This window comes from Mobula birostris, chromosome 11, assembly GCF_030028105.1.
Source record: "Mobula birostris isolate sMobBir1 chromosome 11, sMobBir1.hap1, whole genome shotgun sequence".
In the NCBI taxonomy this organism is placed as follows: domain Eukaryota; kingdom Metazoa; phylum Chordata; class Chondrichthyes; order Myliobatiformes; family Myliobatidae; genus Mobula; species Mobula birostris.
In genome coordinates, this window is record NC_092380.1 from 14,892,792 (window position 1) to 15,181,149 (window position 288,358).

A 288,358-nucleotide genomic window follows, 5' to 3' on the forward strand; every position below is an offset into this window, starting at 1 on the left:
CGGAGAGGGGTGGAGAGGGAAAGATGTGCTTAGTGGTGGGGTCCTGTTGAAGGTGGCGGAAGTTGCAGAGGATAATGTGCTGGATCCGGAGGCTGGTGGGGTGCTACTACTACTACTACTGCACATTGTTCCCCTGCCAATCACCTCTCTGCTTCCCCTCCCCCACCCCTTTGTCTTTCAAATTAGTTTTTTTCAACTACCAGCATTCTTCAAACCCTCCCCAAAGTTCTTCCTTCAGTCCTGACGAAGGGTTTCAGCCCGAAACGTTGACTAATCTTTTCAACTGATGCTGACTGACCTGCTGAGTTCCTCCAGCGCATTGTGAGTGTTCCTTTGACAACAACATCTGCAGATTATTTTGTGTTTACAGAGTACAAAGTAAATGGCAGGATACTTGGTAGTGTGGAGGAGCAGAGGGATCTGGGGGTACATGACCACAGATCCCTGAAAGTTACCTCACAGGTGGATAGGGTAGTTAAGAAAGCTTATAGGGTGTTAGCTTTCATAAGTCGAGGGATAGAGTTTAAGAGTCACGAGGTAATGATGCAGCTCTATAAAACTCTGGTTAGGCCACACGTGGAGTACTGTGTCCAGTTCTGGTCACCTCACTACAGGAAGGATGTAGAAGCATTGGAAAGGGTACAGAGGAGATTTACCAGGATGCTGTCTGGTTTAGAGAGTATGCATTATGATCAGAGATTAAGGGAGCTAGGGCTTTACTCTTTGGAGAGAAGGAGGATGAGAGGAGACATGATAGAGGTATAGAAGATATTAAGAGGAATAGATAGAGTGGATAGCCAGCACCTCTTCCCCAGGGCACCACTGCTCAATAAAAGCGGACATGGCTTTAAGGTAAGGGGTGGGAAGTTCAAGGGGGATATTAGAGGAAGGTTTTTTACTCAGAGAGTGGTTGGTGTGTGGAATACACTGCCTGAGTCAGTGGTGGAGGCAGATACACTAGTGAAATTTAAGAGACTACTAGACAGGTATATGGAGGAATTTAAAGTGGGGGGGGTATATGGGAGGCAGGTTTTAAGGGTCGGCACAACATTGTAGGTTGAAGGGCCTGTACTGTGTTGTACTATTCTTTGTTCTTTGTTCGTACATTGGATGAATTCCTCTATTAATGACTATTAGGAGCCAATACAGTTTTATAATACTGTCGTAGTATTGGTACTGTTCTAATTTGTTGTACATTTTATTTAAATACACAATTTGTTAGTCAGTTAAATGGCAGTTAGTCTTTTAAATATCTTTTTAACAATTTTCATGAAATTTTAGTTAAATAGGTACATGCTTATTTGGGCCAAAATATACTGGTCCTGATGTGTTCCAATTAACCAGAATCCACTGTACTTGGCTTCTGCAAATTACCCCAAGAGTAAGTGGGGGTTGGGAGACTCAGAGTGGAGTTGCTGGGCTTGTGAGAGAAAATAGATTGCAGGAAAAATAAATGTGTGAATGGGATTGATGGGACTGTTCTGAGAACTGCAGAGACTTCAGGACCAAATAACCTTATGTTGTTAGTAAATATGAAAACAGAGAGATTGTGGAGTGCAGAACGGCAGATTACAGAGGTAGCAGTACACAGGATACTTGTCTTTATTAATGACAGCCAAGAATATTAGAGCTAGAACTGTATCAAACACTCACTAAACACAGCTAGTGCAGGCACAGGTCTGATCACCACACTGTAAATGCACTTGCATTAGAGAGGGTACAGAGGTGTTACATGAGGAGAAACTAGCCAGTTATGAGGAGAAACTGGCTAGGCTGAGTTTTTCCCCCCCACAGAATGGGAAGAAATTTAATTGAGGGGTTTAACAAATGGAAGTTTAGACAGGACGAACCTATTTCCTTGAGCACAGAAGTCAAGAACTTCTCTTACTTTTTTTCAGTTTGATGAAGAATTTCTGATCTGGAAGGTTGATCCTGTTTTTCTTTCCACAGACTCTGTCTGACCTGCTGAGTGTTTACAACATTTTTAAAACGAATATAAATTTAAGAAAATTAAAAGTGGGAATTGAGAATTGAGAATTCTCTTTAACCTCAAGTGTGACAGGATCACTGTCTTTTGCAACAACAAAACCTTCAGAGCATTTATAAAATTCTTTGGATGAACATTTGAAGCACGATAACCTACAATGTTATGGGCTCAGGACCGTGCTGTTGGGAATAATTTGAACATATGGATTAAATGCTCTTCAGTTCCATGATTTTCTAAGACTACAATTCTGAGAGAGATTTTAAATAGCCAGGGGCATAAATTTTAAAGAATTAGCAGTTGATATTATTTTTTTCATTCAGCATGTGATGAAAATCTGGAGCAACAAACAACCTGCAGGAAGAACTCAGCAAGTCAAGCAGTTTCTGTGCAAGGAAGGAATTGTTGACGTTTCGGGCCAAGACCCTTCTTCAGGACAGCACAATGTGAAAACCTTGTACTCCCCACCAGAATGGGAAGAAATTCAGAAACCTGCATCACACTGCAGATGTACCTGGATACTATAGTGACCTAGAAGGGTATGGTAGAAGAGCTAGAGCGAGATTAATCTGGGTGAATTATTCTTCAGTCAACATGTTAATGCTGGGCTGAATGGCCTCATTCTTTGTTGTTATATAGGTGCAGCATTGGGGGAAAGCTGCAGTTACAGGTACTGCCTTTGAGATGTAGTGTTAATTGCTCACAAGAGGAGACATAAAAGATGGCAGGCATTACTTTTGAAGAAGATCAGGGGAGTTTTCCCTTTATCATTTAAACAACAATCAGCACAGTTATTATCCTGTGTGATCTTGCTCTGCACAAACTGTCAGGGCGTTTCTTCCATCCAGGAGTGACTTTAGCAAAAACGAAATCCATTAGCTGTAAACCACTTTCAGATGTCTGGTGGCCTTGAAAGGTGCTATAGAAATACAAATCCTTCCTCATGGAACAAAGTGAGTTCTGAACATCTTATAGATTTACAAATCCTTCCTCATGAAACAAACCAAATTCTGAACATCTTGACCACCTGAATCCATTTGAAAATGTCTCAGAGATGCTGTGTAATTCCAAACTGAGGTGGGATTTTTACATCTGAGCAGTCAATCCAGTTTTAAGGTAACAGAATGCTTAGGTATCCTGGGACTCTTTGATCCACTCCACTAAACTACATTCAGGTAGATGGATGTGTTGCACAGCCTCAGTAGTGAAAGAGTTGTGCTCTTCATGATCAGACTGCTCTGTGCTCTCATCCACTGATGTTGGCTGCGACCAGAACTTGAAAGAGGTGCCTTCCTTGACTGCCTGGCCTTTAAGTTCCAGACTCCCTGTCCGATAATACTCTTTGTCAGCTTTCCTGTGTCTCTGTGGCTCACTATGGAGAGCAAAGTGCCGCTGAGGATTTGTACAGTCTGTGTCTATGGTAGCATCACTGCTCCAGTGATGGTGCTCCCTAGTAAAGGACCACACTGGATCTATTTGCTTGGGTGTGAGAACTGGCTTAGAATCGTAGTCTTTTTCCACTGGCCAGAAAACATCATCTTCATCCAGGATTTGTTTACAGTCTATGAGAAAGTGAAAGAAAATCATTGATACTTTTATAGAATTTCACAAAATTCACAGAGCCGAAACAGATTGAACTGCTTGAGGCTCTAACCGTGCTTCCTCCTCTCCTCTTTCCCTACCCACCCATTCCCTTCACCCCTTACTTGCTGATCCAGTTTGCGTCCGTGAAGTTTAACTCAAGGTCCCCCAGTGGTATTGAATTTTACATTCTACTGACAGTCTGAGTGAACACATTTCTCCTGAGGTTCTTTCTCCATAAATTTGTGGTTACCTGGTATTTGTAATCCTCAGTATCAGTCTGCTCAAGTGTAAAATTAAAACCCACCCTAAAAGCAAGGACAGCTTCTACGCTACTGTTATAAGATTCTTGAATGGAACTACCATACAATAAAGATATGTCACAATATCCCTTGCCATGGCCATTGCACTTTGTGTCAACCTGCACTGCACTTTCTCTGTTACACAATATATTGCAATCTGTTATTGTTTTCCTTTAGTGTACCTTTGTATAGAATTATCTATCAGGATAGCATGCAAACAAAAGCTTTTCCCTATCTTACTACATGTGACAATAATAAACCAATTACCAAAACAACTGACAACATCCAACCTGAACAAGACTCCCTTCTCAGTACTTGTAATTCAAACCTGACCTGATCAGACCTGATTAGTGCTGTAAATATAAGAATTTCAAACATGTTATTCACGTGCAGCAATATTAAGGAAGCCAAACTGAACTGCTTGAAGTACTTTTCTGGGTCCCATCCATTCCAACATGTCAACAAATACTTTTTTCCAAAGGTACATTTCATTTCTTCTGTAGGGAGAGTTAAATGCACCAAATTTCTGGGAATTCACCTCACAGATGACATCACCTGGTCCCTCAATATCACTACCCTGGATAAGAAGGAATAGCTGCAACTCCACTTCCTAAGGCGATTGAGGAAAGCAAGCCCCCCCACCAACCAACTTAACTAAATTTTATAGGAGCACTCTTGATAGCGCCCTGACAAGCTGCATCTCCATCTGGTGTGGGAACAGCCAAGCATCAGCCCGGAAGTCCCTACAAAGGATTGTGAGAACGGCCAAGAGGATCAGAGGGGTCTCCCTACCATCCATCGTGGACATTTATCAGGAGTGCTGTGTACACAGGGCCCTTGGTATTATCAAGGATCCCACCCATCCCATCCATCCAGCATCCTCTTTGATTTTCTACCATCAGGCAGGAGACTCCGATGTATAAATATAAGAATGGTCAGGATGGGAAACAGTTTTTTCTCCTCAGACCATTAGGCTTCTGACCTCCCTGCTGCATCACATTCGAAGTGTCACCAGTTACTTTGTTCTGTACCCTACAATATTTAATTTATGCACTTAATTTTGTTTATTTACTATAATTAATTTGTAGATTTTATTCTTATTTTCCTAAGTTATATGTTTGGTATGTGTATTTTTTTGCTTTACTCCCTGGTCTGGAGAAACGTTGTCTCATTTGATGGTATACATGTATATAGTTAAATGACAATAAACTTGACTTGAGTCTTGAAAATGTACAAATCTCATTAGGCCCAGACAGGCTTGGATGAGGTTCCAACTGTGATATGGATCCCTTTAGGAAACAGAAGCTTCTGCTGAGGTTGGGGGTAGTGAGGAAGGTGGTTGAAAATCATGTAATAAAAATTAATAGGTCAGAAATAATGGGGAAATTTTCCCTCATTGTTCAGCATTGATTGTAAAAGGCTTCAGAGGGTTGAGGACCTAGTCAACTCCATCATGGGCATAAGCCTCTCCATCATCAAGAAATTCTTCAAAACAGCAGTACCTCTAAAATACAGCATCCAGGACCATCACTATCTAGAATATGGTCTTTTCTAACTACTGCTATCAGAGGGAGGTACAGGAGCCTAAAGACCCATGCTCAATGTTTTATGATAGTTTCTTCCCCTCTGCCATCAGATTTCTGAATGGTCCATGAACCCGCAAACGCTATCTTGCTATTCCTCTTTTACACTATTTATTTTTATTTTCATTGAAACTTATAGTAAATTATTATACCGTCAGCGTACTGCTGTCACAAAACAACAGATTTCACAACTACTGTATGTCAGTGATAATGAATCTGATTCCCATTGTGATGAAAATGGGACAAGTTCTGCACTGAATGGTCAGTCAGAGCACTGGCATTATTTGTAAACAGTTTGGGAAAAGTTTGACCAAAACTAAGGGAAAGATGCAGCACAAGCTTATGTGAACTAGTTAAGTGCATGTACAGAAGAACTCATTGAATTTGCAAATTATCAAATACTTTTCATAAAATGCATACCTGAAGATTTCTTTATGTCATTATAATCCAGAGAGAAATCAGTACTATTCTGGGGTTTTGTGACTGGATCTGCTTTCCGACTGTTCACTGTGCTTGGGATCTCCAGGATCCAGGACAGAGGGGTTCCAGTGGGAGGTTGACGATATCGGGCATACTGCAGCACATCTGTGATCCAGCGGACTTCCTTCCAAATATCATCCAGTTGCTAAAGTTGAAACAATCCAGTTTGTTATAGTATGTGAAATAGGGATAGGGGTAAGGTGGGGGGGGGGCGGATCAGGAGAGAAGAACATGGAAGAGTAAGGGAGGAGTGAGAGACAGAGGGAATGAGAAAAATGATAGGAGGCAGCAATTATAAACTGAGTGGTATGTTGGTCTTTGTTGCAAGAGGACTTGAAATAAAAGAATGGAGACATCTTGCTCTAGAACCTTGTGAGATCACAGCAGGAGTATTTGCACTGGTCTGGTCTTCCTATCTAAAGAGGGATATACTTGTGATATGAGGTTAGCAGATATCTAGGATGGATGGGGCTTGTCCTACAAGGATAAATTAAGGAAACTGCACCTGTACTGAAATTGAAATATTCAGAACTCTTGTGGGTCCTGACATGGTAGATGCAGGGACCTGTGGGCAGAATGGATCTAGAACCACGGTCTTAAAGGAAGGGGTTGAAAGTTTTTCACCTAAAGGGTAGTGACTCTTTAAAATACTCCATCTAAGAGAGCTGTGTCAGCTCAGATGTTGTACATATCAAAAAGAGAGATTAATAGATTTTTATATAGTATGGAAATCAAAGGATATGGGATTAATGCAGAAAGTAGCATTGAGGTAAAAGATTAACTTTCAGCTTTCTTAATGGCAGCCTGGCTCAAGGGACCAAACGGCCTATTTGTGCTTCTATTTCTCATGGGGAAGGAGGGGATGAGTAGGAGGATGGAAGGATAAGGATAAAAACCATAAAAAATTGAAGGAAATGGAGAGTGGCAGAAGGGATGGAGGTTGAAAGAATGAAAGAAAGATAGTCATACAGCACAAAAACAGGTTCTTCGGCCCACCATGTCTATGCTGACCATGTGCCCATCTACACTAATCCCATTTGCCTATATTAGGACCATACTCTTCTATGCCTTGCCTACTTAAGCATCTTTTGAAACGTTCCTTAGACATAGTCATTGTATCAGATTTCATCACCTCTGCAGGATGCATGTTCCAGATATTAAATGACTCAGAGTGTGCAAGGAAACAAGATGGAGTGAGAGGGAGAAACAAGAGAGGGTAAGTAGACAGGGTGCAGATGAGTGTCGTAACTTTTAAGAAGTCAGTTTCTCACTTTACTCTCCACAATTTACTCTAGGGATGGGTCAGGATATTGGATGCATTTTTACCTGAATGAGATCTGTCACCTGGCCATGTTTCTCCTTTGCTTCAATCAGTTCCGTATTATCAATGGCTTCCCTCAAAGCTTGCTGGGACAGCAAAGAATCAAGTTCCAGTAAAATTGAGGTCTGACAGTACTGTGCAAACAGCTCTTGTTCATAGGTGCAGAAATGCACTGCAATGACAAATTGTTAATACTTAGTAAAAACATATATTTCATAAATAGGTATAAACAAATAAATAATCTTTATTCTATTTGGTGGTGTCAAAATTCTTACAATGGGCATAGTCAATATAAGGTAACACATTGGCCTGGACAGTTACTGGGTCAGATTATGTGATGGAGATTGGGGAACAGGGAAGATTCTGGATGTATGGAGCTTCTTGCTTATAGTTTATTGGCACTGGTATTTACTGACCTGACTGACTGGCAGGTAGTTCCTGTCAGGAGCAAACTGCAGAACCACGTCTGGATGGGAATTTGGTTCCAAGAACGAGACAAATACCATTTCTGAGATGGTTTGATTCCAGTGGGGAAGTAATGAGGGGTGGGAAAGGTGAAGCGAGTGTCCAATTTAGGAGCCAGGACTGGCCAGGTGGCATTCCAATGGCAGGGAGGGAGGAGTGTACTTGGATATAAAATTGAAACCCAATCCAAGATGACCTACCTGTGGTAAAATAAACTCAGCCTGAATATGCATGACCCTAGGTAGAAGGCAGGGTGAAAAGTATAGGCTAGTTGATGAGAGCTTGTATTTCATGCACTGGCTGAGCTGTTAATTTCACATCAGATGCAGGCTAGTTGAGATGGACAACATGACAACTTCACCAACCTTTCCCTGTTCATATGTGATGTGGATAAGTTCTTAACAGCCAAACTCACCAAGCTCGAAGATCTGAAGAGGTAGGGTCAGAAACCCTGAGGGATGTCCATCTTGTCCTGGGGCTGAGCAGACATCATCTATGGGAGGAAGCAACAAGAGGAAGGAGACTTCGTCTCCAAACTCCAGCACTTCCTGTGTGTACAGGCGGAAATCTACAGCCTGGAAAAAGTAAAAGAATGCAACACATGCTAAATGCTGGAGGAACTCAGCAGGTCAGGTAGAATCTATGGAAGTGAACAAACTGTTGATGTTCCTGTTTTTCGCTCTCCTTAAATAGTTTGAGTCAAGTTCCCCATGCATGTGTCATTCTTCCTGCAAAAATTCATGCTGGAATTCTCTGCGGCCTGTGCAATGTCACAGGAAACCCAGCTTCAGGAGTTGAATATGACATAGTTGTCACACGAGGTAGCACAATTATTCAGAAACTCATCTCAGTAGAAGTCTCATCTTTGGAAGTAGATTGATGCTGATAGCCTGCAGCAAGTGACTCTCCTCCTGACTCTGCAAAGCTTCTCTTCCATCTACAAGGCACAACTCACACAGGGTGATGGAATGCTTTTCCTTCGCCTGGATGAATGCAGTTCCAGCAACATGCAAGGTCCTCACCATCAGTAAAAGGCCATCTGTTTGCTCAGTACCTCATCCAACATTATAAACAATCACTCCCTCCACTACCATAGCTACAGTATCACCCACAGGATGTTCTGCAAGAACTTGCCATGGTTTATTTAGTAACCCAAATGCAAGATCATTAATGTAAGGGCAAGGGTATCAGGTGCATGAGCACATATCATCTCCAAACCAAACATTGTCTTGCTGTTGAAGGATATATCCATTACAATTGGGCCCGAGGTTTTGAATTTTCTACCTAACAGCATTGTGAGAGGATCTTTGTAGACTATTGTGGTTACAAAAGAAAGCTTAGAGCTTGTGAAAAGTGAATAGAGGATTGCCAGCAAGAACTACCTCATGTACACCAACATGGCACATTCTCTCCAATCCAACATTCTACTAGCTTCAGATGAGTAATTCACAATTGTATCAGTGAATTATTTTCATCTTTCTAACCTAGCAACTATTCTAAACCACGTGGACAACTTAGTCCCAGTCTGTTGGGATAGGCCAGAGTCAGTGTAAGGACACAATGAAAAAACACAGCTGCCAAAATTCTGAGGCCAAGAACTCTGGGAATTCAGAGCTGGTCTATCAGTATTAGCAAATATAGAAACAGTCGATGGTCCATCTCATTCCTTGAGTCTTTTGATATTAATTAACATATGGCTAATATCTACCTTAATTTCATCAACCTGCTTTGCTTAATCTTTAGTGCTTTTGCCCAACAAAAACTATCAATCTCAGCTCCTAAATTTTTAAATCAGACTTAAACTCAACAACTTTTTCAGGTGGGATGGAGTGTGGGGTTTGTAGGCGAGAAGCTTCTTGAGGATAGAGTCACTTTGTTAAAATGGGATACCTTGTGCCAGTTCCTAAAAAATGAATTTTTATCTGGTTAAAGTTATCTGCGCCTTCCTTTTCCAGATGCTGACTGACCCATTGTATATTTCTGCTTCGCATTCCAATGACCTTTGCTTGAACCAGCCATTTTATCCAGTTATTGATGAGAAAATAATGTTTTACTCTGGCATGAATTGCAACCGCATAGCACGCTACTGCTGCAGGCAGTGCAGCAATCTCAAAGTTTCAGTGACCCCAATTCAACTTTGAGCACAGGTGGAGTTTGCAAGTTCTCCGAAATGTTCTGGTATCCTCCCTCAACCTAAAGACACACTGAGCGTTAACTGCCAACTAAAAATGTATCCCAGTGTAGGTGGGTGGTGGGGGAAATTAGAGGCGGGATGGGTGTTAATAGCCATGTAGGAGAATAGGTTATAGAACAATAATTGAGATTAATTGGATTAATCCCAGAAGTATCATTGACTTAATGGGCTGAATGGCCTTCTGCTGTGCAACAAGAAACTTCGAGGAATATGGTGTGAAACTACCTGGCTGAGGGGTACATCCACTTGTGTGAGAAGGCTCTTCACGGTTGTACGGAGTTCATTCAGGAAACGGCACTGTGGGCTCCCAGAATTCTCTTCCGTGACTATGGAATCATTTAAAGAGGAGATTTTCTGCAGCCATTCCCATTCCTCCCTGCAATCAGAGATACATTGTGAGATTTCTCACTAGATCCTGTGCTGGCATGACTGTTTATCCCTATGTACGATCTGTACAATCTGCTGTTCACAGAGTGAGAAATGTCAGTGCTCATGGATGACTTGTCTTCATGACCAGGATTGAAGTCCCATGTTATGTGACACATTTCCTACCCTGAGAAAGGCTGGAGCATTTGCATCAAGTTACTAGCCCCTGGTTGCTCTACATGCCACCATCACAGCAGCGCAGACATGACTTTCAGATATCTGTTGTGGGACCTTCAGAACACAACAGGCACCTTATCTGAAGGCAGGAAAACCACAGATGTGACATATTAATCAAAAGGTTAGAGCTATGTGGGACAGAGTAGGGAGGGAGGGGGAGGGGGAGAGTGGGGGGGAGGGGGGGAGGGAGGGAGAGAGGGAGAGAGGGAGAGGGAGAGGGAGAGGGAGAGGGGGAGAGAAAAGGTCGGGAGGGGAGGAGAAGAGGGAGGTGAGAGGGAGGAGGAGAGGGAGAGGATCTTAGTGGTTCAGGAAAGGGGCTCATAACCATCTCCTCAAGGGGTGGGTAATAAACATTGGCCTTGCCAGCAATTCCCACATCCTTAAAAATAACCGTCAGGAAAGAGCAAAGACAACATATGGGACCAATAGAGTGGATCAAAGGAAGATGGGAGAGAACTGAAAAATACACAGCCAAAGACATAATGAGGAAAATACCAAACATTCCCATTACCTGGATATGTTTTTGTTGTTCCGTATTTTAGCGTGACAGAGAATGTTGGGGAACCTGTTGGGAACGAGGACTTTAATCTGATCCACAGAGCTGCAAAGTTTGAGATACCCGAGATAGAGGCCTGGAGGCAAGGCCTGACTGCTCCGCTGGTGATACTCCAGCTTGTCCTGGAGAAGAAACATGAACAGTCAATTTCAAGGTTTTTAACATACTATACATATATGGCTGTTGGAGTGAACAAGCTATATTAAAGCTGTTGCCTCACAGCTCAGCGACCTGTGTTTGTAACTGACTTGGGTGTCCTCTTATGTGTGCAAGGTATGTGGACTGGTGGATTAATTGACCAATGTCAATTGTCTCTAGTGTGTGGGCGAGAGACAGAAGCTGGGGGGAGTTGATGGGAATGTGGCTGGTTGGTGGTCAGTGCAGACATGATAGGCTCTAGAGTCTTCCTTGGGGCAATTTAATTTTAATCGTCTATTTTAATCTGATGGGGAAGATGGGGATTCCTCCTAGAAATGTGATAGCATCTGTGACAAAAAACTTGGATTGCCACTCAAATGGGTCATTTTCTGTTTGGCTGATCTGGTTAAATTAATTCTGAACAAAAGTGCATTTTTCTTCCATTCCCTGTGAACGAGCGGCCATTAGCCCAATCATTCCATGGGAATGAGCAATCGGATCCCACACATTCCCTGGCAGAAAAGGATTGTATCCTATTTCAATAGTGTAGAGTTTATACTCAACCAGTTCTTAGGAAATGGTGAGTCTGAATCCCACATAAAGTGGATTCCAGTTAATTAGTCATGCCAAGACCAGTACATTTTAGCCCAATTAAGCAGCTATCTCAATTAGCCGAAGTTTCATGAAAATAGTTAAACAGGTATAAAAAAAAATAAACTGCTGTTTAACTGAGTAGCACATTATGTACTTAAATGAAATACAGAACAAATTAAAACATTACCAATAAGACTACACTACTATAAAACTCTGTATTAGTTCCTAATAGTTATTGAAGAATTCATCCAGTGTACACTGTCATGTTCTTTTGATTGACTGTAATGAACAAAATCTTCATTTTTATTTTAACATTCAAGATGATTGGTGATACCTTCAAATTCTTCGTAGTTCTTAACTGCTTATGTAGTGATATTGTTTTATTTTCACTCCTGGCTGTTTCTGGCATCTCCCAAGCCTGAATGCTTAAAACTGTATTGAGCAAAACTGTTCTGAATTGTTCTACTGCTATTTCTTACCAACTATCAATGAGAAAAATCACTGCTTTTTAATGGCCACCTAAGTGCATGCGACTGATGCTAGTTAGAAACTGTTTGGCAATAGTCTTCTTTTCCAATAAGTGGCATAGTGTCCCAAATAAGCAGCTGCCTTGATTAACTAATGGCCCAATTAACCGGGATCCATTGTATTCCCAAAAGTGAGCAGTCATTGTGGGAACAATGAAGGGTATAGTGAAAGATAATGAAGGATGTAGCGAGGGATAATGAAGAGCATAAGTGGGGATAATGGAGGGTGTAGTGAGCAGACAATGAGGAATATGATGAATTTGCAATGAGATTAATTGAGAAGGAATCGAAGAACATACTGAGGGGTTATAAAGGATTTAGTGAGGAGACTACAAATGATACAGTGGGAGACTAATGAACCTCATTGTAAGTGGGGAAGAGAGATATAGTAAATGGGAGTTATAGAATAACATGAGGCAGTAGTCCGAATTTGTTACGCCTGTGAGACTCTTCCTATACTGAACCTTTCCAAGTACCTTCATGGACATAAGCAACATGTCCAGTGCAGTGATGCAGTCAAGGGCAGAGACTGATTTCCGATAGTTGTGAAGTTTTGACAGTGGGATCCATCGGACACCATCCAATGCCTGCGATGGAAGCATCTCCTTGACAGTTAGGATTAAAACATTTCCGAGCTTATCCTTGATTGGCTCAAAGTGCACCTGGCCCAGGTCTTGTGTCCCCAGTGAACTCTGAAGAACAGAATGGCACAACTTTAGCTCATCTCCATTTATAACTGGGCAACTTTTGTGTCTAACATTTTAATTTTGAGTGGATGACCTTCATTAGCAGGAGGGCAGGTGAATGGGAGTCTGAATCCAGGGCTTGAGTGGTGCTTCACTTTTGAACTAACTGTCAGACCCATGCCCATCTATCAAAACCACACCCTGCTGATATATCTAATGCTGGCAATGTTATGGACTGTAGAATCAACCAACAAACTGTAAACCATCAGGCATGCATCCTAATAGTTGGAGTAAACCTCCTTGGAGATGAAAGAGCTTACAAGGAGCTAGTGATAAAATGGCAGAATAAACAATGAGTAACGCTTGGTTAATGAATGGTGAGGAATATGCCCCGTATACAGAAAAACAAGGGTTTTGGCCATACCCAACATTAAAAGTACAAGCTCAAATGCATAAGGTCATAAGAATACTAACTGAGTAAGTACTGGACTGAAGACGGGGACACTGATATGAGACCAAAGTGATGTAGAGGAAGGGAAATGTTTTTATACATGTTGTAAGTCTGTGGAATATACGACTGGAGTTAGTCTTGGGCTAGGATAATGGGAATTTGTCCTAAGGGTTATAGACACAGGATGATAAATCTCAATCTATCCCGAAGTCTCAAAATGTAGTTACTTAACTTCTGGTAACTAACACAATACTAACATTGGCGCATCTTTCCCTTTCATCCCTTTTCAACATTCTGAAGGGGCTATATTCTCTTCTGCATTCTGGTTCACTCTTCTTTCTCCTCAGCGTGGCAAAGCATTACGGGACTTAGAACTGCTGCCTCATAGTTCCAGCAACTTGGTTTGATCCTGACCTCTGACACTTTGTGGAATTTAGACATTTTTCCTGTGATTGCATGAATTTCCTGGGTATCCTACTTTCCTCCAATATCCCAAAGATGTTCTGGTAGACAGGTTAATTGACCATTGTAAATTACTCCAAATATAATGGATGGCAGGAGAACCTGGAAGGGAAGGGGTGGGGTGGGGTGGAGGGGGGAGGTTAGAGAGAATAGGTTTCGGGGAAATAAGTGAGGAGATGAGATGATAGGAATACACTGAGAGCTGGCATTGACCTGATAGATAAAACAAGCTTCTTATAATCCATAAGAAAATATGAGAAATTCTACAGCAATCTTCCTTACAATCACACACCTGTTCTGTTACCTCTTCTTCTTCCATTATGCAGTGTCTAAAAAACTCTTCCAATTTAATGTACAGCACTCCCATCACTGGGGAAACCAGTATTTCAGCTTCATTCAACATTTCTATTCAGCCTGGAAATGTGATCCCAAGCTTTCTGTTGTCTGTGACTTTAATTCTCCATCTCAGACCTGATATGACCTCTCTGTCATAAGCTTCCTGCACATTTTGACAGATGTTCAATATAAACCAAAGGGAAGTCACTGCACCTTGTGACAATGCATCTCCCAGCTTTCCCTACTCAACATGTTTCAGCATTCAGGTATTTTCACACTTCAGGCATTTATCACTTTTCTTATCTGTTAAAATCAGATAATTATTCTGATTATTTTACCAACTTCTCCAAGGCTCCCTTTTAACTTTTTCTTCCCCCTTCTCCTCTGTATCACCACCTCTCCTCTCTTTTAACTTAACAAGACCTTCCTTTGTTCTCTTCTTTATTCCTCTCCTTTCTTTGCAACTTATAACTCAGCTTACCTCTAACTATTGCTAGTTCTGAATGAAGGACAGTGACCTGAAAAGTTAACTCTTTCTCCACAGAGGCTGTCTGACCTGCTCAGCATTTCCAGTACTATCTGTTTAATTTCACAATTCAATTGTTCAGAATGAGGACTGCAGTTCTACTGCATGACATGGGGTGGTGCTACTGTGTCATGGGAATCACAGGGAAATTCATAAAGTAGATAAAAGTAAACTGTACATTTACTTAAAAGCAGAATTATTGATATTTACCAAAGGAGGCTGTTCATTCCACTAGACAGATTTCATTACAACAGTCCAAGTTTAATGACGTGAAATTAATTCATGTTAATTTGTGGTGTCCTGGTAGCATAACATTATTACAGAATCAGCAACCCAGTTTCAATTCCTCCACCATCCGTGAGGAGTTTGTAAGTTCTCCCCTTGACCATGGGGGTTTTCTTGGGTGCATTGGTTTCCTCTCAATTCCAAAAACATGGGTTAGTAGGTTAACTGGTCACATGGGTGTAAGTGGGTGGCATGAGCTCGTTGGGCTGGAAGGGCCTGTTACTTGTTGCAGCTCCAAATACATCAAAGATATATAGATAGGTAAATATTGTGCATGTTGGAAATCTTAAATAAAAATAGAAAATACAGGGTACACTCAATAGGTCTGGCAGCATCTGTGGAGAGAAACTCAAGAATTAATATTTCAGGACTGGGACCCTTTCTCAGAACTGGGAGAGAGAGAAAATAGTTCAGTTTTCAATTGTAGAGAAGTGGGAGAGTAGTAGGTAGGACAAAGTTGATATCTCTAATAGGATGAGACCAACTGGTTAATGTGCATTTCAAGGCAGATAATATTTCTTTCATGGTGTTATGTCCTGTTAGTTGTGGGGCTGTGGGATATGGCAGACAGGCCAGACTATATTATTAGAGAAAGGAAAACTGAGCCAAATCACAGTAAGATAACTGGCAAAAATGTCTAGTTCTGATGCAGACAGAAAGAAAAAGGCAATTATCTAAAGCTGGAGAATTCAATTTTGATCCAAAGACAGCTGAGATGGAAGGTGTGGTGTTATGTGTCAAGCTTATGCTGGGTCTTGTTACACAGCAGGAGGTCACTGACAGAAAAGTTGAGTGGGAGTGGGATGGAGAATTAAGATGGCAAAGCACCCAACCTGCACTTTGTTTCTCAAAATGCAATCACATAGGAAGCACAACTATTGATTCCTCTCCATCACAATTGGTAGGGTCCTCATCTATGTCTGTTTCATCTCACAGAAACCTCGCCCTTTCCTTCAACATCCATGACCAGAACTTCCTTTCCATCAGCTTCCATATTGTTAGTTTCACCCTCAGCTAATATGCCCTCTGCTCCCCTTTCACCACTTCAAAGGTGCTGCTCCCTCTGTAAAATATGGTAAACTACCAACATTCCCTGCCTTCTCATACCAATATCACATGCTATCTAGGAAATGCAACACTTCCCAATATCCAAGATGTTAACCATTCCTGAGGTGAAAACTGTAATTTACTTGTGCTTCACAGAATTATAGAAACGTCACACTCAAGAAGAGGCTATTTGGCCCATTGATCTGTACCAGCTCCAACTAAGCCCTGCACCTTCTCTTTCTAGCTTTCTTTCCTTTCATGTACTTTTGCAGCTCCTCCAACTGAACTGCCACTCTCCCCTGGCACGGTATTCCAAGCCCCAAGTATTCATTACTTAAATTGTAGTTGTTGATCCTCTCTGTGCCTTGTGGTGCATCGGGCGGCAACCTTGCCGTTTCTTTAGCCTTTGTCTATTTTTACAAGGTCGAGTTGCTAGCTTGATGCTTAGCCCAGCATGGATGGAAAGCATACAAGGAACTGGCCAAACTTGAACCCGGCACCGCACACCACAAAGTCTGGCGCGGATGCTGCAACACAACAGCCAGCTATCGCTTAAATGCTGACAATGTTTGTATTTCTTTTGCCAGTAACCTCATTCTATGAATTTACACCAATGGAAACAGTTTCTCTCTATCTACTCTTCATGATTTTAAATACTCTATCAGATTTCCTTGCAAACTCTCCTTTTCCGTGGAGAACAACACAATTCCTCCAGTGCATCCATATTACTGAGGTCTGTCAGTTCAGGTTCAAGTTCAGCTTGTCATTGTCATTCAACCATACATATTTTTACAGCGAAATGAAATAACATTTCAGTCCTGGAAACATTCCAGTAAGTTTCTTCTGCACCCTTTCCAAAGCCTCTACACTTTCCCTAGGGCCTTGCATCCAGGAAAGCGCACAATACTCCAGGTGTGCCTGAACCAGTGTTTCATAAAGGTTCAACATGACCTCCCCGTTCTTGTACTTGTTGCTATTAATATACGGGTTTTATTTATTCATTTCCCTTCATTTATCTCATTGACTATTTCTTCACAAAACATGAAACATGTGGAGTTTGCACATTCTTTCTTTGACCACATGGGTTTCCTTTGGGCTTTCCAGTTCTCTCCCACATCCCAAGATCTATGGGTTGGTAGTTTCTTTGGCCACAGTAAATTGCCCTGACAACAGGTAGGGTGGGAATGTGGGGAGAATAAAGTGGAAAAATTGGGGGAATGTAATGATTCTGTGAACTGCTTAGACTTGATGGGCTGACTGGTCACCTACTTTGCAAGGAAGCATAATAATTTGTCAAAGTTTGAACCATATTTGATTGTCTTGCGGATTTCTGAATGTCCATTCTTGCTATGCTATGTTGTAAATTACATGAGTACCCAGAAAACCACATAAGAATTAAATTTGCCTTCAGATGTACAAATGGACAGAAAAATTAAAGCCCAAAGCTTGCCCCTCTGATGAGATCATGATACTGGGGAGATGTTGCTTTCAGCTGAGTGGAAGAGATTCATACCTGGAGCTGGGACACTGCTACTAACATCTTCTGCCTGGTCTGCAGCACTGAGGAGGAGGAAGAGAGTGTGGAATTCATTCCCTGCTGCAGCCACTGGATGTCCTTCCACATACATGAGATCTGGAGAGAGAGCAAAAAAACACAATCCCATCAATTAAACACGGGGAAGGGCAAGCCACAGGCTGGAGCCCTTGCACAACTCCACTCTCTCACTCAGGCTTGCATGACTCAAATCTCTCACCATCAGCCCCAGACCTTGTACAACTCCACTCTCTCACACTGGGCCCAACCCTTGTACAACTCCATTCTCTCACCATTGGCCCCGGCCTTTGCATAACCCCAGTCTCTCACCTCAGGTTCCAGCCCTCTGAAGTGGGAAAGAGAGTTCACACATTCTTAGTGACCAATTGAATCATGGAGGCATGTAGGACAGAAAGGAAGCATTTCTGCCCATTGTGTCAATGTTAAAGTAAAATAGATGGCCCAGTTCCCTGCCAAGAAGCCCTGCAGCTCATGATTCTGCCAGTGCTCATCTAGGTTCTGTTTAAATGTGGTGCAGGTTTCAGCCTCTACCATTAGCTGAGCAGAATTTATTTTGCTTGAATTCTTTCTGATCTTTCTACCAATTACCCTTGGTTGTTGACCTCTCTCCTGAGAGAGAAGATCCATTCTGTTTCACCCTACCAGAGCCTCTCATTTTACTCACACATCACCTTGGTTGCAAAGAAAACAACACAGTATTACCAGTATCTCCTCCAGACAAGAATTCTGCCTTGTATCCTCTCAAGTGCTACCACATATTATTTGTAGTGTGGTCACCAGAACTGTACAGACACTCTAGCTGCACAGTTTACACAGTTCCAGCAATTCTTCCCTGCTTTTATATTCAATACCTCAGCCAGTAAAGGAAAATGCCATTTCACCAGGCCCCTTATAATTGAAGGAAGAGGCTCTATCTTTGTACTCAAATCCTTTCCATAAAGGCCAATTTATTCTTTGCCTTTATAATTGCTTGCTATATTGGCAAGCAATTAACAAATCTGTCAGAATGTTTTGGGTAAGGACACAGGGTCTCTCTGAACAGCAACACTTTTCAAACTCTCACCATTTAAATATCCTTTACTTATTTTACTTCTTCCACTAAGGACTCACATTTTTCTACATTATGTGTTCCATCTGCCTGGTCCCTGCCCGTACCCTTAGACTGGCTATATCACCAACCGCGCTCCCCCCCCCCCGCCCCCACTGAATGTGCTCTGTTTGCTCCTCACACACACAAACTGGCATCCTGGTAGTGGTGTCATCAGCCAATCTGGATATATCAAGAGAAACTGGAAATCCTGAGCAACACACACACAAAATGCTGCAGGAACTCAGCAGGTCAGGCATCACCTATGGAAGAGAATAAACAGTGAAGTTTCAGTCTGAGACCTGATGAAGGGTCTTGGCCCAAAATATTGGCCCTCCATAGATACTGCCTGACTTGCTGGATATATTATTATTGGTCTTCTCATCCCACCCTAAACATTAATAGAGATTGAAAACAGTTTAGGTCCCTGCACCAATCCATTCATCACAACCTTCAACTTGAAAATTGAATGATTTACTCCTGTTCTTTATTTTTGTCTGTTAACTAATACTCAACCCATTCTAGTAAATTACCCATATTCCTGTATGATCTAATTTTGCTCTATATTATCTTGTGTGGCTTCACAACCAAGGCCTTCTGGAAATTTGAATACACCACACCCAGTAGTATCACTTAACTAATTTGAAGAGTGTTAACCACCTACTGAACTCATATCAATTAGCCAGTAGTTCGCATTTCCTCTCACCATCCGTATCATGAGCTGCATCTGCCTCATTCATTGACTGTTGACACTTCTACCCATGCCTTTACTTGTTTTATTCATCATGGGATGTCGATCATTGCCAAGGCTGGCATTTGTTGTCTGCCCCCCAATCACTCCTGAACTGAAGGGAGGGTTCAGAGTCCTTCTACGAATGACTCTCTTATCTTAAGCTTCCTACAAACTTTGAAGGTAGTTCAACACTGTCTAATCCTAGTTATTCCTGAACTAAAAAAATGATTCAGAAACAGGTACATCTCTGACCTGGAAAAGCAATGCAGATTTCCTTCCAAATAGGACATAAGCAAACAAAATCGGATTTTGTGATAATCCAAAAGTTTTGTGGTCACCAATACTGAGACCAACTTCTTATTCTGGATTAATTCTCTAGAAACTTTGAGGGATTCAAACTCACGTGGCTGGATTAACAGTCTAGATCTGCCAATCCAGTAAATACACTGCTGTGGTTATGTTGACCTCTTTGGAACTGATGTTATGGGAGCTGCCAGCATTTCTGTAAGTCTGGGATTTCAGTGCATGAACATAAAAATTATTTCCACCTGATACTCCACTATCTATGGAACCTCTTTTCTTATCTCCTGCACAGTTTCCTATTCCCTGCTCACTGATAACCATACTTAATTTCCCACATCCAGCATTTTCTTGGTTGGGGTGGCTCAGTGGTGCAGCTGGAAGGGCAACTGCTTCACAGTGCCTCGGGCTTAACCCTGATCAACTGTGCTTGCTGTGTGGAACTTGCATGTTCTGTTACCATGTGGATTTCATCTGGGTGCTCATGTTTCCTGCCACAACCCAAAGACGTACCAGTTAGAAGATTAATTAGCCACTCTAATTGCCCCTAGTGTGTATGTGAGGGATAGGACCTGGGAGAATCAGAATCAGGTTTAATATCAGTGGCATATGTTGTGAAATTTATTGTCTTTGCTGCAGCAGCCGTACAATGCAATAAATAATAATAGACAAAAATTGTGAATTACAGTAAGTATATAAATATTAAATAGTTAAATTAAATAAGTGGTGCAAAAATAAAAAAGTAGTGAGGTAGTGTTCATGGGTCCAATGTCCATTCAAAAATCAGATGGCAGAGGGGAAGAAGCTCTTCCTGAATCATTGAGTGTGTGCTTTCAGGTTTCTGTACCTCCTTCCTGATGGTGGCAATGAAAACAAGTCATGACCTGGGTGATGGGGGTCGATAATGATGGATGCCGTCCCTTTTGAGTATTGTTCTTTGAAGATGAGATGTCCTGAATCCTGGATGGGAGGTTGATGTTTCCATTGCTGTATCTCTTTACATATGTCACTGAACTATCCTGAGGTTCTTAACTCCTTGTATATGTCAGGTTGCCTCCTTCAAACACTTCCTGAAGTAACTAACTCCAGGGAGAGTCATTTCCTATAGCACAGAGATCCATACAGTCTCCACAACCTCTCATGCTCTTAAATCTTGATAAACCATTTATTCTTTAAACAATGTTTATTTATTGTGAGCACTAATTTATTTCTAAAACTGGCAGAATTATTGATGTCTAGGTTATAAATCAGTGCACAGATTTAATATAATTTCTAATTAATAATTAATTTACCATCTAGTTATTTACTAATTCACTTAAATTATGTACTTTATTATCATTATTAATAATTATTATTATAATAATTTTATATTATTATCCATCATAATGTTGATGGATTATTTTGTAGTTGAAAATAAAGAGTAGATGCTAAGCTGATGTGGTACTCTAAGTCTAACAAAAGATTTAATAAATGCATTTAGTGTGTGAGTGGTGAAAGGCCTCTATGCCCTGATACACTGCCACAGAGAAATCGTCCCACCTTATGTTCCTGAGAAGTGAGAAAGCACTGTTGTACCTTGGAGAACCAGAGGAATTCTTGCATGTCGGAGCCTGAACAGCAGCTGTCAATCTCAACAATTGGAAGCTGGTCTTCACTTGTCACCAGAACATTCTCTTTGTAGAAGAAAATGGCAGCTAAGTACACCCCCCTGAAAAATAAAAATGAGTTAAAACTGTTTCTCAGTCAGATCAGATACACAACTGGGCAATCAAAAAGGAGAACCATCCAGTACTTGACACTGGATTTGAGAATAAGCCTGTCCTCTAGCTGACCTCATTTACTGATTCCATGTCAGTTTCACAGGTAGTGAAATTGGGCCCAAGGACCAACAAGGCAGATGCTTGTGGGTTTGGGATTGGAGTAGGAGCTATGAAGACCAAATATATACTATCTTTACTGAAATTACGGAATAAAAACAGGGAATTACTCATCACGTCAGGCAGCATCTATGGAGAAAGGTTCAAAATTAAGACTTCCAATCAGGCAATTTGGCCTGTTCCTGATGCGGAGCTTGAAACCTGAATCTTGGTGTCTACTTTTACCTACTTCTTGATTGCCACCTCTTTACTTATCATATGGTCCACCCATTGACTATGTACAAGTCGCTCCCACAGTGACTTCCTCGATCAATCCATTTGTCAATCAGCCACCCTACCCAATATTCCCAATCCAAACACCCCTTCTCCCCAATCTCCACTTTCATATAATTGTCATCTTTCTCCTTGTTGACCACCGCATCCTCTCAAAAGTACCTGACCCCTATTGCTTGCTAACCACATCAGCCACTTACACCTTGCTGTGTTAGTTCACTCCTTCCTCTGAATCATTGTCCAGACTGCTCATTCCTTCTTGTTCATTTCCCTCCTCACCCCATTCCTCTCCAGCCCATATCTCAATTTTCTACCTAATCCTTCTCTCACAATCACCTCTTTAGATTTGACCTCTGCCATCCCACAACAGAGATAACCTTTGTTCTTCTCAAATAGTTCTGGCTTGTAAATTCCACACACCAACCACCTCCCACCAAATCCTGGACTCCAGTTCAGGGCTGGTGTGAATGAGATTGGCTCTTCGGTAGTGAGTCATGAGTCATCAGGGAGCCCAGTAAAGGTGTCCACATTTATGGACCAATTGAAATGTGGGTCTGCTTCTAGCTTGTCTGGACGAATTTATTCCAACACATTGACTGATCACACTGTGAGGTCCAGTGTATCTACCTTCACCCCATGAAATGATCCAACATTAACTCAGATACCAGGCTAGGATGTTTCAGCTACAATTTCAGGGGTACCTGGAATTTACCATGTGTGGGGGATCAGTGCTCTGTTACAAAAAAAAAAGAACAATTTTACAGTTGTTCTGGTTTCAGCAGAAATAATAAGCTTTCTACTGCAGGCACCTGACTTGCCATGGGTAACAAGCTGAACACAACATGCAATTGTTAAAGGTAAATAACATCATCCAATTAATGCAATGCTGTAGTAATAGAAGGTGTTTCAGAGACAGCATGTCTTTCAAACAGAAGAAACTACAGGTTGCCTCTGGGCCTCTGCTGTTCCAATCTTTCTTGGTCTAATCCTTACTTTGGTCAGTGACCAGAAACCCCTTGAGTAAATTCAGGCCTTAAATACATTCACTGGTTGAACTCACATAGGTCACGTTAACTTGAAGCACCAGGCAGCTATCACATGGAATTTAGAGGAACACTGGTTTTATGTCCTACTCCATGTTCCTCTGCATTGAGAAGTATAAACCCAGGATTATATCCTGACAGTTTGAGTTAAAATTACATCCCCTGGGTTCTTTTTTAAATTCGTTTCACAGCAACAGGAGAAACATCCTTCATTTAATTTTTTAATTGAGAGAATTTTTCAGGAAAATTAGCTTACGTCAACCTCAATGCAGTTCTTACTGATGGCAGACCCCAGGGAATCAACTGAAACAGATGCTTTGTATTTCTTTAAGAGTTGACTGCAGATGGTGATTCAGTGTCCCTTCTCCCTCTATCTGTTTGCCTGAGCCCTCAAGCTGTTAAGTATCTCCCTCAGCCCTCGCTCCAGCTTTCTGACCCATGCAGTTCTGAGCTTCATTTCCTAAGTCTGAACATTCATCTTGCATCAACCTGGCTCCAGAGGTAAGTAGCGACCATACTCACCTCTGTAAGGTCTTGACAAATTTGCTTGTATTTTGGAAAAGGTACTTGAGACTTCGAGAGACCAAGAGCCTCTTACTAGGCACGTGAACCTTGGAAGCTTCTGGAAGAAAACATAAATAAAATTGGCTGGGAGTTATTGTCAGCACTCATTCAACATAGTCATGACAGCCAATCTCCCTCAGAATGGGGTCTGAACATATGGTTAGGAACAGGATTGGCAGCTACAGGGGCTATTGAATCCAGGGATCAGGAATATGTTGAATATCAAGGATGCCTATCGTTACTGAATGTGGTCTGTTCATCAGAATGTCAAGGGTCCCTCTGCAACTGGATCCTCAACTTCAATCATTAAGGATAGGCAGCAGCGCATCCTCCATTTTCAAAACACTGCTTCTTCAAGATTGTGTCCTCACCCCTCTACTCTACTTCATGTATACTCATTACTGTGTGGCCAGATTCTACTCTAGCTCCATCTACAAGCTTGTAGATGATACTATCATAGCATCTCAAGTAATGATGAATCAGACACAGGAAGAAGATAGAGAGATTAGTAATATGATGTCATGACAACAATCTTTCCTTCAGTATCAACAAAAAGAGCTGACCATTGATTTCAAGACGAGGGCGGTTTATATTAATGGTCTTGAGTCTGAGAGGGCCAAGAGCTTCAAGTTGTGAATATCACCAACAACATCCTCTGTAATATTGTTTACAGGTATGCAGAGCAATCACTGCTTTGAGGAGGATTTTTTTTTAACATGGCTTGAAAACTGCACAGCACTTTAAATGTCTTTTTTTTTATAATATGCATATTACAATCTCGGCATTCAGCGGGTCAGCGGTTTATTAAAAATGAGCTACTGACTTCCATTCTGCGTTTATCGTTACAATTCGTAACTGTTGTAAGTTGAAACACTGACAATGTAAATATGTTGAAGTTCTAAAATGTTTCAAAATAAAGGTTATGGTATGTCTATTACTTAGAAAATTTATAGATTGTATTCATTAATGCATAATTAATTAAATGAATGCAGGGAGGAGAAGATGGTGGCACGACGCAGCTTGTAGCGGCCACTCTGGTGGTGATGTCTGTTACTTGTCAAGTAGGGTGTCACGCACAATCTTGATTTGATGGAGATGTACGTGAGAGCATGGAGGAGCATCTGGTGAAAATTCTGAAATGCCTGCTTCACTGCTGCTGCTACTGTGTGGTCCAGAATCTCTGGAGGAGAAGGCCCCGAGTTCTCAGCTTTGCTTGTTGCTCGGCGGCCGGGGTGGGGTCGAAGTGCTCGGCAGAGGATGGTGCTCGGAAAGGCTGTGTCGGAGGGCCTGGTCGGAGGCTCAAAGTTTTCGGACGGACTCAGAGTCCACTGCGGTCGGGTGCTTCCAATGGTGCTGCACTGGCAGGTTGGCGGCACTTGGGGGTTCATGGCAGGGAGAGTTTCTCTCTTCTGCCACCTGCGTGAGATGATGAGGCTATCGGGACTTTGAGACTTTTTTTTACTGTGCCCATGGTCTGCTCTTTATCAAGTTATGATATTGCTTTGCACTGTTGTAATTATATGTTATAATTATGTGGTTTTGTCAGTTTTAGTCTTGGTTTGTCCTGTGTTTTTCTTGTGATATCATTCTGGAGGAACGTTGTATCACTTCTTAATGCATGCATTTCTAAATGACAGTAAACGAGGACTGAGTGTCCTCATAATCTAATCTAATCTAATCTAATCACAAGGTATTTTACAATTAACATAGACTTCAAAATGACTAACATAATCTCAAAACTATACAACATTATATAAAAAAAAACTAGCTGTGCAGCAACAAAGGCTATGCGAGTGGGAGTAGTTCAGTTACTGTGCGGCTGCGCACCCATGGAGTTTAGAGGGAACTGTCATCACCAAGAGCCTACCCTGATCCAACCACATTGATGTTATAGCCAAGAAAGCTCACCAATGCCTCTGCTTCCACAGGTAGTTAAAGATATTTGGTATATTCCCATCAACCCTTACCAATTTTTATTGATGCAACATAGAAAGCATTCTGTCTGATGCATAACTACTTGGTATTGGAACTGCTCTGTACATGACAACAAGAAATTCAGTACGACAGCTTTCCCTCTACTGACTCCATGGATTCCTGCTGCCTCAGTAAAGTAACCAGCATCATCAAAAACCCCACCCACCCTGGACATTCCCTAATCCCTTCTCTCCCATCAGGTAGAAGATACAGAAGCCTGAAAGCACCTGCCACTAGGCTCAGAGACAGCTTCTATCCAAAAGTTATCAGACTCTTGAATGGACCTCTTGTACGATACGATGGATCCTTGACCTCATAATCTACCTTGTTACGATCTTGCACTTTACTGTTTACCTGCACTACACTTTTTTTGGTAGCTTTTACATTTTATTCTGCATTGTTATTGTTAGCTCACTCACAGTGTAACGATTTGATCTGTATGAACAGTACACAAGACAAGTTTTTCACTGCACCTTGCTACATGTGGCAATAATAAACCAATTCCAATATCAATATCAAAAGTGAAAACAAAATAAAAACACAGATAACCTCATTTACAGCTTATTCCAATTTGTCACCCTGGTTTTACTTTATCAGAGGTAATCACCCTTTGCCAAGACTCTTTGCAGCTTATCAAACTTCCTTTGACTCCTTCCTAGTCTTCCTTGGGGTAAAAGATTAACTCAATTTCTCTTTCAAATTCAAGTTTAATTGTCATTCAGCCAAACGAAAGAACATTACTCCAGGGCCAACATGCAAAAGACAGTAATACACAGCACAAGTCACATATAGAACATATAAAGTAGCAAGCACATATATCAGTAAGATATAGTTATACAAAAAAATATAGTCCAAGACCCAGAATCTGTAATGTTGCAGCAGTCTGTAGTCAAACACAGTACTACTTGTCTTCTGCCGAGTGAATCCTACCCATCCTTCTCATGGATTGTTTATCCGGTCCCATCAGGGAGGAGACTACAAAGCATATGCGCCAGGATCACCAGATTCAAAACAGTTACTTTGCCCAAGAAGTAAGGCTGATCAACACCTCCATCCACTAACCCACCCCTCCACACCCCCCCACCACCACTATTTCATCATTTCCTGTCAGCCACCTTATGTACAGACACTCCTGTGCCTAGTGTCATTTTATGGACATACAATCAACCTATGTATATAAGCTATCTTATGTATTTATATTTATTGTGTTTTTTATTATTGTGTTCTTTATCTAATTGTGTTTTTTTTTGGTGCTGCATCAGATCTGGAGTAACAATTATTTTGTTCTCATTTACACTTGTGTACAGGAAATGACATTAAACAATCTTAAATCTTGAATCTTGTACGTTCTTATCCAAATTGTTGATATAGATAACAAGCAACAATAGGTCCCTGAGCGCCTGAGACACACTACTAGTCACGAGCCTCAAGTCCAAGAAGCAACCTTCCACCATCACCCTCTGCTTTCTATCAAGCCAATTGTGTATCCAATTAGCCAGCTTTCCCTGGATTCCACACACTTCCCTACATTATATTGCATTTGACACTTCTTTGTCTGTTCTCCTAATCTGTCCAAATTCTTCTGCAGACTCTCTGCTTCCCTAACAATATCTACTCCCCTACCTATCTTTGTAACGTCCGTAAACTTGACCACAAAGCCTTCAATCCTGTCATACAAATCATAGAATGTGAAACGAAGTGGTCCCAACACTGACCTCTGCGGCACACCACTAGTCACTGGCAGCCAACCAGAAAAGGCCCCCTTTTTCTCACTCTTAGCTTTCTGCCAGTCAGTCAATTTTCTATCTGTCTGGTATCTTTCCTGTAATACCATGAGCTCTTATGTTGTTTGGCAGCCTCACGTGCAGCACCTTGTCAAAGGCCTTCTGAAGACCCAAGTAAACAATAACCACTGACTCTCCTTTGTCTATCCTGGCTGCTATTTCCTCAAAGAATTCCAAAAGATTTGTCAGACAAAATTACCTCTTAAGGAAACTGTGCTGACTTTGGCCTATTTTATCATATGCCTCAAATTATCCCGAATCATCAACCTCAATAATGGACTCCAACATTTTCCCAACCACTAAAGTCAGGCTAACTGCTCTATGATTTACTGTCTTTTGCCCCCCACCTTAAAGAATAGAGTGACATTTGCAATTTTCCAGTCCTCCAGAACCATTTTAGAATCTAGTGATTCTTGAAAGATCACTACTGAAACCTCCACAGTCTCTTCAGCTACCTCTTTCAGAACGCAGGGGTGTAGTCCATCTGCTCTAGGTGACTTATCTACCTTCAGACCTTTCAACTTCCCAAGCACCCTCTCCTGGTAAAAGCAACAATACTTACTTCTACCCCGACACACTCAAATTTCTGGTATGCTGTTGGTGTCTTCCACAGTGAAGGCTGATGCAAAATACTTATCATGTTCGTCCACTATTTCTGTTTCCCAGTATTACCTCTCCAGAGTCATTTTCTAGTGGTTTAATATCCACTCTGACCTTTCTTTTATTCTTTGTATATCCAAAGAAACTTATATCTTACTGGTTAGCTTATCTTCATATTTAATCTTTTCTCACCTTATGGATCTTTTAGTTTCCTTCTGTTGGTTTTTAAAAGCTTCTCAATCCTCTAACTTCCCACTAACTTTTGCTTATTATATGTCCTCCCTTTTGCTTTTATGTTGCCTTCGACTTTTCTTGTCAGCCATGGTTGCTTCATCCTCCATTTAGAATACTTCTTTGGGATGTATCAATCCTGCACTTTCTGAATTGCTCTCAGAAACTTTAGCCATTGCTCTTCTACCATCATCGCTGTAAGTGTCCCCTTCCAAACAACTTCAGCCAACTCCTCTCTCCCTCTGTAGTTCCCTTTACTTCACTGTAATAGTGATACATAAACCCCACAGAATGACGCCCAAAGCCTCAGGCACTTCTATGGGCTTCTATCCTCTGTAACTCTCCCATACTTCTAATTTACCACATCCCTGTTTCCCTTTGATTGTTTCACCAGCATGCAACAGTACACTTTGAACAAGCTTACATTGACCTACAATGCGTATCCAAATTAACACACCTTTCCACACACAGAGTATCTGCACCACATTCACGCACAAACCCTTTCATAATTTTAAAGGCTTCTACTAGGTCATCCTCAGACTTCTCTTTTTCTAACGGTACTGCCACATTAAGCATTGCCTACAATCTTTCAGTTTTGGTATCATTCTTCTAAACAGAGAGTCCCTATATGTTTCTGCTAGGGGATGAACAAAATCCTGAGCCATTCTTCACAGATGGGTGCAGGTGCTAGTGCACTGTTTCGGGAAGTTCTTACCAACTCGGAGTCCTCACTTAATCATTGGGTACCAGTTGTAGCTTTCCAGTTTCTGGCCTGGTCAAATTAACTAGTACAGATTAGAGGTGAGGAACTCAGGCTCTGCTTGTGATAGCTACTCAGTAAAATATACTACTGCATATATTTGCAGGATGGAAAACTGCCCAAATATTAAACTGTTGAAAGATCTCAAGGTTTTTACTATGTGCGAATGTCACATCCATGCTACTACCTCCAGCCTGGTTACCAGTGCACTAAACTGATGGGTTGGGCTGTGAATATGGAAATAGTTCAGGACATTAACTGAACTCACCCACGAAAAAGCTCCGATGACAAGGACCCTTAACTCTCTCCAGAAGCTGCAGCACTGCTTGGCTTTGGTCCTTGTGCCTCAGCTTAATATCTGAGGACTCTTTCCAACCTACACAGGGATCAGAGGACAGACATTGTTGCTTAGTATTCACAAATTACCAAGGTAACAAAGCCTCTTAGTTTCTACAGTGGAGGGGCAATGGTGGAATAGAAGATGAGGGAAAATAATTCACTTCCCAGCAGATATCCCGGTGTCGGACTGACAACACCAGGTTATTTTGGGTTTACCAGGACATCGAGGAATGACATCATCCAACATATACATGGTGTGGAAACTGTACCTGGGAACAAGGATAGTCTTACCAGAAAGTGCCCAGCCAAACTTCCGAAGTTATGCCAAACAACTTGGATGTGGTTTGGTAAAAAATGACTTTAATCAAATGATCTGAATGAAAATAGGTTTAAGCTTTTGAATCTTTGGGAAATGAGGCAAGAGAAAGCAAGATATATAATTTTAAAAAGCAGAATAATAATTTTATATTACATTATATATCCCTTTACCATTTCTCCTTATGATCTTGGTTCTATCTAGCATGGCTAGGTGGCTTTGTAAGACCAAATGATCTGCCTTTCTGCGGCTGTTACCTTAATGATCAAGCAGTTCAAAGTAATATCACATGCAATGTTGTGGCCTAGTTAGGAGTTCTTTCAGTGTTGATGCAGAGGGCTTTTGGTTCAAGACCCGCTGTAGAGACTTCAGCAATATTGTCTCATTTGACAATCCACAACAGTACTGGGGGAGTCCTACATTGTCTAAGGAGCTGCTTTTCAGATAAGAGCAGATGTGCCTTTTTCTAATGTAATCCTGTCTGTTTCGCAGCCAAATGCAAAAGACTGGTCTTGTCTTGAAGGAGAGCAGGGAATTATCACTAGTGTCCTGCTTAACATTTGCCCCATTTAACATTAAGAATATTAATCAATAATAAGTATGTTTCCTAGTTCTGATGAAAAGCCATTGATCTGAAACTTTATGTCTGCCCTTCTTTCTACAGACTTGACCAGCGTACTGTCTCAGTCTCTGATTTTATTTCCAATTTCTGGCCTCTGCAGTTTTTTGTTTTTCAACAATTATCAAAGCTTTGTGTATAGGAGTGCCCTCATATAAACTGGTTGCAGCACATCCTACAATACCATTACTGGATTCCTACAAAGACACTTCATTGACTGTTAATCAGGCATAGGTCAAGCATGGTGGTATATAGTGTAAATGTGAGTTCGATGTAAAGCAACAATAAGCTTCATCACTTACTGGAAGGAGAGGCACAGGGGGGCGAAGATAGCTTTGGTGGTCCCCAGCCTTTCATGTTGTAAGCTGAAACACGAACGTAGTACAGAACACCCTGATGGTGAGAGACATATTATTATAAAAGTTGTTCAAGAACAAGCAGAAACAGACTATTCAGCCCCTGGTATCGATTCCATCATTTAATTAGATCACAATTTTTTTTTACCACAGCATCACATTCCCGAGCTAACCCCATGAATTTCTTCCCATCCAAAAATCTATCAATCACTATCTTGAATATACTCAGTGACTAAGAATCCACAGACCTCTTGGGTACAGAATTCCAATTCTGAATAAAGACATTCCTTCTTATTCGCATTCTGAATGGGTCCCTCTTATTTTGAGATTGTAATCTCTGGTTCTAGATCTCCCAACAAGGACAGATATCATCCCCGTATGTGCCTCTTTGACTCTAAGTGCCTTGAATACCAGTTATGTATTTATCACTGAGATCATATCTCTTTCTTCTGAACTCAAGAGAACAAAATCCAGACTGTTTACTTTTGCCTCAGAGAAAACACTCCATCCCAGATATCACTCTACTTGACACCTATAAAGTATTATTCCATCAGTTTTTGCTGGGTTCCATGTCAGGTCAGTATTTCAATGTTGATAATGAGGAAAGGGAAATAGTTACTGAGAAAAGGCAGTTGTCAGGAGTAGAATTGGGAGAGGGAATATTTGGGGACAGATGGAGAGTTGGATTATGGTCAGAGCAGAGGGCAATGCTTCTAATTTCTAAGCTTTCTTAAAAGCCAGAAAATTTACCCCAACAAGTGAAAAATGTTGATTGCAGCAGGGACCCCAAATGCCAATTAAAAGAAAGGTGGTGAGCTAGAGTTAGATAGCAGAGTAATAAACCCTTTGGCCCACTGAGTGCACACCAACTAACAAGCATCATTTACAGTATTCACATTTCATTCTCCCTACATTCCCATTAATTCCTCATAGTTCTACCACTTACCTACAGGCTAGGGGCAATGCACAGTAGCCAATTACCTACCAACCTGAATATCTTTGGAAAAACCCAGAGAAGGCTATAGGGAGAAAATCTAAACTCTGTTTAGGGAGTACTACGACAGATAGGCAACAGCTCCACTAGTTGCATTACTGTTCATAAGCTGATAAGAATAGACCATAAGACGATAAGGAGCAGAATTAGGCCATCAGGCCCATCAAATCTGCTGCACCATTCCATCACAGCTGATTTATTAACCCTATTCTCTTGCCTTCTCCTGTAACCTTTGACACCCTCACTAATCAAGAACCTGTCAACTCAATGACTTGACAATGAACTCCACAGATTCACCACCTTCTAGCTACAGAAATTCCTCCTCATCTCTGTTCTAAAGGGACATCCTTGTATTCTGTGGCTGTGCCCTCTGGTCCCAGACTCCTCCACTACAGGAAACATCCTCTCCATTTTCACTCTATCTGGGCCTTTCAATATTTGATAGTTCAAGGAGATAACCCATCATTCTTCTAAACTCCAACGAGTACTTTAACCCTTTCATCCCTGGGATCATTCTCATGAACCTCATCTGGATTCTCTCCAATGCCAGTATATTCTTTTCTCTCTAAGGGAGATGAGTGTCCCTGATGATACGTGGGAGAGGATCCTGTCAGAGATAGGAATTAAAAATTTTTAGTGATTGCAACCAGAATTGAAATTTGGACAAAATGACATGATCAGACTGCTTGGCATATAACTGTTACCTCTTACTGTTAAAGAGTAGGTGATTATTATATTTAAATTAGACAAGAACTATTTTTAAAGAAAGCACTTGATTTATTTTCAGTGCTCAGGAACGGGGAGAGTGCTTCTGACTCTACTCCCCCACCCCCCCACGGCACATCTCTAGGGTGCTGCCACTACCCTTCTGCTAATCATGGTCTTTCCTCACGCTGCAGTTGGTTCAGTTCCCACACCTCCACCTCTCACCTACCAACCAAGTGAAACCAGCCTCAAATTATCCCGTCCTTTACAAGTACTCTGACAGGAAATAAGAAATAAGAAATAAGCAATAAGCAACAAGATAGTGATTACAGAATATTTGCTATAAAGTATTTTTATGACTATTTTCTGATTTCCTCCTCTCCTAAGAGGTCTTAATTTTACAGTTCCATGATTGTTTTTCCCTCTGGCACTCTCTCCAAAGGCAGGAGCAAGAACCCTGAATGACAATTCACTTCTTCACTGAAGATCATTTATACTCTCTCCAGCTCGCTCACATATCTCCATCCCAAAAATTCAGAAACAGTCGGTGGTTACCTCTGTTTTCTGATAAAGATTTTATCTTCCTTTGACACCATCTGGAGCTCCAGATGGTGCTTTGCCTCCAACTACTTTGAGGCACTGATTGCTCTTTGTTCAAGTATATATATATGTGCTTTAAAAGAGAAGTATTCGATGACATTACAGACCAATCAAGTGAGCTTGAGTACTTACTTCAGAAAGATTCCTCCACCAGATACATCTTCACCTTTCAGCATGTTGCAAGGATCATTCCCCTGTGCCCACCAGCTAACCTCTTCTTATGGCTTTTCCTTACAACCCATAGGAAATGCAACTTGCCTTTTCACCTTTTTCTTTCCTTTTCTCTCCATCCAGGGACCCTAACAGTCTTTCCAGATGAAGCTGTAATTCTCTTTCACTTTCCTAATCTAAGGAAGTATTGGATGACATCACATCAAAGTTGCTGGTGAACGCAGCAGGCCAGGCAGCATCTCTAGGAAGAGGTACAGTCGACGTTTTGGGCCGAGACCCTTCGTCAGGACTAAATGAAAGAAGAGCTAGTAAGAGATTTGAAAGTGGGAGGGGGAAGGGGAGATCCAAAATGATAGGAGAAGACAGGAGGGGGAGGGATGGAGCCAAGAGCTGGACAGGTGATTGGCAAAAGGGATATGAGAGGATCATGGAACAGGAGGCCCAGGGAGAGATGGATAATGCTCTTAAAGATAGTGGAATCAAAGGTTATGGGGATAAGGCAGGAACTGGATACTGATTGTGGATGATCAGCCATGATCATAGTGAATGGCGGTGCTGGCTCGAAGGGCCGAATGGCCTACTCCTGCACCTATTGTCTACTGAGAAGGAAAAGGTGGGGGGGGGGAACCCAAAGGATGGGCGAGGGGTATAGTCAGAGGGACAGAGGGAGAAAAAGGAGAGAGAGAAAGAATGTGTGTATATAAATAAATAACGGATGGGGTACGAGGGGGAGGTGGGGCATTAGCGGAAGTTAGAGAAGTCAATGTTCATGCCATCAGGTTGGAGGCTACCCAGATGGAATATAAGGTGTTGTTCCTCCAACGTGCGTGTGGCTTCATCTTTACAGTAGAGGAGGCCGTGGATAGACATATCAGAATGGGAATGGGATGTGGAATTAAAATGTGTGGCCACATGTAAAATGTATGGATAACATCACAGTTGCTTCTCAATCTAGGGTACTGATTTTGGTGTTCACAATGTGGTCTCATTTACATCAGCGAAACCAAATGCAGAATGAGTGATCACTTTATGGAGAATTTGCATTCAGTCAACAGGGGCAACCCTGAGCTTCCTGTTGCCTGCCATTCTGATTCCCCATCCCACTTCTACACTGACCTATCAACCTGTGGCCTCCTATACAGTCATAGTGACACTCAATGCAAGAGTCATAGAGAGATACAGAATAGAAACTGGCCCTTCAGCCACTGAGTTCATGCTTATCATTCGATTAGTTGTATTTGATGTTTAGAAATGTTAAAAGGCCGCAAAATTATAACCTGCAGTAATTTCAAATAGGAAATTCAAATTCCTCTAATGATTGCATCCTAGTTTTGTTTGACTATCACCTTGTCTCCTCATGCTGACCGGGACTGCCATGGTATAAAGACTGGGAATTTGTTAAATGTGTTTATAGAGTCATGGAGTCATAGAACACTACAGCACAGAAACAGGCCCTTTGGCCCTTATAGTCCATGCAGAACTATTATACTGTCTAGTCAGCTGAACGTCGCCAAACTACTTATCCTTCAGGGAAAAGTTCTTCTGCACCAACACCTTTGACTACAAGTCCATCAGGCAGTTATCAATGTGTAACATCCTGCAGACACTGTAGGAAAAGGACTTGATGGACACAGTGGGGTGATTCCTTGAGTAGACTGTCCAGGCCATCAGCAGAATGCTTCTTCGCCAGACCTCACCAACAGACACCAAGACCCTGAGAGCTGGCAGTGAGAGGGACCCTCCCTGTCAGATCCTTCCTGCATGCCTGGAGCATCACTCCCACCATGCACTGCCCACAGGATGACTGTAGTGGGGAAGAGACAGTACCTCACCTCTTTGTGCACTATGGGTTTATGAAGAGGGCGTGGAGAAAGATGCAAGGACCTGTGTTGTGATTCATCTCGGCAGCTACATGACAGAGGATGTGTTGATCTATGTGCTGTTCCCAAAGGCACACACACACAGACAAATATCAAGTGCTGCTTGTGGATAATTAATTATTTAATGATACAGTGCAGAGTTCTTTCCAGCCCCTCAAACCATGCTGCCCCAGCAACCCCTGACAAACCTGATTAACCCTAACCTAATCACAGGTGAATTAACAATGGCCAATTAACCTACCTTGTACATTTTTGGACTGTGGAAGAAAACCAGAGGACCCAGAGAAAACCCATGCATTCCATGGGGAGGACATATAGAGGTTCCATACAGAATGGCATTGGAATTTGATTCTGAACTCCAGAATGGCCCAAGCTGTAATAGTGTTGCACTGACTGCTTCACTACTGTGGTGCCCTTCAGAGGAGGTTGCCAGAAGTGAGGTTAATAGTCAATGTCTAGGACCTGAACCCAATGTCATACTAAGTTAAAATGTCTTGATATTTTAAGCAAGCTCAATAAACAGTCAATGTATAAGGTAAGACATATGGGAATGAAATGGGTCGCAATGATAATTGATAATTCATCTTCAGGATGAGAGTGTTTAACAACCTAACTCTGGTATTAATTGATATTATCATCACTGATTCGGTGAAAGATGCCCCTTGGTTTGCCTGAAAATTGTTGGCCTGCCAGCATATCGAGAATGCTGCTGACTGGCATATTTCAGGTTGCAGGAGTATGTGCTAAGGGACGCACTGAAGCTTGGTGCAACCACAAGAGCTCAGTGGGGAAGGACCATAGGACAGGATTCTTCTGCTACTGCAAAGGGGCAGGCTGGTTGAGTGAGGAAGCACCTTAATTATTACAGCATCCCAGGTGGTCACATGGGTTATTGATGTGTAGGAATTTAATAGAACAGTACAGAGAGTATTGACTATGAACGTAAAGAATAAAAAGTCAGTACATAGTTTATTCTTGTACATATTTTTGTAAGGGGGTTTCGTCTCTTATGTTACTGTGTAGGCTAATTAAAATGACTTCTTTGTTATGTTATACTTGGGAATGCTTCCTTGTTATGTTAAATGCTGAGAAAGCCCTCCCACTAGCAGTTTGTTCAATCACATTACTGATAAGAAGGTGTTATGAACTGATTGGGATAGTTGTTATGTTTTTGGTGTATCCGTAAGAAACTGTATGCGTGGGGTTTTGGGGCAGAAGGCGGGAGAGGGAGACAGAGGATGGACCAGGTGCTGTGAGTCCGCTAAAGGGACGGAGACGGACTTGTGTGGAGCGTCTGGTCGACCACCGTTGTTGGTCCCAGGCGGCCGATCGAGGTGGTCCGAGAGGTCGCAGGGTGAAGAAGAAGGGTCCTGAGCTCCAACTGTTTGTGCACGAAGAGATTGAACTTTGATAAGTGTGGCGCCTTTTATTTTCCTTTTATATTTTATTCTCTATTAATTATATAGTTCCAGTAATATCTATAAACTGTAAATCATTTAATCGTATCTGGTGTATTGTCTGTTATTTGGGCGGGGTGGGGTACATCACACAGCATCCACACAAACTAATTACCCAGTTTGGCGGGGCCGAGGGCCGTTTCCCTAGACGACAGCGAGCCGAGTGACCCTGAGGCTGGCCAGGGGGGGCTACATTTTTTATGAATAAAATTTATTTTGAAGAAAAAAAAATTCCTCCCAGTCTCATTTTGCACCAGGACCATAGCACTCCACACCCCTCTCATCCATGTACCTATCCAAATTTCTCTTAAATGTTGAAATCAAACCTGCATCTACCACTTCCACTGGCAGCTCATTCCACACTCTCACCACTCTCTGAATGAAGAAGTTCCCTTCATGTTTCTCCTAAATATTTAACCTTCCATCCTTAACCCATGACTTCTAGTTCTAGTCTCACCTAACCTCAGTGGAAAAAAGCCTGCTTGCATTTATCCTGTCTACATCTCTCATAATTTTCTATACCTCTATCAAATCCCTCCTCGTACCCATAAGCATTAGGGAATAAAATCTTAATCTACTTCAACCTTTCCCTATAACTCAGGTTGTTAAATCCTGGCAATACCTTTGTAAATCTGTAGAAGCCCAGAGAGTCGCCTTCACCTTGTCTGTTAGAACAACCTCATGCCTTCTTTGAGCCCTCCTGATTTTCTTCTTAAGTGTTCTCTTGCATTTCTTATACTCAAGTAACTCATTTGTTCCTTGCTGCCTATACCTGGTATGCATCTTTTTCTTCTTCTTAACCAGGGTGTCAATATATCTCAAAACCCAATGTCCCTAAACCTGTTAACCTTGCCTTTTATTCTGACAGGAACATACAAATTTTGTACTCTCGAAATTTCCCTTTTGAAGGCCTCCCACTTACAAGTACACTTTAGCCAGAAAAAACCTGTCCCAATCCACACATGCCAGATCCTTTCTGATATCATCAAAATTATTCTGTAAGGTTTTCTCAAACATTATATAATGGCCCTACTGGAGACAGGCAACACTGGACTTCCTATTGGGAATGAGGGTGGGCAAGTGACTGTCGTGCCCTTTGGAACCAGTGATCATAATTCTCTTAGTTTTAAAATAGTTATGGAAAAAGGTGGGTCTGGTCCACAGATTAAACTCATAAAGTGGGAGACTTTTAAGAATGATATAGGGAGAGTTCAGGAACAGTACATTCCTGTTAGCATGAAGGACAAGGCTGGCAAAGTTAGGGAACTCTGGATTACGAGGGATATTGAGGTACGCTCAGGGAAAAAAAAAGAGGTAAACAGTATGTCAGGTATAGGCAGGTGGGATCATGCAGAACCCTTAAGTATTAGAGATGCATAAATAAATAAGAGGGCATCAGGACAGCAAAAATACATGAGATAGCATTGGCAAATATGATAAAGAAGAATCCTAAGATTCTGCTAAGTATATTAAGAGTAAAAGGGTAGGTAGGTTGAGAGTAGATCCACAGAAGGATCAGGATGGTATTCTATGTGTGGAACCAAGGAAAATGGGATAGACCTTAAATGAATACTCCTCTATATTTACCATGGAGAAGGTCATGGAAGCCGAACAATTAAGGGAAATGAATAGTGATGTATTGGAACATTTCCACGATACAACAAAGTAGGTGCTGGTGGTCTTAATGCATATTAAAGTGGTAAATCCTCTGGGGCTGATGTATATACTAAGACATTGTGGGAAGTTAGGGAAAAATACAGGGGTAGAGATATTTGCATTATATTTAGGCACGGGTGAGGTCCTGGAAGATTGGAAGATGGCTAATGTTGTGCCTTTATTTAAGAAGAGCACAAGAACAACTGTAGCAGAATTACTAGAAGGGGTTCTGAGGGGCAGGATCTGCTAAACTGAAACCAATCTGCTGTATATGGTTTGTATTTCTCCATTCCTTGCCTGTTCATGTGCCTATCTAAATGGCTTTAAAACATTACTATCACCTCTGTTCTACCACCTCTCCTGACAGCTCATTCCAGGCACCTACCACAATGTATAAATACTGGCTTTGAAACTTTCCCTTAAACCTTGCCCTTCTCATGTTAAATTTTATGGTATCTCACATTTCTACTCAGGGAAAAAGATTCTGACTACCACCTTATGTATGTCTCTCAATTTTTTAAACTAAAAAAATAAAACTTTCAGTTTACAGATACATTTACATTTCTTCCTCTCACAGATATCAGCTATCAGAACACTTCCATCAAAATATAGACATCACCCCAACATCTTATACAAAAGCCCTTATTAGTATAGCAGATAAGTTTACATCTACATACTGCAGAAATGGTTGCCATGTTTTATGAAAACTATTTATTTTTGAGTGTATCATACATGTCAAAAAGTCCAAATGAATGTATTCCATGATTACTTTACGCCAACCAAAAAGTCCAGGGGCCTTATCGGATATCCAGCAAAGTAAAATATTTTTCCTCACACAAAAAGTCAGGATGTTAAAAAGTTTTTTCTGATGTGCATTAATAATATGACTGCTGGATAAGCCAAAGAGAAAAGACACTGGGTCCAGTTCAAGCTCCATCTTCAGAATCGTTTCCATTTCACCCAAAATATCACTCCAGTATGTCTGAAGCTTGGGACAAGTCCAAAAACAGTGGGTGGAAGTTCCAGTATTTACTTCACATTTGGAACACATTGGAGAAACCCCCGTCTTAAATTTCGAGAGACGATCAGGAGTCACCTGGGCTCTATGCAGAATTTTGAGTTGCAATGCTTTAGTTCTATTACAAACTGACATTTACTTTGCATTATCACAGATGTCTTCCCATGTCTCAGCTGTAATTTCTACTCCCAGCTCTTCCTCCCAGACCTTCCCCAGCTGCTCAGCCTCTTCACAAGAACATTCCCTCAGGATGCTGTAAAAAGTACTAATGGAGACTTCACCCTTAGAACCAAACACCCTCTTTTCTATGTCAGAACTATAGAAATCAGTTAACAATGATGTTTTTTTCTGTATATAATCTCTTATCTGAAAGAAACAAAAAAGATCCTTGTTGGGTATGTAAAATTTCTGTACTATTTGACTAAAAGACATCATCGTTCCTTCATCAAACAAATCTAGATGGAAAATACCCTTAGAAATCTAAAGTTTAAATCCAGAATCCATTATGCCAGGCTGAAAATCTGGACTGCCGGTTACTGGAGTACAGGGCAATATTTTCGCTGCGTTGCCGTCAATTTGTCGCACCGCCCTCCAAGCCCTGACTGTATTAATTGTTATTGGATTGCGACAATATTCCTTAACTACTTTCATCTTATTGAGGAAAAGCAAATTAATAAGAGGGCATTTTGCATGTGAAGCTTCAATGTCTAGCCAAATTGAGGAGGGGTCCCTGCAAACCCAGTCAACCACATAAGATAAAAAGGAACTTAACTGATATTTTTTGATGTCTGGAAAATCCAGACCCCCTAGACTACTGGGAAGCTGCAACTTAGACATTTTAATACAGGGTCTTTTTTTGTTCCAAGTGAAAGAAACAAACCAGCCATTTATTTATTTTTTGGGTAAAAACGACTGGAATCATTCGTATTGGGTAGAGCGGATGAGGAAGAATGTTCATTTTGAGCAAGGATATTCAGCCAAGCCAAGAAATGGGAAGAGTGCTCCATCGCTCAAGATCCTGTTTGATTTTGTCAAATAACTGTGTAAAGTTAGCTTTGAACAATTGATCAAACGTAGGTGTGATAAATATGCCTAAGTAAACAAAACCTGTCTGTGACCATTTAAAGGGGAAAACACCCTGAGTGTCAGGTACCTGCTGCAGATTCCCCAGAGGCATTGCCTCTGATTTAGTAAAGTTTATTTTATAACCTGAAAAGGCGCTAAATGAATTGATGCATTGTAAAAGGTGGTGCACTGATATAGCAGGGTTTGATAAGAAAATTAGAACATCATCCGCATACAATGTTATTTTATGTGACTTTAGTCCTACGTCTGGAGCAGATATTTTGGGGTCTCGCAGAATAGCCTCAGGCAATGGCTCAATCACTAGTGTGAAAAGTAGTGGTGATAAAGGGCAGCCCTGCTGGCTGCCCCTCAGAATACTAAAATTATCCGACCTAATGCCATTAGTGAGATTCACAGCCAAAGGATCATTATAAAGAACCTTCACCTGCTTAATAAAATTATTGCCCAAACCAAATCGTTCTAAAGTGAAAAAAAGACACGGCCATTCAACACGACCAAAGGCCTTTTCTGCATCTAAGGAAAGCACCAAGCCATCCACTGCCTGTTGCTGACATGCCTGAATCACATTAAGTAATCTTCTGATATTGTTAGATGATCTACGGCCTTTTATAAAACCCGCTTGAACCTCTTTCATGATAAAAGGTAAAACAGTTTCTAATTGCAACGCTAAGGCTTTAGATAAGATTTTAAAGTCAACATTTAACAATGAAATAGGCCTATAGGCAGTGGGCCAAGTGGTTAAGGCTAGCGATCTGAAGGTCGTGAGTTCGAGCCTCAGCTGAGGCAGCGTGTTGTGTCCTTGAGCAAGGCACTTAACCATACAGTGCTCTGCGATGACACTGGTGCCAAGCTGTATCGGCCCTTGCCCTTCCCTTGGACAACATCGGTGTTGTGGAGAGGGGAGACTTGCAGCATGGGCAACTGCCGGTCTTCCATACATCCTTGCCCAGGCCTGTGCCCTGGAGAGTGAAGACTTTCCAGGCGCATATCCATGGTCTCGTAAGACTAACGGATGCCTTAAGGCCTGTAGGAGGCACAGTCTTCACGGCTCTTTCCTTTCTTAAGAATTAGGGAGATAGCTTCTCTCAATGATAGTGGGAGACCACAATTAAATGCATGATTGAACATCTTTAGCGTAGGATCTGATAATAATCCTGTGAACTCTTTATAGAATTCACTAGTGACCCATCAGGACCAGGGGCCTTCCCACTTTGGAGCTGTCTCACAGCTTCCAGTATCTCATGTATACATAACAAAGCATTGAGGAGGGACTCTTGTTCAGAAGAAATGCCTAGGAGATCTGAATTCCTGAAAAAGGACTCCATCCTAGATTGTCCATTATTACATTGCCCAGATTGATACAATTTAGAATAAAGATTCTTAAACACAACAATAATCATTTTAGAATTACTAGTGAGGGCTCCTGTCCCATAACTAATTGAAGCAATAGTCTGAGAGGCATTTTTCTTTCTAGCTACATAAGCCAAATATCTACCTGGTTTTTTACCATGTTCAAACAATCGTTGTTTAGCAAATGTTAATTTTCTTTTGGCTGCTTGTGTAAAAGAGTTTAGTGTACAGCGTAGGGCTGTGATATTCTGTAACTTGGCTGCAGAAGGCTTATTAATATAATCCTTTTCAGTTGCTGCAAGCCTTGCTTCCACTAGGCGCTGCTGTCGCTTCTTACTAGTAGAGGAGGAGATAATTAATCCCCTTGCATAGGCCTTAACGGTTTCCCAGAGCATCGATGGAATACTAGTTGATTTGGAATTAATAGATAGGAGAGTTTTAAATTCGGAAGTAAAGTAGTCTATAAATTTATTGTCTTTTAGAATAAAAGGATTCAGCCTCCAATGTCTAGATCGTGCTGAATTATCTTTGGGCTTAATATTTAAATATACTGCTGCATGGTCAGAAATAGCGATATTTCTAATTGTGCAGGATACAACTAAATCTAGGAGCGTTTTGGGGGTTAGAAAAAAGTCTACTCTGGTAATAACACTAGTGTGGATTAGAAAAAAATGTGAAGTCTTTGTCTGAGGGATGTTACAACCTCAAGACATCCACAAGTCCTAGTTCTCCACATAAGCCCATGATTTGTTTGAACTGTGAGGAGAGCAATGGGGGACCACTAGGCACTCTGTCCATCAATGGGTCCATGAGACAATTATGTTTTGTACTGAAAAGCTTGTAAGTTTGGAAAAAGCATCTATTAGGAATTTGAGAGGATGAGCTGGAGGGCAGTCTCTCATAATTTTATATATTTCTGTCAGATTACATCTCAGTCTCCAATGTTCTAATGAAAGTTAATTCAAATTTGTCTTATAGCTAATACTCTCTAATCTAGCCAATATCCTAATGAACCTCTTCTATACCCTTTCTAAAGCCTCTTTATCTTCCTTATAGTGTATAGTACACACAATACTTCAAATGTGGTTTAACTAAAGATTTATGCAGCTGAAACATGACTTGTCAACTTTTATACTCAGTGCTCCAACTCATGAAGGCTAGCATGCTGTATGGCTTCTTTATTTTCCTATCCACTTATGTTGCCACTTTGAAAGAACAATAGATGTACACTCCAATATCCCTCTGTACATGAATGTTCCTAAGGTTCCTGTACTTCTACAGCTTCTGCATCATCTTATAGCAGTTTGGATTAAGTTTCATCTGCCATTTCTTCACTCTGATGTCTTAACTGATCTATATCCTGCTGTATCATTTGACAATGTCCCTTGCTATGCATAACTCCATAAACTATCATGTCATTTGCAAACTCATTGACCAAACCATCTATATTTGCATCTAATTCATTAATATATTTTTCAAACAGATTCTTGTGGAACACTGCTGGGCAAAGTCCTCCAGTCACAAAAACACCTCTCATCTTATATGAGCAAGCCAATTTTGGATCCAATTTATCAGATCAATTTGGCTTAATCTGGATTAGTGTACAATGAGGGAGCTTGTCAAATGTAGTATTAAAGTCCATGTGCATACAACATCCACACTGTCTTACTAACATCAGTCATTTTCATCACCTCCTCTAAAAAATCATGCAAATTTATGAGCTAGGACCTCTCCTGCACAGAGCCATGCTGACTATCCAGAATAAGTTCATGCTTTTCCAAATGCAAGTAAATACTGTCCCTGGACTCTTCTCCAGTAGCTTCCTTTCTGATGATGTAGAGCTCAATGGCCGATTATTTCCTGGTTTGTTCCTGTTGCTCTTCAACAAAGCAACAACACTGGCTATTCTCTAGTCATCCGGTATCTAGACCGTGGCTAAAGGTGATACAAAAATCTTTGTTAAGGCTCTAGCAATAACCTCCCTTGCTTCTCTGAGCATTATTGGCTAGATTGCACCATGTCTTGGGGACTTATCCAGATGTTTTCCAAAACACCCAACACCTCTTCCTTCTTAATAGCAACCTGCTGTGGAATATCAACAGACAAAGAACATTGAACCATTCAGCACAGGACCAGGCTCTTTGACCCACAATGTTGTGCTGAACTGATTAAGCTAGTAATCAAATAGTTTACTAAGGTAAACCCTTCTCTCCACACAATATTCATATCCTTCCATTCTCTGTACATCCATATGCCTATCTAAGTGCCTCTTGAACACCTCTATCGTGCTCAACACCACTACCATCCCTGATAGCGCATTCCAGGCAACTGTCATTCTTTACAAAAAGCTAGTCCTGTACATTTCCTTTGAATGTACTCCCTGTCACACTAAATTAATGCCCTCTAGCATCAGATATTTTGACTCTGGTAAAAATGATACTGGCTGCATACTCTATCTATAATCTAATAAACCTCAAGAGAATTTCTCCTCAGCCTCCACCACTCAGAGAAAACAAGCCAGCACTTTCCTGAACTCACCATCGTCCATGTCTTCCTCCTTGGCAAATACTGAAGCAAAAAAGGACTTTGTTCACTTCCTCTGGCTTTACACATAAACTCCCTTACCTGCCACTCCATGAGCCCCTGCATCCAGCACATCATTAGCTGTAACTTCCGTCATCTTCAACGGGATCCTATCACCAAATACATCTTAAACTCCCCTCTACTCTCCGCCTTCTGCTGAGATCACTCTTCTTGTTATTCTCTTGTTCATTCGTCCCTCTCCACTAATCTCCTTCCTGGCACTTGGCCCTGCAAATGGAAGAAGTGCTACACCCTCCTATTCACCGCCTCTCACCTCTGTTCAGGGCCCCAAACAGTTCTTCTAGCTGAGGCAACACTTCACCTGCAAATCTGTTGGCGCCATCTATTGTATCCAGTGCTCCTGATGGGGCCCCCTAAACTTTGATGAGATCTGACGTAGATTGAGAGACTGCTTTGTCGAGCATCTTCACTCCTTCTGCAGCAAGCAGGATTCCCTGATGCAAACCATTTTAATTCCAATCTCCTCATTCCTATTCCGACATGTCCATCCCTGGCCTCCTCTACTGACATAATAAGGCCACTCTCAGGTTGGAGAAGCAACACCTCATATCTTGTCTGGGTAGCCTCCAACCTGATGGCATGAACATCGATTTCTCCAACTTCCAATGACTTTTCCCCTTCACCATTCTCTCTTCTTCCAGTCCTCACTCTGGCACCCCTCTTACCTCTTCTCTTCTCCTTACTTGCCTATCACCTGCCACTGGTGCCCCTCCTCCTTCGTTTTCTACCACGATCCACCCTCCTCTCCTATCAGATTTTTTTCTCTTCAGCCTTTTACCTTTTCCACCAATCACCTCCTAGCTTCTCACTTCATCTGCCCCCTCCCCCACCCACTTGGCTTCACCTGTCACCTTCTAGCTTGTGTTCCTTCCCCTCTTTCCACCTTCTTATTCTGACTTCTTCCCCCTTCTTTTCCAGTCCTGATGGAGGGTCTCACCAAACATTGATTGTTTATTCTATTCCATAGATGCTGCCTGACCTGCTGAGTTCCTTTAACATTTTGTATGTGTTCCAGCATCGATAGAATTCTCTTGTATTTGTAACTCCCTTCTTTGACTGCTTTGTCCTTTCCCAAGCTACTGTATTGTTCTCTCCCTACATATATGAAATGCCTTGGAATTGTCCTTGCCAGGACATTTCATGGCCCCTTTAGTGTTCCCAATTTCTTGCATAGGTTAGACTGTAAGAACATAAGGCACTTTATCAGAATTCTTCCCATTTTCCTTTATATTTCTCAAGGGCTGTTCCCAATTTCAGTTTCCTACACCTTATATATGCTTCCTTTTGCATAGCTGATGTCATCTAAGGATTTTGAACCTTGCCATCCTTATCTTTCACCCTCACAGGAACATGCTGGTCCTGAACTCTAATCAAGTGACTTTAAAAATCTTTGACATACCTAATGTGGATTTACCCACCAAAAAACCTTCAACCTCTCTGTCATGTATGAACCACTGATGACCTGAAATATTGAAATGCCATTCCCTCCCATCTCTCAATCTAGTTTCTGTAATGGCTACAATATTGTAGTTCTATGTACTAATTCATGTTCTAAGCACACCTGCCTTACTCATTAAAATAAATAAACACTTCAGACCGTCAGTCTCACGATGTTCAATATCCTGGCTCTGCCTGTTTTTCTTTTTAGACTTACTTGACTTCAGCTCTACCTTCTGTTCAATCACTCCTCTTGCTGATCTACTACTCTAATCTCCACTCCCTGCCACACTTGTTCAGTACTAGCAAGCCTCCATAATCAAACCCCCACTTTAACTATATCCAATGAATTGGCCACCTCAGCCATCTGTGGCAATAAATTCTACAAATTCACCACCTTCCGGCTGAAGAAGCTCCTCCTCATCTCTGTTCTAAAGGGGTGTCCTGTTCTGAGACTGTGCCCTCTTGTTTTAGACTCTCAATAGTTCTGGAAGCATTCTCTCCATGTCCACTCTATCTAGGCCTTTCAATATTCATTAGGTTTCAATGAGATTCCCCCTCATTCTTCTAAACTCCAGTGGGTATGGGCCTGGAGATAACAAATGTTCCTAACACATTAACTCTTTCATTCCCAGGATTATTCTCGTAAACCTCCTCTGGACCCACTCCAGTGCCAGCACATCCTTTCTTACATATGGGGCCCACATCTGCTCACAATACTCAAAATGTGGTCTAACCAATGCCTTATAAGGATTTATCATTACATTCCTGCTTTTAGGCTTGTCAGAAGGGCAGTGTTATGATAATTGTGGGGGATTTTAACATGCGAGTAGATTGGAAAAATCAGGTCGGCACTGGATCTCAAGAGAGAGAATTTGTAGAATGTCTGCGAGATGGCTTTTTAGAACAGCTTGTTGTTGAGCCCACTAGGGGATCAGCTGTACTGGATTGGGTATTGTGTAATGAACCGGAGGTGATTGGAGAGATTGAGGTGAAGGAACCCTTAGGAGGCAGTGATCATAACATGATTGAGTTCACTGTGAAATTAGAAAAAGAGAAGCCGAAATCTAATGTGTCGGTGTTTCAGTGGAGTAAAGGAAACTACAGTGGCATGAGAGAGGAACTGGCCAAAGTTGACTGGAAAGAGACACTGGCGGGAAAGACGGCAGAGCAGCAGTGGCTGAAGTTTATGCGAGAAATGAGGAATGTGCAAGACAGGTATATTCCAAAAAAGAAGAAATTTTCGAGTGGAAAAAGGATGCAACCGTGGTTGACAAGAGAAGTCAAAGCCAAAGTTAAAGCTAAGGAGAGGGCATACAAGGAAGCAAAAATTAGTGGGAAGACAGAGGATTGGGAAGTCTTTAAAACCTTACAAAAGGAAACCAAGAAGATCATTAAGAGAGAAAAGATTAACTATGAAAGGAAACTAGCAAATAATATCGAAGAAGATACTAAAAGCTTTTTCAAGTATATAAAGAGTAAAAGACAGGTGAGAGTAGATATAGGACCGATAGAAAATGATACTGGAGAAATTGTAATGGGAGATGAGGAGATGGCAGAGGAACTGAACAAGTATTTTGCATCAGTCTTCACTGAGGAAGACAGCAGGATACCGGACACTCAAGGGTGGCAGGGAAGAGAAGTGTGCGCAGTCACAATTACGACAGAGAAAGTACTCAGGAAGCTGAATAGGCTAAAGGTCGATAAATCTCCTGGACCAGATGAAATGCACCCTCGTGTTCTGAAGGAAGTAGCTGTGGAGATTGTGGAGGCATTAGCGATGATCTTTCAAAAGTCGATAGATTCTGGCATGGTTCCGGAGGACTGGAAGGTTGCAAATGTCACTCTGCTATTTAAGAAGGGGGCAAGGAAGCAAAAAGGAAATTATAGGCCTGTTAGCTTGACGTCAGTGGTTGGGAAGTTGTTGGAGTCGATTGTCAAGGATGAGGTTACAGAGTACCTGGAGGCATATGACAAGATAGGCAGAACTCAGCATGGATTCCTTAAAGGAAAATCCTGCCTGACAAACCTATTACAATTTTTTGAGGAAATTACCAGTAGGCTAGACAAGGGAGATGCAGTGGATGTTGTATATTTGGATTTTCAGAAGGCCTTTGACAAGGTGCCACACATGAGGCTGCTTAACAAGATAAGAGCCCATGGAATTACAGGAAAGTTACATACGTGGATAGAGCGTTGGCTGATTGACAGGAAACAGAGAGTGGGAATAAAGGGATCCTATTCTGGTTGGCTGCCGGTTACCAGTGGTGTTCCACAGGGATCAGTGTTGGGGCCGCTTCTTTTTACATTGTACATCAACGATTTGGATTATGGAATAGAGGGCTTTGTGGTTAAGTTTGCTGACGATACGAAGATAGGTGGAGGGGCCAGTAGTGCTGAGGAAACGGAGAGTCTGCAGAGAGACTTGGATAGATTGGAAGAATGGGCAGAGAAGTGGCAAATGAAGTACAATGTTGGAAAGTGTATGGTTATGCACTTTGGCAGAAAAAATAAACGGGCAGACTATTATTTAAATGGGGAAAGAATTCAAAGTTCTGAGATGCAACGGGACTTGGGAGTCCTCGTACAGGATTCCCTTAAAGTTAACCTCCAGATTGAGTCGGTAGTGAAGAAGGCGAATGCAATGTTGGCATTCATTTCTAGAGGAATAGAGTATAGGAGCAGGGATGTGATGTTGAGGCTCTATAAGGCGCTGGTGAGACCTCACTTGGAGTACTGTGGGCAGTTTTGGTCTCCTTATTTAAGAAAGGATGTGCTGACGTTGGAGAGGGTACAGAGAAGATTCACTAGAATGATTCCGGGAATGAGAGGGTTAACATATGAGGAATGTTTGTCTGCTCTTGGACTGTATTCCTTGGAGTTTAGAAGAATGAGGGGAGACCTCATAGAAACATTTCGAATGTTAAAAGGCATGGACAGAGTGGATGTGGCAAAGTTGTTTCCCATGATGGGGGAGTCTAGTACGAGAGGGCATGACTTCAGGATTGAAGGGCGCCCTTTCAGAACAGAAATGCGAAAAAATTTTTTTAGTCAGAGGGTGGTGAATCTATGGAATTTGTTGCCATGGGCAGCAGTGGAGGCCAAGTCATTGGGTGTCTTTAAGGCAGAGATTGATAGGTATCTGAGTAGCCAGGGCATCAAAGGTTATGGTGAGAAGGTGGGACAGTGGGACTAAATAGGATAAAATGGATCAGCTCATGATAAAATGGCGGAGCAGACTCGATGGGCCGAATGGCCTACTTCTGCTCCTTTGTCTTATGGTCTTTATATTCTAGTGTAGAAACAAATGCTAACATTGCATTTGCCTTCCAACTCAATCTGTAAATTAACCTTTAGGGAATCCTGCACTAGGACTTGCAAGTCCCTTTGCACCACCAATTTCTGAATTCGCTCCCTGTATAGAATATAGACCATGCTCTTATTTCTTCTACCAAAGTGCATGATCATACATTTCCCTAAACTATATTCCATCTGCCACTTCTTTGCCCATTTTGCGAATCAGTCCAAGTTCTTTCCTAGACTCCTTGCTTTCTCAACACTACCTCCACCTATCTTTGTATCATCTGCAAACTTGGCCATAAAACCAGAATCAGAATAAATTCCACAAATTTATTACTAGTATATGTCGTGAAATTTGTTGTTTTGCAGCAGCAGTGCACTGCAATACATAATCATAAAAGCTATAAATTCCAATATGTAAATTTAATTAAATATGTAGTGCAAAAGGGGAAGAAAAATAGTGAGGTAGTGTTCATTGTCCATTCATAGATCTGATGGCAAAAACTGTTCCTGAAATGTTTAGTGTGTGTCTACAGACACACGTGCTTCCTTCTTGATGGCAGCAATGAGAGGAGTGCATGTCCTGGGTGTGGGGGTCCTTAGTCATGGATGGTGCCTTTTTGAGACCTCGTGTTTTGAAAATATCCTCAATGCTGGACAGTCTAGTGCCCACGACGGAGCTGGCTGACTTGACATCTTTCTGCAGATCTTTCCGATCCTGTGCAGTGTTCCCTCCATACCAGACAGTGATGCAACCATTTAGAATGTTTTCACAAGATCACAAGACAAAGGAGTAGAAGTAGGCCATTCGGCCCATCGAGTCTGCTCCACCACTCCACCACGAGCTAAGCTATTCTCCCATCTAGTTCCAGTTTCCGGCTTTTTCCTCATATCCCTTGATACTCTGCTAATTAGATACCTATCAATCTCCTCCATAAACACTCTCAATGATCGCGCCTCCACAGCTGTATGTGGCAACAAATTCCATAAATCCACGACCCTCTGGCTAAAAAAATTTCTCCTCATCTCTGTTTTAAATGGGTACCCTCTAATTCTAAGACTGTGGCCTCTTGTCCTGGACTCACCCACCAAGGGAAACAGCCTTTCCACATCTACTCTGTCCAACCATTTCAACATTCAAAATGTTTCTATGAGATCCCCTCTCATTCTTCTATACTCTAATGAGTACAGTCCAAGAGCCGACAAACACTCTTCATATGTTAGCTCCTGCATTCCAGGAATCATCCTCGTAAATCTTCTCTGAATTCTCTCCAATATCAGAACATGCCTTTTAAGATAGGGGGCCCAAAACTGCACACAGTATTCTAAATGAGCTCTCACCAATGCCCCATAGAGCCTCATCAACTCCTCCTTACTCTTTCACACTATTCCTCATGAAATGAATGCCAACATAGCAATCGCTTTCCTTACTGCCGATACAACCTGGTGGTTAACCTTTAGGGTATCCTGCATGAGAACCCCCAAGTCCCTTTGACTTCCGATTTTTGAATTTTCTCCCCATCTAAATAATAATCTGCCCAATTATTTCTTCTTCCAAAATGTACAACCGTACATTTCTTAACATTGTATCTCATCTGCCATTTTTTTGCCCACTCTCTTAAACTGACCAAATCTCTCTGCAACCTTTCTGTTTTTTCAACACTTCCTGCTCCTGCACCTACCTTGGTGTCATCCACAAACCTAGCCACAAAACCATTTAATCCACAATCTAAATCATCGATATACATTGTAAAAAGAAGCGGCCACAACACTGACCCCCGCGAAACATCACTAGTAACTGGCAACCAATCAGAATAGGATCACTTTATTCCCATCCTTTGCTTTCTGCCTATCAGCCAATGCTCCACCCATTCCAATATCTTTCCTGTAATTCCATGGGCTCTCATCTTATTAAGCAGCCTCTTATGCGGCACCTTATCGAAGGCCTTTTGAAAATCCAAATACACAACATCCACAGCCTCTCCCTTATCAATCTTATTTGAGATTACCTCAAAAAATTCCAATAGGTTGGTGAAGCAGGATCTTCCCTTCATGAAACCATGCTGGCTTGGACCTATCTTGTCATGCACCTCGAAGTATTTCATAACCTCGTTTTTGAGGATTGACTCCAATAACTTTCCAAGTACCGATGTCAGACTAATACGTCTGTAATTTTCTTTTTGCTGCCTCCCTCCTTTCTTAAACAGCGGAACTACATTTGCAACCTTCCAGTCCTCCGGAACCATACTACAGTCTATTGATTCCTGGAAGATCATTCCCAATGCCTCCGCAATCTCCAAAGCCACCTCCTTCAGAACTCATGGGTGCACCTCATCCATTCTGGGAGACTTATCTATTCTTAGTCCATTTAGCTTCCCAAGCACTTTCTCTCTAGTAATCTTGACTGTACCTAATTCTATTCCCTGAGTCCTCTGGCTATCAGGTATGTTGCTAATGTCTTCCACCGTGAAGACTGTTGCAAAATATTCATTTAGCTTCTCTGCCATCTCTTTGTTACCTATTATAATTTCTCCAGCATTATTTTCAATCGGTCCTATATCTACCCGTGTCACTCTTTTACTCTTCATATATTTAAAATAACTCTTAGTATCCTATTTAATGTTAATTGCCAACTTCCTTTCATAATTCATCTTTTCTTTCTTAATGACTTTCTTAGTTTCCTTTTGTAAGTTTTTAAAAGTCGTCCAGACCTCAGTTTTCCCACTAATTTTTGCTTCCTTGTACGCCGTCTCTTTTGCTTTTATTTTAGCCTTAACTTCTCTCGTTAGCCACATTTGTGCCATTTTTCCATTCGTGATTTTCTTTTTTCTTGGAATATATTTTTCCTGCACTTCCTTATTTCTTGTTGGAATTTCATCCAATTCTGCTCTACCGTCCCTCCATCTAGCTTACTTTTCCAATCTACTTGGGCCAGTTCCTCTCTCATACCACCGTAATTTCCTTTGTTCAACTGAAATATCCAGACACCTGATACCAGCTTCCCCTTTTCAAATTTGAAACTGAACTCAATCATATTTTGATCACTACTTCCAAGGGGTTCCATTACCTCCAGCTCCCTAATCGCCTCAGGTTCATTACACAGCACCCAATCCAAAACAGCCGATCCCCTGGTGGGCTTATGGACAAGCTGCTCCAAAAAGCCATCCCGTAGGCATTCTACAAACTCCCTCTCCTGAGATCCGGTACCTTCCTGACTTTCCCAATCCACTTTCATATTAAAATCCCGCATAATTATCTTGATATTTTCCTTCTGACACGCTTTTTCTATTTCCAGCTGTAACTTGCAGTCCACATCCTGGCTGCTGTTTCGAGGCCTGTATATAACTGCTATTAGTGTCTTTTTACCCTTGCCATTTCCACGTACATCTCTAGAAAATTGAGAGCATCTTTGGTGACATACTGATTCTCCTCAAATTCTTAGTGAAATATAGCCACTGTTGTGTTTTCTTTGTAATTGCATTAATATGTTGGGATCAGGATAGATCTTCAGAGATGTTGACACTGCTGATCCCTTGGTGAAGTTAGGTATGTGTTCCCTCGACTTCCCTTTTCTGAGGTCCACAATCAATTAGAAACATAGAAACCTAGACTCTTGGCAGTGTGGAGGATCAGAGGGATCTTGGGACCCGAGTCCATGATATACTCAAAGCTGCTACACAAGTTGACTCTGTGGTTAAGAAGGCATACAGTGCACTGGCTTTCATCAATCGTGGGATTGAGTTTAAGAGCTGAGAGGTAATGTTGCAGCTATATAGGACCCTGGTCAGACCTCACTTGGCACAATACAGGCCCTTCGGCCCACAAAGCTGTGCCGAACAAGTCCTTACCTTAGAACCAACTAGGCTTACCTATAGCCTTCTATTTTTCTAAGCTTCATGCACCTATCCAGGAGTCTCTTAAAAGAACCTATCATTTCCGCCTCCACCGCTGCCGGCAGCCCATTCCAAACACTCACCACTCTCTGTGTAAAAAACTTACCCCTGATATCTCCTCTGTACCTACTTTCAAGCACCTTAAAGCTATGCCCTCTCATGCTAGATACTTCAGCCTTGGGAAAAAGCCTCTGACTATCCACACGATCACTGCCTCTCATTATCTTGTACACCTCTATCAGGTCACCTCTCACCCTTCGTTGCTCCAAGGAGAAAAGGCCGAGTTCACTCAACCTATTCTCATAAGGCATGCTCCCCAATCCAGGCAACCTCCTTGTAAATCTCCTCTGCACCCTTTCTATGGTTTCCATGTCCTTCCTGTAGTGAGGTGATCAGAATTGAGCACAGTACTCCAAGTGAGGTCTGATCATGGTCCCATATAGCTGCAACATTACCTCTCAGCTCTTAAACTCAATCCCACGATTGATGAAAGCCAGTGCACCGTATGCCTTCTTAACCACAGAGTCAACCTGTGTAGCAGCTTTGAGTATCCCATGGACTCGGGCTCCAAGATCCCTCTGATCCTCGACACTGCCAAGAGTCTTACCATTAATGCTATATTCTGCCATCATATTTGACCTACCAAAATGAACCATCTCACACTTATCTGGGTTGAACTCCATCTGCCATTTCTCAGTTTTGCATCCTATCAATGTCCCGCTGTAATCTCTGACAGCCCTCCACACTATCTACACAGGTCATTTATAAAAGTCACAAAGAGTACGGGTCCCAGAGCAGATTCCTGAGGTGCACCACTGGTCACCGACCTCCATGCAGAATATGAACCACTTACAATCACTCTTTGCCTTCTGTGGGCGAACAAGTTCTGGATCCACAAAGCAATGTCTCCTTGGATCCCATGCCTCCTTACTTTCTCAATAAGTCTTGCATGGGGTACCTTATCAAATGCCTTGCTGAAATCCATATACAATACATCTATGGCTCTACCTTCATCAATGTGTTTAGTCACATCCTCAAAAGATTCAATCAGGTTCGTAAGGCATGACCTGCCTTTGACAAAGCCATGCTGGCTATTCCTAATCATATTATGCCTCTCCAAATGTTCATAAATCCTGCCTCTCAGGATCTTCTCCATCAACTTACTAACCACTGAAGTAAGACTCACTGGTCTATAATTTCCTGGGCTATCTCTACTCCCTTTCTTGAATAAGAGAACAACACCTGCAACCCTCCAATCCTCCAGGACCTCTCCCGTCCTCATTGATGATGCAAAGATCATCGCCAGAGGCTCAGCAATCTCCTGCCTCGCTTCCCACAGTAGCCTGGGGTACATCCCATCTGGTCCCGGTGACGTATCCAACTTGTCGCTTTCCAAAAGCTCCAGCACATCCTCTTCATTAATATCTACATGCTCAAGTTTTTCCAGTCCGCTGTAAGTCATTCCTACAATTGCCAAGATCCTTTTCTGTAGTGAATACTGAAGCAAAGTATTCATTAAGTACTTCTGCTATATCCTCCGGTTCCATACACACTTTTCCACAGTCACACTTGATTGGTCCTATTCTCTCATGTCTTATCCTCTTGCTCTTCACGCACTTGTAGAATTCCTTGGGGTTTTCCTTAATCTTGTCTGCCAAAGCCTTCTCATGGCCTCTTCATGGCTCTCCTAATTTCATTCTTAAGCTCCTTCCTGCCAGCCTTATAATTTTCTAGATCTCTATCATTACCTAGTTTTTTGAACCTTTTGTAAGCTCTTTTCTTCTTGACTAGATTTACAACAGCATTTGTACACCACGGTTCTTTATCCTACCATCCTCTCCCTGTCTCATTGGGATATACCTATGCAGAACCCCACACAAATATCCCCTAAACATTTCCCACATTTCTTACTGACGTTGAGGCCAAGGTTGTTGCTGCGATACTACTGAACCAACTAATCAATTCCATTATCCTGATCATTAACATATAACGTAAGAGCCCTATGGTCACATCCCCATCCTGTTTTACCCCATGGGAGACCGCTTCCCTCCGTGCAGCTTCTTTTGTCTCCTTTCCAGTTCTGACAAGAGGTTTTTGACCTGAAACATTAGCTCCATTTCTCTTCCCACAAATGCAGCATGACTTGCTGAGTATATCCAGCCTTTTCTGTTTTTATTTAGGGCATTTGATCATTGTCATTGAATCATAAGGGTAGGCTGATGCTATAATTGATTAACAATTGAACATGTGACTCAAATTGAAATAATTTATTTTCAAAATGTGGGTGTTAACTCTGATACAAATGAATTTTTCATTTATGAGTGTAGACCATGAAAACAAGTTAGTTTCCTTATTACATGGAATCTTATAGAGCTACAAGCTACAACATGGAAATAGGTTGACTGCCCCAATCCTTTCCAAGATACAATCCCTTATTCCCTTGCACCTCAGTGTCCTTCAATAACCCATATTGAAATGCTGACATCATTTGGGCCTCCCATTACCAGTCTCACAAATCTGTGCAAAATCTCCCATATTACCTCTGTTTTTACCCTTGTGTTGGGCTACATGTGGCTGAAAAAGGATTTCCATTTTTTGTCAGAAACAAGAAAATTTGCAGATTTTGGAAATCAAAGCAACACACACAGAATGCTGGAGGAACTCAGCAGGCCAGGCAGCAGTTTTGGAAAAGAGTAAACAGTCAACACTTCTGGTTGAGACCCGTCAGCAGGATTTATTTTGCACTTAGATTTAAATATAGGTGGCATGTTAAAGAGGTTTAATAACAACTCAACACACACAAAATGCTGGAGGAACTCAGCAGGTCAGGCAGCATCTAAGCAAAAGAGTACAGTCCACATTTTGGGCCAGGGCCCTTAATCAGGAATGGAGTAAAAAAGATGAGCAGTCAGAGTAAGAAAGTGAAGGGAGGGGAGGAAGAGACACAAGGTGATAGGTGAAACCAGGGTGTGGGAGGGCAAGCGAAGTAAAGAGCTGGCAAGTTCATAGGTGAAAGAGATAGAGGTTAGAGAAGGGGGAATTTGATAGGAGAGGATCCACTTCCCATTCCCATTCGACATGTCAGTCCACGGCCTCCTCTACTGTCACGATGAGGCCACACTCAGGTTGGAGGAGCAACACCTTATATTCTGTCTGGGTAGCCTCCAACCTGATGGCATGAACGTTAATTTCTTGAACTTCTGGTAATGCCCCACTCTCCTTCACCATTCTCCATTCCCATTTCCCTCTCTCACCTTATCTCCTTACCTGCCCATTACTTGTCTCTGGTGCTCCTCCCCCTTTTCTTTCTTCCATGGTCTTCTATCCTCTCCTATCAGATTCCCCCTTCTCCAGCCCTGTATCTCTTTCAATCTCTTTCACCTATCAACTTCTGAGCTCTTTACTTCACCCCCCCCCAGTTTCACTATCACCTTGTCCTTCTTCCTACCCTCCCCTCATCTTCTTACTCTGACTCCTCATCTTTTTTTCTCCAGTCCTGATTAAGGGTCTTGGCACAAAACGTCGACTATACTCTTTTCCTAAAAATGCTGCCTGGCCTGCTGAATTATTCCAGCATTTTGCGTGTGTTGCTTAGATTTCCAGCATCTGCACATTTTCTCTTGTTTGTGATAATAACAACTGGTCAATATGTTGACAAGACATAAGAGGCTTTCATCTTCAGGACAATCTGATCAATTAGACAGAAGAATGGCAAATGAAGTTTAATCCTGTGCGAGATAACATGTTTAGTGAAATATAGGAAGACAAAGACTACACAATAAATAGGAGGATTGCGGAGGACACAAAGGTCTTGTAGTGCGTGCCATTGATCTTTAGCAGGACTGGTAGATAAATGTTAAGAAGGCACACGGGCTACTTCCCTTTGCTGGTTAAGGCATGCAATGTGAGAGCAGGAGGTTCTGATGGAACTGAACACAAGACTTGTTAGATCACAGTGTGAATACTGTGTACAGTTCCAGTCACCACATCAAAGGAATGATATGATTGAATGAAAGGGGTGCAGAGGAAATTTGCAAGAATGTTGCCAGATCTGGAATTTTAGCGATGAAGAAAGATTCAAAGGTCTGGGGTTTTAATTTGCTAATGGGCAGGTCAATGGGAGACCTAAATGAGGAGCATAAAATTAATAATGGCCTGGATAGAGTCCTTTTTTTCCTTAGTTGAATAGTCAAAAAACCAGGGAGAATAGATTTAAATTATCAGTGGAAGGATTAGAATGGATTAGGAAAGATGAAGAAATAAGTTTTCAGCCAGGAGGTATTTGGAACTCACTGTCTAAACGATAGAGAGGGGAAAATTCCTTCAGAACTGCCTGGAAATATACCTGCGGCTCAACAGGACTGTTGTAAGGTGTAGTTAGGTTGAGCAGCTCTTTTTTGACTAGTGTTGACATAATGGGCTATAGCCTCATTCAATGCTGCAAGTTTACTATGACTCTCATGAAACTATTTGCATGTTTGATTACCAAAAGAAAAGATTCATTAGTGTTAGATTTTGCTTAAATGTTCAAACTAGAACCACTTGCATGATTGTTGGCGAAATTGTAAGATAAAAAACAGTGGGAGTATTATAAATTATTGTTGGATTTATCTTAACTTCTCTCTTAATTTTTTTTTAACATAGGCAGCAGAGCTGTTGATAGTTTGCATAGCAGAAAAAAAAACATAGTTTGTTTACAGAAGCATTGGTTATAGAGCAGCACATTCTTCTACCATTAATGCCGCACCATCGTATTTGCAAATTGATTTGGAAATAAGTATGCAAACATTGACTTGTAGATTGCAGAGCTGTAAAGTAATATTTCATGCAAAAGGGTGTTTATGTAAGTGAGACCTTGAGCCAGATAGCATTGTTATTAGTGCAGAGATGTCTCAATCTATGATCAGTGTCTTCAGCAATGAGATTTTGAATGCGATTGGTAGAGGAAATATTTAAAGTATAAAAATGATACTCCAGCAGGGACTTTTTAAAATGCAACATGATTCAGGACTCTGTTTTTTCATTTTTTATTATTGTGAGTTGAATTTGAAGGTCATGGCCTTTTAATCCATTTTCTGTTGGTAAATAATTAATGGTGGCTGTGACTGTTCATGATATTATTGTGCATACAGTACGACAGGGAAATGGCATGTTTTGGGTGAATGAGAGCTGCAACTGCCAGAGTCACCTTCCCAATGGGCAGGGTCATGGGAAGAAATGGGAACAAGGAGTTCAACAAGTTTGTTCAATTTATACATATAAACAGGCACTGTTAAAACCTATTTCTAGGCAAAGCCATAAGAATATGTCATGCTGCCACTTACCGTGACGAGGCCTTCAATTGCTAACTGCAGGGACTTCAGATCCTCGACAACAGCAACTCCTGCTCTGGTTTCAAAGGTTTCAGAGTAACTCCACTCCACTGAAAGACACAAATTGTATCAATCCAATTAAGAGAAGGATATGGAGTTAAAATCAGAATGAATGTAACTACTGCTACTACCTCATCCCTCGGGTGACTAGGGCTTGATCCTGGCCTTGAACACTCCGACCTTTAACTGTCGGAGGCAGAGCGCTCTGTCCTCAGTAAGGGCCTCACCTTTGTCCCCCTTCGCCCACACCTCAGTGAGTTCCGTGTTCGCCATGATGCGGAACTTTTCTTCCGCCATCTCTGTCTCCGAGCCTACTTCTTCGGCAAGGACTCTTCCACCCCCACCGATGACACATTCTCCCATCTTCAACCCTCCTCTTCTTCATGGACACCCCGCTCTGGTCTTCTGCCTGCTCTGGATCTCTTTATTGCTAACTGCCGACGGGACATCAACTGTCTCGACTTCACCGCACCTTGTCCCCATTCCAACCTCACTCCTTCGGAACGCTCTGCTCTCTACTCCCTCCGCACTAATCCTAACCTTATTATTAAACCCCCCGATAAGGGAGGTGCTGTTGTAGTCTGGCGTACTGACCTCTACCTTGCCGAGGCACAGCGACAACTCGCGGATACCTCCTCTTATTTACCCCTCGATTGTGACCCCGCTAAGGAGCACCAGGCCATTGTCTCCCACACCATCACCGACTTTATCCGCTCGGGGGATCTCCCATCCACTGCTACCAACCTTATAGTTCACACACCTCGCACTTCCCGTTTCTACCTCCTACCCAAGATCCACAAACCTGCCTGTCCTGGCCGACCTATTGTCTCAGCTTGCTCCTGCCCCACCGAACTCGTTTCTGCATACCTCGACACAGTTTTATCCCCCCTTGTTCAATCCCTTCCTACCAATGTTCATGACACTTCTCACGCTCTTAAACTTTTCGATGATTTTAAGTTCCCTGGCCTCTACCGCTTTATTTTCACCATGGATGTCCAGTCCCTATATACTTCCATCCCCCATCAGGAAGGTCTCAAAGCTCTACGCTTCTTTTTGGATTCCAGACCTAATCAGTTCCCCTCTATCACCACCCTGCTCCGTCTAGCAGAATTAGTCCTTACTCTTAATAATTTCTCCTTTGGCTCCTCCCACTTCCTCCAAACTAAAGGTGTAGCTATGGGCACCCGTATGGGTCCTAGCTATGCCTGCCTTTTTGTTGGCTTTGTGGAAGAATCTATGTTCCGTGCCTATTCTGGTATCTGTCCCCCACTTTTCCTTCGCTACATCGACGACTGCATTAGCGCTGCTTCCTGCACGCATGCAGAGCTCGTTGACTTTATTAACTTTGCCTCCAACTTTCACCCTGCCCTCAAGTTTACCTGGTCCATTTCCGACACCTCCCTCCCCTTTCTAGATCCTTCTGTCTCTGTCTCTGGAGACAGCTTATCCACTGATGTCTACCTTAAGCCTACTGACTCTCACAGCTATCTGGACTATTCCTCTTCTCACCCTGTCTCTTGCAAAAACGCCATCCCCTTCTCACAATTCCTCCGTCTCCGCCGCATCTGCTCTCAGGGTAAGGCTTTTCATTCTAGGACGAGGGAGATGTCTTCCTTTTTTAAAGAAAGGGGCTTCCCTTCCTTCACTATCAACTCTGCTCTTAAACACATCTCCCCTATTTCACGTACATCTGCTCTCACTCCATCCTCCCGCCACCCCACTAGGAATAGGGTTCCCCTGGTCCTCACCTACCACCCCACCAGCCTCCAGGTCCAACATATTATTCTCCGTAACTTCTGCCACCTCCAATGGGATCCCACCACTAAGCACATCTTTCCCTCCGCCCCTCTCTCTGCATTCCGTAGGGATCACTCCCTACACAACTCCCTTGTCTATTCGTCCCTCCGATTCCTCCCCACTGATCTCCCTCCTGGCCCTTATCCGTGTAAGCAGAACAAGTGCTACACATGCCCTTACACTTCCTCCCTTACCACCATTCAGGGCCCCAAACAGTCCTTCCAGGTGAGGCAACACTTCACCTGTGAGTCGTCTGAGGTGATATACTGCGTCCGGTGCTCCCGATGTGGCCTTTTATATATTGGCGAGACCCGACGCAGACTGGGAGACCGCTTTGCTGAACACCTATGCTCTGTCCGCCAGAGAAAGCAGGATCTCCCAGTGGCCACACATTTTAATTCCACATCCCATTCCCATTCTGACATGTCTATCCACGGCCTCCTCTACTGTAAAGATGAAGCCACACTCAGTTTGGAGGAACAACACTTTATATTCCGTCTGGGTAGCCTCCAACCTGATGGCATGAACATCGACTTCTCTAACTTCCGCTAATGCCCCACCTCCCCCTCGTACCCCATCTGTTACTTATTTTTATACACACATTCTTTCTCTCACTCTCCTTTTTCTCCCTCTGTCCCTCTGAATATACCCCTTGCCCATCCTCTGGGTCCCCCCGCCCTTGTCTTTCTTCCCGGACCTCCTGTCCCATGATCCTCTCGTATCCCTTTTGCCTATCACCTGTCCAGCTCTTAGCTCCATCCCTCCCCCTCCTGTCTTCTCCTATCATTTGGATCTCCCCTCCCCCTCCAACTTTCAAATCCCTTACTCACTCTTCCTTCAGTTAGTCCTGACGAAGGGTCTTGGCCTGAAACGTCGACTGCACCTCTTCCTAGAGATGCTGCCTGGCCTGCTGCATTCACCAGCAACTTTTATGTGTGTTGCTTGAGCACTGTCTGTCTCAGTTTCCACATTCTCTCTGTGATCACATAGGAGCCTTCTGGGTGCCCCAGCTTTATCCCACATCCCAAAGACATATGGTGAGTTAACAGGCTGCTGTATATTACCCCATAATGCGGGCCAATGGCAAAAAGAACCAAAGGGGAATTGCTGAGCATATATGAGTGAAAAAAGGTACAGGGGTACAGTGAATTAAGGAGAGGGCGAATGAGACTAATGTAATTGCTCCCTTAGGATCTGGTATAGACTTGATGGGACAAATAGCCCTCCTCTGTGTTGTTTCAAGTTTAGGATAAGGAATTTTATATTGATGCGGCTGTACACACATAAAAATGAGAGTTAAATGACTTCCCTTTGAGAATTAACAATGGGCTCTTACTGACAGAAAGTTGAGGCAGAACAGTTTTCCAACAATTTTCCCGGCGACTACCTGGAAACTGCAGGGTCACAAAAATCCTTCTGGTGCAGAAAGAGGCCATTCAGATGGTTGAATCCATGTTGGCTGTTAACTCTTTCCAAAAGATTTCTATAACAGAGGTGAACCAGACTGGTCCATAGTTGCCAGCATTTTCTCATGTCTTGAATACGATTGTCACGCTTGCTATTTGCTAGAGCTCTGAAACCTCCCACATACCCAGGGATGAGTAGAAAATTAATCAATTCCACTGTGCTTAGCCATCTAGAATGTCTGCCATCCAAACCAGAACATATTTACTTTAAGCACAGATAGTCTTCTCTAATTAATGCCTCCTGATTTTTTCACCTCTTTAAGTATTCCTAAGATCTTAATCTTCATTAAGAAATTAACAGCAAATTGGTTTGCCATATTCTCCAGTACCAGATCCAGCAATGCCTCTACTTACTTGTAAGGGCAAAAATGACGAGTTGAAAGAAGTTCACCAGAATGCTGAGGAATTAACTTCTTCTACTATCACCATTCTACTGTCCCTGCACGTCTCTGCAGCTCTATGTTGATTTGTTCCTCTATCTCCCTCTCAATATTAAGTAGCCTGACAATTAACTCCAGTATTACGATAGTATCTTTCCTGCAAGTGGATTCAATCCATGACCATGTAAAGACATCCCTGCCCTTACTTGATCATTACATTATTTTTTTCCTAATCAATTTTGCCTCCTGTTCTTCATTCCCTATCTTTTCTAAATATCTCATATCTAGGAAATACTGAATACTCAGTCCTTTTATTTAAGCCATGTTTCAATCATTCCCTCTGAATCCCACATGGTGAATTTAACTTCAAGCTTTCCAAATTCATGCACTACAACTATACATACAGTCTTTGTCTTCCTTGCAGATGTACTTCAGCTGTCCCCACCCACAATCTTATTACTTTATAGTCCAATGCCATCTACCACTTCTGCCCCTTTGTTCACTCCATTTTTGGATGATGAACATTGTGCATTTTGAAAGAAATTCAGCCAATTCTCTCTGCTGAAGATGAAGCTATTTAGACACACTTCTTGGCGCTTTGCAATCTCTTGCTCTTCTACAGTGCCCAAGCAATTGGCATTTACAAGGTATTACACAGGATGCTTTGCATTGAGATTAGTCATCATGCCCAAATGGTCATTGCCAGTGTTGGTATTCTACACGGACTCCATGCACCCTATTTCATTTCATCCTGTCAACATATCTTTCTATTCTCTTATTCTCCCTAAAAGTGCTTATTCTATTCATGTCCTCCACGAGAACTGGAAGAAGAAATAACACGCACAAAATGTTGGAGGAACTCAGCAGATCAGGCAGTATCTATGGAAATGAATAAACAGTCAATGTTTCAGGCCAAGACCTTTCTTCAGGACTGGAAAGGGAGGGAGAAGATGCCAGAATAAAAAGGTGGGGGAGGGGAAGGAAGATAAGCTAGAAGGTGATAGGTGGAGCCAGGTGGGCAGGAAAGGTGAAGGGCTGGAGAAGAAGGAACCTGATAGGAGAGTGGTCCGGAAGAAGAGGCTTCTCCTGGATTCCCCATTGACCATACTATTGATAAACCAATTGTAGACCCCATACCCAAAAGCAGCACTACAACAATAGTATTCATTCTCCCCTCTCCAGGAAAATGAGTTCCAAATCATTAGTTATTTTTTCTGTGGAGTGCAACCTTCCAGACTTATCTTTAAGCCAAGGAGTCCTGTATAAATTAGTGATCAGAAAATCATTAAACTCCATGGATGGATTGAGCAGTTCAGCTGGCTGCTGCCTGGATATCAAACTCACTCTGCAGTAGTAGGGTAAATTCTGGCGATGGCCTGGTGCTGATGTTGAAGGCAGACATGTAAAAAGACCCATCTCTAACGTACCCTATAGCTCTTGATGAGGTCAGTACTGGCAGCTCAGTGAAACAAAACAACCATCAATCTAGAGTCCAGGATTTTGATCAAATAACTTGTGTCTTTTGTTCTGGTAAACATACATCTGTGGGAGTTACTCTCCCAGACTTTGTCCAAGTCCCAGTTAATTCCTGTTAACAGGGAGTGTTAATGGGCTTTTTTACTGCTTAAGTAAAGATCTTAGTTGGTCATATTTGTTCCTACACACCACCACAATAACTTGCATAGGGTTCCATAGTCAGTATTTATCTCCCCTAACCGAATGCCCTGACGGCAACTTAGACACCTACTCACTGTGAATGGTTGTTTGAACATGATGGTAGGTTAATTAGCTACTGTAAATTGTCCTAGAGTGACAGTAAATGGTAATGTTGGGTGGAATTGATGGAAATATAGAGAGAATAAACTACAGAGAAAATCAGTGGAGCAACGGGATTCCTGTGTGAGCCAGCAGAGACTCGATGGACCAAATGGCCTCCTTCAATGTCATAAAGAATAATGGAGATCACCCTCCTGTATTAATCAGTTGCTTGCTGTTTTAACCAACATTTAAAAAAAATTCTGTGAACACTTGGAAATTGTACAATAGATACATTAGAGCCGTAGCAATTACAACAATGAGTCAGATGGTTAAAACTACCTTTATATCGGGTGATTATCAAGGTGTCTGTCTTTCGTGGTTCCTCAAATGTGACCTGAAGAGATGTACTGCCAATTACAAACAAACACACATTCTCTGGAGAATCAGGAACATCTGTAGGGAAGAGGGATTAATTCAGGTTACCCTCATGTTCTGCATTAAATATGGTGGGGAGAGTCAACATAATGTCTCTTTAATTCAGTTGATATATTGCAATTTAACATCATAATAAAAGAAGTCTAAAACTATAACTGTATTGATAATTCAATTAAGTAGGATGTTAGTAAATTGGTTGGATGTGCACTTTCTCACAATAGTTGGGCAAGTCAAACCACTCCTTTGCACTGCATACGTTCAAAAATTTGGCTAAACATCATGCTTAACTATGATACAAAACTAGGAGGAATTGTAAGTAATTGGGAGGGCCACAGATTGCTGCAGGCAGATACTGAGATGGTTCAAAGAGCAAAGTAGAGGCAACCATTGATGCCAACTAGTGGAGTGGTGTCGCAGCAACAACCTGGCACTCAATGTTAGTAAGACGGAAGAGCTGATTGTGGACTTCAGGAAGGGTAAGACGAAGGGTAAGATGAATTCTCATAGAGGGATCAGAAGTGGGGAGAGTGAGCAGTTCCAAGTTCCTGGGTGTCAAGATCTCTGAGGATCTAACCTGGTCCCAACATTTTGATGCAGTTATAAAGAAGGCAAGACAGTGACTATACTTCATTAGGAGTTTGAAGAGATTTGGTATGTCAACAAATACACTCAAAAACTGCTATAGATGTACTGTGGAGAGCATTCTGACAGGCCACATCACTGTCTGGTATGGGGGGGAGGGGCTACTGCACAGGACCAAAAGAAGCTGCAGAGGGTTGTAAATTTAGTCAGCTCCATCTTGGGTACTAGCCTGCAAAGTACCCAGGACATCTTCAAGGAGCAGTATCTCAGAAAGGCAGTGTTCATTATTAAGGACCTCTAGCACCCAGGGCATGCCCTTTTCTCACTGTTACCATCAGGTAGGAGGTACAGAAGCCTGAAGGCACACACTCAGCGACTCAGGAACAGCTTCTTCCCCTCTGCCATCTGATTCCTAAATGGACATTGAACCCTTGGACACTATCTCACTTCTTTAATATATATTATTCCTGGTTTTTGCACGAATTTTAATCTTCTCAATAAATGTATACTGTAATTGATTGATTGATTTATTATTATAATTTTATTTTGTTTTTTTCTTCTATATTATGTATTGCATTGAACTGCTGCTGCTAAGTTAACAAATTTCACGACACATGCCAGTGATAATAAACTTGATTCTGGAACTCCCTTTGGATTTGAAGGCAATCCTATGTGGCAGAACTGAGGTGAGGCAAGGCAAGGTGAGTTGGCAGGCGCATCGGTGAGAGCAAGGAGCACCCAAGGTTTGATTGATTTAAGCGCTGTGCCGAAGGTACCAAATTGAGGCGGCGAGATTTGCGCACCAGAGTGCATCAATACAACTGACCTTGATGTTTGGTTGGAGACTTAAGTGCCATGCAACATCAGAAAGATCGGTTACAGGCTGAATCAAAGCAGCAGGGTCCAGGTACTGATTCAACTGAACTCGATGTTTGTATGGAGATTGAAGTGCCATGCCGAATTGGAAGTGTCGGTTACAGGCCGAATCGAGGTGGTGGGGTCCAAAACCCAGAGTGTATCTGATATTTAAATATTGATTTAGGAGCTAAGCCAAATTGAAAAGATCAGGATGGTGCAGCTTGAGACAAGGGTTGTTCAGATCGCTGATCCACGAGGTTTACTCTGCTCTGCACTGAACTATCTTACTCTCTTGCAGATTTCAGTTCAGAACACTATTTGTTTGTATTTTCTTTTTCTCTGCACATTGGGTGTTTGATGTTCTTTTTATATGGGTTCTTTTTTATGGGCATGATTTGTTTTTTTTCTCTCTGCACATTGGGTGTTTGAGTCTTTTTTTAAATATATGGGTTCTTTTGCGTTTCTTTGGTTTGCGGCTGCTTTTTAAGAAACAAATCTCAAGGTTGCATTATATATACTTCGATAATAAATGTACTTTGAATTCTTGAAAACGAACTTACGAACAGTACATAGGAATAAAGGAGTAGAATGTACAAGGTTTACTAACCCCCATCCTGGTAACCTGAGAATTGTGTTGTTAACTGATTCATATGGTCAATTATTATCAATTAGTCTACATCACACCCAGATGAGACGTGACAAAAACTCCATCAGGAGAAACTATTAAGGAACCACAACTCCATAGTCACTTGTTCGTCTTAGCATATTACATTTGCCTCTTATCATGTCTCATATTATGACAGCCTGTACTCAAAAATGTTATTTTCCCAAAGAAATCTATCCAATTTGCTCTTAGTGAATCAATGTGAACTGCTTCACTGTCTCTCTATGGAACTGCTCCATTGCTTGCTCATTCATTCAACTATTCCTTCCATAATTCAATGTGACCTTATCTCTATCAAGCACAAGCTGCTATGATCCTTTGTATGTCAGAACACTGCAAGGTAATTTAACTAGGGTAAGAGCAAAGGTCACTGCAAAGAGAGCAGTGGGTAGGATATGCAGCTCAGGAAGAAGTGTTACAATGGTGACTAGTTTGGACACACATTGCTTTACAAATGTAAGGAATTTTAAATAAAAACAAAACTAATGATTCCAGGTAAAGATGTAAGCACTTACGCGCATTGTCAAAAGCAAGTTTCATTTGCTTATAGAGCTTGTATCGAAATCTCCAAGTCCGAAGCGCTCGGGTTTTGTTATGGAAATCAACCTCTGACTCTTCATTCCTGAGTTCTGTCAGTTCGGAAATCTTTTGTCCCGCATTGCTCACTATTGCCGTCAGATGCACAGGCCAATTTCCTTCATCGACTGGATGGACAACATGTCAGCATAGAGAACATGTAGAGTTTAAGGGAAATAGATGGGACAAACAGAATGGTGATGAGAATAGCAGTAGGGATATTTACTTAGGTTTTGTACTACTTTCAATCAAGTGGGGAATGGTGGCCTAGTGGTGAAGTCAGCAGACAGAGTTTTTGGTAAGTCTGGGTAACAGTGGCCATAAAACAACCAGATTGTTCTAAAAACTCCGATGGTTCCTGGAAGAAAATCTACCACCCCTGTCTGCTTTTACATGAATGACGCGCTGGCTGCACCAGTACAGTTGGCTCTCAACTGCCTCCTTCAGTTCAGGGAAGAAGTAGCAATGGATAATAAATACTGACAGTGCCAGTTTTATGAAACAAATTTAGAACTTTGATCACACTTGGAGGTGTGATCTTCCTGCTGTATCAACTTATCCACTTTCTAGCTCCACACATTTCTCACTCCCCAGGGTAATAAGTCCCAGCAATACTCATAGAGTCCATATCATAAGTAAACAAATAAATAAAGTGGGCCCTCATCATACAGACGCACAATAAAGCAATGTGCACATTAGAGAAACACATTCTCTGTACATGGTTTTGACACATGAGGGTGCTGATGTCAACAGTTGGTACGGGGTGTTCACTATTGTAAAGTCAGTTAAGAGGGCCACAGATTAGAAGGACCTGAGTGAGGAGTGTAGGAGACACGTGTGCTTCCTCCTAAGACTTGATTAGCACCCAATGCCTTAACAGTGGAAGTCTAGCCCTCAGCAAGATTGATAAGCAGTGGGGTAGCAGGGATAGGTGGTACTTACTAGGGATATTAGAATGACCCTATGAGTGGAGAACAGATATATGGCAATGACCAAATACATGTTTTAGCCTTTCATTGAAGTCTCACAATTCTACGGTAGCAGTCATCGTATTTCCCATAAAGTCAACACTAACTCTCGACTGTGCCCTTAGCATTCTCTATTCCTAGTTCTAGTTTTGACTACTCACACTGATGGTTATCCCTGGCTCCAGCATTCATTAAGAGGCTCGCCATTGAGATGTTATTAGTCAGGACAGCAATATCCAGAGGTACCAGGCCATTGCTTGTAGCCTCATTGAGGTTGTTGAGTGTACCAGGACGCTCAAGTATCTGCTGAACTGCGTCGAGATCTTCATGTTCCACAGCATCAAAGACCGAATCATACTGAATGTTCTAGAAGTTAAAAAATATATTAAATTCCACTAAAATCAATAAAAATATGACCCTAAAATATAGCTTCTGAAGCAAATACAGAGACCAAACTGGAATTCACTGCTACTTGCATTGAATAATCTGGGTCACAACCACAGTAGTTGGTCAATAGCACTGAATGCCCTCTGTGTTTCAGGTTTCTTTTGGATGATTATTTAAGAACTTATCCACTATTCCTATTTAGCTTATTGCTTAAATTCACTCTGAAGGAGCGCTGGACTCACAAAGCTACCTTTAAACCACTGGTAATAGTGAAGAGTTCAATGAACCATTACTGTTGCGTTCACTCAGAACTACTATTGCCAAGAGCTCACTGAAAGATTTCCTTTTAACTGTTGCCAATAAGTACTGATTCACAGAATTCCTTCTGAAAATCTGCCAAGGGTTACTGACCCCATAAAATTTCCGTGTTACCATCACTAATATTGAAGAGACCTCTGAAGTTCTTGCCTCCTTTCTGCTAAATTTTCTACCAATTATTGTTACTTACCTAACTCACCATGTCAACATCCAGTTTATATGGAGATACCATATGGAAAGAAGGCAGGAAAATCTGGCTATGATTCGTTTCTATAGTAACAGAGGAGATTGCATTCTAGTAAAACAGGTCGTCTGATTGACACCATTGCAGAATCCTTCACCCATGTACTATGACTCACACTGCGGGGATATTTTACTCATAAGTGAGTCATAGTTTTGTGCTATTTTACCGCATAGGCTGCTAACTGTGCTGCGTGAGTTCAATAGCGGTATATTGAAGTAATATTATACTGGAAATTACAGGGTAATTACATATTTTGGGGTTATTGCAAAGCAGAGTTGTCAGCACCTCTGCATTTGTTGTGAACTGATCCATACACAGCATTGACAAGTAAAGCTAAAATTTTGTTTAGTTGTTGAGAAAATAGGTCAACACGATGCAGTCTGTTAGTTTTGGTTCCTTGGTTTGCCATCTTTGTCATTTTATAGATTTGAGATTTATAAGAACAAGATTTTGTAGAATTTACTAATCCAAAGATACTGGACTTTAAACATGACCATTGATTTATTGAACCGCACAGACCACTTATAAGCTCTAAATACTTGTTAATAATATACATGGCATTTCATATTACAGTAAGAATCTGTAATGGTACAAGGAAATTAATTGACAAGAATCCATATTTATTTTCAGAAATACTATCTGACTTCCACGAGATAAATGATCTACTGATGGGCCAACACAAGAAAAGAACTCATACCATTGAAGAAGATTTCTTGCTTCTTTCCTTTTCAATTTTTTTGATGAGGCAGCCTTCCTCTGAGCTGGAACTACCCTTTAACCTGAAGGACAGGTTACGGTAGAGTCGCTTGGCAGCATTTGGGGACATGGGTCCCAGTGACTTCCTCCTCTGGAGAGGTTCCCTGATCGGCTGTGTCATTTTACTCAACATACACCTGGGAAGGAAGGATTAAAAAAAAGCTTGTTAAATATCAATGCAAGAAAAAATATAATTTGCTCAAAAATTTTATTTATTTTGTGGCTTCTCCTCTTTTCTTATTATCTTTCTCTCCTGTGCCAATGGTTAATTATTAAAATTGAAACTCAAGGAATAAAAAGTTTAAAGGCAGCATGAATAAAAAGAAATGATTTATGGACAAAAAGAGAATCAAATCTTTTTTTTCTGAACCTGGAGGTAGCATACACACATTCCCTAGGACCACTTTTTTGACATATGGTGATATTGATTTGACATGTATGGTAAAACTTCTAAATTTCTAGATGAAGCCCAACTTTGAAGTATAGTCAATAGTTCGGAGCTCCAAAATAGACATTTAAATGGCAGATAAATTTTAACACTGAAATGACCAAATGATACAGTTCTAAAAATGTGTGATGACATAGGTACCAGGGTATATTTGTGCATGATTCTTTGCAAGTGCCGAGATGTGATGAGACATAGTTAGAAAAGCAGATGGTACCTTGGGGTTTCTAAACAGATGCATGGAGCTTAAATAGATGCTTAGAGATTATACTGAATGATTAAGAACCATAGGTTGTACCACAATTGGGAATGTTGTATCTAAATATGGTCACCAATTGCTGCACTACCCTGTCCTCTGTATCTGATTTCCAAACTATTGTGAATATTATCTGCTAATAACAAAGACAAAAAGGACAACCTGGTTGATAAAGGTACTGGATGTCATTCCTTATTATTTGTTTTTTCAGGCATGGAATTATGTCTTCCCTGTATCTGCATTTGAGTCTCATTTGTGAGTCCAAGCAGGGACTTCATATGAAATAGTGTGTGAACATTTGATTACCAAGTTAAGTTGATATTGGGCGCTTGGGCAGACTAAGGTAATAATTGTGTACCTTGTTGAAAAATAACTCTCCCTCCCTATCATTGATTTTAGGCCTTCACTCCACATAAATCCATCTCGGTGGATCTTAGGATTGGGAAACTCAAATACAAGGTCAGACTGTAGAAGCTAGGGTCACTTTCCTTGCTGTAAAGTGGTTTTAAAGGAGATTTTATAGAGCTGCAAAGGATCACAACAGTTTATGATGGTGGATAGAGTGACACTATTTCCTTTGGATTGTAGTTTAAAGATTAAGGAACACAGTTTGGAAGTGATGGGCAAAAGTGCAGGGAGAATATGAAGAAAATTTTCTTAATGTGAAGAGTGATAATGGCCTGGATCTCACTGCTTAAGAGTTATGGCAATAGAATGATTCAGGATATTCAAAAGGGAACTGAATAGGGACTTGAGGGAAGTAATTTGCAAGGCAATGATAAATAGTGGGATTGTGGGATTGCTTAGCCAAGAGCTGGCACAGTAGCTAGCACAGCAGCTGGCAGCCTTCAGTGATCCAGGCTTGATCCCAGTTTGATCCAAACCTCTGGTGCTGTTTAGGTGGTATTTGAACATTTTCCCTGTGACTATGTGGAGTTAAGATGATGACGAAATAATCATGACCTCCAACAGCTGATAATCAACTACAACACTGGCTTCACTGATGCTCCCTTTTTCTATTCATCACCCTACTATCCTCTTTGCATTTTAAGATGAACTCTTCTCACTTTCCCAATTATGTGAAAGGGTCTTTGAGCTAAAATGATTACCAGGAAAAATCTTTACACTTGTTTAACAAACTCCTTAGAACTTTAAAAGCCACATTTAGAAACACCATCCACAGATGGGTGTAAAACTCATCAATATTGCAGTGTGGTGCCAACCTGTATATTGAGCTGTGCTCCATTTCTCTCTCCACAGACATTATCTGACCCTTTGAGAGTTCCCTGCCTCCATTTTCTGTTTTATATTAAACTATTGCTTGAACAAACCATGGTATAATTTTACCAGTTTAGATACCAGTTCCCTGATGTCTATTAGGAACATTTTCTTTTTACGGCAACAAGATTGGGGGCAAATGTTGTTTTAATCCATTGTCCAGTTGATCTTGGTTGGTCTGTTTTTATTCTTATTTTGATTTAATGTTTTGATCCGTATAGATTGCCAGGACATTTCAAAGGACAATCAAGAGTAAACATATTATTGTAAGCCTAGGGATATATACAGGTTCAGAAGTTTTCCTTTACTAAAGCATGTTAGTGAATAAGATTTTTTTTTACTTTCTAGCAGTTACATGCTCATCGTTAGAGTCATAGGGCAATACAATACAGACTCAACCCTTCAACCCAGTCAGTCCACGCTGACCTCAGTGTCCACTTAGCTAGTCCCAATTTCCTGGGTTCAGCCCATATCCTTCTAAGTCTCACCCCTCCATGTACCTATCCAAGTGCTTCTTAAATGATACCATTGTACTTGCCTCACCACTTTTGTAGTTCTTTCCATGTACTCACCACCTTCCGGTGAAAAAAGCTGCCCTTCAGGTTCCTTTTAAAGTTTCCCCTCTCACCCTAAATCCACGTCCTCTAATTTTAGTCACCCTTATCCTGGGGAAAATATTTTTAATCATCCACCTTATCTATGCTTATAATTTTAAACATTTCTACAAGATATTCCGATATTCCAAAGAATAAAGGCCTAGCCTGGCAAGCCTCTGGAATGGGATGTTATGTTGAAGTTGTACAAGACATTGATGAAGCCTAACTTGAAGCATCATGGTCACCTGTCTACAAGAAAGATATAAACAAGGTTGAAAGAGTGCACAGCAACACACCTAAAATGCTGGAGCAACTCGGCAAGCCAGGCAGCATCTATGGAAAAAAATACAACCAATGTTTTAGGCCGAAACCCTTCTGCAGGACTGGAGGAAAAAGCTGAGGAGATTTAAAAGGTGGGAGGAGGGGAGAGAGAATCACCAGGTGATAGGTGAAACATGGAAGAGGAGGGATGAAGTAAAAAGCTGGGAAGTTGATTGGTGAAATGAGGTGAGAGAGGGAAGAGGGGATGGGAAATGGAAATGGAGAAGCGGGGGGGGGAAGGTTGGGAGGCCTTACTGAAAGTTTGAGAAATCGATGTTCATGCTATCAGGTTGGAGGCTCCCCAAATGGAACATAAGGTGTTATTCCTCCAACCTAAGTGTGGCCTCATCACGACAGTGGAGGAGGCCATGGATGGACATATCAGAATGGAAATGGGAAGTGGAATTAAAATGGATGAGCACTGGGAGATCCCGCTTGTTCTGGCTGATGGAGTGTAGATGCTCGGCAAAGTGGTCTTCCAATTTACGTTGGGTCTCACCGATGCATAGGAGGCCACACTGGGAGCACCAAACACAGTTAATGACCCCAACTGACTTAGAGGTGAAGTGTCGCCTCACCTGGAAGGACTGTTTAGGGCCCTGGATGGTAGTGAGGGAGGAGGTGTAGGGGCAGGTGTCACACTTGTTCTGCCTGCAAGGATAAGTGCCAGGAGGGAGATCAGTGGGGAGGGACGAAAAGACAAGGGAGTCGCAGGGAGCGATCCCTGCAGAATGCAGAAAGTGGTGGGGGCGGGGGGAAGGGAGAGATGTATTGGTGGTGGGATTCTGTTGGATGTGGCGGAAGTTTCGGAGAACTACGTGCTGGATGCAAAGGCTGGTGGGGTGGTAGCCTCCAACCTGATGACATGAACATCAATTAGCCTCCAACCTGAAGGCATGAACATCGATTTCTTCAACTTCCGGTAATGGCCCCCAACTCCACCCCCCCCTTCAATTCCCATCCCCTTTTCCCTCTCTCACCTCATCTCATCAATCAACTTTCCAGCTCTTTACTTCTTCCCTCCAATTCCAGGTTTCACCTATCACCTGGCGTTTCTCTCTCCCCTCCCCCACCTTTTAAATCTACTCCTCAGCTTTTTTTCTCCAGTCCTGCCGAAGGGCTTTGGCCCGAAACTTCGACTGTACTTTTTTCCATAGATGCTGCCTGGCCTGCTGAGTTCCTCCAGCATTTTGTGTGTGTTGCTCGAATTTCCAGCATCTATAGATTTTCATGCAACACACACAAAATGCTGGTCCTGACGGAGGCTCTCGGCCTGAAACGTTGACTGTGCTTCTTCCTATGGATGCTGCCTGGCTTGCTGCATTTTGTGTGTGTTGCTTGAATTTCCAGCATCTGCAGATTTCCTCGTGTCTGCAGATTTTCTCTTGTTTGTTGAAAGAGTGCAGAGAACATGTACAAGGATGTCGCTGGGTCTGGAGGACCTGAGTTATAAGGAAAGATTGAATAGGTTAGGACTGCATTCTTTAGAATGTAGAAGATTGAGAGATTTGATAGAGGTTTACAAAATTATGAGGGGTATAGATAGGGTAAATGCAAGCAGTTTTTTTCCACTGAGGTTGGATGGGACTGCAACCAGAGGTCATGGCTTAAGGGTGAAGGGTGAGAAGTTTACAAGACAAGACAAAGGAGCAGAAGTAGGCCATTCGGCCCATCGAGTCCGCTCTGCCAAGTTTAAGGGAACACGAGGGGAAACATCTTCACTAAGAGGGTCGTGAGAGTGTGGAATAAGCTGTCAGCACAAGTGGTCCATGCGAGCTTGATTTCAATGTTTAAGAGCGTTTGGATAGGTACATGGAGAGTAGGGATATGGAGAGCGATGGTCCAGAAGCAGGTCATTGGGAGTAGACAGTTTAAATGGTTTCGGCACGGACTAAACCGGTCGAAGGGCCTGTTTCTGTGCTGTACTTCTCTATGATTTCTCCCTCTAGTCTAGGCAACATCCCTGTAAAAACAGATTTCTTTAAAAAGGGATGTTGCTTGCACTCTTTTTAGTTTAACTATATCTTTCTAAATTGTAACACCAAAGGTGGCCTCACCAACTTTTACAACTGCATTACAATGTCCCATCTCCGACACTCAATGCCCAGAGTTGAAAGCCAATGTGCTAAACACCTTTTTCACCATTACTGAGATTACTTTGTTAAAACACTTAAATTAATTAATTCATAGAATATAATTATTTCTGATGCCATTTTGGAAGCTAGAATCATATCTCTGGATCCAGGCCCGTGGACTACCAGTTCAGTAATGTAATTAGTATGCAGAAATTTCTAAATGCATGTTTCTCTTTGCTGAAGCAGTGAGCAACTTGCTATTTGTATCCAGCTCTGAGTCATTTCCCATTAATGACATTTGCAGGCTTTGTCCTTTTATGTCTACACTCGCTGTCAGTGCTACTCCAGAAGTATATAGTGCTTTAATCTCCGGTTTTTGACTTAGCCACAGTGCAGAATTAGCTATGACTACAGAGTTGCTGACATGCAAGTCAATGTTGAGATATATATCAGCTCTGCATTAATACTGAGAGAACTTCTTTCACTATAATTCTACCACAGTTAACCAGAATATTTACATAAACATTACTCATTCTTCTGTTGTCACAAATAACAGGTTCAGATCCATATGTGTGCATCAGTATACACAAATAACCAAGTGAAAGTATTTTTCCTATGCAAAACCACCCTTAATATTTGTACATAAACTGAACATCCTATTTTACCTTTCATCTGATGCATTCTTGTGCAATTGAGACGATTACAAGGGCAAGTCAATAATAAAAAACACAATTTTAACCCAGGATTATTATTCTATGAGCCACATAATTAAATCAGTTAACAAAAATAGTTTATTGTTAACAGGGCAGTTCAGTACGTGAAGAAAATACCTGTATAGGTCTATAGCACAAGCTCAAGAAATCCTAATGAAAGTTGAAGGCATTAATCTCCTCTTGTTCACTGTTGTGATATTGGGAAGCAAAACAGCAAGGTCCCACAAGCAGCAGAGAGCTAAACAACCTGACATTTAGATTTTGTAAATGCTAGCTAGAACACCAGGGACAATTCAAAAACAAAAATGCTGGAAACATCAATAGGTAGATTACATCAGATGCTAACTGCTTCCAACTTTTTATATTTAATTTCAGATTTCTTAGCATCTTCATTTTTTTTACAACTTCAGTTGCGAATGAATGTTCCTCCTCTTGATTAAGTAAGTTACTCCTTAGTATTTTAAGGGCCACATTTGGAAGTACCAACCAAAATATGGGTATTACATTTCTTCAGTATTGTAGTGTGATGCTGCCATATATTTTATGCTGACTTCTCTGAATCCACAAATGAGAGTGTGAACACTGAGTGATACCATTGCTGCTGAGAAGAATTAAGGAAAACATCAACATTCATAAGTTGGACAACAGTTAGAATATTGACTGAACAGAAGGAACAGTGTGCTATCAGAAATACTCACTTGTCCTTTCTCTCCTTAACTCTCTCCAACCTGAAATGCTAACTTTGTTTGCCCACAGATGCTATCTGATCTGTTAAGTGTTTTACTGGAGAATTCTAGCATCTGCATTTTTATGAAATGGTGTATAGTGGTCAGTGGTACATTAGCAATTTCATCTGAGAGAATTTCCTACATTTTGTTAAACAATACTTTGCAGCTGCCACCTCCCACTGTATTTTGTGGAGGTGTAGATAAAAGTAATTACTTTTAATGAGTGCCTGAGCTGTGTGTCCTGCTCTCAGACATAGACTGCCCTCATAGATATTAGACAACACAGAGAGATTATGTATAGCCAACTGAAACTTGGTCACTGTATGATACATGAATTACATAATAAGAAAACAGGTGCAGGAGTAGGCCACGGCCCCTCAAACTTGCCTCACCTTTCAATATAATCATGCTGATCTGCCCAAGGTTTCACTTCTATTGTGCCATAGCCCTTAGTTTCCTTGTTATTCAAAAATGTATCTGCTCCCTTCTTAAATATCCCCAATGATCTAGCTTCCACAATCGTCTGCGAAAGGAAGTTCCTTTTGCCTCCAATCTTGCAACTATCTCCCCTTATTTGAGACTTTTCTACTAGTGGAAACATCTCAAAATCTATCCTGTCATGTCCCCTCAGGATTTTATTTGTTCCAATAAAATAAACTCTTTCTACTAAACTCCAAAGATTACAGATCTAATACTGTGATAATCCTTAAATCCAGTGAATCTCTTTTAGACTTCCTTCAATGCCAGATTTGAAGAAAGTGCAAAAGAGGATTAAAACTTTGGATGGCACTCCGGCTGTCGCCTAACCAGTATCCTCTACAATTGTTCCAATATTTTCATATTTCTAAATACCAACTCTTCTGCAGTAAAAGCCTGTATGCTTTCCACCATAAATTGTCTTGAAGCATTTTACGGAAGTGTCTACCAAACAAAGTTAACACCAAATATATCAAGACAGATGACCAATAACCTGCCCAAAGAAGCAATTTACAAGAATGGGGAGAAGGAAAGGTTTAGGAAATTAATTCCAAAGGTTGTGGCCTGCGAAACTGATAGCGATATTATCAATAGTGGAGTACCTAATATCAGAACAGCAAGAGTTGGGAAATACATTAGTGCAGATTATGCCAGAGTTTTGCCGATTCAGAATTACAGATTGATTACAACATGGAAGCGAACCATTCAGTCCATCAAGACTGTACTAATTCTAAATAAAAATAATCCAATCAGTCTGAGGCCTCTCTATAGTTAACCAAAGCATTTCCTTTGAGGTACTGTTCCAATTCCCTTTTGAATATTACAAATGAGTTTTACACCCCTTACAGAGAACTCCAAATCCTAAGCATTCACTAATCATAACAAATTTTACTTCATGACGCATATGGTTCAGTTGCCAATCACCTTTATTTGTGATTATTTTCTCATTAGGGATAGTTTCTCTAACTCTGTCAGATCCTCTCATAACCTCCTCTATTTCCGATGGGATCAAAACCAACTTTTCTTCAATCTATCCATACAACTTAAGTTCTTCATCACTGGAATCTTTATAGTAAATTCTTTCTGCCAGTTTCTCCAAAACATTTGCAGAAACTGAACACATTGGTCTGGCTGTGGCTGAACCAGAGTTTATAAAAGTTAGTCAGAACAACCTTGCTCTTACTCTAAAAGCCCAGGATCTAATACGCTTTTTAACTCATTCTCTCAATCTATTCTACAACTATCAACAAACCATATAGTTGTACCTTAGCTGCCTTTGTTTCTGTTCCAATTGTTAGAATTTCATTTTCTACCTTGTATTGCCTCTTCTCATTTTTACTATCAAAATATAACACTTTCTATTTTTCCTAACTGAATTTCATCTACCTCTCCATCCATTTCAGTTACCCGAAGTAGGTGATATATCCTTTCTGATACTTCACCTTTATCAAAGCTTGGCATTGAGAATCTCAACTGTTCTCCCCAACTAATCCTCCTGTGCTGAGAGTCCAGCAGCATCTTTTTCCTTTGCAGTAAAACCTCAGCCATGCCTTCTGCCACTAGGACTACATTTTGATCTTGGTCATTGAACTGTTTTACATATCCTCCAAACCTTTTCCTGTTGGCAATCCTATTAATAGATTTGGTTCCTTTGCACATTTTCTGGTAATTTCAATGAGATTAATAAGAAACTTGAAAGCATGGAAGGAAATTTCTTTATTGAAATGTTGAATATCTGTTAAAGTTGGTCAGCATGTATTGGGAGATGGAGATAATCAGTTGCCCCTTAAACAGTAGCAATGTTATTTGTCTCAGCAAAACAAGATAGTGGCAAGTTCTACATTCTAATCAATCTCTGACTAAACGACTTTCTTCAAATACTTGGTGATTATATTATCTTTACAGATGATCAGATATCATTACATCGCTGTTTGTTGGAAGCTGCTGTACATTTCCGGCATTATTACAGTGACTACATGCTGCTCATCAGTGTTCCACTCTCTCCAATACATATTACTTCCATGAAACATTATTCAACTCTGACATCTCTTTGTGTGAAGAAAATTCTCCTCATTTCAGTCTTAAATCAGCTCACCCTTATTCTGATTCTCTGATCTTGGTACTGAACTCTGTCACAATATTGTAAATTCCTCTCATTCTTCTAACCCGTAGAGAATAGGAAGTAATCAGAGATCAAGTAGCAATAGCTCGGATAAAAGGTTAAGTCTGAAGAAGCACCTTAAGCTAGAACGCAAAGGGAAGTAGAGAAGATTAGGGAAAGAATTCCAAAGGTTAGGGCATAGACAAATAAAGACAAGGTCAAGGTTTAAATACTAATGGGACAAAAGTTTGGGAATTGGAAGAGCACATTGTAAGATTGGAAGATCATATATACATTCTTTCTGTCAGTAGTTAATGTGTAAAAAGTTTTATTCAAACCATCATCGACCACAATTCCTAACATCACAGTTACTTGATAACATAGGTGACCGTTGGGTTGGTTTTTTGCACGGCACTTAATTGACATTTCACTCGGAAGGAAATTTTGTTTCAGAGCTTGAGGAAGTTACACTGTTGAGATTAGCAGCTGGTGATCTGTACTAATTCTGTGCCTTGAGCAGCTGTGATACTCAGAATTTGGTGCTATGGGATTACAGGACTTCCATATTAGTTTGATAGATTTAAGAACAAATAAATCCAGACCCAGATTTACATGATATGGACTGCACAGTGATGCGTCCCAGAGAGCTACTGTCTCACAACACAGACACCTAGGTTCAATCCTGACCTCTGGTGCCTTCTGTGTGCAGTTTATATGTCCTCCCTGTGACAATGTGGGTTTCTTCTGGGTGCTCTTGTTTCTTCCCACATCCAAAAGACTGTAAAAGTGCCGTAAATTACTCCTAGTGTGTAGGTGAGTGATAGCATTTAGGGGGAGTTGAGTGGAACGTGAGAAAACCAGAATGGGATTAGTGTAAATGGGTGATTCAGCAGAGGTTCTATGGGCTGCTGGGCCTGTTTTCATGCAATGTGACTCCACGGTATACAGTGCACATGCAGACTGTTTGCCCATTTAATTTTTTCATATTTATGCTTTGATTCATACAAGTGTCCTTACTCATTACTTCACCCAGCTCCACTTTAATCAGATCATTAAATAAAATGGAAAATTTTACAGTCAAAAAATATTGCAGGTGCTAGAAATCTGAGATTAAAAAAAAGAGAACGCTAGAAGTACTCAGCAAACCAGGCAGTATCCATGGGGAAAGAAAAAGAACCATCATGGAGAATCAAGGGCCTTCTATTAGAACAGGAGAAGTGAGAAATCACATTTTTTTTAAGTTGCAGAGAGGGAATGGTGGCGACAATGTGTGCCTCAATATATAGACCACATTTGTCAGAGTAACAGATTCTTTGAAAACAAGCAGTCGGAACCTCGTGATATAGAAACAATTAAAAATTTAACAAATTGAAACAGAAAATTACCCCCACATCTGTCAAAATAGAGGTTTTTCTAAAAATATTGTCAGCATCAGGTCCTGGGGTTTGAGATGTAGCTGGTCGGACAATATAGTGTTTTTCACTGGTGCAGCAGTGTAGGAGGCTGAAAATTGAGAGGGCAGAGTGTGATGCAAGAAGAGAATCAAAGTGATTAATTCAGGAAACTGGAATCTCAGTGTTGCCACTTTGGACAGATTGCAGGTGTTCTACAAAACAATCTTCATTTAGTGTCCTCCATTTGTAGATGAGATCACATTGTGAGCATTGAATGCACTGCACCAGACTGGAAGAAGTGTATATTTTTGCTGATTTATATTTAAGTGCAGTTTGGGATTAAAATAATACGGCCATAAGGTATAGGAGTATAATTAGGCCATTCCGTTGAAAGAGTCTGTTCCGCCAATCCATCATGGCTGATTTATTATCCCTCTCAACACCATTCTCCTGCCTTTTCCCTGTAACCTTTGACATCCTGACTAATCAATAACCTATCAACCTCCTCTTTAAATATTCCCAATGACTTGGCCTCCACAGCTGTCTGCGGCAATGAATTCCATTGATTCACCACTTTCTGACTAAAGAAATTCCTCCTCATTCCATTCTAAAGGGACATCTTTGTATACTGAGGCTATGCCCTCCAGACATTGACTCCCTTAGTGTAGGAAACATTCTCTCCACATCCATTCTATCTAGGCCTTTCAATATTTGATAGATTTCAATAAGATTCCCCCCTTCATACTTCTAAACTCCAGCCAATGAAAGACATATTTTTAATTATTTAAAAGCTTCTCTTCCTTTGAGAATAGCAGGAGGAAATTGACATTAATACTAAGCATGATAGCATATGCATATTAAAGGTATTGTCTATATCTCCTGTGGAAGAAATATAACAGACATAAGACATAATTAATGAAGCAATAGATGTCATGACCAACAAAGCAGTTTGGAGCAGTTTTGGAACTCAGTTTTGGACTTGAACAAAATACTAGTTAGATAACAAATGGAACACTGTGTCCAATTCTCTCAACACACTTTAGGAAGGTCCCATGGAGAGTGCAGAGAAAAAAAATGCTAGAATGGTATAGACAGGAGAAGTAATTAGCAGATGGAACATAGTGAGAAAAAATGTAAAATCATCCACTTTGATGGAAAAAAAGGGATACAATTTTTAAGTGATTAGGTGAGGGCTTGAAAGGTGTTGGTGTTCAGAGGGACCAGGATATCCTTGCACATGAATCACCTTAGATACAGAAAGCAGTTAGGAAGACAAATGTATGATAGTCTTTACTGCAAGAGCTAATTACATATGGCAGATCTTACCCAAAATATTGCATGCAAATGTTATCTCTTTACATAAGAAAGTATGTATCTGCAGTATTCGGAGTACATGCATTAGGGGTGTCTCAAAGTCTTGCGTAAGTAGTTCGAAGAGCTCACCACCTCAGGCGCTATCCACCTGCCTGTCTCCATCAGTCACCTTCTAGGGAAGGGTTTGTGATTCCCTCAATGACCTCAATAGCCAACTCAGAACCCACTAAACCTGACCAGAAGGAAGGCATTCTGAATCAGGGAGCTGCCAAAGAAGATGATCTGGAACTCTTGTTAGGGTGCTGGAAAGAGAACCAAATGGTGTCATAAACACGAGAGAGAATAATTCACAGGGTTATGGAGAAAGAGCAGGATAACGGGACTGATAGGATCGTTCTGCTAGGAGGTGGTGTAGCTCAACGATAATAACAAAAATGATTTCTTATACGTTCCCGCATAAAAATAATCCGATCAGTATGTTTTGGAATTCCCTTCTCTGCATCTCAGCTGGCTGCTCCATGAGCTGCCACAGTTCTCAGCTCTGGAAAGTCCTCACCACCATTACATTTCTGCTACTCATTTAATATTCTTGAAGCTCATGATCAACTGCCTTAGCTTCTCTTTCTGTTGAAAACTGCTCTCAGAAAGCACATGGGACATTTTACAACGTTAAAGGTACTGTATTAAGTACAAAATAAAAACACACTTGGAAGTTGATGCAATATTGGTGAAGAGAGAATGTGTGGCAGACCAAAATCAGTTTTCACGAGAGGTCATAGACTTAAATTATTAATTCCTGTTATATATTTGCAGCTTTATTGTATTAGGTCCCCATCTTACCCAGTACTTTGTTTTTGCTCTTTACAACACTATTGCTACTTTTTAAATATTCATTGACAGAGCGTTGGTATCACTGAAAAAATAACAATATTTATTTCTGGCCATTAAATGCCCATGAACTGTTGTACCATTTCAGAAACAACTTCATTGCTGCAGGTCTGGTATCCAGTACAGTTCAACCTGTGTCTCCAAGGACATCTTGCATAAAAACAATTGACTTTGACTCACTAATGGGGCCAGGGCTTCTTTGTGCGGTGTACTCTTGACCATTCTGTTCACTGAAAATATGACATTGTTGTGAGATTTACCTTTAACTAACATCCCTAATTTATCTCTAAAGCATGGTACTGGATTAACATTGCTGTTAAACCATCCTAAACCACATCTCTAGCTCAAATCACTAACATTTCTAAAGTACATCTTAAGTTCCTTACACACTCTCGCTCTTCTCACATGCTTGCTTGTTTACAGTGACCTTGGTTGCTTTATGGCATGCTGGAATACATATATGGGCTACAAAGTGCTTCTGTTGAACAGCAGCCTAGCCCTGTTAATATTGTTAATATGGCTACAGTAGGGAAATCTAGCAATATCACGGCAGGTAATGAAGTGGTGATTTTCTCGGTTTCAAGGTTAATGGTGGAAATCATCGAATGGCGGATTAGAGCCCTTCTTGCCATGAAATTATTTTTTTCATATGAAGTGATAATGAAGTCAAATTTCAATAATCCAGCAATCCCAGGACTAGCAGATTCTTTGGTCTCTTGGATCTAACTTCTGTTAATACCCAAACCCACCTTGTTTCATCCTCTTCAACAGTAGTAAATTACATTTTCCAGTGAACCTGATAAGTTTAAAGAAAACAGAAATATACAAGTACTCTGAATAACAGACCTAACTGCAAATCTTTAGAATCTAGACCCTTGGCATCTTGACCACCAACTACAGTTCAGATCCACAGTCTGGACACTGGTTCCAGATACACTCCAGACCCTGGTTCCAGATACACTCCAGACTCTGGAACTAGCCACATCCCTGCTTGTACTCTGGACTCCTGCCTCATAATCTGGACCAAAGAGCTACATGCCAGACATTACAATTTCTGAATGATCTGATGCTAGATTATCAAAATTTTACTGCAGTTGGTGTGGTGAATTTTCCACAATTTTTCCTGCTATTTTTAAATTCCTGTTTCCATTTAGAAAAAAAACAACTGAATAGCTTGCATTGTCCATCAACAATTCTGAGTCAGTTCAGACAGCTGACATTGGCAGGCTACGTCTCTGCATGTTCACACATGCTCCTGGTGCCACTCTAGAATAAACTAGTGCATTCAGCTCCACTTATAGACTCCTTTGTTGTGGTCGGTCCATGTGTATATTTAGCCTAGATTAGAAAGTAGCCTGAGGAGGAGATACAAATCAGCTCAAGAGTAATAGTCAGAAGTAAATTGCTTTTTGGTTACTGCACCACAGTTGACAAGACTTTATTATAAATTTTAATCCTCCTTCTGTTGTTGTGCTGCATGAGATCATTTCCAGAAGTTTTTAAATCTACAATCGGTGGCCACTTCATTACGTACACCTGCTCATTAATGCAAATATTGTGGCAGCAACTCAGTGCATAAAAGCTTGAAGACATGGCAAGGGGTTCAGATACTGTTCATACCAAATATCAGAATGGGGAAGAAATGTCATCGAAGTGACTTTGACTGTGGAATGATTATTGGTGCCAGGTGGCGTGTCTGGAGTTATCTCAGAAACTGCTAATCTCCTGGGATTTTCACACAAAACAGTCTCTAGAGTTTACAGAGAATGGTGTGAAAAACACAAAAAAAAATCCAGTGAGTGGCAGTTATATGGGTGAAAATGCCTTGTTAAAGTGAAAAGTCAAAGGAGAATGGCTAGACTGGTTCAAACTGACAGAAAGGCAACAGTAACTCAAATAACCTCAACATTACAACAGTGGTGTGCAGAAGAGCATCTCTAAATGCATAACATGTGCACTCTTGAAGTGGATAAGCTACAGCAGCAGAAGACCACAAACAGACAGAAATACACCAAGTGGCTACTTTATTAGCTACTTCCTGTACCTAATAAAGTAGCCATTGAGTGTATATGCACAGAAGTCCAAAGGAAACCATGTTTTGTCACTGAAAAATCACCCAACGGAAATACAGCGAATTCTACAGAATTTCAGGCCTTTGTTTCTCACAAGCTTCCCTAAGTGCTTTACAGCCAGAGGTCCAGTTAAGCAAGCCCTGTGTGGGGAAATGCAGCAGCTCATTTTCATAGAGCAGTGAATGTTGCTAGGATACTTGGAATAATTCTCAGATTTTTTTCCCATCAGACAACGGTATTTTTGCTTCCATTTATAAAACCACACATTTTTGCTCTCAAAAAGCCTCAACTCTGACAATGCAGCAACCCCTCAGTTATGAGAATACTACTGTCAATCTGGATATTGTGCAGAGATCATGAGATTAAGAATTGATTCTCTCAACATAATGACTGAGACTACAGGGAAATAACAGATTGTATCTGATGCTCAAGGAGAGACCCGGTACTCCCATTTCTGGTTCATGAGTTCAAGTTCCACTCCAGAGAATTGTGCACAGAGAACTAGCCTGCAAATGCAATGCAGTTCTGGGGAACACTGCGTTATCTGAAGTGCCTTATTTGGGTGAGTTGTTAAATTTGGACACCAAATTGGCAATTGAAGATCATGTAGCAATAATTTGAACTTTATGTCCTGACCAATACCTTGCTAAACATCACCAAAGTCAAACCTTTGAAGTATACAGTGCCTCTAGCTCAATTTATAATCCTCTAGATCTATTGTGTTTGTATGGGAGCGTGCAGCTGAATGCTGTTTTTTACAGTCATTTTTCTCATAATAATCTGGCCACTTCTGAAACTTCAGTAGCAACTCTTTGCCGACATTTTCCTCTTGTTTGTCAAAGGAGAAATCTCAGCAGGCCCTCTCACCATGTTTACAAACTCAAGGTACAGAAGCCTGAAGCTACCCTACTGTTCAAAACAAAATTCACAGGCAGACCCATAACTAAATTAAGAAAGTTCTTCCTGTAATGACGAAAAAAATCGTGCTGTATGATGGAAACTAGGCTAAACACAGATTACAGTGAAATTGCAGCCATTGCTCAGCTTTCAACCCTGAACCTTTTTGTCAACACTTTTGAGAGCAATACAAATGATAGGAAGAAAACTGCAATGCCTGGTTCTGTCTACAGTGTGGTTTGTAACCTCACTGGTCTGATGAATGCAGTTCTAATTTGCTCATGGAAAAAAAAGTTTTCATGAACTTTGTTTCACCTAAAACTAGGCTACTTAAAGGGCAAGCACACGGACTTCTGGTAGAACTAATTATGAGTATTTTAATGCTTCTCTATATATGGATTAATGTAATACTTTTATTAATTTGGGTGAGATTAATGCCAGGATAGGTGATGTGTTTTTGCTCTTGCTGCATAGTTTACAGCGTAGTAATGCTTGACAGCTGAAGTACACCATGAAATTTAAAATACCTAATTGAAATACATTTTTCATAATTCTTTGTTGCCTTTTATGTGGTCTTTCTCTGAATGGCTACATTTTCTTCTTTAATATCCTTAAGTAAACGATTTGCATATATTATGCCTTACCCAGTTCATGTCCATTGATGAACCTTGGATTCCCAATGCTGGTAAATCCTTTAGCCAGTGCAGAGAATTGCTGCCATACTTAAGATCAGTTCATGGAGCTTGTCAACTTATGCACTGGAAAGGGTGCAGAGGAAATTATTGTCTGGTTAGAGCATTTCACTTACAAGGGGAGACAGAATCTACTGGGTTTGATTTTCTTGGAGCAGAGGAGGTTACAGGGGGTATCTAATAGAATTACATAAAATTAGGAGAGGCACAGATAGAATGGATAGTAAGGAATGTTTACCCACAGCAAAAGTGTCATAAAGGTATTCTTCTTGGGGTATATGTGGACACAGACATAACACTTAACTAGTACCTACATAGCAGTTTAATTGCCAAGACAGAGAGTGCTGAGGACCAGATGTTTGCTAAATGTGATTAGCGTGGAGGATAATTAATGGTTGGCATGGACACGATAGGCTGAAGGGCCTGTTTCTGTGCTATCAGGTGTATGAAGGCACTCATGTAGAGATGAAAATCAGTAATGTGCAAGAGGCAAAAGGGTGTAGATTTTCAATGTTCTCAAGTATTATATATTTTATTAAAACATAGAAAGAAGTCATTTGTCCCGATCAAGAGTTTTAAAGAGATTGTTTAAAGTCTTTTTCTGTACACAAGGATAAGCATAAAGAAATAATTGTTACTCTGGGTCAAATGCAGCATAAAAACACAAAAGATAAAGAACATAATAATAATTTAAAAGTTTGTGAACAGGGTGGGTGGAATCCTTCATGATGTTACTGGCCTTTTTCTGTTTATATATCCTTGATGGTGGATAGGATAGTGCCAGTGATGCATCGGGCAGTTTTGACTACCTGTTGGAGAGCTTTCCTGTCAGCTGAGGTATAGTTTCTGTACCATGCAGTGATGCAGCATGTTTGGATGCTCTCTACTGCACATCTGTAGAAAGACGTGAGTATGGATATGCAAAGCTCTTGGTGAACTTTCGTGACAGTGTAAAATGTGTTCTGGGACCATGAGAGGTTGTGGATGATGTGCACTCCCAGGAGTTTGAAATTGCTTAGTTTCCACTGCTGTGCCACCGATGTAAAGGTGGGTGTGAGTGGTGCAAGTTCTCCTGAAGTCAATAATCATCTCCATTGTCTTATTGACATTAAGGAAGAGGTTATTTGCCTGGCACCAGGCCTCAAACTCCTTCATATCTTCCCTGTTGGCCTTCTCATCATTGTTGGTGATGAGCCCTACCATAGAAACCATAGAAACTACAGCACAGAAACAGGCCTTTTGGCCCTTCTTGGCTGCGCCGAACCATTTTCTGCCTAGTCCCACTACGCACACGGACCATATCCCTCCATACACCTCCCATCCATGTATCTGTCCAATTTATTCTTAAATGTTAAAAAAGAACCCGCATTTACCACCTCGTCTGGCAGCTCATTCCATACTCCCACCACACTCTGTGTGAAGAAGCCTCCCCTAATGTTCCCTTTAAACTTTGCCCCCTTCACCTTAATCCATGTCCTCTGGTTTTTTTCTCCCCTTGCCTCAGTGGAAAAAGCCTGCTTGCATTCACTCTATCTATACCCATCATAATTTTATATACCTCTATCAAATCTCCCCTCATTCTTCTACGCTCCAGGGAATAAAGTCCTAACCTATTCAACCTTTCTCTGTAACTGAGTTTCTCAAGTCCCGGCAACATCCTTGTAAACCTTCTCTGCACTCTTTCAACCTTATTTATATCCTTCCTGTAATTTGGTGACCAAAACTGAACACAATACTCCAGATTCGGCCTCACCAATGCCTTATACAATCTCATCATAACATTCCAGCTCTTATACTCAATACTTGGATTAATAAAGGCCAATGTACCAAAAGCTCTCTTTACGACCCTATCTACCTGTGATGCCACTTTTAGGGAATTTTGTATCTGTATTCCCAGATCCCTCTGTTCTATTGCACTCCTCAGTGCCTTACCATTTACCCTGTATGTTCTACCTTGGTTTGTCCTTCCAATGTGCAATACTGTACCTCATACTTGTCTGTATTAAACTCCATCTGCCATTTTTCAGCCCATTTTTCCAGCTGGTCCAAATCCCTCTGCAAGCTTTGAAAACCTTCCTCACTGTCCACTACACCTCCAATCTTTGTATCATCAGCAAATTTGCTGATCCAATTTACCACATTATCATCCAGATCATTGATATAGATGACAATTAACAATGGACCCAGCACTGATCCCTGTGGCACACCACTAGTCGCAGGCCTCCACTCTGAGAAGCAATCCTCTACGACCACTCTTTGGGTTCTTCCATTGAGCCAATGTCTAATCCAATTTACCACCTCTCTCAATTCATCCTAGCGACTGAATTTTCCTAACTAACCTCCCATGCGGGACCTTGTCAAAGGCCTTACTGAAGTCCATGTAGACAACATCCACTGCCTTCCCTTCATCCACTTTCCTGGTAACCTCCTCGAAAAACTCCAATAGCTTGGTCAAACATGACCTACCACGCACAAAGCCATGTTGACTCTCCCTCATAAGTCCCTGTCTATCCAAATGCTTGTAGATTCTGTCTCTTAGTACTCCCTCCAATAACTTAGCCACTACCGATGTCAAACTTACCGGCCTATAATTTCCCAGATTACTTTTTGATACTTTTTTAAAACAACGGAACAACATGAGCCATTCTCCAATCCTCCGGCACCTCACCTGTAGACACCGACATTTTAAATACATCTGTCAGGGCCCCTGCAATTTCAACACTAGTCTCCTTCAAGGTCCGAGGGAATACCCTGTCAGGTCCTGGGGATTTATCCACTTTGATTTGCCTCAAGATAGCAAGCACCTCCTCCTTTTCAATCTGTACAGTTTCCATGATCTCACTACTTGTTTCCCTTAATTCCATAGACTTCATGCCGGTTTCCTTAGTAGATACAGATGCAAAAAACCCATTTAAGATCTCCCCCATTTCTTTTGGTTCCGCACATAGCCGACCACTCTGATCTTCAAGAGGACCAATTTTATCCCTCACAATCTTTTTACTCCTAATATATCTGTAAAAGCTCTTTGGATTATCCTTCACTTTGACTGCCAAGGCAACCTCATGTCTTCTTTTAGCCCTCCTGATTTCCTTTTTAAGTATTTTCTTGCACTTTTTATACTCCTCAAGCACCTTATTTACTCCCTGTTTCCTATACATGTCATACAACTCTCTCTTCTTCTTTATCAGAGTTGCAATATCCCTTGAGAACCTATTCCTATTCACTTTGCCTTTAATCCTGACGGGAACATACAAGCTCTGCACTCTCAAAATTTCTCCTTTGAAGGCTTCCCACTTACCGATCACGTCCTTGCCAGAGAACAACCTGTCCCAATCCACGCTTTTTAGATCCTTTCTCATTTCTTCAAACTTGGCCTTCTTCCAGTTTAGAAGCTCAACCCTAGGACCAGATCTATCTTTATCCATGATCAAGTTGAAACTAATGGTGTTATGATCACTGGAACCAAAGTGCTCCACTATACACACTTCCGTCACTTGTCCTAACCAGTTTCCTAATAGGAAATCTAATATTGCATCCATTGCTGTGTCATCAGCAAACTTGGTGATGTGATTGCTCAGATGCTTGGCTGTACTGTCATGTGTGAGCAGAGTGTAGAGCAATGGACTCAGCACACAGTCCTGGGGAGGTGGGGGTGGGGAGTGGGGGAAAGACCCATGTTGAAGATGATGGGGAGGGAGGATCAGTTGAGCTTTAGCTATTCAAAGCACTTCATGATAATTGACGTCAGTGCCACTGGGCAGTAGTCATTTAGTTCTGAAGTTGGAGAGTTCTTTGGTACAAGGATGATGGTGACTGATTTGAAGCATGTGGGGACAGCAGCCTGGATGACTGAAAGGTTGAAGGCGTCTGTGAAGACGTCATTGAGCTGGTGTGCACAATCCATGAATACTCTGCCTGGGATGTTGTTAGACCCATCCACCTTGGGGGGTTTGACTCTCTGCAGGTTTCTTCTCATGTCCACTGCTGTTCCAGACAGTGGCTGCTCACCTGGGAGGGGGTAGCTTTCATGGCTGGCATTGTGTTGCATGCCTTGAAGCGTGCACAAAAATTTTTTAGAGCATCAGGGTCACTGGTACAGTCGATGCTGCTTTTCCTTGCATAGTCAGTAATGGCCTTGATGGCCATCCACATATGCCAAGGATCGTTATCAGACAGGTGTTCCTGAACTTTTTAATATGTTAGTGGTCTTTGCCTTCTTGATGCATAAGATGAGGCTTCTCCTGGCTGCTTGGAGAGTTGTTCTATTACTGGACCTGAAAGCAGGGTTCTGGGATTTTCATAAGGTGTGCACCTCTGCATTCAGCCAGGACTTCTGGTTGGGCCATGAGATGAACATTCTTGAGATTACTGAGTTTATGCCAGCTATTAAAGTATTCCCATCAATCCCACTGCACTATGCATTTCCTTGTAGACCATTATCTCACATTATTATTATTCCCCTTCTCCAATTCTGTGAAATATAAGTAACTAATAGTAGCTAAATAACCCATCAACCAGCACAACTTTGAGAAAATGAGGGGCAAACAGGGCACCTGAAGGAAACCCATGCAGCTACAGGGAGAACGTGCCAACTCTGCACAGGTAGCACTGGAGCTGTGAAACAGATGCACCACTTGATGGCTTACTTTGCAGACCACTTCCATTTAGGGTGCACATGTGACCTTGAGCTAACAGCTGTCTGTTACTTTATTTCTCTGCCCAAACTCCTACACTGACATCCCTGTGACTGGCGCTGTACCAATAAAGTTCATCGTAAGCTGAAGGAACAAAGCCTAATTTTTTGATTAGACATTACATCCTTTTGCATTTAATACGGAGACCAGCAAATTCTGATTCCACTGTTCCAATTACTCCAAGCAGTGATTTCTGTGATGCTATTTGCATTTGTTCACCACCCACCCTTGATTTCTTCTTTTATCTCACACATTTTCAATATTGTCATTTAATCATTTTCTTTTTTCACTGCTCTTTGAAAACCCTGTTAAATTTCTAACCTTTTCCAGTTCTAATGAAAATCAATGCCCTCAAATGTGATCTCTGTTTCCCTTGTCACAGATGGTGCCTGACCTGCTGAGTAATTCCTGCATTTTCTATTTTTACTATATGTAAATATCTGTAGAATGATGGGGAGGATGGAAACTTTCATGTGCAATGTCTCATATCGAGTCCTGTCTGACTTGGCTTGTGCCTTATGCTTTATTCAGCGTTGTTACAGCTGCTTGAGGTACAGAAACTGCAGGGATCAGCAGCTGCCCATCTCAGCAGTGCAACTTCCCACAGTCTAGAAACATATAATGTCCTTGAGACAGTAATTGAAGACCAACAAGAACCCAAATAGAACTGAGTGTGTTCCACCTGCATTGCATTAAAGACCGTTCTTGGTATGTGACTGCGATGCGAGTTGGAGATCGAAAGGAGGTGAACAATCAGGGTGGTGGTCAGTAACATGAGGACTCAGATTTAGGCAATTAACAAAATCAGGTTTAATATCACCAAGTTAATGTTGTGAAATTTGTTGTTTTGTAGCAGCAATACACTATAATACATAGTAATAAAAATTATAAATTACAATAAGTGTGGATATATATAGTAAATAGTACAAAAAGAGAGAAAAAAATACTGAAGAAGTGTTCATGGGTTCATTCAGAAATAAGACGAGAAGAAGCAGTTTATGAAACATTGAGTGTATGTCTTCAAGCTCTTGTACTGCCTCCTTGATGGTAGCCATGGAAGAGGGCATGTCCTGAGTGATAGGGTCCTTATTAATGGATGCTGCCTTTTTGAGGCATCACCTTTGAGGTGTTCTGGATGCTGGGGAGGTTACTGCCCATAATGGAAAGTTTACAACTTTCTGCTGCTTTTTCTGATCCTGTGTAGTGGCCCCCCTCCATATGGCGTTGCAACTAGTTAGAATGCTCTCTACTGTCTATCTGTAGAAATTTACGAGTGTCTTTGGTGACATCCCAATTCTCCTCAAACTCCTAAAGAAATATAGCCTCTGTCATGCCTCCATTATAATTGCATCAATATGTTGAGGCCAAGATAAATCATCAGAGATGTTGACATCCAGGAACCTGAAACTTCTCACCCTTTCCACTTCTGATCCCTTGACGAGGACAGGTGTGTGTTCCCTCGACTTACTCTTCCTGAAATCCACAACTAATTCCTTGGTCTTACTGACATTAAGTGCAAGGTTGTTGCTGTGACACACCTCAGCCAACTGATCTATCTCGCTCCTGTACGCCTCCTCATCACCATCTGAAATTCTGCCAACAATAGTTGTATCATTGACTAATTTATAGATGCTGTTTGAGCTGTGCCTAACCACACAGTTGTGGGTGTAGACAGAGTACAGCAGTGGGCTAAGCATGCATCCTTGAGGTGTGTCAGTGTTGATTGTCAGTGAGAAGAATATGTTATTTCTGATCCGTTCAGACTGTGGTCTCTTGGTGAGGAAGTCAAGGATCCAGTTGCAGAGGGAGTTACAGAGGCCCAGGTTTTGGAGATTGTTGATTATAATTGAGGGTACGATAGTGTTGAACAATGATCTGTAGTCAATAAACAGAAGCTTGACATGGGCATTACTATTATCCAGGTGATCCATAGCTGTAGAGAGCCAGTGAGATCGCATCCACAGTAGACCTATTGTGGCGAGAGGCAAATTCAGTAGGTCCAGGTCTTTGCTTAGGTCCCTGATTCTAGCCATGACCAACCTCTCAAAGCACTTCATCACAGTAGATATGAGTGCCAGTGGGTGATAGCCAATGAGGCAGCTCACTGTGCTCTTCCTGGGGACTGGTATGATTGTCACCCTTTTGAAACAGATGCAAACCTCCAACTGCAGCAGTGAGAGATTAAGGATGTCCTTGAAGACTCCTGCCAATTGGTTGGCACAGGTTTTCGTAGCCCTAACAAGCACATCATTAGGGCCTGGTGCCTTGCGAGGGTTCACCCTCTTGAAAGATGCTCTGATGTCACCCTCCAAGACAGAGATCACAGGGTAACCAGATGCTGCAAGGATTCTCATACACGGAGCTTTATTCTCCCTTTCAAAGCATGAATAAAAGGCATTCAGCTCATCTGAGAGTGAAGCATTTCTGCCATTCATGATGTTAGGTTTCCCTTTGTAGGAAGTAATGGCCTGCAGACCCTCCCAGAGCTGATGTGCATCCGATTCCATCTCTAACCTCAATCAGAATTGTTGTTCACCCTTAAAATAGCCTTCCATAGATCATGCCTGGACATCTTGTATAGTTCTGGATCATGGTCTTGATTGCCACAGATCTAGCCTTCAGTAGACTACGAATATTCTAGTTCATCCACAGCTTTTAATTTGGGTGTGTCAGCGTATGTACTCAAAGCACACACTCATCCACACAGGTTTTGATGAAGTCAGTGACAACTGTGGTGTATTCATTCAGACTTGAAGATGAGTCCCTGGATATTGTCCAATCCACCAACTCAAAGCAGTCTTGTAATCACTCCTCCACTTCCTTTGACCATACCTTCTTGATCCTCAGCACTGGTGGTGTGGTCTTTAATCTGGGAGTAGAAGTAGCTCCTCTGGTTCCACAGGTGATATACTGGTTCCACAGGTGATATACTGGTGGTAGTTGTTCAGAGACTTCAGCTGACCTGGTTGAAATCTCCCGTAATGATAGGGAAGGTATCAGGGTGTGCTGTTTTATGCCTGCTTTTAATATTGCTCAGTTCCTCCTGATGTTGACCTGAGGTGGAATGTACACCACTACCAGGATGATGATGGAAAACTCCATCAGTAGATAAAACAGACAACATTTGACCACTCGATGTTTCAGGTCGGGTGAGCAGGACTGAGACAGAACTGCCACATTTTTGCACCACGATGAGTTAATCATAATGCATACTCCATCTCCTCGGCCTTTAAAAGACTGTACTTTCTTCTCTTTGCAGAGAATGGTAAAACCATCAAGCTGCAGCACTGTGTCTGAAATGGTAGATATGAGCCATATTTCCGTGAAGCAAGGTATACAGCAGCCCATGATGTCCCTCTGGTATAGCAATTTTGCTCCGAGTTATTCAATTTTATTTTTCAAGCACTGTACATTTGCCAGCAGGATAGTTGGGAGTGCAAGTCTAAAGCCTCTTTGTTTCAATTGAGCTTGTAGACCGGTGCAGCGTTCCTGCTTTCCTAAAGGGGAACCGCACTTGCGATTCGAGTCTACTGTCTGAGGTTTGTAAATTTTGCACAAATAGATTTTTTAAACGTCTTAAAATGCGACTTACTGAAGTACTCATAGCTGTGACTATAGAGTTCAGCTGTCCGAGTCCTAAATAGGAATATTTGATGATTCCCATCGGAGCTGCATGCAAACTGTCACCACTTAATGGTGCCACCTTGAAGAAGTCAATTAGTGGAAGAACTAGCTTTATGTAGCAAGTTGCTATGATCTGGACTGCAATGACCAAAAGGGCTATGAATGCAGTTTCTGAAAAGAAATTAACCTTAACAAAATTCCCCTTCAGTTGTTTATGGGAAAAGAGCAGAGAAATGGATTGCTCTTTCAAAGAGCCAGCATTGATGCAAAGGCCAGATGGCCTCTTACTGTGCTGTATAGCTGTGATTACTGATCACACAGTATCTGCAAACAGAAATGTGATTTGCAAGGATAATATGCTGTAGTGAACAATGCTCACAGATGGAACAGAATTCTGCTCTGCTGCAGTTATAACAGAATGAACAAAAGAAGGAAAAATTTGCAATTTTCATGATTTCAAACATTTGCAGCCAATGAAGTAAATTCAAAGTGTGTTCACTGTTGTAATGTTTCATTGCAACTGCCAATCTACATAAAATCCCACAAACGTACTGGTCATGACATTGCTTATATAATCTCTTAGACCTCAGAATGAACAATAACCTCTCAAATTTACATAGCTTGTTTACAACAGTAAAAAGCCTTCAGTGCACGTTGCTAAGATGTTTTACTGTGTGTTAGCTTCCATTAGATGGGAGAATTGAGTTAACAGCCATGTGGTAATATTGAAGTTCTATAAAACCCTGGTAAAACTACATTTGGAATATCATGTTCAGTTCTGGTCTCCTCATTATAGGAAGGATGTGGAAGCTTTCGAGAGGGTGCAGAGGAGACTTACCAGGATGCTGACTGGACTAGAGAGCATGTCTTATAAGGGAAGGTTGAGTGAACTGAGGCTTTTCTCTTTGGAGTGAAGGATGAGAGGTGACTTGACAGAGGTGTATACGATCATGAGAAGCATAGATAGAGTGGACAGCCAGGACCTTTTTCCCAGAGTGGGAATGACTAATATGAGAGGTCATACTTTTAAGGTGATTGGAGGAAAGTATAGGAGGATGTCAGAAGTAGTTGTGTTTTTTTACATAGAGTGGGAAGTGCATGGAACACACTGCTGGGGGTGGTAGAGGCAGATAAGTTAGCTATATTTAAGAGACTTAGTTAGGCCCTTGAATGAAAGAAAAATGGAGGGTTATCTGTAAGAGAAGAGTTAGACTAAAGAGTTAGGTTAAAATGTTGCACAACATAGTGGGACAGAGGGCCTGTATTGTGCTGTACTGTTTTATGTTCTAGGAGTTACACAGGATTGGTATACAATAGAACAATGCTAAACCATGTACAGAGACTGGTAGGCAGCTGATCAAAAGCTTGAAGTAGGGTTTGAGTTTTAGAGAGATGTCATCAGATTTAAAGTAGTCACTGTAATTTTGTAATGGATGAATCTATAGGTCATGAGTTCAAATTTCTCTATGACAAACTTTCAATTGTTTCCTACGCACAAGGTACAGAAAGAACAGAACATGTCCAGTCAATTCAGCGTTGTCAGGGACCCATAGCAAGACAGAACTGGCCAAACCTAGACAGGTTCAGTATTAAAATGAAATGGACCCAGTGGCTGCATTAACCTCTATAACTCCTTGGTTCTCAGTACTCAGTCACTCATGTTGCAGAACAGGCTGTGAGCAGCAATAAGATATTTAGAAAGCAAGGTCTCACCCACAGACAATTTTTGACTTATGTCCATCAGAATGTCTGCCACAATTTCCAACTGTGCCTCATAGTCAAAGATATTTATAAATGGTTGAAAGAAATGTAAATAGCTCAGAAAAAAATTAAAATAAATTTTCATTAGACACATTTAGCCAATGTGAATTAATCAAAAACATTAATATTAATTAAAGTTAAAATAAACTTCTTTAATCTTTTTAATGAAGGTTGGTGACTCTATTTAAGTAGCTGGTGTAAAGTTGACGGGATAGATACGAAGCATATCCATTCTCTCAGCTCAGAAAGTTACAGAACAACATAAGGCTCAATAGTGAATCTAAGGGATCAAATGCACCTGCATATGACAGAAGAAATGGTTGAGGCAGGTTCGATGTTGTCGTTTAAAGTTAAATTGGATAGGTATATGGACAGGAAGGGAATGGAGGGTTATGGACCAAGTGCAGGTCGGTGGGCTTAGGTGAGAGTAAGAGTTCGGGACGGACTAGAAGTGCCGAGATGGCCTGTTTCCGTGCTGTAATTGTTATATGGTTATATGACCTCCAGCAATTCTACTACTCAACACTGCAGATGTCAAACTCTGGAATGTGCTGACACAAACAGTATATTAAAGCTAGCCAGCTCCATGGAGGAGACTACAGTTGCATGGTGTTATGTCAGACATATACACAGACAGACACATATACACACAGAGAATGAAATACAAATAAGTACACAAGCATACACATAAGAATATATGATATGTATACATGCACAAGTATGTAAGCAGGAGTATATGCATCATGCATACAAGCAGGCAGGTATGTAAAAGCACATACAGTGCTTATGAAAAGTATTCAACCCCTTTGGAAGCTTTCATGTTTTATTGTTTTACAACATTGAATCAAAGCAGATTTAATTTGGCTTTTTTGACACTGATCAACAGAAAAAGGCTCTTTCGTACCAAAGTGAAAAAAAAACAAAATAATTGATTGCATAAGCATTCACCCCCCCCCCCTTAATATGACACACCAAATCATCACTGGTGCAGCCAGCTGTTTTTAAAAGTCACATAATTAGTTAAATGGAGATCTGTTTTTGAAGAACTGTGTTCAATCAAAGTATTTCAAATGATTGTAGTAAAAATACACCTGTATCTGGAAGGTCCAACTGCTGATGAGTCAGTATCCTAGCAAAAACTACACCATGATGACAAAAGAATACTCCAAGCAACTCTACGAAAAGCACAAGTCAGGAGATGGATACAAGAAAATTTCCAAGTCATTGAGTATCCCTTGGAGTACAGTTAAGTCAATCATCAAGAAATGGAAAGAATATGGCAGAGCTGTAAATCTGCCTAGAACAGGCCGTCCTCAAAAACTCAGTGACTGCGCAAGAAGGGGACTAGTGAGGAAGGCCACCAAAACACCTATGACAGCTCTGGAAGTGTTACAAGCTTCAGTGGCTGAGATGGGAGAGACTGCGCATACAATAGCTGTTTCCTGGGTGCTTCACCAGTCACAGCTTTATGGAAGAATGGCAAAGAGAAAGACACTGTTGAAAAAAAAACTCACATGAAATTTCTGCTAGAGTTTGCCAGAAGACACATGGGAGATTCTGAAGTCAGCTGGAAAATGGTTCTATGGTCTGATGAAACCAAAATTGAGCTTTTTTGCCAGCAGACTAAGCGCTATGTTTGGCGTAAAACATCATCAAAAAACACACCACCACTACTGCGAGCATGGTGGTGGCTGTATCATGGTGTGGGGATGCTTCACTGCAGCAGGTAGAGGGTAAAATGAATGCAGCAAATTAAAGGAAATCCTGGAGGAAAACCTGATGCAGTCTGCAAGACAGCTGCGACTTGGGAGAAGATTTGTTTTCCAGCAAGACAATGACTCCAAGCATAAAGCCAAAGCTACACAGGAACAGCTTAAAAAGAACAAAGTTAACGCGCTGAAGTGGCCAAGTCAGAGTCCAGACCTCAATCCAATTGGGAATTCGTGGCTGGACTTAAAAAGTTCACTCACAATCCCCATGCAATCTGACAGAACTTGAGCAGTTTGTAAAGAAGAATGAGGAAAACTTGCGGAGGCCAGACGTGCAAAGCTGGTGGAGACCTATCCACATAGATACAAGGCTGTAATTGCCCTCAAAGGTGGATCTACTAAATACGGACTTGAAGGGGATGAATATTTATGCAATCAATTATTTTGTATTTTATATTTGTAATTAACTTAGATCACTTTGTAGAGATGTTTTCACTTTGACATGAGTCTTTTTCTGTTGATCAGCATCAAAAATGCCAAATTAAATCCACTGTGATTCAATGTTATAAAACAATATAACATGAAAACTTCTAAGGGGACGGGGGTGAATACTTTTTACAGATACTGTACAAACACAGACACCAACTTGCACAAGCACGCATAAATACATCCACAGACGCACACATGAATACCAGTAAAGGACGCAGTTTAATAATGAGTCCATACAGACTTTTCCACTTTCTGCATTTCAAGTACTCAGGAGTTAATTACATTGTCCTTTACGGTATGTTCAATCACAGAATCATAGAAATTTATGACATAAGAGACCCTGGTGTCCATTGTGTCCACTTTGGTTGAAAAATAATTGAAAAATAACCTAGCTTTATCCTTCAGCACTTGGTTGTAGACCTACAGGTCACAGATTCTCAAAAGCACACTACTACTACTACTACTACGTCGACTCAGGCCTAGGGGGCCGGCATCAGGCAAAAGCACAAATATTTTGAAATATGATGAAGATTTTTAGATGGCGAGTTTCAAAATACCACTAACTCCTTTCTTAAGCTTTATAACAAATGAAATCTGTTTCCTGACTCCACTATTAAGGAAAATATGTTTATCTATTTTCTCTTCCAAGATCCTTCAGTATTTTATATACTTCAATAAATTCTTTCTTCTGGTTCAGCTGTTAAGTACTGTACAGCCTAACTGTTCTAACCTTTTCTTTTAGCGGAAGTTTTTCAGTTCTGGCAATATACTTGTAGATCATCTTTGCACCACTCTTACATCTTTTCTGTAATGTGGTGCTACCTTTAAGGATATGTAGACAAGGATATGCTAATGGTGTGATGACCAACCACACTACTCAGTATGCCCCACTTATTGCTTACCACCTTGCTTTGATGACACTCCCCAAACACTTTACCTTGCACTTCTCTGGACTGAATTCTGTTTGCCACTTTTTTGGCCAACTGACCTAACCATATATTCGCTATCATATGATGCGTCATCTTCCTGCAGTCTAAAGGATTTCTTCCTCACTTTCAATCATTAGATCAATTTTGATACATCTCCAAGGCTCTTCATCATACCTCTGCCTTTAAATATATATCATAGATGCATATTTTTCAAAATGTGAGGGGCTGAGCATTGAGCCTCATAGATATCTTTGGGTATTAGCCTCCCAGTCAAAAAATACCGATCAACCATTACCCTTCACTTCCTGCTGCCATAGAACCAATTTTGGGACCAATTTTTCCCACTCATTAACAGTCATAGTACTATATAGCACAGAAACAGATTCTTATGTCCAGCTCAAGCATGCTGACCAAGCTAATCCCATTTGTCTGCATTTGACTGATATCTCTCCGAACCTTTCCTATCCATGTATTTGCCTAAATGCTTTTTAAGTATTACAACTGTATTTATCTCTATCACTTTCACTAGTGGCTTGCTCCACATGCCCAGCACCCTCTCTGTGAAAAATGTGCCCCTTTAAATTTCCATTCATAGGCAGGAGTGGCCAGGAGAGGAATGTTAGGTGGAGGGACAGTGTAGGATGAGGACTTTGGTGGGTACCCAGTTGTTATAGTGATTTGTGAAGCTGGGAGAAACCATGTCCCCTCTGAGCCTCTTTGATAAGACTACAAGTGCCTGGGTAAGACAGGAAGAGCCTACATGACATATCCTCTATTACTTCAATTTGAAACTTGCTAAAGAAGGTGTTAAACAGGTCTTCTTTAAAGGCTCTTGAATGTATCAGTAGAAAATGAGCATCCAGCAGGCAGAAGAAGAGCCAGCCTTCGTAATATTCATCTATTACCAGCCTGTATTTTAGGTGAGTGCTGGATATTTTTTGAAATCCAGTCCTGTGGCAAAAAATTGATGAGAAATTTGATAGATATAGGGAAGTTGTTTCAGTTTTGGTGTGTCCAAAACTAAGGGAAATTAACATAAGTAGTTCCGCTATAACAGGTGCCTTATTAAAACATTCATCCTGAAACACGCCTGTAGTTTATCTTATTAATAGAAGTCTCACATTCTCATGCATTACCAATTCAGTCTACCAAACTTGTGGAAATCCAGAAAATTAGCAATTTTTATGTTAATTTTTATAATTACTACAATAATTTCCCAAAAAAATCACAGTTACTTTGTGTCATCATGTACATCCATTGTGCCATTTAACCTACTTTATCACCAATTCTCCTGGTTCTGAGAGATCCTTTCAGAGTGAATTGAAGTTAAGAGTTGGGTGGTGAGAAGGTATCACTTTCCTCTTCAGGACTGAGGTGATCAATCATATCTGGAGTATTGAAATCTACTGGACGATAAAACATTTATATTCAAGGAAAAAAAAACTCTAAACTCCACCATGGATGGTCTCAAGCCTGGCTGCAACCCCTATCCTATAAAATAAAGAGCTACAGAAACACCAACAGAAGCTCCAAAGACCTCATCCTGGGGTAAGAGAGGAAGGAACTTTGAAGATGGGCTACACTAGGGTCAATTTGAAAGACTGGCACAGGACAGAGATTTCTGGTAAACTGCTATGCCCCAGTAGTAATGATAGGCTTAGGAAGAAAACTCTATGTATTTGACGCTTGTGTACTATCTTTGAAATACATCCTAATTTCACTACCCTTAACAAGCTAAGATAGTCATTATACTTGTGCTTCTTATACCTGTTAGTTTGGAATAAGTGAATAATAGAAGGATGCCTGAATCTTCAAGTACATTTTGTTCATTAGCCAGTCACTGACAAACACTAATTTAGATGACTCAAACTTTGTCGATATCTGTCCTGGGTCCAGCATGTAAAGGGCATTATAAAGAAGGCATGGCAACACCTCTGCTTTCTTAGAAGTTTGCGCAGATTTGGCGTATCATCTAAAACTTTGACAAACTTCTATAGATGAATAGAGGAGAGTATATGGACTGGTTGTATCACGGCCCAGTATGGAAACACAAATACCCTTGATGGGAAAAAAAACCTACAAAAAAGTAAAACTTCCCTGACCATTGAGCACATCTATAAAGTGTGCTGTCACAGGAAAGCAGCATTCATCATCAAGCCCCCCCACCATCCAGGCCATGCTCTCTTCTTGCTGCTACCATCAGGAAAGAGATACAGGAGCCTCAGGTCCCATACCACCAGGTTCAGGAACAGTTACTACCCATTAGCAATCAGGCTCTTGAACCAGAGGGGATAGCTTCACTCAACTTCACTCACCCCAACACTAAACACACAACCTTTGCACTCATCACTGAAATGTTTCCATAATCTTTGGACTCATTTTCAAGGATTCATCACATTCTTGATATTTATTGCTTATTTATTATGATTGTTTTTCTTTTTGTATTTGCATAGTTTGTTGACTTTTCCACATTGGTTGTTTGTCCATTTTTGTTGTGTGCAGTTTTCATTGAGTCTATTGTGTTTCTATGTATTTATTGTGAATGCCCACAAAAAAATAAATCTCAGGGTAGTATATGTTGACATACATGTACCTTAACAATAAATTTACTTTGAAGTTTGAAAATTTCTCAAGGGACTGGGAATCAATTGCTTTGGAACCCTGTGAGTGGAAAGTCACCATGAAGCAGGGTCTACATCACAGTGAAATGGAGAAGGTCAAAGACAGGTCAGAGGTGAAATAGTACTTGCATAATAGCACAATACTAGCAAGTTTGAATGTGCAAATTGCCAAAGAATTTGTTCCCTGGGGTAAGAGGATGATGCAGGGTTTCAACCTAAAATTGCTTCAATTCCATTCCCTCCACAGTCCTGCTGTGTTCCTCCTGCACTTTGGTTTTGTTCCAGATTTCAGCATCTGCAGTCTCCTGTGCCTTCATTTGCTGTTTGGACATGGTTTAGGCACTTGACAATCCTAGATAGCACAAGTAATGCAATAAAGCGATAATAGTCATGATCTCCCAACACTGATGGTTGCCATGATATGGCGTATTGTTCATAGTTTTGATCTTAATAAAACATGTTGAAGTTTTAGAGATTCACAAGGACATAACTGGATCTGTAAAACAATAACTATCAAACTGATTCACTGGGATTGCTTTCGATCTTCAGCTAAGAGAAGGCCAAGACATTACCAAATAAAGGTTTCTTAAAGTAACGAAAGAATTTGAGAAAGTAAGAAACAAGGATAGTGGTAAATACAAGATCGTCATTAATAAGTCCAACAGTGAAATAAGGAGAAACTTGATGTGAATGTTGAACTCATTGTCACATGAAGTAAGTGAGGCAAATCAGATATATTTTGGAGGATTCCAGGTAAGCTCTTGACAGAGGAAGGAATGGAAGAATGTGCTGACAGGATGTGGTGCAGAAGGGTGGGAACTGGCCTGTGTGGAGCTAGATATTCCAGGTCTGGTGCTCACCAGACCTGGAATATCTAGCAGTTAAGTGCCGTCCTTTTTACCTACCGTGGGTGTTCTCCAGGGTCATTTTGCTAGCAGTATACATTCCACCTTAGGCCAATCTCAGCCGGGCTTTAGATGATCTGAGCAACAGGATCAACATGCACGAAACAGCGCATCCTACCTCTTTCACCATTGTTTTGGAAGATTTTAACCAGGCCAGTCTTAAAAAATCACTAAGCAATTACCACCAACAGATCGCTTGCAATACCAGAGGAAACAATACACTGGACCATTGCTACACCACCATCAAAAATATCTACCATGCTATTGCACACCCTCACTTTGGGAAGTCTGATCACCTGGCTGTACTTCTACTCTCTGAGTATAGGCAGAGACTGTAGACTGCAGCACCAGTAGTGAGGACCAAGAAGGTATGGACAAGGGAAGTACAGGAGCACCTACAGGACTGCTTTGAATCAGTGGACTGGACTGTATTCAGGGATTCATTTTCGAACCTGGATGAGTATGCTGCAGTTGTTACCAACTTCATTAAAACCTTTGTGGATGAGTGTGTGCCTACAAGGGCTTACTGCACGTTCCCAAACCAAAAGACGTGGATGAACCAGGAGGTACGTCGTCTGCTGAAGGCAGGATCTGTGGCATTCAAGTCTGGCGATCCAGGCCTGTACCAGAAAACCAGGTATGATCTGCGGGGGGCTATTTCAAGGGCGAAGAGGCAATTTCGAATGAGGTTGGAGGTGACATTGGATGCACAAAAACTCTGGCAGGGCTTGTAAGACATTACTTCCAACAAAGCGAAACCCAATAGTGTGAATGGCTGTGATGCTTCACTACCAGATCAACTCAACGCCTTTTATGCCCACTTTGAAAGGGAGAATACAACTACAGCTGTGAAAATCCCTGCTGCACCTGATTACCCTGTGATCTCTGTCTCAGAGGCCAATGTTAGGCTGTCTTTAAAGAGAGTGAATCCTTGCAAGGCAGAAGGTCCTGATGGAGTACCTGGTAAGGCTCTGAAAACCTGTGCCAATCAATTAGCGGGAGTATTCAAGGATATTTTCAACCTCTCACTGCTATGGGTGGAAGTTCTCACTTGCTTCAAAAAGGCAATAATTATACCAGTGCCTAAGAAGAATAACGTGAGTTGCCTTAATGACTATTGCCCGGTAGCACTCACATCTACAGTGATGAAATGCTTTGAGAGTTTGGTCATGACTAGACTGAACTCCTGCCTCAGCAAGGACCTGGACCTGTTGCAATTTGCCTATCGCCACAATAGGTCAACGGCAGATGCAATCTCAATGGCTTCCACGCGGCTTTAGACTACCTGGATAACACAAACACCTATGTCAGGATGCTGTTCATCGACTATAGCTCAGCATTTAATACCATCATTCCCACAATACTGATTGAAAAGTTGCAGAACCTGGGTCCCTGTACCTCCCTCTGTAATTGGATCCTCTACTTCCTAACCGAAAGACCACAATCTGTGCGAATTGGTGATAATATCTCCTCCTCACTGGCGATCAACACTGGTGCACCTCAGGGATGTGTGCTTAGCCCACTGCTCTACTCTCTATATACCCATGACTGTGTGGCTAGGCATAGTTCAAATATCATCTATAAATTTGCTGACGATACAACCATTGTTGGTAGAATCTCAGGTGGTGACGAGAGGGCGTACAGGAGTGAGATATGCCAACTAGAGGAATGATACCTCAGCAACAACCTGGCACTCAACGTCAGTAAGACGCAAGAGCTGATTGTGGACTTCCAGAAGGGTAAGATGAAGGAACACATACCAATCCTCATAGAGGGATCAGAAGTGAAGAGAGTGAGCAGTTTCAAGTTCCTGGGTGTCAAGATCATTGAGGTTCTAACCTGGTCCCAACATATTGATGAAGTTATAAAGAAGGCAAGACAGCAGCTATACTTCATTAGGAGTTTGAAGAGATTTGGTATGTCAATAAATACACTCAAAAACTTCTATAGGTGTACCGTGGAGAGCATTCTGACAGGCTGCATCACTGTCTGGTATGGGGGGGGGTGCAAGGATTACTGCACAGGACCGAAAGAAGCTACAGAGGGTTGTAAATTTCATCAGCTCTATCTTGGGTACTAGCCTACAAAGTACCCAGGACATCTTCAAGGTGTGGTGTCTCAGAAAGGCAGCGTCCATTATTAAGGACCTCCAGTACCTAGGGCATGCCCTTTTCTCACTGTTACTGTCAGGAAGAAGGTACAGAAACCTGAAGGCACATTTTCAGTGATTCAGGAACAGCTTCTTCCCCTCTGCCATCCAATCCCTAAATGGACATTGAACCCTTGGACACTACCTCACTTTTTAATATATATATGGTATTTCTATTTTTTTGCATGATTTTTAATCTATTCTTTATATGTATACTGTATAAAATATACTAAGATTTATTTATTTATTATTATTTTTCCCCCTTCTATATTATGTATTGCATTGAACTGCTGCTACTAAGTTAACAAATTTCACATCACATGCCAGTGATAATAAACCTGATTCTGATACTAAATGTTGGACCATGGCTGGCCATACATCTCAACTGAGAGACAGGTTACCACTAGGCCTCCATCTACGCGCTTGTTACAGCCTATTCTCTGTAGTTGATCATTAAAATAAATTAATATGTTCAGCAAATCTTTGATCATAATAACGCTAGGAGATCACAGCAGCTGCTGATGATAATATTGTGCTTTTCTCCTACACAAAGACTTTATGGATCTGACTCACTATTCCCCATAATGCAATAGAAAACAAGACAAGAGACAGGAATGGAATTTATCCTCACAACAAACTCAAGGCTTTATGAATTACCTTGTGTTTTCTTTTTAACCTCTATCCTCCTACAGTCAAACTCCTCTGTTGCTTTTTCTCAACAGGAAGCTAACACCAGCACACCTAACACTTGTACTAGCCCCAGAAGTCTCCTTCCTTTACTCTCTTCCTTACCTATTTACTATGAAACTAAGGAAGCTTTTTGGCCTAATCTCTCAGCAAAGCAATCTCAATTGTCCCAATCCCTCTTTCTCTATGGCGTCCGTACCCCTGTAACTTAGTTGCTCCCACATGCCTTTCAAATCCCCTTTGATTCTTTCACTTCTTAGAACATTAAGGGGTCATTTAGAATAGACAATGAAAATACCAACAAATGGGAAACGGGAGGAAACCAGAGCATCTAGGAAAGCTCACACAGTCATGGAGAGAGCACACCAACTCCATACTGGATGTCAGGAGTATACCTGGGTTATTAGAGCTGTGAGGCAGTGGCACCATTGTCCTCATTGTCACAAGAAAATCAGATCTGAACCTTTCCTCAGTATCCACCTTTCTGACTAATCTGATGCTAGGTCTAAGGGCCTGTACTGTGCTGTACTGTTCTATATTCTATATCTCCAAAGTCCACTTGTTGAACAGAGTAAAAACTAGAGGCAACCAATGTTTCAAAGCAACTAGGAAATCCAGCATAAATTAATTTACCAGAGAATGGGTAGAATGTGTAACACTCTACCACAGAGAGTGTTACATCAATAACATTGTAAATAACATAGATGCTAGGTTCAGGATGGAAACAATGAGAGTTTATGCTGAAGAATTAGATGGAGGGGTAGCAGAAGGCACGATAAAAGCAAATTGGGACTGTTTGGGTTTCTTTCTGTGATGCATAAGTTACAGTATGTAATTCTACACATCTCCTTGCTGGGATTCTGTTTGAACAGCGGGAATGATTTGATTAAATTTTGACCTCCAGGGACTCATAGACTTATGGAACAAGAACCATATGCTAACTCTACAATGCCGAATTTCCCCACAGCTGCTGGTAACAGTTCCGTAGCATAAATTATCTGATGGAAACCTGCAGCAATAATGTATTAACACTGTCTAGCATTTAGTGTACGATTCAGCTGCCAGTATTTCTGAAAGTGTCACTGCACAATCTCCTGCCTTTAACTGTCCTGGTGCCAATATCTGTCAACATGCCCATCTGCACAAATTTCCTAAACCAATTCCAGCTAGTGATCTTTTACCCAAGTTGCTTGCAACAGTGTCCTGGAAAATGTAGCGTATGCAGCCTGGGTAATATTGGTTGGTATCAATTTAAGAACTAAACACCCTATGCGTTGCAACATAGTTTTGTTTGGAACATTCCCATCTTTATCTGCCTCTGCAGAAGAAATGCATCATTAGAATGCTGCATGACAAATTAGGTTTTCTTTTATTTAATAAAGATCTTAGTTAGAATCACCCCTATTTTCCAGGAGGCACTGGAACTTCAGTTCTGAAATGCTGTCAATCTCGTTTTGTCAACAACTAACTTACTGATCTTCTGTTTCTGAGATGAAATATTGTATGCACTGCTAGCCATTGCTATTGCAGCTACAGTGGCATGCAAAAGTTTGTGCACCCCTGGTCAAAATTTCTGTTACTGTGAATAGCTCAGCAAGTAAGTGATGACCTGATTTCCAAAAGACATAAAGTTAAAGATGACACATTTCTTTAATATTTTAAGCAAGATTACTTTTTTATTTCCATCTTTTACAGTTTCAAAAAAAAGAGGAAAAGTGCCTGAAGCAAAAGTTTGGGCATCCTGCATGGTCAGTACTTAGTAACGCCCGCTTTGGCAAGTATCACAGCTTGTAAACACTTTCTGTAGCCAGCTAAGAGTCTTTCAATTCTTGTTTGGGGGATTTTCGTCCATTCTTTCTCGCAAAAGGATTCTAGTTCTGTGAGATTCTTGGGCCGTCTTGCATGCACTGCTCTTTTGAGGTCTATTCACAGATTTTTGATGATGTTTAGTTCGGGGGACTGTGAGGGCCATGGCAAAACCTTCAGCTTGCACCTCTTGAGGTAGTCCATTGTGGATTTTGAGGTGTGTTTAGGATCATTGTCCTGTTGTAGAAGCTGTCCTCTTTTCACCTTCAGCTTTTTTACAGATGGTGTGATGTTTGCTTCCAGAATATGCTGGTATTTAATTGAATTCATTCTTCCCTCTACCAGTGAAATGTTCCCCGTGCCACTGGCTGCAACACAAGCCCAAAGCATGATCGATCCACCCCTGTACTTAACAGTTGGAGAGATGTTCTTTTCATGAAATCCTGCACCCTTTTTTCTCCAAACATACCTTTGCTCATTGCAGCCAAAAAGTTCTATTTTTAACTTCATCAGTCCACAGGATTGGTTTCCAAAATGCGTCAGGCTTGTTTAGATGTTCCTTTGCAAACTTCTGATGCTGAATTTTGTGGTGAGGGCACGGGAAAGGTTTTCTTCTGATGACTCTTCAGTGAAGGTCAGTCTGCTAAATCTTCCTGAAGGTCTTTTGCAGTCAAACGGGGGTTTTGATTTGCCTTCCTAGCAATCCTACGAGCAGTTCTCTCGGACAGTTTTCTTGGTCTTCCAGACCTCAACTTGACCTCCACCGTTCCTGTTAACTGCCATTTTTTAATTACATTACAAACTGAGGAAACTGCTACCTGAAAACGCTTTGCTATCTTCTCCTGCTTTGTGAGCATCATTTATTTTAATTTTCAGAGCACTAGGCAGCTGCTTAAAGGAGCCCATGGCTGCTGATTGTTGGGACAAGGTTTGAGGAGTCAGGGTATTTATAAAGCTTTGAAATTTGCATCACCTGGCCTTCCCTAATGATGACTGTGAACAAGCCATAACACTAACAAGCTAATTAAGGTCTGAGACCTTGGTAAAAGCTATGAGAGCTCAAATCTCTTGGGGTGCCCAAACTTTTGCATGGTGCTCCTTTCCTTTTTTTTTCCATTCTAAAATTGTACAAAACAAAAATAATACACTAATCTTGCTTAAGATGTTGAAAAGAATGTTTCATTTTTAACTTTATGACTCTTGGAGATCAGTTCATCTTCTACTTACTTAACTATTCACAGTAACAAAAATTTTGACCAGGGGTGCCCAAACTTCTGCATGCCACTGTATGTCAGGGCAGAAACAAGGATGAATTAGTGAAGACACAAGAGACTGCAGATGCTGGAAATCTGGATCCACCCACAAAGGAGCTGGAGGAACTCAATGGATCAGGCAGCAGGTACAAAAAGAGATGAAAAGTCAATGTTTCTGGTTGAGATCCTTTATCATGTCTGCTGAAGGGTTTCAATCTGAAGTGTTGGCTGTTTATTTCTCTCCGAAGATAGTGAATTAGTGAGTTGTTTCCAGTACTATAACATAATATGAAGAGAACATAAGCACAGAATAACACTTTGGATGGATGGGTGAAACCTGTATTAAAGTAATGTGCTCTTTATACCACATGTGTTTGAGATTGGACCTATACAACCATTTCCCCTCCACAAACCATGGGATTCTTGGCCAGACAGTACTGTTAATCTGGTAAAATATCTTGTTATGATTCACAAGCATGTAAGCAATGTGAATACTTCATAAATATACATTACAATGCATATTAAGAGGTGTATTTTAAGAAACTCTTGGGATGTGTAGGGATGCAGAGAATTGGAGGATGGAATGCCTGAGATTACCAAGGCAGCAGTAAGAGATAACCTGAGGTAATAAATAAATGACTATGTTGAAAGGAACAGAATTAAAATACTCTGAAGGTTTGCAGGACTTTGTTGGATGGAGGAAGGGAGGGGCATGTACGGATGGGGATTAGAAAACAAGAAAGAGTTTTAAAATGGAGAGGACCTAGCAATAGTGTGCAATGTCAATAGGTTTTCCATTAAAACCAGCATTTACTTGGTGTTAATTTGTTAAGTGTGTCTTTCTGTGTCTCACAGAGTACTACTGTTTACTCTGGGTGAGAGAGTGGTGGGCCTCTCAAACATAAGTTGATGTTCTCAAGCAGAGAAGGTAGGGGTTGTACTGTTGGAAGTGCCGTCTTCAGGATGAGATGCTACATTAAAGACTCAACCATTTAGTGGATTTCACTGTGGTTTTTTCCAAAGAAGAGCAGGGGAACTACCTCTGGTATCATGCCCAATGTTTATCTCTCAACCAACATCACAAAAACAGAAGAAATGGTCATTATCAAACTTGTGGAAGCTTGCTGTGTGCAAATGAGAGCTGTGTTTCCTATATTACATCTGTGATTACACTTCAAAAAGTACTTCTGTGGTTATTAAACACTTAAGGAAGGAAGGTCTGAAGGCCATTATATAAAAAACAATTAATCTTTTAATAACTAATTGTTTTAATTTTTTCTAATACATATCTGGGCAAGTACCACGTACTTTTGATACTTCTTGTGGAAACTTTTTTTTCTAATTCCAGACCATATGTGTGAAGCATCTTGCACATTCATTGCTCTAAACCTGCGGGTGCTGGTATACACAGCCAATAAATCTGGCAGCTTCTCATTCAATCTGCTTAGAGGAATCCACTGCCAAGAAAATGCATGCTGCAACATATCAGTTGCATAAATCTTTGTATCATCATTTTAATATCAGGATATATCTTAAACAAGACCAGAAGATAACAGTTTTAAACAGTACTGGAACTTTAATTTGAGGATGTATATTGTTGGTTGTTGTTAAAATGTATTTTGATGATGTAATGGGTGAACTAGGTTCACTGAAGATGTGCTAGGAGCCTCCTAGTCCCGTATGTTTCCTATTACAAGGGAAGTGGGAAGCCAGCTAAATTTCCTGCTACTGACTTTAACTTATGATTTTCTGCTGGAGGGAGCATCTGTGTAAACATTATGTAAGGATTGGGCCTTCTCTCGTGACGTTTGAATAGATTGTTGACAATAAGTGCAGCAACTCTACTTGGATGTATTCCTTGGGTGCTGTCACATGATCTCTGTCCAAGCACTCCCATAATTGGTCACTGACATGTCAATTAACATGGCCTTCCTTTGACTAATAACAAAACAAATAATTCCTTTATTTTTCAACTGGATGATTCCTGGTTGTCAATCAAGTAGCCTCTTCCTCATCACAGAAGAAAATTTAAAGAAAAGAACAACTTTAATGCTCAAGTTGCTGTTGTTCATCAACCTAGTGTTAGCCAGCAGTATTAGCAAACATGGTTGATGCTCATATTAAGAATCTGACAAAGCAGCAGAGTAGAGAACTATTTACTATTCCTCCCTCCCAAAAAAAACTAGATTCAACTGCAGGAATTTGGCCAGAATTAGTTTTGCACATTAAGTACAGTAATTAATATGCACCAGTGAGGTGCAAACCACATAAAAACCAAGACTGCAGGTTCCTGTTGTTCATGGGTATGGGTTATGTGTATGTGATCTTGCAATTTCAGTGCTAACCATCATCACGACAAACAGCTCTCTCATTTCAGCCTTCAACCTCCAGCTCTGGGATGCATGCAACTAAAGCAGCTGATGGAAACTCACTCTTGAAAGTAGCAGATCTTCATACACCAATTTCAGCGAAGCTCCCATAGGAACAGTGCACAGGTTTACTTGTAAAGAAGAACTTAAACTGAAAAACCCAGTTACTCTTGTACTTGGTTCAATCTTTTGCCACTTTTGTGGATACCTGCTGTTCTTGTACTCATTGACCTATAACAGCTCTCAGTTCAGTGATGCTTTGATGCCAAAATTCTCCTCCTCAATTTCAAATCTCTCCGAGAAATCGGTATTTATTACCTAATATTTCACTTTTTGTAATCTAGAGCACACTGAGGCAAATAGCTGGATTTTATTACTACATAAAATTGATTTATATATTATCATTGTTGATAAACAGTGAAAACAGTGGAGCAGCCTGAGCTTCAGTGTATTAAGCACTACCTAAAAGATGCATCATGTTCCTTAAACTGCTGCAATTAATAGGGAGGCAAGAGGGTGGTTGGTTGGATATGAGTGGACAAATTTCATAATTTCATGTTGAAATCAAGATTCAATTTATCTCACAATGCCTTGAAGGAAGTTCTTATATTATAGGAACACATAATTCAGTGCAGAAGTTATTCAGGCACTATCCTAGTCCAACCATCTTCTGCTGCCTTGTCAATGATCTTCCTTCCATTATAAGTCAAAGTGGATGACTACATAAAGTTTAACTCCATTTGTAACTCAGCAGCAAATAAATCAGTTCATATCTGCATGCAACAAGATCTAGATCACATTCAGGATAGGGTAATAAATGGCAACTAAGGTTCACACATAAATGCAATGACAATCTCCAACAAAAGACAGTATAGCTCTCCATCATTTACATTCAATGACATTACCATTGTTGGGACTCCACCATCAACACCTTCACAATCAGCATCTTCACCAGGCATATAAATAGTCATCAGAGACTGGATAATCTTCAATAAGGATCCTCTTGGCAACCCAAAACTTTTTCACCATCTACAAAGCACAGCCAGATGTGTGATGGAATACCCTCTATATGCATTGAACACATCACTCCCCTCAACTTCCACCATCTTTACCTTTCCCCACTCTCTACTTTCCTCCCTCCATGATTTTCTAATCCATTGCTACCTCCCTCCTGGCATGTATCCTTACAAGCACCACCTGCCCATTCACCTCCTCCCTCAACTCCATTCAGGGCTCCAAACAGTCCTTCCAGGTGAGGGATCAGTTCATTTACAAATCAGTTGTCCGTTGACCCAATATAATGACCTAATGCGTGAAACCCAATTATAAATCGGGGGACTGCTTTGTTGAGCACCTCTGCTTCATCTGCAAAAAGCGGAATTTTCCATTGGCTAACTAATTTAATTCCTACCCCCATCCCATACAGGCATGTTGGTCCACAGCCTCCTCTTCTGCGACAATGAGGCCACTCTCAGAGTGGAGAAGTAACATCTCATAATCCATCTAGGTATCCTCCAATCTGATATCATGAACAGAGATTCCTCCCTCTGGTAATTTTCTCCTCTCCTTCCCTCATCTTCCATTCCCCACTAGCTTCCTACCTCCTCTCCTCAACTACTTATCACTTCCCCCTGGTGTCCCTTCTTCCCTTTCTTTCATGGTCCACTCTCCTCTCCTATTAGAATCCTTCCTCTCCAGCCCTTTGCCTTTACAACCTATCACCTCCCAGCTTTTTACTTTGCCACCCACCCCCCTCCACCCCACATTCACCTGGCTTCACCTATCATCTTTTAGCTTATCCTCCTTCCCTTCCCCCACCTTTTTTATTCTTCCCCCTTCCTTTCTAGTCCTGATGAAGGGTCTTGGCCCAAAACTTCAACTGTTTTTTTTTCATTTCCATAGATACTGCCTGACCTGCTGAATTCCTACAGAATTTTGTGTATGCTGCTCTGGATTTCCAGCATCTGCAGAATCTCTTGTATTTGTACTCTCCATGTGCCTTCATGAATGTATCTTCATCAAGTCTCAAAGCAGTATTGTAGACTGGTTTCCCATCCACTATTCTAAACATTCTTCTCCTATACTATTGGCTCAGTGACTGAAGTATGTACTACCTACAAAAGGCACTACAGTTAATTGCCTAGTTTCCTTCAACAGCACGGTTCAAACTTGTAGTTTCACCATCAAGAAGAACAACATGAACACCACCAGTTCTTCCTTAAAACATACACTATCCTGATTTCTAAATGTCCAGCCATTTCTTTACTACAATTTGGTCTAAGACTTTAGCTTCTTATCCAATTTTGTCAGATATCTTTGATGCATACTTGATCAACTGCTGCCTTGATATCAAAGGTAGTTACTCTCAATTCACCTCTGAAGTTCAGCTCTCTTGTCCATGCTTAGATGAAATCTGCAATGACACCAGGATCTGAATGACTTTTGCAGAATCCAAACTGAGCTTCTGTGTGTGGGTTGTTGCTAAGTGAATGCTGCATGATAGTAACAGGTTCATAAAAGTAGGCATAATCTAAAGTTGAGCAAAACAGCAACCATTTCTGGACTTCTTGGTGCCCAGCAATAAACTGAACCCTTCCTTTTTGCAGGATTTTCGAAAAGTCTAGAAAAATGGTTCCAGCATAATACTTGTCCAAATGGCTTCAATAGTGTGCAACGTCCTATTCCACTAGCTCAATAACTCCAGAGTGGTCACAGAGCAGTTAGGTCTTGCTGACACTGTTCCTCCAAAAGGATTCTATTTAAAGGGACAACATTCAAACTCGATTCTTTGTTAGGCCATAGCCTTATTGCTTATACCATATAGTACTCGCGGTTGATTGTACCTTCTTTACACCTACAAAAAATTTTTCAAGCAAAAGAGGGATTCAGGGGCAAGACAAATTACTTGGTTGAATGGAGTCACAACAACAATGTCGAATCAATGTCAGCAAGATCAAGGAATTGATCGTGGACATCAGGAAGGGGAAGTTGAGAGCACACTCCTGTTCTCAATGAGGAGTCAGTGGTGGGAGGCGGGAGCAGCTTTATATTCCTGGGTGTCAACATCTCAGAGGATCTATCCTGGGCCCAACGTATTAATGCAATCAGGAACAAAGCATACCAGAAGCTCTGCTTCGTTAGGAGTTTCTGGAGATTCGGTATGTTACTAAACTCCCTTACAATCTCTATGGATGTACAGTGTAGAGCGTTCTGACTGATTGCATCATAGTCTGGTATGGATTCTCTAATGTACAGGATCACAAGAGGCTGCAGAAGTTTATTGTCTCAGTCAGTTCCAACATAGGCACCACTCTCCCCACCACTGAGGTTACCTTCAAGAGGTAGTGCTTCAAGAAGGCAGCATCTATCACTAAGGACCCTCTCTGTCCTGAACGTGCCCTCTTCTTGTTCAGAAGCCTGAAGACAAACACTCAATAATTCAGACACACCCTTTTCCCTCTGCCATTAGCTTTCTGAATGGTCCATAAACACTACCTTATTATTGCTATTTTTTGCAATATTCGTTTTTGTAATTTATAGTTACTTTATGTCTTTGCACTGTACTGCTGCAAAACAATGAATTTCACATCCTATATTATCTAAGTGATAATAATTCTGATTCTGATTTGGAACAAAGAGTAAGTCTAGACCTGACACCCAACACTGAACTCCCGATTCCATTTGGAAGACGAGTCAAGTTTATGACAAGCAGGCAAGGAGACCATGTGGAAGGAAGCATATTAGGAAGGATGGCAGGAAGGCTCATTACTTAACACCTTTTCTAAATAGAATTTACAGAACAGCAATGCTGATACATACAATGCTTTACCAATGAGACCTATAGCCTCTTGCACCTTCACACAGTCTCACACAATTTCATGTTTTCAGTGTTTTCACAATTTGCAAACTCTCCCTAATTCCTAACTACAGAATCATTCCAGGCCACTGTTGCTGATCCATGCCACAGATCACACTTGGCTGCTCATAGCTATATTAGGGAGGAGGTGGTCCCTAATGCACCACGCTCAAGGAAGTAAGACTTAACTTAGTTTGCTCTCAGCCCATTAGATCAGGCAGATGGGGCAGCAGAGTAGCATAGTGGTTAGCACAATGCTTTACAGTACGAGCGACCCAGGTTCAATTCCTGCCACTGTCTGCATGAAGTTTGTATGTTCTCACCATGACCGCACGGGTTTCCTTCCACATTCCAAAGACATACTGGTCAGTAGGTTAATAGGTCATTGTAAATTGTCCTGTGATTAGGCTAGGTGAAATCAGGGGTTGCTGGGTGACGTGGCTCAAAGGGTTGCAGGACCTACCCTACACTGTATCCCAATAAATAAATAAATAAAAAGAACAGCACTGTCTGTCCCCCCTCTCACCACTGAATCGGCAACACTCTCCAGTGGTTATGCATATTTCCTTCAAGTGCGAGCAACTGCAAAATCTTACAAAGGACCAAAACAACAGTGCATACTGGAACTTAAAGAGTGTCAATGCATTGGGAAGCCTGATTACGTTGTTCTATGAACCTTGCCATAGACTTTTTAAAACAATTTTTCTATGTCACACAATTTTAGAGCAAGTAAAAGGTAAGACAGGAATATCTAGGCTAGTGTCTAGGAATTCCTTATTATAACTGTAAATAAAGTGGTAGGACACAGAAGGAAATCTACTTAGAACCATAGAACACAATAGCACAGAAAACAGGCCATTCAGCCCTTCTAGTCTGTGCCGAAACATTATTCCGCTAGTCCCATTGACCCGCACCCAGTCCATAACCCTCCAGACCTCACCCATTTGTTCTTAAAACTTAAGCGTGAGTCCACATTTACGTCAGATGGCAGCTTGTTCCACACTCCCACCACTCTCTGAGTGAAGTTCCCCCTCATGTTCCCCCTAAATCTTTCCCCTTTCACCCTAAAGCCATGTCCTCTCATGTTTATCTCTCCTAATCTAAGTGGAAAGAGCCTACTCGTATTTAGTCTGTCTATACCTCTCATTATTTTGTAAACCTCTATCAAATCTCCCCTCATTCTTCTACGCTCCAAGGAATAAAGTCCTAACCTGTTCAATCTTTCCCTGTAACTCAACTCCTGAAGACCCAGCAACATCCTAGTAAATCTTCTCTGCACACTTTCAATTTTACTGATATCCTTCCTATAGTCAGGTGACCAGAAATGCACACAATATTCCAAATTTTGGCCTCACCAATGTCTGATACAACCTCACCATAACATTCCAACTCCTATACTCAATACTTTGATTTATGAATGCCAGGATGCCAGAAGCCTTCTTTACCACCTTGTCGACCTGTGATGCCACTTTCAGGGAATTATGTACCTGAACTCCCAGATTCCTTTGTTCCTCCACACTCCTCAGTGCCCATTTACTGTGTATGTCCTACCTGATTTGTTCTTCCAAAATGCAACACCTCACACTTGTCTGCATTAAATTCCATCTGCCATTTTCTAGCCCATTCTTCCAGCTGGTCAAGATTCCCCTGCAAGCTTTGAAAGCCTTCCTCGCTGTCCACAATGCCTCCAATCTTAGTGTCATCAGCAAACTTGCTGATCCAATTTTCCACATTTTCATCTAGATCATTGATATAGACAACAAACAACAATGGTCCCAGTACAGATCCCTGAGGCACACCACTAGTCACAGGCCTCCAGTCTGAGAAGCAATTATCCACTACCACTCTCTGTCTTCTCCCACACAGCTAATTTACAATCCAGTTTACAACCTCTCCATGGATACCTAGTGTCTGAACCTTCTGAACTAACCTCCCATGTGGGACCTTGTCAAAGGCCTTACTAAAATCCATGTAGACAACATCCACAACCTTTCCCTCATTTACTTTCTTTGTAACCTCCTCAAAAAACTCTACAAGATTTGTTAAACACGATCTACCATGCACAAAGCCATGCTGACTATCCTTAATCAGCCCTTGGCTGTCCAAATTCTTGTATTATCTGATCTCTCAGAACACCTTCCAATAGTTTACCTACTATTGATGTTAGGCTCACCGGTCTGTAATTGCCTGGTTTACTTTTAGAGCCTTTTTTAAACAGAACAACATGAGCCACCCTCCAGTCCTCCGGCACCGCACCAGTAGCTAAGGACATTTTAAATATTTCTGCCAGGGCCCCTGCAATTTCTACATTAGTTTCTCTCAATGTCCGAGGAAATATCCTGTCGGGCCTGGGGGATTTATCTACCTTTATTCGCTGTAAGGCAGCAAGCACCTCCTCCTCTTTAATCTCTATATGTTCTATGACACTACTGCTTGTTTCCCTTCCTTCCGTACATACTCTGCCAGTTTCCTGAGTAAATATTGATCAAAAAAACTGTTTAAGATCTCCCCCATCTCCTGAGGCTCCACACATAGACGACCACTCTGATCTTCTAGGGGACCAATTTTGTCCCTTACTATCCTTTTACTCTCAATATAATTGTAGAAACCCTTTTGGTTTACCTTCACATTATCTGCCAAAGCAACCTCATGTCTTTTTTTTGCCTTCCTGATTTCCTTCTTTAGTATTTTTTTACATTTTCTATACTCTTCAAGTACCTCATTTGTTCCTAGTTGCCTATACCTGCTATACACCTCTCTCTTTTTCTTAACCAGATCGCCAATATCCCTTGAAAACCAAGGTTCCATATGCCTATTAACTTTGCCTTTAATCCTGGCAGGAACATGTAAACTCTGCACTCTACTTAACACAGCGTAACACAGTTTCAAATTAAGGGGTTGGCCGATCAGTGTGGAGATGTAAAATAATTTCTTCACTGAGGGAGTGATAAATCTTTATAGTTCACTCTACTGAAAACCTGCAGAGGCTCAGTCATTGAGAATATTCAAGAAAGAGATAGATATTGAATGGTTTAGCATCACAGGGGACAGAATAGCCTACTCTTTTTTTCTATTTGTTGCGTTCTTATTTTATTCATTTTTGGATACCTGATGTCCTTTGGTAAATTTGACTCCTGATTTTTTGACAGGAATTTTATTTTACCAGTGTAAAAATTCCTCCAAATAACATCAATACTAGTGTGTAGACAAAACTTATCTGCAGTATTATTTTCAATATCACTACTTTGAAAAAAAATACCCACAGTTTCTATTTATAGTAGAAGAATTGACTTTTTCTAACTCTAGTTCCCCCGAAGCAATGCTAGTTAAAGGGCTAACACTCTAATTTTTTTATTTTCTGTCATCATTGGGATATGACTTCAAAGAGAGACTCTCATTTGTGTCTTGACTGCTTTGCTTGGGGAAGTCAAAGTTACTGCCTAAGTTATTCTTAGTTTCCTGGCCTGAGGATCATTCCAGATTTCTACCATTCCACAGTTCTTTGCTGCATGAAGCAGGTCACCCAATCTACTCAAAGGGAAGAGACATAATCTGCTTTTCCTTCAGCCTGTGGGGGCAGGCAGATTACACTCAAGGATTTGCTACTCCAGAGCACAAGCATCCATAAAATGCACTCATATCACATTATGCTGTCCCTGGGAACCTGACACACATATCTAGCTATAGTCTGGAGTGTCTCTATGGCCCCCAGCACAGTGGAAATAACTTCTGTGGGCACTGATTTTCAGTAGGATGTCCAGATCCTTCTCTCATCCCCCTCACACCAACACAGCATTCATTCATTGAATAGCAAAACTCCCCTGGAATGGAAGAGTGTTGCTTGTGCTTGTAAGAGCTGCCAGCAGAGATAATACCTATGAACCTAAATGTTAGCAGGTGCAAAGATTTGTAACAGATTAATAGAAACTGCAGTGTTGGAACTGATGTACTGTTGTTACATATGAAACCTGACAATGTCGCTCTGTGAAGATTGCAACCTTCACAGGAGTTTCATGAACAGGACTAGGTTTAATTATCATGGCAAAGCATTTTCTAAACCAGGTGCCTGTGCTGTAAACTCAGCCCTACTACCATTATATTCAGCTGAGTTCCTTATAAAAATATTTTAGGAGTGATCACCTCTGGTAACTCAACATCAGAGCTGTTTCTCACTAAATATCCCCAACTTTGAGATGGAGAAATAAGACAGCAAGAAAAAACGTGCTTCTTATGCCCTTCTAACCCGGCTATAAGGTACACAGAAAATCCCTGTTCTTAATCATCATAAATTCAGCTATTAATTTCCTCAACACGTCCATGAAATTCAATTCAAAATTGATTAAAAGCTATCTGCATTTCTTGAAGACATGCTTATTGTTCAGAACTGCAGGTGAAGCTATTCCACAATTTTGGAAACTTGCAGGAATCAGGTATTGTTCTAAATACTTGGTTGAGGAGGAGAAAGAGTCTCCAGTGGATGGGCCCTTGAAACCCTGGAGATTTACAATTAAGTTTCAGTGAGAGGATTCGGATACAACACCAGGAATGGTGTTGTCAATGCCAGGAATGAAGCCCAGGAACATGAATGCAGTGCAACAAGATATTAAACACTTGGCATGGGCGATTTAATGAAAACCTTACCAAACCTAAATTCCACAACTAAATCTCACATACAGATGTTTGCCATGCTCCTGACAATATTTTCTAACGATCATCATTTGTAATATTCATAAGCCCCAGTATGTCATTATATTTGTCACTGGTCCAACCGCATGTCTACATCTCACTGTTTCTAAACACTGCTAGTTATTCTATCATGGCACATGAATCTTTCAAACCATGTATGATAGAAGCTCACTTGAACAATGTGTTAAAAAAAATATGCAACAGAATACAATTTTGCATGCTGGGCATCTGTAACAAGCTTAATTTTACCATTAGCACCACTAGTGGCATGTGAATAACAATCAATTTACAAAACCATTGACTGTCCAACTCACCAAGGCAGGTGTACTAGAAAAAAAAGCAGTGGCATGTATTTGGTGATATTGCAGAAAGTAAATAAATAAGCCAAATGAAGGGTGTTATTGTGATATTAATTACACACTGCACTGTTGTTGAAAGCGTTGTGTATAAACAATTTAATTTTTTGATCTGTATTTTAAGAGACCAACTATCTAATTGTACAATCCCACTTTTTACAAGGAGTTAAGTTAGAATAGGGTAGACAGTATGGACAAATATGAAACCTGATCAGACATGATTTATATACAGATGAATAGTTAAAGTGAAAATAATCTTGTTTAAATTGTTATCAAGCATCTATTAGCATTTTCTTTGTGTTTAAATATTTTAAGCGTGATCTAACTTTTTAGAATCCTCTCAATTTCTGATTTCTTTCAAAATAATGGAAATAAAGACTATCTGGTGTTTAAACAGGATGGCCAATCCTAGATATGGACAGCGTAGCAAGTCAATAATTTACCCAATTATTTCTGGGTCTAGTTGAGTGCTCATTCACAGACACATGGTAACTGCAAGTGTGGAATATAGAATCATCAGTTCACTCCCACTGGCAGCTTGAAGTAGCTTTAGTTTTGATGCAATTAGAACAGGGATCCCCAACCTTTTTTATGCTATGGACTCCTACCATTAACTGAGGGATCTGTGGATCCCAGGCTGGGAACCCCTGTATTAGAAAGACAATGTTTATCTGTGTTTATATTGCCATGAATCTATTCTTTGAAACAGTATGAAGATAACGGTATGGGTAGAATGAGGACTTTGTAAACTCATGGTGCTGTTGTGGAGATGAGAATACCTGATAGTGAGAGATTTTAACCCAACAGGATTCCCCTTCAACAAATGCTGCATGAATGAGTACATAACTACCTGAAAGTTCATGGGTAATAAAGATCTTCACACTCACAATGGCTTTCAAGACAGGATAAATCTTCATAAGATTTAAGACGCACAAGATTTAGCACAGGCTGAAAATAGTTATAAGTCCCAAGATAAATCCACCAGAGATGGTCAGTTGTGCCTCCTTTCCTGGGCTGGCTCTAAGTCGTTCCACTCTCCTGGACTTTCCCTGCACCCATAGATTTGTTTTCAATGATTCTTTCCCCCTCCCTTTGCATTTTTATTACTGAATTCATTTCTACTACTCTTTTAGGCAGACCATTACAGATCAGTATTTGTCCGTATTCCACAGCACTTGCCATAGAAATGTGAATATACAGTAGTCATATGATGACTGTTGTAAAAGAGTGCACAGGACTGGAAGCAGAAAGACAGACAGAATGTAGGCAAGCGTGACATTAGGGCAGACATTATCACTGAAGTGGAGGAGGAAGAGGAGGAGAGAGAGCAAGTCAACTTACATTAGGAATATAAATAGCACTGAAAGAATAACAGATAATATTGTGCATTAATAATTATTCTTTCTTTTCTCTGATTGGATGCCCTCTTCATGGAGATTGCAATAGGGGAGATAAAATCTCTTCCCTTTCCCAGGAATTGTTCTTAACCCAGCAAGCTGGGGACAATTTAAGTCTTCTTAGTTTTTACACTGGATTGTTGGCACAGATTTGATATTTGTTATTCCTGGCTGAGTCATATCTGCTGCAAAAATGTTGCTTCACAATAAGAAATTAATTCCTATATATATTCCAGTGTAAAATGAGAGGAGATAAATTTGATAGCAGATTTAAATCCATTTTTTTGATCAGTAACATCATATTTATAACAAAGCAATAAACTGCAACAAGAGTTGTTCACTCAGCCCTGGAAATCCATTCTACCCTTCGATTATATAATTATGCGTCAGAACAAGCCTTGTTGAATGGGACAAGTCCCTGTAATAACCTAAAACAGTCCAAATGGCACTGGTTCCTTGGAGGACCAAGCCATTGATTGAAAATTTGTTCTCTCTATTGATATATATGAGAGTTGCCTTAAACAAATCAATTGATTGGTTTGATAAGAGTAATTGCTACTGACATTTCTCCTTTAACAATATTCCTCTATTCATTACCAATAAAAAGATGGTGGTACACAGAAAGAAAATTCTCTCTAAACCATATAACCTACTTTGCTGTGGCACACTGATTGAGCCAATGGGCTGCTGAAAGACCATATGTTCAGTAGCTGATGGAGCTAGTTATAGATAGAAATAAGGGAAATTCATACCAGGGTATAACATCTGAAACTGTAATGACAAACAAAAGCAACCTGGTGAGGGTTTTGGAACAAGTTCTACTTTTTTAAAATGCCTCTGGCAAACATGCATGGAAGAAGCTTGGGTGGCGAGTGATCTGTAACAACGTCAGTTCAATTTTAAAGATATTCTAAGAAGTGAACAATTGGAGGTGTCACCATGATGTTAACACAAACTACAGACACTCAGTTGGTCATCACCTGCCTAATCTGACCCTGTGATCCCCAAGCTGCTTCATTAACTACTTCAGAATCCACAAAACAAGAATAGAAATAAGTCATCTTTGATTCTGAGAGGTTCTTAAGAGGAGATGGAGCTATGCTACCTTAATTTCACTGATAAATTTTCCCTGTAGTTACTGAAACACTAGCAGCAGCAGCTAGGATTGAAGCCTTTCTCTCAGATCTGAACTAGGGTCATTCTCCTTTAAAAAAACATTAAGCTGAGATTTAACAGATGTATCCAATATAATGAAGAATTCCAGCATTTATAGAGGAGTTGTCAGTGGGATAAGAATCAGTAGCCAGAGGATACAGACAACATAGAGAAAAATCAGGTGGCAGAAAAGGATCATTTTTAACACAATGAGCTGCTATGATCTTGAATTGTCTAAAAGGTGGATGGAGTAAAATTATCTGTAACTTTTAAGTGGGAATAAAGAATAATAAAAGAAGACAAAATTGCAATGGTTGGGAAAAGAATAGAGAATGGGATGAGTTGGATAACTCAAAGAACTAGAACAGATGAAACATACTGAATAGCCTCCTTCCACACTGTTTGAACTGAAAATAATAATTGAGCCTCTCAGAGAATTATTTTACCATCATCTTATTGCAATAAATTAATAGAAAAATTGTGTTCTTCCTTATTACTGTCCCTCATTTAAATATACAAATACCACCTTCAACAAACATTTGTAAAATACGACAGTAATTCTAACAGCACCCTGTTATTGTCTAATGCTAGCTGCTTATTCTGAGCAGTTTACATCTGTATCATCTTGTCTTATACTTACTGTGGTTCAACTTGAACAGCAAATACTTAGAGACGCACAGATGATTTATCAGTTAATACATGTTAACAAAATACTTGAAAATGCCTCTGATCATAACTCTGACAAATACTAATAATGGTTAAACAATCAGCATACTTCTGCTTTACAGACACAAAAAAAACACTCTTGGAAGTCCTCTGCCTATGCACATACTATGACTAGATTACTGAGTTAACAGTTCAGAGCCTCTGAATCATTACAGTATCATAATGAAAGCTTCACATTTAGAATTTAGCATTGCATTTGTGCCATTCTGCTTAAACAGCTATCAGCCATGATGTGAAAGCAAGCATTAACTTTAAGAGGAAAAATAGAAGGAAAAGCAGTATCTGAACAACAGGAAACCTACCTCACTCTGCCATTCGGAGTTACTTCCAGTACAGCAGTTTGAAATGTGGATCCAGATCCTGACAGGTGAGCAGCAGAGTCCTGAACTGAGGCAGCAACGTCACAGCAAAGTACAGTTTCCTGCTTTCAGTAAAACAGAGGGGGTTGAGGCAGGAAGTCTGCAAGCTTATCGCAAAAACTGTAGAATTACGTGGGAGGCCAAATATAAAAAAAACCTGACAAAATCAGAAAACTGGCACGTTGTGTTTGAAAGCAAGGTGGGTTCCAAGAAAACAACTACCCTTGTCTTCACAGTGCCTGTAACCACAAAGAATCATTCTTTCATAACCTCGCTACCAGTGTATTAAACTAGACATTTCTTTTGGCAACAGCAGTGAATATTTGATGGAAAATTGAAACTAAAATTATATTTATAATTAATGCAAAATAATGGTAATCTTACATTGTGATAAAATAGCAATTTTACTGTTGACAATAAAAGTGTGTATTTTATATTTTCCTGCTGTCAATTACCCAGATTAGGATATTGCCTCCATGGACACTGGTTATGGTCTCATAATTTGTAATGTATTAATCTAAGCAACATGCTGAAGGGCATCAGTCCTATACTGAATATAGACATACTTTTCATTTTTACTGGATGCCACTCCAATACAGGAGCCCATTCTTAGTCAAAATATTGAAGGTAACTAGCTAACCATGTATGGATCACAAATTGTATTTTCCTGTTCCTTGCCCCACTGTTATAACACAATGAATACAGTCTGGTCATCACACAACTGGAAGGATGTAAAAGGACACAGAGGAGATTCATGAAGATGTTGACAGCACTGGAGAATTTGAGTTACAAGTGAAGACCGACTCAGCTAGAGTTGTTTTTTTTGGAAGAAAACAGTTAAAAGATTTAACTCGCAGAGGCTCAGGAAATAAATATTTCCTAAACAGGAAAGAAATAATTCCCTTAGCAGGGAAGTCAAAAGCCAGGGGACACAAACTTCTCATTGGCAGAAACATTATGGGCAAATTGGAATTTTTTTGAACCAAAGGAGTAGTAGTTAACTGGAATAGCTTTTGAAAGGGCATTGATGGCAGAAGCCCTCATCATGTTTAAATACTTCATAGACTCTTTATACTTACAAGGGAACAGGCAAGAGCTGTGATGGATAATTAGCTTAAATAGCTCTTTCTTGCCCAATACGTTTATGATGAACAAAAGTGACTTCTTCCTGACAGATGACTGGAGGGGTTGTAGCACACCACAGGCTATACAATATTTATGTTGTGTAGAAAGTATGTTCTGCAATGTCTTAATTCTTCCGAGCCTGGAATACACTTTCTTTAAACTTTCAAGATACTTCTAATAGCAAGGAAGACATAAGCAATACATTGATATCGTAGACACAGAGCTATGGCTACTTTATAGTTTTTCTTTGGCTATCAGGGGGTGTGTAACCTTTTGGAGCATATAATCCAAAGCTCGATTTGAAATGAAGCTAGGTGAACTTAATCAGAAGAATGTTAAGTATGACAGAAATAACACCATGGAAAAAAAAGTACTAGTGGAAAAATCTAAGCAATAAATTGCATTGTTAGGACGTGCATAATTGATCTCCTCTATTAGCACAATACGCCCAGCCTGGCAGCTTCTGTATGCCAGTGCTGGGGAAGGCAAATGGTTAGAGCAGTTGATGGGGTACCATTCAAGCAGGTTGTATGATGTTGTGTTTATTGTATGCTGTCAGAGCATCATACATCCAGGCGAGCAGAGAGTATTCTTTCATTTATTTTTCATGGTATCTGTGATTTACTCTTAAGGCCACAGTTTTTATGTGATTGTTCCAACTGAGTTTCTGGTCATTTCAGCCACTGAATTCAAAGATAGAAGATGATCTTTATGTGACTGACTGGACCTTTATGATGTTAATGTTACTTCCCACCAACTGACTGTGCCCAAACGTTGACTCGATATTGCTGCATGTAGGCTTGGGTTGTTTCATTTGCTGAGGCATGCAAATAGATTGAATAGTGTGCAATCATTAGCAATACTTCCACTTCTGACCTTATGAATTAAGGTATTCATGAAGCAGCTGGAAATAGTTGGGCCTATGACATTGTCCTGAGAAACTCCTGCATTGATTGTTGTCACGGGGTTGGGATAATTAGTCTAACAACCACAACCATCTTTCTTTGCATGAGTTATGACTCTACTCATTGGAGTATTTAAATCTTGACACCTGCTTTCAGGTTTATCAAGCTCCTGATACCACACTTAGTTAAATACTGTACCAATGCACCAATAGTCATTCACCTCGCCTCAAGAATTCAACTTTTTGTTTATGCTTGATTCAAGACTGTGATGGGACCTGAAGCTAAATGGTCCCAAAAAAGCCTAAATTGGGCTTTCCTGAGCAGGTTAATAGTGAGTAAGTGCAGTTTGAGAGCACAGTCGACAATGCTATTAATTTGATAATGATTGATTGTCAGTAATTGGTCAGGTTGGATTCTTCCTTCTTTTTGTGAACATGACAGACATATTCAATTTTATGCATTCTCTGGTAGATATTGTAACTGTACTGAAACAGTCTGACAAGAAGGTATACTCAGAGCATAAAACAATATAGCACAGTACAGGCCCTTTGGCCCACAATGATGTGCCAATCCTTTAACATAGTCCAAGATTTAACCCTTCCCTCCCACATAGCCCTCCATTATTCTCATGTCCATATGCCCATCTAAGAGTCCCTAATATATCTGCCTCTATAACCATCTCTGGAAATGCATTCCAAGGACCTTCTACTCCCTGTAAAATAAACTAACTCTGACACCTCCCCCCTCTTTACTTTCCCCCTAATACCTTAAAGTTATGCCCCCTTGTATTTTGCCATGTCCACCCAGGGAAAAAAGTCACTGGCTATCCACTCAAACTATGTCTCTTATCATCCTATATACCTCTATCAAATCACTTCTCATCCTCCTCCTCTCCAAAGTGAATTGCCCTAGTTCACTCAACCTGTCCTCATAAAGCATGCTTTCTAATGATGGTAATCTTGGTAATTTTCCTTTTCACCCTCTCTAAAGCTTCCACATCCTTCCTATAATGAAGCAACCACAATAAAACACAATAATCCAACTGTGGTCTAACCAGAGTTTATAGAGCTGCAACGTTACTTTGTATTTTAGAACTCAATCCCGACTAATGAAGGCCAACACACCATACATCTTAACCACCCCACCAACTGGCACAGAAACATTGAGGGATGAATGGAGGTGGACCCTAAAATTTCTCTATTCCTCCACATTGTTAAGAATTCTGCCAATAACCCTGTCGTCTTCCTTCCAGTTCAACCTTCCAAAGTGAATTACTTCACATATTTCCAGATTGAGCTTTATTTGCTACTTCTCAGCGCAGCTCTGCATTTTATCGATGTCCTTTTGTAACCTACTACAATCTTCTACACTTTACACAACACCAGCAACCTTCACAACATAAAATACTCTGCAGATGCTGGGGTCAAAGCAACACTCATAACACACTGGAGGAACTCAGCAGGTCGGGCAGCATCCGTGGAAACGATCAGTCAATGTTTTGGTCCTGACGAAGGGTTCCGGCCCGAAACGTTGACTGATCGTTTCCACGGATGCTGCCTGACCTGCTGAGTTCCTCCAGCGTGTTGTGAGTGTTACCAGCAACCTGCATGTAGTTAGTTCTTAGGAACTACATTGAGATGTTGTCTGGTCCCATAGCCTTTGTTGTGTCCAGTGCTCTCAGTTATTTCTTAATATCAAATGGAGTGAATTAAATTGGCTTTTGTGATAGTGGGGATCTCATGCCAAGAGCCATATCAAGCAAGTACGGAAACAGCAAATGAATAGAGATCATACAGATGGAGCAAATGAATTTGTAGCTAGAGAGATGCTGCAGGAGGGAGACTTTTTTTTGTTTTCTGAAGCAGATGGGACTAGTACAAGTTGAACAGGTTACCAGGACCAAAGAGGATTTTCTGATGCTTTTAGTGTTAATTATTAATGTTGTTGTGAAGGGGGCCAAGGAATTGTGACCATAATATGATACAATTTTACATTAAGGTTGAAAGTATTCTTGTTAATTCAGAATTCACTGAAGATAGAGAAGACACCAGAAAATAAAATATCAGAAATGATGGAGTGCAACAGGTTGATATAAACACAAGAAATTCTGCAGATGCTGGAAATCCAAAGCAACACACACAAAGTGCTGGAGGAACTCAGCACGTCAGGCAGGCTCAGTGGAAATGAATAAACAGTTAATGTTTTGGGCTGAGACCCTTCTTCAGGACCTGGCTAATATGCTAGAACATGTTGATGCTAAGAAAGAGGATTTGCTGGAACACTTGAAACACCTTAGCATAGACAAGTCTGTGGAGTCAGACGGGATATACCCCAGATTGCTGATGGAGAGACTGCTGTTCCACTGGCGATGATCCTTGCGTCCTTACTGGTCACAGGAATAGTACCAGATGTTTGGAGGGTGGCAAATATTATATCTTTATTCAAGAAAGGGATTAGGGATAATCTTTGGAAATACAGACCAGTGAGTCTTACTTTGTGAGCATTTGGAAAAGCTTAGTCTGATTAAGGATAGTCAGCATGGCTTTGTGAGGAGAAGGTCATGTCTCACAAGTCTGATTGAATACTTTTGAGGACACAACAAAGTACATCAACGAAGGTAGAGAGTGGATGTGGTATATATGGATTTTAGTAAGGTGCTTGTGAAGGTTCCCCATGGTAGGCTCATTCAGAAGGTGAGGAGGCACAGGATCCAGGGAAACTTGGCTATGTGAATTCAGAATTCGATCACCACAGAGCACAGAGGGTGGTTGCAGATGGAGCATTTTTTGCCTGGATGTTGGTAATCCAGTGGCGTTCTGCAGGGATCTATTCTGGGACCCTTATTCTTTGTAATTTCTATGAATAACTTGGATGAAGAAGTACAAGGGTGGGTAAGTTTGCAGATGACACAAAGGTTGGTGGAGTTGAAGAAAGTGTGGAAGGTTATTGTAGGTTGAAACAGTACATTGACAGGATGCAGAGTTGGGCAGAGAAGTGGCAGATGGAGTTCAACCTGGAAAAGTGTGAAGTGATTTACTTTGGAAGGTTACATTTAAAGGCATAATACAGGATTAATGGCAGGATTCTTAGCAGTATGGACGAATAATGGGATCTTGAGGTCCATGTCCATAGGTCACTCAAAGTAGCTGTGCCAGTTGAGAGGGTAGTTAAGAAGGCTTATGTTGTGTTGGCATTCAATAGTCAAGGGTTTGAATTTAAGAGCCATGAAATAATGTCACAGCCCTATAAAAACCCTGGTTAGAGCACACTTGGAATATTGTGTTCACTCCTGGTTGACACATTATAGGAAGGATGTGAAACCATTAGAGAGGGTGCGGAAGAGATTTACCAGGATGCTGCCTGGATTAGGAGCACCTTTTATATAGATAGGATTAGAGAGCATATCTAACGAGCGAGTTTGGGTTTTTCCCTTTGAAGCAGAGGAGGATGAGAGGTGACTTGATAGAGGTGTACAAGATGGTAAGAGACATAGATCAGAGAGGATAGCCAGAGACTTATTTTCGGGTTGAAAATGGTGACTATGAAGGGGTATCATTTTAAGGTGAATGGACAAAAGTATAAGGGGAATGTCAGAGATAAATTCTTTACACAGAGATTGGTGTGTATGCAGGTGCTGAGGTGGTAGTAGAGGCAGATACATTAGGGACATTTAATAAACTCTTAGATAGACACAGGATGATAGAAAATGGAGAGCTATGTGGAAGGATTAGATTGATTTTAGAATAGGTTATAAGGTCAGCATGATATCATGGGCTGAAAGGCCTGTACTGCGCTGCAGTGTTCTATGCTTTTGTCTATAAGAGAACTATATGGGCTTTAAGCAACTGCCAGATTGTCATGAAGTCGAACTTCGAGATTTTAATGAGTTTAATTTCCGCAGCTGCTATGGAAGCACTTAAATTTGGGTCTTTGGATCACCACCCTGTCCACATCAAAATTCAGAGAAAAAGCTTCTCATAGAAATAAAATTTGCACAATATTATCACTACTGCAGATGACATAGAACTTGTATTGTGTGGCAACTATCCTACAGGCAACTTCCGTGTGAAACCACAAGACCTTAAGGTTGCAGTTGTGATTGACAGGAAGTTAGTGGAGGTGCAGGTCAATATAGCTGCAGACTGTCCAATTATGCAGGAAGTCACATATGACAAGCAATTCTATTATTTCACCCTAAACATGATCAATCAGTAGAATCATCTTAGGCTAGGTTTTGAAAGGATTAGGAGATGCAATGTCGATCCACAGTTTGTAATGGACTTCAATGGATGTCCAACCATAGCAGGCTATTAAGAGGACCAGAGATTTTGATTGGGTGGAAATTACCTAATAAAACTGATCCTCTATCCTGATTACACTGTGAAGTAACTGAGTTTATAAGCATACTGAAGGAAGCCACTCGACCACTGGATCAATGCTAGTTTCCCAGAAAACATCTCATTAGACCCATTTTCCCCTTCCTATTTCTCTAGATCCCTGTAACTTTACTTCTCACACATCCCAATCAATTTTCTATTGATTCCTTTAACCACCAACGTACACTAACAAGAAGCACTTAGACTACCAGCCTGTCTTTGAGATTATAGAGTCATCTGCACTGAAACAAGCTTTTGGCCCACCATATCCATACTGAATATTGACTACTTTCCCCATTTACCAGCATTTGATCTGTGGCCTACTAAGCCTTAGTGAGTCAATGCTCATTCAGATTCTTCTTAAATGTTGTGCGAGTACCTTCCTCCACCATCTCACTTCCTACTTTATTTATGCCTCTAATAATTTTGAGTACTTTCTATCAGCATTCCTTTATCCTCCTTTACTTAAATGAGGGTTAAGAGAAGAGAATGGAGTGCCCTACTAGGTCCTACAGAGAATGTGCAAACTACACACCTGAGTTCAGGATCAATCCCAGATCTATGGAGTTATAAGGCAGCAGCACTGTGTGCCAATATTTTTAGGAGTGAAACTTTGATTTTCACACTGCAACTTGTGTAAGAGGGGCTCCTGGCAACAGCCACTGATATTATTCACCTGATTCAGTCAGATGGCATACTAAGGCAAGTCTATAAATAGACTTTAGGTGGATAAACTAAACTGGAAAGTATTTAAATGAAGCTTTATAGCTACATTGTAATCATAGATTAGATTAATCGAATGACTAATGATGATATTCAGACTGGGGATAATGTAGAGCCATTCCAAGTCTTCTCAGACTGTTGGTGAGCTACGTATGTGCTGAACACACTGAAAGCTTTTTGATTTATTTGCATAAACTGAGCTGTAATCTTTTGAAGTTGAAATTAGAACCCTAAAACAGCTCAACAACTCTCTGTTTCAAGAGAAGCCATCCTTTTGTTAGGGACTAAGAAGTTATTTAGATCAAGTTATTAGTCTTCTACAGTTGAATGCAAAGAAAACTGGCCAATGTGTAGTCTGAAAGGTCAATGGGTATGTATACTAGTTATAGCTAGTTTGGAGATGCAGTGGAAATTTCAATATTATTGTTCTGGAAAAGTGTTTTGTTTATACCATGCAAAATCTTATTATTTTGTACAACACTAACACTCACACACCAGTGAAAATAGCCTGTGTGTTGTGAAAAACTAAGAAATAGGAGCTGGAATAGGCCCTATTATAGATTCAAATCCATTTTCCTTTGTGGTCCTCTAGTTTCTAAAAAATTGTCTCAGCTTTTAATGGACTAAATGCATGTACTAAATTCAAACTGCATATCCTTTTGGGGCAGAGAATTCCAGATATTTCCTCCTCAACTCTATTAAATTGGGTGACTTATTATCCTGATGAAGTGTCACCTAATTTTAACTCCCCACCCCGAAAAAAATCCTTTCCACACCTACCATATCAAGACCCCTCAAGGTCACTCCTCATTCTTCTAAGCTCTAGAGTATAGGCCTTCACCTGCTTAATTTTTTTTTCCCCAGAAGATAGCTTCCTTCATACTTGCAACCAGTATAGTGAACTTGTTCTGCAATGTCTCCAGGGCAAATGTACCATTTCTTAGATGATATCGCCATTTAGGAGAGAGGGAGAGAGATGATTCACTTTATTAGCACTACGGAATCAGTTGTGAGCAGGAGTTCTTGCTGCAGCTGGATGAGTAGAGTAATTGAAACACTAAAACAAAGTATTTGATCCAGCTGGTGTATGCTGGTGTTTCTTTGCTGTACAGTTTTCATTAAACTGAATGAACATACTTTACTTTTCCCTTATATGTACTTACACAACTGATACTTAAGAGCCTAAATGTTATTCTCCACACTTCCTCTATGTGGTAGTGAGCTCATATTTTCTCCTGATAGACACGTTTCTCCTGAATTTCCTGAATAATTTAGTAATTTCATTACTGTTATGACTAAATGCAAAACACTGCAAAAACTGGAAATCTGAAATAAAAATGGCAGAAATACTCAGAAGGTCAGTCAGCACCTGAGGAAGGTGAAACAATTAAGATTTCATATTGATAACTGTTCAGGAGAAACTTCACTGAAATGCTGGTTTTGAGTCTACTTTATCAATTCCAGTTATAGTTTAAAAAACCTCTGTTTGGTTACTCCCTGCTCTTCTCTGCTGTGGGGAAAAAAACTTTAATCCGTTTAACATGAGAATAAGTTGTTTTGGATGTGATAGGGTGGGAGGGATTAAAGGCGGAAAGGGTGGCATTACTAATCAGGGAAATATTACGACAGTGCTCAGGACAGACTGGAAAGTTCACCTAGAGAGACCTTATGGTTAGAACAGAGGAATAAGAAAGGTAAGACCACATTAATGGGATTATATTATAAACCACCCACAGTCCATGGGGTTTAGAAGAGCAAATTTGTAGAGATCGCAGACTGTTGCAAGAACCAGAAGGCTGTGATAGCAGGTGATTTTAACTTTCCACATATTGACTGGGACTCCCATACTGTAAAAGGACTGGATGGGAAAGAGTTTGTGAAATATGCTCAGGAAAGTTTCAGAACATCTAAAAGTTCCAGCTACTACAGAGAGTGCGATACTAGATCTCCTATTAGGGAATGAGACATGGCTGGTGACAGAAGTTTGTGTAGGGGAACACTTTGCAACTAATAATCATAATGCCATTAGTTTCAAGGTATTTATGGAAAAGGATAGATATGGTCCTTGGGTTGAGATTCTTAATTGGAGAAAGGCCAATTTTGATGGCATCAGAAAGGGTCTGGCAAGTGTGGGTTAGGAGAGGTTGTTTTCTACAAAGGTATACTTGGTAGGTGGTAGGCCTTCAAAAGTGAAACTTTGAAAGTATAAAGTTGGTAAGTTTTTGTCAGAATAAAAGGCAAGGATAACAGGTTTAGGGAACCTTGGTTTTCGAGAGATATTGAGGCTCTAGTTAAGAAAAAGGAGGTACATGGCAGGTAGGAGCAAATGAGGTACTAGAGGGGTATAAGAAATGCAAGAGAACACTGAAGGAGGAAATCAAGAGGGCTAAAAGAAGACATGAGGTTGTTCTAGCAGACAAGGTGAAGGAGAATCCTAAAGGCTTCTACAGATATTTTCAGAGCAGAAGGATAGCAAGGGACAAAATTGGTTCTCTGGAAGATCAGAGTGGTAATCTATGCGTGGATCGAAAAGAGATGGGAGAGACTTAAATGGATTTTTTTGCATCTGTATTTATTCAGGCAACAGATATAGAATCTGTAGAAGTGAAGCGAAGCAGCAGTGAGGTCATGGACCCTATAAATTTTACAGAAGATGAGGCTTTTGCTTTCTTGAGGCAAATTAGGGTGGATAAATCCTCAGGACCTGATAAGGTATTCCCTTGGACCCTGTGGGAGGCTAGTGCAGAAATTGCAGGGCCCTAGAAGAGATACTTAGAACATCCTTAGCCATGGTTGAGGATTGGAGAATAGCTAATATTGTTCCATGGTTGAAGAAAGGCTCTAAGAATAAGCCAGGAAATTATAGGCTGGCAAGCCTGACATCAGTATTTGGGAGATTTATTGGAAGGTATTCTAAAGCACTGGATATATAGGTATTTCAATAGACAGGGACACGAGAAAATCTGCAGATGCTGGAAATTCAAGCAACACACACAAAACGCTGGTGGAACGCAGCAGGCCAGGCAGCATCTATAGGAAGAAGTACAGTCGATGTTTCAGGTCGAGACCATTCGTCAGGACTTAATAGATGGGGACTGATTAGCGATAGTCGGTCTGTGCGTGGCAGGTGATGTCTAACTAATCTTGTAGAGCTTTTCAAAGAAATTACCAGGAAAATTGATAAAAGCAAGGCAATGGATGTTGTCTGCATGGATCTTAGCAAGGCCTTTGATAAGGTCCCGCATAGGAGGTTGGTCAAGAAGGTTTATTCGCTTGGCATTCAAGATGAGGAATTAAATTTGATTAGACATTGGTTTTGCAGGAGAAGTCAGAGAGTGGTAGTAGACGGTTGCCTCTCTGACTGGTAACCTGTGACTAATGGTGTACCACAGGGATCAGTGCGGGGTCTGTTGTTTGTCATCTATATCAATAATCTGGATGATAATGTGGGAAACTGGATCAGCAAATTTGCACGTGACACCAAGATTGGGGGCAATGAGGAAAACTATCAAAGCTTACAGTGGGATGTGGACTAGCAGGAAAAATGGGATGAAAAATGGCTGATGGAATCTAATGCAGACAAGCGTGAGGTGTTGCAGTTTGGGAGGACCAATCAAAGTAACTCTTACATGGTGAGCAGTAGGGTACCATGGAGTCTGGTAGAACAGATGGGTCTGGGAATACAGGTCCATATATCCTTGAAAGTGGCATATTGGGTAGATAGGATTGTAAAGAAAGCTTTTGGCACACGGGCCTTCTTAAATCCATGTATTGAGTACAGGAGTTGGGATGTTATGTTGAAATTGTAAAAGACATTTGGTGAGACCTAATTTGGAGTATTGTGTGCAGTTTTGGTCACCCACCTACAGTAAAGATGTAATAAAATTGAAAGAATGAAGAGAGACTTTACCAGGATGTTGCCAGGACTTGAGGACCTGAATTATAGACAATAGGTGCAGGAGTAGGCCATTCGGCCCTTCGAGCCAGCACCGCCATTCACTGTGATCATGGTTGATCATCCACAATCAGTATCCAGTTCCTGCCTTATCCCCATAACCTTTGATTCCACTATCTTTAAGAGCTCTATCCATCTCTTTCTCTAAAGCATCCAGAGACTTGGCCTCCACAGCCTTCTAGGGTAGAGCATTCCATATATCCACCACTCCCTGGGTGAAAAAGTTTTTCCTCAACTCTGTTCTAAATGGCCTACCCCTTATTCTTAAAGGTTGAATAGGTTAGGACTTTATTCCCTAGAATGTGGAAGATTGAAGGGAGATTTGATAGAGGTATACAAAACTATGAAGGATAAAGGTGGGGTAAATGCAAGCAGGCTTTTTCCATTGAAGTTAGGTGAGACTACAACTAGAGGTCATGGGTTAAGGGTGAAAGGTGAAATGTTTAATGGGAACATGAGGAGGAACTTCTTCACTCAGAGGTTGGTTTGATTGATTGACATAGAGCACAGAATAGGTCCTTCCAGCTCTTCAAACCACACCTCCCAGCAACCCTCCAATTTTATTCCTAGCCTAATCACGGGACATTTTACAATGACTGTAATATTGATGTGACTTGGACACCGCTGTAGATTGAACAACCTCATTTATTCACCAGACTTCCATTTTTTTAAACCTTTTCCACATCCTGACGTCATACGCACTCTGACACTATGAATACTCACACAATACATTACATCCCCCTTCTCAAGATTTTTTTTACAACACTGGAAATTACCAAAACAATGCCTCTAGGTATGCCCTTCTTACAGTGCAACAACCATGACAAAAACTAAAAAAAATCTTACCTTGTACTGTATTCTGCATTGTATTTTACAATACTAACAGCAGTGTATTTTCTTCTACTAACATAAACTAATAAACCTTTTATTTCACACCTTGGAACTTATGACATGTGTGACTTTGCCTCAAACTGTATGTCTAGTCTCTGTATCTAGCTGGAAGTTTGACTTGTCTCCCAGACCATGTGTGATACAGCTGTGACTGTGCTTGACCTTCATCCGTGTCAGTCTCTCGAGTGACCTCTGTGTCTTTGGGGTCTGCATCATTCTTGGTGTCGTTTGTTTCCATGTCTGTATATGTGGAAATGTCCTGTGCATCTGTACATGGAAACTCCCTCTCGCCTGTCTTCAGCAGATGCTTCCTGTTCCTCCTGTAGACTCTTCCATCCGACGTGCGAACTACGAAGGATCTTGGTTGCTGATGTCTGTTCACAACCACAGCTGGTTGCCAAGTGTCTCCTCTCTGTATTCTGACATTTTCACCTGTATGCAGATCTGGCAACTATCTTGTATATCTGTCATAGTAGCTCTTTTGCTGTATTTGCTTGTACTTTTGCTTGTCATGTACTTGAGCATTACCTTCAGGAGTCAGTAGAGTTGTGGATGTTGGCAGTCTGGACTTCAGACGACGTCCCATCAACAGCTGCGCAGGAGAGAACCCCACACCCTCAATCGGTGTGTTGCGGTATTCAAGCAGAGCAATGTAAGGGTCACCGTTACTGCTATGTGCCTTCTTGAGCATGTTCTTGACAGTTTGTACAGTTCTCACTGCTTGTCCATTAGACTGAGCGTGCCCTGGACCGGAAGTAACATGTTAAAATTCCCAGCTTTCTGAGAACCCTCTGAACTCACCACTGGCATATTGTGGACCATTGTCACTAACGACAATATCTGGAATACCATGTCTTGTGAATGTTAACTTCATTGCGGTAATGACACCTCGACTGGACGTGTCACTTAACTTGGTGATCTCCGGATATTTTGAATAGTAGTTCACACAAAGCAGATATTCTGTACCATTGTAGTGAAAGAGATCTGTGCCAATTTTCTCCCATGGTCTTCCTGGTAGTGGGTGGGGAAGCAGAGGCTCCCTTGGATTGCTGTTTTTGTTTTCATTACAGACAGCACACTGAGACACAATGTCTTCTATCTGAGTTGACATGCCTGGCCAATAGATAATGTCCCTTGCTCTTTCTTTACATTTCACTATCCCCAGGTGTGATTCATGAATTCTGTTGAGCATTTTCTGTCTCATTTGGTTTGGTACGATGAGTTTTGCCGTTTTGAACATTAGTCCTGATGCATAGCTGATTTCCTCTTTAAATGTCCAGTATTTCTGCATTTCCTTTGGAAGATCTTTTCTTTCTGCTGGCCATCCATTCATTGTAATGTCTCTTAGCATTTGCATTTCAGGATCATCTGCAGTCGCTTTCCTGAACATGTTCAACTTCTCCTCAGAGATGGGAGGCTGAAGTGTAACCCAGTTGACTTCCAGCTCTCTTTCTAGCAACTCTTCCTTTTGCTCTTTGAGGTAAGCACAGCTCAAGGCATCAGCGATGTGCAATTCTTTTCCTGGCTTATAGGTGACTGTGAGAGTGTACCTCTGTAGCCTGAGAAGCATCCTTTGCAGCCTCATAGGAGCTTGGTGGAGTGGCTTTTTGAAGATGCTCTCAAGTGGTTTGTGATCACTCTCAACCTGGATTTCTTTGTCATATACATATTGGTGGAACTTCTCATACCCATAAACTATGGCGAGTAACTCCTTCTCGATTTGAGCATATCGGCGTTGGCAGTCCGTAAGTGCTCATGATCCATATGCCACAGGCCTCCCATCCTGCAGTACAACAGCTCCTATTCCCTCTGAACTGGCACCCACAGACATCGTCACTGGTTTATTGACATCATAGAACTTGAGTACTGGTGCATTGGTAACCAACTGCTTCAATGTGTCAAAACTTTTCTTTTGTTTGTCTTCCCAATGCCATTCAGTGTTGCTCTCTAGTAGCTTTCGGAGTGGAGCGCTGACCTCTGATAAGTTGGGAATGAATTTGGCAAGATACTGTATCATGCCCATGAACCTCAATAGCTCTTGCTTGTCTTTGGGTAGTGGTAACTGTACCACAGCTCTCACCTTTTCATCATCTGGTTTTAGCCCATCAGCACTGAGCGCATGACCTATGTATTTGATCTCTGTAGTTCTGATCTTACATTTACTTTTGTTCAGTTTTAGGTTGTACTCACGTGCTCTCTCCAGGAGCTTCCTCAGTCTCTGATCATGTTCCTCAATAGTATCACCCCATATCAGCAAATCATCAATGATGTTGACCACCCCATCCAGGTCTTCAATCATTTGTGCCACGGATCTCTGGAATACCTCTGATGCAGAAGAAATCCCAAAGGGTAGACATAGGAAACGGTATCTCCCTATGGGCGTGTTGAAAGTGCATAACTTGGAACTTTCTTCATCCAGCTTGACCTGCCAGAAGCCTTGATTTGCGTCTAACACTGAAAAGTATTTTGCATTAGGCATGCGGGAAAAAAACCTCTTCAACCGTGAGCAGCGGATAGTGCTCTCTTTTGATGGCTTGGTTGAGATCTTGTAGATCCATGCAAATCCTCGTCTTTTTTCTGTGACCACTGTCACCATACTATTTACCCAGTCGGTTGGTTCTATTTGTCTTGTTATGACACCCATCTGTTCCATTCTGTGTAGCTCCTCCACTACTTGATCCCTGAGAGCTACTGGAATCTTTCTCGGGGCATGCACGACTGGTGCAATAGTTGGATCAATCTTGATATGGTGTTTCCCTGGTAAACATCCTAATCCAGAAAACAAGTCATCAAAGTCTTTGAGAATGTCATTTTCTTTTTCAACACCATAGATTCGCTTCACCAGGCCTAGCTTTGTGCATGTTGCTTTGCCCAGTATTGCTGAAACATGTTGCTGTACTATTTCAAACTCGATCTTGTATTTTTGATCTTTGTATACACAGGTGAGAGCTTTTTTGGCCAGTGGTGCCATCTTGTGGCCGAAATATGCAACAAACTTGCAGGTGGATTTTTCCAGTCTTCCTCTGATGTCCAGTGAGTTGAATGTTTCTGCCGACATTACATTGCACTTTGCCCCAGTGTCAAGCTTAAATGTCTCTTTCCTCCTGTTTATTATCAGATCTTGGGTCCAATCATCTTCATCCTCCATCCCTGCATTGTCAATATTCTTGATGCATACCTCCTGTTCCACTTCAACTGCGCCAATGAACATGTCACTGTTGCCCTCACTCTGTCCCACAGCATGCATTTTCCTTGCATGCTCCTTCGATTTGCACACCTTTGCAAAGTGATTTCTTTTCTGGCATAACTTGCATGTCTGACTAAAGGCTGGACATTTTCCGTATCCATGTTTATAACCACATCTGCTGCAATTAACTTCCTTTTGATCATCCTGTGGAGCTGGCTTTGTCCTACTCTTGTTAGTTTTCACAGTTTTTATTTTGTGCACTTCAATCTCTTCATTGAGCACTTTAACCTGACTTGACGTGATCTCGCTGGCACGGCAAACATCAATCGCCTTTTCTAATGTAAGATCCGCCTCTCTCAATAGCCTGCCTCTCACTTGATCGTCTCGTATGCCGCATACAATCCTGTCACGTATTAAAGAATCATGCAGTTGTCCCAACTCTCATTCTTTTGCCTTGCTCTTCAAATCTGTTACGTAGGCGTCTATGGTCTCCGTTGGTCCTTGAGTCCTCGTGAAAAAAACCGGTGTCGGATGAACGGTAAGTTTTTTCTCGGTTTGCAGTAATCTTGAAACTTTTTCTTCAACACTTCAGTTTTATCTTGCTCATCATCTTGGAAGATAAACATGTTGCAAACTTTTATTGCCTCTTCTCCCGCCACATGCAGAAATGTAGCACATTGCACTTTCTCCGTCTTTTCAGCTAGGCCGCTAGCGGTGCAAAACAGCTCAAACTTCTGGATCCATATTTTCCAGTTTTCAGCAAGATTACCTTGTAGGCTTAAACTTGACGGTGGCTGTAACTGTGACATCTTTTACGTGTCTTCTCTTCCTTTTTATTTTTCGTGTCTTCTTCTGACACCATGTAATATTGATGTGATTCAGACACTGCTGCAGATTGAACAACCTCGTTTATTCACCAGACTTCCATTTTTTTAAACCTTTTCCATGTCCTGACCTCATACACACTCAGACGCTACAAATACTCACACAATACATTACAATGACCAAATAACCTACCGACAGGTATGTCTTTGGACTGTGGGAGGAATCTGGAGCACCTGGAGGAAACCCACACACTCATGGGAAGAATGTATAAACTCCTTACGGGCAGCTACAGGAATTGAACCTGGGTCACTGCTACCGTAAAACATTGTGCTAACCACTAAGCTACCATACTGCCTCACGAGAGAGTATGGAGAGTTGGTGTGAGTGTGGAATGAGCTGCTAGTGCAAGTGGTTGATGCAGGTTTGATTTCACTATTTAAGAGAAATTTAGATGGGTAAATTCGATGGGATAGGTATGGAGGGCCAAGATCTGGGAGCAGGTCAATGAGACTAGATAGATTAATGGTTGGCATGGACTAGATGGGCCAAAGGGTATGTTTCTGTGTTATAGTGTTCTATGACTGTAACTCTAATAACTACATGCTCACAAGTTACTTCCATACGGGGTGTAGGAGCCATGTATCTACAGTGCCTTTAAAAAGGAAATTTTCATGTTTTATTGTTTTACATTTGAATCACACTGGATTTAACTTGGCTTTTTTTTGACATTGATCAACAGAAAAAGACTCTTTCATGCCAAAGTGACAACAGATCTCTACAAAGTGATCAAAATTAATCACAAATATAACACACAAAATGATTGATTGCATAAGTATTCAGCGCCCCCCCCCCCTTAATACGACACATCAAATCGTCACTGGTGCAGCCAGTTGGTTTTAGAAGTCACATTATCAGTTAAATGGAAATCTGTTTTTGGAGACCTGTGTTTCAACTGATATAGTAAAAATACACCTGTATCTGGAAGGTCCAACTGCTGGTGAGTCACTATCCCTGCAAAACCTACATCATGAAGACAAAGAACACTCCAAGCAACTCTGCAAAAAGACTATTGAAAAGTACAAGTTAGGAGATAGATACAAGAACATTTCCAAGTCACTGAATATCCCGGAGTACAGTTAAGTCAATCATCAAGAAATGGATAGAATGCAGCACAGGTGTAAATCTGCCTTGGAGCAGGCCATCCTCAAAAACTGAGTGACTGTGCAAGAAAGGGATAATGAGGGAGGCCATCAAGAGCCCTATGATAACTCTGGAAGAGTTACAAGTTTCAGTGACTGAGAAGGGAGAGACTGCACATAGAACAAGTGTTGCCCGGATGCTTCACCAGTCACAGCTCCATGGGAGTGGCAAAGAGAAAGTCACTGTTGAAAAAAAACTCACATGAAATCTTGGCTAGAGTTTGCCAGAAGACACCTGGGAGAACCTGAAGTTAGTTGGAAGATGGTTCTATGCTCTAAAAAAACAAAATTGAGTGTTTTGCCGTCAGACAAAACACTATGTTTGACATAAGCCAAACACCACACATAATGTGGATGAATTAAAAGTGCAGATTGTTATTAATGAATATGATATAGTTGGGATCACAGAGACATGGCTCCAGGGTGACCAAGGATGGGAGTTCAACATTCAGGGATATTCAATATTCAGGAGGGATAGACATGAAAGAAAAGGAGGTGGGGTGGCGTTGCTGGTTAGAGAGGAGATTAACGCAATAGAAAGGAAGGACATAAGCTGGGAGGATGTGGAATCGATATGGGTAGAGCTGCATAACACTAAGGGGCAGAAAACGCTGGTGGGAGTTGTGTACAGGCCACCTAACAGTAGTAGTGAGGTTGGGGATGGTATTAAACAGGAAATTAGAAATGTGTGCAATAAAGGAACAGCAGTTATAATCGGTGACTTCAATCTACATGTAGATTGGGTGAACCAAATTGGTATGGATGCTGAGGAAGAGGATTTCTTGGAATGTATGCGGGATGGTTTTTTGAACAAACATGTCGAGGAACCAACTAGAGAGCAGGCTATTCTAGACTGGGTATTCAGCAATGAGGAAGGGCTAATTAGCAATCTTGTCGTGAGAGGCCCCTTGGGTAAGAGTGACCATAATGTGGTGGAATTCTTCATTAAGATGGAGAGTGACATAGTTAATTCAGAAACAAAGGTTCTGAACTTAAAGAAGGGTAACTTTGAAGGTATGAGATGTAAATTAGCTAAGATAGACTGGCAAATGACACTTAAAGGGTTGATGGTGGATATAATGACAAGCATTTAAAGATCACATGGATGAACTACAACAATTGTTTATCCCAGTTTGGCAAAAGAATAAATCAAGGAAGGTAGTGCACCCGTGGCTGACAAGGGAAATTAGGGATAGTATCAATTCCAAAGAAGAAACATACAAATTAGCCAGAAAAAGTGGCTCACCTGAGGACTGGGAGAAATTCAGAGTTCAGCAGAGGAGGACAAAAGGCTTAATTAGGAAGGGGAAAAAAGATTATGAGAGAAAACTGGCAGGAAACATAAAAACTGACTGTAAAAGCTTTTATAGGTATGTGAAAAGAAAAAGATTGGTTAAGACAAATGTAGGTCCCTTACAGACAGAAACAGGTGAATTGATTATGGGGAGCAAGGACATGGCAGACCAATTGAATAATTACTTTGGTTCTGTCTTCACTAAGGAGGACATAAATAATCTTCCAGAAATAGTAGAGGACAGAGGGTCCAGTGAGATGGAGGAACTGAGGGAAATACATGTTAGTAGAGAAGTGGTGTTAGGTAAATTGAACGGATTAAAGGCAGATAAATCCCCAGGGCCAGGTGGTCTGCATCCCAGAGTGCTTAAGGAAGTAGCCCAAGAAATAGTGGATGCATTAGTGATAATTTTTCAGAACTCTTTAGATTCTGGACTAGTTCCTGAGGATTGGAGGGTGGCTAATGTAACCCCACTTTTTAAAAAAGGAGGGAGAGAGAAAGCAGGTAATTATAGACCGGTTAGTCTACGATTGGTGGTGAGGAAACTGCTAGAGTCAGTTATCAAAGATGTGATAACAGCACATTTGGAAAGCGGTGAAATCATCGGACAAAGTCAGCATGGATTTGTGAAAGGAAAACTATGTCTGACGAATCTCATAGAATTTTTTGAGGATGTAACTAGTAGAGTGGATAGGGGAGAACCAGTGGATGTGGCATATTTGGATTTTCAAAAGGCTTTTGACAAGTTCCCACACAGGAGATTAGTGTGCAAACTTAAAGCACACGGTATTGGGGGTAAGGTATTGATGTGGATAGAGAATTGGTTGGCAGACAGGAAGCAAAGAGTGGGAATAAACGGGACCTTTTCAGAATGGCAGGCAGTGACTAGTGGGGTACCGCAAGGCTCATTGCTGGGACACCAGTTGTTTACAATATATATTAATGACTTGGATGAGGGAATTAAGTGCAGCATCTCCAAGTCTGCGGATGACACGAAGCTGGGCAGCAGTGTTAGCTGTGAGGAGGATGCTAAGAGGATGCAGGGTGACGGATAGGTTAGGTGAGTGGGCAAATTCATGGCAGATGCAATTTAATGTGGATAAATGTGAAGTTATCCACTTTGGCGGCAAAAACAGGAAAACAGATTATTATCTGAATGGTGGCCGATTAGGAAAAGGGGAGGTGCAACGAGACCTGGGTGTCATTATACACCAGTCATTGAAAGTGGGCATGCAGGTACAGCAGGCGGTGAAAAAGGCGAATGGTATGCTGGCATTTATAGCAAGAAGATTCGAGTACAGGAGCAGGGAGGTACTACTGCAGTTGTACAAGGCCTTGGTGAGACCACACCTGGAGTATTGTGTGCAGTTTTGGTCCCCTAATCTGAGGAAAGACATCCTTGCCATAGAGGGAGTACAAAGAAGGTTCACCAGATTGATTCCTGGGATGGCAGGACTTTCATATGATGAAAAACTGGATGAACTAGGCTTATACTTGTTGGAATTTAGAAGATTGAGGGGGGATCTGATTGAAACGTATAAAATCCTAAAGGGATTGGACAGGCTAGATGCAGGAAGATTGTTCCCGATGTTGGGGAAGTCCAGAACGAGGGTTCACAGTTTGAGAATAAAGGGGAAGCCTTTTAGGACCGAGATTAGAAAAAACTTCTTCACACAGAGAGTGGTGAATCTGTGGAATTCTCTGCCACAGGAAACAGTTGAGGCCAGTTCATTGGCTATATTTAAGAGGGAGTTAGATATGGCCCTTGTGGCTAAAGGGATCAGGGGGTATGGAGGGAAGGCTGGTACAGGGTTCTGAGTTGGATGATCAGCCATGATCATACTGAATGGCGGTGCAGGCTCAAAGGGCCGAATGGCCTACTCCTGCACCTATTTTCTATGTTTCTATAATCAAAACATACCATATACCATCCCTACTGTGAAGCATGGTGGTGGTTGCATCATGCTGTGGCAACGCTTGAGCAGTTTTGTAAAGAAAAATGGGGAAAAATTGCAGTGTCCAGATGTGCAAAGCTGATAGAGACCTATCCACACAGACTCCAGCCTGTAATTGCTGCCAAAGATGCATCTACTAAATACTGACTTGAAGAGGGTGAATACTTATGCAATAAATTATTTTGTTTTATATTTGTCATTAATTTAGATCACTTTGTAGAGATCTGTTTTCACTTTGAAATGAGTCTTTTTCAGTTGATCAGTGTAAAAAAACAAATTAATGCTACTGCAACACACATCAAAGTTGCTGGTGAATGCAGCAGGCCAGGCAGCATCTCTAGGAAGAGGTACAGTCGACGTTTCAGGCCGAGACCCTTCGTCAGGACTAACTGAAGGAAGAGTTAGTAAGAGATTTGAAAGTGGGGGGGGGGAGATCCAAAATGATAGAGGAAGACAGGAGGGGGAGGGATGGAGCCAAGAGCTGGACAGGTGATTGGCAAAGGGGATACAAGAGGATCATGGGACAGGAGGTCCGGGAAGAAAGACAAGGGGGGGGGAACCCAAAGGATGGGCAAGGGGTATAGTCAGAGGGACAGAGGGAAAAAGGAGAGTGGGAGAAAGAATGTGTGTATAAAAATAAATCATTCCCCCCCCCCCCCCCCCCCGTCTTTCTTCCCGGACCTCCTGTCCCATGATCCTCTCGTATCCCCTTTGCCAATCACCTGTCCAGCTCTTGGGTCCATCCCTCCCCCTCCTGTCTTCTCCTATCATTTTGGATCTCCCCCTCCCCCTCCCCCTCCCACTTTCAAATCTCTTACTAACTCTTCCTTCAGTTAGTCCTGACGAAGGGTCTCGGCCTGAAACGTCGACTGTACCTCTTCCTAGAGATGCTGCCTGGCCTGCTGCGTTCACCAGCAACTTTGATGTGTGTTGCTTGAATTTCCAGCATCTGCAGAATTCCTGTTGTTTGCAAAATTAAAGATACTTGTGTGATTCAATGTTGTAGAACAATAAAACATGAAAACTTCGGGGGGGAGTGAGTTTTTATAGGCACAGTATTTTCTGTCTATTGGAGCCATACATCTATTTTCTGTTTGTATTGTAGTTTGTGACACTTTATTATGGTAATTTGTCAGATGGTTTGGGGTGTGGTAGAAGCAAATGAGTATAGTTACATATTCTCATTTTGTTAGTTGTCTAGTTGAGAGTTACAGGCAGCTAGGATTTTTTTTTTGTTGACTGCTAATTGGGATGTTATTGGAATGCTAACTAGATCACCTTCTTTGCTTAAATACACTAATTAGTTACAGAAATTTTATTTCATTAACTAGATTGTTAATTGGAATACTATTAGAACACTGGGCATATGCTAATACTGCTATTAGACTGCAGGTTAGACCGTTGAATCGCTAATTTAGTTTCATAAGATTTTTTTATTGCTACAAGATCATTCATCTTTGCTGGTTTCATAATAAAGGATTAAATATACCTTTTATTAATTTGGAAATACATCATACAGTATCGAGTACCCTGGCTTCGTCTCTCAGTGATTTTGTTTTCAAGTAACTGCTACATTTTGTCAATAAAAAAAGATATACCAAATGAACTCCAAAGGATTGCCTCAGAACCTTTGGTGAAATTGGAATCACAATACCGAGAACAACACATCAGAAACAGGAGCAGCTTATGGTAGGATTATCTGCAACCTTTTTTGACTCATGCTGTGTGTTTGTAGTTTGAACACATTTTTGAATGGTCAGTGCTTTCTGTCCATTGGGGACTGTTGCCTGATCATGTGCTGTTTGCCGATGTTTGAATTGAAGGCTATTTATTCTGTCTGGTTTAAGCACTGCGGATGTGTAGTCAGTTTGTTTGTTGACTACACTTAGTAAATCGAATATTGCTGGTGCTGTGGGCAAACAAAGAGTTAATTGCAAGTTGTGCAACTAGAGAAAGTAACAAGATTATATTGAAGGATGGAATTGGCACCACCGACTCAGCAGTCAGGGCTTGCAAAAGAGAAATTAAAGCTAAAGCTGAGGCTAATCCAATCAAAGAGTATGAAACAAATGTGAACAAAATTAAAGGTTTAAACATCAATTAATGATCTTATGAAAATTAAAGAAAATGCCTTACAAATGCGAACTCATTTTGAAGACTTGACTAATCTTTATGAAGCTGTTGCTAAGCAAAATCACATGCTAATCTCATTACTTCCCATGGCTGAACATGTAAAACAGAACCAATGCTTTTCAAACACTGATTGCTATTGCAGTGCAGGCAGAGAGGATACACAGCAACGGTGTAACCAAACATGTTCCATTGTAGGTCACGTTGCTGCAACAAGTGAATATATGTCTCACCCTCCATCAGCCAATGTTTCTCAAATTCCAAGGCATGTTTTGACCATGCATAGAACAGGTGACCCAACAGGATGACATGTGTCTAATGTCAGCGCTCCAAGCTTTGCTGCAGGAGGAAAATCTTCTGTATCTACTACCTCCTCTGCATGCATTAAAACAGAGGATGATTTAGCTGCATTAATTGCACATCGATGATTATTGAAGGACAAATGTGCACTGGAAGAGCAAGAGGAGCATCTATAAATAAGGAATGGGCAGTTTAAGTCAGAGGAAGAAATTGCTGCACATATGGCTTAAGTAAATGTACTAAGGGCTTCCTGTGTGGCGAGTACTAAAAGTGTTCCTACGGTATGAGTTCCTATTTTGAAAAGGCACAAAGAAAAACCAGAACACCCAATGTCAATGCTGATTCATTTGTTCCTCAAGTGTCTGTGAAACATGAGCAAGACCTCCAACAGGTCGTTCAGGGTGTTTACTCTCAGCCTGCACTAATGAGGCACTCTGAACTTGTATCCAACAACTCAAAGTTCTCGTAGGGACATTAACTTACAGCATGGAGACACTTTTAGTTGATAGAGGTCAAAATAGTCCTGTTGATATTATGAAGAAACAAAATGAAATAACAACCTTCTTGATACAATGTTTTTCATCTTTGCCTAAAAGGGAGATTCAAATCTTTGATGGTGATCTATTGCTGTATCATGCATTCATGAAGGCTTATGAAAAAATGTTGAAGGCAAGACTGATAGCTCTAGTGACTGCCTCTATCTTCCTTGAACAGTACACTAAAAGTTGCCCTAGAGAACTTGTCAGAAGTTGCCAGGATGTTGACCCTAAGAAATGATAAATAAAAGCCAAGGCTTTACTACAGGAACACATTGTTAATGAACAGAAAATTGCATTTGCTTACATGCAAAAGGCTCTTTCTTGGGTACCTATGAAATCTGAAGATGTGAAAGCTCTTCAAGACTACAGTCTTTTTCTTAGAGGCTGCCATGGGCGAAGTGCAGTCCCTGCATTGGCTAAACATGCCTGCTACTATGTCGATTATCATAAAGAAATTGCCCTGTATGCTTAGGAATAAATGGAGAACGGTGGTCTATACACTGCAAGAAAGTCACAACCTTAAGATTACTTTCACTGATGTTGTGGATTTTATAGAAGGGCATTAAAGATTGCTATACACCGGTGTCTTGGAATATACATGATGCTACATTACCAGCAATAAGCAAAGGTGTAAATAAAATTAAGTCAAACTTTCATTCTAAGGGTAAGGGAAGTAACTTTGCCATTACTGTGGCCACTGTGAGAAGTAAAGCCAAAACTGAACCTGGAACTAAAGGAAGGGAAACCAAAAGGGGTTGTCTGTTCTGTGAGGGTGAGCATACTTTGGATTCATGTCCTCAGCTGGAGAAAAGAACTCTCATTGAGAAGACTGCCTTCCTAAAAGAAAATGGTGTTTGCCTTGGCTGTTTCTGTACAGGGCACATCAGCAAGGATCGTAGGAAATGTCTTTCATGTAATGCACACAGTGGCAAGCATCTCAGCATGCTTCATATTCACTCTAACAAACAGGGTACAGAATCAAAACAAGCCATGAAAGAATCAGACACAGCAGCAAGTAGTGCCCTGGTATTTAATGGCCTTACAGGGGCTGTTGACCATGATGTACTATTACAGTTACAGAAAGGGTGGGTAATGTAGCAAGATCCTCATTTGAATCAGTATGGGTGGAAGTCAGGAACAGGAAGGGAGCAGTTACTCTATTGGGGGTATCCTATATGCCCCCTGGTAGCAGCAGAGATACAGAGGAGCAGATTGGGAGGCAGATTTTGGAAAGGTGCAAAAATAACAGGGTTGTTATCATGGGTGACTTTAACTTCGCTAATATTGATTGGCACCTGATTAGTTCCAAGGGTTTAGATGGGGCAGAGTTTGAGTGTGTCCAGGATGGATTCCTGTCACAGTATGTGGACAGGCCGACTAGGGGGAATGCCATACTAGATATAGTACTAGATAATGAACCGGGTCAGGTCACAGATCTCTCAGTGGGTGAGCATCTTGGGGACAGTGACCACTGCTCCCTGGCCTTCAGCATTATCATGGAAAAGGCTAGAATCAGAGAGGACAGGAAAATTTTTAATTGGGGAAGGGCAAATTATGAGGCTATAAGGCTAGAACTTGCAGGTGTGAATTGGGATGATGTATTTGCAGGGAAATGTACTATGGACAGGTTTAGAGATCTCTTGCAGGATGTTAGGGATAAATTTGTCCCCGTGAGGAAGATAAAGAATGGTAGGGTGAAGGAACCATGGGTGACAACTGAGGTGGAAAATCTAGTCAGGTGGAAGAAGGCAGCATACATGAGGTTTAGGAAGCAAGGATCAGATGGGTCCATTGAGGAATATAAGGAAGCAAGAAAGGAGCTTAAGAAGGGGCTGAGAAGAGCAAGAAGGGGGCATGAGAAGGCCTTGGCGAGTAGGGTAAAGGAAAACCCCAAGGCATTCTTCAATTATGTGAAGGACAAAAGGATGACAGGAGTGAAGGTAGGACCGATTAGAGATAAAGGTGGGAAGATGTGCCTGGAGGCTGTGGAAGTGAGCGAGGTCCTCAATGAATACTTCACTTCGGTATTCACCAATGAGAGGGAACTTGATGATGGTGAGGACAATATGAGTGAGGTTGATGTTCTGGAGCATGTTGATATTAAGGGAGAGGAGTTGTTGGAGTTGTTAAACTACATTAGGACGGGTAAGTCCTCGGGGCCTGACGGAATATTCCCCAGGCTGCTCCACGAGGCGAGGGAAGAGATTGCTGAGCCTCTGGCTAGGATCTTTACGTCCTCGTTGTCCACGGGAATGGTACCAGAGGATTGGAGGGAGGCGAATGTTGTCCCCTTGTTCAAAAAAGGTAGTAGGGATAGTCCAGGTAATTATAGACCAGTGAGCCTTACGTCTGTGGTGGGAAAGCTGTTGGAAAAGATTTTTAGAGATAAGATCTTTGGGCATTTAGAAAATCATGGTCTGATCAGGGACAGTCAGCATGGCTTTGTGAAGGGCAGATCTTGTCTAACAAGCCTGATAGAGTTCTTTGAGGAGGTGACCAGGCATATAGATGAGGGTAGTGCAGTGGATGTGATCTATATGGATTTTAGTAAGGCATTTGACAAAGTTCCACACGGTAGGCTTATTCAGAAAGTCAGAAGGCATGGGATCCAGGGAAGTTTGGCCAGGTGGATTCAGAATTGGCTTGCCTGCAGAAGGCAGAGGGTCATGGTGGAGGGAGTACATTCAGATTGGAGGATTGTGACTAGTGATGTCTTACAAGGATCCGTTCTGGGACCTCTACTTTTTGTGATTTTTATTAACGACCTGGATGTGGGGGTAGAAGGGTGGGTTGGCAAGTTTGCAGACGACACAAAGGTTGGTGGTGTTGTAGATAGTGTAGAGGATTGTCAAAGATTGTAGAGAGACATTAATAGGATGCAGAAGTGAGCTGAGGAGTGGCAGATGGAGTTCAACCCGGAGAAGTGTGAGGTGGTACACTTTGGAAGGACAAACTCCAAGGCAGAGTACAAAGTAAATGGCAGGATATTTGGTAGCGTAGAGGAGCAGAGGGATCTGGGGGTACATGTCCACAGATCCCTGAAACTTGCCTCACAGGTGGATAGGGTAGTTAAGAAAGCTTATGGGGTGTTAGCTTTCATAAGTCGAGGGATAGAGTTTAAGAGTTGTAAGGTAATGATGCAGCTCTATTAAACTCTGGTTAGGCCACAGTTGGAGTACTGTGTCCAGTTCTGGTTGCCTCACTATAGGAAGGATGTGGAAGCATTGGAAAGGGTACAGAGGAGATTTACCAGGATGCTGCCTGGTTTAGAGAGTATGCATTATGATCAGAGATTAAGGGAGCTAGGGCTTTACTCTTTGGAGAGAAGGAGAATGAGAGGAGACATGATAGAGGTGTACAAGATAATAAGAGGAATAGATAGAGTGGATAGTCAGCGCCTCTTCCCCACGGCACCACTGCTCAATACAAGAGGACATGGCTTTAAGGTAAAGGGTGGGAAGTTCGAGGGAGATATTAGAGGAAAGTTTTTTACTCAGAGAGTGGTTGGTGCGTGGAATGCACTGCCTGAATCAGTGGTGGAGGCAGATATACTAGTGAAGTTTAAGAGACTACTAGACAGGTATATGGAGGAATTTAAGGTGGGGGCTTATATGAGAGGCAGGGTTTGAGTGCCGGCACAACATTGTGGGCCGAAGGGCCTGTACTGTGCTGTACTATTCTACGTTCTATGTAAACTTCCCACAGTTCCAGACAAGTGAAGTCAAAGAAGGGTAACAAGACTGTGGTTACTTATGCTTTCCTAGATCAAGGAAGCACAGCAGTGTTCTGCACAGTGAACTTCATGAACAAGCTCGAACACACAGTAAAAGGGCACATCATGGACCAAGAGAAGATTGTGAGTGGCTACATTATTTCAGGATTGAAAGTGGCTCGCTTAGATGGTGAAAACTATTGTGAACTACCTAACATCTATACACAGGAAAGTATGCCTGTCCACAAATGGAACATTCCATGACAAAGGGTTTCCAGGATGGTCTGACCTGAAACATGTCCATTTGCCAGAGATTGATTCAGAAATTGAGCTACTGACAGGGCCAAATGTGCCTAAAGCATTGGAGCCATTGCAAATGATTTGCAATGTTAATGATGTACCTTGTGCAATTAGAACAATGTTGGGTTGGACTGTGAATGGATTGATCTGAGTTTTGAACTTAGATGAGCTTTGGCAGCTGCACTTCAAGGCAGATATCCCTGAATGCAGTCAAGATAAGCAACCTGGTTCATCAAGAGAGGATCACAAGTTCATGCAGCTGGTTACAAATTCTGCAAAACAGGTGGATGGCCACCTTAGATTAGTTTACCTTTTGAGAAGCAAGGAGGTTAACATGTCAAATAATAGGAAAATTGCTGAACAGCGTGCTCTAAATCTAAGGAAGAGGTTTAGGAAGGATTTGTCAATTCACACTGATTACACAGCTTTCATGAAAGACGTCATCTCCAAAGGTTATGCCAAAAGAGTGCCAGCAGAGGATCGGGTATGTAGTGATGGCCAAGTCTGGTATACTCCACATCATGGTGTTTATCACCCAAGAAAAGGGAAATTTTATGTTGTGTTTGACTGTGGAGTGACTTTTCAGAGAATATCGCTTAATGCTCAGATTTTACAAGGACCAGATCTTACTAGTTCACTGACTGGAGTCATAACCAGATTTAGTAAAGAATAAATGGTGATCATAGTAGATATTAAATCAATGTTTCATCAGGTTAAAGTACCAGCAGAAGATGCAGATCTGCTGAGGTTTCTTTGGTGGCCTGATGGTGACCTCAGCCAAGATTTTGTGGACTTTAAAATGGTGGTACATCTCTTCGGAGCGATTTCATCACTGACCTGTGCTAACTTTACTCTTGGGAAATGTGCAGAAGGCAATGAAGAACAGTTCATCTATGAGTTGGTAGATAAGGTTTTGCATTGCTTCTATGTTGATTACTGCCTTGTCTGTGTCCTCTGAGGAAGAAATGTGTCTCTCTATCATGACCTTGTATCCATTTGTGCTTGAGGTGGCTTTTGAGTCACAAAGTGGATAAGGAATAGACATAGTGTGTTAGCTGTGATACCAGAAAGAAGTGAAGGATTTGGATATGGATCAAGATATTCCTTTGGTGGAGAGTACACTGGATGTGCAATGGTGCATACAGTCTGACACTTTCAATATTACGATCCAAGATAGGCCACGCACCAGAAGGGGGAATCCTTTCCACATTTAGTTCCATCTGTGATCCCTTAGGAATCTTGAGTCCAGTGGTATTATCTGCTAAGAAGATCCTACAAGATCTATGCAAGGAAGGGCTTGGCTGGGATGACACTATACCAACCTCAGCGGTTCATGAGTGGACAAGCTGGCTGGGAGAACTCTGCCAGTTGGAAGACTTCAGGGTTGTTAGATGTTTTAAATCCCTGGATTTTGGAGATGTTGCTGCTGCGCAGTTATAGCACTTTACAGATGCAAGTGAAGATGGCTATGGAGCAGTGACCTACTATACATATTATTGCACAACACATGCTGTCATGTGTGCAGTGCTTTTATCATGGGAAAATTTAGGGTAGCTTTGTTGAAGTCAGTTTCCATCACTCATATGGAGCTTACCACTGCCATATTGAGGAAGGAGTTGCACGCACAGCTTCATGACTCAGTGTTTTGGATTGATAGTACTTCTGTGCTGAAGTATATCAACACTGAAACTTCCAGGTTCCGAACCTTCGTTGCAAACAGAGTTTCAGAAATTTCTAGATCTCACAAGCATCCCAATGGGGGTGTGTAAACACTTCAAGCAACCCAGCAGATGTAACCTCTAGAAGGTTGAAGGAACCAGGTCCAATACATGTCAAATTTGCTTTGGAAATGGTGCATCAAGGAATTTTTACCACAGCTACAGGGACTCCAGAAATGATCAGGTATAAAATGCAATTTCCTCCTAGGAGACACTGTGCTTATAGTTGATGACACAACACCTTGAAACTCATGGGTCGTGGGACCAGTCATTCAAATCTTTTCAGACAATTGAGTATTTATGTGGCAAGTGTACATATAGACCAAGTCAAGCTGTTATGACAGGCCCATAACCAAGATCTGTCTTCTACAGAAGGCAGAATTTTAAGGTGCTACAGCTCGAAGCTTCATGACGTTGACTTGACATACTGAATTGACGGAGAGAGGCGGTAAAGATCCTCCTGTACTGGGCTAAATGCTGGTAGGTCTGGATGACTGACATGACTTGACTGGAAGAAAAGAGAAGAAAAAGGACATCTGTATAATGTAAATGTAAAGATGTTTGCTTTTGAAGTTTTCATGTCTCTTGTTTTAGTGGTATGCAGTTGTAATAATTAAGTTGTATAATACTGTAATAATTAAGGGGCTGGGATGTCTTTGACTCTAATAACTGCAGGTTCACAAGTTACTTCCATACAGGGTGTAGGAGCCATATATCTATTTTCTGTCTGTATTGTAGTTTCTGGCATGTTTATTACAGTAATCTGTCATGCGGTTTGGGGCATGGTAGAAGCAAGTAAGTATAGTTACATGTTCTTGTTTTGTTATTAGTTTAGTCTAGTCTAGTTGAGAGTTAGAGGCAGCCAGGAATGCTATTTTTTTTTAACTTAACCTCTAATTGGGACGCAATCGCCAACTTTGCTTAAATATGCTAATTAGTTACACTAACTTCATGATTTCACTAACTAGATCACTAATTGGAACACTATTATAATGGTTAGTTACACTATTTGAACACTAATATTGCTATTAGACTGCAATTTAAACCATTAAAATGCTAATTTACTTTTTGTTTTTTTGAAAAAGGATCACTACAAGATCGCTCGTCTTTGGTGGTTTTGTAATAAAGGATCAAATGTGCATATTTCCATTTGGGAATTCATAATTTCGAAGCGTGTCATACAGTGTAGAGAACCTTGGCTTAGTCTCTCAGCAGTTTGGGTTTGTTTTCAAGTAACCATGATAGAGGGTAAAAGGACTGATTTCCAATTTGAGCAAGAAAACACAGGGAAAACTTTCTGTGCTCATTAAACATAAGTATACTTCATAGCTTTAAGGAGTAGCAGTATAATAACTGTATTGTCCATGATATTGTATTTCTACCTTTATAAAATGCTGAATCATCTGCAGAATCTGTCCACATCCCACCACTAGAGGTTTGTCCATAGCCCTTCAAAATTGTTCCAACTAGATTAGTCCTAAAAATTTCTCTTGCACTATTCTCCTCCAAATTGAGATGAAGCAATGCACGTCCACAGCAGGATTATGGAGCACCGCATAAACTATAGCCAGTGGTGGCTCAGGATGCAACATAAAGCTTCTAGAGACAATAGAGGCTAGCAACTTGTTAGTTTTAGGTCACACTGAGTCCCCAGCAAGTCCACAATATTCAATAATGCATCATAACCCTAAAGTTTGAATTAGAAACATTGAACATAAGAGGCCATTAACCCCCTCACCTGCTCCACCATTTTTTTTTCAATCAATGTCTTTCTCATTTCCATTTCCCCGTAATCCTTGATGCCTTTTACATTAAAAATTTACCTCTCTCCTTTTAATTATATTTGATGACTTGACATCTGCAGCCTCCTGTGGCAGCAAATTCTAAAGAGTCAGACTCTGACATCTTATAAAACATCCCAGCTAGGTAAAATATCCTCCCTGAATCTAGTCTGGCTCATCCAATCAGAATGTTCTAAGTTTCATTTAAATTCCTTTGCCCCCCCCCCCCCACCACCACCACCATTGCTTCTAAACAGTGATTCCAAACCACATTTGCCTCATCTCTCCTCACTTGGCAGTGTTGTCATCTCAGGAATCAGTCTGGTGAACCACTGTTCTACTCTTTCTGTGAAAAATGTATTTTTTTTCTTAGATAGAGGGGGATCAAAGCTTCATACAATACTCAAAGCATGTATTACAAAAGCTGCCTATAACTACAGCAAGATATCTTTGCTCCTGTTCTCAAATCTGCTTACTATGAAGGCCACCATATCATTCATCATTTTATAATTACTTGTACTTTTATGTTCATTTTCAGGTTAATGTTACTTAAAAACATCTGGATTTCTTTGTCAAATTTCAAAGTTCAACATAAATTTGTTACCAAAGTATACATATGTCACATATACAACCCTGAGATTTGTTTTCTTGCAAGCATACTCAGTAAATCCAAGAACCATAATAGAATCAATGAAAGACCACACCTAAAAGGGTGGACAAACAACCAATGTGCAAAAGACAACAAATTGAGCAAATACAAAAGAGAGGAAAAATAAGCAATAAATATCAAGAACATGAGATGAAGAGTCTTTGAAAGTGAGCCTATAGTTTCTGAGAACAGTTCAGTTACCGGACGAATGAATTTGAATGAAGTTATCCCCACTGGTTCAAGAGTCTGATGGTTAATAACCGTTCCTGAATCTGGTAATGTGAGTCCTGAAGCTCACGTACCTTCTTTCTGATGGCAGCTGCGAGACGAGAGCATGACCTGGGTGGTGAGGGCCCTTGATGATTGATGCTGCTTTCTTGCAACAGTGCCCCGTGCAGATGTGCTCAATGGAGGGGAGGGCTTTACCCGTGATGGACTGGGCAGTATTAAATACATTTTTTAATAGAATTTTCCATTCAAGGGCACTGGTGTTTCCATAGCAGACTATGATGAAACCAGTCAATATACTCCCCACCACACATCTTTAGAAGTTTCTCTAAGTACTGGATGTTATGCCAGATCTTCGCAAACTTTTAAATAGAGACACTGCTGTGCTTTCTTCATAATTGCACATATACTAGGCTCTGGACAGGCCCTCAGAAAGAGGGTCAGCAACTCTAAATTTCTTAGTGGTATCATTTCAATGTTTGATCCCCCCCCCCCCCACTGGATGATGACTGGCTCATGGACCTCTGGTTTCCTCCTCCCGAAGTAAATAATCAGCTCCTTGGTTCCTTGGTCTTGCTGATATCGAGTGAGAGGTTGCTGTTGTGGCACCACTCAACTAGATTTTGTCTATCAACGCATTCCATTCTAACATAATTTAAATAACAAGCTGCCTTTCTATTTTTCTTTACTGAAGCAGATAAATTCACATTTCTTCACTTTATACTGCAACTGTTATGTATTTATCTACTTGGTCAATCTGTCCGTCATCTTGAAGTCTCTTTGCATGCTCCTCACCTCTTACAATCCCACTCTGTTTGGAGTCACTGGCAGACTGTGAAAACTGCAATCTGTTCCCCATCTAAATCAATGAAATATATCATGAATAGCTGTGTCCCAAACACTGATCCATGCAGAATCCCACTAGTTATCAACTGCGCATCTGAAAAGATTTCTGCTCTCATTTATTGCCACTCTCTTTCCAGTCTGTAAACCAATACATCATCCTCAATATCATGTGTTTTAACTTTACACACTAATTTGTTCCGTGGATCTTATCAAAGGCTTTCTGAAATTCCAAGTACATCATGTCCTCTGGTTTTCCTTTATCTACTACACCAATTACATCCTTAAAAATTTCAAGTTTATTTGTCAAATGTGATTTCCCTTTTAGAAAAGCATAACAAATTTGTTTAATCCCATTTATATTTTCAAGTGTCATATTATCTCATCCTTTATAATGGGCTCTAATATTTAAATGCCTACTGATGCTAGGTTAACCAGTTGGTAGCTTTCTGTTTTCCTTTTCTCCCTTTTTAAAATAGTTACACTTGCTATCTTCCAATCTGAAGGAACTATTCCAAAACGATAACCTGTTCATTCATGATTTACACAATTGTAGCTTCTTCCTGTAATAGTCTGGGTTGCAACGATAACCCTGAGGATTTATTGCCTTTCAGTGCCATTAATTTCTTCAGGACTATTTTCTTCCTAGTATTAAGTTCCTTACTTTTATTGCATTCTTTCAGCACTAACATTTCTGGAAGTTTACTTGCATCCTTCTCTGTAAAGATTAAACCAAAGAATCCACTTGCTCTGCCATTATCCTGTTTTCCATTATGAAGTCTCCTATTTCTGACTATTCTGCATAGCAACCTTTTCCTTTTTTTTTCCATTTCTATATAAACTTTTACAGTTCATTTTAATGCAAATTTCCTGTCATATTCTATATGCTTCCTAAATTAATTTATTTGTCCTTTTTTACTGAAACCTAAACCACTCCCAATTCTCAGATTTGCTACTTTGGTATGGCAATGTTATCACTGTTTGTTGGATAATACTATTCTTTTGTTTGATATGTTGGTTCACTTGCTTTAATGTAGCAGTCTGCACCATACAGGAAATTAATAATGCATGTATTGAGGTACTATGAATATCACGGTTAATATAATCTGTGTGTAGGCTGACCAAAATAAATCAGAAATAATACTGCAAGGGACCAATGTATTGAGGAGCCACTTAGGGCAAAAGTTATCCTGGACTGGGTGCTGTGACCCATCTGTCCCTGGCTTTCTGCACTGTTATAATGAAGCCCAATACAAGTTTGGGGAACAGTACCTCATCTTTTATCTAGGCATGTTGTAGCCTTCTAGTCTCAATACTGAATTCACCAACTTCCAATAATTCACTTTCTCCATCTTTATCAGCAATAGCCCTTTCTTTTATAAGTTATCTGTTTGCAATATTGCCTCAAGACTTTTTTACTCTCATCAGCACACCCTGACCTATTATTTGCAACATATCACACTAACCATCCATTTACTTATTTAATTATTGATTGATTTACGAGATACAGCATGGAGTAGCCCATTCCAGCACTTTGAGCAGTGCCACACAGCAACCCCAATTTAACCCTAGTCAAATCAAGGAACAATTTACAATGACAAATTAACATACCAACCAGTATGTCTTTATACTGTGGGAGGAAACAGGAGCACCCGGAGGAAACCCACACAGTCATGGGGAGTAAGTACAAACTCCTTACAGAATTGAACCAGAGTAACTGGGACTGTAAATTATTGAGCTAACCACTAGGCTACTGTGTTACCCTCCAACAGCCCCTTTAGCAAATCTGTCCCACAGCAACCCAGGTCTTAACGTATCACAGATACTCCTCCCTTTGTCTTATTCATCCCATACCCTTCCTACTCTGAATTTAAAACTTATTCTTCTCTTTTCCAGTTCTGATAAAGGGTCTTCAGTCTGAAATCTAAGAACTGTTTCTCTTACCACAGATGTTGCCTGTATTGCTGACTGTTTCCTGAATTTTGTGTTTTAATTTCAGACTTCTAACAATTTTTTTTCTTTTTAGGAACATATATTGTTGTAGTTCCTTGATTTGCCCCTAAGTGTTAGCCATTGGCAGTCTACTATTATGCTTTTTAATGATGGTCCCCAATCTCCCGTAGCCAACACACTCTTCATAATTCTGTTTCCTTTGCCCAGCTTCAGGAGTTTCAAAACTACTTAACTTTTCATCTGAGTGAAGAGTTCTATCATGTAATAATCACTCTTCCATAATGAATACTGCACTACTAAAACATAAAACAACACTCTCTTATTGCACACCATCAGTTGTATCCTACTTGGCTGCTCAACATACTGGTCTAAAAATGCCAGCCAATCCATACTGCTGGAATTCTTTCTCCATGGTATTACTACTTTGGTTTGATCAGTCTGTGGGTAGATTAGTGATATCGATGTTAACTTTAGTACCTTGCCATGTACATCTTTTCATTTCTGTTTGATGCCTTCTGCATCACCATGCTTGTTTGGAGGCTCAGAAGCAACTTCCACCAATGTCTTCAACTCCTTGGTACTTCAGGGATTCATCTGTATTGAATCAATGTCTTATTTTCTGAACAAATACACTTTTGCACTATTGCATAGACTTCAATCATTTATTAATAATATCACACCATCATCTTTACCTTTTTGTATGCCCTTCCTAAATACCAAATATCCTAGATATTTAGGTTCTAGCCTTAGTCCCCCTGTAACTGGATCCTGGTCGTCTTGATAGAAAGACCACAGTTAGTCCCTTTCAGCAGAAACACCCCTAGCTCCAACATGCTGAGCACCAGCACTCCTCAGGACTGTGTGCTCAGGACACTGCTGACACATGACTGCACTGCTAGATCCATACATAATGCTGGAGGAACTCAGTAGGTCAGGCACCATCTATGGAAATGAACAAATAGTTGATGTTTCAAGCCGAGACCCTTCTTCAGGGCCAGCCTGAAACGTTGACTGTTTATTAACTTCTATAGATGCTATCTGAGTTGTCCGACATTTTATGTGTGTTACTTTGGATGTCCAGCATCTGCAAACTTTCTTGTTTTTATGGTTTACTGCTAGATCCAGTTCAAAGTGAATCATCAAGTTCACTGATTACATGACAGTAGTTAGCTTCATCAACAATGACAGCGAGACAGTATGCAGAGAAGATGTAGAGCACCTGGTAGAATGGTGCAAGCACAACAACTTGAGTCTCAATGTAGACAAGAGATTATTGTGGACTTTAGAAAGGTACAAGCTGACCACTCCTCACTGAACATACATGATTCCTTTATGGGGAAAGTTTGGAGCATTAAGTTTCCAGGATTGTACATTATAGTCCAATTTAGATGGTCCCTCAACACTACCTCTTTGGTCAAGAAAGCACAACAGTGCCTCTACTTCCTGAGGAAATTGAGGCACCTTTCGCTCCCTAACCAATTCTTACAGGCGCACCATCGAGAGTGTCTTGAATAGCTTCATCACCATCTGGTACAGAAATTCCAAGAGATCTGACCGCAAGTCCCTACAAAGGATTGCGAGGACTGCTGAGAGGGTTATCGAGTCTCCCTTCCACCCATCAGGGATACTTATCAGAAGCACTACATACACAGGGCTCCTAACATTGTCAATAATCCCTCCCATCTGTCCAACGATCTCTTTGACCACCCACCCCACTTTACCATCAGGAGGTACCATAGGGCAAAAACTGTTAAGATGGGAACCAGCTTCTTCCCCCAGGATGTAAAACTACTGAACTGCTTGCCACCACCCCGGTTCACGTGTGAAGAGCTAATAGCATTATACTGTTTACTTTTTGTTTCATAAATGCATCTTATTATTTATTAATTTATTTACAGCTATATTTCTTTGTGTGTGCATCTTGATCCGGAGGAACGCTGTTCATTCGGCGGTATACACGAGTATGGTTGAATGCCAATAAACTGAACTTGAACTTTGCAGCCATACTTCTGAAATTGTAATAATATTATATCCACTTACCTGCTTGCATTGTTAATTTATTGACCTTTAGTATGTGATTGCAGCAGTAACTACTGCTACCTCATAGCTCCATGGACCCAAGTCCAAACCCGATTTCTGTGTGGAATTTGCAAATCTCACTGTGACTGGGTAACTTTCCTCAGATGCTTTGGTTCCCTTCCACATTCTAAATATGTACTGGTGGACAATTTTCTATTGTAAATTGTCCTTTAACATAGGTTAATAGCCAATAGATTCAAAGGGAAGTTTATGGGCATGTATGACAGAAAATAAGTTGGAGTTCAGGAAAATAAGATGCAAATGGGATTAATGGGATTGCTTTCCTAGGAGCTGGAATGGATACGATATCCTGTGGGCAATGTTGTTTGAGCTGGCATGGCGATATATTTCTATACATTTCTTCAAAGATGATACTGGGAATCTGAAACTCCTTCTGCAGAAAGCTGTTGAGAATTGTGGTTTATTGAAAATTGAAATTCCTTTTATTATTTCCTGGAATGTGTGCATCACTAGACAGGTTGACAATTATTAATTCTGATTCTGAATATGGCAATAATATGCTGATCAAGAAGATTGTTTTGTCCACAACAATGTACAGTTTGTACTGGAGTTGCAGGCATTCAGGTGAAGAATTCCATCACATTCATGTACTGTACATGACAGAAAAGCAGTAATTTGTTAAGTAGTGAGGCACTCATCATACAGGAGTCAGCTTCTTACCTGGTCATGCAGAGACAGTATCCTTGTGGCTGATCTGTTAGGTTTCTGGCCAGAATTGATGGAGAAGGGAACCGGTAATAGCATTGCTGCTAAAATCTAAGGAAGGGTCCTAGGCCCTCACTCTCACTTTGTGACAATGGCTATTGCCATCTATTTATGTGATTTGCGAACAAAAAACTGTGTGTAAATATGGTTTGCTTCATTATTGTAAATACCCTGCATGGAAGTAAATGGTACATATTGTTGAACCAGCATATGACTTTACGGTCAATGAAAGTTAATGCTGATGCACCTGGAACTGGTTGGGTGTAGCACACTTTCCCAAGGAACTCCTGCAGAAGTGTGCTGGGACCACAGTGACTGGACTCCCCTTTCTTTGTGTTTAATTTGACTGCAATCAGATCTGGTACTCCCAATTTCCACTTCACAATTCCTAACAACAATTTCACTAGCATTGATATACTTGGTCACATGCTGACCTGACTTCATCAGATCTCTAGAGTTCAGATACATTTCTGAACCTAGTCTCTAATGAAGACCACAGCAGAGTGGCAAAGCCAAACTAAGCAATCATAGGGAAATTATCAGTTAATAAGAGACCCTTTATCAGTATTGTTGATAACATCTATCATTATTGGGCTTACAACTTAATAGAATTTTGTTGTTTTGGATTTGTCTTACTATATATAGGCAGGACATATCTGAATCATTTTTCATATAGTCATATACTGTAAGTGCCAGAGTTGTAGCTATAATGGATCAATATACCTTCTGCATAGGTATTTCCATGCCATGTCTTTGATACCACAGTCAACATGTTGTCAAGGCTAATAACTATTTCTCAGTTTCTTGATGATACATGGAATGGATAAAGTGGTTAGTCTGGGTTCAGTAATGGCGAAGATCTGAGGAGATGGCCACATCTTTAGGTGTGTACAAATGCTTTTGCCTTATCTTTTTCAATCACATGCATCATTGAGATTGTGGCACTATTTTGCATGGGGATATTCTGAAATCTCTTCCTGTATCAAATTTCAGTGAAGTATAGTAAGTTAATGTGTTAAGGACTATGAAAGCAACATTGCAATGATTGAGATGGGAACAGTGGTAGGCAGATGATCTAACTGAATAGGAAAACACAAAGGCTAGAATGAGTAATTCCTGCTACTGTCATATCTGGCACATTGCACTTGGTTATGAAGGTGCTTCTCATTTCTCACACAATTAATGCTTAGCAGTAGTTCTCATCCTATAGTCCTTGGGCCACTGATACTCCTGGATCAATTCCCATTGAATCAAAGCATAGATTTCAAAATTGTGGTAGCTATCAGATTACTGCAAAAACTTAGATGAGTGATTTTGGGTGATCACAGAGTGAAAAATATCAATTCAGCTGATTTTACATACCTCCCACATTTTTCATTGAGATAGTTGAATAATGGCATCAGAAAGATTTTATCCTTTTTACCCTGTTATAATTATTATTCGTTTCCAGCCCTTATCACTTGGGAACTATTGTACAGACTGAATGGGTGAAAGCTCATTCCACTTACAAACCCTAGTTTGGCACCTTTACAGTTCCTTCTTTAGCATTCTTTAGCATCTCCTGTCATTTTGGTCGCCACTGGCAACAATCATGTGACAGAATCATTATACAACAACCATTGTGAACTTCCTTAAGTGTCAACTATGTTGCTGACACAATTGTGGTGTTTCCTAGGGAAGAGAAATGCAATCAGCTCTGAGCCAAGTACAGAGTGTCAGCTGCTTTATTGAGCCACACCTATCTAATTACCACTAGTTTTCACAACATAACCATAATATAAAATCCCCAAGCTTTCAGACAAAGCTCATTTTTGCTTTGATATTTCCATAAAATTTCCATTGGACATTTTGGAGAAAATATTCTTTTCTGGTCAAAATGTCATGGAATTTGCATGGATGTCAATATTTAATAGGACACTGGGATCAGTAATAGAACTGTAGCGATGACACAGAGTCTACCTGAACTGGTCTTAGACAGACATTCTTGTGAAATTAATTAATAAAGTGTCCAAATTTGAGAAAGGACATTCTTGCTATTGAGGGAGTGCAGCGAAGGTTTACAAGGTAAATTCCTGGAATGGCGGGACTGTCATATGTCGAAAGATTGGAGCGACTGGGCTTGAATACTCTGGAATTTAGAAGGCTGAGAAGGGATCTTATTGAAACATATAAGATTATTAAGGGATTGGACATGCTGGAGGCAGAAAGCATGTTCCCCCCGCTGATGGGTGAGTCCAGAACCAGAGACCACAGTTTAAGAATTAGGGGCAGGCCATTTAGAACGGAGTTGAGCAAAAACTTTTTCACCCAGAGAGTGGTGGATATATGGAATGCTCTGCCCCAGAAGGCTGTGGAGGCCAAGTCTCTGGATACTTTTAAAAAAGAGATGGATAGAGCTCTTAAAGATAGCGGAATCAAAGGTTATGGGGATAAGGCAGGAACTGGATACTGATTGTGGATGATCAACCATGATCACAGTGAATGGCGGTGCTGGCTCGAAGGGCAGAATGGCCTAATCCTGCACCTATTGTCTATTGACTTTGGGGACTTTGGTAAATGAGTGAAGGAAGAGCTCAGGGAAACCATAAGCGAATAAAAAAATATAACAAAGAAGCAAACAGAACATTGGTGAGAATTTTTCAATGTGTATTGGATGTGAAAAACTAAAAGATATAAAGTACTTAAACCAGAAGTTTAAAATAAAAATGATGAGAGCAGGATTCAGAATCAAAACACATAAGCGTTCTTAACAAGGGAACAAGAAACAGACTGAGCTGCATTTCTATGTAGAGGATATGTTATTAAAGTTATTACTAAGACATAACTAGGAACTGAACTGAGAGTGGGTGGGGGATGGGGACAACCTCTGCTATTAAGGATCAAATTGCTTTACTGATAACAGACTATAACAAGAGGTAAGAAGTCACTTGAGAGCTCATACTTAGAATTAAAACCAGAAAACGATCCAAAACTGCATGAAGAGTTGTACTCAGTCCTCCTGGTAGTGGTAGAATGTATAAATGCAGATATTAACCAAGCACCTATTAAACAGTAAGAATCATGAATACTGGAGTATAACAAGTAGATCAGACTTGGTAAGAATAGCATGTTTCCTAGAGGAATCTAAGTGAATTCTGTAACTTTACAGTCATTTATTACACTGGATTTGTATTTTCTTGAAAAGGATTATTTTAAATTTTTCAACGGTTATATTACAATTTGACTCACCTCACTTTGATTATCAGTCCAAGCCTTAGACTACTATTCGTTATTACTTTGTGCTTAATCTCTTGCAGTCTTAATTTCTCATTCAGATGGTGAAAAGAATACCAGCTTAGAGTTATGTACACTTTCAGATTTGCTTTAATGCAAGCCAGCAACATTCCAGCATTGGAAATTCTACACCATAATGGGAATTAATGATTACAGAGAGTACTGGGAATAATTCAAAGGATAAAAATGAAGGATCAATGTATGAGGTAGTCTTCTGTTCCTTCAGAACACAACGCAGCTGTGAAATAATCATAGACTAGATAACCACATGGCCATCTCAAGCTTCTGGCTGTTTGTCATTTAACTCTACAGCAACAGAGAAGGCCAAAGGCAGACAAGTCACTGTGGGAGTGGGAAGCAGAGAGGGCAAACACATATTGGAAGAACAACTTCTCATATTCCCTTGGATAGTTGACAACTCAATGGTTTGAACAATTAATTTTCCATTTTCAGGTAAACCAAACCCTCTGCCAAACAAATTCACCTGTCCACCTAGCTTTCTTCACCTTTTCTGTTCCCCCTCCACCCATCTTTTACTATTGTCTCTCCATCTGGCTCCACTTATCACATACCTGTCTCCATCTCACTACTCTTGCCCTTCCCTCTCCCTAGTACTACTACATTATTGGCAATCTTTTACCTTCTCTCAAAGTCCAGATGCACTGTTGACCTGAAACATTGGCTTGTATCTTTTGTATCTATAGATGCTGATTGACTGGCTGAGATCTTGTAGCTTTCTTGTTTTGTTCAGCAAACCGCTGACTCAGGAGCTGCATTCTGCTTAAAAGGTTGAGGGCCAAACCCTTGCTCTGGAGAAGTGACAGGAACTGTTCAAATTGATCCCAACATACTACAAATGATAGCAGAATTTCCCCAGTGTCCCAAACAAGTATTATTCCCATCAACCAACATTACTAAAACAAATTCATAAAGCAAATACTTGAGTCTAAAATAACAACAGAAGTTGCTAGAAATATCAATATCTGTTGAGAGAGAAATGAAGTTAAAAGCTTTGGGTAAATGACTTTTCAAAGTAACTCCCAGAGACAGCATCATTAACTGTATAATAATTCACTTTCCTGGATAAAAGCGTGATAAAATAACCAACCGGCTACTTCCCTCAGGGACATGAACCTTCCAAATAACAATCTTGATTTGTTTCCTTGAAGGTTGTTAGTGAACTCAGTCTTTGCTTCCATAGCCATCTGTGGCAACGAATTCCACAGAATCACCACCCTTCTGGTGAATTCCTCCTCGTCTCTGTTCCAAAGGGACATTCTTCTGTTCTGAGATTGTGCCCTCTGGTCCTAGACTCTCTCACTATTGACCCGTTATGCTTGTTCCCTTGCCAGGAGATGGAGGCAGTAATCTACGTAATTTTAAGGCCACTTTGAAATTGTGCTCATTTCATTTTTTTTAATGTGAAATATAACTTTTGTGTAAGGATATAGAGTGGTAACCGGTCAATTGATGGCAGTGTAAGGTTGAAAGGGAAATCAGAGTAATGTATCAAAACTGACCATTTGTGTCTACCATTACTTTAGCTCAGTTTTTTCTTTCTTTTCTTTGTATATTCTGGTCTGTTGTGCATGCTTCAAAATTTACCATTAGTGACAGATTATAAAATAAAGGAACTTCATATGCTACTTCACTACCACATTTGGTAATCTGGTCTCACCCTGTCAGAGATAAACCTTTTGTTATAATCACATCCCTGCCACCCTCTTATCTCTGTCATGCAAAAGTATCTTGCTTTTCCTCTTTTCCAGTTCTGACAAATACTTTTTTTTTCCAGACCTCAAATGTTTTTCATTAATTCGAATCTAACTGAACTGCATTCTCCATTTTGGTTTCATAATAATATATACGTTGATTAAAATCACTGAGTAGACATTAATTTTATTAGTATTAATAAAGTATTAGTTGTGGTTCAGTGGGTAACACACTAGTCTCAGAGCCTGTAGGATAAGAAAAACCTTACTACAGAGACTCAAACACATTATCCAGACTAGACCATAAGACATAGGAGCAGAATTAGGCAATGCGGCTCATCAAGTCTGCTCCACCATTCAATCATAGCTGATTTATTATCTGTCTCAACCCCATTCTCCTGTCTTCACCCCATAACCTTTGAGACCCTTACTAATCAAGAAACTATCAACCTTCGCTTTAAATATACCCAATGACTTTGCTTCCACAGCCATCTGTGGCAATGAATTCCACAGATTCACTACCCTCTGACTAAAGAAATTCCTCCTCATCGCTGTTCCAAAGGAGTATTCTTCTGTTCTGAGGCCGTGCCCTCTGGTCCTAAACTCTCCCACTATAGGTAACATTCTCTCTACATTCCTTCATCAAGGCCTTTTAATACTCAATAGGTTTCAATGAGATCCTCTCTCATTCTTCAAAACTCCAGTGAGTACAGGCCCAGAACTATTAAATGCCTCTCTTACATTAACTGTTTAATTCCTGGGATAATTCTTGTGAATCTTCTCTGGACCCTCTCCAATGCTAGCACACCCTATCTTAAATAAGCGGCCCATAATTGCTCGCAGTACTCCAAGTGTGGTCTAACCAATGTTCTACATGCTCCCATTAGGTCAGATTATTTCAAAATACACAGTGAATTATCACAGCTATGCAGATGGCACATAACTATATTTGACTATTACGCCACATAACCCTGAGGCTCTAAACTATCTGGTCAGGTGACTTCTAGCATTACAGAATGGATGAATTCAAATTTCCTTAAACTAAGTAAGGAAAAAACAGAAATATTGGTTATTGGTAGCATTAAAAAAAGTGTGAATTTTAAAGATAAGTTTGATCACCTGGCCTTACAAATCAAGCCAGAAGTAAAGAATTTAGGCATTATTAATAACTGAACTAAATTTCAAATCATATATTAACCATATTACTGTATTAAGACTGTGTTTTCATTTAAGGAACATTACAAGAGTTCAATTTCTTATAACAGCTCAAGATACGGAAAAATTCTTACAAATGCTTTTGTTTTAGCCGATTAGACTATTGTAATGCACTCTTTTCAAGACTGTTCAAAATTCAGCAAGAATCTTAACCAAAAAAAAACAAAATCTGAGCACATTTCACAGGTTTTGGCATCATTACACTGGCTGCCTGTGTCCTTTAGGATCAATTTTAAAACACCCTTAATTGTACATAAGACCATAAGACAGAGGAGCAGAACTAGGCTATTCAGCCCATCAAGTCTGCTCCACCATTCCATCATGGTTAGTTTATTATCCCTCTCAACTCCATTCTTCAGCCTTCTCTCCATAACCAGGTTTCAGTGAGATTCTCCCTCATTCTTCTAAACTCCAGCGAGTACTGCCCAGAGCCATCAAACATTCCTCATACATTAACCATTTCATTTCCAGAATCATTCTTATGGATCTTCACTGGACCCTGTCCAATACTAGAACATATTTTCTTAGATAACTGGCTCAAAACTGCTCGCAATACTCGTCAACACAATACAATTGTGGTCGGACCAATAAGTCAGCATTACATCTTTGCTTTTATATTCTTGAAATAAATGCTAACATTGCATTTGCCTTCCTTACCGGTGACTCAACCTGCAAGTTAACCTTTAGAGAATCCTGCATGAGGGCTCCCAATTCCCTTGGTACCTCTGAGTTTTTAATTTTCTCCCCATTTAGAAAATAGTTTATGCCTTTATTCCTACCAAAGTGCATGACTATACACTGCCCTACATTATATTCCATCTACCACTTCTTTGCCTACTCTCCCAATCTGTCTAATTCCTTCAGCAGACTCCCTGCTTCTTCAATACTACTTGCTCCTCCACCTTTCTTCATATCGTCCACAATGTGGCCACAAAGCTATCAATTCCATCATCCAAGTCACTAGCATATAACAAATAAAGAATCGGTCCCACATGACCCTGTGGAACACCACTAGTCACCAGCAGCCAACTAGAAAAGGCTCCCTTTATTCCCACTCTTTACCTCCTGCCAGTTAGCCAAACTCCTATCCATGCTCATATCTTTCTTGTACTATCTTGGGCTTTTATCTTGTTAAGCAGTCTCATGTGCAGCATCTTGTCAAAAGATTTCTGAAAATCCAAGTAAACAATATCCACTGGTTCTCCTTTGTCTACCCTGCTTTTCCTTAAACGATTCCAACAGATTTGTCTGATCAGATTTCCTCTTGAGCTAACCATTTTAGCCTATTTTATCAGGTGCTTCCAAGTACTTCAAAACCTCATCCTTAAAAATGGACTCCAACATTTTTCCAACCACTGAAGTCAGAAGCCAGTCTAACTGGCCTATAATTTCATTTTTAATGCTACCCTCCCTTCTTAAAGAGTGGGGTGAGATGTGCAATTTTCCAGTCCTCTGGAACCATTTCAGAATCCAGTGACCAGGTAAGGATAATAGAGTTCCTTTCTTGAAGGACATTAGATTTATTGACACTACATAAGGTTTTGAATAATCTAGCTCTTCCATATATTTTGGAATGTCTATCCCCTTACAATCCTAATCGTAATCTTAGATCCATGAATACTGGATCCAATAGTGTTCCTAGAGCCAAGCATACAAAAACTTGTGAAGCAGCCTTTTTCAACTTGTGCGCCAAAAATCTGAATACACTACTGAGAGTTCATCTTGTAGGCATTCGACAAAATCCTTCTCTTGGGATCCAGCACCTACTTGGATTTTCCCAATGTACATGCCTATGTAAATTCCCCATGACTACTGTAACATTGCCCTTTTTACATGCCTTTTCTATCTGCCTTAGTAATCTGTATCCCACATCTTGATAATGCACTGCTGAGGGAGTGCTGCATCATCAGAACAGCTGACTGAAAAATCTCATTTTTATAAGCTATGTGATTAATTGTAGCAAAACCAAACAAACTAAATATTAGACATTTCCACATAAATTACCTTTGTATAAATATAGTTTATACAGGAGTGTTGCTTGTTACACAGCAGTGTTATCAATCAGTATGTATGCTTAATTCTCACCATTGGTAGTATCTACAGGAGGCACTGCCTCAATAAAGCAACATCCATTCTCAAAAGATCTCCACCATGCTTGCAGCTACTATTGGGTAGCAAGTACAGAAGCCTGAAATCCCATGCCACCAGGTTCAAGAATAACTACTTCCCTTCAACCATTTGGTTCTTGAACCAATAGTTACAACCCTAATCATGACCCTTTGATCACTTTGAACTAAAATAACTTTTTTTTGTTCTAATTGTGTTCTTGTAAAAAAATGTGTTGTGTTTTTATTGTGAATGCTGCTTAAATCTCACTGTGTCTGTGATATACTGCTATTAAGTTTTTAGCTGCAACTATGTATACATGTATTTGTACATATGGCAATAAACTGTCTTTGACTTTGAAATGTGAGATGAGAGCAATGTAGGGCTCAAGCAGTGGTGGTGGGGGGGGGGGGGGTCAGGCTTTAATGGCAAAAATGTCGCTCAATATGAGTGTAAACTAAAGGACCTGTTCTTACCCAAGTCATTGAGCTCCTCCGAAATACTCCTCAGAGCAGAAGTGTTGCAATTTAATGGCTTGTCCCTTTTAAGAGGTGTCCTATTTCATTACATTGTAACAACTGATAGAACTTGCAACATTTCAATGCTGAATGCAGGACTGCACCCCATAGTGTCAGTAAGTTGAAGTTCTCATTCTTTATGTGATTTTCACAAAATGCTATTTTAAAAGTAGCCTTCATTGCTGGATCAGGAATCGCCAATTTCAAGATTCTGCCCTTTTTTCTTTCATATGTGAGTGCTATATGTGATGCTTTTCACAAGTGTGCATTTCCATCATTAACAGGCCAAATATTCATTGGAGGCACAAGATTCAAAATTGTTTAACATTATTTCAAGTACACAAGTGTAAGGAGAGCAAAATAATTGTTACTCTGGATCTGATGCAACACAAAAAAGACAGAAAAGATAAAGAACACAACAATAATAAGAACATAAAATAACTAACTGATGTATAGCCTAGCATCACTTTATGAACATTAAATCAGTCTATGTATATAAGATAACTGATGGGAAATAAAAGTTGTGGAGGAGTAAGTGGGTTGAGGTGTTGATCAGTCTTGGTTCTTGGGGGAAAGTAACTTTTTTTAAAAATCTGGTGTCCTGGCGTGGATGCTATGTAGCCTCCTTCATGATGGGAGTGGGACACAGTCCATGAGCAGTGCGTTACTCACCCTTTTCAGGCACCTTTCTGTATACAAGTCATTGATGGCAGGTAGGCTAGTGTCAGTAATACGAATGTCTATTCCCATTTCTTATAATGATAAAAACAGAGATGACTATTTAGCCCATTTAGTCCATGTTGACTTCTGAGGATTGACTACTTCTAATCTCTCTAATCTACTGCTCCTTATTTTCTTTCATAAAGTTCCATCAAATTACTTTTATCTTTTGCCACTAGCTTACATTACCCTGTCTTCAAAGTGAAATTTATTATCAGAGTACATATATGTTACCACATTCAACACTGAGTTTCTTTTTCTATGGGCATACATAGCAAATCTATACAGCAGTAACTGTAAACATCAGGAATTAACTGTAAACTGCAAATGTAGATATAAATACATAGCAATAAATAATGAGTATGTAATAACAATATAACAGAATCCTTAAATGAGTGTAGCTATCCCATTTTGTTCAAAAGCCTGATGGTTTAGGGGTAGTAACTGTTCTTGAACCTGGTGGTATGAGTCTTGAGTCACCTGTACTTTCTACTTGCTGGCAGCAGCGAGAAAAGAGCATGGCCTGGGTGGTGACAATCTTTGATAATGAATGCTGCTTTTCTACAGCAACGTTTCATGTAGATGTGCTCAATAGTTGGGAGGGTTTTTACCCGTGATGTACTGGGCCGAATCCGCTACCTTTCGTAGGATTTTTCTCTCAAAGGCATTGGTGTTCCCATACCGGGCTGTAATGCAGTCAGTAAGCACACTTTCCACCACCCATCTACAGAAATTTGCCAAGGTTTTTGATGACATGCTGAACCTCCGCAGACTCCTGAGGAAGTGGAGGTGCTGTCATGCTTTCTTCACAATAATATTTATGATGGGTCGAGGACGGCTCCTCTGACATAGCGACACCCAGGAATTTAAAGTTACTGACCCTCCCCACCTTTGATCCTCCGATGAGTACTGGCTCATGAACCTCTGGTTTCCCTTTCCTGAAGTCTACAATCAGTTCCTTGGTCTTGTCGACGTTGAGTGAGAGATTTCAATCTCCCTCCTCCTGTATGCTAATTCATCACCCCTTTGATACAGCCCACAACAGTGATATTGTCAACAAACTTGCATATGGTGTTGGAACTGCACTTAGCCACACAGTTATAGGTGTAAAGCGAGTAGAACAGAGGGCTAAGTACACATCTCTGCAGTACTCCTGAGCTGATGGAGATTGTGGAGGAGATGTTTTTGCTAATGCGAGCTTACTGGCGTCAAACAAGTGAGGAAATCTAGGATCCAATTGCATAAGGGGATATTGAGGCTCAGGCCTTGGAGTTTACTGATTAGTTTTGAGGGATGATGGTGTTAAATGCCAAGCTGTAATTGATAAAGAGCATCCTGATGTATGCACCTTTGCTATCCAGAAGTTCCAGAGTTGTGTGAAGAGCCAACAAGACAGCATCTGCTGTAGACCTGTTGCTTCAGTAGGTGAATTGGAGCAGATTCAAGTCACCATTCAGACAGGAGTTGATGTGCTTCAACACCAGCCTCTCAAAACACTTCATTACTGTGAATGCAAGTGCCACTGGGCAATAAGTTATTTAGACAGGTTATCATGCTCTTCTTGGGCACCGGTAGGATTGAAGCCTGGCTGAATCAGGTGGGGTACCATATACTGCCAGAGCGGGAGGTTGAAGATATCCATGAATACACAAGTCAGCTAGTCGGCACACATCTTCAGTACTCTTCCAGGTATTCATCTGGACTGGATGAGTTCTTTGGATTCACGCTCTTGAAAGCAGCCCGCAAATCATCTTCAGATACTGAGACCAAAGGATCATCGGGAGACATGGGGGTGCGCTATGGTTTCCCCCTGTTCCAATGGTCAAAGTGGTAATAGAAGACATTGAGCTCATCTAGAAGCAAAGCTCTGCTGTCCCCTATGTTGCAAGATTTAGCTTTGTAGGAAGTTACAGCATTCAAATCCTGCCACAGCTGTTGAGCATCCCTTGTTGATTCCAGTCTAGTCCAGAATCTCCAGTTCGCCTGAGAGATGGTTTTCCGGAGATCATACCTGTACCTCTTGTAGCATTCTTGAACTCCAGACTTGAATGCCTCTGATCTGGCTGTCATCAGGTTCTGGATTTCATTGTTCATCCAGGGTTTCTGATTGGGGAAAATGATTTTGTGCGAACACATTCATCCATAGCTATTTTAATAAAGTCTTTAACGACCCTGGTGTAGTCATTCAGGTCCTCAGATGAGTTCTTGAACATGGCCCCCGTGACCACCTCTAAGTTGTCTTTATCTCTGGAGCCTTGCTCTTTACTCTCTGTCTATATGCAGGTCACAGAAATACAGCCAAATGATCAGACTTTCCAAAATGTGGTCTGAAGAAGGAACGACAGGCATTCCTTATCGTAGTGTAGCAGTGGTTTACCATGTTGGGACCTCTGGTGCAACAGGTTAAGTACTGAGTCATAACTGGGCAGGGTTTTCTTCAAACAGGCCTGGTAAAGGTTGCCAACTATAGTTTGAAATGCGTCAGGATGAACTGTTTCTTGTTCACACACAGCATCGCACAGTTTTGCGAGTGCTTGCTTATACTCGGCTGCTAGCAGTATGTAAACTCTCGAGGCAAACAGAATGGTCTACATTTAATCGTTCTAAATCAGGGGAACAAGAAGTCAATATAACCCCAATGTCTGTGCACCAACGAGAATTGAATAAAAAACACACACTGCCACCTCTTTCCTTACCAGAAGTGGAGGTTCGATTCATTCCGAAAATCGTAAAAGCTTCTGGTTGGATAGCTGCATCTGGCATGTTCGCTGTTAAGCAAGTCTCAATAAAACAAAAAACTGAGATCTGCCTCATCTGCTTCTGATACAGCAGCCTTGCCTTTATTGTCAATCTTATTTTCAAGTGACTGTACGTTCACTAACAAGATGGTAGGCAGAGGAGCCTCATCCTTCTGCACTTCAGCCTGGTTTGAATTCTGCCTCTCCTGCTGGTTCAGGTGCACCATCTCATGTTCACTGCTTGGAGGTTCCATTAAGAGCTCTTGCCAATGGAAAAAGTGATTATGTACAACCACCAAAACATTCCAGGCATCACATGACACTTACATGTCACGTACTAGAGAAAGGGGATTTGCAAGGCCACATAAGAAATAGGTGCTGCTTCAAAATGTGACCCTATTTAATCAGACATTTTCAGGTAAGATAGCTTTATCTTTTAGCTGGGATGTTAAACAAAGGCTTTACTTTTCTCTCAGGTAAACATTTGAGATATTGTGTTGGAGTTAAGTGATGACATTTTATATGCAATTCCAGAATCTGCCCACATTAGTACCAAAAAGTTTGGAATTATTTGTACATGTATATGAATGAAGAGTTCTTAAGCTTGTTGACATCTGTTAACCATCCTTTCATTGAAGATATTCTGATGCTGGACTCCCCCATTGCCTCCAGTACAGAGAACAAAGCTGCAGAGATTCCTCATGAGGGAAAATCTTCGTTAACAAACTGTGCCAGACTTGATTTGGTTTGGAGATCTTTGCTAAACCGATTTCAGTAAGCTAACCAACTAAAGTATTAATGTTTTAGGATTTTAAAATGTTCAAATATTTTGTATATTTTTATATTTTCAATTTTTTTTTGGTTTTTCCAAAGGTAATGTAAGTTTAAAAATTCATTAGTAATTTAAAAAATGTTATTAGTTTTTCATGAAATATTCAGAGGTATAGATTTTGACAGTTTTATCAGTTGCCTAAGGTGGGGTTATGACTTACTGGCAAAATTTGTTTGAGTGATGTTGTTGGTGGGACTTCTAGCCCCAAGCCTGCCCTCCCATATACACAAAGTCATTCATGTGGCAGAATGTTCCCTCTCCCTTGCTGGGACTCACTAGAAACATTTCTAGCGTCTTCCCTAATAAATCTCCCTAAAACAGAATGTATCAAGTTGTGAATTGAATTGACTTTATTACTTACATCCTTCATATACATAAGGAGTAAAAATATTTATGTTGCGTCTCTGTCTAAATGTGCAATTTATAGTAATTTATAATAAATAGTATGTACAACAGGACAGTCAATATAACATAGAAATACAATTGTGAAGATGCTGTCCTGGAGCCTGTTGGTCCTGGCTTTTATGCTTCGGTACTGTTTCCCGGATGGTTGCAGCTGGAACAGTTTGTGGTTGGGGTGACTCAGGACCCCAATGATCCTTCGGGGCCCTTTATACACACCTGTCTTTGTAAATGTCCTGAAGAGTGGGAAGTTCACATCTACCGGTGCCCTGGGCTGTCCGCACCACTCTCTGCAGAGACCTGCAATTGAGGGAAGTATAGTTCCCATACCAAGCAGTGAATGCAGCCAATCAGGATGCTCTCAGTTGTGTCCCTGTAAAAAGTTCTTACGATTTAGGGGCCCATACCAAACCTCTTCAACAGTCTGAGGTGAAGGAGACGCTGTTGTGCCTTTTTCACCGCACAGCCAGTATGTAGAGACCACGTGAGAACCTCTGTGATGTGTATGCCGAGGAATTTAGAAAAATAGAAGGCTATGGGTAGGAGGGAGAGGGAAGGGGAGGGAACGTCGACTCAGACCATGAGAGGCCTGCGACTGGCGTCTTCGTGCCTAATAAGGCACAGATTGGAAGTCTGTGTAGGGCACCACTCCTCGCACAGACACTAGAGCAATGTGTGGTTAAGTGCCTTGCTCAAGGACACAAATACTCTGCCACAGCTGAGGCTTGAACTAGTGACCTTCAGACCACTAGACGAACGCCTTAACCACTTTGCCACGTGCCCATAGGGCTATGGGTAACCCTAGTAATTTCTAAGGTAGGGACATGTTCCGCACAACTTTGTGGGCTGAAGGGCCTGTATTGTGCTGTAGGTTTTCTATGTTTCTATGAACTTAAAGCTGTTCACTCTCTCAACCCCAGATCTACTGATATCAATGGGGGCTAGTCTGTCTCCATTCCTCCTGTAGTCCACAACCAGCTCCTTCGTTTTTGCAACATTGAGGGAGAGGTTGTTTTCTTGGCACCACTGTGTCAGGGTGATGACTTCCTCTCTGTAGGCTGCCTCATTATTATTTGAGATTAGGCCAATCAGTGTAGTGTCGTCAGCAAATTTAATTAGCAGATTGGAGCTGTGGGTGGCGACACAGTCATGGGTATACAGAGAGTAAAGGAGGGGGTTTAGGACACAGCCCTGACAGGCACCGGTATTTAGATTCAGAGGGGCAAAGGTGAGGAAGCAAGTCAATTGTAGAATAAGTGGCTTGGTACTTCTGGAAATTCTGGACTATTATAGGTCCATTTGGAAGGGAGGGTAGGGAGATTTCCTCCAAGACTTGTTGAATAATTATTCTACACTTTAAAAAAAAGAGACTACTTAATTACTATAATATGGCTGTGGGACCTGACTGTGCACAATTTAACTGTTTCATTTCCTATATTACTTTCTATGGTACTCATTTTCTTGATTGTCTCTTTGAAGCTGCCAAGAGAGGACTGCTGAGTCTTTCAAAGGCAGAGTATAGTTTATGATCAACTCCTTGTGGTGCCGTTTCAGGCCTGCTCACCCAAGCTGCAATAACTCGCAGACAAGTGTCATTTATCTTACCTGCCGCAGAAGATTTCAGCGATCATCTTGGTAGCAGTGTACATCCCACCTCAGGCCAGTGTAAAGCAGACTCTAGACAAACTGAGCAATGTAATCAATCAGCACATCCTGATATCGTCCCCATCATTTTGGGGGATTTTAATCAGGCCAGTTTAAAAAGTCTCTAAATAATTATTACCAACAAATCACATGTAGTGCCAGAGGAATCAACACACTGGACTACTGTTACACCACCAAGTGCTTACTGTACTATCCCATGCCCACACTTTGGAAAGTCTGATCACCTGGTTATATTTCTACTCCCTGAGTATAGGCAGGGACTGAAGACTACAGCACCAGTGAGGACCAAGGTATGGACAAGGGAGGCGCAGGAGCACCTACAGGACTATTTTGAATCTGTTGACCTGGACTGTATTCAGGGATTCATCTCAGAGTCTGAATGAGTGCACTGTCACTGACTTCATTAAAACTTGTGTGGATGAGTGTGTGCCTACGAGAACTTACTGCACATACCCAAGTCAAAAGCTGTGGATGAACCAGGAGGTTTGTAGTCTGCTGAGGACTAGATCAATGGCATTCAAGTCTGGCAACCCAGGTCTGTACAAGAAAACCAGGTATGACTTGTGGAGGACCATCTCAAGAGTAAAAGAACAATTCCAAACAAGGTTGGAGGTGGAACCAGATGCATATGAACATTGGTAAGGTCTGCAGGCCATTAGTTCCCTCAGAACAAAACTCAACACCATGAATGGCAGTGATCCTTCACTCCCAGACGAGCTCAATGCCTTTTATGCTCACTTTGAAAGGGAGAGTAAAACTACAGCTACGAGGAGCCCTGCAGCACCCAGTAACCATGTGATCCCTGTTTTGGAGGCCAACATCAGGCTGTCATTCAAAAGGGTGAACTTTTGCAAGGTGACAGGCCCCGACAAAGTACCTGGTAGGGCTCTGAAAACCCACACCGACAACTGGCAGGTGTGTTCATAGACATTTTCAAATCTCTCATTATGCCAGTTATAAGTTTTCACTTGCTTCAAAAGGGCAACAATTATACCAGTGCCTAAGAGGAGCAGGGTGAGCTGCCTTAATGACAACCGTCCAGTTGCACTCACATCTATGGTGATAAAGTGCTTTGATAGGTTGGTTATGGCTAGAATTAACTCCTGTCTCAGCAAGGACCTGGTCCCACTGCAATTTGCTTATCAGCACAATAGGTCTATGGTGGATGCAATCTCATTGGCAGTCTTGGATCACCTGGACAATAGAAATACCCATGTCAGGAGGCTGTTTATTGACTACAGCTCAGCATTTAACACAATAATTCCTACAGTTCTGATTGAAAAGCTCCAGAACTTGGACCTCTATATCTCCCTCTGCAACTGGAACTTGACTTCTTAACAAGACGACCACAACCTGTGCAGATCAGAAATAACACCTCCACCTTGCTGACACACCTCAGCGAAATATGCTTAGCCAACTGCTCTACTCTCTTTACACCAATGACTGTGTGGCTAGGCACAGCTCAAATGCAATATACAAATTATTAACAATACAACTATTGGCAGAAATACGGATGGTGACAAGTGAGATATATCAGCTAGTGAAGTAATGTCACAGCAACAATCTTGCACTCATCGCCAGTAAGACCAAAGAACCGATTATGGACTTCAGAAAGGGTATGACAAGGGAACACACACCAGTCCTCAGAGGGATTAGAAGTGGAACGGGTGAGCAATTTGAAGTTCCTAGGTGTCAATATCTCTGAGCATCTAAGCTGGACCCTACATTTTAAAGCAGTTACAAAAAAGGCACAAGACATTTTTAAGGAGCAATGCCTCAAAAAGGCAACGTCCATCACAAAAACCCTCATCACCCAGATCATGCCTTGTTCTCATTGCTGCCATCAGGAGGGAGATATAGAAGCCTGAAAGCACACATTCAACAATTCTGGAACATCTTGTTTGCCTCTGCCATTGATTTCTGAATGGACATTGAATCCACGAACAGTACCTCACTACTCTGTTAGATCTATTTTTGCACTACTTATTTAATATAACTATTCTATCTATATAGTTTTTCTTCTATTACGTATTGCATTGTACTGGTGCTGCAAAGTTAATAAATTTCATGACATATGCCAGTGATATTAAACAGGTCTACAGCAGATGCCATCTCATTGGCTTGTCTCACAACCCTGGAACTTCTGGATAGCAAAGATGCATACATTAGGATGCTCTTTATTGATTACAGCTCAGCATTTAACACCATCATCCCCTCAAAGCTAGTCAGTAAACTCCAAGACCTGGGCCTCAATACCCCCATATGCAATTGAATCCTAGATTTCTTCACTTGCAGACCCCAGTCAGTTCAGATTGGCGAAAACATCTCAGGAGCACTACAGGAATGTGTGTTTACCCCGCTGCTCTACTCGCTTGACTGCATGGCTAAGTAGAGCTCCAACGCACCATATACAGGTTTGCTGATGACACCACCGTTGTGGGCTGTATCAAAGGTGGCGATGAATCAGCATACAGGACAGAGACTGAAAATTTGGCTGAGTGGTTTAATAACAACAACCTCTCACTCAATGTCGATAAGACCAAGGAACTGATTGTAGACTTCAGGAGAGGTAAACTAGAGGTTCATGAGCCAGTACTCATTGGAGGATCAGAGGTGGAGAGGGTCAGTAACTTTAAATTCCTGGGTGTCACTATCTCAGAGGATCTGTCCTGGACCTCTGAGGTTATATTTATATAAATATAATCGCAAAGAAAGCACGACAGCGGTCCTACTTCTTCTGGAGTCTGTGGAGATTCATCATGTCATCAAAAACTTTGGGTAACTGCTATAGATGTGGGATGGAAAGTGTGCTTACTGGCTGCATTACAGCCTGGTACAGAAACACCAAGGTTTTTGAGTGGAAAATCCTACAAAAGGTAGTGGATTCAGCCCAGTACATCATGGGTAAACCCCCCCCAGCCATTGAGCACATTTACATGAAATGTTGTTGTAGAAAAGCAACATGCATCATCAAAGATCCTCACCACCCAGGCCATGGTCTTTCCTCACTGCTGTCATCAGGTAGAAGGTACAAGTACCTCAGGACTCACACCTCCAGGTTCAAGAACAGTTACCCCTCAACCATTAGGCTCTTGAACAAAATGGAATAACTACACATTCTATTTCTGGTGTTCCCACAATAGTTGGTCTCACTTTAAGGACTCCTGTTATCTCATGCTCTTTCATACTTGTTATTTATTGCTATTTATTTATATTTGCATTTGCACAGCTTGTTGTTCATTGATCTTGTTTAGTATTACTGTTCTATAGATTTGCTAAGTATGTTAGCAGAAAAAAGAATCTCAGGGTTGTATGTGGTGACACGTATGTACTCTAATAGTAAAAATTTTACTTGGAACTTTAATATTAGAAGTAAGAGTCAGTGGAAGGGTCAATGTCTTTCACAGCTACTCTGGGCCCTTGTAAAACTTAGCTGAGTTTATTTCAAAAAGCAAATGAAGAGTTGAGTAAAATTATGTAGTCATGCATACACCAGTCAGATGGGACTGAAATTTTCTTCACTGAAGATGAACCATTGAACTTTTTGACAGTCTGTGGTCGTTTTTACTATAATCTGTAGCTTATCACTTCCATTCCTTATTTTAAAATCAAAATACAAATTTTCAAGCCAAGGTTATGAAATAGGCCATATAAATGCAACTTTATTCGTGCCTTTTCACTGGACAATATTCTCCATTACTCTGATCCAAATTATTTAAGTGGAAACACCGAACTCATCTTTGTCACTATTTTAAAACAGGTGAGTTGTAAGAAGAAGCAATACGATTTGGATGACCTATATTTAATATTTTTTTAAAAAAGTTTGGATAATTATTCTAAATTGTGATGGAAAATGGGCTGATTTTTTTGCAGATGTTAACCCACTTTTGTTTTATCTTTAAGCACTGCACACAAAATTACACTATGTGTTTTCAGTGTCTGATTAATCAGTGTTTCAATTTTGCATGTAGTTAACAATATTTAAATCTATCCCCTCCTGAATAAAACCCTGTCTGCACTTCTGTGGGGGTAGTTTACAGCTATAACTGGGTGCGAATGTAATTCTCTGACACTTGTTGGAAGCTGTTTTTTTTTTAAAATCACAGGCAAGAGTCCTGGAATTCTGATGCAAGTCCAGAGAACATGGACAGTGAGCCAGGAAAACCTCTTAAGGAGATAATGAAGTGACCACAGGAGAAAATCTGTACCTTTACTAATTTAGTGTTTTGCATTCAGTGCTTGTGATGCACTACTCTCTACACTGGGGAAACCAAAAACAGTTTGGGTAATAGCTCTGCAGAATACCTCCTTTCAGTCTGCAAGAGGGACCTTGAATTTCCAGTTCCTTATCACTTTAATTCTCTATTTCACTTCTATTGGACAGATCTTTGTTACCCTTGTTTAGCTAGCAGCACAACCACTGGTGCGGACAACAATGGGAAGTCCACTATCTTCATAAATCCCTATATTTTCTTTGGCTAATTTTCTTTACACAAACAGTTGAAATTATTTCTCTTTGGGTATCTTGATCCAATTTATCAGTGCTGTTAATAATGTACAAGGGTTAATGTCACAATCTGCTAACCTTTCCAGTATATGCTATTGCCTTCTTATTACCAATTTGGTAGATGACACAAATTACATTAAAGTAAGCATGTGTTACTTGAGCAAAAGAACTGAAGGAACTTCTGTTTGATCTCTGAAATCTTCCAGTAGTTTGTCTTTTGCTCTAGATTCCAGCATCTGCAATCTCATGTGTCTCCATGTCATGATAGACCATGTTTCACTTTTGGAAATGACCTGCAACCTGTGGGTAGTTTATAGCAAGGAAATGGGAGAAAAAAAAAATCAAGCCAGTAATTTTCCCCTTTTATCTTCCAGGCTAAGGACATGTGGGACAAGCACTATGAAATGTTGTGGAGGCTTGGTCATTAAGTGTATCTAAAGCTGGGAGAATCCAGGAACAGGCACATCAACCCACAATGCCTGTGTCAAATTTGAAGATGAATTAAACTAAATCCCTTCTGTCCATATACAGTATGATCCATATTTCTACATTCCCTGCATATTCATATGCCCCTGTAAAAGCTTCTTATATGCCACTATTGTATTTGCTTCCACCAGCATTCCTGGCAGCCCATTTCAGGCACCTACCTCTTCTTGTGCAAAAAAAAAACTTGTCATGTACATCTCTTTTAACACTTCCTGTCCCTCCTCAAAGGCATATCCTCTAGTATATGACATTCCTATGCTGGGTAAAAGATTCAATCTACCCAATCTACAGTATGCCTATTATTTCAAAAATAAACTTCATGTACGTCAAAAGACTTGTACAATAGACTTATTAAAATTGACTTTATATTTCAAATATATGTACAAAGGAAGAAACAGTGTAAAAAAGAAGTCTTACAGTCATGGTCATTACATTTACAAAATCTGCCCTTTCATGTGTGGTAGCAGAAAGAAACTATGGGTCTTTTCCCACAGAGCCTTAGCACTGATTGACAGAGCTTCAAATCATCCCTCAGTACCTACTCTTGCATCCTGAAATGTGCCCGTCTGCAGCATTCCCTTACAGACATCTCACTGTGTTAGAAGACTAATACATTTTGGGCAGACCAAAAGGCATCCTTCATCAGGCTGATGATCTTACAGCAGCACTTGATGTCTGTTCTGGTGTGTGTCCCTGGGAACAGTCTGTAGATCAGAGATCTCTGATAAGCAGCTGCTAGGGATGAAATGGAAGTTGCATTCTTTCCTACACCCTATATATTAATCCACAGTCTCCAAAAACGTGGGTGGCCATCTCTTCTTCATTGCAGCTGTCCCAAAGGGAATGTATGTTGGGGGGTGATATGTCATCTGTAAGGGAAGGCACTGACTGGGAGGACCTCTCTCACCACCAGCCAAGTGAGGTCTTGGTACTTCCTGGTCAGATTTGTGCAATAAAGCATTCTCTCAGATGGTTTGGATATTTGCTCAGGGAAGAAACTTATAGAATCCATAGTGTGCTTGTCCCTTAGTGTATGCAGTACTTTCTGTGCTGACCATTGTCTAATAGTCTTGTGGCCAAGGGTGTTTGCTTGGAAGAAGTCTTCCACAAAGGACAGCTAGTCCAGCAATGTCCAGCTGACTGGGACATTGTGCAGTAACGGAGCAAGGCCCATTTTCCACAACTCCGGGGACAGGCAGCACCTTAGCATGTAGTGACACTTCAGAACCAGAATCAGGTTTAATATCACTGGCATTTTTGTGAAATTTGTTTTGCAGTAGTACATTACGATACATGGTAATAAAAACTATAAATTACAATAAGTATATAAAAAGACTTAAATAAGTTGTGTAAAAAGAGAGAGAAAAACAACTGAGGAACTGTTCATGGGTTCATTGTCTATTTAGTCAGACCTGCCAGTGAAGGGGATGTTGGATCAATTGGGCCAGTTACTGAAGAGTATGGCTTTGCTCTTCTTGTGACTGAGTCTGCAAACTCAAACTGGTTGCAGATGCTGATTATGGATCTGAGCAGAAGATGGCAACATCATCTGTGTACAGGGATGTTTGACTCATGTGTCTCCATTACCTGGCAATGTCATCTCTTTTATGCTTTTGTCCTTTCTGATGGGTTCTGCACAACACATGAAAAAGACAATGTACAACACTATCTGACTCCAGACTTGATGGTCTGTTAAGCTGCTTGTTTCCCATCTATTGACTTGAACTACACTATGGATATCTGTACAGCACAGATTTATCCATTTTCTGACTCTCTCTCTAAAACCCATTTTGGAGAACATGTCTATCATGTATGCATCTGTCAAAAGCCTTCTCAGAATCCCAGCCCTCTGTCCTGCACATAGACAATGGTAGCCCTGAGCAGCATAAGGCTAGCAGAGATTTTCTGGCCAGGTACAGAACAGGTTTGGACTGGGTGTACCACCTTTTCCACAGCATACGTGATTTAGTTGGAAATGACCTTGGACAGGATCTTATAGTTCATATTCAAAAGTGAAATGGGTTTCCAATTCTTGATGTCTTCCCTCTCCTCCTTGGCCTTGTTGATAAGCACAATGATTCCCTTTCTCATGGAGTCTGACATGCTGCCAGCACGAAGTATAATACTGTAGAGTTGCAGCAGGTCTGCGCCATCCAGTCCCACAGAGCCGAGTACCACTCTGTTGGTAAGTCATTGCTTCTTGGAGCTTTATTCATGCAAAGGGAATGGATAGAACCAGTCAACTACTCCTTGGATGAAGCTAATTATCTCCTTCAGGGTCCCATCCCACACCACCAACCTAATCATATAGACAGTCTCTGGGATCACCACCATAATCACCTCCAATAGTTGCAAGGTGTGGTGATGTGGCAGCCCATAATCTTGTAAAAGAATTACATCTGCCTTGACCTTGATATGCTACTGCAAGATGTGAACACATCTGAAGGTACACTTCACACTGCACAAATTTAGAGATGCCAGTTTTATTTCCACAGTTTGAGTTCAGGGATCACAGTCTGTTGTCAATCAGCCTGAGCCCTCATACCCAGAGCCTTGGTGAACTGCCACACTGTGAGCTCAGGTACTGGGAATGGTCCTTCTCAAGGTGTGGCAATGCTAGAGGTGTCAATGGAGAGAGATCAGTCTGTGCTCTTGTTCTAACTTGTAGCTCTGATTGTTTCATACCCTTCATCTCTTAGGGCTGGGGTGCATTGGATGATGTGCTCCCAGTCTCCCAAAGATAGGTGCTGGCAGCTTTGTGCCACTTCCAGTTGCATGGCACTGGGGGCTAATGGCCTTTGTACCACTCTCAGGGGTTGATAGGCTCTGTGCTAATACCTGTCTCCTGTAGCTAATAGGTGGCAGGCTTCATTTCTCCCTCATTGTATTTGGCCGTAGGCTCCCTTTCTCTTTGTGCCCTCCATTTTGACACTTCCTCTGCCTGTGTCATGCTTCATCTTCTGATGAGGAAAGGTTGCTGGCTCCTGTCTGTTGCATTGCTCTTTCCCTCTCATACTTTTCTCAGAAGCCTATTATCTTTTGCATGCTGTCATCTGAGACTTCTTTGTTTTCACCACTCTATTCCCCTTCTTGTCCCTCTGTCATCCCCCCCTCTGTTCACTCCTCTTCTTGGGAAGGGGCCTGGGAACAGGCATCTGGGATTTGAGAGCCTGAGCTCTATGGTCTTTCATCAGTCCTGGACTCGATCACAGTCTCTTGTCTCTGTAGGGCCTCTGCACTGCTAAGGGGTGTGTCATCATTACTCTTGGGGTTGTTGTTACCAGCTCCTCCTCATATTGCCCAAGGATAGCCTGAAAATAGGTAAAGGCATGTTTTGGGAAGGACTAGTAGAGATGGTCTCCCTACCTTTGGATACTGTTGAGGGGTCAATCTATCAGAGGAGAGCTGCAGTGACCAGGTCTCTGGCACTGAGTCTGGTGTTATGGCTCAGAAGAGGATTCCAGTGTAGATAGGAGATTTCATAGTTAGAGGAACAGAGTCAAGGTTCTGAGGATGCGATAAAGACACCCAGGTGGTATGTTGCCTCCCAGGTGCCAGGTCAAAGATTTCTTGGCTCAGGTCCACAGCATTCTAAAGGGAGAAGGTGAGCAGCCAGAAGTCTTGGTACATATTGGCACTAATGACATAGGTTCTGAAGAGAGATTTTAGGGAGCTAGGTAGGAAGCCAAATAGCAAGACCTCCAGAATATAATCCCTGGATTGCTGCCTGTGCCACGTGCCAGTGAGGGCAAGGATAGGATGATTTAGCTGAAGAACTGCTACAAGAGGCAGGAGTTCAGATCTCTGGATCATTGGGATCTCTTCTGGGGAAGGTATGACCTGTACAAAAGGGATGGGTTACACCTGAACCCGAGGGGCCCATATTCTTACAGACAGGTTTGCTACAGCTGTTCAGGAGGGTTTAAACTAATTTGGCATGGGGATGGGAACTGGAGTGATAGGGCTGTGGATGGAGTGATTGGTTTATAAGCAGAGGCAATATGTAGTTAGACTGCTAGCAAGGGGAGTCTGATGATAGGGCAAAATTGCAGTCAATGGGATGAGTTGCAATGTTAATGGGGGGCAAAGTTGAAAAGGTTGATGAATAAAGGGCTGAAAGTGCTTTATTTGAATACATGGAATAAGGTAGATGTACTTGTAGCACAGTTACAGATTGGCATGTATGACATTGTGGGCATCACTGAATTGTAGCTGAAAGAAGATTATAGCTGGGAGCTTAATGTTCAAGGATACAAGTTGTATCAAAGGGGCAGGCAAAGGAGGTGGGTGGCTCGACTGGTAAAAAATGAAATCAAATCATTAGAAAGAGGTGACATGGGATCAGAAGGTGTAGAATCGTTGTGGTTAGAGCCAAGAATCTGCAAAGGTAAAAAGACCCTGATGATAGTTATATAGAAACCTCCAAGCAGTAACAAAGATATAGTCTGCAAATTACAACAGGAAGATAGAAAATGCATGTCAAAAGGGCAATGTTACAGAAGTTTCAATACGTAGGTAGATTGGAAAAATCAGGCTGGTGCTGGATCCCAAGAGGGGGAATTTGTAAAATGCCTATGAGATGGCTTTTTCGAAAGCTCGTGGTAGAGCCCACGAGAGGATCAGCTATTCTAGAATGGGTGTTGTGCAATGAACCAGAATTGATTAGAGAGTTTAAGATAAAGGAACCCTTAGGGGAAAATGATCATGATTTGATAGAATTTATCCTGCAGTTTGAGAAGGAGAAGCTGTTTTCTTGATCTGGGGCAACAGACATTGATTGTTAGTTGTGTAGTACTGGAAAAGGGAACAAAATACAATCCAGTTTCTTGGTATATTAAGTCATCTGGAAGAGAAACACCTTCGGTCATTGTAGTAGATTACAACTGTATGTGATCATTTAAAATAAATGATATCTAGTCAGTAGTCCACTTTACATAGTTGGTGATTTTTATTTCCATTGATATATGCCAAGTTGCTATTTTAAATTTTACACAAGTGCACAAAGTCATGACCTACATCAGCTTAACAGGCAGACAAGTAATTGTTCAGATTTAATAGCAGCAGAAGGTTGTGAAATGGGTAACCTACTTGTCCTATTATTATTGGAATTGAGTGTGATTAGACTTGATAGAACATCAACACATCACTGTCCACATAAATGGCAACTATTACTGTTCAATGGATATATGCAAACTGAGCTTAATATTTCAATAAATTTTTTTGAAAATGTAACAAAACTGACAATAAATGCAATAACATCAGTACTTGAAAGAGCTTAAGTACAAGAAAGTGATTACATATAACTCGCCCAGTTCTCAGATCCTAAGAATAATATACAGTTATTGAACCTCTCCTAATCTCTTCTGGTGCAATTAAAATTAATTGCAGTTTGCCTGTCACACACACTTCCATGCTAATCTTATGTCACTATAAAACAGTCACGCATTTCTCCCTCTTGGGAGATGCTATCAAGGATTCAAGTGTAGAAGGGAATATTCTGGCTCTGCACGTTGTCACTCAAAGAGATTAGGTTGTGAACTTGCAGGGCGTTCTTCACTTACAAAGATCCCAATCTTGACAGTTCTCTCAATGGACAGAATTAACAGGAGAAAGGTTGGAAAGAGTGCCAAATAGCAGTGTTCTTTCATTGCTTCCAAGACGATTTTTACTGCAGCTTTGCCAGGGATAATAGGTTGGCTGCTTGCCCTAAGATTGTAATCTAAGTGGAGAAAAAAGGCACAAGCTACCTAAAAATAATTTCCTCAAATTATGTTTGAAATAACTCACTGGTATCAGTGAAGGCCAGTAGTGACTGATGTAGGAAAATAGTGTCTGAAGTCCAAGTGCCTGATGAATATGCATCTTCAAGTCAAGCACAGTCCATTTTAGCAACAGGCTGTTAAATAAAGTTTCCTGGTTTCTTATTGGAATGCTGTATCTGGCATATTTCAGCTCTATAGTGGAGGATGAAGAAGAGGATTTTTAAAGAGTGAAATAATCATTGGTAATTGTTAGGATAGCTGAGCTAAGGAAGGAAACTGATACACAGGTTCAATATTCTGCCATGATAAGTAATGCTGGGTGCAGTGAGGTCAGAATGAATGTATCCCCCCTCAAAAGAAAGGGAAGAAGAATCTGCTGCAGCTATCAAAAGGATCTGTATTGAGATGGTTGAGTATATTAGTGACAGGAGCATAATGCTCAGTACCTGGAGCAGAAAATAGTGCAAATTTCACTACTAGGTATGAAACGTCAGAATATGTTCTGCTTTATTTAATCTCTTACAAATTCCTTCCTTCCATTCCCTCAATTCAACACAACCTCTCTCTTTGCACAAGGTCACTTCCCACATGCCCTTCTTATTGCTGTAAACAACCCCAACGTTTCCTTCCCCTGCCTTGCTCAAGCAACATGTCCCTCAATCGCAAAAACAAAGAATGCAGATAAGGCAGCATTTGTGGAGGGAGGAACAATGTTATTAAGTTAAAGAGTTATTGACTTGAAACGTTAACACTGTTTCTGGCTCCAGAGATATTGCCTGATCTTCTGAGCATTTCCAGACAAGAAGAACTATACATTTATATTTCTGTTTATATTGTTCCAGTAAGGAAGAAAGACAAAACTGGCAAGGTAAGAACCTAGATGACAAAATGTTCTAAATTTAGTCAAAATCAAAACAAGACATATGTAAGGTTTAAGAAGCTGAAATCAGCCAGTCTTTGAGGAATAAAGAAAGCACAAAACAACTCAAACTGGGAGTTAGGAGGGCCAAAAGGAGATAAGAAATGCCCTGGGCAAGTAGGATTAAAAAGAATCCCAAGTCATGTTATACTTACATTAAAAACAAAAGGATAATTAGGGAGAGGGTAGGATAACTCAAGGATAAAGTTGGGACTATGTTTGGAATCAGGGGATGAAGCGGTTTCTGAAACTTTAAGTGTGTATCTTCAAGCTCCTGTACTGCCTTCTTGATGGTAGCAATGAGAAGACGGCACGTTCTGGGTGATGGGGCTTCTTAATGATAGATGCCACCTTTTTGAGGCATTGGCTTTTGAAAGTGTCCTTGATGCTAGGGAAGCGATACCACTCAATCAACCGATCTATCGTCACCATCTGAAATTCTGCCTGCAATAGTTGTGTCAGATGGTGTTTGAGCTGTGCCAAGCCACACAGCTATGGGTGTAGAGAGAGAAAAGCAGTGGGCTAAGCACTGACTTTGGTCTCCTGATGAGTAAGTCAAGGATCCAATTGCGAAGGAAGGTACAGAGGCTGAAGTTTTGGAGCTTGTTTCTTAGAATTGAGAGTATGTTTGTGTTTGACACAAGCTGTAATTAGTTAACAGTAGCCTGATGTAGGTATTGCTGTGCCCAGGTGATCCAAGGCTAAGTGGCAAGCCATTGAGATTGCATCCGCTGTAGGCCTAGTATTCCACTATATTAGGGCATTTTTAGATAAAGAAGGAGATGGTGTTTGGTCTCTTGAAGAGCATTAGGGCAGTTAAGTCCCTGGAATAGATCCTATCAGGAATCAAGTTATTAAGAGAGGCAAGAAAGTAGATTGCTGGGACCTTGATGAAGATTTTTGTATTGTTTCTAGCCACAAGTAAGAGCCTGGAGGACTGAAACAAGGTTGTTCATTTGTTTATGAAAGGAAATAAGTTTAATCCAGAAAATTACAGGCTAGAGAATTCCACATCAGAAGATACTTGAGAGGATTCTTAAGGAAAGCATTTTTCTCACATTGGGAAAATAATGGGCCAATAAGTGACAGTCAGCACAGCATTGCGCAGGGCAGACCATGTCTAACAAACTTGAGATTTTTGAGGAGCTGATGAAAGTGACTGACGAGGATAGGGCAGTGGATGTTGTTTCCATGGACTTCCGTAAATTGTTTTTTTATTGTCACATACACTGAGGTACAGTGAAGAACTGTTTTGCATGCCATCCATACAGATCATTTCATCACAGCAGTGTACAAGGTAGTATAAAGAACAACAATAACAGAATACAGAAAAAGTGTTGCAGTTACAGTAAACTTGCAGTGCAGGCAGACACTAAGGTAGAAGGTCATAATGAGGTAGATTGTGAGGTCAAGAGTTCACCTTATCATACAAGGGAACTGTTCAATAGTCTTATAAAAGTGGGAAAGAAGCTGCCCCTGAGCCTGTTGTTACATGCTTTCAGGTTTTTGTATCATCTGCTCAATAGGGGGATGGCAGAGAAAAGAGAATGTCTGGGTGGATGGGGGTCATTGATTATATTGGCATCCTTACCAAGACATTTGACAAGATTCTTCATGGTAAGCTGATCCAGATGTACGAGATGTATGGAATGCTCAGTGACTTAATAGCTTGGATTCAGAATTGGATTGCTCATAGGAGAGGGCTGTAGCACAAGGATGTTCTTCTAGCTGGAGGTCTGTGACCAGTACTGTCCCACAGGTAATGGTGCTGGGACCTCTGTTGTTTATAACAAATCTAAATAACTCAGATGAAAATGTAGATGGATTGGCTAATACATTTGTAGATAACACAAAACTGGTGGAGTTGCAGACAATGAAGAAAGTTGTTAAAGGATCCAGCAGAATACAGATCATTTGCTGTTATGAGTGGAAAAATAGTAGATGGAGTTTAATCTGAGTAATATGAAGAGCTGCACTTAGGGAGGTTAAATGTCAGAGGAAAATAAATAGTTAACTACAAGACTCTTAACAACACTGATGTGTAGTGGGATCTTGGGGACCAAGTTCACAGCTCCTTGAGAATGTCAGCACAAGTAGGAAGTAATTTTGTAGCTGCATATATCTTTGATTAGGCAGCACTTGGAGTACTGTGTGCAATCCTGATCACCAAAATATTCCATTAGTATATCCAGAGCAACATGGTAGTCAAAAAAGAATGGGTCCCCTTAGGGGCCAAAGGGGTATTATATGTGTGGACCCAGGTGATGTGGAGAAGGTTCTAAATAATTGCTTACCTATATTCATCTAGGAGAATGACATGGAAAATAGTGAGCTCGGAATACTTGATTGAGAGAGGGATGGGAATAGGTGTTTTATATCCCAAGGTTTCGAAGTTTTAGAAAAGATAGAGAATGAGGTAAAAGAAGTGGGGAAATTGCACTATTAATCAGGGACAGTATCACAGCTGCACTCAGAAGGGACATAATGGAGACTCGTCTACTGAATCTACATGGGTAGAACTCTAAAATACAATCACTCTGATGGGATTGTACTGCAGACCACCCTGCCCCCCATAGCCAGCAGAATATTAAAAAAATAGATATGCAGGCAGATTAAGGAAGGGTGAAAAAAACAATGGGGTTATTTGTCATGGGGGACTTCAACTTCCCTAATATAAAGTGAGACCTTCTTAGTGCAAGAAGTTTAGATGGGGCAGAATTTGTTTTGTGCATCCAGGAGGGTTTATTAAATCAGTATGTAGACAGTGAACAAGGGATGGGGCTGTACTTGACCTGGTGTTGGGTAATGAGCCTGGCCAGGTGTCTGACCTTTCAATGGGTAAGCAGTTAGGGAATAGTGACTAAAATTCCTTAAATTTAAAGATAGCTACAGATAAAGACAAGTAAGGACCTTATATGAGAGTATGAAATTGGAGCAGGGAAAACTACAAGAGCATTAGGCAGGAACTAGGGAAAGTTAATTGGCACCATCTGTTTTTGGGCAACTCCACATCTGACATGTGGACGGTATTTAAAAGCCAACTGCACAGAGAACAGGACAGGTATGTTCCTGTCAGAAGGATGGACAAGGATAGCAAGTTGAGAGAACTTTTGATGTCCAGAGGTGAAGAATTTAGTCAAGAAGAAAAATGAAAAGAAAAAACCTTAGAAAGTTAGATTCAAACAGAGCTCTTGATGATTATAAAGAAGCCAGAAAAGGGGATTAGGAAAGCCAGAGGGGCCATGAAAAGGCATTGCCAAATGGATTAAAGAGAATCCTAAGGCCTGTATTAAAATGTAGATAGGTGGGATAGTAAGTTTGTAGATGATATGAAGATTGAAGATTGGGGATGTTGTGGACAGTGAAGAAGACTGGCAAAAAAACAACAGGATATAGACCAGTTGCAGATATATGCAGAGAAATGGCATACGGAGTAAAACCCAGCCAAGAACCGTACCTTGGTAGGTCAAATATAAAGAGACAGTACACTGTTAAGGGCAAGACCCTTAAAATGTTGATGAGCAGAGGGATCTTGGGGTCCAAGTTCACAGATTGAAAATATGGTTAAGAGGCCATATGGCATGCTTGCCTGTATCAGTTGAGACATTTAAGTTCAGAAGTCAGGAAGTTGTTGCAGCTTAATAAAACTCTAGTAAGGCTGCATCTGGAGTATTACATACAGTTCTGGTGTTGCCCCATTATAGGAAGGATGTTGAGGCTTTGGAGAGGGTGCAAAAAAGGTTCACCAAGATGTCTGTATTAGTGGGCATGTGCTGTAACAAGAGGTTGAATAAACTTGGGTTGTTTTCTCTGGTTTGGCGGAGAATGAGGGGAGATCTGATAGAGGTTTATAAGATTATGAGAAGGAGCACAGAGTAGACAGATACCATCTTTTCTCCCAGGGTTGAAATGTCTAATACCAGAGGGCATTAAAGGTGAGAGGGGAGTAATTCCAAATGAGATGTGAGGAGTATGTTTTTTTTTAAATACACAGAGAGTGGTGGGTACCTGGAATGCATTAGCTGGTGTGGTGGTAGAGGCATATACATTAGGGAATTTTAGGAGATGCTTAGATAGGCACATGAATGTGAGGAAAATGGAAGGATACGGACGTTGTGTAAGCAGAGCAGATTAGTTTAGCTAGCTAATTGAATACAAATTTAAAATGGTTTGGCACAACATTGTTCCTGTGCTGTATTGTTCATGTTCTATGTTCTACGATATTAATCTGGAACAGGTCAGTATTAAGGAGGATGGTGTTGGATATCATGGGACTCAAAAGTGTTGATAAATCCTCAGAATCCAATGAGATCTAACCCAGATTGCTAAGAAGCAAGGAAGACCCAGGTGGTGGTTTCTGCATCTTTGTTAGCCATAGGTGAGGTTCCAAAACATTGGAAGATAGCAAGTGTTTTTCCTATATTTAAGAAAAGCTGCAGGGATAAGCTAGGTAACTCGAGGCAAGTAACTCTAAGAGACAGGATTTATGTACATTTGAAAAGGCTGAGGCTGATTAGTAATTGTCAGCATAGGAATCCTGCCTGAATAACTTAATTTAGTTTTTTGAGTGGTAACTAAGAAGAACAATAAAGGCAGGGAGGTAGATGTGTTCTATGTGGACTTCAGTAAGGCATTTGACAAAATCCCTCATGGTAGACTGGTCCAAAAGGTTAAGGAACAAGGGATCCTAAGCGCCCTAGATAATTGGATTCAATATTGAATTGTTGACAGGAAGCAGAGGGTAGTGATAAAAGGACACTTTTCAGATTTGAAGTCTGTGGCTAGTGTATGCCATCAAAAATGCACCATCCCCATCAAAATTGAGCTTTTTGGTCATCAGACTAAATGCTATGTTTGGCATCAACCAAACACTGCACATCATCAAAAACACACCATCCATACTGTGAAGTATGGTGGTGGCTGCATCATGCTGTGGGGATGCTTCACTGCAGCAGGCCCTGGAAGGCTTGTGAAGGTAGAGGGTAAAATGAATGCAGCAAAATACAGGGAAATCATGGAGGAAAACCTGATGCAGTCTGCAAGAGAACTGCAACTTGGGAGAAAATTTGTTTGCCAGCTAGACAATGACCCCAAGCATAAAGCCAAAACTACACGGGGATGGCTTCGAAACAACAAAGTTAATGTCCTGGAGTGGCCAAGTCAGAGTCCAGACTTCAATACAATTGAGAATTTGTGGCTGGACTTGAAAAAGACTGTCCCCTTATGATCCCCATAAAATCTGACAGGGCTTGAGTAGTCTTGTATTGCGAACATTGGTTTAAATTGTAAGGAAGGAATTTTAAAAGAGAATTTGAGTGGAAAGTTGTGTTTACAGTTTCTGCTACAGGGGATGATGGAGTTAGATGCAGTAATTACGCTTAAGAAACACTTAAGGCATGAAAGGATATACAAACCTAATGTGGGCAAATAGGATTAGTGTAGATAAGCAAAAAGGTCAGTTTAGACGGGGTGGGCAGAATGGGTTGTTTCTGTAATACATAACTCTTATGGCTCTATGAACTGATGCTACAGATGACTCCAAAAGAGGGGGAACCTTGGAGATTGGACATACTGTACCTCCAACACTCTCAACCACAGCAAAGTAGACTGACTAAAGCAGTTTTTCAGTACCACAAAGCAAAGTCACCTTCAGACAATTTTAACATCAACCAATTTGTTATTTGCCTCTTGGACACATTGATACTTTCTAAGTTCTAAATATTCATCTTTTCTTCTTTCCTCTTGGACACTCACAGAAAGTAGACAGAACTCTAGGTTAGAGAGGAATTTTCCTGGGAGTACCACATTACACTCATCTATTGTAGGTGTCAGTGCACACAGCAATACACTGAGTGGAAAGTTATTCAGTTGGATGTATGCTGAGAGTGAGTTTCACAACAGTGAGAAGAAGCAAATCGAGATGCAAGGCCAGTTTTTGGAGAATATAAATCAGAAGCTCAGCAAACCTGAAATACAAAATCCCAGGGGGCAGCAAAAAAAATACTAGAGGCAGTGAAGCAGAGGTAGGAAGTGCTGAAATGCTCAGTTCTGTAATCTACAATGTAGACACCTCCATTGAAATTGTGGCCAGGCAGAAGAATTGCTGTCAGAAACGCTCTCTTCAAATTTGCAGTGCTGTTTTGCAACTCTGAATATGATTTGCAATCTAACTTACATAAATAAGAAGATATACAGAATGGACCGGTGCTCTCAAGGCAGAATTAATCTCAACTAGTCTGTTCTCACATGTCCTACAGGACAGATGTGCTGCTGCTTCAGAAATGTGAGTTTATAGAATTGGCAAGATAGGTATATATAGACCACTCTCAGAAACTCCACGTCTTATCTAGTCCTTCCTCCACTACCTAACAAGGAATTCAATTTAGCTCATTCTGGCTTGCAGAAGCACAGAAGGAGCAGGTTTTCCTCTGGTTTTAATGTGCTGAAGTTATTAGGATCATAACTTGTAGCTATGGATGTGGTAAACAAATAGCTAAATTAATCGCTGATGGTTAACTTCAGGTGCTTCTTTGATTATTTGAATTCTGTCATGCATCACATTGCAAATTTTATGAGATAGTAGGAATAATTCCCCTTCTCTTTCACCTGACTCAAACTTTCAACTTCAGCTCCACTTGCAATTATTTTTGCAGTGAGACATATTTTTGGGAAGTAAGCATCATGAATTATATATTACAGACCACCCAACAGTCAGCAGGATTTCAAGTAACAAATTTGTAGAGGGATCACAGACAGTTGCAAGAAACTTAAGGCTGCGATAGTAGGCGATTTTAACTTTCTACATATTGACTGGGACTCCCAGTCAATATAGAAGGGCAAGATGCGATAGAGTTTGTCCGACGTGTTCAACAAAGTTTCCTTCATTAATATGCCTTGCCTTGCACCCTTAACTCCTGGTGGAGTCGTCGGGGCGGCATCATGACAAGATTTTCACCAGTCTGTTCTATCTGTCGTGGTTGTGTGCCAGAGCATGGGTCACCGCAAATGTTTTCCCTGTCCATTTTTTAATGTTGTCCGTCTATCTTTTCCTCTGTCTACCTCTCCTTCTTTTCCCCTCCACAGTTCCTTGTAGAACGGTCTTTGCAAGGCCACTGGATCTTGTTACATGGCCGTACCATCTCAGTTTTCTTTTCTTTACTGTTGTGAAATGGTCTTCATGAAGGCCAATGTGGTGTTGGATGGCCTTGTGGACCTGCTTGTTTGTGATGTGGTCCAAGTATGAGATGCCCAAGATGATGCAATAGCATCTCATTTCCCATGCCTGTCTCTTCCTCTGTAGCTCTGCTGTGAGGGGCCATGTCTCGCATGCATACAGGAAGATGGAGAATACCAATGCACGCAGGAGTCTGATCTTGTACTTCATGGTGATGTTGCTGTCCCTCCATATTGTCTTGAGTTTGGATAGTGCAGTCATTGTCTGTGCGATTCTTGCCAGGACTCCTGGTCTTGATCCTTCACCACTGATGATTGCCCCCAGGTATTTGAATTGCTGCACTTTCTCAAGTTTCTGATCATGGACTGAAATGTCTGTTGTGATGGCACCATTGGCATTTGCCATGAGCTTGGTTTTCTCAGCACTTATTTCCATTCCAGACTTTGTGGAGGCTCTGTCAAGATGGCTGACCAAGTTGGCCAGTTTGTCTTTTCCTGCAAGTCCATCAATGTCGTCAGCAAATCTTAGGTTTGTGACGTTCCTCCCTCCGATGCTGACTGTGCCCACATGATCTTCAAGGGTAACACTCATGATTCGTTCCAGGAAGACGTTGAAGAGAGTGGGGGAGAGGAGGCAGCCCTGACGGACTCCTACAGAGGTATGGAACCACTCCCCAATTGTGCTCTGAGTGAGTACTGCACTGGTTGCCTTGGCATAAAGCCAATGGATTGTATGAATCAGCTTCTGTCCCATGTTGAACTTCTTCATGGTGGCCCATAAGGCATCATGCCAGACTCTGTCAAACGCCTTCTTGAAGTCTATGAAGACATGGTAGAACTCTCTCTGGTGCTGAAGGTGTTTCTCACAGAGGGCGCGGAGGTTGAAAATCTGCTCAGTTGTGCTTCTGCCCTTATGGAAGCCTGCTTGTTCCTCAGCAATGATGTCTTCCGCCTGAGATCTCAGTCTGTTCAAGATGATTCTGAGCATTACCTTGCTTACATGGCTGATCAAACTGATGGTAAGGTAATTCTGGCAAAGTTGGAGATTGCCATTCTTGGGAAGCACAACGATCAGCGACTCTGAGTCCAAGGTGTCAGCCATGCATCTGTCTGCCAGATCTTATTGCAGATGGTGGTAAGCATGTCTATCGTGGCCTGTCCTCCATGCTTCAGCAGTTCAGCAGGGATGTTGTCAACTCCTGCTGACTTCCTGCACTTCAGTGATCGTATTGCAGCTTCAACTTCTTCACACATGATTGGATAGTCATCCTCACTGGAAGATTCCTGTACATTCAGTACGCTTGGATCCCCTTTGCTCTGGTAGTTGCACAGTTCTGAACAGTACTCTGTCCACCTTTCCATTATTTCCTTTTCTTCTGTGAGACTTTTGTCATTTTTGTCTTGGATGGTGTTTACTTTGGCTTGTTTTTCTTTGGTAAGATCTTTCAACAGTTGGAATGTCTTCTTTGTGTTGTTGGAGAGGCTGTCTTCAATGTCTGCACATTGTTCTGCTATCCATCTTTGCTTTGTTTCCTTCATTTCCCTCCTGATATCCTTGTTGGTTTTCCTTGATTCTGTTCTTCCCTCTGCTGGGGTATAGGGGGCTCTGGATAGAGGTAATACCTTTGATGTCTGGCATGCTGCTCCTTACCAGACAGGGTGGACGGGCATCACCGGTACTCATCCATCTCCTAAATCTCTCAGGAGTTGGCTGCAAGTGCCATACCCTGGTAAACCGCTTCAGCTGGCAGGCTAAACCACATGAGGGGGTGGTGTTAACATGGCACCACTGGGTGAATGACTTCCATAGATGAAGTATAACGGCCACATGTTCATGACCAAGGCGAGCCACCTAGTTGGAGGAAATCGGCTGTGGTTTAACCTGGAGAGGAATGGGCTTCAGATTTCAGATGCCCAAGACACGCCGCATGATGAGCACACCAAAAAGCAACTTCATACAGGATCAGTCACAGCCCGGGTTACCAATGACCACGCTATCTGTCTCACACCAGGGTGGACGTGATAAATTTGCTAGTGGTGATTCGACACAGAAGATCCATGGCAGAGAGAACATCACAATTGCCACATGGAATGTAAGAATGCTGAACTAAGCAGGGAAACTTAAGGAACTCACGCATGAGATGGAAAGATACAACTGGCACTTCCTCGGGCTCTGTGAAGCCAGATGGAAGAACGCTGGAGAAGTGCATACTGAGGAAGGACATGTACTCTATTACAGAGGAGAAAAGAACAGACATGAAAATGGCGTAGGGTTCCTAGTCAACAAATCCATCAAGAACGCTGTCCTAGAATGTCAACCAGTGTCAAGCAGGCTCAATACCATCCGCCTATGAGTAAAGCCATTCAACATCACAGTGGCACAAGTCTACGCCCCAACAACAGACTACAACGATGAACACATTGAAGAATTCTATAAGAAACTACAAGATGCCATCGACAAGGTGGACAAAAAAGATATTTTGATCATTCAGGGTGACTGGAATGGCAAGGTGGGCAGAGACGCACAAGATGATTGGGGAGATCTGATCAGCACCTCATGCAATGACACCTCCAATGAGAGGGGACTACGCCTGCTGGAATTTGCCAGTTATAACAACATGGTGCTGTCAACCACTCTTGGAGAGCACAAAGCATCCCAAAGATGGACCTGGCATGCCCCCAATGGTCAACATCATGAGATTGACTACATCCTGGTGCAAAGACGGCACAAATCTGGTGTGAACAGACTGAAGACCAGAACATTCCCAGGAGCAGACGTGGGCAGTGACCATGACCTTGTCATGATGAACATCAGAGTGTGCTTGAGAAAAATCAACAAGCCAAAGAACAGCTGGCTGAGATTCTACCTTGAAAAACTGAAAGACCCCGCCATCTTTGAAGAATTTCAGGCAGTAATTGGGGGGGGGGGGGGGAGTTTGCACCAATACTCCTCCTTGATGAAGACCTGGAGACCACCACAAATAACTTTAACACAGTGATGAAGGAAACAGCAAGCAAGATTCTGGGGAAAAGCCGCCGCAAGTCTAAACCATGGGTCACTAACAAGATATTGGATATGTGTGACACAAGAAGTAAAATCATCAATACATAGAGGTCCTAAATAAAGATAGTGCAATACAGGATCTCCTATTAGGGAACAAGGTACGGCAGATGAGTAGAGGAACACATTGGATCTAGTGATCACATTCCTTAGTTCAAGATAATTATGGAGAAGAATAGGTCTGGTTACTGGGTTGAGATTCTAAATTGGAGAAAGGCCAATTTTGGTGGCATCAGAAAGGATCTGGCAAGTATAGACTGGTATAGGTTGTTTTCTGGCAAAGTCAAATTTTGAGAGTACGGAGTTTGTATGTTTCTGTCAGAACAGGATCAGGGAACAATGGTTTTTGAGAACTATTGAAGTCTTGTTAAGAAGAAGGGGGTGCATAGCAGGTATAGACAGCAAAGAAGAAATGTGGTATTTGAAGAGTATAAGGGATACAAGAGAATACTTAAGAGAGAAGACAGAAGGGCTAAAAGAAGGTTGCTCTGGCAGACAAGGTGAAGGAGAACCCCAAGGGCTTCTACAGATATGTTGAGCAAAAGGATAGTAAGGGACAAAATTTGTCCTCTTGAAGATCAATGTGGTCATCTATGGATCTGTATTTACTCGGGAGATGGACACAAGAGTCTACAGAATGGAAGCAAAACAGCAGTGAGGGCGTGGACCATAACTGGATTACAGAGGAGAAGATGCTTGCTATCCTGAGACAAATTAGGATGCATAAATCCCCAGGGCCTGACAAGGTGTTCCTTCAGACATGGTGGGAGGCTGGTGCAGAAACTGCAGGGACCCTAGTACAAATATCGAAAATGTCCTTAGCCATGGATGAGGTGCCAGATAGCCAATGTTGTTACATTTTTAAAGAAAGATTCGAAGAATAGGCCTGGAAATTATAAGCCAGTGAGCTGGTTATCAGTAGTAGGTAACATAAGAAATAGGAACAGGAGTAGGCCATCTGGCCCATTAAGCCTGCTCCACCTTTCAATAGATCATGGCTGATGTGACCATGGACTCATCTCCACCTACCTGCCTTTCTCCCATAACCCTTAATTCCTGTACTATGCAAAAATCTATCCAACCTTGTCTTAAATATATTTACTGAGGTAGCCTCCACTGTTTCATTGGGCAGAGAATTCCACAGATTCACCACTCTCTCGGAAAAGCAGTTCCTCCTCATCTCCGTCCTAAATCTACTCCCCTGAATCTTGAGGTGATGTACCCTAGTTCTAGTCTTACCTACCTGCAGAAACAACTTTCCTGCCTCTATCTTATCTATCCCTTTCATAATTTTATATGTTTCTATAAGATCTCCTCTCATTCTTCTGAACTCCAGTGAGTACAGTCCCTGGTGACTCAATCTCTCCTCATAATCCATCCCCCTCATCTCTGGAATCAACCTGGTGAACCTCCTCTGCATTGCCCCCAAAACCAATATATCCCCCTCAAATAAGGAGACCAGAACTGCACATAGTATTCCAGATGCAGCCTCACCATTAACCTATACAGTTGCAGCATGCCCTCCCTGGTCTTAAATTCAGTCCCTCTAACAATGAAGGCCAACATTCTATTTGCCTTCTTGATAGCCTGCTGCACCTTTTTCAATTCATGCACAAGCCCTCTCAAGTCTATGCACAGCAGCACACTGCAATATTTTACCATTTAAATAATAATCTGCTTTTCCATTTTTCCTTCCAAAGTGCATGATCTCACTTTACCAACATTGTACTCCATCTGCCAGCCCCTTGCCTACTCATTTAACCTATCTATATCTCTCTGCAGACTCTCTGTATCCTCTGCACAATTTGCCTTTCCACTCAATTTAGTGTTACCAACAAACTTACATACACTACACTCAGTACCCTCTTCCAGATCATAAACTTATATCGTGCACAGTTATGGGCCCAGCATCGACCCCTGCGGCATACTGCTCACCACTAATTACCAACCAGAGAAACACCCATGTATCCCAACTCTCTGCTTTCTATTGTTTAATCAATCCTCTATCTATGCCAATACATCAACCCCAACTCTATATATGCTTATCTTATGGATAAGTCTTCTATGTGGCACCTTATCAAACGCCTTCTGGAAATACAAGTATATAATGTCTGTTCCCCTCTATCCACTGCGCTTGTTATATCCTCAAACAACTCCAGTAAGTTTGTCAGACAGGACCTGCCTTTGCTAAATCCATGCTGCGTCTGTATGATGGATCCATTTCTTTCCAGATGCCTCACTATCTCTTCTTTGATGATAGCCCCAAGCAACTACAGATGTTAAATTAACTGGCCTATAGTTACCTGCCTTTTGCCTACATCCTTTTTTGAATAGTGGCGTGACATTCACCTTCTTCCAATCTGCCGAGACCTGCCCAGAGCTCAGAGAATTTTGGTAAGTTATCACCAAAGCCTCAACTATAACCTCTGCCATTTCTTTTAGTACCCTGGGATGCATTCCATCAGGACGAGGGTACTTATCTACCTCTAGGCCCACAAGTTTGCTCAGCACTACCTCTTTAGTGATAGCTACTGTATCGAGATCCTAACCTCCAACTGCATCCATATCATCTCTCTTTGGCATGTCAGATGTGCTCTCCATTGTGACGACCAACACAAAATAGATATTCAAAGCCTCAGCCATTTCCTCATTACCCAATATCAACTCCCCCTTGTCCTCCAAGGGACCTACGCTCACTTTGGCACCCTTTTCCGCTTTATATAATTATAAAAACTTTTACTATCCGTTTTTATATTTTGCACTGATTTATTTTCATAATCTATCTTCCCTTTCTTTATTGCTTGTTTAGTGGTTCTTAATTGCCTTTTAAAGCTTTCCCAATCTTCCAGTTTCCCACTATTCTTGGTGACGCATGAGATTTTAATTTGATGCTTTCATTTCCTTAGTTATCCATGGCCTGCTCTCCCCATCCATATTGTTCTTGCTTTTAACTGGAATATACTTTTGTTGAGCACTGTGAAAAATCTCTTTGAAAGTCCTCCACTGTCTCTCAACCATCCTACCAGATAGCCCGTGTTCCCAGTCTACCTTATCCAAATCCTTCCTCATCCCATTGTAGTCTCCCTTGTTTTTAGATCAAACTATTGCACCCTCCATTTATATGAGACACTCAATCATACCGTGATTACTGTTTCCAAGAGGATCCCCAGCTACAAGATTGCTAATTTTACCTGTCTCATTGCACAGGACCAGATCCAAGATAGCACATTCCCTTGTAGGTTCAGTAACATGCTGTTGAAGAAAGCTATTATGTATGCATTCTATGAAGTCCTCCTCAAGACTGCCTCAACCAACTTGACTCACCCAATCTATGTGCAAGTTAAAGTCCTCCACAACAACTACTGTTCCATTTTTACATGCCTCAGATATTTCTCGGTTTATTGCCTGTGCCACTGTAATGTTATTATTTGGTGGCCTATAGACAACTCTCACCGGAAGGTATTCTAAGGGACTGGATATATAAGTATTTGGAAAGACAGTGTCTGATTAAGAACAATCAAAACGTCTTTGTGCATGGAAGATCATGTCTAACCAATCTTGTCGAGTTTCTCAAGGAAGTTACCAGGAAAGTTGATGAAGGCTAGGCAGTGGGTGTTGTCTACATGAACTTCATCAAGGCATTTGACATGGGAGGTTGGTCGAGAAGGTTCAGTCACTTGGCATTCAGGATGAAGTAGTAAATTGGATTCGATATTGGCAACATGGGAGAAGCTAGCAAGGAGTGGTGGATGGTTGCATCTCTGACTGGAAGCCTGTGACAAATGATGTGCCACGGGGATTAGTGCTGGGTCTTCTGTTGTTTGTCATCTATATCAACGATGTGGATGTTAATGTAGTAAATTGGATCAACAAACTTGCAGTTGACACCAAGACTGGGAGTGTAGTGGACAGCAAGGAAGCCTATCAAATTTTACTTTGGGATCTGGACCAGCTGGAAAAATGGGCTAAAAATGGTAGATGGACTTCAATGCAGATAAGTGTGAGGTGTTGTACTTTGTGAAGGCAAACCAAGGTAAGTTTTAACAGTAAATGGTAGGGCACTGAGGAGTGCTGTAGAACAGAAGGACCTAGGAGTACAGTCACTAATTTATTGAAAGTAGCATCCAGGTAGATATGGTCATAAAGGGAGCTTTTAGCATATTGGCCTTCCTTAATCAAGGTACTGAATACAAGAGTTGGGATGTTAAAGTTGTATAAAATGTTGGTGATGCCTAATTTGGAGTGTTGTGTTCTGGTCACCTACCTGCAGGAAAGATACAAGATTGAAAGAGTACAGAGAAAATTTATAAGGATGTTGCTGGGGCTTGAGGACCCAAGTTATAGGTTGATGTGGAATAGCTTAGGACTTTATTCCCTGGAGTGTTAGAGAATGAGGGGAGATTTGATATGGGTGTACAAAATTATGAGTGGTATAGATAGGGTAAATGAGCAGGCCTTTTCCATGGAGATTGGGGTGAGATTAGAACTAAAAGTCATAGGTTAAGGGTGAATGGTAAAATATTTAGGGAGAACATGAGAGGGAACTTCTTCACTCAGAGGGTGGTGAGCTGCCCATGAAAATGGTGGATGCGAGTTTGATTTCAACATTGAAGTGAAGTTTAGATAAGTACATGAATGGGAGGGGCGTGAGAGGGCTATGGTCCAAGTGCAGGTTAATGGGAGTAGGCAGAATGATTATGTACACATTGACCAGATGGACCGAGGGCTTTAGTGGTTTCAGTGCTGTAGTACTCTTTGACTGCATCACCACAAAATAGGTTGAACTGCCTCAAGAAGATAACATTTATCAAAGATCTCTACCATGTGGGCCATGCCATCTTTTCATTGTTACAATCAGGTAGAAGGTACAGAAGTCTGAAGACCCTCACTACCAGCCTCAAGATTAGCTCCTTCCCTTCAACCATTTGGCACAACTCTAATCACTAGAGTTTAACAACACTTTTCACTAAAATGGATTTTATTTTGTTCAATTATCTTCTTTCTTATAAAAATTAATTCATTATTGCTCGTAAGTGCTGTTGCAAGTTTTTTTTAATTGCACCTATGCATACATGTACTTGTGCATATAGCAATAAATATGGCATTGAATGGGGAGATAATGGAGCTTGCAGTTGCAGGAAATTCTCTCATTCCTATAGCTACATTTTCTCATTCTCTAGCTTTTCTTTACCTTAATGCATCATTTCAACATCTCTGTATTAAAACTGATCTTCCATTTTTCTTCCCATTTTACCAGTCTACATACTCCTGAAGACCTCTGCTCTTCCCATCCTGTTTTATATATTTTTTAAAAATGTTGTAAAAATATTGCAAACATTGAAATTATGGTGCATATACCAGAGTTTGGTGCTTAATATATATGAGAGAAGTAATCTCAACATCAGATCCTGATGGAGAGACACCCTTGCATTCTTCATTCTGGTTCAAAAAAAAAATCAATCATTTACTATCATTTTCAGTTGTTTGTATCTTAGTCTCTTTGATGTACATATTCTCACCATTTAAAAAATCCTATTACTTCTTGAACTGGTAAGTTTCTGATGGTCTTGATATGGATGGGGTTCCTTAAGGTTGTTATAGCTGGGAGTGCTAGTGGGGATGAGCTACCACTAGCTATTAAATGCTCCCAATGGCGTGCATCTCTAATAGTCTCTGACAACCAAGTCCAGCTCCTGGCCTTCAAGTGGGGTTTAGCTGCTAAGCCTGGCAGAACTGTTTCTACTGACAGGAAAAGGGGCAAAGGTGGGTTACTGGTGCCTTAAAACGAGTTGCTTTGGACAAATGGGCCTCATCCGCTGTAATTGGTAGCTAATCTAGTTCAAATTCAAGTTTAATTGTCATTCAACCATACATGAATACAGGCAAATGAAGCAGTATCACTCTGGAGCCAAGGTGCAAACATAGTTCCAACAGTCACACAAAGCACAAGGTACACACAAGATAGCAGGCACATACAAAATAGCAAGCACATACAAGATAGCAATAAAATACAGTCACTTAAAAAAAATAGTCCAAGTCCCCAAGTCCATGAATGTTACAGCAGTCTGCAGTCGAACACAATACAGCTAGTCTTCAGCCAAGTGAGTGCTGCGGGGCAGCACCACCATCGGCATACATGCTGTGCCACAACACCTTCAGTGGAGTGCTCGATTCCGACGCCTCCCCCTGGGTGGCTGCAAACAGGCGACACCATGCATTGAGGCCTAGTCCTTACTACAATGGAGGTCACGCTGCTCCCCTGGTGTTTGCCAATAGACCAATGAATTGGACTTGCAACATTCCACACCACCAATGTCCGAAAGGGTCTCGTGATCAGAAGCAAAGCAATTAAGACGATCACTCACTGTTAGACTACATGCCTCCCTTGCACACCAGCATCCTGGTCTGCACCAAATCCAGCTCCTTCAGTTTCTCTGCCAACGTGCAACTAGCAGAGAGGTAGACTTGCAGCACTTTGAGTTCTTAACGTTCAGCATTGTCTTAAAAAAAAATGTTTACAAAAAGACAATAACACTTCTGGTTGACCCCATAGAAGCTACTGCATCTGAGCACGCCTCCATCCTATAGGCAGTACTCAATCGCAAACCTCTGCTGCATTTCAGCAATACCTACTTATAGAGGAAGCTTCAGTAAACCCTGAGGAAATATCTGGACTTGGAGCCCCCCAAAGTAGTCCTACATTGAGTTCAAAGCTGACTGGCAATTCATGCGATGCCACTGGTGCCAAACTGTATTGGTCTCTGCTGTTCCTTTAGATTCATCAGCTATGTGCAGAAGGGAAGCCTGCTACATGGACAGCAGCTTGCCCTGGCTTGTGCATCACAGAGACAGCTGGGATGCTACATCCGTGGTCGATCCTGACCAACAGAGAGGCCTCTGATATGAATGAACTAATTTGGGCAAAGCTATTTTATGTTGCCAATTACAAAGGTTTAAAAACTAACTTCCACTTAGAGTTATTACCAGTGTTTCTATTTGCTTGCCTGCTTTTCCAAATACAAGACATAGATTGCTACTTAATTGGTGTTTTTCTGGAAACTGCTGTTTGAGATTATCATCTAAGACATGATCTGCAAACTGATCTCTGGGGTTATTAGAACTGTTATGAAATGACACTTGTTAGGGTCAATCCTCAGGGGTATTTTGGTATCCATGATATTTGAAAATATGCTGGCACTGAGCTCCCTTGAATATAATTTAATGGTAAAATCCATTCTAATCTCTCAGTTGTCCCTTGCAGTAGCATTCACTGAGCTAGCTGATTTTTAACTTTGATACTGTTTGTGCTCACTTCATAAAAATATTTCTTCCAATTCCCCAGGAACGTATTGACTTGCACTGATCATGCCAGATGGTCTTCCTTTATTGGTGGAACTAAGTCACGAAAAGCCCAAATTTAACTGGATCTGCCTATCAGAAAAGCTGCTATTTCAATAGTATATCTTCTGAAGCAACCTCCTGAGTGCATGCATATCAAATATCAACATTTATGTATTAGGAATTTGCCTTCTCCCTGCATTCCTTCATGCCCGATCCATCAAGAATCTATCAACCTCTGCCTTAAATATACACAAAGACTTGGCCTCCACAGCTCCCAATGAAAACGAATTCCAGAGATTCACCAATCTCTGGTTAAAGAAATTCCTCCTCATCCCCATTCTAAAAGAACGCCCCCCTATTCTGAGGCTGTGTCCTCTGGTCTTGGACTCTCCCACCATAGGAAACATATTCTCCATATCCACTCTACCAAGCCCTCTCCACTTCCTCAAAACTACTTGTCCCTCCATCTCTCTTTGTATCATCTGCAAACTTTGCAACAATGCCATCAATTCCATCAACAAAATCAGTGGCATATAATGTAAAGAGAGTTGGTCCCAACACAGACCCCTGGTCACCAGCAGCCAATCAAAAAAGGCTCCCTTTATTCCCACTCTTTGCCTCCTGCCAATCAGCCACTGCTTTATCCATACTAGAATCTTTCCTGTAATACCATGGGCTCGTAGCATGTTAAGCAGATATGTGTGGCCTTGTCAAAGGCCTTCTGAAAATCCAAGTACACAACATCAACCGAAGCAAGATTTTCCCTTGAGGAAACCTGCTGACTTCAGCCTATTCTATCATGTGTCTCCAAGTACCCTGAAACCATATATTTAACAATCAACTCCATCTTTTCAACCACTGAGGTTAGACTAACTGGCCTATAATTTCCTTCTCCCTTCTTGAAAAGTGGACTGACATTTGCAATTTTCCAGTCTTCTGTTACTAATGCCTCCACAGTCTCTGCTCCTTCAGAACTCAGGGGTATATACCACCTGGTCCAGGTGACTTATCTACCTTCAGATTTTTCAGTTTCCCATGGAACTTCTCCCTAGTAATGGTAACTTCACACACTTCATGATCCCTGACACCTGGAACTTCCAACATACTGCTAATGTCTTCTACAGAGAAAACTGATGCAAAATACTTACTCAGTTCATCTGCTATTTCCTCGTTTCCCCCATTACTACCTGTCCAGCATAGTTTTCCAGTGGTCCAATATGCATTCTTGCCTGTCTTTTACACTTCATGTATCTGAAGAAACTTTTGGTATCCTCTAATATTACCGGCTAGCTTACTTTTGTATTCTATCCTTACCTTCTTAATGTTTTTTTTTGTTGCCTTCTGCTGGTGTTCAAAAGCTTCCCAATCCTCTAACTTCCCACTAATTTTTGCTCTATTACATGTCCTCTATTTGGCTTTTATGTTGACTTTGACTTCCCTTGTTAGCCATGGTCGTGTCACCTTGCTTTTGGAATACTTCTTCCTCTTTGCAATGTATATATCCTGTGCCTTCCGAATTGCTTCCAGAAATTCCTGCTATTGCTGCTCTGCCGTCATTCCGGCCAGTGTTCTTTTCCAATCAGTCTGGCCAACTCCTTTCTCATGCCTCAGTAATTCTCTTCACTCCACTGTAATACTGATACATCTGACTTTAGCTTCTCCTTCTCAAATTTCAGGGTGAATTTGATCATATTATGATCATTTACTCCTTAGGGTTCTTTTTCCTTAAGCTCTCTAATCAATTCCGGTTCATTGCATAACACCCAATGCAGAATAGCTGATCCCCTAATGGGCTCAACTATGAGCTGCTCTAGAAAGCCATCTCGTAGGCATTTCAGAAATTTCCCCTCTTGGAATCCAGCACCAACCTTATTTCCCCAATCTACCTGCATATTGAAATCTCCCATGACTATTGTAACTTTGCCCTTTTGGCATGCATTTTCTATCCCCCATTGCAAGGATGTGATCTACAAATTATTACTGTTTGGGGGTCTGTATATAACTCCCATCAGGGTCCTTTTACCCTTAGAGTCCTTTATCCACAATGATTCCACACCATCCGGGCCTATATCACCTTTTTCTAATGATTTGATTTCATTTCTTACCAACAGAGCAATGCTACCCCCTGCCTTCCTGCCTGTCCTTTTGACATAATGTGTATCCTTGGATATTAGGCTCCTAGCCATAATCTTCTTTCAGCCACAATTCAGTGATGCCTACATCATCATACATGGCAATCTATAAATGTGCTTCAAATTCATCTACCTTATTCTGTATACTGTGCGCATTCAAATATAACACTTTTAGTCCTATATTCAACCTTTTCAATTTTATCCACCTTTTATGTTGCAATTCATCCTGTTGACTGAAATTTTCCCTTATCAGCCTCTCCTTGCTCAGAGTCTCACTACACATTGTCTCTATTTGTAAATCAACTACCTCATCTTCAGCACCATCACTCTGGTTCTGATCCCCCGGCCAAATTAGTTTAAACCTACCCAAACAATGCTAGCCAACCTGCCTGCAAGATTATTGGACCCCCTTAGGTCAGATCTAATCCGTCCCTTTTGTACAGGCCATACCTTCCCCAGAAGAGACCCAACGATCTATAAATCTGAACCCCTGCCCCCTGCACCAGCTCCTCAACCACTCATTCAAGTGCCAATTTATCTTATTCTTACCCTCACTGGCATGTGGCACAGGCAGCAATCCAGAGGTTACTATCCTGGAGGTCCTGTTTCTCAGCTTTCTACCTAGCTCTCTAAAATCTCTCTTGAAGACCTCCTCACCTTGTCTACCTATGTCATTGGTGCCAATATATACCAAGACTTCTGGCTGCTAACCCTCTCCCTTGAGAATGCCATGAATCCGATCCAAGATATCCCTGATCCTGGCATCAGGGGGAGCAACATACCACCTGGGTGTCCCTAGCACACCCACAGAATCTCGTCTTTGTTCCTCTGACTAGGGAATCTCCTTTCAACACTGGAGTTCTCTTTAGCCCTGCTCTTCTGTGCCACAGCACCAGGCTTAGTGCCAGAGACCCGGTCAATGTGGCTCTCCCCGGTAGGTTGTCCCCCTCAATAAAGTTATATATTGTGCCTATAAAAAGTACTTACCCTCTTTGGAAGTTTTCTTTTTTTTTATTGTTTTACAACATTGAAACAGTGGATTTAACTTCGATTTTTTGACACTGATCAACAGAAAAAAAGACTCTTGCGAGTCAAGGTGAAAACAGATCTCTACAAAGTGATCTAAATTAATTACAAATATAAAACACATTAATTGCACAAGTATTCATTCCCTTCAAGTCAGTATTTAATAGATGTACCTTTGGCAGCAATTACAGCCTCAAGTCTGTGTTTACAGGCCTCTATCAGCTTTACACTTCTAGACACTGCAATTTTTCCTAATTCTTCTTTACAAAAGCTCTGTCAGATTGCATGGGAATCATGAAAAGGGCTGTTTACTCAAGTCCAGCCAAAAATTCTCAATTGGATTGAGACCTAGACTCTCACTTGACCACTTTAGGACATTAACTTTGTTGTTTTGAAGCCATTCCTGGGTAGCTTTGGCATTGTGCTTGGTGTCATTGTCTTGCTGGAAAATAAACCTTCTCCCAAGTCACAGTACTCTTGCAGATTGCATCAAGTTTTCCTCCAGGATTTCCCTGTATTTTGCTGCATTCATTTTACTCTCTACCTTCATAAGCCTTCCAGGGCCTGCTGCAGTGAAGCATCCCCATAGCATGATGTAGCCAACACCATGCTTCATGGTAGGGATGGTGTGTTTTTGATGAAATGCAGTGTTTGGTTGATGCCAAACATAGCATTTAGTCTGATGGCCAAAAAGCTCAATTTTGGTTTCATCAGAACATTGAACCTTCTTCCAGCTAACTTCAGAGTCTCCCACATGCCTTCCGCAAACTCTAGCTGAGTCCTCAAGTGAGTTCTTTTCAACAGTGGCTTTCTCTTTGCCACTCTTGCATAATGCTGCGACTGGTAAAGCACCAGGCAACAGTTCTCGTATGCAATCTCTCCCATTTCAGTCAAGGAAACTTATAACTCCTTCAGAGCTGTCATAGGTCTCTTGGTGGCCACCCACACTAGTCCCCTTCTTGCACGGTTACTCGGTTTTTGAGGATGGCCTGCTCTAGACAGATTTACAGCTGTGCCATATTCTTTTTTTTAAAAAAGATTAAAGATTAGTTTTATTCGTCACACGTACATCGAAACATCAAAACATACAGTGGAATCTGTCTGTTGCAGCAAATTCTAACCAAAACAATTGCTGCTGCTGGCAACCCCACAGATTTGTTATACTTGCATGATGCACCTTCAGCCCGAATAATGACTGTTCCAAAGTCGAAGATATGTATTTGATCCTTTATTATCACACACATACATCTTTGAAGCGATGAAACTCAAGTGTACTCAAGTGTAAGTTAAGCATATATGAGCAGTTGGGAAAAGATACGTCAGTCCCATCCCCAGACTGCCACAAACAAAGCACGAGTACGTAACTTATTCCCTTTGCATTTACCACGTCCCCCACTCATGTGACTAGTTACCACAATAAACATGCAACGCAGAATATAATGCAGATAAAGAACAGATGCATGGCTCCTATATTCCAGCCCTCTAATTATTATACCACAATAATTACAACTACATGCTACCAAGACACAGGAGACATGAAATCTCAACATTTACACAAATATCCTCTTTCTGGTAAGCAGACTATGCTGTATTGTGACAAACCATATTGTTCCTCCTGACTGCATTCAGGAAAATCTGTTTTGAATTCCTACTGCCTAAGCTCATTCAAGCACAAAACTGAAGTCCCATTAACTGTCAGCTCTGGTCAAGCGTAGTCTCTTCCACCACCATGGTCTGCTTTAAATAACAGTCTAACGCAGCATTGTTCTGATTGCACAGGGTCCATCCATTTTTTTTTTCATTTCTTGATGATTGACTTAACTGTACTCCAAGGGATATTCAGTGACTTGGAAATTTTCTTGTATCTATCTCCTGACTTGTTTTTTTCAATAACCCTTTTGTGGAGTTGCTTGGAGTGTTCCTTTGTCTTCATGGTGTAGCTTTTGCCAGGATACTGACTCACCAGCTGTTGGACCTTCCAGATACAGGTGTATTTTCATTATAATCAATTGAAACACCTTGATTGCATACAGGTCTCCAAAAAACAGATCTCCAGTTAACTAATAATGTGACTTTTAAAACCAATTGGCTACGCCAGTGATGATTTGGTGTGTCATATTAAAGGGGGCAGGGTGAATACTTAGGCAATCAATTATTTTGAATTTAATTTGTAATTAATTTAGATCACTTTATAGAGATCTGTTTTCACTTTGACACAAAAGTCTTTTTCTGTTGATCAGTGTCAAAAAAGCCAAATTAAATTCACTGTGATTCAATGTTGCAAAACAATAAAACATGAAAGCTTCCAAGGCAGGGGGGTGAATACTTTTTATAGGCATTATACTTATTATTGAGGGGAATGGCTACAGGTATATTTGTTCTGATTGTGTATTTCCTCTCCTCCTCCTGACAGTCACCCAGCTACCTGTCTCCTGCAACTTAGGGGTGATTAACTCTCTGTAGCTCCTGTCTATTACCTCCTCATTCTCCCATATGAGTTGAAGGTTATCAAGCTGCAGCTCCAGTTCCTTAATACGATCTCTTAGGAGCTGCAACTCTGTGCACCTGGTGTAGATCTGTTTATCTGGGAGACTGGAGACCATGCCCCAACAAATAAGGAATGATCAGATAAGAACAGAGAGAGAGTAACTTGCAAAACAATTTACCTCCAAACCTGATCTCACCTAAACCTGATGAGCCAACACCACTTCAAACACTGATACACTCCAAAACAATGGTAGCTCCACTTGCACTTGCATTATTTTTATTGGCCTATCTAATGAATCCCTCTTGCTGATTAGTCGCTCCTCAACTCAGAGAAACTGCCACAAAACTCTGACTTTAAAATCTCGATCGCCATCCTAATTAAAATGTAATTTTTTAAAAAAATATATAAATGCACCCTGACGTGGATTGTCCAAATCAGAGAAAAATGGTGTGAAGCTCTCCCTGACTCATGCCTCTGTCAGTTCACAATAGAGACTCAATCAGAATCAAGTTCATCATCACTCACATATGTCCTGAAATTTGTTTGTTTTTGTGGCAGCAGTGCAATGCAATACACAAAATTACTACAGTACTGTGTAAAAGCCTTAGGCACCCTAGCAGTATATACAGTATGTGCCCAAGACTTCTGCACAGTACTGTAGAATAAACTATGCATAAATACCAGCATGTACTTACAACCTTATAAAAAGTGCTTACACAGCTTTTCAGTGATTGAAGTAATAGATGAGGGGTTGGGGTGATGGGGGAGGGGCTAACTAGAATGATCAGATTAACTGCCTGGTGGAAGAAACTTTTAAGATGGCATGAAGTTTATATTTTAGTAGTGCTATAGCACTTTACAGAAGGGAGCACTAGTATGGCGGTGATCTGGTGATGCAGTCAGTGGTGTATAGAGAAAAATGGAGAGGAGAGAGAACACACCCCTAACTGAGCAGAATGTGGGACGTGCTTACCTGGTCTCACATACTGCCTCCTGTCAGAGAGAAACTTTGTGATCCATCTGCACATGGGAGCTGGTATGTTAAGTTATGGTAGTTTTTCTTGCAGAAGCTCAGGGATGATGATATTGTAGGCCGAACTGAAATCAACAAAGAAAATCCTAACAAATGTACCAGCAGACTCGAGATGCTGTGGCATGAAGTCCAAACTGATGTTAATTACATCATCGACAGATCTATTGGCTCTGTAGGCAGATTGCAATGACTCAAGAAAATTTTGAGTTATGGATTTGAGGAATGACTTGACCAACCTTTCAAAAGCCTTCATTGTGACTGATGTGAGTGCAACTGGCCTGTAGTCATTGAGTACATGGATCTTTGATTTTTCTGGGAACTGGGATAATAACAGATTTCTTGAAGCATGCTGGAACACTGCACAATTTTTAAAGGTGGCAAAGGAGAGACAAACAGGTGCAGCAGCCTTCTTGATATTTCAACAGGTATATTTAATGTCAGAAAAATGTATACAATATAGATCCTGAAGTTCTTTTTCTTTGCAGACATCTAGGAGTGTCCCAAAGAATGAATGACAGTTAAAAAGTTAGAATCCCAAAACCCCTCCACCACCCCTACCAGCAAAAAAGGCATCAGCACCCTCCACTGAGAACTCAAGCGTGCAGCAAAGCATCAATAAAGACACAGACTTGCAGTACCCCAAAAACTACTCATTCATCCAGTAATTCGACATACCACAAGCTCCCTGTCTCCCTAATAAGGGAAAAAGAGAGATGTCCCTGTTTCACAGCGAGAGGGGAGACATAACATTGTAAATCAGTTGCATTGCTTTTTCTAAGCACTGTGCCCAGAGAGTTGGCACCAATAAGGTGCAACTCCCAATGTTCCATGTTCTCCTGCGACACTTCAGTCAGGGGCACCAGAGCTACGAAATCCCACAACCATGAAGGCGCACTCGTCTTCCAAGCGCATCCTTGGGATATTTTGCTTCCTGAACAGCTTTCTCACCTCATCTTCTTTGATGAAGAGTGTGAGGCATTAGTGATGGTCTGGCTGAATGGGCACTGGGGGGGGGGGGTTTAATGGTAATCTGTGAATCAAAGACTTCTCATTTATTGGTTTGGAAGGAAGTGATCATTGGGGCAGGGATGTATTCTTTTTGTAATCGGTAATGGACTAGGGGCCTTTCCAGACTGAAGAACATTAATTGTAGAAAACTGTTTTTCCAGAATGACTGAATATTGGTGTTTGGCAGCTATCTCAGCCTTTCCCCACCAAAAATTATATTGAACACATTCCTTGAGGTTTCATCATATGATCTGCTTCATGTGGTTAACATGCATTTTTACACCTACCTATCAACTAAAAAAAATTCAAGAAAATTGAAAATAAATATATATTGATTTAATATTTCACAAAAGCCCCACTATCAGCAGCAGTCAGCGACCAACAACAGCCCCATCACCCAACAATTGCACACCAATAATTAACTCCAAAAGCTGTTTCACCGGCTGGTTCCAGATGCACTAACAAAAAAACCTGGCAAAACATGGAGAGTCACCATTTACATAGCACTTTTTTTACAACCCGAACACATCCTGGCACAGATTATTAACCAATGAAGCATTATTACAATCTATATCCCACAAATAGCAATCATCAGGTGACCAGTTTTGGCGACATTTATTGAAAGATAAATGTTAACTAAGACACCAGAAAGAATTCTAGTTCTCTTGAAGGAAAGTGCTTCACAACAATGTTACAGCATTTAACTGGAGGAGCTTAAGATATGTTGCTTTGAGTTTCCATCCGAAAGTGGGAGTTATTCAAAGACCAGCTGATCAGTGCTCTTGACAAGTATGCTCCAGTAGGAGGAAGGACAACGATGGCAAGGTAACTGAAACTTTGGATGATGAGAAAAGTAATGAATTTAGTTAAAAAGAAAAAGGAAGCATTTGTAAGGTTGAGGAAGCTAAAATTGGACAGGTCCCTTGAGGGATATAAAGATAGCAGGAAAGTGCTCCAGCAGGGAATTAAGGTGGCCAAAAGGGGCCATGAAATGTCCTTGGCATGTAGTATTAGAGAGAATCCCAAGGCATTTTATACTTACATTTAAAACAAGAGGATAACCAAAGAAACTGTAGGACAAAGGATAGAGTCAGGAGATGTGGGTGAGGTACTAAACGAGTACTTTGAGTTAGTATTCCTTAAAAAAAAGTACATAGAGGATAGTGAGAGCAGTGTGGGGAATTGTAAGATCGAGAAGGAAGTGTTGCTTCATCTTTTGAAGAGCATTAAGGTGGATAAACCCTCAGACCCCAACTAGATAAATTACAGGTTATTGAAAGAGGCAAGAGAGTAAATTGCTGGAATCTTGACAAAGACTTTTGTATCCTTGTTAGAACCAAGTGAGGTACTGGACAACTGGAGAGTAGCCAATGTTGTTGTTCCTTTGTTCAGGAAGGAAAATAGGGATAATGTAAGAAATTATAGGCCTGTGAGCCCTATTTCCATCATAGGGAAGCCATTGGAGACAATTTCTTGAGAAAGGACTTAAAAGCATTTGGAAAACAGGACTTGGGAATTGTACCAGTGAGCATAGCTTTGTGCATGGCAGGTCAGATCTTACACATCTGATTCAGTTTTTGAGGAGGCGATGAATGTGTAGGGCAGTAGATAACGCCAACATGGACCTCAGTAAGACACTTGACAAGGTCCCTTATGGTAGGCAGAACCATATGAGTATCATGCATTGGATTGGCAGTAAATTGCTAGTTTGGATTCAGAATTTGCTTGCCCATAGATGCTGAGGGTGGAAGGGTATTATTTATTTATTTTATTTAGAGATACGGTGTGGAACAGGTTCTTTCGGGCTAACCAGTACTTTAGACTACGGGAGGAAACTGAAGCACCCAGAAGAGACCAACACGGTGATGGAGAGAATGCACAAACTCCTTACCAACTATGCCAGAATTGAACTCTACCCCCTACCCACCCCCCAAAGCTGTAATAGCATTGTGCTAACGCTGTGCTACAGTAGTGCCCTGCAATGTTCTAGCTGAATGGCTGTGACCAGTGGTGTTCCATAGGGATTGGTCTTAAGGCCTCTTGTTTGTGATGTATATAAATGATTTGGATGAAAATGTAGATGCGTGGGTTGACACATAGATTGGCGGAATTGTGGACAGAGTAAAGGGATTTCAAAGGGTACATCAGGATTATACATCAGTTACAGGCATATAAACAGCAGATGGAACTTAATCTGAGCAAGTGTGAGCTGGTTCACTTTGGAAGGGAAAATTATATAGTTAATGGCAGAACCCTTAACAGCTTTGATGTGCAGAGGGATCCTGGGTCCAAGTCCATAATTCACCGAAAGAGGCCACACAAGTAGACAGGTTGGTCAAGAAGGCATACAGTATGCTTGCCTTTATTGGTTGAGGCAATGAATACAAAAGTATATATAAAACTTCAGTTAGGCTGCACTTACATAATTGTATGCAGTTCAGGTTGCCCCATTACAGCAAGGACCTGGAGCCACTGAAACCACAGAAGAGGTTCCTTGCCTGGATTAGAGGAGACCTGATAGAAAATTATGTGAGGCATAGATGGGGCAGACAGTCAGAATCTGTCTCTGAGGTTAAAATTGGATCTGCTAAGAACAGCTTGCAAAGAATTGTTATATTCCAGCACGATCTTGGCAAACACTGGGAAGCAAATATTAAATACAAGGTGACATATAATTAACGTGAGAGGGAGAAAGTTTAAACGAGATATGCAAAACAAGTTTTTTTTTAAAACAGAGAGTGGTAGGATGGTAGGTGCCTGGAATGGGATTGTACTATAGATCCCCTAATACCCACCGGGACATTGAGGAACAGATATGTAATCAGAAGGAGGATATGTGTAAAAGGAATAGAGTTGTTGTCATGGGGGATTTCAACTTCCCTAATATAAAATGGGACCTCCTTAGTGTAAAAGGTTTAGACTGGCAGAATTTGTTAAGTGTATCCAGGAAGGTTTCTTAAATCTGAACAGTCCAATGAGAGGAGGAGCCATTCTGGACCTGGTGTTGGATAATAAGCCTAGCTAAGTGATTGACCTTTCAGTGGGTGAACAGATAGAGAACAGTCACCACAACTTCTTGATGTTCAGGATAGCTATGGTCTTTGTGGGCAAATTACAAAGGCATTAGGCAGGAACTAAGAAGAGTTAATTGGGAACACCTTTTCTCTGGCAAATCCTCATCAGACACATGGAGGATGTTTAAAGATCAATTGCACAGAGTACAGGAAAGGTATGTTCCTGTTGGAAGCCAGGACAGGGATGGACAGATAAGAGAACCTTTGATATCCAGACAGGTGACGAATTTAGTCAAGAAGAAAAAGGAAAAGTATATGAAGCTTCAGAAGTTAGGAACAAACAAAGAATACAAGTATAATGAAGCCAGAAAAGAACTAAAGAAAGGAGTTAGGAAAGCCAGGACAGGCCATGAAAAGTCCTTGGCAAATAGGATTAAAGTAAATCCCAAGGTACTGTATACATACATGAGGAGTAAGAGGAAAACTAGGGAGAGGATAGGGCCATTTAAGGATAAAAGGGTGGAACATTTGCTTGGATGCAGAGAATGTGAATGAGATACCCAATGAGTACTTTGCTTCAGTATTTACCAAGGAATAGGGTATGGAGGACCAGGAAATAAGTACTGAGTGTATAAATACATTAGGGTGTTTAGAGAACAAGCAGGAAGAAGTGTTGAGCCTCTTAATGAGTATTAAGGTGGATAAGTCCCCAGGGCCTGATGGAATTTACCCCAGGTTATTGAAGGAAGACAAGAGATGAGACTGTTGGGCCCTTGACCATTATCATTTGTGTTCTCTCTAGCCACAGACACGGTCCCGGAGGACTGGCGAGTGGCTAATGTTGCACCTCTATTTAAGAAGGGAACAAGGGAAAATCCTGTAAACTATAGAACAGTGAGTCTCACATCAGTTGTAGGGAAATCGCTGGAGAAAATTCTTAGAGGAAGGATATATATGAGTATTTGGAAACCCATGGCCTAATTAGGGAGAGCCAGCATTTCATTGTGCATAGCAGTCGTTCCTTACCATCTATAAATTTGCTGATGACACAACCATTGGAAGAATCTCAGAATGAGATGAGAGGGTATACAGGGGCAAGATATACCAGCTAGTTGATTGGTGTCGCAGCAACAACCTTGCACTCAGTGTCAGTAAAACAAAAGAGTTGATCGTGGACATCAGGAAGGGTAAGACGAGGTTACGTGAACCAATCCTCAAAGAGGGATTAGAAGTAGAGAAAGGGAGCAATTTCAAGTTCCTGGGTGTCAAGATCTCTGAGGATCTAACCTAGTCCCAACCTATTAAAACAGTTATAAAGAAATCAAGACAGCTGCTATATTTCATTTGGAGTTTGAAAACACTCAAAAACTTCTATTGATGTACTGTGGAGAGCATTCTGATAGGCTGCATCACTGTTTTACCAGATTGGTGGGGGGGGGGGGGGGGTTGCTACTGCACAGGACCAAAAGAAGCTACAAAAAGTCAAAAATTAGACAGCTCCATCTTGGACACTAGCCTCTGTAGTACCCAAGATATCTTCAATGAGTGGTGCCTCAGAAAGGCAATATCCATTATTAGGGAGCCCCATTACCCAGGGCATGCCCTCTTTTCATTTGTTACCATCAGGAAGGAGGCACAGATGCCTGAAGGCACACACTCAGCTATTCAGAAACAGCTTCTTCCCTTCTGCCATGTGATTCCTAAATGGATATTGAACTCATGTACACTATCTCACTTAAAAATGTATTATTTCTGTTTTTGCACTATTTAAAACTATTCTATATACACACACTAATCAATTTATCTTTTTCTTTCTATATTATCATATATTGCATTGAGCTGCTGCTGTAAAATTAATAAATTTCAAGATATATGCCAGTGATAATCAAACCTGATTTGGACTGAGTTTTTTCACATGATGATTAGAGAGATTGATGAGGGTAGGGCAGTGGATGTTGTCTACATGGATTTTAGTAAGACATTTGGCAAAGTCTCTCATGAGGGTAATCCAGAAGATTAAGATGCATGGGGTCCGTGGCGAATTGGCTGTTTGGATTCAGAGCTGGCTTGTTGATAGAAGACAGAGGGTAGTGGTTGAAGGAACTTATTTGAGCTGGAGGTCTGTAGTTAGTGGAGTTCCGCAGAGATCTATGCTGGGACCTCTGCTGTTTGTGATGTGTATAAATGACCTGGATGAAAATGTAGATGGGTGGGTTAGTAAATTTGTGGATGATACCAAGATTGGTGGAGTTGTAGATAGTGTAGAAGACTGGCAAAGAGTACAGTATCATATAGATCTGATGCAGATAGGGCCTGAGAAAAGACAGATGGAGTTTATCCGAAATAAATGTGAGATATTGCATCTTGGTTGGGCAAATGCAAGGAGACAGTACACTGTTAAAGGCTAGGTCCTTAACAGCGTTGCTGAGCAGAAAGATCTTGGGATCCAAGAACATAGCTTCTTGAAAGTGGGTACACAGGTGGATAAGGTGGTTGAGAAGACTTATGGAATGCTTGCTTTTATTAGTCAAAGCATTGAGTTCAAAAGTCAAGAGGTTATGTTGCAACTTCTAAAACTCTGGTTAGGCCACATCTGGAGTATTGTGTACATTTCTGGTTGTCCTACTACAGGGAGGATGTTGAGGCTTTGGAGAGGGTGCAGAAGAGGTTTAGCAGGACGTTGTCTGATTTAGAAGGCATGTGCTATCATGAGAGGCTGGGTAAACTTGGGTTATTTTCTCTGGACTACTGAAGGCTGAGGGGAGAACTGATAGAGGTTTACAAGATTATGAGAGGCATAGACTGGGCAGGGAGTATCTGTTTCCCTGGGTTGAAATGTCTAATACCAGAGGGCATGCATTGAAGGTGAGAGGAAGTAAGTTCAAGAGGGATGTGAGAGGCAAGTTTTCTACTCAGAGAGTAGAGGATGCGTGGAATGTGGAAACACTTTCGGTACGCTGGATGAACTCAGCAGGTCATGCAGCATCAGTTAGAAACGATGAGTCGACGTTTCGGGCCGGAACCCTTCGTCGGGACTGAAGAATGAAAGATGGGGAAGGATTTGCGGAGAGAGGCGGAGATCACAGAGGGGGAGCAGTGAGAGAGGGTCTCACTGAACTCCCGTCAAAGAGAGGATTTAAACTTCAGGGTAGGCATACCTCAAAGAGATGGAATGTGCTGTCTGTTATGATGGTAGAGGCAAATATATCAGAGGCTTTTAGGAGACATTTGGATAGGCACATGGAAATAAGAAAGATGGAGGGATATGGACATGGTGTAGGTAGGAAGGATTACTGTGTGGTTTTGATTTACTTTTTGCTGGTTTGGCACAACATTGTGGGCCAAATGCCCTATTCCTGTGATGTACTGTTCTATGTTCAGATATGATCAGGGCATTTAAGAGGCTTTTGGATAAACATATGAACATGCAAGAAATAGAAAGATATGGATCATGTACAGGCAGAGGAAGTTTAGTTCAATTTGGTGTTGTGTTCAGCAGAGACATTGTGGGCCAAAAGAGCCTGTTCCTGTACTATACTGTTCTATATTCTATAATAGCGCAGCACCCCTTCAAATATGTACTGGAATGCCAGCCTGGATTCCATGCTCAAGATTCTGAAATGGGACAGAGCACCTTTCTTACTCAGCTACTGACTGAGGCATAGGTGACATGCACTTTGCAGCAGGAATCATTTCCTGATAATGAATAGTAGGAGCTTTTGTTGATTGTTCCCTTTCTTAGCCCAGAGGGCACTGCATGAGTTCATCAATTCAACCTTTCCCAAAATAGAACTCTAATAGGACTAACATTTAAGAAAAGTCACCCAAATGTCTTTGCTTGGGTTCTATGCAGATCTGATTCCAGTTTGCTGGCAGTTTATTTAAACAATCTGCACAGGCATTTTAGTTAATCAGCTCATCATGAACGTGTCATTAATACAACAATGAAAGATTCTGTGACAGCCACATCACCAATTACCATATTCTGCTTTTCTTGAGGGCAGAGGGTATAAAAAATTAAATACATATACTGTAAGATGGAATAGAATTTTTTTGAATGCAATTACTTGATTTGTCAGCATTATGCAAGCTTAAGTAAATTCATTTTAGATATTTTGACGGGCAATAGTCATTAGCATTTCTGTGTCAGGCATTACAAGATAAAAATTGGTCCTTATTTAACAAGCCTAAAGCAGGAGTAATCAGAATTAGTTTCAGGAATCAGCATCCTGCATTTCAAGGATGATTGAAAGATAACTGACCCCAAATCAAACCAATGTATGACCCTGGATTATTTTATTGTTTTAGTCTAACCTCTTCCTAATGTAAATTTAAGACCATTTAATAAAACAGATTGCAATGTGCCAGATGCACAGAAATCATTAGAGGCCTCTATGGCCTTGACTACAGGCGAATACTTAATAAAATTCTGAGGAATAATCTCAAGCCTACGTCACAATTCTTATTTAGACATATGTGTGTAGATGGACCATAACCCACTGGACCCAGACATCCAAGGTCAAGAGAGTGAAACTGTTCCTATGCAATGGTTTTTCCGCTTTAAAAACTCTCCCATGCAGGTTTCACTGTCATCATTGGATACAACAGACAACCAACATGCTGCCGCGTTCTTTTGATTGACCGTAAATGAGTAAAATCAGTGCAGACACATTGTGCAGATTATGGACAGCCTTCATACAATGCTTTTGACGATTGCATCCTCCAACTCTTCATTTTCATTGTAACATTCAAGATTGTTGTCGATACCTTCAAATTCTTCATAGTTCCTAATTTATTGAAGTAGTGAAATAGTTTCATTTTCACTCTTGGTCATTTCTGGCATCTCCAAGCCTGAAAGCTTGAAACTGCAGTGAACAAAACAATTCTAAATTGCATTACTGCTTATTTCTTACCAACTATCAGTGACAAAAATCATTGCTTTTGAACACAAACATATGCAACTGACACTATTTAAAAACTGTTCACTCTAAGCACAGTGTAGTATCCAACAGTCACACCAGATCATGTAATTGGCACCAGTTAGAAACTGTTTGGTAACAGTCTCCTGTCCCAATTAAGTGGCATAGTGTCCTAAATAAATGAGGGAAATCCTGGCGATTTTTCCTGATTAACTTTTGTTCTTTAAGAGTTGTGTTAAATAAGCAGCTGCCCTGATTAACTTATGGACAAATTAACCAGAATCCATTCACATATGTTTCTTTGTAATATGCTACTTCTGGCCATTGTAGCATAATGAAAATTACCCAAGTCTGGTTGATTGATGCCAAACAATAAATGCAATTATTCTGTTTTGTTTTTAGTAGATCAATTATTCTTTCAAATAATAGCACTGGAAAATGACTGGATCTCAAATTACACACACAAAATGCTAGAGAGACGCATCAGGCCAGGCCAGAATACAGACAACATTTTGGGTCCAGTCCTGCTGAAGGGTTTTGGCCTGAAACGTCGACTGTACTCTTTCCCATAGATGCTGCCTGGCCTGCTGAGTTCCTCCAGCATTTTTGTATGTGCTTGCATTTCCAGAATCTGCAGGTTTTCTCTTGTTTGTGATTGGATCTCAAATCACTTGATTCATATAGCACAGGAAATTTTATAGTAGCTTTTGGCAAGCCTGCAATAAACAAGAATCATACATACATCTAGCATATTGCATCTTTTCACACAAACATGCCAAACATCAAACTTCCCTGGAATTTTTCAATCTTCCTATGACAGGCACTGGAGTTGTATATAGCTAATCCAAGAAGGATTTGGGGGATGCTGGACAGTCTTTAAAAGCACTTTTGCCCTTCAGGTGGGTTCACTGGTTGTCAATTTATGTACATGATATTAGGCTAATACTTGGGCATCAGTGGGACACTTAGTTATCTGGATCCCACCTTCCTATCCTACATAATCCGCTCTTCATTAAACCGGTCTACATTTTCTAATTTAGAAATGAGCGATTGGGAACTGAAAATCCTGTTCCACTGCTCCCTTCTCACCCACCCCCACCAAATTAAACAATATTTCTGGATGAAATGACAGAGGTAGCAACTTGCATTCATAAACTGGTAAATTAGTTCAATATTATCATATTCCAAGATACAGTGAACAATCTGTCTTGCATTCCGCTCTTAGTGATTATTTCATTAGAACAGTGCATAGAATTAGTACAAAGTAAAACTGATAAGAGTATAGACTAAGGTGTTACAGAGAGAGTGAAGTACAGGTACACAGGGTATTACAGAGAGAGTGAAGGTGCAAAGTCATAACGAGTTAGATTCAGAGGTCAAGAGTCTATCAGGGCACCGAAGGTAGTGTAGCGGTTAGTGTGATGCTATTACAGCTCGGGGCGTCAGACTCGGAGTTCAATTCCAGCATGGTCTACAGAGTTCATCTGTTCTCCCCATTACTGACGACACTAAACTGAGTGGAAAAGCAAATTGTGCAGAGGATGTGGAGCGTCTACAGAGGGATATAGATAGGTTAAGTGAGTAGGCTAAGGTCTGGCAGATGGAATACAACGTTGGTAAATGCAAGCTCACTCACTTTGGAAGGAATAATAGAAGAGAAGATTATTATTTAAAAGGTGAAAGATTGCAGCATGCTGTTGTGCAGAGGGACTTGGGAGTGCTTGTTCATGAATCATAAAAAGTTGGCTTGCAGGTACAACAGGTTATTAAGAAGGCAAACAGAATGTTGGCCTTCCTTGCTAGAGGGATTGAATTCAAGAGCAGGAAGGTCATGCTGCAACTATGCAGGGTACTGGTGAGGCCGCACCTGGAGTACTGTGTGCAGTTCTGGTCTCCATACTTGAGGAAGGATATACTGGCTTTGGAAGCAGTGCAGAGGAGGTTCACCAGGTTGATTCCAGGGAGGAAGGGGTTAACCTATGAGGAGAGATTGAGTTGCCTGGGACTATACTCTCTGGACTTCAGAAGAATGAGAAGGAATCTTATAGAAACATACAAAATTTTGCAAGGGATAGATAAGATAGAAGTAGGAAAGTTGTTTCCATTGATAGGTGAGACTAGAACTAGGGGACATTGCTTCAAGATTCAGGGGAGAAGATTTAGGACGGAGATGAGGAGAAACTGTTTTTCCCCCAGAGAGTGGTGAATCTGTGGAATTCTCTACCCAGAGAAGCAGTTGAGGCTTCTTCACTAAATATATTTAAGAAACAGTTAGATAGGTTTTTACATAGTAAGGGAATTAAGGGTTATGGGGGAATGGCAGGCAGATGGAGCTGAGTTTATGGATAGATCAGCCATGATCCTATTGAATGGCGGGGCAGGCTCAATGGGCTGGATGGCCTACTCCTGCTCCTATTTCTTATGTTTTTACTGCATAGGTTTCCTTCGGGTGCTCCAGTTTCCTCCCACAGTCCAAAGATGTACCGTTTAGGAGGTTAATTGGTCATTGTAAATTGTCCTATGATTAAATAGGTGGTTGCTGGATGGCACAAATTATTGGTCCAGAATGACCTGTTTTGCGCTGTATCTCTAAATAAATAAAATAAATCTTATCATATTAAGGTTCTGTTTAATAGTCTTTAATATTGGGACGGAAGCTTACCATGAGCCTGGTGAAATGTACTTTCAGGATCTTATATCTTCTGCCTGATGAGAAGAGAGTACCACAATGCAAAAGCAAGCCCTTTTCATGCTGACCTGTTCTTCTGCCTAGTCCCATCTACTTGCACTCAGACCAGAGCCCTCCATAACCTTTTCATCCATGTATCTACCCAAACTTCTCTTAAATGTTACAATGGAACCAGCATCTACCACTTCTGCTGGCAGCTTGTTTCAAATTCACACCACCCTCTGATAGAAGGAGTTCCTCTCAGATTCTGCTTAAATGTCTGAAGTGGATGGGGTTTTTGATTATGCTGGCTGTTTTGCTGAAGCAGTGAGAAGTGTAGACAAAGACCATGGAGGGAAGGCTAGTTTCCATGCGGTGTTTAACTGTGTCCACAACTTTCTGCAGTTTCTTGTTGGCACGGGTAGAGCAGTTGCCGTACCAAGTTATAATGTATTTCAATAGGATGCTTTCTATGGTGCATCGATAAAATTGGTACAGGTCAAAGGAAACATGCAAATTTCTTTAGTCTCCTGAGGAAGTAAATGTGCTAGTGAGCTTTCTTGGCTTGTTGTAACAAGCTGCAACCAGGTTCTCTACCTCTTTCTTGTACTCCACCTCATTGTTATTTGAGATACGGTCCACCATAGTGGTAATATATGCAAATGTGTTGATGGAGTTGGAGCAGAATCTGGCGATGAAGTCCTAAGCGCATAGGGAGTAGAGTGGGGGACTAAGGATGCAGCCTTGTATGGCACCAGTATCAAAGTAATTCTACTGTTTGTAAGAAATCTGTATCACTGCTGGTGGCTTCTTTCCAAACAATAATTCAAGCCAATCGTTCAATTATCTGGGAGAAGCAATTTCCATTTGGTTTATTCAAATTTATAGGTGAACATATTGATTTTAATACTTTATACTTTATTGTCGCCAAACAATTGGTACTAGAATGTACAATCATCACAGCGATATTTGATTCTGTGCTTCCCACTCCATGGATTACAAATATTAAAAATAGTAAAAATTAGTAAATATTAAAAATTTAAATTATAAATCATAAATAGAAAATAGAAAAATGGAAAGTAAGGTAGTGCAAAAAAACCGAGAGGCAGGTCCGGATATTTGGAGGGTACAGCCCAGATCCGGGTCAGGATCCGTTCAGCAGTCTTATCACAGTTGGAAAGAAGCTGTTCCCAAATCTGGCCATACGAGTCTTCAAGCTCCTGAGCCTTCTCCCAGAGGGAAGAGGGACGAAAAGTGTGCTGGCTGGGTGGGTCGTGTCCTTGATTTTCCTGGCAGCACTGCTCCGACAGCGTGCAGTGTAAAGTGTACTGTCATCCTTATACATTTTTATGGAAAAAATGCAGAAACTTGAAAACAACAATTTTCAATGCTATGTCAACATTAACATGGCATTTACCAGGAGCATTCTCAAACAAAATTAAACAGACTATTGAAAATATTAGGACAAGTCAGTGATAGCATTACTAAATATGCTGATTTTATGGAGTGACTTAGGAAGCAACAGAGATGGAGGAAATTTCAGAATTTACAACCACAACCAGCTAAAAGTGCAGTCACAATACTTAAATATCAAGGCTGTGCAACAGGTTAGATTCAGCAGAGCATGGAGAATTCGGAGAGGCCTAGCACTGCAAGAGACTACAGGAAAGAGATTACCTTTTACAACTATAGATACGAAGAGAAGAATGCCCTTTGCCTTTTATTCCCCTTTCCCCTATTTTTTTTTCTTAAGATACTGACATGTTTTGAAATTCCGCGCCTGCAAGGCATGTTGCCTACTAAACATTCTGTGCCTGTGAACCTTCACAATAAGTGAAATTTAAATGTGGGTATGGTCCTCTATTCACCCATACAGATCCAAAGCAGTGACCCTTGAAGCTTACCCATTCCCAGTTTCATCATGCTTCTCTTTCTGGTTGTCAAAATGCTGATGTATCTACTTTATGTGTATCTTGCTAAACCAGATTCCATCACATGTGCCCTGCTTTTGATTAAAATACTGAAAGATAATGCTGTTACTTGCCACATCTAGATACAGCCCTGTTTTATCTATTTCCATGCCCAATTTTAGAAATATTACAGAAAATTAAAAAATTCACTTGAGGAAATCTATGGAATGAATTGCCAAGAAAACAGCCTTCCATGTTGGTTATTCGACACTCATTGTCTAAATTCAGACCACACCAGGGCCTACTGGCTGTGTACTTTAGATAAAGCCCTGTGTTCATATCCAAAACCGGGTACTACAAAATATTCAATCCCAAGTGGTAGCTAGTTGTCAGATGAAGATATGAAAATTTTATGCTGTATTGTTTTTTTGATTCAACAGTCTGCCAAGGCCCTAACTCCAATAAGTAAGAACTGACAATGAAGTAGCATTTTGAGCCAGACACTTTTACTTACCCAGCAAATTATCAGTGTTAATCTGGAACCACAAAAAAAAACATTGAGTTAAGGGCATTTGATTCAGTGTGGCTGTGCTAACTTTTTAGAGAGGTCTCTTTCTACTTCCTCCAAATAACAAGTGGTTTAAAGAAAATGGATTCAAACTAGGCTGGTTTCTTTGTAGAAAATATACTTTTATAAATGAATTGAGGCTACTTAACATAGAACCACAGCACAGTACATGCCCTTCAGCCCAACCTTTTAAGCTCCTCCAAGATCAATCTAACCCTTCCCTCTCACATAACCCTCCATTTTTCTTTCATCCTATCTAAGAGTCGCTTTAATGTCTCTATTATATCTGTCTCTACCACCACCCCGGCAGTGTGTTTCTTTCAAATACCACTCTCTGTGTAAAACACTCACCTTTGATTTCCACCCTATACTTTCCTCCAAAGCTTATTTCACAATTTAACTCCCACGCCGTTCACACCGACTGCGTGTTATAACAGCCGTCCGACAGTGCTTGCGCAGTAACAAGCAGAAGCAGAAGAATCACCTTAAAAGTATGTAATGTTGTATCAGCCATTGCTACTTTGTAGAAAAAGCTTATGGCTGCCCACTCCATCAGTGCCTCTTAGCATCTTATACACCTCTATCAAGTCTCTTCTCAACCTCCTTCGCTCCAATGAGAAAAGCCCTAGCTCACTCAACTTTTTGTCTTTAAGACATATTCTCTAATTCAGGCGGCATCCTGGTAAATCTCCTTTGCATCCTCTGCAGCTTCCACATCCTTCCTATAATGAAGTGACTAGAATTGAACACAATACTCTATGTGTGATCTATTGAGAATTTTATAGAGTTGCAACTTTACCATGTGGCTCTTGAATTGAAACCCCGACTAATGAAGGCCAACACACAATAGACCTTCTAAACCACTCTTTCAATTTATGGCAACTTTGAGGGATCTTTGGACATACCCAAGATCCCTCTGTTTCTCCACACAGCTAAGAATCCTGTTATTAAATTTGTAATCTGCCATTAAGTTCCACCTTCCAAAGTGCACCATATCACTTCTGGATTGAACTCCATCTGCCACATCTTAGCCCAGCTCTGCATCCTGTCAATGTCCTGTTGTAACCTACAACAACCTTCTACACTATCCACAACATCATCAGCCTTCTTCATGTATCCTACTTCTTAATCAAACCCTGAAGTAAAAGCTTTGCTGCCACTCACCGATTTGGTCAATTTCAGATTCTTAACTTCCTTCTCCCTCAACTATCCTGTTGACATTTCAGGGAACAAGCCTCTCATACTACAACTCCTATATTGGTAGCTGCTTTGGGTATGTCTTATACCACCCTGCTTCCTGTAAGGGAAGTTCATTCTTCTAGTTTCTTTCCCTTTGTCACATTCGTTCTTATAATGCCATCTTCCTTTCCAATGTTCCTGAGATGATTTCATTTTTCCTCATCAGGGAATTCATTCCCATATTTTCTAGGATCTTTGACTATGTCCATTCCATTTTCAACAATTTCATTTTGCCCCCTCTACTCCTTCCCAGCTTTTTTGTTCTCATTTTCCATTCCACTCGCCTCCACAGAATTTAGAAACGTTTCTGGCACCTCTACCTTCAAGCTGGCACCAAACACATCTTTTGGTCTCATTCACCGAACGCTCAGATTAATTCCTGTATCAATATCTGTACTCTTTAGGCAGAATTGTCATCTTACATCCTTACATTCCCAGCATAACACACAATATTATTGCTAACAAAGTAATGATCTATTTCTTTCAGCTTGTATGTTATATGTGTTGATCATGATATTGTGTTCCTTAGGATGAGGAGTCTAAATGTACAGTTTATATCTGCGAGAAAACAAATCTCATGGTGACATACATGTACTTTGGTAATAAATTTACTTTGACCTTTGAATTTTTGAATTATTTCAGCTACTTTAGGGCTCTATATATATCCTTCATTTCTGGTACCACCTTGCAGAGAAAAGCCACTACAGACATTAAGAATTGAGGAACATGTGAAAATGTGCTTTTTAATAACATGGTTTATTCACTAACATGGTTTCAGCACTAATGTTTCCAAAATAATTTCAGATCAGATGTTGCCACTGAATGTGAAGTTAGTGGTGCCCTTGGAGAAGTTTTAGCACTTAGTTGCAAAGGAAGTAGTTACATGGTATAATGAAATTGCTTAAATTTGTTTAATGCTGTTTTATGTTGCTTTATTTAAACTCATTGAAACAAAGTGATAAAGAAGTATTACAGTGTATTTACTGATGTTAAAGCCTCAGTTTTCTGCTCACACTTCAATCATTGATCCCAACATTAAAGTGGCTTCCATCAACAGGCTGCTTTACCAACAGGGCATGGTGAATCGAAACCTGTGCCCTTACATGCACCATGAATGGAACAATATGCTACTGAGCTAACAATTATTCTTTAATTACAGTATAACACTTTAGAGACCACTTAAGATGCCCATCTCAACCTCTATTTCAAAAGCAATAAATACCATCCTGCCAAATTGTTATGCTCAGCCTAACACGAATAATCAAGTTTATTTATAAGGAAGTTAATTGCACAGCAACAAGGCTCAGCAAGTTAATGATGATGCAAATACTTAGACCATAGTAAAGATGAAAAAAAAAGGTGATCTTTCATAAAATTGAACAGAGAGAAACTGCTAAGGCATCTCATGAATTTGTTGGTAACCACAAGACAGTATAGACACAGTGGTCTGAAAGGCCTGTTTGGTACTGCATTTGGTAAGACTATTTTCATTGCCATCAGGAACAGAGAGAAGCAGAACTCTTACATAGTTTGTTTCCCTTTGAACATGTTTTACATATTTCATATCTAGTTACATGCATTGGTTAATTTAAAATCTGCATCCTTGTCAGATTTTTGCAGGAGATCAGAAGATATATCCCTAAGCGCAGCTCTCCAGTGAAATGATGTCGTATTTGTAAGTAGGACGCCGTGCACAATTCTGATTTGATGGATTCAGATGTGAGAAGCACAGAGGAACATCTGGAGAAATTTCTGAAATGCCCACTTTGCTGCTGCTGCTACTGTGCGATCGAGAATCTCCGGAGGGAAGGCCCCAAAATCCCCGGCTTTGCCTGCTGCTGGCGACCGAGGCTGGGGCTGAAGCGTTCGGCAGAGATGGTGCTCAGTACTTGGTTTCGGAGGGCTGGTCGGAGCTCGAAGTTTCAGACGACTCAGAGTTGGACTGTGGTCGGGCATGGCAGGGAGTTTTCTTCCTTTTCCCGTCTGCGTGAGATGTGGGACTTTCGAGAGACTTTGAACTTTTTTTACTGTGCTTATGGCCTGTTCTTCATCAAGTTATGGTATTGTTGCACTGTTGTAACTATATGTTATAATTATGTGTTTTTTGTTAGTTTTTCTGTCTTGGTCTGTCCTGTGTTTCTGTGATATCACACCGGAGGAATATTGTATCATTTCTTAATGCATGCATTACTAAATGACAATAAAAGAGGACTGCGTGTCCTCATAATCTAAAGATCTAATATTATGGAGCTCACCTATTATTTTCAGCTGGTGAAGAAATTCTCTGCTGTTGCCTTGGGACATAATGAATTCATGAGAATGATGTTGGCACTAAGTGAGTGGCTTAGAGCTATACGGATGTCACATTAATTCTATAAAGTAGTATAGTTCACAACAATATTGAGGCTTTAAAATCTCTTCTACCACTCAGTAAGATCATATCTGATTATTAGGAAAGTATTTAAAAGTATAGATGAGTGAGTAGGGATTGCTAATTTGAAAAGCTAACAGTAGCATTGTGGTCAGATGATCCATTTTCTACAATAAACTCCATGTTTTTTCCATAAAGCAATGATTTTTTTGTTGAAAAGTAATTAGGAAGACCAGAGATTCAACTGGCACTTGTTTTAAACACAGCTAATAAAGACAGGTCGAACTGTTAAATATTCCTGCATACAAAGAAAAATAAGGAAAGGAACAAAAAAAAGAGGAAGAGTAATTTTGTTAAGGAGTGAAAGGCAAAATCAATCTCTGCTCCTTCAATGTTAAAGTGGTGCAGAAAAACACAAAAAGACTTAAAATGTATTAAATATTATCTTTCTGGAATACTAAGTACTTTTTGTATCTCACTCAAATGATTTATAAAATGAAGGCAGAATTTTCCTGTGAGCTTATAGTTAGACACGGGCAATAAGAGGATGGGTGTAGCCAACAAAGGATCTGTGCATTGAGACAGGATATGGCAAATACATTTTTTTTAAAACCAAGTAAGGGAATGCAGGGTGAAATCAGAGGAGATTACATGGGCTTAAGGAAGATGTACCACAGAAGTAGCACTAGAGGACCAGAGAATGCCAAGTGCACACCATTCAAATATGAGGTAGGCTGGCCAGTTTAACCTAGGTGGTAGAGAAGTTTTCAGAAATGATATTCACTGGAAAGGTCACAGATAAGAAGACGTCTCAGTATCTCTAAGATACAGAAAATGGCTGTTAATTTAAACTATCAACAGATGTAACGTATTCATTAAATAGCTTGCAGAATCATTCGGCATTTCAACCACCTTGTTCTGGAATGTTCTGTCCTCATAATCTGCTTCAATACTAGGCCACTTTGCATATAAAACAATGCTGATCTTTCTCATTTTATCTTATGACAAAAAAAGGAACACATTCAGCCACTGAGTCAATGCTGGCTCTCAGAGCAATCTCATCAAATTCCATTCTCTTACTTATTTCCCTACAGCTAATTCTCCCTCAGAATCAGACATGGATCACTAGAGCTTTGGGGCATCTGTTTTTCGGAGGACCTGATAGAATTAAAATGCTTGAAGGAGCATAGGAATTAAAGAAACAACTATTGTGCACAAACCCAAAATTATATATGACTCATCATATGTTATCACAGCAGAAAGCTGATGATGGTGCTGTTGTAGATTTCTTATGGAGTGCTTGATAAAATTCTCAAAAAAAAACTCTCAGTATCAAAAGTAGATAAAACTAGAGGACCTAGATTAGGGTAATGGGAAAGATTTAGATGGCATCTGAGGAGGATTTTCTTCACCCAGCGAGTAGAAAGTATCTGGAATGCCATCGCCTGAAAGAGTGGTTAATGCTGTGTTGCTGAGAGCATTTAAGAGTCTAAATGAGCAATTGAATCATAGGCATACACAAAAATCCTTCATCATTCTGTCTGCATTGCACAACATAGCCATTCCCCAGTAATAAAGATCTATAACAAGGTCCTGGAGGATGTAGATCACTTCCCATATCTGAAGAACAACTTCAATGATGTAATTGACAGCCTCCTTAATAAGCAGGTGAAGTCATCAGCCATCGGAGATAAAATGTTCAAAATTAAGATCTCAGAATTTCTTTTTTTTGATCTACCAAAAAGCAGTGATCCCATTGTTCTGTACACTTAGATCATAGACAATTTACCATAAGCACCTCAAAGCACTGTCGCAGCCTTAACAAATCTGCCTCTAGTAAAAATCCTTCAATGACACTAGCTAGGATTCGTAATTTATTATTACTGTTCTCTCATATATCATCAACCCAAGCACTAAGGCTCTGATCATGTCCATCAACTACAATGGCTAGGCCACACTGTGAACATTAAATTTCTAAAACAGGTAATCTAATCTGAACTTCAATGAGGCAAACCAACTTCCAGCACAGTCCTGTTGAAGGGTCTTAGCCCAAAATGTCAACCGTTTACTCTTTTCCATAGATGCTGCCTGGCCTAAGTTCTTCCAGCATTTTGTGCGTGTTACTTCCAGCACAGAGATATTACTTCACAGAGAATTTCAGGATATTATTGAAGAAATGGAACATACTCAATGGTTCACTTAACTGAAGTGCTAACACTTGAGTCAGGACCACTCCAGCATTCTTTGAACTTCTTTTGGTGGAGGAACATCCAGGATTATAACAGGCATTTTGATTCTCTCTATACAAAATTATGGAGAAACTCAGCAGATCAGGTAGCATCTTTGGAGAGAAATAAACAGTCTCAGTTCCGTTGAAGGGTCTCAGACTAAAATATTTCCTTCCATAGATGCTACCTAATCTGAGTTCTTCTAACATTTTGTGTGTGTTGCTCAAGATTTCTAGCATCTGCAGTATCTCTTGTGTCTTTTGATTCTCTTCACCAGCAAGATGTGGAGACCAACAATCTGAACAAACTATACACCCATTCTTTCAAACAACAGCTGCTTCATTTGTGTAGATGCCACAAGGACCCATTAGGAACTTCAGAATTCACACAGCTATGGTAGAAGCAAGTCACTACTTAAGAGAAAAAACTGGTAAGCAAAATTGAAGCCTATGGAATGAAAGGAACAGTAGTAACATATATACTATGTTGCCACAGAGGCAGAACTGTGCTGAAAGGCTGCCTTTCAGTTTGGAGGGAAATCGATATTGACAATGATTGGAGGCAGTTTAAAAACACTGACTTCAAATACGAATCACTGATTAGATATGAAGGCACAGGATAAACTTTCGAAATCTGTAGATAAAGCAATGCTTGGAAGTGTAGTCATAGGGAGGAAAACTGAAGACCAAGAGACGTAAAAACAAACAATACTGGCAATATCCAGCAAGCCAGGCAGCATCTTTGGAGCGATAAAGAATTATCGTTTAAGGTTGATGAACTTCAATCACAACAAGGCATAGTTAGAAATACACTAGTTTTAATAGGTAGGTACTGGGGTTGGCACTGGAGTGGAAGGAGAGAATGAAAGGAAAGATTTGTACTGGCAAGGAGGGCAGGTTATACCTAAATAAGAACATTGATAATAGTGCTAGGTAACAAAACTACAGCAAGTGAAAGTGTAGAACAATTATATAAAATTACCAAATGCATTTCAAAGAGATGCTGCAAATATGGAGTGGGAGTAGAAATGCTTATTATCCTAAATTATTGAACTCAATGAAGCTTGAAGGATTTACTACGTCCAGCTGGAAGGTGGTGCTGTTTCTTGTGCTTACATTCTGCTTTATCAGAGCAATGCAGAAACAGACAGAAAAGTAATGGGAACAAGACGAATAATTGAAGTGACAGGTAACTCCAGGTCATGCGCGTGGATCAAATGGAGATGATCTTGAAAGCTGCTAGTCAATGTTCATTTGGTCTCTCCAATAGAGGATACCACATTATTAACAGTAAATGTAATAGACTATGCTGAAAAAAATTGCTCAAATTGCTGAAAAAATGTTTGGTCCCTAGGCAACAGGAGGTGAGGAGGTAATAGCATTGCCATTACGTCTTTAAGGGGAAAGTTCTATGCCTTTCAAAAGATTTGGAAGGAAGAATTTCTGCCATTGTAATGCTGGATCAATAGAGGAGACTGATATTAGTTTTCATTTCTGCCTTGCTGTTACCTGTATGTCACAAACCACAGCTGATCTGTGAACAGGTAGATGAATGATTTTACCATTCTAACATTGTTTGCCACGGTATGTTTATTGCTGAGTTCACAAGGCTGCTCTCTGATAGTCTGCATTTCAGTTCTCAACAGTATTATTTTCAGGATAAAAGAGAGGGATTCATTTTGCTCAGAAAGCTTGTAAGGGCACTCAAAGCATGTCAGTTAGGACAGCAACATTGTTTGTGCCTAAGCTAGTGCAGCATTGCATAATGTAGCTTCCAGCATACCCAGTCTACACATATATAGAATAGATCTGGAGCAATGGTGTAGCTTTGACTTCTGCCACTTTAGAAGCTGAATAATTTGAAGAGAAATCTCCATCCCTATGAATGCAGCTGTGTCCAAAATGAATCTTTTTAAACAACTTCACAAGTGTCTTTACTCAAGAAATTTCAATGAATCTGTTTACAACTTTCCAATTGAACCCTTGGCCTCAGTAGAATTTTAGGAAATGGTCTCCAGATTTCCACTACCCTTTTGTAAAGGAAATGCTTCCAGATAGTATAATGGCAACAACATAGATAGGTGGTAAAGAAGATGTGCAGCATACATTCACCAGCTGAGGTGTTGAGTATAAAAGTTGGCAAGTCATGCTGCAGCTTAAAAAACTTTGGTAAAGCCACACTTAGAGTATTGTGTGCAATTTTAATCACCAAATTACAAAAGGATGTGGAAGTTTGCAATAAGGTACAGAAGAGATTTATGAGGATCTTGCCTTGATTAGAGTGTATTAGCTATAAGAGAAGGTAGGGCAAATTTGGATTGTTTTCTCTGGAGTATCAAAGCCTGAGGGACAACTTGACATAAATTAAGAGAAGTCTAGACAGGGTAGATAGTCAGCGTCTTTTTTTCCCCAGGGTGGAAATATGTAAGTTTAATGTAAGAGGGGAAACGTTTAAGGAGAGTTACAAGGCCTCAAAAAGAAAACAGACAACAGTAGGTGCCTGAAACCTGCTGCCAGGGGTGGCAGTGGAAGCAGGTACAATAACATTCGGGAGGGATTTAGACAGGCACATGAACTGGCAGGGAATTGAGGGATACAGACCAGGTATAAGCAGTCAGAGTTAGTTTAGGTTGGCATAGTGGACCGAAAAGCCTGTTCCTGTGCTGTATTGATCAATGTTTAACCTGCTCCATCAATACTTCTAATCATTTGTAACACCTGGATTGAATCATCCCTTAATATTACCATGCTCAAGGAAATACAAGCTTAGCTTGCAAATTATTCTCACAACCTAACTCCTTTAGTCTGATATCGTTGTTGTAAATCTGGCTTTGCACCTTCTTCATGGCCAATGGGAACATAGCGTGCTTCCTAAACTGAATGAATAAATAAGACTCCAGGAAATTACACTTAATTTGGATCACTTATCTTTGAGTCTCCATGTTGGCTTTATTCATAGATGGACAAAAGAATTGAATTCCTGAGATAAGAACATCATTACTGAAATTGAGACAATTGATTGCGTGTGGTCTGAAAGGGCCCAGTAAAACTGAAGTCACTTAGAATCAGTTGCCCCTCTAACTTTCAAATCTCTTACTCACTCTTCCTTCAGTTAGTCCTGACGAAGGGTCTCGGCCTGAAATGTCGACTGCACCTCTTCCTAGAGATGCTGCCTGGCCTGCATTCACCAGCAACTTTGATGTGTGTTGCTTGAATTTCCAGCATCTGCAGAATTCCTGTTCTTCACTTAGAATCAGTTTATTTCTAACAGGTGGAGCTATAAAACAGTAAGAAATGTTGGATGTGCTTGTAGAAACTCAATCATCCCACTGTTTTAAATTTTGAACACAAGCAATTCCGCAGATGCTGGAAATCCAGAGTAAACACACACACGATTATGGAGGAACTCGGTAGATCAGGCAGCAGCAATGGAGAGTCAATGCTTTGGGCTGAAACCCTTCATCAGGATTGATTGCATCAGTTCCTCTAGCATTTTATGTGTGTTACTGCTTCAAGCTTTTCAAGGCAGTATCAAATACCCATTTAAAATAAAAATAAGAAAACATTTAAGGGTTAGATGCACAAAAAGTTTACAGATTATCCATAAAAAAAGCAAAAGAATGTCAATACAAACAGAAAATGTTGAAAATACTCAGCAGCAGGTCAAGAAGTATCTGCTCAAAGACAGAGACTGACCTAAAACATGAACTTGTTTCTTCACAAATGTTGCCTGATTCTGCTATTTTAAAGACTTTTCTAGAAACAGTTATCTATCTCTTCACTATGCTTTATTCATTGGCTAATAAAAGAAACCGCAATGCATGTGCAGGTGATCTAGAATACCCCAGAATATATTAATAAAATACATTAAATTAATCTGAAGGGTACCTTTGGAAATGTTTTTGGAACAAATTGGTGATTATATTTAACTGTGAAAATTTCACAAGCAGAACTGCTTCAATCTGCTGTTTTCTGTACTTTTCCAGTATATCTTAATGCCATGATTCTCAAACTCTAAATGTTAATGATTACTAATTTTTATCAGAGTACAATAATATCAATGCCACCACATTCAATTATTTTGGTTAAACATGCAAACGTATTGATGTAGTGCACAGTCAATTATGCCAAACGGAACAATAATCTTACTGCTGTAATTTCTTCAATTTCCATAATTCCAGTTAATGTTTACCTGGAGTCAGAGGCGGTTGTGCGAATTTTCCAAGGCAATACCGGCTCAACTACATCGCGCCCCTCCGTGACCCACCGGATTTCGCGATCAGCCCCGGACACGGGGAGCTGAATGACGAATCCCAATTGACGGATTTGAGCGGCAAGTTCTTGCTCGTCCCACCTCTGCGCATGCGCTTTCCATTGCCTCTCCTTGGAGCCCGGAGCATGCGGTTGTCTCGCGCGGTTGGCCGGCGGCCTCGGCCGGAGCGCGAGCGCTGGGCGTTTGTTCGGCGGTGGAGGGAGGCGCGAGGAGCCCTGAGCCCGCCGAGCATACAGCGCGAGGGTGGCGCCGGCCTTCTTTCCCGGAGTGGGGAGGGGGAAGCCGTCTGGCCTTTCTGAGGGGAGCATTCAACGCACTGTGAGAGCCGTGGAAGCCCGGCGGCGGACGAGCGAGATCGGCGTCAGAAGGGGAGGGGAGGATAGTCATTGGGTTATTCCAAGGCTATTCGATCATTGAGAGCAGGTTGAGACGGCTATGCAAACATTTGGCGAGGGAAGGATTGTTTAGAATAATGAATATGGATCAGGAGCCGGAGGGCAGGGTATAGAGTGGTTTTGTGAGAAGAGGAATATGAAAAATAAAGAACCTTAGATCATATGTGGAGAGCTGTGGAGTTGTTGCATGAAGTGAAAGATATTGGGAAAATGGGGCGGTGAAGGGAGAACAGGATTATTGGGACTGGGAGCACGGTCCAGCAGGTGTATTAAGAGGACGATTGGGAATGGAGAGCTATGTGGATCACGGACGTGAGCGCAGGTTTTCTGGGGGAGATATTGCGAAGTTGATTGAGGAATTTGTGCTATTCCAGTTTCTGTGAGATGAACGCAGTGATTGGCAATCATTCATGAATGAAAACCCCACTTTTTCACCCTTGGTAAAACATGCTCCAGCCCTATATGCCGGTGCCGACACCAACAGCTGTTGTTAAAAGGCTGATCCTGGGGAATCCCAAGCAGCCTTATGAGTGGCTTATTTATGAGCTAGTGCAGAGTATGTTTTTATTTATCGTATTTCCTATAAATGCTCTAACTATTCAAAGCCTCTCTTTGAGGTTGTGTTCCCCAATTTGGGAATGACTTGAAAATATTATTGGGATCTGTTACCTTTTATGACTGCAGTGCAAGATAACAGTTGGTACCCATTTGTATTTGATTACAAATGTTTACAAACATTTGAAACTTTCTAATGTTTAGTGATACTTTAAATGTCAATTTTTAAATTAAATCATTACATTTTTAGTGTGGAGAGCCATCGTGCTAAATGGAGGACGTGAATTCTGACAACTATAATGTGGTTTGCGAATGGAACCATTCCCACCATGATGGGCATTGGACAATGCGGTTCAGGGACAATATGGAGGAAAGGGAACAGCTGATCTGCGTTGCTTGTGTAATAGAGATTGTGGAAGAAAACAGCATTTCAGTAAGGAGGGAGAAAGTATATTGTGTAAAATTCATTTTTCTTTCAATGCTAATGTTAGATTGTTTTTATTGAATCATCTAAAATCTTCAGTACAGGAAATTACTTACCATGCTGGTTAAAATTGCGTAAAATTAGTATAATCCCACTTTCCAGTTCTTGGTCATTAGCTCTGCAGGTTATCACACTGCATGTTCATTGTCTTCTATAATGTGAAGGTTTAATTTAAGAATAAAAACTGGAATAGACCATTAGGCCCCTTGTATCCTGTGCTGCCATTCAGTTATATTATGGTTGATCTTTTATTTCAGTGCCACTTCCTGCACTAATATCATATTCCTTTAGCAATAATGTGCTGGAGGAGTTCAGTAGATCTAAGAGCATATCATATAGCAATAGAATATATACACAGAAGCAGGCGCTATGGACTAACTGGACCATGCTGACTAAGATGTCCAGCTAAACTGGTCCAATTTACCTGCATTTGGCCCATATCCAAACCTTTCCTATCCATATACCTGTCCAAAAGTCTTTCCAATGTTGTTTATTTCCTCAGTCAATTCCCATGGCAGCTCACTCCATATATACTCCTCTTCCCCGCCCCCCCACTTGACAAAATTATCCCCTTGGTATTCTCTAAATTTCTCTCCACCATCTCAGACTCAAGCTTTTTTTGCTTCCTCCACCCTGAAAAAGACTCCTGCATTTACTCCATCGCTGCACCTTGTGATTCCATGCACTTCTATAAGATGACCCCTCATAAGATGTCCTATTTTTCAGCCTGCATAACCTCTTCCTGTAACTCAGGCCCTTGAGACTTGACAACATTCTTGTAAGTCTTTGCACTAAATATTTTTCTATAACAGAGTAACCAAAGCGGTACCTAACACCCTGGATGCAGCCTTATCAACATGTTGTATGGTGTCTTCTATCTGCTGTCATCTTTCCTTTGAAACTAAAACTGAGGGAGAGGTTAGCCCTTTTATTACTGTGGATTGGAGAAATTAAAATCAGTAAAGGCAGGGTTCAGACCTGGAAAAATTGTTTTCAAATTGAGATATGAACTCTCTTTCTCTTCACAGATGCCACTTAACCTGCTGAGTATTTTCACCATGTCCTTTTTTTTCTGTGCTGTAAGTGAAGGAGAGTAGAGATCTAAGAGGGCTGTAGTTCCTGTGGAAGATTGTACTGATAGGGAGGAGAGAATTCATGGATAGATTTGGAAATGAGTATAAACTGAAATCTGTGGGGCAAAGAATAAAAAATATTTTGGTCAATGTTAGTGGTAGAACAAATGTCACAGCGTGGAGTGCTATTGTCTCCTGGCTCCAGTGACCCAGGTTCTACCCTAACCTCCAGTAGTGTCTGTGGATTTTAAACATTCTCTCTGTGACATCCCACAAATATGCTGATTTGTAGGTTAATTGGGCAATGAGATTGTTCCTAGTGTGTAGATGGTAGAATTGATAGGATTGTGGGAGAATAGGTTACAGGGAATACCATTGCTTTGTGAGCCACCAGAGACTTGATGGGCCATGTGGATTTCTTCAGTGTAATACAAAAAATAGTAAACCTGTTGATGTGTAAGAGGTAGAGAAAGGCAAAGGACATAAGGGAAGGGAAATGGAGAGAGAGATACAAAACTAGTTCTGCCATTAGTAGTACATACATAAGAAATTTGAATTTAATAATGTTATGGGAGCTCATTCAAATGCTCAACTTGTGTTATTTAGGAGTGTCTATGAGTTGAGCATTCATTACCTGGGGACAGCCTGCAGGGTGCTTAGGGCTGGATAGAAGTGCTGACACATGATAGATAAATGTATATCTGAATTTAGAAGTCATGCAGGGTAAAAGCCAGGTCACTCACATGCACAGTTAGAGGTCCTATCATTTGGACTTGTTCTGAACAACCTTCATTTTCTCAAACCCATGATCTTTACCACTAAGAAGGACCAGGGAAGCAAGGCATACATATATTTCTAGCTTCTCCTCCCACTAGGTATCTGGCAATGTGGAGCTGGTCCCTTATTATCACTGGGTCTAAATCCTGGGACTTTGTGGAGGGAAAGGAATTGTTGATGCTTTGAGTTGTATTCCTACATCAGGGGTTATTGCTCTAGATTCCAGCATTGGCAGTGTCTTGTGTCTCCATATTTCTTTATTCCTTTAATTATGAACAATCCACTGAAATGTCTTGAACATACTGGTGATTGAGTAAAGATTCACCACCTTCAATATGAAGGAGTTTCTCTTCACTGGTCTTGAATGTTTGATACTTATTTTGAGATGCTGACTCTGCTTTTAGATACTTCAGCCACAGGAGACATTACCCTGTCTTACAACCCTACAAGAGATTCTGCAGATGCTGGAAATCTTGAGCAACACACACAAAATACTAGAGAAACTCAGCACGTCAGGCAACATTGATAGAGGGAAATAAGCAACGATGTTTTGGCCAAGACCTTTCATCAGGACTAATCTATCTTGTCATGTGCTTGAATAATATTGCACATTTCAATGAGATCATTTCTCACTTTTCTAAATTCTATTGTTATAAGCCCAGTCTGTTTAAACTCTTCTCATACAGCAAATCTGTCATATCAGAAATCAAATGAGTAAAGCTTAACAGTGTTCCCTCTATTCCAAGTATACTCTAGCTGTAGCTAGAGAACAACATGGGTATGGGAGGAGAAAAATCCAGTTGCTAAATTCATGTGAAAATTTTGTAAAGAACTAAAAGAAATGTTCTGCTGAAGGGATAAGCAGCTTTAGTTAAATTAAAATGCTAATAAGATCAGACAATTGTGCAACTGATCAATGGCCAGAAAATTTATGGGGCACTGATACCAATATTGGAGAAAGAGGGAGCAGTATTATTGGGATAGGCGTCATTTAAAAGGGGGCTGGGGGAAGTTTTCTGGACCACAGAGGGGGGCTTTCTAAAGATATGAGAACAGTGTATGAATAGCCGCATTTTGGAGAATGCTTAAACAGGCAGAAGGCCATGTCTGTTAGACCATAAGGCATAGGAGCAGAATTAGGGCATTCAGCCCATCAAGTCTGCTCCACCATTCCATCATATCTGATTTATTATCCCTCTCAACCCCATTCACCTGCCTTTTCCCCATAGCCCTTCACTCCCTTACTAATCAAGAACTTATCACCCTCCATTTTAAATATATTCAAAGACTTGCCCTCCATACCTGTCTGGCAATGAATCTCACAGATTCATCACCCCCTGGCTAAAGGAATTCTTTCTCATCTCTGTTCTGAAGGGATGCCCCTCTATTCTGAGGCTGTGCCTTCTGATCCTAGATTCTCCCGCTATAAGAAACATCTTCACCACATCCACGCTATCTAGGTTTTTAAATATTCGATAGGTTTCAGTGCGATCCCCCTCATTCTTCTAAACTCTAGCGAGTACAGGCCTAGAGCCATCGAACACTCCTCGTATCTTAACCCTTTCATTCCTGGAATCATTCTCATGAACTTCTACTGGACCCTTCCAAAGCCAGCACGTCTTTTCTTAGATAAGGGGCCCCAAGCTGCTCACAATACTGTAAATGCAGTTTGACCAATGCTTTATAAAGCATCAGCTTTACAATCTTGCTTTTATATTCTACTGTAGAAACAAATGTTAACATTGCATTTGCTTTCCTTACTACTGACTCAACCTGCAAGTTACCTTTAGGGAATCCTGCATGAGGTCTTCCAAGTCCCTTTGCATCTCTGATTTCTGAATTTTCTCCCTGTTTAGAAAACAGTCTATGCTCTTATTCCTTTTACTAAAGTTCATTCCCATATACTTCCCTACACTGTATTCCATCTGCCACTTCTTTGCCCATTTCCTAATCTGACCTCCACCTGTAGATTTCTTGCTTTCTCAACACTACCTGCCCCTCCACCTATATGGATCATCTGCAAACTTGGTCACAAAGCCATCAATTTTGTCATCCAAGTTGTTGACATATAATGTGAAAAGAAACAGTCCCAGTACTAATCCCAGAGAAACACCACTTGTCACCAGTAGCCAACTAGTGTAGGCCCCCCTTTATCCTGATCCTTTGCTTCTTGCCATTCAGCTAATTTTTTTATCCATGCTAGTATCTTTCCTGTAACACCATGGGTCCTTGTCTTGTTAAGCCCCCTCATGTATGGCACCTTGTTAAAGGCCATCTGAAAATCCAAGTAAATAACATCCACTGACTCTTCTTTGTCTAGCATGCCTACTGTTTCCTCAAAGAATTCTAACAGATTTGTCAGGCAATATTTCCCCTTAATGAAACCATGCTGACTATGGCCTTTTTTTTTTATCATGTGTCTCCAAGTACACTGTAATCACATCCTTATTAACAATTGATTCCAACATCTTCCCAACCACTGAAGTCAGGCTAATTGGCCTATAATTTCCTTTCTTTTGCCTCCCTCCCTGCCGTCTTAAAGAGTGGAGTGACATTTTCAATTTGCTAGTCCTCTAGAACTATTCCAAAATCTAGTGAGTTTTTGAAAATCACTAATAATGTCTCTCTAATCTCTTCAGCTATCTCTTTCAGAATCCTGGAGTGCAGTCCTTTGGTCCGGGGACATCTATATTTAGACCTTTCAGCTTCCCAAGCTCCTGCTCTGCTTGCTCCTGCAAGCTGAGTAAGGGATAGATACAGTTACCTTTTGGGGTATATACATAGTTTGGGTGACTTCTTTAATGCAGCAGCAAATAAACTTAAATATTCCAGAGATGATGTAGAAACTCAGAAACTGAGACTGATTGTGACCTTGGCCTTCATGAGCTATGTCAAATTATATTTGAAGTCACAGGATGTCACTGATGGAACAAATGCACTTAGAGTATTGCCTCTTTCCTCTTTACAATTTCACAATTTCAGGGAAACTGAGTAAGAAAATTTAAATTGTCTGTGATTAAGTAAGAACTATCATTTTCAGATATCACTGCAGATAAATTTTACGTGTTTCATTACTGTTGCTGTCATTTTGGGAGCTTTATGTTTGAATATAAAATGCATGGAAAAACAAAAATTCAAACAAAAAGTCAGAAGTTGACTGAGTCACACAGATTAATACATAAATCTGCTGTACCTTGTATCCCAGTTTTTGTTGCTGTACAATATTTTCATTGGAATAAAAATGAAAACTGAAATGCTGGAAATATTCAGTAGATCAGGAAGCACATGTGAAGGGAAAAACGGTTAACATTTCTGGTTTTAGTCTTCTGTCAGACCTCTGACTCTTTCTTTCTGAAAAGCATAGCCAGCTAAATTAGGCATGATTTGCCTGAAACTAATTTGCATTGACTTTAATAAATTAATCCAGGTTTTTCTAAATGAAAGATTTGTGTAATTCAAACCCTTTGTTATAAAGGCCTTCCAATTTGCTTATTTGCTATCTGAAGTTGCATACTGGCTTCCTGTGATTCATGAATGAGTACTCATTTTCAGCATAGATGAATTTTACATCAATTGTTTTGTACTGATTTCACTATTGGTTGCTTTTCAGATTGTTCGCAAAAAGTATTTACTGTCTTGCTTTCGGGATGTCCTAGTTAGATACCCAGGCAAGGTGGTAGAACTGCTCTCAATGGATGGTCGAGTATGCATTCACTTCATAATTACTTTGATGGGTAAGTCTTGTGTGTCCAAAGCTAAGGGTAGTTCTTGTAATATTTTTCTTAATTATATAATATGAGGAATGCTTATTGCGTAGGAATTGAACTTGCAAGTATTTAAGCATCAGCAAGGGCTACTGTGTCAGTGTAGCAGAATTAGATATACAGTATGCTCTACTGCCCAATAAATGTTTCTTTTCATTCTGAAAAGAGCATGGATGAACTACAGATGGTGAGATTTATCATTTGAAAATCATAAGCATTTTCTACACAGCTATTTTATGAGATTCATTCAATTGATATGTACATTTTTTGATTTATTGTTCTCATCTGGTAATTTTTGCGGTCATTCTGATGTATGTATTTTACTGTGTAGTCAAGAATGTTGCTTAACCCAGAAAAAAGCAATATTTTGTGTATCTGTGTACCTGTTGAGAAATCTGAGTCCTGACTTTTATGTGGAATTTTCATTTGTGCAAGTATCCATTTTCTGACAATGTGATGTAGGCTGTTGTGCCACATGCAAAATTTGCATGTACTGAGGTTTTTGACCTCAATGGGTCTCAAAAACAACAGCTGTTATTTATTCGCAGACCACATGGTTTTACTAGCCCCATTTCCCCCAGAAACCTCCTTGTAATCAAATTACATTCTTGTCATTTTAATTCCATATTGAAGGAGAGAAAACTTCATCCACTATTCATTTATCTTCCGGGAGTAGACAGAACTGTTCAATCATTTGCCTGTATATCTGATATTTCAAAAGTACAAGCAATCGAAGATGGCACTCATGTTCTTACAGAGAGCATACTGGAAACCTTCATTTAGCAACACCTGACTAGCACCAGAGAGTCTCCATGGTCCCATTTCACAAATAACATGCTTTCTGTAAGAATTATCATTAACCAGCCTGTCTCTGTGTTTACTGGTCATTTTAGAACACTCTACCAATCTCCTCCAATCATTTGGCATCCATAGAATCAGTAACCACACTGGTGTTATGCTATGTCCTCTTAAGAGCAGGTTATAGAGGTCACTTCTCTGAAGCTAATACTGAAGAGGACTTATAATGGCTCAGTAGAGAACATTGCATTAAATCTAACACTGTCATTTCAGCACAGCATGATATTCTGCAAACCCTGCAATTGAAGACCTTGCTCTGTGACTTTTTCAAAGCAGCTTTAAAATGACCCATATTTGATGGTTTAGTGTTGTTAAAAGGTGGTAAGGCAATCTCTAATCCAGCATGTTTATGTAGATATCCTGTTTTATGTTTTGTGTTAATTGTAGATTTGCTGCAATCTATTGAAGACAGTGTCACATTGAACCTGGTGATTGAAGGTACTGTCATTGCTATGATTCACGCTACCATGCTATAGTGCCAAATGATTCATGTTTTGTGCTAGCAGATTTGTTTCACTGCCTTTTCCGAGGAACTAGCAAATTTTCGGTAAACACTTTTGCTACTTGACACTTGCAGACAACCTATGCCAGGAGCAAAATCTCCAAGTACATGAATTACTGTCTGCAATAAACTTAACAATGTTGTTTTTGATGGAGATCAGTGAAGACATACTAAATTGTATCTGCTGACAACTACAATACTAAATTCATAAACTGCTCCATCACTTGCCAAACAATAGTCATAGTCATACTTTATTGATCCCGGGGGAAATTGGATTTTCGTTACAGTTGCTCCATAAATAATAGTAATAAAACCATAAATAGTTAAATAGTAATATGTAAATTATGCCAGGAAATAAGTCCAGGACCAGCCTATTGGCTCAGGGTGTCTGACTCTCCAAGGGAAGAGTTGTAAAGTTTGATGGCCACAGGCAGGAATGACTTCCTATGACGCTCTGTGTTGCATCTCGGTGGAATGAGTCTCTGGCTGAATGTACTCCTGTGCCCAACCAGTACATTATGTAGTGGATGGGAGACATTGTCCAAGATGGCATGCAACTTGGACAGCATCCTCTTTTCAGACACCACCGTGAGAGAGTCCAGTTCCATCCCCACAACATCACTGGCCTTCTGAATCAGTTTGTTGATTCTGTTGGTGTCTGCTACCCTCAGCCTGCTGCCCCAGCACACAACAGCAAACATGATAGCACTGGCCACCACAGACTCGTAGAACATCCTCAGCATCGTCCGGCAGATGTTAAAGGACCTCAGTCTCCTCAGGAAATAGAGACGGCTCTGACCCTTCTTGTAGACAGCCTCAGTGTTCTTTGACCAGTCCAGTTTATTGTCAATTCGTATCCCCAGGTATTTGTAATCCTCCACCATGTCCACCTTGACCCCTTGGATGGAAACAGGGGTCATCGGTACCTTAGCTCTCCTCAGGTCTACCACCAGCTCCTTAGTCTTTTTCACATTAAGCTGCAGATAATTCTCCTCACACCATGTGACAAAGTTTCCTGCCGTAGCCCTGTACTCAGCCTCATCTCCCTTGCTGATGCATCCAACTATGGCAGAGTCATCCGAAAACTTCTGTAGATGACAAGACTCTGTGCAGTAGTTGAAGTCCGAGGTGTAAATGGTGAAGAGAAAGGGAGACAAGACAATTCCTCGTGGAGCCCCAGTGCTACTGATCACTCTGTCGGACACATACTGTTGCAAGCACACGTACTGTGGTCTGCCAGTCAGGTAATCAAGAATCCATGACACCAGGAAAGCACCTACCTGCATCGCTGTCAGCTTCTCCCCCAGCAGAGCAGGGCAGATGGTGTTGAATGCACTGGAGAAGTCAAAAAACATGACCCTTACAGTGCTCGCTGGCTTGTCTAGGTGGGCGTAGTCACGGTTCAGCAGGTAGATGATGGCATCCTCAACTCCTAGTCGGGGCTGGTAGGCGAACTGGAGGGGATCTAAGTGTGGCCTGACCATAGGCCAGAGCAGCTCTAGAACAAGTCTCTCCAGGGTCTTCATGATGTGGGAGGTCAATGCCACCGGTCTGTAGTCATTGAGGCGGCTGGGGTGCGGCGTCTTCGGCACAGGGATGAGGCAGGATGTCTTCCACAGCACAGGAACCCTCCGGAGCCTCAGGCTCAGGTTGAATACATGGCGAAGTACTCCACATAGCTGAGGGGCACAGGCTGTATACATCTAATACTTCTCTGGCCCAACAAATCCTCACTCACTTAACACAACCTACATCGCACTCTAGTTATTCAGTCATGACAGACATATCACTCAGTTTTCCAGTTCATTCATTAATAGAATTTATTTGTTTTGAAGAAGAAAACCATATAAGCAGCATTAGAAACAGCTCTTTGCCACGAAGAGGGTGCTTATCATTAATAGGTGCAAGTGTAACCACTGAAAAGGAGGGAGTTAAAGAACAGGTAATTATAGGCCTGTTAGCCTAACATCTATCATTGGGAAAATGCTGGAATTCGTTAATGAGAACGCAGTAGGAAGATATCTAGAAAATCACGAAGGTTTTGTGGGATTAGCATAATCTTATGAAACTGTTAATATTCTTAGGTTTATTTGAGAGTGTAAAGAGTAGGGTGAATAATGGAACAATTAGAGAAACATAGTGTATTTGTATTTCCCAAAGATATTCACTGAAATACCATATTAAAAGTTACTGCTCGTGACACTGATAACAGTAAGGGTAATGGACTACTTAAGTAGCAAAAAAAATAGCTGGGATTAATGAGTCATTTTCAGGTTGGCATGCTGTAACTTGAGGAGTGCCACAGGAATCAATGCTTGACCCTCAACCACATGCAATTTACATTAATGATGTAGGTGAAGGTGATGAGTGTATTGCAGACAGGTTTGCTGATAATGCAAAGTGAGAACAATAGAGCCTAAAAGGGAAATAGATAGGTTTAACAAATGGGTAAAAAAAAGTTGACAGATGGAGTATAATGTGAGGAAATGTGAAATGATCTATAGGAAGAATAGAAAAGAACAATGTTGTTTATATGGAGAGAAAGAACAATGCGTCTGTGCAGAGGGATCTGAATGTTCTCATTCATGAAGTACAAAACAAAATTGGCATGCAATTTTGCAAGTGCAGTGTATTCTGGTTAATTGGGATCCATCAGGACCAGTTAATTTTGGCCCAGTTAAGCAGTGGCCCCAATTAGCCGAAGTTTCATGGAAATGGTTAAAAAGGAATAAAAAAGACGAACTACCATTTCAACAGGCATCTGTTCGTCTCATGAGACCATGGATTTGCACCTTGGAAGGTTTCCAGGGCGCAGGCCTGGGCAAGGTTGTATGGAAGACTGGCAGTTGCCTATGCTGCAAGTCCCCCCTCTCCACGCCACCGATGTTGTTCAAGGGAAGGGCACTAAGGCTGATATAGCTTGGCACCGGTGTTGTCACACAGCAATGTGTGGTTAAGTGCCTTGCGCAAGGACACAACACGCTGCCTCAGCTGATCACTAGACCGATGCCTTAACCACTTGGCCATGTGCCAACTAGCATTTAACTGAGTAACAAATTATGCGTTTAAATGAAATATAGAACACATTAGAACAAATCAATACCACTGCAGTACACAGGCACCCGGTGTAGATAATTGACTGTCTTCATACAATGCTTTCGATGATTGCATTCTCCAAATCTTTATTTTCATTGTAATATTCAAGATGATTGTAAATACCTTCAAATTCTTCTTGGTTCCTAACTCATTGAAGTAGTGAAATTTTTTCATTTTCACTTCTGGCTTTTTCTGGCATCTTCTAGCCTGAATGCTTGAAACCACAGTGAGCAAAACAGTTCTGAATTGTCTTACTACCTTTTTCTCTGCAACTATCAGTGAGAAAAATCACTTTTTTTTAAACACAAACACTATTTAAAATACTATTTAAAAACTTCACTCTAAGTACAGTGTAGTGTCAGAAGTGCACGTGACTGACACTAGTTAGAAACTTTGGCAGCAGTTTACTATTACTTGCTTTATAAGGCATTGATCAGACCATGCTTGGAGCATTGTGAACAGTTTTAAGCCACCTATCTAAGAAAAGATGTTGCTGGCATTAGGGAAGGTCCAGAGAAGGTTCATGAGAATAATTCCTGGAATGAAAGGGTTAATGTGTGTTTGATGCCTCTGGCCTGTACTTGCTGGAGTTAGAAGAATGGAAAAGGATCTCATTGAAACCTATTAAATATTGAAAGGCCTGGATAGAGTAGATGTGGAGAGGATATTTCCCATAGTGAGAGAGTCTAGGACCAGTGGACACAGCCTCAGAACAGAGGGTCACCCATTTAGAACAGAGATGAGGAGGAATTTATTTAGCCAGACGATAGTGAGTCTGTGGAATTCATTGCCATAGACAGCTGTGGATGCCAAGTAATTGAGTGTATTTAAGGCAGAGGTTGACATGCTTTTGATTAATCAGGGTTTCAACAGCTATGGACAGAAGGCAGAAGAGTGGGGTTGAGAGGGATAATAAATCAGCCATGATGGAATGGCAGAGCACACTTGATAGCCGAATTGCTGAGTTCTGCTCCTATGTCTTATGGTGTATGGTCTGATAAATTTATTTCCAAGTTATAGGGTTCTTAGGAAAGAAAACTTACAGATAATGACTGGCATATTAAGTTGCTGTCCTTATACTTTTGGTATTACGTATTTTGCATTTGGCAGGTGGTACCAAAGAAACTATAACATTTTGTAGCTAGCATTGGGAGACAGGGAGGAGAAATTTGGGTTGGTGATGGAGTGGTATTGAAATAGCATTCAAGTAGACATGTAGATATTGGCTAGTGCTTGAAAAGTCAGGAATCCCATATTGTAGAAAACCCATGTGATCTTGGAGCCACAGTAATTATGTGACTGCTTTATTTGCATTTCTGGTCAAATGTGAGATCCAGAATGTTGATGGTAGTGAATTTGGTGATCATAATGATATTTTATGCGAAAGGAAGTGGTTAGACTTTCAAAGATAAAAACAAAAATGCTGCAAATAATCAGATGTCAGGTCACAACTGTGGGAAGAATAACAGCTTATGTTTTTTTTGTTGCAGACGCTTCAGAATTGGGAAGTAAACAAAAGCTGCAATGAGGGTGGGAAAAGAGGAACATCAGCTGTAGGGATGATGGGAAGTGTGGATGATTTGAATTGGTTAGGTTGTCTAGTTGGAGATACCATCCAAATAATAAACAATGGTATGGAAGTTATTTGCCACCATCACCCAAAATCAGAGTACAGATCATGTCATGATATATACAGACAGTGACCATTTAGTTACAAGAGCCTATGATACGAAAGCTGAATGAGTAAAATTTCTTGCAATTGCTATACTGTATGTTCTTGCATTTTGTGACAGATCCCCAAAGGTTCTGTGGCTGCAGTTAGTTTCACCCTGACTGCAATCAGAGTCCCCAAAATTGATGAGCTACTAAACCATTGACTGCATTTTCTTGCTCAAGGAGAAGATAAATTTGTCTCTCCTTAGAGAATGACATATATGTAATACAGCAATCATAACAAACTGGATATGTTGCCTCAGTGTTGACTATGATCTGTAGTAAATTTCCAACACAATCCACTTAAAGTCGGATTTTCAAACACGTTGCACCACACTCAGGTGAAAGTAAAGAGCTAAGCGTCAGAGATTAGGACAACAAAGAGGTGGTCGCAAGAAGCAGAGGAGCAGCTACGGGATTGCTTTGAGTGGTAAACTGGGCCGTTCAATGACTCATCTTTGGATCCGAATAAATACACCATGGTTGTCATGGACTTTATTAAAATAGTTGTAGATGAGTGTGCCTCTACAAAATCATTCAGTGTCTTCCCTAATCAGATGCCCTGAATGAACCATGAGATCATGAATGAACCATCTGCTGAGGGCCAGATCAGAGGCATTCAGGTCTAGTGACCAAAAAAGTTACAAGAAGACCAGGTATGATCTCTGGAAAGCCATCTCATGTGCAAAGTGATAATTTTGGACTAAACTTGAATCAATGAAGGATGCTTGACAGTTGTGGCAGGTCTTGAATACTATCATCTCTTATAAAGTTGAATCAAGTGACATGGATGACAACAAGGATTCACTCAGATAAGCTCAATGCCTTCAATGCTTGCTTTGACTGTCAAAACATGGAGGAACCATCACAAACTCCAGCAGCCCCTGATGATCTTATGATTTCAGTCTCTGAGGCAAATGTGCAAGCAACCTTCAAGAGGGTAAACCCATGAAAAGCATCTGGTCCAGTTGGGGTACCTGGCCAAGCAATAAAGACCTGTGCTCATCAACTGGTTGGAGTGTTCACTGAAATCTTTAATCTCTTGCTTTGGCAATCTGAGGTACCCACCTGCTTCAAGCTGGCTTGAATTATGCCAGTGCCTAAGAAGAATGGGGTAACCTGCCTCAGTGACTATCGTCCAGTAGCACTTGTATCCACAATGATGAAGTGTTTTGAGAGTTTGGTGATGAAACATGTCAATTCCTGCCTGAGAAGCAATTTGGATCTGTTCTAATTTTCGTACCGGAGCAACAGGTCCATAGCAGATGCCATCTCATTGGCTCTTCACTCAACTTGAGGACATCAGGACAGCAAAGATACATACATCAGAATGTTCTTTATTGACTACAGCTCAGCATCAATACCATCATCCCCTCAAAACTAATCAATAGGCTTCAATACCTTGACCTCAATACCTCCTTGTGCAATTGCATACTCGATTTCCTCACCTGCAGACCCCAGTCACTTTGGATTGGCAACAACATCTCTTCCACAGTCTCCATCAGCACAGGTGCACCACAAGGCTGTATGCTTAGTCCCCACTCTGCTTACTTTACACATATGACTGAGTGGCTAAGCACAGCTCCAATGCCATACTCAAGTTTGTTGATGGTGTTTCCATATTAGGCTGTGATGCAGCCAGTCAATATTCTGTCTGTTGTGGGCTGAATCAAAGGTGGTGATGAATCGGCATAGAGGAGGGCAATTGAAAATCTGGCTGAGTGGTGCCATAGCAGCATTTTACTCAATGGTGGCAACACCAAGGAGCTGATTATGACTTGAGAAAACCAGAGGTCCATGAGCCAGTCCTCACTGGAGGATCAGAGGTGGAGAGGGTCAACAATTTAAAATTCCTCAGTGTTATTATTTTGCAGGACCCGTGCCTCTGCTTTCTTAGGTATCTGCGAAGATTTGGTGTGACATTAAAACCGACAAGCTTCTATAAATAAGTATTGGAGAGTATATTGACTGGCTGCATCACAGCCTAACAGCCGTTGATTGGAAAATCCTACAAAAAGTAGTGGATATTGCCCAGTCCATCACAGGAAAGCAGCATCCATCACTAAAGACCCCCACCACCCAGGACTTGTTCTCTTCTCGCTGCTATCATCAGGAAGAAGATACAGGACTCTCACCACCAGGTTCAGGAACAGTTATTATCCTTCAACCATCAGACTCTTGAACCAAAGTGGATAATTTCACTCAACTTTACTTGCCCCATCATTGAAAAGCTTCCACATCCTTTGGACTCACTTCATCTCAAGTTCTTGATATTTATTGTTCATTATTATTATTATTATGTCTTTCTATTTGACGTTGCACAGTGTGTTGTCTTTCGTACACTGGTTGAACACCCAAGTTGGTGCGGTCTTCCATTGATTCTTTTATGGTTATTATTCTATTATGGATTTGTTGAGCATGCCTGCGAGAAAATAAATCTTGGGATTGTATAAAGTGATATGTGTGTAGTTGAAATGTCTGAAGATACCTAGGATCTGAAAAAGGTGGCTGAAGAGATTGCGGATGCAAAAGCAGTGATCTTTCAAAAATCACTATATTCTGGAATAGTTCCAGCAGACTAGAAAATCGCAAATGTCACTCTGCTCTTTAAGAATAGAAAGAGGCAAAAAGAGGAAATTATAGGCAAATTAGCCTGACCAGTAGTTGGTAAGATGTTGGAGTCTATTAATAAGAATGAAGTTTTCTGTTACTTAGGGGCCTATGATAAAGTAGGATGAAGTCAGGATAGTTTCCTTATAAGGGGAAATCTTGCATGACAAATCTGTTGGAGTTCTTTGAGGGAATAAAACAGGCAGGTTAGACAAAGGAGAATCAGCGGTTGTTGTTTACTTGGATTTTCAGAAGGCCTTTGACAATGAGGCTGCTAAACAAGCTAAGAGCCGATGGTATTTGAGGAAAGATACTAGCATGGATAGAATTGGCTGACTAGCAGGAGGCAAAGAGTAAAGGGTCCCTTTCTGGTTGGCTGCTGGTGACTAGTGGTGTTTCACAGGTGTTGGTGTTGAAGTTGCTTCTTTTCACTATTATGTGAATTATTTTGATGATGAATTATTGTCTTTGTGGCCAGGTTTGTTTGTGGTTGATGTAATGATAGGTGGAGGGGTAAGTGATGTTGAAGAAGCAGGGAGTCTGCAGAGGAAAGTAGACACATTAAGAGAATGGGCAAAGAAATGACAGAACAAATACTGTGTGGGGAAGTGTATGGTTATGTGTTGCAAAGATAGATGAGTTTGATTAAATAGCAGGTTCATGTATACAGAGCTAATTCAACAATATTTTGAAGCAAATGAAAGAGCCAATGAGAAATGGGTACCAATTTTGCTAAATGCATTGGGTTTAAAGACATACAGTTTGCTTTAAGGTTTAACTGCTCCAACCAAACCAGCAGAAATGAGCTTTGCTGATATTGTCAAAGTAATGCATGAACATTTAGAATCAAAGTTATTGTTGACTACAGGACACTTTAGGTTTCATAAGTGGAATCAAAAGGAAGGGGAGTCTATTTCAGCATACATGGTTGAATACAAGAGATTGTCTGAGCATTCCTACAGATGCTGCCTGGTCTGCTGCGTTCACCAGCAACTTTGATGTGTGTTGCTTGAATTTCCAGCATCTGCAGAATTCCTGTTGATTGAGCATTGTCAGTTCAGTAATGGGCATAATGATGCACTGAGAGATCGTTTAGTTTGTGGAATCTTTCAAGAAAGCATTCAAAAATGGCTCCTAACTAAAGCACAACTTACATTTAAAAGAGCAGTTGAAATTATTGTTTCAATGGAAACGGCAGACAGAAATGCAATTGAGTTACAGTCAGGAATAAAAGTGAGCATGAGCAAAATTGCAGCATCTAAACAGAAACCAGCCTGGCTGAACAAATTGTGTTACTGCTGTGGGAGGGGCTCACATACATCAAACAAGTGCAGATTTAAAGGTCGAACTTGCAGAAAATGCAACAAAGTAGGACACATACAAAGAGTACGTCAGGCAGACAAAAATGAAGAGACTGCACAGGGAAGAGAAAAAGATAAAGTCAAGTTGTAGTTTCAAAGAGAGCATTGATCTGCGTGCTGTTGATTAAAAACTACAATGATTAGAGTGACACAGGATTGTAGCCTTGAGACTTGCAGTGTGAAAACTAACAGTAGACAAGCAATATGGCTTACACCAGAAGTGAATAGTAAATTAGTTAAAATGGAATTAGACACTGGTTCAGCTGTTTATCATTCCACAAAATAAGTTTGAACAGCATTTCAAAGATATCAGACTGAAGCCTGTAGGTATCCATGTAAGAACTTGTTCTGGAGAAAAGATAACTCCAGTGGGAATGACGTGACAGTGAAATACAGTGAAATACAGTAACCAAAAAGCCACATTGCGCTTGTATGTGGTAAAATCAGATCGGCCAGCTTTGTGGGGATGTGATTGGCTGAGACAACAACAACATGATTAGAAGTCCATACACCAATTGCATGCCACATCTCCTGCAAAGAAGCGAACTGAAAGCAAATTAAGGAAGGTGCTGGATGATGCCACTACTGTCTCCATGTTATACACCATGAATTTTGGCCCAACAGAGGATGAACGGGTGTTGGTGCCAACCTCTGTGCCTCTGGTTGGAAAGAATATTGGACCAAGGAAGGACCATGCTGCTCAGAGGAATCATGAAGGTGACAAAAGTAGTGGTCCGACTACAACTGTTTTTGTTGGCAGCATATCTGAGAAAACTTCTGATATGTTAATCAGGCAGTTACTTGTGAAATGTGGCTTGGTTTTAAGCTGGAAGAGAGTTCAAGGAGATTCAGGAAAAATGCAAGCATTGGCCTTTTTTGAGTATAAAGAATGAGAATCTTTTCTGGGTACATGAACTTCAAGTGGGAGTGAAAAGGCTGCTTGTAAAAGTAAATGCAAAGACCAAAGCCCAGACAGATGAATGGAAGGCCTAAAAAAAGGGAGTCAATGGAGATACGAAAACAAGATTTGTCAGATGATGTTGGGGGTGAGAAAACCAAGAGGAGAGATCAGATTGTAAAGGGAACAATAGAAGGATTAATAAGAAAATACTCTACTGAATTACCCAGTGAAAATACCCAGTGAATTAAATACATCTTCCCAAGATCAAGATGCAGAAATTAGAAGGAGAAAAGGAAGGAGAACAAAGGTGGCTACCACTATCAGAATAATTTCCTGCAGTCTGAGTCAACTCCTACACCCATCACGGAGGAGGCCCCAGAACCTGAGATTATTTTCACAGCCACAAGTCTCACTTGCCAAGCAAAGTGACCTCCCTTGTCAGGAAAGATGTTATTCCACAAGAATAATAAATCTTCCGCAGTGATTAAATCTTTAGGCCTAAGTGGGAAAATTTAAAACTTACTATGCTGTGGATGTCTGTATGTAGTAGTTGTATTATATGATATACTGTGTATATACTTGAGATACATTCTCTATTGAGTTGAAGTTTATAGCTAAGCAGAGAGGAGTGTTATCTGCCTAAATGAGTAACACAGTAGATTGTACTACTACTCGTCAATACTGAGTACACCATTTAAACAATCACAGTGTAGGTTCAAAAAAGTATGTGAAACTTCAGAGAGCTTTTCCTTCTACAAAAGCTATCTGGAGTCAGGTATTCCAATCAATAAAATGAAATTAGAAGTGTGGATTATAGAGGGGCCCTGCCCTATAAAAAAAGACACAGAGTCAATAGCATTGGAGAGGAGATGGCCAAAGCTGATTGGAAGAGGACACTAGCAGAAATAAGGCAGAATAGCAATGGCTGGATTTACACACGCAAAGTTCTTCTCAAGGAACATCTGTTTATGTGCATTATGCCTTGATCAAAACAACTTGCAGAGGACCTTAGAAGAAGAATTGTAGAGAGACATGAAGCTGGAAAATGCTACAAAAGCATTTCTAAGGACCCGAGTGTTCGTCAGTCCACGGTAGGAGAAATTGTCTACAAATGGAGGAAATTCAGTACTCTTCCTAGTAGTGGGCACCTTGCAAAGTTCACACTAAGAGTAAAACGTCCAATGCTGAAGGAGGTGATAAAGAACCCAAAGGTAACAGCAAAAGACCCAAAGAAATTTCGAGAAGTTGCTAAAGTCTTTGTTCATGTGTTCACTATATGAAAAAAAATGCTGAGCAAGAATGGTGGTCATGGAACGACATCACAGAAGAAAGCACTGAACCTCAAAAAAAAACATTGCTGCATGTCTCAAGTTTGCAAAAGACTAGCTGTATGTTCCACGATGCTTCTAGGAAAATGATTTGTGGACAGATGAGACAAAAGTTGAACTTTTTGGCAGAAATGCATACAGTGATGTTTGGAGGGAAAAGGGCACTGCATATTAACACCAAAACCTCATCCCAACTGCGAAGCATGGTGTAAGGGGCATCATTATTTGGGGTTGCTTTGTTGCCTCAGGGCCTGGACAGCTTGCAATTGTGGAGGGAACCATGAATTCAAAATTGTATCAAGACATTTTACAGGAGGATGTCAGGGTAGTTGTCTGTCACCTGAAGCTTAATAGAAGTTGGATGATGCAACAAGACAATGATCTGAACAACAAGAGTAAATCAACAAGAGAATGGTTTAAAAAGAAGCAAAATCATGTTTTGGAATGACCAAGTCAGAATCCAGACCTTAGCCCAATTGAGATGCTTTAGTATGACCTGAAGAGGGCTGCTCAAGTAAGGTATCCCAGAAATATTGATGAACTGAAACAGTTTTGTTTGGAGGAATGGTCTAAAATTCCTCCTTGCCATTGTGAAAGTCTGCTCTGCAATTACAGGAAATGTTTGGTGGAGGTTATTTCTACTAAAGGAGGTTCTACCAGTTATTAAATACAAGGGTTCACATACTTTTTCCAGCCTGGACTGAGAATGATTAAACAATGTATTCAATAAAGAAATGAAAAGTACAATTTGTGTGTTATTAGTTTAGGCAGATTGTGTTTGTCTATTATTGTGTCTTGGATGAAGATCAGACCACATTTTATGAGTAATTAATGCCGAAAACCAGGTTATTACAAAGGGTTCACAAACAACTGCATAGATCATCATGTCGGCATGTGATATCTGTACAGCTCTTTTGAAGTAAACACAAAATTAGATCCACATTTTAGACTCCCGTGTCTTCCTTTGAATTAATGTTTTAAAGTTATAAAATATAACAAGTAACAGGTGCTCTGGTTTCCTCTTACATGTGGGTTGATAGGTTAACTGTCCCTAGTTTATAGGTGAGTGTTAGAATCTGGGGGGAATTTGATGGTGATAAGGGGAGAATTAGTGTAGGGTTGTAATAAGCAGATGATCAATAATCAGTGTAGACTGAGTGGGCCGGCAGGTTTGTCTCCTCCTTATATGACCATGATTCCTTAGACCATATCATATTTACCTCCCCTCAGTGCAGGAGTTTAACTTTCTCAATGCTTTGGGTGCCATGGTGCATAGTGGTTAGCTTGATGCTATCACAGTTCAAGATGTTTGGAGTTCATTTCTGGTGCTGCCTGTAAAAAGTTCGTATGTTCTCTCCATGAACGTATGGGTTTCCTCTGGGTGCTCCAGGTTCTTCCCATTGTTCAAAAACGTACCAGTTAGTAGGTTAATTGGTCATTGTAAATTGTCTAGTGGTATATACAGTAAGTGGGTGGCTATGTGGTCTGGCTCGTAGGGCTGGAAAGGCCTGTTCCGCACTGTATCCCTAAAGAAATAATAGATATCCTTGACCATTTCCCCAAGCATTATAATTAGAACAAACAAAGGAATAATGAAGTAGTGTTCTTGGGTTCATGAACTGTTCAGAAATCTGATTGCAGAGGTGAAGAAGAGTATCTCTTTAAATAACAGTTGATGGTTGGTAGGGGAAATTGGTAAATTTCATATGGTAAATTGCTATGTTGTGAGGCATGTGTATGAGATGTGGATTGGTCAGAGAAACAATTAGCCATAGCCATGTGTCAGACATGTACCATTCATTCAAGCAGCTGTGGATTCACCAGCATGATGAGGTTTTTGATACGTTGTGTTCCAGGAATACCATGGCTGGTTTTGCTGTTTTTAAAGAGCAAAGTATCTTAGATTAAGAAGGCCATGTGTGGATTCTGGATGTTATTTGTATCAATAACAGAAGAGCAGGTGTTGTTGATGTATCAGTATAAACTGAAATATTGTGCAATTTTGTAAAGCAGCTGTCATATCAAAGTTGTTCAAAGATTGACTTCATTAACACAGTGGGCAGAAATTGTGCACGTGCAACTGTAAAACTAATCTGTTGAGCAGAGCTGGTCATGTTACTCATACTGTCAAATAGTATTAGCAAGAAATTAGCAAATCTTTTGCCAAAAAATTTACACAGGCCAATTTCACAGTTCTGGAGCCTATATGCTCCATTTAGTTGATCCACTAAATGGAGAAATATTAATCGGGTGCAAGGACTACAGCCCAGTGACATGAATATTGAGTTTTCCAATTTTAGGTAATACCTTCTCCCCTTTTCTATAATTTCTCTCTCCACATTTATCACTCCCTTCTTCTGATCCTCCAGCCTTCCCATTTTTGACTTCTCTTTCACCCTCCCCAGCCCCCCTCACTTATCGTTGTCCCCTTTCTCGTCCATCTACTAACTTAGCACACATGTATTTTCCCTCCCCCACCCCAACCTCCTAATAGGTTCTGCTCTCTCCTAATGGTTCCTATTCTCAACTACTTTGCTTATCAGAATCCAGCAATAGTATTCCTGCTTATCGTTCATCTTCACATGCTTCTCCCCTACCTTGCACTGTCTGTAAATTTTCTTCTTTTTCCTCTTTCTGCCTGCTTCCGTTTATTGTTTACTGACTACGGTTTCCCCATGCACACCCCAACCTCACCTCTCCTACATGACAGAACCTGCCTGTCATCTTATCCTCCTCCTTCAGTCCACCAGATGCCTTGAAGTCCCTTCTTGCCCTTCTCTTCTCAATGCTAACCACTTTGCCTCTCTATTCTCAGTCCTGATGCAGGGTTTTGGCCTGAAATGTCCACAGTTTCTTTCCTCCCACTGACGCTGCTTGACTTGCTGTGTTCTACCAGCAGATTGTGTATTGCTTCAGATTCTAGCAGATTCAGATTCAGAATTATTTATCACATGTACAACAAAACATACAGTGAAATGCATCATTTGCATTAATAACCAGCATACCCAAGGATGTGCTGGCGACAGCCCGCAATTGTCGCCACACATTCTGGCGCCAACATAACATGCCCACTATGTTCCGCAGAACAATACAAGCGCAACAGCAACAAAGCAAAACAATGCCAACAGCAAAACAAAATCCTTTCCCAAAACCTCCCACCCTCTCACACACCCATACAGGCCTTCAACACCTCCGGACCTGCAGTCCTTATCCTAGATTCTCTGACTTGCAGACATCAGGCCTCCAATTTTTAAGTTCACCCCAGGACACTGATCACGAGTTGGCCTTTGGCCTCGACTTCCAATTTGCACGGACTACCAACCATGGCAGCTTGGGGCCTCGTGACTCCTTCAGGCTTCTATCTTTGGACTTCATCCTTCAGGCTTCTATCTCCCCATAGTGCCCATGACTTTGACTTTTGGCATTGCCCGACGGACTTTGCCAAGTTTGATCTTTGGGCCTCTTCTTCTAGACTCACATGGGCCTTGACTATAGGACTTTCACGGAGCTCCAATGTAGGTGATCCGGGGGGGGGGTCCACTGGTATTCATGACCCCCCCACCCCCCGTACTTGGTACTCTCGCCAACAGTATGGGTCTCCAAACTGGGATCATTCTCCTCAGTCCTGCAACAGAAATTTCGGGATCGCTGAGGTTCGACCACAGAGTGCTTCAATCTGGACTTATTTTCCTGCCCAGGCTCTTAATTTACTGTCCCTGACCTTTAACTACCCCTCATTCCTGACCCTAAACCCTATGTCTCTGCCCTGTTTCCAACAAATGCCAACAAACCTTAAAAAAACAGCCAAGTCTGAGCCACATCATCAATGGACATCACTGCTTGGTACCCTCTTGACCAGAGACATCTGCATTCCCTTGTGCCTCTAAAGAATATTTGGTAAATACTGCACTGAGAGCCACTGAAGAATGAAGCTTACCATGTTGTCCTGACTCTAATTGTGTATTAATGCTCAATTGTGCATTAATACACAATTAGATAGGAGATTCTCTCTGGATTTTCCCCGATAGCTTGCTTCATGACCCTCTGTAATTTAAGGAAAGAGATCTATAAATTCTGTGGCACTCAAAAAGACATATTAAAGCCCGGGACTCAGGCTACCCACACAAAATGCTGGAGGAACTTAGCAGGCCAGGCAGCACCTATGGAAAAGAGTATAGTTGATGTTTCAGGCTGAGACCCTTCATCAGGACTGGAAAAAACAGATGAGGAGTCAGTAAGAAAGTGGGGGAGGGGAATTCAACCTTACTCTGACTCCTCATCTTTTTACCCAGTCTTGATGAAGGGTCTTGGCCCTAAACATCGACTGTAATCTTTTCCATAGATACTGCCTGGCCTGGTGAGTTTCTCCAGCATTTTGTGTGTGTTATTTGGATTTCCAGCATCTGAAGGTTTTCTCTTGCTTGTGATTGGACTCAGGCTAGTTTGGTTCAATACCGTCTATCAGTGGAATTCTTTATTTTTGTTGTGGAACTAGCAGAAGAAAGGTATCAAGAAGGCTACAGATCTTGGGAGTAGGTGGAGAGATTATTAGTAGTGGAAGTACAGGAGCATGGTTGGAAATGTCTGTTGTGACTGTATGTGTGGACATAGCACAGTACAGCCCTTCAGCCCATGAGGTCTGTGTTGAACATGATGCAAAATTAAACTAATACATTCTGGCTGCTTATGATCCTTATCAAGCTCTGCATAATCATGTGCCTATCTAAAAGCCTCTGAAATGTTGTATCTGCTTCTCTAACCACTATTAGCAGCGTGTTCCAGGCACCTACCATTCTCTGTGTAAGTGAAACTTACCCTGCATACCTCTTGTAAACATTCCCATTCTCAGCTTCAACCTATGCACTCTAGATCTATTCTGGGAAATAGATTTTATTCACCCCATCCATGCCTCTCATAATATCATAAACATCCTGATAGACCTCTTGTGTACTGTCTCCAAAGCTTCCACATCCTTCCCACAAACAGGTAGCCAGAATGGCATACAGTACTCAGTGTGGCCTAACCAAAGTTTTATCCAACTGTGAAGACTAGGAAAACTACTTTGATCTCTTTTATTGTTATATACTGAAGTACATGTAGTATGCATAGCTGCAATAAGAATCTTACTTATAGCGGCATCTAAAGCACGTAGCATCATGTGAGCAGCGTTCACAAGAAAAACATAAACATAAATTATACATTTTTTTAACAGGAAAATACAATTAGGTAAGAATTAGATTCTTTTCATGCAAAGTTTACTTTCAATTGTAGTAAAAATAATGCTACAGAAACTTTGGGTCTAATGTTAAAGTGTGTCAGTATGAATGAGCTGCATTGTTGGTGGATCTTGTATACTGTATGTGTGCATGAGAATTTTTCACAAGTGGTATCAAGCATGGTCTCTGGATTGAATTTGCAGAGTTGTGCTTTGTGTGCATGAAAAAGCTCAAATTTATTTGCATAATGTTCAAAATAAACATTGCAGAATGCAGAGAATTTCTAGGTCAGGTTCTATATTAGTTATTTATCAAACTATTTTCATTTATTAAAATAAAGTTTGTACAATAAAACTTAATTCATGACAACGATAGGGTTGAACTGGCAGAATTTCTGGATTATTTGACATTATTCTTTCTTTTAATTCACTTCTTTTTTCAAATGTTACACAGCAGTAGTATAAAATATTTTCCAGTGAACCCAGTAATTTTTAAGGAAACATAGAAACAGAACCAGATTATTTTAAAGGGAGTGTGGGAAACCAGAGTCCCAATGAGTTTAAAGGCAGGAACTAAGGTCCAAGTGTGTTAAAGGGAGTGTAGGAGTCAGCATCCAGTGAACCAGTTGCCAAACCATCATGTCTTTGAACAATAAATATAAATTTTATTCTTCCCCTAATTATATTGCTTTTGAATACACTTGTATTCTTGAGTTGCCATACAAAAACAGCCATTGACGTTAGAATATGTGAATGATTGACGGAGCAGGTCTTTAACAGTCCTAACCAAATGTTTTTTTTCAGTCCTTGCAGCTCTTATGGGAAAATTTAAATCAGATGAAATTGTATGCTGTGTGTTGGATCAATGTCAAAAACAGGTCAGTAATTCCATGGATAGATATTGCAGTATTTTCATAATGATGATAATAATTAGTTGTAAGTGCAATTTCTATCTGCTTTGCTGAAGAGTTTATAATTTTAGAAATTGCACTAATGCAGATGATAGGACCACAGAAAAGCCCAAAATGTTTGTAGGTTTTTCTATTTTTATTTTCTTTTAATAGCTGAAACAGAATGGAGATAAATATACAGGATCACACCTAGTGTCTTCCACAGTGAAGATTGATGCAAAATACTCATTTAGTTCATCAGCCATCTCCTTGTCCATTATTAGTTCTCCTGCCTCATTTTCTAGTGATCTTATATCCACTCTCATTTGTCTTTTATTTTTAACATACTTGAAAAAACTTTTGCTGTCCACTTCATATTATTTGCTAGCTTGCTTTCATATTTCGTCTTTTCCCTTTTAATGATTTTTTTAGTTGCTCTCTGTAGGTTTTTAAAATCTTCCCGATCCTCTGTCTTCCCACTAATTTTTGCTTTTTAGTATGCCTTTTCTTTTGCTTTTACAATAGCTTTTACTTTCCTTGTCTGTCATGGTTAACTATTTTACCATTTGAGTACTACTTCATTTTTGGAATACATATGTCCTGAACCTTCCTAATTGTTCTCAGAAACATGTGCCATTACTGCTCTGCTGACATCCCTGCCAGCAGCTCCTTCCAATTTACTTTGGCCAACTCCCCTCTCATACTGCTGTAATTTCCCTTACTCCATTGAAATACTGCTACATCAGACTTTACTTTCTCCCTATCAAATTTCAAGTTGAACTCAATCATATTGGGATCACTGGTTCTAAGGGTTCTTTTACCTTAAGGTCCCTGATTGCCTCTGGTTCATTACATAACACCCAATCCAGTATAGCTGATCCCCTAGTAGGCTTAATGACAAACTGCTCTAAAAAGTTATCTCTTAGGCATTCAACAAACTTACTGTATTGAGATCTATTACCAACCTGATTTTCCCAATCGACCTGCATGCCTAAATCTGCCATGACTATCCTTTTCTATTTCCTTTTGTAGCCTGTGGTCCACCTCCACTGTTGGGAGGCCTGTATATAATTGCCATCAACGTCCTTTTACCCTTGTAGTTCCTTAACTCAACCCACAAGGATTCAACATCTTCCGATCCTATGTCACATCTTTCTACTGATTTGATGCCATTATTTACCAGTAGAGCCACACCACCCCCTCTGCCTATCTTCCTATCCCTCCGATATTACGTGTAACCTTGGATATTCAGCTCCCAACGACAACCATCCTTCAGCCACGATTCAGTGATGGCCACAACATCATACCTGGCAATCTGTAAAAGTGCAACAAGATCATCCACCTTATTTCTTATACTACGCGCATTTAGATACAACACCTTGAATACTGTATTTGCTATCCTTTCTGATTCTGTATCCCTAATGATTTGATACAAAGCCTGTTGGCTGCAACTAACTGCCATCACATGCCTGCCTTTTCTGACAGTCTGACTGCATGCTATCTTTACTTTTTTATCATCTGTCCTATTCTGAGTTCCTTCACACTGGTTCCCACCCCCCTGCCAAATTAGTTTAAACTCTCCCCAACAGCTTGAACAAACCTGCCTGAGAGAATATTGGTCCCCCTCAGGTTCAGGTGCGACCCGTCGCTTTTGAACTGGTCATACCTTCCCCCAGAAGAGATCCCAATGATCCAAGAATCTGAAGCCCTGCTCCCTACACCAGCTTCTCAGCTATGCATTTATCTGCCAAATCATCCTGTTTCTACCCTCACTGGTGCGTGGCACAGGCAGCAATCTAGAAATTACTACCTGGGAGATCCTGCTTCACCTTAAACTTTGGTGCTTATTTGCTTTGCTCTATCAGTTCAAAATATTTGTACCCATCATACTGTGGGACAGCTATCTCTCAATCATTTAAGAAACATCTCCTCTCTGAAATGCAGTAGGACTGCAGTACTCCAGCATCTATTGGAGTTTGGTGCTGGACTGGCTAGTTTTCTGGACTAATGCACTTTTAATACTTGCACTTTTAATACATTTTTATGTTAATGCTACAGCAAACCGGATGTTTCAAAAGGCAATATGGGAAAAAGGGCCCCAGTGAGTTTAAGAGGACCATAGGAAGCAGCACTCAGTGAGCCAGATGCTGTATTACTAGGATTTCTAAGCAATGGATAACTGATTATTGGATATTTGCTGTTTATAACCATCCTTATGTCATTGTCAGAACAGGTCTACAAATTGATAGCTTCAAACACTTCTGGCCCAATTAACATATTGTTGTATTCCTTGTCTATTTATCTTGCTACTTATCGTGTGGATCATTTTGTTGGTATCTTACTTATCTCTTTTGCAGTTATCAGAAAAAAGCAGAATGAGGAAGAGCTTGCCAATATTTACGCTGATGGGGAAATTGTTGCTCATTATCCCATTCCTTGCAGAGAAATTGATCCACAGATATTGTAAGTATTTGGAGAAATAAAAATATCAAGATGATATGATAGGATGGGAAAAGCAATATTCTTCTAGTCTACCATATATTATAGTTTCGCTTATTGTATCTTATTTAATATTCACATGAAAAAGCAGAGCTTACTAGAACAATTGGACCCTTTCAGACCATAAGACATGAGAGCAGAATTCGACCACTTGGTCCATTGAGTTTGCTCCACTATTTCATCATGGCTGATTTATTATCCCTCTCAACCCAATTCTCCTGCCTTCTCCCCAAAACCTTTCACTACCCTTACTAATCAAGAACTTATCAACCTCTGCTTTAAATATACCCAATGACTTGGCAATGAATTTCACAGATTCACCAGCCTTTGGCTAAAGAAATTCCTCATCTCTGTTCTAAAGTGGTGTCCCTCTATTATGAGGTTGTGCCCTCTGGTGCTAGCCTCTCCGACTATAGGAAATATCCTCTCCGCATCCACTCTATCTCAGTCTTTTAATATTCGATGAGTTTCAATGACATCCCCCCCCATTCTTCTAAACTCCAGCAAGTACAAGCCCAGAGCCATCAAATGCTTCTTGTATCTTAACCCATTCATTCCCAGAATCATGAACCTCTTCTGGATCCTCTCCAATGTCAGCATATCTTTTCTTATATAAGGGACCCAAAAATGCTCACAATTCACCTAGAGTGGTCTGATCCATTAATACCAGTTAGGCTTTTTAACCAATAAATGAATTACGAAAAAAATTCTCAAAAATAACCTAGAATGAAGTTAAAACTGAACAGACTTTTAGTTTATCTGATTATAGAAACACTGTAGGGAAGATTTTAATTTTCCAAAATATCTGCTAGAAAGATGACCACCAGTTTCACAGAGCAGGTATTTAGCACACAAGTCAGTATATAAAGACTCATATGACTCTGACTCAAATTTGACAGACAGTGAGCTACTCTTGGAAGGCTTTGGTACAGCTGAAGAGCTAACAAAAGGCCAAAATTACAAGTATTTTGTAGTTGGCAAGAGAATCGTTCAGGCTCCAGAAGACTAATGTATGTTGTTGCTTACTGAATTCTCTGGACCTTCTTTCCAAATAGTCGAGTCTATCTCTGAAACAGCCAAAATTTGCTGATTAACATTCTCCTGACAACATCCTCTTGTCAATGATGAAGCAACTGAAAGTGTTTCAGCTAGAACTCTGCTGCATAGTAAGGTTCTGGGTGCTGGATTCATTCACAACAGCTATTTTACTTTGTTTAAGGTTTGAATCAAAACTTGATACCCACGGACTTCATATTGAATGCTTCATTGTTGTCAGAAAAGCTTGCTTCATCTGTAGCTCTTTGTTCCACTACTTTCCCCATTGACCATGTTCTGACCTTAGTCATGTCCTCTGCGTAGTAACTTCAGAAGTGCATTTAGGATATCCTAGTATGATGCATCTACTACATTTTTTTTTATCTGTCCTCCTCTGACATTGTTTTTTTTTTCAGCATTCTAAATGGAACAAAATGGTGAAGCATTTTTGAAATCTGATTCATTCCTCTTATATTAAAATAAACAAATACAGATGCTGGAAGTCTGAAGTGAAAAATAGAAAATGCTGGAAGCACTCATCAGGTCAGATAGCATCTGTGCAGAGATAAACAGTAATGCTTCAGAACCACCAACCCTTAATCAGAATTGCAAAAGTGAGAAAACAATATCAGAAAGCACTGGAAATCTGTGGGAAGAGAAACAAAGTTAATGTTTAATATTGAAGGGCCTGACATTCTGATGATGGGTCTTCAACCTGAAGCAATAATTGTTTCCTTCCAACATTTTAGGCCTGACTTGTAGAGTATTTCCAGCATTTTGTTTTTAATTTAGATTTCGAGCATGAGCAGTTTTTTTTAGATTTTCAAATAGGAAAATGCGTTGACAGGGTGAAATGAAGTAAGCTTGAAGGAGGCTTATAGAGCATAAATACTGGTGTAGTTAGGCAATTTTGTAATTCAGTGCAAGGAAGATTTAGCTAAAATTGCTTGTATTGAAATATTGTTACAGTAGTTTATTTTAAGCACATTTTTGTAATTTTTTTCATTTATAAGCAATGCTGCTGAAGCATATGGAAGCGGCACTGGCTTACCCCGATGAAGCAGTGAGAGCATCAGTGTGCTATATTTTCTGTGCAATGTATAGTTATCCTCCTATTGTTGAGAAGCTCTCCTTGTACTTCAATGAGAGACTTTGCAAACTCATCATATCAGTCATGGAGGCAGCACAGACCAAAGAACTGCAAATAAACTCTCTTGGTAAGTTTGAAGTGTATTTTCTGTGTGGTATTTTAGTTCTAAAATTTGTTTTGATTATTAGTTTTAATGCCATTAATGTTATTTTCAGTTAGAAGTTTCTTTCAATCACTTTTAAAATATAATAATTTACAATGAAATATGGTGATATTAACCTAATAATTAGTTTCTTTAGAGTAAATTTATTTACCTTTCTTTTACCTTCCTTGAAATAGTCATGGTTTGTTAGTAGCACACTTCTCATTGATTTAGTATCTGGTCACATAATTTAGGAATGTGCTTCCATGAAGTATCTAGTAATTATTGGGATTGGGTCAAATGATCATTTTTTTACTACTTTTTTTTGGTCTGGTTGTTACTTTCAAATCCAGCATTTTATTACTCATTTCTAATTACTCTTGAGAAGATAGTGGTAAGCAGCTGTCTTGAACAACTTGCAGTGCTCTGGTAAAGCTATTACTATAATGCTTTAAGGGAGGGAATTCCAAAATTTAGACCTAGTGACAATGAAGGTCTGATAATATAAGTCAGAATGATCTATAACTTGAAGTGGTGGTCTATTCTAGAAGTTGTTGATTTTGGGGTGTTGTCAAACTGACCTTGGCTAAGATTTAAAAAAATGCCAACTCCAGTTTGGTCACTTCAGCTTTATTGCAAAGGGGTAAATGAGGTAGGGGGTGAAGTTGCAAAGCTTTATTGGAGATGTGTTCATGTCTCTTCCTCAGGTTGTATGTCAGACACAAGTCAACCTTTTAATGAGCATCTATTCCTCCATATTAAGTTTTTATTTGGCATCTTATTTTTTTTTAACTTTTGGAAGATAAAAGGAGGTGAAAAAGAGTGGATCCATAAAGTAAGTGCTTTTACATGATAGTTTGTGGGTAGAAGAATTATTTCATTCAAGGCCTGTGATGAACTCATTGGCCTTCTTTCGTTCTTCATTTTTACCCTTGCCCATGCTGTCTCTATGTAGAAGCTCTTAAAGCAGCGGTCCCCAACCTTTTTTGCACTGCGGACCGGTTTATTATTGACAATAATCTTGCGGACCGGCCGACCGGGGGGCGGTAGGGTTGCCAACGAACAAGAGTAGCAGCCTAATGCGTTGTTTACCCAAAGACTACAATGACCATGAAGCATTGCGCGGGCACCAATGCGCATGCGCGTCGTGACCTGCCTCCTCTTCCTCCTCCCCCCCCCCCAAAGCAAATCTTTTTTGGCGATTCTGTTCGTGGGGGTGGGTGTTAATCACTACCGGAATATAGGTGATGTGGGTAATACACTCAATTTTGTTTCTAAAAGGGTTTATCTAACGAATTTAATATTAAACACACCGCATATTTTCCTCGCATGGATATAATGATAAATCAATTATCAGGGGAGCTTTAAGTGTTGAACGAACTTCCAGTAGAAGTGGCAGAAGCAGGTTCGATATGATCATTTAAAGAAAAATTGGATAGGTATATGGACAGGAAAGGATTGGAGGGTTATGGGCCGAGTGCAGGTCGGCGGGACCAGGTGAGAGTAGCGTTCGGCACGGACTAGAAGGGCCGAGGTCGCCTGTTTCCGTGTTGTAATTGTTATATGGTTATATAAGTCACTTATAAGTCAATAGCATCATAATATTTTAAGTAATATTTGGATATTAAACACACAGCATATATTTTCCCCGTGTGAATATATAAAATCATTGCAACACACCAATATCGCTGAATCAGTGGGAGCCCTGGGCTTGTTTCCCTGCAACAACAACGTCCTATCGAAGGGTGATGGGAGACAGCGATACTTGAAGGGGGTTCCTGATGTCCAGTCTATTCCGCAATTTAGTTTTCGTTGCATTTATTGCAGAAAAATATTGGAAATGAAAGCAACGTTTTCAGTGCTTTCGTGGCTATCTCAGGATATTTAGCCTTGACTTTGATCCAGAATGCCGACAGAGATGTTATGTCAAACATTTCAGCCCGTCATCATTTGCAAGCTCGAGGAGTTGATCTTCCCGCCCTGACACGGATGACGCGCGGGTCATGACCTCGCATGCGTAATGGCTGATCAGTGGCCGTGACAGGGAATGAGGGAAGGTGCAGCTGACCAAATCGTATCACTTCCTCGCGGCCCGGTGGCGCATGCTCTGCAGCCCGGTGGTTGGGGACCGCTGTCTTAAAGAATATGTCTCCTTGATCTCTTAATTCTCTGATCCTTCCTCTTTACCTTAATTAGTTATTACATAGCTATCATGAACATGTCTCTGTGCTCATTGTTCCAGTCTCCATGATACCTGTCTAACTGCACCAACCATTCTACAGTCAAAGTCACTTAGATCACATTTCTTCCCCATTCTGATGTTTGGTCTGAACAACAACTGAACCTTTTGACCATGTCTGCATGCTTTTATGGATTAAGTTGTTGCCACAAGATTGGCTGATTAGATACTTGCATAAGCAAGCAGGTGTACAGGTTTATCTAATAAAGTGGCCACTGGATGTAGTTTGTACTTTTCTTTCACCTGCTTTTGCAGATCCCTTTCTGACAGCATCTAGATTGAAACTGTGGACTGCACTTTGGTTCAGTGTGGCTGATATCTCGCCCAATTATGATAGGGAGGGGTAATAAGAGAGGTTGAAGTTTTTGAAATGGTGTGATAGAAATAAATAAGTGTTAAGGTAATATTTAAAATCAGTGATTGGACCAGAATTCATAATTAAAATCAAAACTAAAACCCTTAATAAAATCTGTTTTTCATATTACTATAGGGCTTCTTAAGCACCTCTTACAGTTTAGACAGTTTGTGACTGTGATGATGAGCTCAAATGGAACTGAAGGAGTTAACCTTGAAGATGAATTAATTCCTCAGCAAACAGTACTGCAAGGTTAGTGAAGCATTAGTCTTTGGACAGTGAATAGGGTGTGTGTGTGGGGGGGGGTGTGGATGAAATAAGATAAATGATAGCAGACATAAAAGTCTATTTTCCCACACAAGTTGACTTACATGATAATTTCAAAGGTTATGGTACTCATCAGAACATAAGACATGGGGGGGGGGGCAGGGAGGCCATTCGGCCCATCGTATCTGTTCCACCATTTGATCATGACTGATTTCTTATCCTTCTCAACTGCATTCATAGTGATACAGCAGAGAAGCAGACCCTTTGGCCCAACCTGTATCTTTTGACCAAGATGTACTCTTCATGGTCCCATTTGCCAGCTTTGGCCCACGTCCTCTAAAATTTTCCTATCCATGTGACCTGTGGCTTTCATCCTTTGTACAGCTTTCTCTGGCAGCGCATTCCATAAAAAAGCATCTTCAGCGTAATAAAGTTTTCCCTTAGGACTCTCTTAAATCTTTCCCACTCACCTTTAAGCTATGCTCTTTAGCTTTAGAACCTCCCTCCCTTCCATCCTTCATGATTTTATAAACCTTTATAAGGTTACTCTCAGCCTCCTACGCTCCATGGAAAAAAGCCCCAACCCATCCAGCCTCTTATAACTCAAGCCTTCCAGTCCCAGTATGCTTTAGCTATTTTCTGCACTCTTTTCAACTTAATGACATCCTTCCTAATAGCTAGATAACCAGAACCATGTGCTCATGCCACTGACCCGGCTTTTTGCATGCCCTGTATTTTACCGTTTGACAATCCAAGGACCCTGCCTTCAGTTGCCTGATTCCTAATTTATAAATTTCTCTCTGAAAATCTCTGTCCCTCTCTTCTCCTGCCTTCTCCCCATAAGCTTTAACACCCTTACTAATCAAGAGCCTATTAACCTCCGCTTTAAATATACCCAATGACTTGGCCTCCACAGTCGCCTGTGGCAATGAATTCCAAAGATTCACCACCCTCTGACTAAAGATATTCCTCCTCATCTCTGTTCTAAAGTGATATCCTTATATTCTGAGGCTCTGCCCTCAGGTCCTAGACTTCCCCACTCCAGGCCTTTCAATATTCGATAGGTTTCAATGAGATCAGCCCTACCTCATTTTTCTAAACTCTAGCGAGCACAGAACCAGAGCTATTAAATGCTCCTCATACGTTAACCCTTTTATTCCTTGGATCATTCTCATGAACCTTCTCTGTACCCTCTCCAAGAAGGAGTTTATAGGAATGATAGTTTGGCCCAAAACTGCTCACAATGCTCCAGATGCAGTCTGACCAATGCCTTATAAAGTTTCAGCATTACATCCTTGATTTTACATTTTGGTCCTCTTGAAATGAATGCTAACACTGCACTTGCTTTCCATATTACTAAATCAACCCGCAAGTTAACCTTTAGGAAATCTTGCATTACGAATCCCAAGTCCCTTTGGATTCTGATTTCTGAATTTGCTTCCTGTTTAGAAAATAATTTATACCTTTATTCCTTCTACCAAAATGCAATAGCATACTATTCCCTACACTATATTCCATTTGCTATTTCTTTGCTCATTCTTCTGCAGACTCCCTGCTTCCTCAACACTGCCTGTCCCTCTACCTAACTTTGTGGATCACGACAATTGGATTTTTCCCCTCCCATTCTAATTCCTGTGCAGGTCAGATGAGATGTCTGAATTCGGGCATCATGTAGACCACGCAGCCGTTGGGACCTTTTGATTCTTGTGACAGAGAATTGTGTCTTTTCCCGTGACTATGCTATTCCAATTACAACTGCATTTCTCTTCTGTTCCCACTCTTGAATGACTTTCTGAACTACAGTGCCAGGGTTCTGTTGCTCATCGTTCCTTTAGCTCCCACTCTCATCCTCACAGGGAGCAACAATCTCAAACCTTTTGGACAGGTTAAAGGGCTGAGTCTCCTCCAGTACTATATCTTGGACCCCCCTGTCTGCCTCACTTGCAGTCACACAGTCTTGACACTGGCCACAAACCAAATTTGAAGTAGTTAATCTAATGGGTATGACTGCTTTCTGAAACAGTGTCCAGGTAACTCTCCCCTGAGCCTGAGTTCCTTGAGCAGCCATCACTTGCTGCAGATGATGTGATGCTTGGTGAAATGGAAAGGCTACCTGAAAATTTACAGGTTGTACCTAGTGGGATGGAGCAAGTCTTTTTGACTTCGATTTATAATTTAATGCAGAGACTAGAACTTAGCTTTTCCATTGTAGAAAGGCTTGTCAATTTCAGTCATCAAACCTCACATTATGCAGTGTTCAAAGACAAAGGTTAATGCTTAAATTGTAGTCAATGCATTGAATAGGAAGGCTTTGCAACTGCAGTGTAAATCCATTAGTTTCCTTGTATGATTTACATCTTCTATAGAACAGCAAGTTGTTCTCATGGTGCTCAGGTTTAATTAAAAAGAGCTTGCAGAGAATCTTTGGCCAGATGGAGACCCAAGAGAATGTAGGTGCTGAGAATCTGCAGCAACAGACAAAATGCTAGAGGAACTCAAATGAGTCAAGCCACATCAATGTGAAGGGAAATGGACAGTAGAAGTTTTGGGTCATGACCCTTCTTCAGGACTGGAAAGAACAAGGGGAGATAGTGCAAAAGGGTGGCTGGGGATTGGAGCAAGAGCTAGTGGGTGATGGGTGAATCTAGGCGATCGGGAAAGATGGGCAGGAGGGGGAGGTGATAGGTGGAAGTGGTGAAGAGCTGAAAATGGAATCCAGTAGGAAAGGACAGTGGACCATGGAATAAAGGGAAAGAAATGGGGAGGGGAACCAGAGAGAGGAATGTATAGGCACTTTCACTCCTCTGCCATAATAGTCAAGATCACCCAGTTTCCAATCCCACACTGATGTATTTGTCCAGGGCCTCTGCTGCTGCCAAGTTGAGGCCAGATGCATGTTAGAGGACTAACATATCATATTCCACCTTGGTAGTCTCCAATCTGATGACATAAACATCTATTTCTCTAACATCTGGTAACTATCTCCCCTCATCCTTTCCAGCCCCAAAGATGGGTTGTGAAGAAAATGTAGATTGTCTATTTCCTTCCATAGATGCTGTCTCATCCGCTCAGTTCCTCCAGCATTTTGTGTGTCACTATGTCTGTCCAAAGATTTCTCCATCACCCAAACATAGGTAGGATTAACAGTGCTACTGAGTTGGAGGTGTGATAATCCATATGTAGGATTCTACAGTTGCATGCCTCCCTTGAGATAAAAACTTGGCTTGAAATTCATTTACAGAGCCACAGAAATGGAATGACATGTGTTATTCATGTGAATGCCAATGCTGTACATTTCTTGATCTTAGGGCAGCACAGTGGTGTTTTTAGTAGAGTTCCTCCCTCACAGCTCCACTGACCTGGGTTCAGTTCTGACCGCCAGACATATTTGTGTGAAGTTTGCATGTTTTCCTTGTGATAATATAGGTTTCCTCTGGATGGTTTGGTTTTCTTCCAGCTCCCAAAAATGTGCAGGTTGGTAGGCTTAGATGGCTTTTATAAATGGCTTCTACTGTGTGGGAATCTACGCAGGTGGGGTTGTGGGAATCTACGCAGGTGGGGTTGTGGGTTGGAAATGATGGGAATAAGGGGAGAATAAAAACTGATTGATAAAAATTGACAATGGGCTGAATAGCCAGTTTCCATTATCTATGAGTCTATGAAAACAGCAACATCTAATATTCAGCAAGAAGTGCAGAGTCGTTTTCTTATTAATTCTTGGGATCTGTGTCTAGACAATATTCAGGCATGTGCTGATAATTAGCAAGTGACATTTGTGCCATGAAAATGCCAGTAAGTGACCATCTACCACAAGAGTTCCTAATGATCAAAATATTACCATTGCTGAATACCCTGCGAATAATATATTGGGGGGGGGGGAGGGTCACCATTGATCCGATACTCAGTTAAGACCATAAGATATATGGAGTAGAATTAGGCCCATTGAGTCCGCTTCGCCTTCTCATCATGGCTGATCTATTTCCCTTTTAACCCCATTCTCCTGCTTTCTTCCCATAACCTTTCACACCTTGACTAATCAACTTCCGCTTTAAATGTACCCAGTCACCTGACCTCCAAGCCGCTTGTAGCAATTAATTCCACTGATTAGTTTTAAATGGAGGTTCCTCTATCTTGAGGCTTTGCCCTCTTGTCCTAGACTCCCCCACTAAAGGAAACATCCTCTTCACATCCACTCTAAATAGGCCTTTTGACATTTGATAGGCTTCAGTGAGATCCTCCTCATTCTTCTATATCCCAGCAGGTTCAGGCCCAGAGCCTTCAATCGTTGTTCATATGATAACCCTTTAGTTTTCAGAATCATTCCTGTGAACATCCTCTGAACCTGCTCCAATATCAGCACATCCTTTCTTAAATAAAGAGCCCAAAATTGCTCTCAATACTCCAAATGAGGCCTCACCAGTGCCTTATACGGCCTCTGCATTACATTCCCTGCTTTTACATTCTAGTCCTCTTGAAATGAATGCTAACATTGCATTTGCTTTCCTCATCACCAATTCACCCTGCAAATTAACCTTTATGGAATCCAGCACGAAGACTCTCAAATCCCTTTGCAACTCAGGTTTTTGAATTTTCTCGCTAAAATAGTCTATGCTTTTATTCTTTCTACCAAAGTGCATGACCATGCACTTCTTGACACGGTATTCTATCTGCCACTTCTTTGCCCATTCTCCTATTCTGTCTTAAGTCCTTCTATAGCTTCTCTGCTTCCTCAACTCTACCTGCCCCTCCACCTATCTTCGTATTGTTTGCAGACTTGGCCACAAAGCCATCAATTTCATCATCCAAATCATTGACATACAATGTAAGAAGAAGTGGTCTGAACACAGACCCCTGTGGAAAACCACCAGTCACCAGCAGCCAGTCTGAAAAGGATCCCTTTGTTCCCTCTCATTGGCTGATTGGCAAGAAGCAATACTGTATCCATGCTAGTATCTTTCCAGCAATACCTTGGCTCTTGTTCAGCAGCCTCATGTGCGTCACCTTGTCAAAAGCCTTCTGAAAATCCCGATTCTTCTTTGTCTCACCTGCTTTTTATTTCATGCTTGAAAGAATGCTGACTTTGGCCTATTTTATCATGTGCCTCCTAGTACCCTGAAACCACATTCTTAACAATCAACTCCAACATCTTTCCAACTGCTGAGGTCAGGCTAACTGGCCTATAATTTCCTTTCTTCTGTCTACCTTTCTTCTTGAAGTTTGGAGTGACATTTGCAATTTTCCAGTCCTCCAAGCCATGCCAGAGTCTATTGATTCTTGAAAGATCATTACCAATGCCTCCACAAAATCTTCAGCTACCTCTTTTAGAATCCGGGATGGAATCCATCAGGTCCAGGTGACTTATCTACCTTCAGACCTTTCAGTTTCCCAAGCACCATCTCCCTAGTAGTAGCAGCAATTGCACTCACTTTTGCCCCTTGACACTCTTGAACTTCTGCCATACTAGTAGTGTCTTCCACAGTGAAGAATGATGTAAAACACTTAATCAGTTTGTCTGTCATTTCCTTGTTCCCTATAACTATTTCTCCAGCATCATTTTCCAGCAGACCAATATCTACTCTTACCCCTTATACTCTTTATATATTTGAAAAAATTAAGAGGATCATTTTTGATATTATTGGTTAGCTTAGCTTCATATTTCATCTTTTCTTCCCTTATGGTTTTTAAAAATTTGCCAATCCTCTAATTTCCCACTAATTTTTGCTCTATTGTATGTCCTCACTTTTGCTTTTATGTTGGCCTTGACTTCCTTTGTCAGCCATGTTGTGTCATCCTCCCTTTAGAATATTTCCTCTTCTTTGGAATGTATCTCATCTGTGCCTTCTGAATTGCTCCCAGAAACTCCAGCCATTGCTGCTCTGCCATCATCCTGCTAGTGTCCCCTTTCAATCAGCTTTGGCTACCTCCTCTCTCATGCCTCTAATTCCCTTTACCCTGCTATAACACTGGTACATCTGACTTTAGCTTCTCCCTCTCAAAATTGCGGGGTAAATTCTATCATATTATGACCACTGATTTCTAAGGGTTCCATTACCTTAAGCCCCCTATGGATATCGGTTCATTACAGAATAACCAATCCAGAAAAACTGATCCCCTAATAGGCTCAACTACAAGCTGCTCCAAAAACTCATCAGAGGTATTCCACAAGTTCTCTCTCTTGGGATCCAGCATCAACTTGATTTTCCCAATCTACCTGCATATTGAAACCCTTCATAACTAATGTAACATTGCCCTTTTGACATGCTTTTTCTATCTCCTGCCGTAATTCGTAGACCACATCCTGGCTATAGTTTGAAGATCTGTAAATAGCTCTCATCAGGGTCTTCTTACTCTTGTTTCTTAAATTCAACTAACCATATGTATACCATGACTACAAGAGAAAATCAGTGTCTCCTGACACATCAGGGTTTTTCCATCTACAAGGTGCAATTGAGGAATGTGAAGAAATATCTCCACTTGCCATGATGATAGCAGGTCCAACAACTCCTAAGATGTTCAGTACTTTCCAGAACAATACAGCTTATTTTGCATTCCAACATTCGTGCTAATTATTCTCTCCGTCTATGCCAGGGGTTCCCAACTTGGGGTCTGTAGACCCCTTGGTTAATGGTAGGGTCCATGGCCTAAAAAAGATTTGGAGCCCTTGCTCTGCACAGTGATTGCAGTGTGTTCTATCTACAAAATATGTTGCAGTAACTCTCTAAGGCTGCCTTGACAGCACCTCCCAAACCTGTGACCTCTACCACAAAGAGGAGCATAATCTGCAGGTTCCCATCCAAGTTGCATACTGCTATCACTCAGCATTATATTGTCAGTCTTTCATTGTCACTGGTTTTAAATCCTGTACCTTCCTATCCAGTAGGTTACACCATTTTTGTAGCTTCCAAATTAAATTTCAAACTATGCTTTCTTGAACTCAGTAGGTGAACATTACAGCCTGATTGACAGGCTATGCCAATACAGATTGGCCGTGAAGAGAGAAACAATATTAGCAAGTAGAGAGACTGTTCCCTTTGCTGAGAATTTGTGAGCAATACCATAGAAGTGACTACAGACATCTGGAATGTCTTCCTGGAAAAAGAACAAGGAAGTTCTGATGTAAACCTTCTGCTAACTTTTGATTTGAAAATAAAATTCGAATTGCAAAGTAAATTTATTGTCAAAGTACATATATGTCACTATATACAACTCTGAGATTTATTGCAGGCATACACAATAAATCCATATGTGAACAACAAAAATGCTTAGTCAAATGATATATTTACAGTATTACTGAAATATTAAATATACAACATTCACCACCCTGTCTACCTGTGAGTCCACTTTCAGGGAGCCATGTACTCCCACATCCCTCTGTCCTACAACACTCAGGGCCCAATTGTTCACTCTGAAAGTTGTACCCTCATTTGTCTTCCAAGAATGTAATATTTCACACTTATCTGAATTGGTTATTCATTTGCCATTCTTCAGCCCATTTACCCAGCTGATCAAGTTCCCACTGCAGTCCTTGACAACCGTCTTCGCTGTGTACCACACTATCTATTTTAGTGTCATCTGTAGATTTACTAAACATGCCTTGTACATTCTCTCACAAATCATTAATATAGATGACAAATAATAATGGGCCTATCAACTACTCCTGAAATACCTGTCACATGCTTCCAGTATGAAAGACAACTTTCCACAATCACTGTCTGCTTCCTACCACCAAGCCAGTTGCTGCTGTCTCTCCCTGGATCCTATGCAGTGTAACTTCCATAGCAACCTACCACGCAGAGCCTTATCAAAGGCGTTATTGAAGTCCAGACTGGATCTATTACCTTGGCCTCATCAACTTTGTTGGTTATTTCTTCAGAAACCTCAAATTCATGAGACATGATCTCCCACACACAAAAGCAGGCTGACTATCCCTAAATAACCTCTGTCTCTTGAAATGCAGGAAAATCTTATCCATCAGAATTCCCTCCAGTAACTTACCTATCAATGATGTTGAGCTTTCTAGTGTAGATTTTTCTTTGCAGCCCTTCTTAAATGAAGACACAACATTAGCCACCTTTCAGTACCCTGGCACTTCACTTGTGGTTAATATGGTTCGGTTGCTATTTGCTATTTCCTCAAATAGTAAAAAAGATTTAAAATGCTTATATTATGCTAACAAACAAAAACATAATTCCAATTCAATTACTTATCACTGATTAAGTTTCTTGGTTCGACTGCACATTGTAATTACTGAATACATATAGGATCAGGATTTAGGAGATGTCATCAAAGAAACTGATTGCTGCATTGCATCTTGAAGGTGCTACAGACTGCACCCATGATGAGGTTAATGATAAAAGTAGTCATTCCCATTCTTGGCTACTTTTTGCTGTGATTCAGATTCACTGGGATATACATGCCCAAATGATTACTTGAACATGTGGGAGTGTTACAATAGTTGAGGGATTTTAGTATTCAGTCTGGCTTTGAGTTTATTGTTACAATATCGGTCTAGAATTACTACAGAACTTAAGCAGCACAATCCAGTCAAAACAAATTTAGTATATTCAAGTATATTGTTCCTTTAAATCTGAGCAGTATAAGAGTTGATTTTTATCCTGGTTATGCTAAACATTGAATGTTTTAATAAAGGAGCTTATTTTTCAGGTGGAAATTCACTGTTGTTACTATTGAAAAAGGTAATGATCACTTATCATAGTTTTCCATTTCTTATACTGTATATCCTATGAATTCCTTAAATTTGGTGATCAATGTACAGTTAAGAGCCTGTTTTCATACGTAATTGTTATCAGGCCAGAAAAGGTTTTACTCAATTAAACATTCGCCATAATGAAAGTGTCCTCCCAGAGCAAGGCAAAACAAGACAGAATGCTGTATCCTAAATGAGGATTTGTCATGATATAAGACCATAAGACATAGGAGCAGAATTAGGGCATTTGGCCCATCAGGTCTGCTCCGCCTATCCTAATATTTTCAGCTTGGATTGGACCTAATGTCCAGGGAGAGGAGACTTGCCCCACACATCTTCTTTGAACTCTCCCCTGTCATCTTAAGTGCATGCTCCCTTGTATTAGACATTTTGACTATTAGCCTTCTATTATGTTTGATGGATATTTCCTGTATCTTGGAGCTCCTCTCTTAAGGTGAATTCCAGTATATTCCTTAATGATATTCACAGTAAACAAGAAGAAACAATGAACCAGCTTGGGTGGATAACATTTATTTCCCTCCTTGGCTGATTTGGCTTTGATCACTCTTTGCTGTTCTATTTTTCTTCTGGTTGATTTTTGGGCCAAATATTGAGGTAGCTAAAATCTGGTATGTAATTGGAATATAAAATTAACCTTCAACTATTCAGTGAAATTCAGTTGGCATGTCCGTTTCATAATTCCTGTTCATCATAATTGCAGTATTGTTGGTTTATTATTACTATTTGTTTATTATTGTCACACTTACCGAAGTACAGTGGAAAACATGACTTGCATATTGTCCACACAGATCAATTTATTACAATGATGCATTGAAATAGTACAAGTTAAAACAATAACAGAACGCATAATAAAGTGTAGAAAGCGCAGTGCAGATAGACAATAAGATGCAAGATCTCAAGAGAACTTGTGAGGTCAAGGGTCCATCTCATCATACTAAGGGACCATTCAATAGTGGGATAGAACTGTCTTCGAGCCTGGTGATACATAGTTTCAGGCTTTTGCACCTTCTATGGAGGGTTAGAAGAGAGAATGCCTGGGGAAGGTGTGATCTTTGATTATGCTGGTTGATATAATAAGGCTGCTTTACTGAGACAGAAGTGTAGATGGACTCTGGGGGTGGGGGTGTTGATGGAGTAGGTTTTGGTGATGTGTAGAGCTGTACCCACAACTCCTTGCAGTTTCCTGCAGTCAAGGGCAGAGCTGTTGCCATGCCAAGCTATGATGCTTCTGGATCGGATGCTATCTGTGGTGCATCATTAATAACTGATGAAGGTCAAAGGGGACATATCAACATTTTTTAGCTCCTAAGGAATTAGAATTGTTGTGAGCTTTCTTGGCTCTGCCATCAAGGTAGTTGGTCCAGGACAGGCTATTGGTGATGCTCACAATTTGAAGTCTCCAACTCTCTCAACTTCAGCACAATTGAGGTAAACAGGAGCTTGTGCATCACACCTTCTGGAAGTTAATGACTAGTTCTTCTGATTTGCTGGCATTGAGGGAGTGGTTATTGTCATGATACTATGTCACTAGGCTCTCTATTGCTTTCCTGTACTCCTACCCATCATTATCTGAGATACAGCCCGCTATGGTGTTATCATCTGCAGATTGTAGATGAGGTTGGAGAAGAATCTAGCCACACAGTTGTGATTGTATAGGGGGTACGGTGGGGGCAGAGGACAAGGCCATTATGGGGTGCCAGTATTGAGAATAGTCGTGGTGGTGATGTTGCTAATGTCCATACTTATTGTGGTCTGTGGGTCAGGAAGTCAGTTTAAAGGGAGGTGTTGAATCCCAGGTTTAGAGTTTGTAGATAGAATACACTCAACACTAACAGTGGAAAAAAAAAGTGGTTGACACTAGTTAAAACAAGCCTACATTACCAAAAGCTGGTATGCATTAGCAACCACTAGACTGAATCTTTTGAAGGGGAGACACATTGTAACTGGAGTAGATACTCACAAAGGACTGCAGTGAAAGTCCTTGAGGGGAATAAATTATTTAAGAAAGGGAGATAGAAAATGGGGGCCTACTGAAATTGGTTTACAATGCCAGAGCACATGGTCTTCTCCTTTTTCTAGGGCCCTTAGCGAAGGGGAGACACTAAGCTATTAATGACCTTCCATCTCCATCGCCCTCTGTTCTGAGCCAGTTTCTTGAGGGTGGACGAGGAGAGTCTCCATCATCTATTTTTAGCCTTGATACCTCTCCTCCATGTGTTCTTTGGATGTCCCTTTTTCCTCTTTCCTTAAGGATTCCATTTTAATGTCTGCCTGGTGATGTTATTGGTTGGCTTCCTCAAGGTCTACTAATCCACCTCTTTTTCCATTTGTGTATTAGTATCTTGATAGATTCCTGATTGGTGTTTCCTCACAGTGTTTGGTTGGTAACTTTGTCAGTCCATCTGATGTTTAGGATCCTTCTCAGGCACTGATTAATGAAAGCCTGCAGTTTTTGTAGTGTCTTCTTTGTTGTTCTCCAGGTTTCAGAGCCATATAGGAGCACTGTTTTAACATCTGAGTTGAAGATTCTGATTTTGTTTTTCCTTGATGTGACTCTGGACTTCCACACTTTGTTCAAGGTGTTGAAAACTATTCTGGCCTTGTTGATCCTGGCTTTGACAACCTGTTCCATTCCACCATATATATTCACAGTGCTTCCAAGATAGATAAAGGAAGTTACTTCTTCCAGGGTTGTATCCCTCATCACTATAGGTCTCTTGCTGGTGCAGTTTATCTTTATCGTTTTCATTTTATCTACATTTGGTCTTAGACCCAGCATAGTGGAATTAGCGGTGAAGAGTGTTGATTTCTCTTGCATCTGCTGGTTAAAGCTAAATGGTAGGGTGACAGAACTCTAGGTCTTCAAGTTGCTGCCAAATAGTCCACTGGATTCAATTTCATTTTACACTTGTTGACTGTTTCGTAATCCAGTCTATTGCCAACAGGATCAGGAGAGGAACTATCAAACATCCCTGCTTCATCCTAGTGTTGATATTGAAACTTTCTGACAGTTTTCCTGCATGTATGGTTTTGCATGACATGTTGTTTTAGGAGTTCCTGATGATATTGATAAATTTCTGCAGTATTCCATAATGTTTCATAAGTTTCCATAAGGTTTCTCTGAAGGTTTTCTCATACTTGATGAAATTGATGTAGAGGGAAGTAGTCCATTCGATTGCCTGTTCTCTGATTGTTCTTAAGGTAGCTATCTGGTCTGTGCAAGAGCAATCTTCCCTAAAGCCTTCTTGCTGGTCCTTTAATGTTATGTCAACAGTTTGTTGAAGGTATTGCAGAATAATTCTGTTTAGCACCTTTCCGACCACAGGCATTAAGGATATACCTCTGTAGTTTTTATAGTCTCGTAGGTTACCTTTCTTTGGAAGCTTGATTATGTGACTTTTCTTCTACTCTAGTGGCATCTCTTCTTCATCTCAGACGTTGCAGAACAAAGTGTATAGGATATCTGCTGAAGATTTAAGGTTTGCCTTCAAAGCAGTCTGAGCCAGCTGCTTTTCCTGACCTTAGCCTCATTGCCTGTACAATTTCCTACTTTGTTAGTTTGGCATAGTTGACATCCAAGTCTGATGGTGCTTCTGGAATTAAAGGAGTTTCCAAAGGAGGTTTTCTGTTCAGAAGCTCTTTGAAGTACTGTGCCCAATGTTGGAGCTGTTTGTTTTTTTTAGTTAGGACATCTCCATCTTTATCCTTCATTTAGGTGTTGGTCTAGGTGAATTTGCCAGCTGGTTTCTTGCCAGTATTGTATAGTTCTTTCATATTCCCATTTGCTGAGGCTTCTGCTTAGAATGCAAGGGTGTTGATGTACTCTCTCCTGTCCCTCTTGATGTTTCTCTTTACTTGCTTGTGCTCTCTGTCAAATTCTTTCTGTGCTTCCACTTTCTCATTCCTAGTTCTGCTTCTATTGCATTTTTGTTTCCGTGTTCTCCTTTTGTTGATTGTTTCCACCATTTCTGGTGTAATCCACTCCTTATGCTCAAATGTCTTTTTTCCCCAGCACTTCCTCACAAGTTTCATTTATTGCCTCTTTGAAAGCTGTCTACTTGTCTTCAATATCAAGATTCTCAAGTGCCTGGAACCTGTAGAAAAGTGTGAGTGCAAATCTCTGAGCTGTCCCTTTGCCTTTCAGGTACCTGACATTGTACTTCAGTCACTGGTTGGGTGGTGCGTAGCTTCTTTTTAGCTTCATTTGTACTTTGGCAATCAGAAGATGTTGGTCTGATCCTTAATCTGCACCACGTTTCACTCTTACATCATGGAGTGATCTTCAAAATTTCTTTGAGATGCATATGTGGTCGATCTGGTTCTCTGTTACTTTGTTTGGTGACATCCATGTTGCCTTGTATAGTTACTGGTGTGGGAGTAAGCTTCCTCCAATAACTAGCTTGAAGTTAGCACAAGTTTCAGCAAATCGTTCCCTATTTTCATTCATTTCTCTGAGGCCGTGTTTCCCCATGACCTGTTTGTATCTTGCATTATCCCTGCCTATTTTGGCACTTAAAATCTCCCATGACAATAGTCAGGTCTTCTCCCTTCTCTCTGCTGATGACTGCACTGAGTACGTGTAGAATTCATCTTTGTTTTCTTCATTAGCGTCATTTGATGGTGTGTAACATTGGATAACTCGAGCTGTTATCTTCTTGTGCTTGATTTTAAAGCTAGCAGTGATGATTCTGGAACTGATGGCTTCCCATACAATCATGACTGTACATGCTTCTAATGTCATTGTGAGGGCTACACCCTGTGTATGGCCTGAGTATGTATGTATGTATGTATTTATTTATTTATTGAGCTACAGCCCCGGAGTAGGCCCTTTTGGCACTTCGAGCCGCACAGCCTCATTACTGTGAGCAATTCCAGCAATCCCATTTCTCCACTTAATTATTATTTTTTATTTACTTACTGAAGTGATACTTATCCCGCTTGTCAGTCGGGTCTCCCTAGATGACATCCACCTTGTCTCACTCAATCCAAGAACTGACTGTTTGTACCTTTTCACTTCATTTGCTATGATGGTGGATTTTCCTACATGGTACATGATTTTCACATCCCAGGTACCCAAGGTAGATATAGACTTTGGCAACAAAAGAGTTGTTGGCTGTGCAGGATCCTGATGACTTTCCCTGCACTGCTTTGTCTGTTCACTCAATAATGAGCCTCTTCTCACAAAGTTGATGGTCTGGGTTGGAGTTCATCAATGTTTCTGAACAGGGGATTGGCCTGTACGGCTTCACAAGAGCCCTGGTGGCCAGCTTTACCCATTTTCACCTTTCACGATGGGGATGTAGTGTTGGACTTTGAGAGGTAGAGCACATGGTATTAGGGGTAATATACTGGAATGGATTAAGATTTGTTGACAGAAAGCAAAGAGTGGCAGTCAGCAGCTTTCTCAAGTCAGCAAGCTGTGAATAGTAGAGTATTGCAGGGATCAATGCTTGGCCACATCAATTTGCATTCTGTATCAATGATTTGGATGAGGGGACCAAATGCCATATTTCCAAGTTTGTTCTTGGCACTAAACTGGGTAGGATTATTAATTAGGTGGGGGATATAAAGGAAATCAATAACCTCCGTGAGTAAAATAAAGCACAGCAGATAGAATATATATTAAACACATTTATCTTGTATGAATGCACCCAGAATTCGCATGCAACTGGCAAATTTACTTTTATTTTGCTCGGGATTGGAAAGTGGACATGGACTTGGGGAAAAAAAGCTTGTGTTTCGCCCAGACATTGCGGCTACAATACTCCGGCCAGACATGGTCCTGTGGTCCACAACAGCCAAGCTGGCATAGGTTGTGGAATTGACAGTACTGTGGGAAGATGGTGTCAAAGAAGCTTATGAGAGGTAAAAGACCAAGTACTCTGAACTGGCAACTGAAGCTGCCCAGAATGGCTGGAAGACCAAGATTTTCCCTGTAGAAGTGGGATGCAGGGGATTCGTTGCTACATCTACGACCAGTCTATTGAAGAAGATGGGGGCGAGGGGTCACTCCCTCCAACAAGCAATCAAGTCCTTGTCAACCGCAGCAGAAGAAAGCAGCAATTGGATTTGGATTAAAAGGAATGACAACAACTGGGCTGCAAGATGAAGACAGGAGGGTATGGAACTGAGGGGGGTGTATGTGGGATGCCAGGTAGCACCGTTGAGCCTGCTGGAGGTATCATGGGCTTATCAATGAAACTTCAAAGAAGGAGGGTGCCCACCTGATGACCTCAATGACGTACCTACCCTCCCTCCTTGTCAACACTCCAAGCCCACTGCCAACATCGAGAGTGCCAACTTACCATAGGGATTGAAACATCAAGTCCTAGTAGCTCTACTGCCCTACTCTATTACATTTTACCTTTAGCCTTTAAATATAGAATTGTAGGATAAAACATTGTTCTTTAAAAGAATTAGGAGATTATACATAGTTCATTAATATTTTTGAAGTTTTATGGAGAGCGTACTAGTGTGTGAAGTGCAATAATATTTTTTGAATTCTCATGCAGCCAAATTATTTATGCAACTGGCACCTTTCTCCAAATGGATGCCAGATGGCTGAGAATATTTTTCAATGTGGTAGATCACACCTAATCCACTTTGGTGCACAAAATAGAAAACTGGTTTCTTAAATGATAAAAGACTGGGGAATATTCAAAGAGATCTAGATGTCCTTCTGCACATCACTGAAGACTAACACGCAAGCACTCAGAGGGCAATGGAAGGCAATCTCTGCAAATCTGATGAAGGGTCATTGACCTGAAATGGAGTTCTGTCTGATTGGCTGAGTGTCTCTAGCAGTTTCTTTTTTTATTCAAGACAAATTCAAGACAAGAAGATTTGAGGAAAGGAGCAAAATATTATGTGGTAATTATATAGAGCCTTACTGTAATTGAATTAATGCAATTTTTAAAACTGTGGTCTACCGGATGCTATGGAATTCACAGCACCCATAGTTCATCAAGTAAATGTCTCTCTCAATCAGAAGCTACTTATTTTTTAAAAAACCTTATCAGTAGTGTAATGTTTTCGTTACATTATATAATACTTAGTGGACCAGTACCACCTTTGCAATTATTTCTTATGGGTCCTCCGACAAAATAACTAAAGTGCTGAATTTTACTGAAGGTACCCAGATGAGGAAAGGCATACCGTAGATTGTTGTTTATCGATTACAGCTCCCTGTTCAACACTTTCATCCCCTCATTACTAATTAATAAGCTTCTAAACCTGAGCCTCTGTACTTTCCTCTGCAACTGGATTCTTAACTTTCCTTATTAGAAGACTACAGTCAGTGCAGATTGGTGGTAACATTTTCCTTGCTGACAATCTATAGGCACACCACAAAGATTTGTGTTTAGTCCACTGCTCTTCGCTCTCTAGACTCATAACTGTGTGGCTAGACACAGCTCAAAAACCATCTATAAACCTCAAATTCAGTGGCATTAAGAGGAAGGAATTAATTGTGAGCTTCAGGATGGAGAAGTTAGGAGAATACACACCAGTCTTCATTTGAGGGGTCAGTGGTGACAAGAGGAGCAGCTTCAAGTTTTTGGGTGTCAGCAACTCAGAGGGTCTATCCTGGGCTCAACACATTGATGCAATCACAAAGAAGGCACACCAGCAGCTTTACCTTCTTAGGAGTTTGAGGAGATTTTGTATGTCCCAAAGACTCTTGCAAATTTCTACAAATGTATGGTGGAGAGCATTCTGACTGATTTCATCAGCACCTGGTATGGTGGCTCTATTATGTCGGATTGAAAGGAGCTGCAGAAGAATACAGCTCCATCAGGGGCATAACCCTCCTCACCATTGAAGATGATTTTAAAAGGCCATGCATCAAGAAGGCAGCATGCATCATTAAAGACCCTCAGCATCTAGGACGTACTGTCTTGGCATTACTACCATTGGGAGGAGGTACAGGAGCCTGAAGACCCAGAGTCATCACCATCAGTCTTGTGATCTATCCTGGGCTCAATACATTGATGCAGTCACAAAGAAGCCACACCAGCAGCTATGAACCCATGAACACTACCTCGTAATTTGTCTTTGGCACTATGTATTTAGTTGTAACCTGTAGTAATATTTAAGTTTTGCATTCTATTGCTGCCACAAAACTACAACTTCTATGACATAGGTCAGTGATAATAAACCTGATTCTAATTCTGATTCTGAAGGTAGCTTTTAGGAAAAGGAATAAAACACTGCTGCTACTTCCATCAACCATTTAGCAGCAAATGCTGCTGTCAATCATAGAACTTTGCTTTGGAGGATCTGCAATGTAACAAGGGACCATTTTGCTTTGTAGGATTGAATTACTTATGCAAAACTGTATTCACGTCAAGCTTGGAAGAAAAATGTAGTTGTGGGCATTTACATATGAATGGCTCATCTCATGGAAGTATTTGGGCATCCTGTCCTAAACATTGGCATAAATAGCAAACCAATCTACCCAAATTTGTTTAGTTTTATCAGTGTCAGTCTCCTTTTTCTCTCTTCAGCATTCTGTTGGGCTCAAGGATGACTTGCATATGCTCCACTTCTAAATTGGTTTATGGATTTGTAGCCTCTGCCATGAGTAGAGACAAAGTTAAATAGCAGGGTAGTCAGTTGGTTAATTCAGGAGTCAGTGAGCTTCTGCTAGCCTTTTGTTTGTTCTTAATCATTGGACCAGAGATTATCAATACTATCCTGAATGCTCCTTCCCCATTTTGATGGGTCATAGATCAGGAATTTCCACAAACCAGTAGGAAATTTATACTTATTCAAGGAGACTTTGAGAGGATCTATAAATTGTTTCCCTTATTTGCTAGTAATCTGAGAATGGAACTGAGAGGTGGAAATGCTGTCTGTAATCTGTTTTATGCCAATAATTTAGTGATTGATGGCCAAACTAGCAGAGGACTTTTCTCAGTTTGAGCACACCACAGTAGTTGTGGTAGCTAGGCTAACGGCCTAATACACTGTTAATCAAATGAAACTGAAACAAATCACAGGTCTCCTCTTCCATCACCACAATCGTGATATAAATAATCAATTAAACATAGCAGGAATAGTTCCTGTACTGATCGCAGTAAAATCCTATTTGCTTTGGAGCAATTTTCATACAAGAACTATTCTCTAATTAAAAATTGCCAAAAATTATATCACCTGGAACCCACTTGTCTACAATTGATCTTCCCCATTATAGGCATCCGTTAGTTTCATGAGACCATGGATTTGCACCTTGGAAGGTTTCTAGGGCACAGGCCTGGGCAAGGTTGTATGGAAGACTGGCAGTTGCCCATGCTGCAAGTCTCCCCTCTCCACGCCACCAATGTTGTCCAAGGGAGGGGCACTAGGGCCGACACAGCTTGGCACTGGTGTCGTCGCAGAGCAATGTGTGGTTAAGTGCCTTGCCTGGTGTTATTCCAGTCCTATGTATTGCTCAGGGTAGAAACAGCATCCACATGATAATTGGTAAGGGAGGAAGTGTAAGGGCATGTGTAGCACTTGTTCCGCTTACAAGGATAAGTGCCAGGAGGGAGATCAGTGGGGAGGAATGGGGGGGACGAATGGACAAGGGAGTTGTGTAGGGAGCGATCCTTGCAGAAAGCCGGGGGGGGGGGGGGAGGGAAAGATGTGCTTAGTGGTGGGATCCCGTTGGAGGTGGCGGAAGTTACTTACCACCATTCAGGGCCCCAGGCAGTCCTTCCAGGTGAGGCGACACTTCACCTGTGCGTCAGCTGGGGTGATATACTGCGTCCGGTGCTCCCGATGTGGCCTTCTATATATTGGCGAGACCCGACGCAGACTGGGAGATTGTTTTGCTGAACACCTACACTCTGTCCGCCAGAGAAAGCAGGATCTCCCAGTGGCCACACATTTTAATTCCACATCCCATTCCCATTCTGACATGTCTCTCCACGGCCTCCTCTACTGTAAAGATGAAGCCACACTCAGATTGGAGGAACAACACCTTATATTCTGTCTGGGTAGCCTCCAATCTGATGGCATGAACATTGACTTCTTAACTTCCGCTAATGCCCCACCTCCCTCTCGTACCCCATCCGTTATTTATATACACACATTCTTTCTCTCACTCTCCTTTTTCTCCCTCTGTCCCTCTGACTATACCCCTTGCCCATTCTCTGGGTTTTTCCACCCCTTCCCCCTTTTCCTTCTCCCTGGGCCTCCTGTCCCATGATCCTCTCATATCCCTTTTGCCAATCACCTGTCCAGCTCTTGGCTCCATCCTTCCCCCTCCTGTCTTCTCCTATCATTTTGGATCTCCCCCTCCCACTTTTAAATCTGTTACTAGCTCTTTCTTCAGTTAGTCCTGACGACGGGTGTCGGCCTGAAACGTCGACTGTACCTCTTCCTAGAGATGCTGCCTGGCCTGCTGCGTTCACCAGCAACTTTGATGTGTGTTGTAAGCAAAATTGTACTGACCAACAGAAGCCATTCTAAAACGGGTTTTATCAACAATATTGGAACATGCTCTATACCTGTCCTGATCTAACCACATGGCCAAGGAAGCTCACTAGCACTACTTCTTTCTCAGGAGTCTAAAGGAATTTGGTGTGACCTCATTGACCCTCACCAATCTTTATAGATGCACTAAAGCATCCTATCATGGTTTAGTGTGACATTTGCTCTGCCTGAAACTACAAGAAACTGCAGAGAGTTGTGGACAAAGCTCAGCATATCATGAAAATGAGCTTCCTCTTCGTGGACTCTGTATGTACATCTTGCTGCCTCAGTAAAACAGCCACGTA

The 288,358-nt window shown here is 40.9% G+C and overlaps 1 protein-coding gene and 1 pseudogene across 1 annotated transcript; both read right to left on the minus strand.

Annotated features, from left to right (window-relative positions):
• Window positions 1-327: 327 nt before the first annotated feature.
• Window positions 328-123,088, minus strand: LOC140204860 (ankyrin repeat and fibronectin type-III domain-containing protein 1-like). The gene is made up of 18 exons (XM_072271735.1): window positions 122,966-123,088; window positions 69,186-69,381; window positions 67,701-67,905; window positions 66,511-66,699; window positions 63,796-63,909; window positions 58,008-58,105; window positions 30,479-30,569; window positions 29,171-29,278; window positions 23,512-23,611; window positions 21,372-21,504; window positions 17,635-17,754; window positions 12,805-13,020; window positions 11,025-11,191; window positions 10,136-10,286; window positions 8,132-8,291; window positions 7,257-7,423; window positions 5,871-6,075; window positions 328-3,546 (listed from the first exon to the last, which is right to left on the minus strand). Exons 2-18 carry the CDS (start codon window positions 69,375-69,377, stop codon window positions 3,113-3,115), a joined length of 2,850 nt encoding a protein of 949 aa, XP_072127836.1. The 5' UTR covers window positions 69,378-69,381; window positions 122,966-123,088; the 3' UTR covers window positions 328-3,112.
• A 157,407-nt stretch (window positions 123,089-280,495) lies between these two features.
• Window positions 280,496-288,358, minus strand: part of LOC140205384 (uncharacterized) — an 8,135-nt pseudogene continuing 272 nt past the window's right edge.

What these genes read in the sequence shown, in the direction of transcription:
- LOC140204860 (XM_072271735.1), bottom strand. Translation starts at nt 69,377, where the DNA reads ATGTTGAGTAAAATGACACAGCCGATCAGGGAACCTCTCCAGAGGAGG. An exon ending in TTTGTCAAGACCTTACAGAG is followed by an intron (nt 21,505 to 23,511) that starts GTGAGTATGGTC and finishes TTTATTTTTCAG; the next exon opens with GGGGGTGTACTTAGCTGCCA. An exon ending in TGGATGTACCCCTCAGCCAG is followed by an intron (nt 8,292 to 10,135) that starts GTAGTTTCACAC and finishes TACTTTTTCCAG; the next exon opens with GCTGTAGATTTCCGCCTGTA.